The sequence below is a fragment of the Lipophrys pholis genome (assembly GCF_963383615.2).
Source record: "Lipophrys pholis genome assembly, chromosome: 9".
Taxonomy (NCBI): domain Eukaryota; kingdom Metazoa; phylum Chordata; class Actinopteri; order Blenniiformes; family Blenniidae; genus Lipophrys; species Lipophrys pholis.
Genome location: NC_137639.1, coordinates 25,078,454 through 25,321,330, shown reverse-complemented (window position 1 = coordinate 25,321,330; position 242,877 = coordinate 25,078,454). Strand labels below are relative to the sequence as shown.

Sequence of the window (242,877 nt, the reverse complement as noted above, 5' to 3'; positions counted from 1 at the left end):
AACGCAAAAACAAACAAACCAAAAATAAAATATAGAAAGCAGGCCCTCGAAGCAATAAAGAAGAAGAGGGGGGGTTTTGTGGTGTTTAGTCATGATGCTCTAGCAGATGTTAGTCTTACCTCAGTGTTTGTTCCTCCAGCAGGTGCACATGGCTGCAGCACCGTCCAGCCTCCACCAAACAACTGCTTCTCCTCCAAGTTCCCACTTCGTTGCGAAATCCAGTGTCGAAAACACTACATAAGTACTGTTTATGAGTATATTTAAAAGCGGACATTTATAGAAAAAACATTAAAAAAAAGAACTGACCTGTTTTTGCGGCTCCAGTCTAGTCTGGGAGGAAGTTGGTAGTTGACAGTGTTTGCAGGTTCTCCAAGGCGCACAAAGTGGATATTTGCATGAGTCCGACCCTCCCCTCGCCTTTCAGAGCTGCCATTGTTTGTCTCGGTCGGAGCTCAGATTCAGTCCTGAGTCCTTCTTCTAAATCCCCGACGGACCGAGCAGGCAGCGCAACTTTCCCTGAGCCGACAATTAACTGGCGCCACAAAGAAACTATTATACCAACTTTTTTTTTTTTTACACACATATGCTTTTGCAAGTGCATTTTTATTTTTTATTTTTAAGTCTTACTATTGAAATGACAGGTTTAGTTGTTTACTTACATCACGATGAAGAGGAGTGACAGACACAATGACCTCCTTCTAGTGATTGACATGCCTGAAATAGCTGCATATGGGAGACGGGAAGTTTCACGTTTACCCCCACAATGACGTCATGGATGTGACAATTACAACGAAGTTATGCTTAACTACATTTTCTTCCTGCTTTTTCGAAATGAAATCGAGTCAATGGTTTGTTGATGATTGAGTGGAGAGTGGGAATGGTCCTATTTCCCATTTAAATGTGAATAACATTTATTTATTTATTTATTTATTTATTTATTTATTTATTTGCTCTCGTTTCCTATTGAAATGAGGGATGCACAAACAATGGATACATGGAAAATAGATAAATGATTTATTGATGGAATGAGTTATTAATGGAAGGTTAAAAACCCACGGGCAGTCCATTATACTGCTGTAGATTTCATAAAGGCTGATTGTAGCTACTACATGACAATGACATGTGTTTTGTATCCAAAATGGGAAATTCCCACAGGGAAAGTTGGACAGCTCCAAGAAGATGAGGTGACATTTACTGCATTTGTGCTTCAACATGAGGATTTCATGATCTTTTCAGTGCCCAGCCCTGGTGTAGTGGTTTGCGCTAGAATCTCACTGACAGAAGGCCCCTGGTTTGATATCGGGTTGATTTGCAGGGGGCTTTTCTACATTCTATTTGTATGATTTCTCTTTCCGTCAATCTGGTTTTCCTCCTCAAAAACATGCATTCACTGCGAATTGGTGACTCAGATGTTGTGAGGGCTTGTCAGTCTTTCTGCTGTTTGTTTCCTGACGTCTGGAAGTACTGTCTGCAAATAATATTGACTTTATGAGCATTATCTCATCCTTGTGTTGGATGATGTTGCATGTCATTCATTTAAAGATACTGATGGTCCAACTTATTTTCATTCGTGTGGATATTCTCACCTGGACAAGATGAGAAACTGTCATGGTGTCTCTTGTCTTATGAAAATGAGACTGATTCAATTCAGTGTAGAATTTACATGTTCTTCCTGTTTCCAGTTTGAAGTGGCTCCCAGCTTCCTGTAATTTAGATAAACTTGAAATATAAGAGAAATGGGTGTATATAGTTTACTCATCATCAACATTCTGGTTTCTGGAGTTTTTGCGTTTGTCTTCCACCAGCTGGGAAGGATGATCTGTTATACTCAGATGTTTCAAACTGTTGAAATTATTTGTGCATCAAAATCCAGTCAGTTCTTTTAATGTGGAAAATATTTCCCCTGTGACACCAAAGTGACAGAAAAAAAATCTGTTTTCATGCAACTCTACTGTATAGTTGATTCTCTTTTACACAGCCTGAGTTGGGTCACGCCATCGCCAAGAGCTTTGTATGTGATTACTTATTGCCACCTAGTGGCCATACAGGAAGTCCGCTGCAGTGTCAAAGTCTCTAACATTTATATAAAGTTTCAAGTGTATTATTATTCAGTTTACATCAAACTTAACGTCAATTAATCAGCTAAACTCAATTTTGTACAAATCTTGTAATTCCACCTGCAATCTCTACGTGCTAGCTGAATAAAGAATGAAGCACCTAAAATATCCTTATTTAGCTGCTTGACTGGAGCATACAAATATAGCTTTTGATTGATTTTTCATTTATTTCAAATAAAATAAAAATTATTACATAGTAATGTGAAGCAATAGCACATCCCCCCACTTCTATCATTCACATCTATTAAGCCAATACTTATTGCTTTTCTTCTGGGAAGTCTGTGATTCACTTTCTAACCACACGGAGGCAGCAGACATGCATTTATCAATAGTGTTGCAAAGACAATAAAAAACGATCCCTGCAATCACATAAATGATCTATATAACGTTTATTAAAATATATAAAAGACAAAATACATATATGCATAATATTATCCATGATGAAATATGCATATAGAGTATATTAATTATACAGTAAAATGTGTTTACATATATAGATTTTTGTTTTATACATATAGCAAGATATTTTTGCATTAAAACTGGCAGTGGTGATTTCATAACCCTCTCGTAAAAAAAAAAAACAAAAAACGGAGACCCCCTCAGTCCACAGCAGGCCTCTGTGAAAAGTTTGAGAGCAGCAGCACCTTTACACCTGAGATCCATGTTTTGGAAATGTCTCACATAGAACAACACAACTATTCTGGCATGTAGCTTCCAGGGGATTTAATCAACCGCTTCCAAAGGGAAAGTGTGTGATATAAAGAGTCATCAGATCCTCCTTTTCTATCGGAACCCTTAATGAATGCAAGTAAGGAGTGCAGCCATTCTAGCAGAAACATCTATGATAAAACACTAAAGCTGTGCCACTGGTCTCCTCCTCTTAAACAACAACATCGTTCTGGTCCAGTATCGTTTGCCGTCATACTACACGTTTCTTCAGTACATGTAATCTCAGGATATATTTGTATAGCTTGTAGGTTGGAGGATAAGAAGATCCTGGACGGAGCGTGAAACGCCGCCGCGGGATGACGTCGGGTCTTTGAGACTGGTGTGGTTGGTCCTGTACAGTTACAGTCACTGCACTGTGAGCGCGGTCATGTCTGGTGGTAATGGTGGTAGTGGTGGTGGTGGTGGTGTTCGTGGTGATGGTGGTGCTCGTGGCGCTGGACCAGAGGAACCACAAACCCCGGGCTGCCAGGGGGGCCAGACGCCTGCTCTCTCTCCAGATTGGGCAGTACGGAGGGCACGGGCGGTTGCTGCTGGGGGTGTGGCTGAGGGACTTTGGAGGGCGACATGGCCTCCCGGGCTTTGGCCCTCAAGCGTTTACTGTGACTATATTGCAGTGGATGCTGATGGTGGCTGGACGGCTGGGCTTGGTGGGGCAAGTGGGGCAAGTGGTACACATCCTGACCGCCGTGGCCTGCGGTGGTGCCACTGTGCAGCATTGTTTGCGGGGGAGCGTGGTGGCCGTGACATTTGCTGGATTTTCCACCGCCGCCGCTGTTACCGCCACTCCCCCTGTAGTTTCCTTTCGGGGATTTCACAAACTGTGCGCCCCTGCTTCGGGACTCTGTAGGGTTGTAGCTATCACCGATAACCTGCGAGCGGCGCTGGTGAACGACTGGGGCGTCTGGCTCCTGCGAGCGTGAGCGGCTCTGGCTTTGAGAGCTGCGACACTGAGGCTCTTCAGGGGGGCTGACGGGGGTGGTTCCTGAGGGACAGGAGAGAACATTAAAGGCTGTAAAGTTTGTGTTGATTCAACTCTGTATCAGTCACCTTGGTATTGTCATATATTAAGAATACTGTAGCACTCAATCGGCAAGCTGTGAAAGAGAATAAAAGAAACCTACCATCAAATCTAGAGGTGTAGTTTTCTATACCAGCCAGGTCCAGGTAGTGATTCCTTCTCTCTGTGTTCTCATCCACACAGTAATGTTGACTTTCTGTTGCTGGGGGATCATTGTTTTGCCCTTTACTGCAAGAAATAAGACAAATATGAACCATTGAGGTGGGATTAGACCGTCATGAGACAGATTAGTTTTACCCTACTGATGATGTGTTGTTGCAAGAGTAATTTGTTTACATCTTGACTCCATTATCATAATGACTATTCCTGGGATTCTGCACCATTAAAGCACTTTTTTTCCTACAACACACTATGATGGGTTGTGAAGCTCTAACAGACTTTTGTTGTATTTATGACAATGACAATAAAGTGCTTGACTCTTGAATTGTTTGGATCTCATTGAGGAAATTCTTGCATGTTTTTCTGCAGATGTTATTTAAGTCAAAGCGTCCTTATAGGCACTGACCTGACGTAGGAGGACAGCCGCTTGTCGGCTGATCGGCCTTCTTCCTGGTGGCCGCGCTCTGGAGAATGAAAGAGAAAGAACCTTTTTTTTTCAGCAACTTTTATGCATAGGTGACTGTTATACAACCTCCACCATATCTGTGTGGTACATCTGAAACTGTTAGAAAGCTAAAACCATGGCTAATGTTGTGTTATAGTGTCTGCAGCAAACATGTATAAGTGATGCTGCTGATGCTGTTTTTCTGCTCCTCTCACCTGCCCCTGTTTCTCTTCTGTGGCACCGCAGCTCTGGAGTGACAGTCAGTTTGACGCGCAGAGTCTTGCTCTTGTTGTGGCAGGACTGATTCACAGAGGCATCCACCACATCGTAGATGGTGTGCATCAAACTTGACATGTCCTATGGTGACACATAAAATACAACCATCAGTAAAGCTTATAGTTTTACCTTTGAAATGAAAAACAAAAGGGCTGTCAATACATTTGTGGGCACAGACAGTGTTGCACAACAATGAGGAGCGGAGCATGACGCACAAACCTCTTTAGTGACTTTCCCACTGTTGTCAAAGTCGTAAAGAGTGAAGATCCACTCCTGACGGTTGTCATCCTCCACAGAAACGTCACACTCCAGATCCTGAGAATACAAATATGCTTCTTCGTCAATACACATCAACGACTGCTTAGTTTCAAATCTGTATGTCGTTTTCTTACATGACCCCAGAGTACTACAGGAACTAATACACGTTATTGACCAAAAGAGCATTAATGACAGCAGGGGGCAGCAAAGGACAAGAGTTAATTATTAGTTATCCTACTCTGTGATTGATTGAAGTTTTTGCAAAGATGTATGTTGATTTGCATTCATCATGTGAGTTAACTTTACATGATTACCATCTGACAGTATAATAAAGACTGTCACTCTGACCAAATAAGTGTAGGAAACTTAATACTTCCTGAGAGCAGAGAAAAAATTAAATCCTGTTTTTAAACTGTAAATCAACCCCTTCTGACAATCTAAAAACAAAGAAGAAAAATTCAGTGTGGTGAGCAAATCCAATACGACCTTGTTTTTCACCTTCTTCTCGGAAATGTGAGACTAACCGCTATTCTCAGTTACAACATTTTGGCGAGAACTCTCGACTCTGATCTATCTGCTAACATGGCCATAATTGGAAAAATAAACATCTGGAATATGGACCCGGCTGCAAGGCACTGGGGAGAGCCGACCCTGCATGAATGAGAGTGTGCATTTACAAGAGAGGAGACCCCGGGGAGAGACGGAGGCCTTTACTCACATAACCAGCAGCCATCAGCAAAGGGCAACGGCGAAGCCATTCTTTAAAACGTGTGAGTCAAAACATTACAATCTATTTATTCTATTTATTGGTCCCTGAATTCAATCAGGATATGGTCTGGAGCGGAGTCAACATACAGGAGAGTACAGACAGATGTTCGGCGTGCGGGGTGAAGGCTTGCCGCGGGAGCTTTGATAGAGGTTACCCACCAACCGTCCGACTTTCATAACCTATGTTTAAATAACATTCACTCACTGAAACACAGAACAGTTTCAACACTCTCGGCTCACGGCTCACGGCTTAGAGGAGACCTCTTTCTGACCTCAAAGAAAACGTGTTTGCATGAATCAGAATGAGCTGTTGTTTAATGCATGAATTCCTCTTACATCCAGATGTAAGAGAACTTTATGCACTGGAGGGAGATACAGCAAAAACACTTGAACTCTGCCGCTCCCACTTCAGCACACAGCTCAAGTATCAAGATTTGCAATGTGATTGTAAACCAAATCACACTAAACTGCTGAAATGTTGCCAACGTACATTTAGACTGATGCGCTTCTTCCCCAGAGCTTTGTTGGTGTCGCGAAGTGTCACCCTCTCCCCATCCTGCAGGTATTGCAGGTAGCTTTCACAGCCCTCAGCTTTCTCCGGAGGCAGAACCACTGTGAAGAAAAGAGGACAACTGTTTGGTTGTGCACAGAAACAGTGACTGATCCAAGCAACAATCCCATGATCGGAAACATCACTTCAACAAAAGATGGCATCCAATGATTGGGTCTACAAAAGACTGCGTAGGAAATGTAAATATCCGCTTTATGTGTTCATCTCAACAACACATTAGTACAATATTGTCATTATGATGAAATTGCAGGCTTTGTAGATTAAAAGGAGATTTTTATGGTGACCCTGTATGAGTAGAGTATTGCTCTTGATAGTTTTACAGCAGGTTATTTTATCACAAGTTATCTCTTGTCTATTAATCAACTGCATCTTAAAGATTTGTTCCCAATCAAAAGGTTAATTTGACCCATAAATTATTTAAAACCACAATATATTTTCAGAAATGTAAATAATAAACTAGAACATATCAAATATTTTTTAATTCTTTATCATACAAGCTTAAAACATTCCAAAATAAACCAGATTCCATCATTTTTCCAATAGAATTGTCTAGAAATGCTTGAAATTGGTTTACATATCATGAATATAGAATAAATAGGAACCGACTTTGCAACTATAACTTTGAGGCGCATTAGTAAATTCATGTAAAAGAATTTGTGTCCTCATAGGCGTTGCAGCAAAGTATAAAACATAAAGAATGCACATACATACGTACATACATACATGGTATACTATATTTAAAAAGCCCAAGAAGGAGGGATGGCAGCCTCTTGGACATTGCATAACAGCTATTTAAAAAGTCCAAATAAACAACATGACTGATGAATTAATTGGGGACCAATTAAAATTTTCTCCTGCTCGTCCTTCAGAAATCTGACCCCCCCCCCCCCCCCCCCCCCCCCCACACACACACACAAATTGCATAAAGTGACGAAGAACTATTTGTAACAATATTGACTGAGAAGACATCCTTCTTCACCTACCCTCTAGGGGACAGTGTTGATTTGGGAATTGTCCCTCCTTCAGCTCACCATTTGGAAACTCCTGGGACAAGGAAAGACATGAAGAGAGAGAGACACAGAGAGAGAGAGAGAGAGAGAGAGAGAGAGTGAGAGAGAGAGAGAGAGAGAGAGAGAGAGAGAGAGAGAGAGAGAGAGGGGGTCAGAGATGTAAGTAGATCTACAGTTCAGACCACAGACACAGAGAAAACAAACAGTTCCAGCTGAAGCATTTCCTACTAAGATGAGCAGGAGGAGGCTGGAGGCTCCAGCGCGGCCGAAACACTTTGAACATCTGCACGCTTATTGTGTTTCACTGTCTGGGACACAGCGAGCGCCGCCACAGCCAAGCTTTCAAGATTCCTCCAAGCCCTTCAAACGGATCCTTCACATCCATCAAAAAAAGAAAAAAAAGATGCACTTCATCATCTGAGCTCTCTCACAGCCAACCTGTTTATTCTCATCCTGCCTGACACGAGCGTCGCCGAGGAGCGTTTGATGGAGGCCCAGAGTTTAGGAAAAAAGTTTTGTTGTATTTCTCAGTTACGACTCGCCTCGGAGAAGTTTGGTTTATGTAAAACAAACCTTGTAACGAGGCCCCTGCAACATTTATTTTGAATAGAGAATAATTGCCAGATGGAAATTTCCATGCAGATAGGATGGGACTGATTAAACCATTCCAAACAGTCATAAAAACAAAAGTGGGACAAAAGGGGGTGGAAAGGTTCTGCTGTCATATGTGAATAATCTATATTCTGCATGAAACAGAACCACAACGTATCCATAAACCATCCCACATGTGTTAATGCTGAGGCTACACACACACACACACACACACACACACACACACACACACACACACACACACACACACACACACACACACACACACACACACTTTAATGACAACTGGATTGTGGAAACAATGAAAATTAAGTGCAGCACAGGCCCTAAAACCAAAAGTATTTAAACAACAAATGATTCATTTATTTACGTCATCCTTTGTCCTCTAAGGTGCAGCGCACACTTTGAAATAAAATCCCACCAGATTGAATCAAGGAGGCCCACTGAAACGAGACAAATAAAAACCAGATAGATGCTAGAAAACAAAAGAACTCCATGTTCCTTCAACAGAGCCGAAGCTCAAGCGAGAGTCTGAACATCTGCATGCGTTTAGGTGAACAAGCCCCCCCCCCCATCCCTCTTCCCCTCTCTTTCTCAGAGTAATCACAGCGCCAGGGCCTGTGGTTCTATTTAACAATCTCAAAGCCCATGATTATTCCTCACTTCAGAGGATGATACCTCCAGCCTGTAATCTGGTCCTGACCTTCATTGGTGAAAAGGGGGGAAGGCCGGCTGAGAGTCAGGGTCAAGGCTTGGGCGCCCATCGCAAATTTTCCACTGGAGACATTGAGGGAAAACAGTACAAGAATGGGTGAAGAGGAGGAGGGGGAAGACAGGAGGCAAGAAGAGAGAAAGAAAGCAGCAGATAGGTGGGATGAAAGAGCAGAGGAGGGACGGGGAGATGAGAGAAGCAAAGATGGGAGAAGAAGAGGAGCAGATAAGAGCAGAGGGAGAGGAGGATGCACTTTCTGAGATAGGCACTATCTGTTGCTTACTCAAGTCTTTGGCAGCACAGTGGGAGAGATGAAGGTGGGGTTTTTTAGAGGCTCTGGAAGGCTTCTGGGAGAGGTGGAGACAACTGGTACTGCTCCCTGGGCCCCAAACAAGAAGCAGTCTTTAATCATCACACACAGACACACACACTACAGTGTATGAGCACCATACACACAAAATATGCAACATTTCCATCTTTTGTGGTTTCTTCAGCCAAGTTGTTGTTTCCCTTCCGCACTGGAGGCTTTTATCTCCCCGTCTTTGTACTGCAGTCGCCTAATGAAGGGCAGTATGTAGGGAAGAGGGAGTTCACACAGACACACTGTGCCGCAGTTCGGAGAAACATCAAAGACAACCATCGATTCCTCTCATCATTGTTCCCATGAGGGAGCAGACCAAGGTATAAGCACCTCTAAATGAAAGACAAGATTCAGCGTTAAATATAATGAAACAAATCAATCAGCCAACTGCCAAAAGTGAGTCTCGTCTCTTAATTAAAATTCTGATATCAGGAGACGTCTTGCTGAGTGCTCGCTGAGGGGGACCAGCGGGTTTGTGTTGAACACATGGTCCCACCCCCCCTACCCCACAACCCAGAACCACCACGCTCATTACATCCATTGGGAAAGCTAATGAGAGAGCAGGCTGGGTCCGACCGCAGTCTGCAGTTTAACGTCTAAACACATGGCATCTCCATACACATCGCCCACAGTGTTGGGCTCAAATCTGCCGACCACATGTGTAATTAACTCCTTTCAGGCATTTAGCAGCTCTCATTCTTTCACTATCAGATCACAAACTGCTCTGTAGGCAATGGAAATCTGTTAGCGTTTTGGAGTAAAGTGTTTCTTTTAAAAGTCTTGACATAGACATGTATGGAGTGCAGAGTGTAACAAGTCTGGGAAAGCTGCATGTGTGGGACGTGCACTTGATAAGTTATTAAATCTTCACTGTCTTTAAAAAAAAAATAAAAAATGCGCTGGAAATATGCGCTGACACTGTTCCATGTAAACAGGTTCTGTCTGCCAGACGCCTTGACATAAAGACAGAAAGAAAGGTGTGTGATGTTTGTTCCTGTTTAATACAGCAGTTCTGCCAAGCTTCCCTAAAGCCTCAGCCTACTGCCAGACTTTTATGTGGGATAGGGTAACCAGGGGAAGCTTTCATAGCTCCCCACCAGGTGACATCAGACATCCCCCAGCAGTCTCTCCCTCTCTCTCTCTCTCTCTCTCTGCCTACCACCCATCCTCCCACTGGAAAACACTGCACATCTTTGTTCTCACATCGCCCCTTTTTCCTAGCTCACCCCTAAACATAACTGCACGCATTTCTTTTAGTTTCATTCTTCAAACTGTTCGATGTGCAACTGATTTTTGAAAAAAACAACAACAACAAAAAAGTGCATCTTCAAAAAAAACAAGAAAGGACCAACATGGAAAATTGTTTACACAGTTCCCCTGGCCTCGGGGCATGAATGATGGCAACGTGATCAGATCTCTAGATGTGTATCCAAGTACAAACATAAACTGAAAAAAATAAATAAATTGTATATATATATATATATATATATATATATATATATATATATATATATATATATATACGAAACAGGATACTGCTTCCTTGTGTAGTTATGAAGCGGGTTTTTTTGTTTTGTTTTTGTTCCTGCATACTGAATAACTGACTTGGCTTGGCCGCCATTGAATGATTATACGCCTTTGTATTGTTTTGTGCCGTTCCTTATTCAAACCAGGCCAACCATCTCAGACATTTCCTTAATGTGATACCGTGAGTGCCCCGGGGAGACAAATGCCGAGCAGCCAACACGGACAGTTCCTCAGGATGTACACAGTTTCAAGAAACACAGTCACCTGGAACTGACACTTAGGAGGGCGCCACAGGAAGGCCTCGGCCAGCACCAGCCCACCGCTCGGACTCCCACCGAACAATAACTGGAGATGATTGCAGGCCCCCCCCACAAAAAAATGAAATAAAATTAGACAAATGAGCGGCTGAGCAGTATCAATGCATGGAAAGGCACACCGCTTCGTAAACAAACTGCGTACTTTTATATATACTGAAGAACGAAACTGGAGAGGGAGCGGGGCCATTGAGAAATAAAAGCCCTCCATTCCAGAAGAAGCCAACCTGGCCCGGACTCAAAACCAGATGTGAGCAGTTATACTGGAGGGAGGCAGAGTGGAAGAAGAGAGAGAGACGAGGGGTGGTGAGGGGGAAGGGGCTGCATCGAAAATGTGGGGAGCTAAAGAGAGAAAGTCCGTTGCACAACTTTGTGTCTTCTCCTGTTGTGCTCATGATGGCTGAGCTGAAACACTCTGGTGACGATACTATAAGAGTCAACCGGTTTACAGTAGAAATAGTAAAAGAGGGGACTGGCTGCAGATCAGAGGTCTACATCTCAATTGTTATAGTTTTTGCTCATGCAAAGGAGCTTGTTTCTGCTTGTGTTGGTGTTTATAATTGGACTACACATTAAATGTACAGGAATTTTTGATACTTATAACTAAAAATGGCTCAACAACCACACCTGATGTCATTAAGCCTGCCAGCTTTTGTGGCTCTATGTAGGTATAAACCTTGATATGGTTGTTTAAGCCTTTATAGCACTCTCCAAAATACTGCCGTTTTTGAGGGGTATTTGAAAGATTCTTTTAAAGTCACACAAAGAAAGAGAATCTCAACATTATTGCCATATATCTATTATTATGTGTAAAACTGACAAACAAAACCACAGCTGTTTCACTAATTACATCAGTCTAAATGGGAAATATTTCTCACTGGATATCTATAACAGGTTATAAACCGTTACTGACAGAACTCATACAACTGAATGTTTTATCTGCAACATAGATCACTAAACATATCCTAAATATGTCTATATTCACTTGTCTTTTGGGCACTGTGGTTAAAAGTGGAAGGAGCCTGGAAGAAATGAGAAAGATACCAAATATGGGCACTATCTTTATAAAGGGTTAAACGATCTATGATATGTGCATAATCCTTCATATTTTGTCTTGTAATATAGTAGCAGTGGTGACATGAATAATAAAATATGTGATGTATTTGGCATTCATATTATCATTATTCCACAAAAAACTGTGTTGGATTGCTAATTATATAACTACATTCTATTACTTTAAAAAGGTCTTTATTGGGACCCTGAAGAGAAGCACTTTTCAGTTGTCTTGCCCTGTAATTAGAGCATTTTATCTATGTATCAATGTGTCCCGATATGTCTTCCTATGAATGGAAATGGGATCAGAGCAGAATGCCACCCTGTCATCTGGTCAGGCCCCATGTGGCTGAGATGGCCCAGATACGGCCTTTTACAGGGTAGCGGGACTCTTTCGCTGAGGTCAAACAGGAGGCAAAAACCTCTCCCTTGGCAGGACATGAATCACTGGGGTGAAGCCTCTTCGGCCCTAGTATAACAACAGCTGTGGTGAGGGATGAGCATGCTTGCCGGTCTATGTCAGAGCAGCATGTAAACTACTGAAAGTCACCCGCTCCCCTTCAATCATGAGATCTCCAACACTTTGCACGCCTTCTCACCCCAACACTGATCTCTCCCTCACTTTGATTGTGACCCGCTGGACTTCATAAACAAAGATTAGCACCAGTGGCCGGCCGCCCCGCATCTGTCACCAGTGCCGTGATCAGCTTGGCTTCGTCGACGGTGGCTTTGATATGAGTTTGATGTCGTGGAGTGCCCTCCGCTCAGCTGTCACACTGGCCGCCGCTGCATGTGCTTCATGCCAATGACCAAATTGAACTTCAAAATCTGGGCTAGGCAAATGTATTGAATCATATACATAGTAGATCCTAACACCATTCATGTGTTTGATCAATTACTGACAAGAGAGAAAACATAAAATGGGTGTCATGGTTCACCATTTCCAAAACAATAATAAGAAAACTCTGAAGAATGTAATAAAATCCAATGCCGCACACATTACAACTGCACAAGAGACAACATGTTGCTTTAATTCATTGGTACCACTGCTTTACTATTGCATTACATGAATATTGCATGGTTGTGTAATATAATCGTCTGTGGCGAGACTTTTATATGACCAACGCCATGCGTTATATGCAATCAAACATTTAATGATGTTCTCTAACAAAAGTTTGATTACAAAAAAAAAGAGTTCCTTTAACTCTCAAATGAGATGCCATCTCTTCAATTTATTTTCTCTTGGTGGTTTAAAAAGTTAAGATTTGAACGTTTGGGTTCAGCTCAAGTTAGTGATTAAAACCATGCCCAAAGTCGGAGCTGGAAAAGGATCATTCTTCCAAAATGGAAAGAACAAATGCCAGCTTTTTTCCCCCAGAGATTCATGGTTCCACCGATAAATAAACTTGCTTCTTATTAAGGTTTCTCGAAAACTAAAAATGAAGTTGTGAAACATAGTGATACAACTACAATGAGCCCACCAAATACCACAGCGTCATTCTGTTCTTGTGGGGAGATCCATTTCTCAACCAAAGGAGTCTAAAAACTATGACTGTCTGCTTTGCTTGGCAATAGTTCGCTCCTTGACAAATGCTGTTAATAAAAAACATTGAGAAACACAAAAAAGCTGACTCTAAAAGAATTGAGCTTATTTTTAAATTGCGTATCTTCTTTTCTTTACTTTCTTTTTGGCCTTTAAGGTTTAGATTTACCACACAGGAATAACCAATATTCATCTTCTTGTCCTACAAAGGGTCACAGGGGGCTGGGAGATGAGGCCAAATGACTATTTGCAAATTCAGGGTAAACTTTAGACACATATACATGCCAACAGCCAACTACAACACCATCTGATCAGTCTATTAGGAGATATAGTAGATATATAGATATAGTATGTTGAATAAATTCAACATAACAAGCATGGAGCTTGTTAAGTAAACTATTATCTAGGCCTGTTTGTCCCATTTTCGCAAACTTCTTATCTATTTGCCTCATCCTCAAATCTTCTAATCCCAATTATAAAGACAAACTAATGAAATAACTGATCCATTTTCTGAGCTGTAAAATGAGTTTGTTCTTACTGCAGCACGAGACGTCTTGCAAAAAAATTTAAAATAAAAAACTTAGACAGAAGACACACAGTAAAACATACTTTCAGCAAACACACGCCCTGAAAATCAAGATAGAGGCGAGTGCGCAAGGCGACGGCATATCAAAGCCAGTGAGGGACTCAAACAGGATGTTCCTCTGTTTCTGGTCTCCATGTGAAATTCTGTAAGCTCCCGCGCAGGCCCCTGGCTCTTAAGCCCGGCCAATGGGGAGCGCGTCCAGGCCGATAAAGCTGAGGGGATTTGTTCCACATTCCACAGGCCCTTTAAACAACACAGAGGAGCTTCGGGATGCCAGGTTGTGGGTGAGGCGGCCGGGGCGTCAGCCCCGTCATGCTTCAAAAGGTAGTATTCTCTGCAAGTGTCCAGCTGAGAAATATGTAAAGCTGGTTAGCTGCAATGACCTCATGAAGCCAGCGGTTTGGTGTATGTCAACTCTTCACACCGGTTGTCCGTCACTTCCAGTCGACAAAAGGTGCCTCTCTGCTTCCACACAATCACTCTCACCTGTAATGGCGCTTCTTGTGTACTGTAGTCAGTGTCAAGTTTCCAGCTGTCTATCTGCCATTGACATGTCAGTTGTAATTGCTCTCACCTGGGAGATAACCACCAACACCACTGTTTTCACTGCTCGTTTTGTTAAGCTGCGAGAGATTTGAGTCACCGCTTTGAAAAGCGGGGCCGGCAGTTCATAGGGGCGAGGCTCTGCGGTTGGAGGCTGGTGGATCTACAGGCGTTGCAGTGCTCCTGCGGGTGACTGAGAAATGTAAACAAACCATGTTGGGGAAGGACAGCTGCACTGCAGTGTGCACGACTCCCAAACTGTTTTTGCCTGACGTCGTCCCTCAACCCTGTCAGACGAGCTCAAGAGCTCTTCATCTCAGCTTGTCACACTCCAAATAGGTTTTTCTTTTATGAATGGGTTATAAACGGGTGGCTAGTATCTCATATGACTGAATGTCAAGTGCATGGTCAAGTTTGCTTCTTTGTTGGCAGCGATAGAGTTTTGACATTTTTGGATTGTTTATTTAATGTTTCAATGTCAAATCAGACAATCATCATTTTGTATAAATACATTTTCTTACATCTACACTTGCGAGCTGGTGCCAGTGTCTGCTGGATCCCTGAACAAGCTTCCAGCCGGATAAGAACAAGTTCAGGGTCACAACCGCAGCTCTGCAGTCCACCAGTTACTACTCCCTCCGGGAAACTTACGCAGAGATGTGCAGATGCACATGAGTAACCACAAAAAGAGGAGGTCGTGGAGCCGTGACCAATCAGACAGAAATGTAGCATGAACTCTCAACACATTTATCTGGGAGGCTTTTTGGGGCAAAACAGAGATGGACGGCTGTTGTATGGTTCTACCACTGAACTGAACCCTGGAGAGGATTCAAGATCGCCGCTCAAAGAAACTAGAGTTCAGTGTGGCAGGATGCAACACATGAAGCAGGCAGACGGAGCCTCTAATAACTCAACTGCTATAGCCTAACTCTGCTCAGTGACACTTGCCAAACCTCAGGTCCCAAAAGACACCACTTGTTTGCATAATTGGTGCCGTTCCTCCTCACTGTGTAATATTTACAGCTCAAAGCCGTCCTGGCCTGCAGAAAGATGCCCGGGCTTGGCAGACTGTGGTGCAGATTTTGACACTAAATATCTTAAAATATGAGATATCAAAAAAAAAAAAAAAAAAAAGTGGCTGCACTGGTTTTTCGGCATCTTCTCTCTGTGCTGTTGTGTAACTGCGCCTGACCGTCCGGTACGACTGTCTCCTCCAGCCGGCAGGGAAGACCACAAGAATTCTTGACACTGCAAGAAGAGGCTTAATTCCAAGCTGTGAAGTTCCTCACCGAGTTGGAACTGGACAGGGGGTCATACCAGGGTCAACACCAAGTGTTTTCCTGAGGATTCCTAAAAATACCCTCCTGCTGGGCTCAGGAAGCAGAGGAGACTCCGTGATCTTCAGACGATGTGAAGGAAGCCTGGATATGTAAAATGGACCATTGCCAGCAGGCCAATGGCTGTAACGCTTTGGCATATGAGACGCAGCCTCCCATGAAAAGAGGGACAAAGTTGAAAGCTGAAGAGAAACAGATGAAATGTGGGAGAAAAAAAAAAGGAAAGAAAGAAAGTAGTACATGGGCCAATTACTGATGCACTAAAATCATGCAAAGCTCATTCACATTTCTGTTGAATTATTCTCAAAGAAAATTACTGGTCAAAAAAAAAAAGGGTGTGCGTGTCGGCATATTATGAAGTACTTTAGAGATCATAGCTACAAGATGAGCATTTCTCAAGTTTATGGCACAAACCATGAATTATAATTTTAATTGTGACACATCAGGTAAATATTTCAAACATTGATTTTTGAGGCGAAGGTCAGAGAGACTGTAACATCTGTGCTTCTTCCTTTTGGACTGAGGCTGCCATGTGTGCACTTTAGTGACCCGACAGACTTGCTGTGTGTCTGAAACACTGTTCCCCAGTGTGAAATTCTGAAACGTAATTCATCCATGGCACAAGCAGAGATCAAAAGGCTACGGTGCAGAGGGCAGCTCAGCTCCACCTTCAGCTCAGCTTTAGCAGCAGAGCACACAGAGCGCCGCTGCTTTCATAGCCAAAATTACAGAAACCGGGTCTTTGGGGCCATGAAAGAGTCTGCACTTTCCACATGGGCTGTATTATAGCTTAAGTCTCTGGTTCCTTGCAGAATCCTTATCTTATCTCCAGCTCCAGGCCTGATGGAGTCCCACACAGCACGTTTTGGAGGCAGTCTACTTGAAGCACAAAGTGTGACACTTAATGTTTGATAACAGTTCTTGAAAGTGGGGTTATGCTTCAAAAGGTGTAGGATGCTGATGTGCAATAACACTCTAAATGCTCTGAGATAATCAGGCGCTCCCAGGATAAGGCTGAACATGTGACAGCGGGGGTAAAAGTTCAGATGTTCTGATGGTATTTTTTAAGAGGTAGGATCAGCTATAAGGAAAACTCCTGGTGAGTAACGTCATGTCACAATTTCATTGAGAAAACCTTTAACTTATTAAAGCTTCTTACTTTGTGACACATTTTGGTGCAGTAAACATCTCTGTGAGGCACAAAAAGCCACGATATGATGAAATAACCTAAAGATTTGGAAAGAGCGTGTGTTTTCTTTGTGTTGTGAGCAGATGGTGTCTCTGAAAGGCTCTCAGTGAGAAGGGCAGGCATCTCAAGGAGAACTGCTGTTTATTTGAAACGAGCCTTTAGGTAAACATGTTACATGGCACACAGGGCCAGGTCAGCGTTTGAAGTGGACGGGCTCAGGAAAGAAATGGGTGGGGGAAGAAAAGAAGGCTGCCTTCAGAGGAAATGAGAACAGAGGCCTCTTTCAGCAACGTTTCATCCCCTCCCTCCCTTTCTGTCACATATAGAAAGAGCACAAAAGGTGTTTGGGTACAGAACCAACACAGATTGTGAGAAGCGCTCCGTTCTTTGTTTCTTCTGAAGACATAGGTACAATCATTCTTCTGCCCCCCCCCCCCCTCCACCCCCAATTAAACCGACCAGAGAAATTACAGCTCATGACAAAAATAACCACTTCCTTTAAAATGAAGACCCATTGATGGTTGTAATGACAGGAACTGGTGTCTGTAACAAAAGCAAGTTTGCAGCCACTCTCCATTGAAGAGGAATGCATCTTGGAGAGGGACGGCCGGGCCTGCGCTGTCTGTCCAGCCCGGATCCAAGCTTTGAAGCTGCTGGTGTGCTTCAACAACTAACCACTTTCAGATGGGGCTGTGGCGTTTTATGAGCTGAGTAATAGCGATACCTACATATGTGCAGGCTTGGGGTCCCGAAGAGGGGACTTCTCTGCTAAAACCACACAGGTCTGGCTGAGGCTGCGTTTGAAACATCTCAAACTGTGGCATGATATAAATGTTGTCATAATAGTAAAAACAGATATTGTGAGAAACTAGCTGATGAGTGAGTTCTGTTCTGGTATGAATTCCATGTTTTTTAAGAGTAACCAAATCATCAACATCCACAACAATGGTGGAAAACATAGATTTTATAAATCAGAAGATAAATCATGATGGCTAAGGCTTCATATATGTGAGAAGCAGTGAGATATGCTTCACATAACATCACAACAATAGCAGCAGCTCCGGCTGCCTTACATAGGGCTTTTTTCTTTTTTTTTCTTAGCATACAGGAAGTCAGGGTGTATGTGGCATTTCACTCAACAACCCCAAATGTAGCAGGGCGTTAGGCTCACAAATGTGAAGCCAGGATGAAGTTTCAGATGTGGCCCTGAAGGAAGAACCCAGGACTTGACGGTTGCAAGAGTTGAAAACAGAGAAATGTTGCATAACGACATGGAAACTGCTGCGGGGGAAACGAAATGCAGAGTCCAACAATATGTGCAGTGCCTAGTAATGATTATTTTTTGGTCACTTTTGTTGTTTAATCAACATTATGGGGCAGGTCTGCATTTGACATAAGTGGGGAGAACCTCAAGTTTCCACTGGTTAAATTCACAAAAGAGGAATCCCTCATATTCTTTACAAAAACACCCTAGATTTAGTAATTTCTTCCATATTCATGACAAGATATTGAACTGAAACATCTAGACTGTGTCTACTGAATATGGCTAAATTGGAATGTAAAGCCCCCTGTGTCTTACCAGTGCCTTTAACATTTGCTTTGCAGACGGAACACATAATTAACACTGTGTAATCAATTAAAAATAGCTATACCAACAGTATATAATAACACCACAAGCAACCATAACTGAAAAAATATAATATTCCCCTGGCTGCTCTAAGGTTTGCGAAATGAAGTCCACTTGGAAAAGAACAGGGGTTTATGTGGAAACATACCTTACACACTAAAATGTAATAACCTTTGAGTCTCCCGGTGTTTTACTTGGCTGCGAGAGCATTAGATCAAACACAGACTCGGATCCAGCAGCCTTTGCCAAAAATGTCAGCGCTAAGCACTGGACTCTAGCTTCAGGTATTTTCTTTCCCCTGGCAGAGAGCGAGAACCGAGACACAGACCAGCGTTAACCGTGGACGGGGGCTGCCCCGTCACGAACCATGCAGGGGAAGTGAGGTCTCCCCGCTGTCATCAGTGACCATGCACATCCAGGTCACGCCGTGTCACGGCACGACTCGGGATGGGCTCCGCTCTCGCAGCCGAGTTCACATCTGATCGCCTGTTTTATGGTTTGATGCAATCCATTCCCGTGGAAGCTGCGCAGCTCCCCTCTGAAGTACGCGAGGGGATATCTCATAAATATCATGAAAAGCAATGACAAGAAGTATGCGACTTCAAAGTGGTGATGATAAGGATGAGATTTTTCCACATGCAACAGAGCTTCATTCCACACGTCTGCAGATAAATGTTAAAACAACGCGGGGAAGCGCAGGGAGTGGCTGTCACGTCTGACGTCTAAATATATCTTATTCTCCTTTAAGCTTTGTGAGGACATTACATTACCTGTTCACTCATGGCTTCAAATATACCTCAGCGGGACGCTTGTGTGTGGGTGAAAAAAGCTCCGGGATATGACAACAGTTGTCAGAGTGTCATCAAGCCAAACAAACCTGTCAACACGTCGTTTGTATTTTCTGTATCAAGGCTGCTGGAGCTATTTTTAATATACAGTTATGAAGGCATACAGTAGGCATCTGGTATGCTACTTACATACTCAACTTACTACAGTGTAACCCACTCTCCATGAAGAGTGAGCTCAGTGCAACGACTGCAAACTGTAGTGGGTGATTTAAAGCATCATATCTCATTTGTGCAGCACTGTGGCTTTCCAATTAGATCAGATTATTATACTAATTATTTAGTTAAAGTATGGCAACTGCACCAAAGACATGAGCTGCTACGGGAAAAAAAATATTTCAGTCAGTAATTGGCCAGATTTAACTTTTTTATTATTCCTTGAACTGTGCATGTAGTTTCAGAATTAACTGTAACAACACAAAAAGGTGATCTGCCTCGTGTGAGAGCCTTCCTGTCTCTCTCTGTTTGTCCAGTTCTGACCTATTGAGGGTTTACGCTGCCTTGGTCTGGAGTCCAGCACCCTGAGCAGTTGGATAAAGCAATATGAAAGACGGCTTGACACTAGTCAGTGCAGGTGATCATTTAAATCATCAGGTAAGATTATTTTTCTTGTAATTGAAGATGCCAATCACATTTGACAACTGCTTTAGCATCTTAAAATCAACTGGCTAGATGAGCAATAGGTACCCAGAGATCATTTATTCCCTTACTATACATCCCAAGTAAATCAATGCAGACCTGGTTGTGCTGAAAGCTTAAGCACCGGTGTATGTTGGCTCTTTAATTCCTTCTGATGGTCATCAAAGTTTTTTTTGTTTTTTTTCCCTGAGCACTGGTCACGAGGGAATGAGGGTAAAAGAGAGCAAACTGACAGTATAAATATCCTCAGAAAAATAAACATTTAATCTGCTCACAGTGTTCAGATGTCTCTCTCCATCAGGCGCTGGCCTCACAAACCACTCGGAGCCTCTCACTCACTCAGTCGCTCACAAATATACAGAGAGAGGGAGCGAGGCAGCGAGGGAGCGAGGCAGCGAGGGAGCGAGGCAGCGAGGGAGCGAGGGACTCGCCTGCGACTCAGAGGTGAAGTCTTGTGGCGATACACACTCAAGACATTCGAACATGAAAGAACAAGCATCCAGTGCCGGTGACAAATGTCGAGGCCAACCAGGTGATGATGTTGACACTGACACCGAAGTGAATGTTTGTCTTCAAGCAAATGGCAAACAGAGAAAAGTTTCCCACCAGGGCAGCTTGATTTACATGTTTCTCAGCTGTTGCAGGTTAATGAAGACGGTAAGGTGAGATGCCATTAAGTGGTCATCCTCTGTCTACCAGAACAAGGCAGATCATTACTCCCCTTCCCCCTCTACCTTTAAAAAAACCCGTCAAATATCTCCCTTAAGAAGAAAAAAAAAAAAAACACACCCATAACCTCTATTCCTCCTCCTCCTCTTTTCCTTTTCCCTGCCACCCCCTTCCCACCACAGCCCCTCTCCCTGCTCCAGGATTTTTGCTGTACAAACCAGGAACAGATGTCTGCCGGGGCCGTGCTGAAAGACCCCGCTGTTCTGGATGCCAGCCACATGCTTTTCATTCAGAGATGAAGGCTCACAGCTCTCCTTCTTGTGAAGCCAATTTAGAAAAAAAAAAAAAAAAAAAAAAAAAAAAAGTCGGGTGGAAAAAAACAAACTCTCCAAATGCCTTCAAGTTTCTTCAAAAGCAGTACATATACGAACACACCTTTCTGTCTCTCCTCCACTCTGTATTGTTCCCCGGTACTGCCTACATCCAGGATGTTATCTTTTTTTTTTTTATTATTTGCGGTCCGAGCAATCACAAGATGCTGCAGACAAAAATATTTCTTGAAAGCAGTTTTTTTGAAGTACTTGGAGTACTTCGGAAACAGCACAGTTGTATCCCCAGCAGAAACTACAACAAAGTGACCTCAGTTTTAAACATGCAAGCAGTGTTCTGAAAAATAAAATGTAATTTTACTGCCACGGTGTTTGGGATTACACAGATATCCCAGCCTCCGGTCCAAATCAAATACGGGCTAACTCAAAATTAACATGGCGACGAGAAGATATACACTCAGATGCCCGGCGGCGAGGCTCTCCAAACAAAACATCCATTTTAAGCAGAATCACCAAATGAGGATTTTTATATAAGGGGAAAGTCTTATTCACAGATTCCAAATGAACGCTTAAAAAAAAACATTAGCTTACAATTAGTTTAGTGAGCTGCTTGGGAACTATGCTCTTAAACCTAATTTATTATTGAAGGCCAACTTCTCAGTAACTCACTGCAAAGTCAAAATAAATTTGTGTCTTGGAGATTTTGGCACATGATTACATCTTGCTAAAACCCCTAACCAAGCCCTCTTGTTCTTTTTTTTTGGTTTTGTTTTTTTTTTTAACTCCAAGTGTGATATTATTAACCTTTCAAAGTGGAATAATGCGGCCCTTTGTTGTGGAGTTTAAAATGTTGACACACTCCGTCTTCACAGACCTGGTCTGTGGGAAGTGTCGAGACAAAAGATGGTGCTGAAAGGGCGAATTAGCCTGTCAATATTTGAGCATTCGGGCTCGTCTGGTTGAAGCTCCAAGATGAAGCAGTGTGTGTGTGTGTGTGTGCGAGAGTGTGTGTGTGTTTACACAGGTAAGAACACTGTGATCCTTGACAAAGCTCTTCCATAAACAACTACAGTGCTCCCTCAGTTATTTCACATATTCAGTAACTACAGACTAACTACAGACTGAGGTCATTTGGCAGCAGGATGGCGGGTGACTTTACCCCCCTGTCGCCCCTTTGATCTCCCCTGTGAAGTTTCCACTTTACACCTGGTGCCCGAACAGGTAAAACTCGTCTCAAAACACCTGCAAAGGTTTTTGTCAAAATCTCTATGGGTGCGAGTCCGGATGAGCCAAGTTATCCTGCTGAATCGTGCTGCCAAGTTTTTAAGAAGACATGGATGAAGGCAAGTGTACGGCTGCAATCTTGAATCACGACTTGCAGAAGTATCAATAACTTTATAAAAAAAAAAAAAAAAAAAAAAAATTTTTAAATCCTTTGATCCTTGCTTATATCTTGCTAATGCACAGGGAAAGCATTCACAACCCTTTGAATAAAAATGGCTCCTTGTATTGAAGAGGCTGATGTTTTCTCCAGTAGCACCCTACACCTCGGCCCATCCCCCGGCGCAGGACAGGGGGGTGGAGGAGGGAGGGCTCTGAGCCTCCACTGATATCAGAGCCCTTTTATAACTCCCAGTTCTGCGCTTTGAAGTCGCAGCCAGACAACTCAGGAATCCTACGCCTCCATTTGACAATGAGGACGGATGGACTGCATTTGACCAATCTTCTTCAACGTGAAATTAGAAGTTGTTTTGAATGTCTCTGGAGAGCACGTCAACCACCACTTAAGTGTTGAAACTGCTGGTGAGCACTGCACGTTCAGACAACCAGGAGGAGGCGACGCCGCTGAAATCAATGTGAAAAACTGCAGATCTCCTCAACACATGAAGTCATTACGGCGACGTTATATTTGACTGGGAACTGTTTAATCGTGGCTGCAGACACCCTTCATCTAAATTTTCATCTGGGAATATGACAAAGTAATCCAGTCCCACCTAAGACTTAATTAACTGAACATGAGATCAAACATGGAAACTGAGCAGGAATGAATGTGTTGAGTTTATCATGTAGATGAGAAACTATATGACATGAAGAAGATCCTCAGGGACGTGATCTATCTCTACATTATTTTATGTTATTCTCTCATTTTAAGCTGCTTGAATGCCGTTGTCATGGCTGCATTATATAAATGCGCAGGTATTGCAATATTGTTTAAGAATTCTGCATTATGTGTAAAATCATGAAATATTTTTTTATTGTTGATTAGCTTCATTGATAATAACTTTTCATAAGCAATACCTTTGTGGTTTAATTGTATGTGTATATCAATAATCTCTGATCTCTGACATTTGGTAGCTCTGCAGCCCTCACTCACAACTTGCACTGACATTGTGCCTATTTATCTGTTTACTATTGTAAACATTGTACATTTTGTTTTATTGTGCCTGTCCCAAATGTACATTACTTTCTATTATATATTTTACTGCATTCTTTACTTATTTACGTTTTGACATCAACCGGGCCTCCAGGGTAGAATTTTGCACCATGTCATGTAACAGTGTACTGGTATGACAATAAGGAATTCGTTGTAGAATTACCCCAAAACGATTCCGTAGAATCGGAGCTGGCATGTTACGCAAAGTGAAACATTTCGTGTGACTTTCTGTCAGGGAACATCACAAAAGTCCAATTTAAACTACAGTAGGAACTTGTTCTGTCCACTTTTAGTTTCAAAGAGAACATGAGGAGCAAAGAGACGTCTGGTGAAATGATGACAGGAATCCAGCCTTGGTGTGTGAACGAGCCTCTAATGTAACCAACTAATGACGTGACATAAATCAGGGGCATGACGAGGGTGGAACTCACTGAGGCACTCCTCTGAGGCAGAGTGAAATCCTTTTTTTAATTTGCCATAAGTGGGCAGTATATAGCCCTGATATAATCCATGACATCTCCTCAATTAGACCCACCCACCTCACAGACTGCCAGTACCTCTGTGTGAACTTTCCTGCAGTTTCTGTCTGAGAGACGTGAGACACGAGTCGCCCCCAAAATGACACGCCAATCGAAGTGATGTAATGTTGTGCCAGAGGGGAGAAAGGGAGGCATTGAGGGAAAAGACACAGCCTTGAGTCATGATGCCAGCAGCCACACGAGCAAAACTTCTATCCTCAAGTCTGAGAAACGACTACCTTTTCCATCCATTTTGTCTTTCTCAGTGTGTGTGTGTGTGTGTGTGTGTGTGTGTGTATACACTGCTTTGCCAAGCCGCTTCACACACAAGGCTCATGGCTGTCATAACCCATCCAACGACGCTGGCAGGGGAATAACCGCTGCAGTGTTGTGCCGGAGCCAGGCGTGACAGAAAGAACAACAACCTACAACTCTGCAAAGACATCAGCATGTCTTCACAACACGCCTGTGAATACAGTTTGCTTCCACTCAAGTGGAGGAGTTCTCAGATCAGCCTTCAAGAGACGGGAGGGGGATGTAAAATCTCCATCCACACAACTTTGAAGTGCTTCACAGGCTCATCCCGTTTGCAAATGCAGAGACGCAATCAGACAGACTTTTAACACACATGTTCCTTCTCCAGTGAGGGACTTATTTAATGCAGAGCAGTTTAATAAAAGGGGATGGAGTCATAGTAATCATTTCAACAAGATACAACTCCTAATGCCAGGATGAGTCAAAAAAGCTGATTGATTTCTATTTATTCCCCCCAAAAAATAGATAAAGGAAAAGCATTAAGAAAAAAAAAAAAAAAATGTTTCACACTCTTTCCTCTGTCCTCTTTCTACTTTAGGTGATTTAAAGTTTCTAGTAGACTTCTTTTCACTTAACGATTTAATAATCATGCAGTTTCCAGACACATTACCTTTTAAAAAAAAAAAACCAGAAGTAACTGTGATTACTGCACACACACGAAAGGAACTTGTCAGGAAAGGTGTAAAATACCTGCATGTTCTTCAGCTTGTGCTCCGCCGCGCTGTAGCGCTCACATTCCTCCATCCCTCTCCGGAGGAAGGCGTTCACCACAAAACTGTCTCCTGAGACACGGACAATGCACCGATCAGCACCCATTTACCTCCAGCCTCATTCATAAACCTTCCTCATGCAGAAAGCCTGCTCATCCTCACCTTCTGGGTTTTCCCTGCGTTTGCACGCTTCTCGGAGTTCATGTGATGGGACGCAGGGATGGGAAACACACAGTCAGTTGTGGTGTCATCATAGTCATTTTGTTAATTATTCATTGATTTTAACATTGCTTACCATGTTTTGACTGAAGTTTCCCCATTCTGTCCCTTTTCTCTCTCTCTCTCTGGCTCAATATTCCAAAATCCCGACAGCAATCAAGCAGCCCCTCACTTCACATCCTCACATTGTGTTTGTTTGGGAAGAAAGAAAGTCCGACTTCATCCAAAGGCCGGTGGATGAACCGCGCGTTCATTGAAATATTAAATGTCAGTGGGATGACACGGGAGAAACGTGGAAGAAGAGTCTTGATGGAGGAAACTCGCTGTCGGTCCGCCTTCACGGTTTACTTCAGTTCAAGTGATGTGCGATGCGCCTGAACGCAGCACGGAGCGCAAAGGCGCGTCAAGGCGCAGTAAACAGGCGCAACGCATCCGGTTGGTGGATCCGACAAAATAAAAGCACGCGACAGCTCAGAGTGGAAGCTCAACACGATCATACATCTTCTGTACTGCTATTTTCTTTCCCTTTTTTAATTCTGTATTTTATTAGATTTTTTAAAAGTTTCCAAACTTCTGAATGAAAGGGAGCAGAAAGAAGAATGAAGTTTGGTAATTCGCCCCTTTATATAAAATTATTACTTTACAATGATCCTTAAAAACACCAAACGGACGTACTGGGTTTTCTCTCATGACAACACTACAATTTTCTTCACTTGTCTGTATTTGAATAGAATGCTGGTTTTCTTACACTTTAAAATGTTGCGTGTGATTTAGATTATTTTGATTCCTCAACTAGATTATTGCATAACTTCACCGCTTTTACAGAAATGCACCGCTCCCTTAATTTGGTCTTAAATCTTGGCTTTATGAAGAGCTCTGGTCATTTTAACTTGTACTTACTTTCTCGTTTTGCAAATATCTTCTGGAGATTGACGGGTAAAGTTTCTTTATGAGCTTTATATATAATTTGCTGAAATTTCAACAATGTCATGGAATGAATAATGGGTTTGTTGATCTGTTTGATCTCAATAGGACTTCCTGGAACACTGATGCAGGTGTGGAAGAAACGAATTCCCAATAGTCATATAACTGTAATTATGTATTATAATTATTGGGTTTGCGTTATTCTGAGTGTTTCTTCAGGTATGTAGTTTTTCCTGATACTTGAGTACAATTTAGAACCTATAATTATAAACGTAATTTGAATTTCCCAAAATCACATCAAGTTAAATCTGAGATAAAGTGAATAAACTGCCGACTATCAACACTGGAGTGAAAAAAGTAATCAATAATAATATTCTTTGAATTGAGTATTTTTTTTTTTACAGTAGTACATTTTGTAACAGATTACAAGTCAACCAGTTTCGCAATAGTTAGATTTTAGTAGAATTACATCTTAATAATGATACAGAAATAACACTTACATGTTCTTTCACAATAACCACACTGATTATCAGTTTTCACACATCATCAACCTTGCACTCAGAAATCAACTGAAACATTAAAAACGGAATTATTTTTTTAATCAGTATCCAAGATTTGTAGCAACCACAAAATGCTAAATGATTCCTAATCACAGTAACACAATCGTTAGAAGGTTGTTTGGGGTGATACATGAAACATTACCTCTAAACCTCTGGTGTTAAAGCGCTTGCTTGTAAAAGTTCTATTATTTTGAAAAGTCCATTGGTCGGTTTCCTTGTTGCAGATTATTCCACTTGACACATGATCTGTTCGGTCTGGCAGCTGGGTTGATGGTGAAAGTAAAACCACGTCCTCGGATGGTCCAATTTTCATCGCCTTCAGCTTCATTCCTGCTTTTTAAAGTTGATTGATAATGTTATTCACTTTTGCTTTCTCTACTTTGCTTCATCAGTTTATCCGTCTGAATCCCAAAATCCCACAGACCTCCAAACAAGCGTCCAACGACATGAAAATACAACAAATGGATTTTTCTGATGTGCAGATATCATCACAGAAGCCTGATTCAGGGAGAGCATCACTATAAAGGAACTGGTGTTGATGGTTCCCTTTATCATGTGGAGCATTACTTTATCAGATGTCTGAGATAAACTTTGCTTTATCGAAAAGAAACAGGAAAAACATGTTGCACATGAGGACATAAGACGCTCCTGAGCCGGTTCATTGTTGGTTTCTTATGGCAGGGTGGTAAAACCAACAAACAAACAAAACAAGCCCCGTCTCGGGATACATGCCAAGAGTTACGAACAGTCAATTCCACAGATAACTTTTAAATCACGTTAGTGTTTAGTAAATTAATAATCCACAAAATACTGAGACACAGTCAATATAATATTACAGCATCAGCTTTTATCACCTTTGAAACATCTTATTCTTGTGCGTCATATGAAAGTGTCCCAGTTTCACCACCGTACCTTGATGCGTGTGGGGTACAGCTGTAGAGCTGCTCCTGTCACTTTGCCCCCCCCCCATCCAACACACACACACACACACACACACACACACACACACACACACACACACACACACACACACACACACACACACACACACACACACACACACACACACACACACACACACACACACACACACACAGTCTCAGATCACTGTCTGTGGATGACAGGAGGAGCAGACATTTGCATGGCTCATTGATGGCAGCTCCCTTTGATCCTACTTGCCGTGCCTAATTATCACCATTTCTTTATGCAGCCGGGCTCCCAGGATTCTGCCTCTTTACGAGGTATCTTTTTTTTTCCCCGCCTCATCCTTTCTCCTACGCCTTTTAACATCCCGCTTAAACGGATGACAAGCACTTGGGACACAGAAATCTGTTAGTACTTTCTGACAGGACAGTTTTAAGTGAAGGGGAGAGAGAGAGAGAGAGAGAGAGAGAGAGAGAGAGAGAGAGAGAGATGCGATCGTCCTTTACAAGAAATGTTCATCTTGATAAAAGAACTGGTTTATGATGAAAGGCTGTCATGTTGATGGACTGAAGAGGATGTGGATCGTTAAACGTGCAGATTTCTTTTACTTCAGCGTTGCGCTTTTGAATCAGCGATGGAAAGTGCAACCTTGCAAGAACTCAAAATGTTTGTGTGTCGCTTCAAACATCTGTTGAAATTAATCTCGTCTCCACCGCTGGCATATAGGGAGATATTCCAACGCCTCCAGCAATTTACATGAACGGCAGTTGAGAAGTTAAACACCAAGCTGTTTGTTTGGGTTTTTTTTTTAAACACCTTAAAGCTGCTTGAAACTGTGATAAAAATCCAGTAACAATAAGGCTTTTGACTTTTCTTCCTTCTCCGACTTGATTGCCTTTTAACAGCTGCCTGGTTTTGGACCGACTACAGTCAAAGAGAAAGAAAAAGAAAAAGAAAAAAGGCCTCCAGACAAAGCAATTATGGTTTTATTTACCATTCTGGTTCTTACGGCTCTCCTTTTCTCTGCACTTTATGATCATTGATCAGATTAGAGAATCGCTGAGCTCCCTGATGTGATTCATCTCCCATAAAAACGTCATTGAAATTGATAACTATTAGGAGTGCGTGATAACATGCAGCCAAAGAGAACAGCGACGTGTCCCAAGTTTAATGTGCTCTTTCTGCGCGAGGGGGAAATCCACCCCGGGTGGGTCCTGATTAGAGTATAAATATTTCACTTGATCTTAACGAGAGACTTCTGACAGACAAATCAAATCCACCAATAAATCTCCTAATAAGCTTAATGACACAGAGCAGGGGGGTCATTGGGTAACAGCCATATGATTGAGGTCTGAAGCGTGTCAATGGAGATGAATTCACTGTTTGCTTTGCTTTTACATTCAGGAACAGCCTAAAGGATTCACCTTTGAAGTGGAATGAAAAAAAAAAAGGCTGTTGCCAACAACAAACAAAGGGCACATTGTGTGTGAACCCGGCAGCTGACGTGCAAAGCAGCCGAGCATTCACAGAATGCAAAACATGTTCATGCGAACAATGAAGTCCCTGATCGGTCCATGTAAACTGTGCACGGGCACCGATACATTTCAAAATGCTATCGTCTTTCAAGTCTTTTGTGTTTGGGTCAAATCGGCGGGCCAGCACTCGTAAACACGGCGTGTGTAGGTTTTAATGGAGCCGGATTACTGTGGTGGGGTTTGTTTTTTTAAACTACATTCAAAGTTAAACTTGGAAGTGCATTCTGCTCTCAGCAACAGTTAATACTTCAGATGTTTCTTGGAGAAGTGATTATAAATAATCAAGACAATATTAACAGGAAATAGCCTTTATTTCTTTTATAACTATTGCTCTTATTGTGACTATATTATAACTCGGACAGGAACTGTAGGAAACAGACTTCCATCCCCATACGAGCCTATGAGATAAGTTCTAAAAACTAATGAGTGAATGCTTGGTTTGACAGCCAATCGTAGGATGACGGTTATTTAAATTGCTAAACGTATTACAATGGAAAACCAAACACATGCATGTAGATTAAAATGAAAGATATACAATTAAATATGGTATATATGTGGCAGTTGCGAGGATGACGTTTGTCGGCGCCCACAGAATGAAACGTGACCATCCCTGACGTCACTTATCCACTATGACAAAAAGCATGTGTGGAACTATAACAGCCTTTGCATGCCACCATGTGGCGGCCATTGAGCGTGTCCAAAAATCATTTCCTTCCAACAAGAAACATTACAAATAATATTTATTGCAAAGTTATAAACAAAGATGTGCTGAACATGTTATTCCAGGGAGTTAATAGAAACATTAAAATTAATGTGAAAATGAGGACAGAAACAGAACATCCCTTTTTAAAAAAAAAACAAAACAAAAACCAAATGAACAATGTCCATCCAAAACGCACGTTAAGGATAAAGTGTGTGTTTTAACATAAAAACATGTTTAAATATAAGCACAGCTTGCAGCCAACAAGAACACTTAAAACTGACAGCAATCAAAACATGTTGATACAGCCGATTCTGCTCGGTAAACCACCAACTGAAGCGCCCCGACTGACTTCATGTCTATGGAAAGATGCCACTACTACAACGTAAGTGAGGACTCCGTTTACGCCAAAAACAACAAACGACTTCCGTGAAAGAAAACCGGTTGGCAGTGTTAAAGTTAAAGCTGCACGTTATATAAAAATATCAAACACTTTGGAAATGAGAATGAAGTAAACAGTGAATACAACATCGAACATTCAAGCACTGGGTTCGTCTGGGTCTTTTTAGGCCGCGGCACCAACAGAAAATCACCTGAATCAAGAGTTGCGTGTTACAGGAAGTATTGGTTAAAACAATCTTTGTATCTATGAAGTTCAACGCGGCGGGATAAAAAGCCGTGAGGCGCTGGATTAGCAGCTTACAAACAACCGTGTGTCAGCCTTTGAGCCCTAATCCGTTCAGACACTGTTGACCAGGTTACCTTTCTCCTCCTTCTGTTTGTCCACCGCCAGGCTCATGGCCTCCAGAAACCTCTCCAGAGATGCTGTCGGAGTCTGCAGGCAAACAAAGCAATATTTTAATACACGAAGACTCAAGCTTTAAATTTCTTCGCGGAACAAAAACAAGCGCTTGCCTTCACAAAGAGTGCATGGGCGAGGAATGGCAGTTTCCTGAGTGCTCTCCCACTCAGACCTTTGCTTTTTCTGGAAATGGAAAACATAAACAAAACATTAGTCTCTTGTTGTTGCAGCTCCCGCCGACACCCGAGTGCCATGACCCGAGTGCGATTTGTGGCGTTTGTACTCACAGGGCGACGTCCCTCAGCTTCAGACTGTGTTTGGACATCTCGCTCTCCGCAAAGTCGAAGGTCTCCAGCTCATTTATGGTGAACAGCTGCTGGCGAGGGACGATGATCTGACACTGTGGATGGATTCACACCAAGTATAGGTGTGAGAGAAATTCACCGGTATAAGGCCGAAGCAGCCAGACTGAAGCTGTGGCGGAGGTCACCTCCAGTCCACGCCGTGCTAACTTAGACAGAAAAGATCGGCGGGGGGATTCAGGTCCCGTTAACACCACAAGGTTTCAAGTGAAAACGCATGCTTTTAGCGTTTTCGTCGAAGAAATGTTTGGCGTTTACACGGCAACGTTGTGAAAACCATTGAATCACACACACATGCAGGGCAGAGAACAATACGCTATAAACATGAACAATGGCGACTCTGGCGAGCACACGGACATTCGTATGGACAGATGACAAAGTCAGATTTGCTTTAAAACAATAAAACTACCAAGAACACGGAGAACACGGAGAACATGGAGTGGGAGTCATGACTCTCTCGAGGCAAACATTGTCGTTATTGTCCATCTACACGCGTTTGTGCCGCAGAACTATTTACAATGGCCGTGGTGTGTATGCACAGTAGCAGCGCCACAGGACCACAAAATTCTCAAAAAGTTCCACCATTTTTTATTATTATTTTTTTTTTTAAAGTTGCTTTTTCAGTGGCTCCGAGCACTGTTGTCTTGAAAACGAAAAATCAAAATGCAACAAAGGCTTCGCGTTTTCACTAAAAAACGTTAGGCCTCAGAAGTAGGAAAGGTCCAACTTCCCAGAGGGAAAACCGCAGCTGAAGCTTCCTCTGGGAAAGTGGGAAACTGTTGAATGAGCTTCTAAAAACATGTCGTTCAATATGGTGTCGTTTGGATGAAAGTCAAGAAATCGACTCGCTCTGTGCACAAACAAGGTTTTAAAATGTTTGTTCTCTTTCACCACATCAGTGAAACCGACTTGCCAAAAGCTCCAGAGCAAATGTGCTTGTCGTTGATATCACAAACTGGGAAATTGGCCCTTCCCAACTGGTAACTCAATTTTGAATATAGTAGATTTGTCTAGATTCTAGTTTTCCATGTAAACTTGATTTTTGGAAATAATTTTTGTGATCTTCAAATGTTGCTTTTCATTCATCCCCAGAACACAATCACCACACACTGCAGAGCGACGATGAACAGCACCAGACAAATACAATTAACTCATTTAACAGTGACTGAGCAGTGCGACCGAGTCATTTTGTGAGTCAGGATACAGACCTTCATCTCCCAATGTTGATGCTTTTGTTTCGATTGAAAAATTAACAAATCTCCAAAATTTAGTCGGGCATCTCCGACTGTTTGAAATTGAGAAACTAAAATAAATGTACAGCGTTTTGTGTGTATATTCACCTTCATCAGCTCCTCCAGGGAGGAGAGGTAGATGTTATAGATGCCTTTCTCAGACGGCGGTCCGATGTACTGCTTGATATCCGCTCGGTCCACAAACGCCAGGTCGATCTTCTCCGTCACGTTGGACGTCGTCAGGATCACCACGTTGGAATGTCTGAGAAATACGACAATGGAAGACAATGGGAGACAATGGAGTGTTGAGTGAAGCCGAATGTTTTTTTTTACAAGAATACAGGTTTGATCATCAAACCGTTTGATCTGGTCCAGCTGAGTGAGGACGGCGTTGACCACTCGGATGGCGTCGGACGGCTCCGTTCCAGCCTGGCAGGCATTTCTCGCTGCTGTCAGACTCTCCACCTATTCATTAAAAAAAAAAATTCAATAATAAAATGCGGATTCACAACAGACGCTTCTATCGCACAAGTTATTAGACTGAGTAGGAGAAGAAAAGAAATTGATTTGTGAAATCTCTTCACGAGAGGGCCGGAGGTTACCTCGTCGATCAGCACAAACACCAGACCGTCTTTGTCGTCGATGAATTGTTGGATCTTTTGAAACATCCTGGTGACCAGCTTCCCGCTCTGTAATCAAGAAGTGTGATTAGCTGGAACGACGACATCAGTTCAGTGTGGAACAAAAAAAAGAGGGTTTTTATTTACCTCGGAGAACCACTTTGAGAACAAACTGTGGCTGTTGATCTCCACAAACTGTCCGTAAGAATACCTGCGGGCAGAGGAAGGGGGGGGGGGGGCTTTTGAAATGAGGAGAGCAGGTGTGGGGACAGCTGAAGCGCTCTGAATGAGGCTTGTCTTACCGGTTCGACATTCTGATTGACAGTTTCTGGGCTAAAGCTTTGCACAGCGAGGTTTTCCCGGTGCCCGGGGGTCCTGAAAGGGAGCCCGTCCAAAGAGGTAGAAATCAGTTACTGCACAGCCGTCATCACACACCACATGATCTCAAGTCAGAGGATTTCTACCGTGAAGCAGCACAACGCGGTTCCAAGAGACCAGGTTACTGTCGACGTTTTTGTCTGAGAAGTAAATCGTTGTTGTGACGTAATCCAGCAGCTGCAGGAAAATCCACACGCCGGAAGGTCAAGTTCAACAGTCAAGAAATCGACAATCCTCAGCTGTTTATTATTTTACCTGTGTTTTAACTCCGGTATCGTACACCAGGCTCTCCCAAATCCCATCAAATTCAGCTGTGAACAAAAGAACCCATTTAAAGGCAAATACAGATAAATAATCTCAAAACACTTCACACTGTCCCATTCACCGATTCATTCGCACACAGTGTTGTGATGCCAGGTGCTTGACCTCCAATGAGAGCGTTTTGACGTCCAGCCTCTTTCCTGAGGACACTACAGCCCATTTTGAGCCGGACCGAGGCCAGGGCTGAAAACTTGCAAAACGTTTTCTCTTTGATTTAGAGCAAAACGTCCACATTTCCTCGGTTCTGCAACAGGATGAATTTTCTTTTTCTAAATGGTGCTTTCTGGGAAAGATACAGCAAAGGGTCCAATAAGCAGATCCTCCACCTGTGACTCAAATTTTAACCTGAAATTTTGAGAATCTGCTGAAAGATCTGAACTCTTGTCGTCCACATGATTCCTGCAGCCTTCAGGTTTTTCACAAATTCACCCTCATGTTTCAGTTTGATGCTCAAGCTAGTTGAAGGTTGCCAATTTTCACTCTCTCTGGTATTGGTCTTGAGTTACGTCCACTTAAAAATACTGAAAGAATGAATGAAAAACAAGATATCTTCCATCATTTCTATGTAAACTATTAGCTTACAGTGCTTGAACTTTGCCTATCCTGATTTAGAGTGGAAGCACACAAATACTGGAAATGTTACGGTTAACGTGCGATCCTGCACAGCTCCACCATCACCTGCCGGGAGCAGCCAGTGATTGGCTGCTGAAAGCTCCTCATCCTCCTCCAACGTGAGCGTGCTGGGTCCGTCCTCATTCAGAGTGTAGATGTAAACAGAGACCGAGCAGTTCTTTAAATCGAGGGGCTGAGTGGAGAAAAGAATCGGAATCCGTCTTTCACGTCACTATCAAAACGCATAGAGATTCAAGGCGAGTAGGAACATTACGGACCGGTGCATTTATTTCTTCAAGATCAACCAGAGCGATGAACTGAACATGTTTCTGAAGGAACTCATCATCAAACTCCGTCCATCTGTAGTTTCCAAAGACCATGCTGTGGCGATTCAGCAGAGCCTGAACATGCCCCTTCAGATCGGACAGTTTGGCTGTGCTGAAATGGAAATACAGAGAGAATTAAAAGTTAGACAAAAACAGGGAGACACACACAGATTGATGTGGACGGATTAGGACAGAAATCATTTAATCCTTCATGAGAAAGTGCTTCTAACAGCTGCATCGTATGCATGAATGGTGGTATATGAATAAAAAAATGTAATTATGTTTCAACAACAGTTGTTTGTTTTTGTCATTTTAACTTGCTTAAGGGTCTTCCTAAAAAGTTGCTTTTCCATTCTTGTTCTGTCTTATCGTTGTACAAATATCCCTGTGAAGCCCTTTGAATCGTTCCAGTCTGCATGATGAAGCGCTATGAAAATAACCTGAGATTGCCTGACAAAATTAATGGCTTCCATTCATTTTTATAACTTGAAAAAACAATGTCAGTAAAAGGGAAAGTTGTCTCTGAACCCTCGTACCAAATGATCTGATAAATCCAAGAACCACAAATGACAAGCAAATTGTTGAACCTGTGTTACAAAAATCTGGCTTTATGTTGCCACTAAATTGACTGATATCATTCTAACAACAAGCAATCACAAAATTCAACGTCTGTCCATTTGAACAGAAACCTTTAGGCAAAAATAAATCCCAGAGAACCACCAAGAAGCAGAATCTGCAACTACATTACATTGTGCAATCAAAATGAGATTGTGCCAGATTGTGTGGCAGATGAAAGCATTTTCTGTTTGAAATGAACAAAAGAGTAAAACTAGGTTGCCAGTAGATGCAAAGGGAAAGCCCTGTAGTCATTCATAACAACAGACACGTTACTAAGCAACACGGCAGGACTCAGATTGGCCCGACTACAACCAGGAGAGACAAAACACTGCTCCGAATGCAAGGGAGGGCAAACCATCTTCTTCAGGGGGGGCAGAAGTATTACTAGTGGAGAGCGCTGGAATACTTACACTGGAAGTGCTCACGTTTAAAATAAAAGCCGGGCAGTTGTATTGCATACATGTACACTCCTTTTTATTCAATTTACAATGTCTTAATGACCCCTCGTGGACCCGTCAGAGACAGGAAAAGTTTCACAGGCCTCAGCGTGCCACACTCACTGACACCTTAGTGATGTGGTGTGTCTACCGCCCCCTGATGGCGACTACAGTTCCATTATGACATGCTCCTCTTCAACGGGCTCCCAGGGTGTGCATTTAATATTTAAATATTTGTCACAAGTCAGTTTGAGTGTCAGCTGTCATTCCAGAGCAAATGTTTAAAAAATAATGATAAAAAAATTAGAACACAAACAAGCAATGACTAAATACATAGAAACAAAAAGGGAGGAAAGCCACATAAAGACGTTTTTTAATTTACAAAGTTGCCTAAATGTAGTTACAATTTTTGTATGCTCAATTATGTCTATTAATTCCAAAATGATGTACTGATATTTCAAAGCTCACTAAAATATCACGGCCATCTAAACTTTGCTTGTTCTCAACACTTTATTTAATAACTGCGGGAGAACATTGCGTTTGGTTTCTTTGAACAACCACAAACAAATGGACATTTTGTGAGATAAACTTATAAAACCTGTAGACGTTCCTCTTCCAAGAGGTTCCATTTGCAAATATTTTTTTCCACTCATTCCCTTTTCTTTGAACTCATGAGCTTTTTGTTTTGAATTTTGGGCATTTTGATGTTACATGCATTTCTGTCACCCTGCTCTATTGTTCTTTATGTGTATTATCCTTCAATCATAGTGATTCGTCCCCACAAATTGCCGCTGACAAGGCGTTACGGTGTGGAAGGAGTCAAAAGCTCATGGTGAAAGTAGAGTTATTGACAACCATCAGTGCCCCGATTCGGGGGCCAAAGCCGCAAGTCAAGTCAAACCACAGTCAATGTGGGAAGTGCCAAGAACCAGAAGTGTCTCTCCAACCACCCCTGTACTCTGACCAGCCATCTAAAAACATTTTAAAAAGTGTGACTTGAATTACATTGACATGTTGAGGAATGAATTAAACCAGACAGCATATGCAAAACCTTTTGAAATTCTAAAGTGAGAGTAATATAACACAAGTGGTGATTACAAGTTGATTTAAGAAGCCAACACAATCTGGCTGTATATTAAGTAAAGACTAATACAAATGTCTGTCTTCTTAAACTGCTTTTTAACTCACAAGAAAATCTAATTTATTGCTCATACCGGTAAATAAAGTATATGAAGGCTCTGTATTGAAATACATCACATGTATGATATTGTTAAAACTAAGAGAGCTATTTTACTTGACAGTAACAGTGGCACAGCTTCACCTTTATAAACACTCACCTGTGGGATTTAACGAGGACCTCCACATTGATAATCTGTTTGTAGTTTACTTCTTCTGTCTCGTCACCCTCCATGATTGGAAAACTGTGGACACCAGAGCAACATTTAGCAGCTTTTAACAGCCTTCCTCTTGAAAGCATGTCACACGTTTTAATCTGCACCAAAAACTATCAGTCGTCCGGTGTAACGGATTAACTGGTTTCCCTTTCAACTGATGACCGACTTCCTTTAGCATCCCTCTTGTCGTTGCGAGTAACAGCAGATTTCAAAAACACGGCAGAAATCCACAGCCGTCCCAGTGAACGCCATTTAGCCATATTCACAATGAATGTTCCTATTTCAACATCTGACGTGATTAGCAGCAATGACAGACGCTACAGGACGTGGGTCACCAGTTAACAGGGAAGCCAGTTAACCTGAAACACTAGCTAGCTCTCTAGCTTACATAGCTACGTAAGCAATGTTGTAGCTGGCTAACACGGCCGGGTACTATTAACAACACAACAACAAACTGGAATCGCACCTTAAAACGTCAACGCCGCCAAGTTTGAGTGAAATATCTGGCCGTCAGTGACTTTCTGAGGTCTGTTGAGTTGACGGAAAAGACGACGGCTCAGTCAAATCCAGCGCGCTGATTTCTTACACCGGAAGTACTATCGGTTCGAGATTGTACTTCCGCTCACCTCCATCGTTTTCGCTGTTAGATCTGTTTTTACTACGAGGATAACGACGCGGCTACTGCCAACATACTCGGAATAAGCCCAAGAAAAGTTCATACTATCTCGGAGGCATGGGGAAAAAACACAAGAAGCACAAACCGGAGTGGAGAACAGTTGATGGTAGCTGAGTGATCCGTTAAACCTTTTGTGTAGCGAGCTTCATATTAGCTTAGCATTGCAGCACAGGTAGAAGAAACTGCAGAGCTGTAGTGTTTGTAAAAGAGAACAATGCATGCAAATGTTTAGACTTAGCTGTCAACTGCTTTGATATTATCCCCACTATAATACAAATTTGTAACAGTATAATATATCACCCTGAACCTGGCGGAGTTTTAGCGGTGTTAGCATGTTAGGAGTGCATTTTTCTGAGTTCCTATTATTTGTCAATTTCTAACTTTAGTTTGCGATCAACAAAAACAACTCTGTTATCTTACAATTTAATGTAAATGTTTAGTAAAGTACACAAGAACTATTTAATCTATGGTGCCTTTATAAACAGCTCACAATGCTTTAAAAAATAAAAGCATCAACAATAATAAAACTCAACTTGATATCCTTTTATAAGGAGTCCGAATATTTAAAGAAAGTAGTGTATTTGTGAGGCTTGTTTCTTCTGTATGGTTGTTACCAAGCAAGCAATCCAAATGACAAGCTTCGGAATTTATATTATCACTGATTATTTTATCAATTGTCTGCATGTTCAATTGCTTACCCGTTTACACATTATATTTAGATCATGTTACGTTTATTCAATTCAACTTTATTTATGTAGCACCATATACAACACAGGCATTTCTAGGCGTTTTTTTTAATTTGATGCACAAAGGAAGCATCACCTGTAAGCTCATGTTATGACACATGTAATGAATACCAAAGTGCAGTACAGAGTGGTACAAGAGATCCTTCATTCCTCAGGCAATAAGACTCTGTAATTAATCCTTGTAGATAGTGTCTGTTGTGTTTTTCTGATTATTTCATCCTTCGAGCCTCAAAGCCAGCTTGACAGCAGGGTGAGATTGTAAAATGCATAATGCAACAGCTATAGGAGAAGTTTTCTTGACATTCCACTGTATTTTACAAGAGAAGTTTCAATAAATTAGGTTTAAGAAAAAAGAAAAAATTCTAATTTACAGCTTGTTATGACACAATCGGTCCACTCAAGGTGAAATTAGGCCATATTTGGCCGCTGAACTAAAATGTTTTTGACACCCCTGCTCTAAATCATACAGTTTACATCCAATCTAATTGTTGCTGTGCTTTCTGTTTTGGCGCCAGCCTCCCTCTCTCATGCTTCACCTCATTTGTTTTGTTTGTAGACTATGAGGACAAAGCTCTGGAGAAGCCGTTGAAGCTCGTGCTCAAAGTGGGAGGGAGCGAGGTGACGGAGCTCTCCGGTTCGGGTCACGACTCCAGCTACTACGATGACAGATCGGACCACGAGCGCGAACGGCACAAGGAGAAGAAGAAGAAGAAGAAGAAAAAGTCTGAGAAGGATAAAGACAAATATGTAGACGATGAGGAGAGAAGGCGGAGGAAGGTTAGCAAACGGGATGATGCTTTATGTGATTAACGCACTGTTCTGAAGTTAAAACTCAAGCTTTTTTTATTTTAAAGGAGGAAAAACGGAAGAAGAGGGAGCGGGAGCAGAATGAATCAGAGGCGGCGGCTGTGGCTGCATCTGGTAGCGGGGTGCCTGTTGAACCTTTCACACTACCCAAAACCATCACTATTGCATTAGAGGTGGGAAAAGGTCTTAAGATTGAAGATACTTCATTTATATTCCTGTTTACATTTAACCAGTCAACCTGTCAGCAATTCAAGCTCATATTCTCTTTTCACGTGATCAGCCAGAGGAGAAGAAAAAGAAGAAGGAAAGGTTCGAGATCGAGCCCGAACTGGAGGATTTTCACCCAAGTGTCAAGATGGACTTGGATCCGCAAGGAGACCGTCCAGTCAGAGCGTGCAGGACACAGCAAGGTAAAACCGCCTCGATTCACACAGGATACAAAAAGATCAATTTGCAAGTTGATGTTTTTTTGTTGTTGTTTTTGTAAGTGCATATGAATCCCTCATGTATGAACATAAAGTTTCTTGATGTTTGCACAATGCAGATAATGAGTCCACTCCTCGCCAACAACTACTGGAGCACTTTTTGAGGCAGCTGCAGAGGTGAGCAACACGTATTGACAATAAGTACATCCACCTCGAATGTTGTTCTACTGCTTTTTAAACATTATATTCCTGCTTGAAGTTGTTTTTTTTTTCCAGCATGTAGTTTAATTCAGTTTACAGCTGAAGTGAAGGTGTAAGAAATGAACATACAGACTGAGAGGGTTACAGCTCCAGTTCATGTGCTGAGTAACACTGAGCACCACATATCTTTCCAGGAAAGATCCCCATGGATTTTTCTCACTTCCAGTGACTGACGCCATCGCTCCTGGTTACTCCGTGATCATCAAACATCCCATGGACTTCAGTACCATGAAGGACAAGATCAGAAACAACGACTACAACACAGTAACAGAGTTCAAGGTGAGATTTCCTTGAACAACATGAATTAATGAAAACGTTAATATTTCGTTCCCAAATTGGTTTGAAAACTCAATTCTTTCTTCCTCCTGAAATGCCCTGGCCTTCAGGGGGACTTCAAACTGATGTGTGACAACGCGATGGTGTACAACCGGCCGGAGACCGTCTACTACAAGGCTGCCAAGAAACTGCTTCACACAGGATTCAAGATGATGAGCAAGGTGATGAGGACATAGGGAAAAAATATCTGTTGATATTGTAGTGCATAAAATTACACATCAAACTACAGTTTTGTAGTTTTTGTAATTCATTTAAAAAGGAAATCACAAACATTTCTCTTATGTCTTAACATTACCTTTTTTTGCACTGGTTACATTTTTAGATTTAAAACAAGCAAAGACTTGAATTAGCTCACATTTCTTTTAAAATATTTTAACAATTCCGTCATTGTTTTTGAAGAATATTTGTTTGAACTCGAAGCTATAAAGAAATCAGGAATGAACAAAGCTTTCTGAATCATAATATCTACTTTCACTTTCATTTTAAACGTCTTTTACATCGTCAAACATCACTGCCGCTTGTGTTTCTCTACATTTCATCAACATACTTTGCCAATTCGGGCCATGAAGTTAAATGTGTTTGTCCTCCTGTGTGTCCAGGAGCGGCTCCTGGCTCTGAAGCGCAGCATGTCTTTCATGCAGGACATGGATTTCACTCAGCAGGCTGCTATTTTAGGAGACGAGGACCTGGCGGCTGACCTGCCTCCTCCAGAGACCATCGTCATGCCGGTGGAATCGGCCAAGAAGTCCAGGAAACAACCAACCAAAGACATGAAGGAAGTCATCAGGTAGCCTTCATTTTGTCCAACTTTTTTTTTTTTTTTTTTAATTCATGTTTAAGAAGCGGCAGGTTGTCCGCAGCACACACCAGAAGCAGGAGTTGATGTTTTGGGGATTTTTTTGTTGTTGTCACAAAACAGTTGGTCTCTATCGTCTAAAGGTGCCCAAACTGGCTCAGCACGTTTTGATAATAATAACATGGAATATGTCCCACATGCAAAACTTACATTTGACTATATTGAGTTGTAAATTCCGACACTAGGCAGAACCTCAATACGATAGGTCAGGGGTCATCAACCTTTTTCAAACAAGAAATAGATATGAGGCTTCTGAGAAACGTGAACAGCTAATTGACTTTTCCGATGACCGAACTTCCTGAATAATTAGTTTTCAATTATGTGTTTCATACTGATCTGTGTTATTCGAACACGCTCTGATGGCTGGAGTCCGGTTCTCACTAAAACAAGGCAATTCAAAGAATCTAAACTGAACTAAAGAAATGCAGGGTCACAAGTGAGCGCAGAATAATTTCAAAGATATATCTCCAGTGAGTGATCCTGCTGTTGGTGCAGTTTTTTGTTTGGATTCCTCTGGCGTAGTCAGTGCGCTGTTTCTAAGTTCATGATGATGTGGAAGCTGAAGTTCATAACAATATTTATTATTTTACGTTTGATTAGTTTGAATTTAATTTGTATTTTTTCCCACTGCTTTCAGGACAGGCAAATGATACATTCTGAATCATATTTGTCTTATTGTTTGAGGTTTTTTTGGTTTGTTTGTGGACTAATTGACTAATGTTTTGTTTTGTTTTACATGTTCCACATGTAAAAAAAAAATAGATTTACTAATACTGTAACATTGTCGTTGGTGGTAGTTACCTGTATGAGCCAGAGGGGAACGCTTGCAGCCTGACGGACAGCACGGCGGAGGAACACGTGCTGGCTCTGGTTGAACACTCAGCGGATGAAGCTCGAGACCGCATCAGCAGATACATGCCCAACTCAAAGGTTCCCACGTTTCTCACCATTTATAAGCCCCAATTCGTGTGTGTATCAGATCCATTTCGACCTTTTTGACAGACGTTCACAGTCTGATATGACAAGAGGGAACTTCTCCATTCGCGATTAGAGTCAGGTTGGACTACACTGACTTCCTGTTGTCACGTCTGTGTGTGTTTTTAGATGGGCTACTTGTGTAAGGAGTCCGACAGTTCTCTTCTATATACTGTCGTCAATCAACTAGATCCAGAAGTGGAAGGTTTGTTACTATTGTAAAACCTCTTACACAACATTTACCACAGTTTGTACGTGCATGTATTATCCGCACGTCTTTAAATAATTGTTTTTTGGGGTTTTTCCACAGAGGAGGAGACTCATAAAGTAGACTTGAGTTCTCTGTCGAATAAGCTTCTTCCTGGATTAACAACGTTAGGCTTTAAAGATGACAGGAGACATAAAGGTATGCTAGAATAGTAATTTCACATCAGTCATTTTCAATATCAATGACTGATAAATTTGCAGACTTTGATATTTATTCTTGCTCTACGCAGTGACTTTTCTAAGCAGTGCCTACAACGTTCAGAGTCTTCAGAAGAACACAATCTTTCCAGACCTGCTCTCGGATGAGATGGACAGCCTCTATTCAGCCTATGGAGACGACACAGGGGTACAGTGTGCTCTGAGGTAGGGTGGCCTTTCTTTCCTGGCATGCTAAAAAAGATTGATAAAACAAAAAAGAAACCATTACCAATCAATTTTTTACACTTAAAGCATCCAGGAGTTTGTGAAGGGCTGTGGAAGTGTCACCAAACATTGGGTCGATGGGTTCCTGGACAAGATGACAGGCAACGATCACTCTAAAGCCGTCAATCAGATACGACAGGTACTGCATCGGGCAACAGTCAGATGGCTTCCGTTGTTTCTCTCCACCACTCAAGCGTCACAGCTTCTCACAGCTGACGGCGTTACGTGTGCTTGATCTTACATTCCAGAAAAGAAACGTGATGCTGAAACCTGACGAGAGCAAATCCAACATCTGTGACATGCAGGTACGCTGTGGTGATCCATGAAAAGAGGCGCAGGTTGAAACGCCCTCAAACTAGATGGATTTGTTTGCTTGATGTTGTGTGTTTTTTGTTCAGATCGCAGATGGTGCCGGTCTGGGAGAGAGCAGCTCCGTGTTGGACTTCATGTCAATGAAGAGCTATCCGGATATGTCGCTGGATATTTCTATGCTTAATTCATTAGGTGATTATTGTCTGTAAAATGAAGTAAAAATATCTTAACATAGTAAGCGGTAAATTGGAGCATGTTTAAGCTCACACTTGATGGTGTTGATGCCAACAACATCTGAGCTTTTACCTCCCAATACTCACACTACAGACACAATAATGAGAAATGCAACTTGTAAGTATTTTAGTGACTCTTTCCAGTCCATTCCAACCCAACTTTATTTGTATTGCACTTTTAAAACAACAACCAAGTTTGACCAAAGTGCTTCACAGTTAGAAATAATAATAATGTCAAAACAGTGCCACAATATTGACAGTGCCAATGCTTAATTCGTGTTAAAAGCCAACGATACCTAAAAGAAAGAAAATATTTACTGGCTATTTCACATAAAAGTAACTGCTGTTCTATATTTGTTCACTGTTTACTGCATAGTTTTCATACGATCATCACATGCAACACAACACAGACCCACAAATGAACACACAAAGCAAAACGCAGCAGTGACAGTGAGCAACTTCTTTTTTTTTTAATGATGCAGCATCAGATTTAAAACCATTCTTCGTGAAAACATGCTGAAGCCTGCTGAAATGATGTGGCCTTGAATTGTACCTTTTTGTTTACGTCGCTTTTCTTTTGTGTTTTGTCCATTAGGTAAACCCGTGAAAAAGGAGCCAGTAAACGAGGACGGACAGCAGCAGTTCGATGACGCCGACAAACTCTTGCAGGAGTTCCAGGAGACTCAGGTGGACAGAGTCGGCTCCAGACCCTCGTCCAACCTGTCGTCTCTTTCCAACGCCTCGGAGAGGGACCAGCACCACTTAGGTATCTTCCTCTATTGTTTCTCCCTTTAACGGCACAACAGCTTGCAGTTTAAATGATATGTTTTCCCTCATCCACAGGGAGCCCGTCACACCTTGGTGTTGGCGACCAGTCCGATATGGTTCACGACCCCTATGAGTTCCTGCAGTCTCCGGAGGCAGAGGGCTCATCAAACAGCTGACCACACACACTGTCGTTTTGTTACCCTGGTGTCGACAGCACCGACTCTCCAGCGTTGGACTGCTCAAACACTGTGGAGAGACAACAGGAGCCTCAGTCTGCCTTCAAAGACTGAATAGAAGTGTACATACTAGTGTAATCTGGTGATTTTGTACGAAGAAACGCTCAAATAAATCCTCGTACCTCTGTTTTTTTAATCGTCTGTGGTTCATTGTGAAGCGGGTATTTAAACTAGCCATCAGCAATGTCCCTGCTATGGCAGCACGGGTCAATACAGGAACCAATAGTAGTACTAATCTGAATGTGGCTCAGCTCCAGCTCAAAGATCCTGTAAGAATGTCCCGCTGCAGAGAAACATGACGTCTGAGAAGGAGTAAACTTTCACCCACAGGCTTTAACAAAGAGCTTTATTGTAAGAACAGCAAAAAATCTGAATGAACTGGCTAACCTTGAGATAGCACTTTTGGGTTTTTTTTCAAAAAGAGTTGTAATAAAAGAAAAAAATCGAGAAGCTGTTATTAAAATAGATCTTGTGCTGTAACTGCAAAATCAAGGTCATATTTATGTCACGAAGTCTGCAGAGCGCATTGAGTGATCATGACTTTCAATATAAACACAATGTTGTCTCCACAACTGATGTCCCATCACCAAATAGAACAAGTGTGTATGTGCTTACTTTGGACTCTGTATTTGGAGCTATTCTGTGTTGGTTAAACCAGTCAAGGGGATGGATGATTGATAGATGCGCACAGAAAGATTCCAGTTAAATCTCATTATAGGCCGTCTCTCTGTGAGGGAAGTGAAACAAAGCGGTATACATTTCTATTCAGCACGGAGAAAATTGGGAGTGAAAGTTAACAGTGAAAGACAGGCTGTATTTAGGAAAGCAGAAGTATCATGTGTGCGTCTGTGTCTGCAGTTCACTTCTGGCTTTTTTTGCGGGAACAAGAGCTTCAACTGTGACCGAGGGGATCGTTTCCAACACCGCCTGAAAACGTGGATGCATTATATCGTGGTTCTTTATTGAGCGAGTGCAGCGCTACACACACACACACACACACACACACACACACACACACACACACACACACACACACACACACACACACACACACACACACACACACACACACACACACACACACACACACACACACACTGAAGGAAAGAGGTGGGAAGAGCCTTGAGGAGCGCGCACTGCGCACGCGCAGTGGAGCAGTTTCCATAGCGCTGCTCTGACCTGCTGAGTTGATTCTTCAACTTCTGACTCACGTCCTCTGGCGACACAATCCCGAGCTCACCGGAGCGTTTCGTTCACGACTGCGGCTTATTTTCTGTTATGTTGTTTCCTGCTAATGTTTAATTATTTATTTTCTACTTTTTAATCCACGCAAACGCGCGCGAGGCTGGTAAAAACCCACCATGGGACTTTGAATATGCGTTTCAACGGGAGCTTATTGTTTTTATGTTTATGATACCAGTTTCACACCAGAAAAGTAAGTACATCTTAATGTTTTCCAACAATACAAGTTAACAGTTTAATTCTTAATTTTGGTGCGTAAAATGATCCATATTTGGATAAGTTTGTTTGAATTCCAGTTTCAGATTAGCCTCAGGTGTTTATCATCTTCACTTAACAATATTACTTTTCTATGGTTAATTTAGAAAAAAAACCTCCAGATTGTTTTGTTTTTGTGTATGATTTATAAGTCATACAGGGAGACACTGTTGAAGTTGTATGGCCATAAGCAAAACATGTGATCTCCAGCCCCGTGTCAAATAAAGGGATGTTGCTGTTTTACTGTCTCTTTCACTGTGGGTCAGCTGTTTTGTGTTGTGACAGTATCCTACTTGTTGTGTTTAGTTTGGTATATAATCAATGAGAAGTCCCCTCCCCCTTCCTAAACATTAAGCAAACTCTTCTACTATTTTACTAAACGGATTTAATGCATTGTAATAGTCCCGAAATAGTATTTAATCCAGTGTAAGTTTGAGATCATATCTTCTCAGAAGTATGGGAAGATAAATCACATTAATCCTTCACATGTGTCTCACACCAAATGGTAATGTCAAACTAATATATACTATTAAAATATTCTTCCACATAATCAGACAGTATTTCTAATGGCTGCGCAGGCATCAGGCAAAATTGAAAGGTCATTGCAACTGGCGTCACTAACACTTAAAATGAATTCAATTCTAAATATGTGTGTTTTAATAACATCATTAGTTTAACTCTTCACTTCTTATTTTTTTTATTATGATTGCTTCTCAAAACCTAAAAGGAACAATGAATGCTATGAAAATCCCCAATTTCTCTTAACTACAGTTTTAAAGATATGTGGATTCAAATTTATTGTAGTCGTATGTTGTTAAATTTTGTACTAATGTTCCTTCATAACTTGCCCTCTCTGTTTGATATATTCATGACATTAAACTTTCAACTATTGACCAGACTTTTGTCCCAGTTTTTATTTAGTTTTTATGCTTTTACTTTCCAGGTCCCTGAGTGTGTGATCATGACGCTCAACTCATTTTCCTAACTCATTTCCCCAGCAAATGTGACCACACTGTACTGGAGCCCGACAGGTGTGTACCGCAGCCTTTGTTTCACCCCGCGGCTGAGATGAACTGCTTCAGCCAGAGGTTCAGACGCACGGCGCCCATGCGGGGCGGCAGCAGGAACGACCTCGTCCCCTCCAATCCTCCGAGGATGAACGGATGGTCGTGGCCCCCTCAGGCTTTCCAACTGGTCGGGTGGCTAGTGTACAGCTACCTCGCCATCGTGAGCTTCGGTATCTATGTGCCTCTCCTGCCCCAGCCGTGGAACCATGTGGCCTACGCTGTATCCTTAACCCTCCCTGAACCCTCTCTGTCACTGGAGCCGACTATCATGTATGTCCAGCGGCGGGTCTTCAGCATTTGAATATGGAGCCTCTGCAAAGGTTTTGTTTAGCCTCCTGCAGAAGACAAGGATCTAGCTGTACGTCCTGTATGTATGAGCTCTTAGTGACACCCGACAAGACTGTCTCCTTGTAGACACGTACAGTGGCCTTTTTGTTTCTTGGTCAATGCAACATGATGTCAGCACAGTAGTTAACTTTACCGAAGCTTTACTCAGAAGGACAGTTGATGTTTTCAGGCCTTACTTTCTCTCACAGAAGACTCTCTTGTGTTTGCAGATTTTTGTCTTTGTGCCTCTTGATTATTTAAAAGAAAACTCTCTCTATATGAATATGTAGAACAAACTGAGCATGATCTAATACAATATAGAGTATGGAGGCTCAGACATATTCGGCTTGATGACATCATCCTCTAGAGTGTCTTACTTATCATGCAACATTTTCCTTGACTCTTGCTGTGTCTAGCTCATGGGCATTGCCTTCCTTGTTCACTTTCTCACGCACATTGCCGCTGTGACTGTAGATCCAGCGGACGCCAGCGTGAGGGCCAAGCAGAACTATTCCAGTCCCATGCCTCTTTTTGACCGGACGAAGCAGCCGCATGTTATCCACAATCTTCACTGTTACCTGTGCGATGTCCGAGTGTATGTAACCCAAAGTGGGAGCTTCTGAAGGGACTACGTTTTTTTCCCTTTTGCACATGTTTAAAAGTGTCTCCTTGTTCACGTAGCGGCCCCAAAGTCAAACACTGTGCAGTCTGCAACAAGTGTGTGGAAGATTTCGATCACCACTGCAAATGGCTGAACAACTGCGTGGGAGGGAGAAACTATTGGTGAGATGAAGCGACGAACAAACAAAGTGCACTTTCTGTATCGGCTGCATAAACTGACATACGTTTTGACTTCCAGGTTCTTCTTTTTGGCACTGACCTCCGCTGCAGTGGGCGTCGTTCTGCTCGTTGTTGTCGTCTTGTTTATATTTATTCAGCATTACTTAAATCCACACAGCCTGCGGACAGCGCCGCAGTTTGACGGTGCGTTGATCTTTAACTCATGGAAGGCTACCTCTGATTATAAATTCCGCAATATTGTCATAAGGTTTTTCTTGTGTTTGTTTGTTTGTTTTTTTTCTTGGTTTTACAGGCGGTGTGCTCGGAAACACAACCTGGCTGTTTTTTTTACCATTAGCGCCCATAAAGACGAACTCGACTGGTCTGCTCACATTAGCCTTCATCACAGTCGTGCTGAGCATCACCTGCCTGGTGCTGCTCGTTCATCTGCTGGGCTTTCACCTTTACCTCTGTGAGTGACAATCCATCCGACGCATGTTGTGTTTACTTGCCGTCATTGATCGCAACTCCTCCTGTGTTTTCCCTCCATCTTGATATAGTTTATAAAGGCATAAGCACATACGATTACGTGAAAATTCAGCGTCAAAAAGAAGCGAGAAGTCGAGATATCAAAGCAGAGAATCCTCCTGATTCAAAAGCTCATAAAAAGACTCCGGAGGTGAGCTCGGACTTTTACATCTAATTGTCCTTCATCTTTTGTTTATTTATAAATGTGATTTTTTTTTTTCTTTTAAAGGGTGAACATGGCTCAGTTGACTGTGAACAAAGTTCAAGGTGAAAATGAATATTTCCAGTTTACATTGTACCCTAAAAATGATTCTTGTACAGAAGAATAATTACTACCACTATGGCTTTCCTGCAGCTCCTGCAAATTAGATGGTAAAGGCCCATTCACCAGCAGACTTCCTGAATCCCTGTGCTCAGAGGTAACTGTTGTCAACATGCAGGTGCCTCTCAGGAAGTGAGAATAAAATGGGAAAGGAATTTTTTTTTCGATTTGATTTAATAGTGGAACAGTTTAAAATTCCAAAAGTGTAAGTTTGCTTATTTTTTAAGATGTAAACTAAAATATTTTTCTACTTTTTCTTCATTCTTTACTCTTTTTTAACTTCTGTGTCATGTTTTTTTTGTTGTTGCATCATGGTGGATTAGTTTGCTTGAGCCTCTTGCAAGCCGAGGTTTTATACAAGCTGGATGTTTTGACAGCAGTAATAACTGACAAAACAGTTCTTGGGGATTTCTTGGCAATAAAACCTGTCTGTATTACAGATGGAAACTTTTCACAAAGCATCTGAAAAGGAAAATAGCTTTCATTACGGCACAGAAAACCCCACACGTAGTCGAGAAAGTAAGTATTTGATTAATTACTTTTGATCTTCCTTTGCTATTAAACAGGAAACAAAATAGAAATGCAAAGAAATACAGCTCCTGACTGACAGCATTAATGGGCCGCTAAATGTATGTTGTATTATTTTAACAGCAATGTAGACCTGCGCGACAATGTATAATTGTCAATGTATAATTTCTTTTGCCTTTTGCTCAGCATAATTGAACTGTAAATAATATACGTGTTCTTCTAAGCAGACAATAGAGCAGCGATGAGAGGCATGTATTAGCATAGTATTTAGTCTGAAACTTCCCAGTTGTGGGATTAACAAAACAATATCTAATCTAATTGATAGGTTGATGTATAGATGTACACACTGACGTTCACCAATCCTTAACTCTGTTTTTCTCGTGTGTGGAAGGGGACGTTTCAATGATGGACATCAAAAGCTGGAAGCCAGGCGATAATGAAGAAGCTCAGAGCGCCAGAGTGAAAAGCGTTGTCGACGTTCCCGGAGTGCAGGATCCACTCGGCAGCTCAGTCATGACTCCGGATGATGTTTAGGCATTGTGCTGCACTCAGGAACCTTCTTTTTGTTTATATATATAATGACAACATGTTTCATAAAGTGGAGCCATCAATTGTTTATAAAGACAGAGGACATCTTGGACTGGACATCTTGGTTTCATACACATCACGACGCTGTATTTTGTTCCAGGGGACGTTTTGTATGTATCCTGAATAACAGTGGTCCTGTCTGGGTTTTGTTCCCTTTTATTTGCACTATGTGCTTTTATGACAGTGGTTGAATTATTTAAAGCGTCTTTATCTTGGTGTGGAGAGCCAAAGTCCAGCTGCACTGATAAATTAACCTTTTTTTTGTTTGTTTTTTCACACTGTGGTCAAATTGGACAGATATTTTTTTATTTTTTTTGCACTGTTCCAACGTATGAATGTCATTATGCAGTTTACTCTTTATTCCAGTTCTGCACTGACTATTAACATATGACCATCTCATTTTATCTGATCACCAAAGACAGAACCATACATGGGAAAACGTAAAAGCAGTGGAGCTGATGCAAGCTTCAAATGTCCTCTGCTGCTGTTATTAAAGACTGGCTTGTTGGTGATCTTCAATAAATGTATTCAAGAATAATCCCAAGAATAGCAAATTGTCTGCAGGTTACCAAACCCATACAATGCTGGCAAGTCTGAGAGTTATACACGGGATATGACCTATCGTTAAAAGAAAATGTTAAAATATCGAATATAAAGAAATATGTTACAAAAATGTCGAGAGTGAGTGGAAAACAAGAAGGTATCGTTCAGTACTAATGTAGTCATTTTCACTACGGCCACAGTAAATTAAGTAATTCTCCAGACGCATTACAAAACTGTTTTTGGTTAAGGGCCTTGCTCAACCGTCAGCAGTGAGTCATTGACAGCCCCTTGTTAAAAGCTTGCTTCCTCATCCTACCGGCCTTCGCTACCCATCGTCACATTTTTATTTTAATGTCATCAAGAAGCTATCTAAAAACAAAAACCTCTGAGACAATTGCTGCTTATCTAGCTTATAAGAAACGTCTCAATGAGAGAAATCGTTGAATGCTTTGGTTGATTGTGTAAAAACAAAAGAAAAGGAAAAACAGGATGAGACTTCTAGAGAGCTTCAGGTCGAGCTGGAACAATCTGAAGTGGTGCTTTCAGTCTAGAACATACGTCGCACTTTAAACCAAGTAGAGCCCCATGAACTAAGAGCAAAGGGGACACCACTGAAAAGGAAATCAAGGTGGAGTATTTTTCTGAAAGCACATATAAAAGCTACAACCCAACTGCTGATAAACATGACGCAGGTCTAAATATCAAGTGCTCCGTTGCCTTTAATAAAGGAGGCACTATGTATAAGATATCTGCCAACGACACCGAATGAAGGTAAATTGATTTGGTCATATTTCTCGAAATATGTTTAGCCCCTGATCTTGATTAGCTTCGATGCATTCACTTTGAAATGCCTCCTACCAGGACAAATATGCATGGACAAAAATGGATCGGAATAATCATGAAATGTATCCATCCAACTTACAGCAGTGGGCCTCTGGAGCCAATTCTAACAGATTATGAACATAAGGAGGGGTACACGCAAATTTGAAACAGCCTGCATGCACAGGGAGAACATGCAAACGCCAAATATAAACGCCCCCATGTCTCAACTTGAACAGGGGACATTTTCACTGTGAGGCAAGGCTGCTAAACCACTGCACCACCCTGGTAACCAAATCATTTTATAGAGGAATCTGCTGTTCTGCTTCAGAAAACAACATTTGAGTTGAGAGTATTTGGTGTCGGAGATCCAGAAGCAGAAAGGACTGATGGACAAGACAAAGAAAGACTGTTGTAAATGTAGGGTAATGTTAGGGTTTGGAGCAGGGTTCAAGATTCTAGAAGGATACAGGTGACGTTCAGAGGTTGTTACTGCTGCTGAGGGACTCTACTAACAATATTTGTTTACTGATTTGCTTTCATTCGTAAAGATATACTGGAATATGTACTTAACGATTATGGGTGAGACATGTCCAGGTTGAATCCTGCCTTCACCCATAGTCTTCTGCAATTGACTCCAGCATCGTCGATGCTGAGTTGGATAAAGTCATATAGAAAATCAAGACAAGAAAAATTAAGGGTTACAGTAATGTTGGTCAGTATTGTACACAGGATTGCAAATCACGTATTCCAATGACAGCTGCAACAAATCCCCACACAAGATAATCACTACCAACAATGTCCTTAATAATATATGTTTCCAACGTATTCAGTCCTGAAGGAATAAAAAACACTTGAGAACAAGTATCTTGTCTCTAAGGTCCCGTTTACACGACAATGAATACGAGTGTATCTGAATAACTTTCTTCACTTGTGGGGGGTTTGTTTACACGGCACCAGTATGCAGATGCACTGTATCCGCAAACTTCTTAATCCGGATCCCAAGGTGAATAGATTCTCTCAAAGCAGTTATTCCCTCCTGCAGAGTCTGCCGGGGGCGACTGAGTCTGTTACTGCGCATGCGCATGTCTCCCCCTCCCTCCTGTTCATCCAGTTGTAAACAAACATGGCGGCCTCGTGGTGGTCTGAATCACGGTCCGTATTCTAGTTTTATCGTCCATATCAGTAGTTTAATAGTTGAGACTCACACCTGATGGCATCCGATGCGTCATCAGTCCGTGCGGATGTCGGGTGCTCTCTATTTTCTTCACGTTTATAGTGCATTGTTCTGTGTAGTTTCATTACAAAATCAAGCAACAGCGCCCTCCTGTGGCCAGCTTACTAACTACATCGTTGTCTGTGTGTCCGCTTCAGGCTATTCTTGTCCTTCACAGACAACCCATTAGACCAATAAACACACAGGAATAGCAATAACATGTTGATATTAAGATATATATATATATATGGAGAGAGAGAGTGAGAGAGAGAGAGAGAGAGAGAGAGAGAGAGAGAGAGAGAGAGTGAGAGAGAGAGAGAGAGAGACAGAGAGACTTGTACCACAGGCTTCTACATTTAGAGAATTTGTTGTGTTTGCCCAACCACCATCTCTGTTTACATAATTTTAAGAGTTGAACATTTTGCCTTGAAACTATATTTGATGCCTCCAAGGACCTGGTGTCCACACATGTGGACATAATTTTGATTTGTCTAGAGCTGGGTTTAACAAGGTTATTTTACTTTTTCACTAGGCAGAGAGTCAACCAGTTTATAGCACGTACACCCACATCAGATTAAACATGGTTGAAACTGAGAGCTACTTTAAGATTACTAAGTAATCTGAAGGGTCACTTCTTACAAACCACAAATTAATAAAAGTGACAGTGTGCACACTCACAGTCCACACCTTCAACTTCAAGACACAGATTACATTTCATTACATTTTTGTAGTGTCTGCGGAAATCAGAGTGGAAAACTCAAGCATGCACAGGGAAAACATGAAAACATACAGAGTGCCAACCAGTTCACCAATATGCGGCCTGTCAGTCAGCGTCTACCAGTTTATTTTGATCACTCGTAGCTATTTATGTTCCACAAAGGAGGTGATTATTGGACAGATTTCTGTGAATTGTTTGTATATTTTCTTAAACAGCTGGCAGAACTAAAGGGTGTTTTCGTTGTTGTACATACATTTTGCCACTAGAGGGCTGTCTTTCTAAATTGATAGATGACTTACGTTGTAGGTCTTTAAAGTCACACTGGATTCATTGGAGCCATTTTTTCCTCTTTTGTATTGATTGTTTTCAAGACATGATTTAAATACTGCGCAGGTAAAGCTTTCAACACAATTTCAGTATACAAAGCTCATGCAATACAGCAAAGAAATGTTCAAAAGGATGCAAGCCCAACCAAAATATCTCCACACTTTTGCAGTGGAAACTAAACATGAAATTAAGTTACATCATTTATTGCATTACCTAATGAAAGACCATATAAAACAATTTACAAATGTGTGATTAAGCGTTATGTGAAAAGTGTAGTGGGTTTTTCAAACTTTACAAAAGTCCGAAACTAATAAATACTTTCCGACAGACATTTTTAATGGGTTCAGTTCTTGGCTTTATTGTTATGTGTCTGCGGGAATAAATAACTCAATTATGATCTCATGGGAATCCAGGAACTGAGTCAAAATGAGCAAGTAAACTAAATGCTAGTAGGCTGCATTTTTCCAAGCATTGTCCTCAGTGGGGGCACATTCTCAGACTATAAAAAAACAACCAAAAAACCAAAACCTTGTTGTGAAGGACATGAGGGGCTATTAAGGTTTTGTTTACCCAAAACATTTTGACTCATTGTGGAAAAGTGCAGGTGTTACTAATAACATGAACAATGGCTTTGTTCCCTTAAAATGTACCAGTAAGTCCAGAAACTGGGCTGACATGAGGAGCAACACCAGGACCCTGAAACTGGAACACCGGGGCAGCTGTTTTATCTCAGTTTCATCGTAAATGATTAATTGCACAACTAGTTTCCGCGTGTGTGTGCATGTGAGACCTTAACTTGATTGCACTGTATTCCACAGGGCCTCATGTTACTGAGGGGACACAAATGGAGATCCCCATGAGAGAAATTATTCAATGTTTAAAGACTGGTTTTCTGGATTGGGCTGTAATACGGTTGATATAAGGAGTAGGAGTTACTGCTGGGTTGAGAGGAATTCTAAAGGATTAATGTAAACTAATGCAATCTTCGAATGTGTGTGAGTATGTACTTGGCCTTGTTGCGGGGACCCAAATCTGTTGATGCACTCACTCATGCTATGGAAAGATTTCTTCCTCTTGGGGATATGACAGTCGCCTTAGAAATGATCGTTCCATTTTTAGGTGAAGAGATCATTTAAGGCCAGGCTAATGTCACGGGTTATTTAGGGTGAGGGTTAATATAGGGCAGTTGTTCATGAGAGTAGGAGATGGCATTTCTGAGGAGTTATCTTGACAAAAAGGAATAATTTGAGCGTAAATCCTTTTATCACAAAACATTTTAAATAACATATAATAACACAATACAGCTATATAAAGACTAATTAGATATTTAATTTTAAATGCTTCTTGGTAGAATTTATAGAAATGTGGTTTTTTAATCCCTATGGATCCTGGTAGTGTTAATATGGATACTGTGTGTCTGTGTGTTTATTTATCACTGTTTTAAGAATCTCAGTCTGTTTACACAGTGTAATGATGGAGACTACCCCACTTCCGGGGACAAAAAGCAAATCAGCATGAGGAAAATAAATACATAGATAATGAACAGCTCTGAAGCTTTTACTTATGAAATCAGTGTAAGTCAATGCTAAGCCCCTGGAAGATGTTGAATACACAGTGAATAGTTTGTGTGAATGTGTGTGGTGACTACAGCCCAACAGGAACCACACAGTGGCGCAAGTGAAGCAGCATGAGTAAGACAATTATGTCATCCTGTGATTACACCCTGTTCAGTCTGTTTTCATCATGATCAGCTAGATTACTATTCTGAGTCCTTGCCTTTGCTCACAGGCATGCATGTTTTCACCGCTGGCCCCAGTCTTTGAGATGTTCATCTCAGAGCCGGGTGCTATATTATATCAGCTGCACCATCAGAGACAAGAGGTTACATAATGTGCATCCAGCGTCCAGCCATCAGGGTACTACGAGTTGTGTAACACATTAGTGCACAGAGGACAACCGCTTATATTTCTTTGTTTTATTTTTTTCTCTAGCAAATGTGTTCTCTAAATACATAAAGGGTAGCCACTGGAGACGAGTTCCTCTGGTTACCCACAGTCCACAACATCCTGTGGTTTGAATTTCGTTTTAAAATATTCCATTTTATTGCCCCTGTGTGTGACCACTGGCCTCTCACATGCATCCACCTTCTCTGATTGTAAACACACTGTGTGTTAATGAAGCTGGATTGATCGTCCAAATAAAGGCATACGCTCGTGTTGTCACAATCTCCGCCTCTCAAAGCGCACAAAGACGCTCCTTGCGCGCAAAAGACGCTCCCTTGCGCACTCCGCTTGTTTACGAGCTGCCTGCCGCGGCACCATCAGCGGTCACACAACAAGCCAGAAGAAAACAGCTCCTCTTTCAGCCAATCAGCTCTCTGGTTTCTCTTCAGCATCTCGGAGGGACTCAGCCATCGGCAGACCTGAGCGCAGCAGCGCGGAGGAAACACACTTCAACGCTCCTCGACGCGCAATTATGGTTTTGTGATTTTTTTTTTTTTTTTTCGGGTGATTTTGGAGGATTGTGTCAGCAGGTGATTAAAACGGTTTCATATCCCACTGCAGCGGTGCTTCATCAGCAGTAAGCAAAAAGAAAAAGAAAAAGAAAAAGAAATACTGATTGTTTTGGGCTTCCATTTGACCTGCATGCTTTATGCCAGCCTGCACAGCTGATTCTCGAAGGTTCAATATTCATGTTTGTGCATGTCTCCTTTTATTATGTATTTTTCCAAATATTAAATGTCCTTTTGTACTGCAAATGCATGTGGCTGCATGATTTTCCCAACCCTGTTTTTTTTTTTTCTTCTTCTTCTTCTTCTTCTTCTTCTTCTTCTTCTTCTTCTTCTTCTTCTTCTTCTTCTTCTTCTTCTTCTTCTTCTTCTTCTTCTTCTTCTTTCCTTTCCAGTATGTGATGTTATGCATTGGCAGACTTTGCATTGAGGGCTGACAATAACAAACACATCACGTGGACTCGGTGCGAATCTGGCGTTTGCAAGTTTATGTAACCGACTTCGCTCCCCCCCCCAAAAAAAACGCGCTGAGACAGCTCGGTGAAACCAGCAGCTGCAGACATGTCCAGTAACATAAACAGGAGCACTTTACTCATGTGCTCATTATGTGAAGGCGGCCTCAGTGAGCCACAGCGAAGGGGCAGTGATGGCTAGGAAGAATGGGCGAAATCACATTTGGCCTTTGGCTGCAACCTTCACGCCAAGCTGCTGGGTTTTATGAAGGTAATTACATAATAACTGGTGGGGGAAAAGATTTATTCACCAATTTATTCCTGGTGCTCAGTGGAAGTGGGAAGCTTGAAGCAGTGGGGAGTACAGGGTGTTCTGCTTAAATTTAAATGAATATAATGATGATATTGACTCCTTTATGGCAAATTGACCATCATAAAAACAGAAGATTATTTTATTTACTGGTGCTTTCCTCTCACTGAATGGAGCATCAACCATGTTTCGCCTCCAATAGGTTAAATTAGGTATGCCTGAGCAGAAGACACAGTCACTGAGTTTGCCCCAGATTTTCACTATTGTAGGTTTCATAGCACACTGGTCCAAGAGCCTTTGGGTCCTGTCACTAACAGTTAACCTCCGAGTGTAAATTATCCTATTTTGTTCGCCATGACTCAAAATTCAGGTCACTTTTACAAACCAAAGAAAATGCTTTTGGGGAAGAATCTGGATTCTAAACCCTATGTTATTGTTGAATATACTGTACATCGCTCAGAGGGAAATAGTGGCCATTGCATATCATTTTTTATTCGCTGGCATTTCCATGACATCGCAAAGAGTTTTAAATTAGTTATCTTAGTTAATTCAACATTACAGCGCACCTAAAATTCATAAACTGCTCTATGTCGAGCTAATTTGCTGCTGGCACACAAGGCTTCCTCCATCTGAGCCATGTCAGGGACACTTCTGCCGTCTCTGGCATCACGTATTACCTCTCATACGTGGGGTTACATAAGGATCCCCTGACTGTCTTTTATCTCTATTTGGCTTGCCACTACCGCCAACAATAACCACTGTAGCTTGTTTAAAACTTCTTATTTTTCAGCCGCACAATGCTTGCCAAGATCTTTGACTCACAGAGCCGTTAGAAGTGTTTAGGAAGGCGAGGCCTGACAAAGGAGGCATGGTGGTGACCTCAGACCCGAGCTGGAGCATAATGATATCATGGCCTCACTGTCTGTGTGGAGAGTCAAGAGTTGGGGGGGGGGGGGGCTGTGACCAAACAGGGAAATGGTTAAGAGGGTTATCCTTAACTTGTCACAAGCATGATATTTCTTGAATTAAACAGGGAACATTGAACTTACCTATGAAGGGTACACGATTACATAAAAGTTTTGCCTCATCCTCCAGGAATTGTGCTATTTTGGTTGTTGGACTGTACGACGAGCCTTGACTAGAACGTGTGAGCTGGTATACACATCTATAGATGTGACGTACTGTAATAGAAATACATGAGTCTTGTGCAGAATGGCGAGGTTTCACTGTTGTGGTGATGATCTCTGTTTCACATGTATGATTGACTGACAGTCACATTCCAGAGCAGCTGCCTGGAAAGGATGCTGATCTGGATAGAAAGCAGATGGGATCTCTGCATGCCCACTGACTGTGAAGCTCTCTCTCTCTCTCTCTCTCTCTCTCTCTCTCTCTCTCTCTCTCTCTCTCTCTCTCTCTCTCTCTCTCTCTCTCTCTCTCTCTCTCTCTCTCTCTCTCTCTCACACACTCTCTCTCCCTCTCCCACACACACTGGTCTGATGTCAGTGGTGGTATTTAGTGAGTTAAACGCCATCTGCCAAAGCAACAGCTAAACACCAAATTCATTCTATTTAGTTTGCTTGTTTCAGCCTGCATGTTGTCTGGCCGACGATCTTCCCTCTCGAGAATTAATAGAACGTTCCAGTCATGGCAGTGCATTGTTGCTATGAATAGATATTCAGTTCAAAATGGGTCAATTTATAGTTAAAGCACTCATCTGTGCAGTGTATTGCCAGAAGGCAAGTGTATGTAAGCATGCTGTCATCCAGTCGCAGATTTGTCTCTGGAGATCTGCCCTTAACCAAATGGCTTCTCATTTGTATGTGGAAAAATGGGGCAGAAATAAAAACAGCGAGGAACAACACGGCCATGAAGTCGTTGTTGCGTTTGCATGCTTTTTGGCAAAATACAATAATCAAAAATAGCAGTGCCCATACTTCCTCTCATTTAGGTCTGTCTGTGTTGTAAATAATTCTACTGTTCTCTGTTGAGTCTCGATGTGGCTCCTATATATGTCGCAAATGATGGAGGCTGAGAAGCTTTGTTGTACTAAGGACTTAAGCACTTGAATCTACTACCAATAAATTGGAGGAGGAAGAAAAAGGTTCCTTTGTGCCTCTCAGATTTTGCTGCTGCAGTTGAGGCACAAAGACAAACACAGAGTGAGTCTATTGAAAGGATGTGGATCCCCACTGAAAGTAAAGTCAATAATGGTTCAACCTCAGTGCGGGCCTTTACAGGAAGTCACGGTACCAAACTGAGCCAAGCAACATCAAGATGAAGACCTAGTTCCCATGAACACAGAAGTACTGAGTCCGCCTCTTGTTTGTAGTGTTTGCTGATTATTCATTGTTAAAAAGTAAAACATATAAATGAACCACCTTTCCTCGAAATTGTCACTTGCTATGGTTATTAAAAAAGACAATTCCCAACCTTCTAATATAATAATAGCAGAGTTACTCTTTTAAAAAACATTCACAAATAAACTGCAGTCTAGTCGATCAAGTGGAAATGGGAACTGGTTCCATTTTACTCTGCACTGCTTCCTTTTGTAGGCAATGTGTTGGAGTTAGCTCTCTGGCCTCACGACTCGTTCAAATCTTGTGGACTTGTGGCAAGATTGCATGTGCGTGAGTTGTTTTATCCATGGTACTTTGATTTCCTCTCCGTGTCCAATAATCACGGCTAATTAGACTAATCTAAATCTAAATTGATCGCAGGTTTGCCCCGTGACAGACTGGTCCAGAGAATAGCTACTTTGCCTTTGGCCATTTGTCAGGCCGGATCGGCTCCAGCATTTCAAGTGAACAAATCTGTATAAAACACAGTTTTCAAAAGTACCGACACTTTGATACAAACCCTGTTTAACAATGTCAAACCATTCAGTTGTTTCACAATAACCAAATCAGTTAAAACAATACTGTCAGTTCTCTCTCCACAAACTGAACAACAGGGAAGGAAATTGATTGTGATTGCCCAAACAGTTTTCAGCTTGGGGATCATTTTGGCCTGCTGTGACGAATCGAATATACAAACAGCAGGATGGATTGATAACATAGTGTGAGCAACATGTTTAGTGGAGCTGAGCTGCAGCTGTGAGCTTCTCACCTGTTTATCTAGACAGAAACCGTTCAGGTACTAGAACATATGTAGATCACAACTGAAGCCCAGAGAGGTGTGTGTACATTTTGTCAACACACCTCAGCACCAGCGTCTTAAAGCCTATAATATCTTGAGTATTATAAGTACAGATTGTAGATATAAATGACACTACTTGTATTATATCAAAGTTCAAAGCGTTAGCATTGTGAGAGCTCCGGGTTTTTGTTTGTATTGAACTCAAACATCAATCATCCATATCAATATGACCATCAGTTTAACATTGAGGCATGCACTCCTCTACTTTTCTATTACACACACATATTACCTCCTGCATCAATTTGACCTAGAGAAGCTCATCAGTTGGAGCTGATCATACAGATCAACCTGTACTTTCAACAAATATTTAAGACAATGTTGATGGTTAACTGCTTTTTCTTCTTTGGATCACTTTTTACAGTATCTGTACTATACTTCTAAGAGCTGCAGTTTTGGAGATGCTCTCACCCAGTTGTCTATCCGTCACGATCTGCCACCTGTGGTTGCCATTTTTCCTGCTTCTAAATTTTCAACTTAAAGAACAAGAGTACTTGCTTCGCAACATATCTTTGTGTATGTTAGTCACTAGCAGGTGTCACAATAAGGAGATAATGATGAGAATTCTTTATTTGCATGGTCATAATATTATGGCTAATCACTGCAGATTAAACATGTACTGGAGGTTTATGTCTGGGAAGCAGGGACAGGTTCTTAACTCAGTAAAAGATTAATGATTGAATAGTAATTAGTTCCAATACAAGATGGGCTTGACACATTTATGTGATTAAAAAACAAACATTAGTTTACTTGAACGACACATTTGTAGGATAAATTGTTCACGTCAGAGGTTTAGAATGGCCAATACCTCTTTATATTTAGAACAGATGTACACTGAAAAGAGCAACAGACATCCAGAATAATTTTAGTTTTAAGTGGTTATTAGATAACAGAGTATGGCCTTGTTGCATTGTACTTTACTTTATTGGCCCTGGGAAGCTACTGTCTTCCATGATGGAGCTGTATCTGTGATCCAGAACATCTGATTCAAGTAAAACAGTATTTATCAAACATCTTTGTCAAGATCATCATCTATCAAGTTTGATGTGTATTTTGGCAGTGGTATATTTGTTACAGGGGTGGAGTATTACATGCAACACAAAATGCTAAGACATAAAATGTATATTTATGTGATATCCCTGTAACCTGAAAATGGATAAAGGAGTTTAGAAGATATGCATCTTAAAAAATCTTAATTAAGTTGCTCTACGTCCTTTTGATGTATTTATATAGCATGTGACTTTTTTTTCCCAGTGCAAATGTTTTACAATGATAGTAATTATAGTTTTTGTTGCATTTTATTAGTGACACAGTGAAGCTTCAGCGACCTCAGTCACTCCATCTCAATAGTGTTGGCTTGAGTGCTCGATGACATATGACTATAGAAACTCCTGCCATCAATAGTGGTACTCTGCGATGTCACCATGTCTGTATTTGTGAAAAAAATGGGAATGGGTCAGACAGAGAAGCCACTTGCCTTGGACAATGGGTTCCCAGTGTCTATAGCCCTGAATGCCATTATTCATACACATTCATAATCTCTTCTTTTAGGCCCCCAAAGAATCTGCATCCTGATTATAATGGCTTCATACATTGTCAATCATTTGTACGAGAAAAACTTTTGTACAATTTGAAGTGTCTACTGTGCTTAGAGGGGTCACACTTGTGATTGTTGGCCCCAGAGTTGAGGAAACAAAACCCTTCGCTATTCCTGCTGCCACTGGGGGTGAGTGAAATCACTTTATTGGAGACTTACAGGAGGCGCTGAAAGTCCGTCAGCGAGACGGGACGAGTCGTTTCACAGGACACGGCAGCTCTCTCTGGCCTGCGTCTTGTCTGCATACTGCTGGGAAATTGTTTTATAGACATTGTTGGGCTGTGTTTTACTACGGCAGCACACTTTCTTTAAGGATGCTGAGCTGATTATGGGAACAGCTGAAAGGTGAGGGGAGACGTTTCGCCTGTGCTAAAAATAGCGCAGGACTGCCTTATCTCTATAGAAACAGAAGATTTTATTTTACATTTTCTTTCTGACTTTGTATTGAAGTGCGATGCAAATCTGAGACTGAGAAATGTTACTGATGAGTAAATTTAACTGATAACTAATTCAGATTGAATGAAGTCATGCAAAACAAAAGAGAGGGGAAGTTTGAAAAAAACAAAAAACGCCTGTCTCGACCAGTAACACCTAATACAAAGTTATTTGGCGATTGGGAGGAGATCTCTTTCTTTTTGACCTGCAGGTATTGCTCGCTCCATTGCAAGTGTTTTAACTGAATGCACGCATGCTGGTGTGTGTGTTTGTGTGTGTTTGTGTGTGTAAGACTGTATCAGAATGAACTGTCTTCAGTGAAATATTGTACCCATGTCGTGAAGTTTTATTTATTGCTTTAGTTTGATGTTTTTCTCCTCAGCACTCAGATCTGTGAACAGTGTATTCTACACCTTGATAACATCCACCTCTGTTCTCTTTTCTACAGCACAAAAAGAAAACACAAGTCAGCAAATTCAAGCACTGCACAGAGGGAACCAAATTCCTGCAAAACCATGGCAGACCAGAAGTAAGTCTGAAAAGTCATCCTCCAGTTCATATGTTACATTGGTGTTAATTTATATACCCGCCTTCTGGCTTGTTCCGTGATTTGTGTGCCTTTGAATTCCACAGAGATCTATTTATAACTTTAACTTTTGTGCCAGAACACATAAGACATCTGCCCATTCACAGGCAGCGTGAGCACAGAAACACATCCCCAGTCCCTCTTGCAGTCTTCAAAATAGAAGCACCATCCAATAGGAGACAGCCTGAAACTGTAATGTCACCCTGAGACATGATGCTTTATTTAATTTCAGCTGTACTTTTCCATTAATGACCTCCCATAACTGTGACATTACTGCTGAGTGACCTATTTAATGTTGTGTGCTGTTGTCTTCTATTGTGACCTGATCTGTTCCTAAAGAGAAGTGTTAGTGTTTTTTTGTTTTTATTATTATATTCTTCCACATTTACATGACGTAGATCACCGGGTAAAGGACTTTAATTTACATTTTTTTCAGAGACAACATAGAAGACTTTAAAGTCCAGACAGCCAAGCATCCCAACATGAGCTCAGCTCCTCTACGACCACACAGTGAACAGTCTAGAGACCGGGCGTCCAAAAGGCTTTCGACTGAGTCCAATGGGACCAGCGATGGAGGCATGGGCTCGTCCACACCAGTGGAGGTTACGGCTTTGGAGGAGTCGTTTAGACGCTTCGCCATCCATGGTGACACACGTGCTACGGGCAAGGAGATGCACGGCAAGAACTGGTCCAAACTCTGCAAGGACTGCAACGTGATTGACGGCAAGAACATCACCCTCACTGACGTGGACATCGTCTTCAGCAAAGTCAAGTAAGAAAGGATTTGAAAACAAAATATTACATGAAAGGATTAATTTTTATTTTGAGCCCCCCCCAAAAAAGGTCTGAAAGTTGTATTGCAGGAAGTGTGTAGGCAGTTTTTCTTTTGTCAGTATAGTGATGGTAAGCAATATTGCAACAGTATATCTTGTGCCTTTAGATTATTATTGCAGTATAGCAGTAATTGTAACACACTATTCTCCTTCATATTAAGGTGAGTTGGAGGTAAGAGTATGAGAAGCAGCAGCCAGAGCAAACAGTGGAGGTGACTCATTCTGCGTCTCCTCAGGCTGGACTGATTCATCCATTACGACTCTATCCAGCAATCAGCTGCAACGCCAATACTATTTGGCCACTGGAGAAAATTTTTTTTTTTTCCAGTGTGCAGCTGTGCATGTTTTTTCAAGTGCATTATGTGCAGTAAGGGGCTGGTAACACTTTGAATGAGTGCCTGTAACCCCCACAACTCATTAGTAGTTTTTATTGTCGGAATATTTCTCATACATAGTGAACTATTATTTATAACAGTGATATGTAGTGGCACATGATAAAATTTATGTCAATGTGCAAATTTCATTCTTGTACAGAGCAGCATTGTTTTTGTTTCTCCTCTTGAATGAAATGAATGAAGATTATTCCACTCGACAGCACCAGGATTGTGAAGTATGGCTGGAAGCCATTTTTCTCATCTTGCAGGAGTGGAGACACCATGTAAAAGGTCTATTTGTGAATTTCACATTGATATTGTGGATTTTCCACCTCCTTCTGGCTCATAACTGCAGTTCATTCTCAGTCTTTTTTTTTTGTTAGACACAGTGGATTATATAATGGCACTTGAAAATATTTTCTTCTGTTTAAAACTGTCTATTCTGCCTTTATTACAGCAGGGATCAGTGTTCTACTATTACCAACATAAAGTACAGTAAAATCTAAGGTATGTGAAAGAAAGTGCACTGTAACGGACTCGATAAAGTACACTTCATTTCACATATTGCACTTTGAGCATCACGTTGTAGAATATACAAACATGTGGCAAAGCTGTAGCCTGTTAAAGTTCACTGAAGTGATTTTAGATGCTCGACATCTAAACTGACTTATGTATATTTTACCAGGTTTATTTTTGCATGCTTAAAATTCCATGACATTGCAAATGAGATCCCTCACGTGTATAAATCCCCCAAAATACAGAAACACATGGCGGTGAGCCATAAAAAACTATCCCTACACTACCACCGCATAGTCACTACCCTGTAGTTACTGAATACAAGTCAATCGCATGAGATAAAGGCGGCACAGTGGTGCAGCTGTCAGCACTGTTGTCTCATAGCAAGATCATTCCTTGTGTGAATGTGTCTGCTGTGAGTTTGCATGTTCTCCCTTGTTGACAAGCTTGTTTGGTTAATTGGCGACTCTAAATTGGCTGTAAGGATGAATGTACTGTCAGTACTTGATGGACTGGGTACTGGTGTCCAAATGTTGGACATTCGGCACTGAGACATAATGAAACACTTCGATCTAATTCATTCATTTCATTCAGTCATTCTCTTTTTCCACTTTTTTGATGTTAACAGTTTGATTTCTGGGTCTACATGTTGTGTACAAAACTAACATATTAATTCAGGATGGTTCAGTGATGGATTGAATGAGACAAATATTAAAAAGCATATCATCAATGGTCCCATGAGAGGTTAAAAGGAGAGATTGAAAGTCTGCAGACAGTATCTTATAGTGATTTAGGGTTAATGCATGCAGTTGTGGGCAAAGATTTATAAACACCCTGCAGTATTTCTGCCATCAGTTTTTCTAGTTGAATTGACTAAGCTTCTTATATTTGTGAAACCAAAGGAGTCTCCATGGGTTTGTTGTTGTTTTTTTTGGTGGAACCTTCACTCTCCCACATCAACACCTTCACAGTTGGCATGGCAATTGGTGTTTATGTTTGCAAGCATTTCTTCCTGCCAAGACCAGAGAGAGAGGGAGGGAGGGAGCTGACTGTGGCACTGAGGCTTGTTTACGTCCCTCCATTCTGAAGGGCTAAGTCATCACCACTGTAGAGGTTTCGGGGAAAGTTGTTGTTTTTTTGCATTCATGCTTTTATTGGTGCATCTCTGCGGTGTGTACGGTAGGTCGTTGGATATCCGATGTGCAGATGATCCAGCAGCCAGACAGAGGAGCGTGTGTTTGACGATGGCATTACAGTAAGAATATGAAGTGAAGAAAACATGTGCTGTGTGTGTAACCCCACAAAGCCTCCCACAGGACACTTTTACAGTGACAGTCTTGGGGGAGGGGCTGGATTTCATAGTAGTGTCTGTCTCCAGGCATGACTGAGCAGGGCAGTGCTGTCATACCACTTTCCTTTTAATCACTGTCAAAAGCTCTTCTCTTGCACATGAAAAATGAAACATCCATAATGAGCACTGGCTAATCACGATATGGCTGAATGAATCATTATTTGTTCTGGGTATGGAGGTCTGCTGCGCCACATGGATTCTGCTCGGAGCCAGAAAACCACAGCACGAACTATAGATGAGGTAGAAATCTGGCATGGATTAATTAATTAGTGGCAACGTCTTATGGTGGCTTTGGTTGCATTTCCTCATCAGTGAACGTAATCATAGGCAGTTGTGGAGCATGACTCCGTGAAGCAGACTGCATCAGATCCGTTATGGATTGTGTTGTGCAGATGGTTGAACTATGTAAACAGACAGCAGGTCAGATCCAGCAATATCCCAGACAAAAATAAGTTGTTCTTGCCCCCTAACCTTTTTTTCCTTTTTATCCTCATCCCGATCTCCTCAGATTCTTGTTTGCAGTTTATTTACACTACTTAACCTTTTGGATACTTTAGAGACTTGAAGAGGTCAGGAAACAAGAGATTTGCAGAGGAGACTTATCAACCTCGGACAGAAACACCAGCTGAAAGTGCAGCTTCCCCCTCCTGACATTAGACAGCATGAAGGAAGACCGGAGCTCTCACATGTGCAACTGTGATGGATTTGTCAAACAAACCCGGTCACAGAATGAATCACATTAATACCAAACCAAAACATGTCTGTTTACAGTAGCTTGTTTCCATGGCAGCGGGTTGCCAAAGGAAGACTGTGGGCCTGTTGTTTGAGGTGATTTATCACCATGGAAATGACTGTTTGTGTTTGTGTTACTATGCACTTTTAACGTGGAAGTGCTCGCAGATGGAGAATGATTGATGGTGATGATCCGTCACGTGGCGCTTTATGCGCTTGCGGCGGTTCGATCTGATAAACGAGAATATAACGAGTCAAACGCCGTTTCCAAATACTTTGAATTTAGCGGGTCTGCAGCTCAGCGTCCCCGTTGTGCCGCTCGGTCCGAGCACTTGAAGTGAACTGCATAGCTGAACACAATGTGATGGACGATACGAGGAGACAGTCACAAATACAGCCCACAGCTGCGTCTGTGTGTGGAGTTGCTCAGACAACAGTGGAGTACTGAAACACCCCAGGAGACGTGATACAAACACTGCAATTTTTTTCTCACTGTTTATCTGAGTAGGATACCATCTCCATGCTCCAAAGGATCACACATGGCTTTGTGAAAACTGCTGGCGATTCTCGTTTTAGCCTTGAAATCTGAACTAAAAGAAACAAAATGAGGAAGTAAACTCTGATGCTGTGGTTTTGTTATTTAAATTTTTTTAGTTCTTAGATGATATCAAAGCATATTTTTCACACATTACTGTCTTACTCAGTTCTAACTCTCTCTCAGCAATTTCTCCACATTTTGTCTCTACTTTTTTCAGTTTACAGACATTAGAACATAGAGAGCTGATAGTAAGACAGACGACAGCTGCACACTGGAGGTCATCCTTCATCTCCAGTTTGAACTCGGCTTCTGGCCTTTTCTGTGTGAAGTTTGCTTGTTCTGCCTGTCTATTACTGACACATTAGTGTTTTTCCAACAATCCAAAGACAAGACTGTGAATCGGTTTTCTTGGTTTGCGTTTGCACCCTGATAGACTGGTGAACTAGCCAGCGTGTTTCCTGCAGGCCTCCAGCGTCCCTCAACCCTCAATTGAATAAAGTTGTATAAAACATGAATGGAAGAGGAGATAATTAATTGAATTCCACAAAAGCAACCGGGCAAAAAAACAATAAAATAATCCTACCTCGGTAAATGGAAAAACACAAATCAACAGAAGTTTGACTTTTATACAAATATACAATAAGAGTTTATAATAACAGTTTTTACTTTAAGAAAACCAAATATTACATCCACTTACAGTACATACACATGGAGACACAACATCACCCACACTCACATTTGCACCAACTGGCAGTTTAACGTCACCAATTAGCCTTAAAATGTATTTGGATAGGGGTGGGAAACTGATTACTCAGAGAAAACCCATTCACACCGAGGGCAAATATGCAAACTCCACACAGAAAGCCCACCCAGTCCAACCCAGATTCTAACAACCTTCCTGCTATGAGGCAAGAGTGTTATTAGTCACCATGAGGCCGTCAATTTCCTCTCCAATCAAATGGGTCACTTTTTCTATCATATACACCCGTTTGCCATAAAATTAGGAAGTAAATAACACTCTTTATCTTGGCACCTGTTAGTTGGGGTGATTTATGAGGCAGCAAGTGAACATTTTCTCCTAAGAAACATGTGAACGTATAGGGATGGGTGAGTTTGACCATACTGTGGTGGCAAGACAACTGGGTGTACTTGTTTTGCAGCTCGAACTGCAGCAGGCGATTAGTTTGGTTGTGATAGAAATCTGCTGGAAACAGAGTGCGTCTTGCTTCCCAACTTGTTATGTCGGTTTCTCGGCACAGCAGACAAACCAGGGTGCCCGTATTGATCATTGTGCAATCTGCCATGACCATGTGCACCCTTTCATTGAAAGGGTTCAAGGATGGTTTGAGGAACACGATAACCTTCTCAGTCCAAATCAAACATACGTGGGATGTGTTGGACAAACTAATCCTTTTCATGGAGGCCTCACCTCGCAAGTCAAATGACCTCAAGGACCTTCTGCTGATATCTTGGTCACAGAAACGACAGCACACCTTTACAGGTTGAGTGGATTCTTTAATGAGTCAGATCTGTTATGTCAACAAAAGAGGAGTCGACATGATGTGGTCACAATGTTGTGGCTGATCGTGTTCTGTATTATTTCAATCTGTGGTTCCTTTGACGTTTTCTGATCATTACTTCCACTTAGAGATTAGCGTCTCTCTCTCAGTAGGTATTGGTCACAGTGGCAGGTTCAACGTCATATTCAGACTGTGTTCCTCCTACATTTCAGGAAGAAAAGCAGTCGCACCATCACATACGATGAGTTCAAGACTGCACTCGGAGAGCTGGCCAGGAAGAAATATAAAGAAAAGAGTGGCGAGGAGGCCGAGGCTGAGGTCTTTAAGCTGATTGAAGGGAAGGGTCCCATCATTGCAGGAGTCACGGTAAGATTTGGGATTAATGCCATGTGTCTTTTAACACCGGTTCCAGGTCAAAACTCAAATGTTTTCCCACAACAGAGAGCCGTGGCCTCCCCGACAGTGAGCCGTCTTACGGACCCCACCAAGTTTACAGGGTCGCACAAGGAGCGTTTCGACGGCACCGGACGTGGTAAGGGTAAGGCGGGACGGGTGGACGTAGTTGACACGTCTGGATACGTTTCGGGATACAAACATCAAGGGTCATATGAGAAGAAAGTGAATAAACCCACTGCGGGCAGACCCATGTGAGGGCGAAGATGAGGAAATAAACATTTGATCAACTACTAGGATGATTTTCTATTAAAAGGGTACTCATAGAAAGCACAAAAGAATAGGATTTCGCATATTTTCCCTTCCATCTATCTTATATGTGTGTGTCTGTGTGTGTGAGAGAGATTTTTGAGTTCCTCTAATTGTGAAGTGTGAGAACTGGAAAACTGTTTACATCTATTTTTACAAAAGTCATCACCAGCTGGTACATTCCTGTCTGATAGCGAGTTACTGCCAAACACTGAAGAGAACAAATGAGAGAAACTGCTTTACAATGGCTGCCGAAGCCTTGTTGTCATGATAGGGCCTTATGATATTTATTGAGCACAATGAACAACATGCCAAGAAAAACTGAAGCGGGACAAAAAGTTAAACGAGTTAACAACATTGCACTTTTTTTTAACGGAGACGTTTCTCTTTCCATATTTGGCTGAAGAGGAAATGCATTTTTAATTCGTTTTGCAGTTTTCAAAGATAATTGTCACATCTTTTTGACAAAGAAAGCATCGGTGTTTCTTTCTTTTTAAAATGAAAAAAAAGTGTTTTCATTGTTAACCGTCGTCTGCCATCTGCACTTGTCAACTGCTGTTAATCTACTGTTTGTATTGTTAAATTATTCTATAAGCGCAGTTATTTCAATTATTTGCATTCAGCTCCGTGAACATACATCGAAAGTCTCGTCAGATCTCTTGAAAAATCCCCCAAAAATGCAGGTTTTGTCACTTTTCTCACTTCTGCCATCTTATTACTTTTTGTTTTTTAATTTCCATAAAGAATCATAACAAAAGCCCTCCGGTGTTGGTGTTAATGCACCGCATTATAACTCAGAACTTACTGTTCCCTTTTCTCATCGTTCAGACTTTGTGTTTAATTACAAACATTTCATGAATTGGGGAATTCAGCTAAAAGAAATAAACAAAGCTGTAACCACAGTAGATGAGCTCAGTTGTACAAGATTGTATTTCTAACGTTTTACTTCCAAGTATTTCCTCATCAGATTTATATACAGTAGTTCTAATATATTTGTGGTAAGATTGTGTATATTCTTAAACCTTTTCAGCCACATGGCTTAATTTATGACACTGGCTCCATGTTTTATTTCCTGTGTTGCTGTACTTTGTGCATGTTCTGTATATTACATTTGATTCAGAAGCATATAGTCGACAGTAGGAGTTTGTCGTATTGGAGCTGCTGCGAGGAGTGGACAGACTTAAATATTTTCTTGCTAAAAAAAATTAAATACATAAATATTGAGTCATGAGATTGTTGGATCATGACAAAATCTTGTATTGCTTGAAATCAATGTGTATCAACGTGTACGTGTACAAAGTCAGCTATCCTCTGATGCTATTGTATTTGTTGACTAAAAAAACATTTAAAGTACCTTTCACATGTGGTACCAGCATCCAAGGCACAAATTCAACTTTCAGCAGGGTTTTACAGTTCGCTTACACACTGTATCAGATAAAGGGAAAATTACAAACGAGTTATATACTTTTGTAGAATATTTTTCCAAAGTAACGTGTCATACACTACCTGTAGCCTCGGCCGATGAAGAATCATGCATCAAGTGCATAACTAGCAGCTATCTGTGTGTTACTTTTCGTCTGCTGCAGTAGCTCGAGTATGATCCGTTTTCTGTGCTTAATGCCAAATACCGTGCACCTTTAATATGGACAACGATATCGTCTTTTTTCAAATAACTTTTTACTGTACTATTGTGCCCTACTGCATGCAGTGTGTTCCTTTTTTTGGGGGGTTCTTTGTTCTCTTAAGTGTGTCCATGATTTGTAGTGCATTATTGAAAATAAAAAAAAAAGAGTAAAAACATATTATACTCATCTGATTATTTCTTTTTTTTTTTCTTTCCAAGGAGCAATCAACCAAAAGCTGCACTGAGTATTGCATCCAGTTGGTAACCTGGCTCGTCAGGTCTTGTGCTTGTGTTTGTGAGAGGAAAGTGCGTGTGCGAGCGGCTCTCCAGCCCGAAGGCAGAGGTATAAATAAAGTCACAGTGCAGCTGGAATCGAGATGCATTCATTCCACTGCAGCGTACAAAGCAGATGGAGACGCAACTGACCTAAAAAAAAAAAAAAAAAAAAACAGGCAAGAGAGCGACAGCCTTGCTTCAGATCCAGGAAACACATTATGACCTTCTCACAAACATTTTTCCCGTAAAAATCATTTGTTCACAGAACAGTCCTGTCACACTCGTATACACAAGGTTTCATGAATAAATTGCTTCTCTTCTCACAGTTTACATCAAGTCAAGGCAGCCTATACATTTTCCACCCCCCCAAATACTAAACACCTACTTCATCAAAAGCACTGAAAACTCAATATGCATGAAATGTCTATGTACACTGCAGTAGAATAAATTAAACTTAAAAAAAAATGAATATTAAAAAAAGTCTTTAGCTGCTCTGCCTCAAGCGAATGCAAAACTTGGCTTTCACTTGCTTTGAAATTTCTATCCTACGGTGCATCTTCAGTTTTCCACGTTTTCCTTCAGCTCGGTGAGCAAACGCTCGCTGGTCGCCACCAGAGACCTGCAGCACACACACACACACACACACACACACACACACACACACACACACACACACACACACACACACACACACACACACACACACACACACACACACACACACACACACACACACACACACACACACACACACACACACACACACACACACACACACACACACACACACACACACACACACACAGTATAACAACAACAACAACAACAACGTCATCGTATAAACAGAACAAACAAAAGAAGGTTGTTGTTTTTTCCCCACCTGTGGCTTTCTTGCAGGATATTTGACAGCTCTTTGTGTTTTTCAGACTCTTGAACTTTCTTCCTCAGCCCCTCGATCTCCTTCTTCAGCTCATCCACTTCCATCTGTGCCTCTGAGGAGAATCAGAGCAACACATGGCTTATTTACTGTTTTTTTTTTGTTTTTTTAAATACAATGAAAAAGTGACCTTTTTTTTCTAGAACTGAGCAGATATAGATGGATATATTTTCTACTGCTCACCCTGCAGACATACATCGGTAGAAGGGGTGGCAATGGCTACATATAGAAGTGATAGATCTAGATTTGTGTAGAGAATCTACCTTGTTCTGATTGTCCCACCATCTTGCTCATGCTATCTCCCCTGCCTTGATCATTACATGTAAACTGAAATATATGAAGACTTTTTTTGTTTGATTCTTCATTATTTTAACTAGAATAATATGAAAATGCAATAAAACTTAATAGAATTTTACATAGAATCATTTTTTTTTAACTTTTCTTTTTTACCAGTGGCCATAATTACTGGTATGTAATGAGTTTTTTATGTCATGAAAGTACAAATAAACTGCTCAATTGCGTTCCAGTTTCGAGCTGTGCCTGTTCATGCATCTCTCGCTGTATTTTGCACCGACCTCTGATCTGAGTAATCGGCGAGCTTCTCATCATAGACTTGAGGTACTGCCGCTCTAACTTGATGAGCTGCTTCTGCAGAGCGACGTTCTCCTCCAAGACGATCCTCAGCTGCTCGTTCAGTTTGCTCTTCATTTAAAGTGAAAACAATAAACGAAATGTCAACGCTCCCATTGTCTCCTGGAGTCGTTCTCCTCCACAGTCGAATGCACTCACCACCGCTGAGCGAGCGTCCTCCAGCTGAGCGGAGAGGTTACTCATTTCGGTTTTGTGCTTTTCCTCTCCTGCCGCCGCTTGGAATCTCAAACCGTCGGCTTCCCGTCTTAAGGTCCTGACCTCCGCCTCCCGGCTGGAAATATCGCTCTCCATCATGGAGAGTATCTGGACTGCTTGAGCTGGATCCAAAAATAGAAAAAGATGAGAGGATGTTTATTATGTCAGGCTGCTGTAATAAGATACGACATTCCTCAAAGCAAACTTGAACTCACACAGGAAGTTGTTGTTGTGATGCAGAGATCTCTCTCCCTTCCAGTGTTTGTCCACCAGGTTGAGCAGCATCTCCAGAGGTTTTCTATAGCTCCCCTGGAAGGTGAATTTACAGAAACAAAGCCTTAATAAGAGAATGAAAGAGACGTGATTCAGTGTATAAGAAGATGTAAGAGGACTGAATTGGATCTCAACCCTTTTTTTCTTTTCGGCTTGCTGCGGCAGACTGGAGCCCCCTTCTGGCTTGTTGGAGTACGTCAGCCTCGGAGGGTGTAAGACGGGATTGGAGGGGTCAGACAGATTCAAACCAGGACGCCTTGGACTGGGAGGTCGAATATTAATCAATGAAGAACTGTGAGCGCATGTTTGGTCTGAAAAGATATTGTGAATACTCGTTTAGTGACAGGATATGAGGTTAAATCTCAAATCTTGTGGCGCCAAATCTCAATTTTAACACTATAATTGAAATGTTGTTTCAAGTCAAATTTCACAAAATCTAAGGGTCAATCTGAAATCCAAATAGACTTGCAGTACATATGGAGTTCTATGGCACAATTCCACCTGCTTTCAAAGTGCAGTAATATATTCATAAACTTATTTTTACTTTAAAATGTTAAGTTCAATGAAAATCTGAAGAAAAACAAAGTTGCTGTGCACTCGTCTGCTCTTCCTGCGTTCCCCAGACACCAGGAGCAATTTTCCTTCCTTTGAGGATTAAGTGCAGTTTTCAAGATTATTATTTGATTTCAGAGGAACTAGTTTCATTTTCATGTCGTTCATTTTCAACGTTCTACTGCAACAAATCCAATTTCAAATTTAACTGCTGAAATTCAGCTTCAACTGACAGATAATAATCTGGCACTTGTGATGAATAAATGTTTTCATTAGCTCCGGACTTACCAGGGTTTGGGGTGAAATGTCCCCTGGCTGCACGTCTGCTGTGTTTGGGAGAATCTTTCTGGCTTCGGTCTGCAGGCACAGGGCTGTGTCTGTCTACGTACGGGCCGAAGGACACTTTGGGTTTTTCAGCCACTTTTAATGAGGTAGAGCTTTTCTTATTCGCTGTTTTTTTCACGTGAGGATCTTTGGCAATATCTGACAAATGAGACAAAATTACAAAAGAGACAGACGGATAAACACACTGCATGACTTGCCCGTGGACAAAGGTGTTGTTACAAAGAGAAAGAAAAATTTGCTTCTGTCTCCACCTGGTGGTGATTGTACTTATTCTAGTTTTCAAACAAGCTGAACTTACCATTTTTAGTGGATGGATACCTGAGGATGGATTTTGCAGATTCCTTAAAAAGAAATTGAAGAATATTTCTATTTCAGAGTGTGAATGTCTGACGGGTCAAACTGTTTTAACTGCAGGGAAACAAAAGTCACCTTTTTAGGGGTCGAACTTCTTTGTTCTGTAAAATCTTCAGAGTTTACTTCTTGGGATTCTGAAATTAATCATCATTTGGAAACATTAAATCTTTTATACAAGTGACTTTTCCTCAGGCTTTGACTGCAGTTTTGACATCTTACCCTCTGCTTCTTCATGAAGTGAGTCAGAGGCGATTCCCCGTTGGCCACCACTGTTTGTCTCAACAAAATTCAACACGATATCGTGACTGTCAGTCTGGGGAAAAAGCCTCTTGGTTGTGCGGTCGACTAAAGCGAGTCTCTGATTACTGCTTCTGGAAAACCAATAAAAAAAATTTAAAAAAATTAAATAAAAATAAACAGCAAAAACATGACGCAAGAAGACAGCAGCGAAGAACTGAATAGACAAACTTTATGAAATCTAAAAGCTTTAGAGTCTCTTTTTTTCGTGCTGGTTTGGTAAACAATCTGTGTTGCTGCCTTGAAATCCAGTGTTGAGGAGCTTAAAATGTGATGAAATACAAATTAAATACATCAAATAAACAAGCACTCGTTGATTTTGCGAGATAAAAGCTGCAAACATTGACACATGGTCTCTTTTTCCACATTTTGATCACCGTCACAGTTCAGAAACATCCAAATCAATAATCTAGAGATCAATACTTCTGTTCTTAGACTGGTGAGTGAGTTATATATTTATCTACAATTACAGCTTTTCACGGAGCCTTTAACTACTGATTCATCATGGAAAACCATCACAGTGAAAAATCAAAGTGATCACAATTCAGAGTGGATTTCAACATGAAACTGTGAGCCACAAGTAAAATGTCAAAATAGATGCATTCATCCATTCACAACAGGTTTATAGATGCTCCTTTCAATCAAAACTATGAAAACTGCAAAAGGAAAGACAGAATCACTGACATCTCCAGAAGAAAAATTATCTAATATGTTTTCCTTCTCATCTCTCCTGTGAGCACGTCGCTGCAGAAACTGTGAGGAAACGTAAACCGAACGAGCCGAGTTAAGTAATTCATGTGCTGCGTACCTTTGATCTTCAATGGGATTCAGAGAGGCGCTCTGCTGCTTCTTCTTCTTCTTCTTCCGCTCAAGAAGAAGGTCAGAGGGAAACTGCAATATTGCAGCTTTACGCTCCGTGTCTCTGACTGAACAGCCATCTGGAAGGCAAAGACGCGGCAGACTATGAAGACTTGATCCCGACGTGAAATCGCCACATTTTGGACGCGTGTTACGTTACCGAGCTTGCGCAGGTTGGGCATGGCGTGCACCAGGTGAGGGCGGTAGTGCGGGCCACTTTTGGTGAGAGGGTTGAGACGCAGGTCCAACTCTTTCAATGAAGGCAGCTCGAAAAGCACTTCTACCTCTTCAAGGGAAGGAATGCAGTTATTGTAGAGTATCAGCCTTTCCAGCGATTTTAAATGTTGGACACCCTAAGAAGGAATAAACAAGGTTAATAGTCATTATCATGCAATTTATTTGAGCCAATGTCAATGATGGATTTCCACAAAAGCACTCTGGTGTCAAGAATTGCAGCGATTGTTGTCACATATTCAGAAATAAAGAAAGAAAATGCTTTAGGCATAACGATTCTTATAAATGTAGAGCGATGCTCTGTGTTAATAATATCTGTCCTGTAATAGTGACACAGAAAAAAAGTACAACATTTAAATTTTATGAATTTATACTACATCTGTGTCTTTTCTCCTATAACTCCAGTTTCTTGGTAACATCCAACCCATCTTCATCAGGTTAATCTGCGCCTCTAAAGTGTGTGTCATGAGAGATGATAATCCCTGCACGTTTTCAATGTATAACTGCTCTGATACCTGAATGTAATGGATGTGCCATCAATGAGTGCTGCAGAAAGCATGATCAGGTGTGTTGATGACTGCTCGCTCAACAGAGCGGTTGATTTCTTTCAGTGTTGGCGTTGTAATGAAACAGTCTTTGTAAAAAGCTGGAATGAGTAATCAAGTAGGTATACAACATCCACATGGAGGTGAACCAGCCCTTGCACTGAGACACCACTGTCCCGGCTACTTTTTTAAGAGTTTGCGGCTTCCAATGCTGGTGTCAATAGTATGTAAACAATGTGTTATTCAACATTGTGGCACACACCTCATTGTGGGAAGTGACTCATTGTTTGGTATTATTAGAGCTTCAGGGCGACATATAAGAACTCCAGGTGTCTGGGAGCCAGGTGAAGCTTAACTCATGGCCTTCGGGGTTGAATAAGACTTAAATACAACGGCATTCATTGTATTCCCAAAACACTTGCAAACTGAAGGAAATCAGTGAAACTAATTGTGACATAAAACGTAAACAACCTCGACAGAGACGAGAGCATTGCAGGACAGATCCAGAGACTTCAGGCGGACAAAGTTATTCAGAGCATGTCCCAGGTCTATAATCTTCTCCTCATATGTCCCCGGGAGGCTCAGTGTCCGGACATCACCTGTTTATAAAAGACAAAATGTGTAATTTAGATTGTATTACGGTTTTGTGGCGCCGCGGGCTGTTAATGCTGCATCATTAGCTCATTAACTGAAGCTCAGGCCCGAGACGGTGCGGAGCCGCGACCGCTCTCCACAACAGAGGTTAAATGTCGCAGTTTAACCAGTTAAATCACCCGATTTAACCAGCTGCTATCGGGGAGTTGATGTCAGCCGAAGAAACGTTACCGAGCCACGGATGTTTGAGCTGTAATCTGTCGCGGATCCATCGCTCCGTCAGTGTTGTCAAACACTCCGCCGCCATGCTGTTCGAATTTATGATGCCTTCACGTGCTGTCGGGGAAAAAAAACTACGGCCCTTCTACTCTGTCGATTCAAAGATCATAAAGTTTAAAGTTTGAATGAAATTACGTGTTTGTGGAGCTATTTTTACCTTCGCCAACAAAATTTGGGCGAGAAGGGTATGTGTTCTGGATATTTTGAAGGAGAGAGAGAGAAAGAGAGAGAGAGAGAGAGAGAGAGAGAGAGAGAGAGAGAGAGAGAGAGAGAGAAAGATGGATGGATGGATGACAGATAGATAGATAGATAGATAGATGTAAAAATCCCCCAAATGTTATATACACACATATACAAACAAAGTGTGGTCCCCCTGCATTCCACAATAAATTGTGTTAAAAGTAATTATTATCCTTCTTTTTTTACATATTTGTTTATGTTGTTCTGGGGTTGTGGTTTTTTCGTGTCGTTTGTTTTTACATGATCGAAATACAAAATCCATTCATTCATTCATTATAGTTTAGCAACCATGGTTTCCAAATTTGGGATTGTTCTTGAACGCATCGTTTGACGCATGCGCACTATCTGCTACAGAAAGTCATGTGTCCAAACAAATACGCTGTTGTTCCTGCATAAATTTGAGCCTCTGTATTTATTAAAGAAAACACACTTTCAGATGCGTTATCAGTTCAATAACCACCGACAAACATATAAGTCGGAGACTGATGATCATTTCCTGTTGCCGCCAGTAACGGAGGAGTCGGTAGGCTGGTCTGCGCGTGTTTTCAGGATCAATGGCGTCCGGTGAATCAGAGTGGCTCACATCATGTTGTAACATCTTTCTGTGTGCCACAGCACTGCACTGCTCCTATAAACTCTTCAAGGTGGGTGTCGACAGTCAGACTATCTTTAGTTTGAGTGTGTTTTAATAATGTTAAAACTTGACTTTTTAGGTGGACTCTCCATTATTTGGTTTCAATGAAGAGTAGTAGACCAACAACAATATGCCAACAGAAACAACACATCATCTTTTGTTAATCAGAATTACTGCAACAGGCCACACTATCTAAAATAATAATACTTTTTGAAAAGATTATCAACTATTGAAGCCACTTTATCTTAGCTGCCTTTATTTCTTATTTATGTGGATATTTCCCACCAGTTGCTGTGGCTGGTATATTTAACTTTACACTTAACTGAAGTAAAGTTTCTCCTGTTGCAGAAACAACGGGTTGATATATTTTTAGCCCACTGACAGGCAGCACACATCTTAACTAATTCTCTACACATCATGAAATCAACAAGTTTTAATCAGTGATTGCAGCCAGTGTTAACCTTCATTCATATATCAGCTTGTTTTTGCATCACTATTCACCTCTCTCTCTCTTTCTGCAGAACCACAGAGCTCCTTCAGTCGGCCTCTTCACGCTCGGAGTCGCTGCAGTATTTTGCACCTTTCGTCCTCGCAGCTCATACCTCGCCGCCCTCCAGAGAGAAGCGGAGTGGGCTGCAAAGGTGCTGGCCCCAGCTCTGGTGTCCTTCGACTACCTCTGGCTCAGTGAGGACCGCAACACGGCCTACCTCCTGCTGTGTGGCTCCTGCCTGCTGCTGGGACTGGCAGGCTGGCTGTCTGCAGAGTCCCTGACCGTCATGATCCACTGCCTGGGCCTGTCGTCTCTGTCCTGCTGCCTGACCGTGTGCCTGTTTGCTGGGAATGCTTTAGGGGCCCTCGGGGGCGTAGCCCTCAACCTCCCGTTACTGATGACTGTGAATGTTGGAACGGACACTGTGGCGTCGCTCATTTCTCCTGCTGCCTCAGCGGGGTTACTGAACTGGCTCATGACGGGGTCGTTGTCGATCGGCTGTTGGACTTCTAGGCTGGCTCTCGAAAAGTTCCGGTTGGATTTGAGTGATCGATACCAAATAAGCTTTTGATTGTGTGGAGTGGATGAGCCCTGGATGATGAAATCTGTCTATTAATGAATGTGTGAAAAAGGGAGGATGTGCATAGCTAACAATGGCAACACCTCAGCTCTGCGATCGAACCTGCAAACTTCTCAGATGTCACATTTATGTATATTTTCTGTTTGAATGTGAAATATTTTTGACTGCACTTGTGTGTTACTTATTTTGACTCACTGAGAAATTCAACTAATGTCACATTTCTGATCTATTGAAAATTAAAACTTTGCGATGACAACCATTAGTTCAAATCAGTTTCCATCACTAACTACATTTTTCATTGGCAAAATACAAACGTTCAATCAGACTTCGTGTAGCATTTTTCATAAACTCAGAATGCAACACAGAGTGCTTTACACAATAAACACACGCATTTCAACACATTTCATTCAATCAGTAAAAAAGTGAATATAAATGGTTCTAACATTATAAACAATTGATAATAGTTTAAATAAGCAAAAGTTATCTGTGCAGGAAATTCCCAAAAATATCATAATCTGATTATATTTTTCAGGTATTGCTGAATTCCTAGAATGAAAGTTATAATAAATTGCTCAAAAAAAACCTTTACATCAGTCCCTGATTTATACTCACACCTTTTTCCAAAATATTTTTTTTTCTTAAATACACAAAATAGACAGTGTAGAGCAGCTCTCTACATAATATGAAGAAATGCACATATGGACAGAAACACCAATAGCCTGACAGTAGAAAAGGAGACTGATGTGAGAGTTTAAAAGAACGTGGGTGAACTTTAAAGATATTGAAGCTGACTAGTAGTTTTTTGAACTTTCACTGAGTGTTTCACTGGATATCTTTCTGATTGTATTCATCACTCCTCCAGTTATGCAACACATTTAAATCTCGAAGAATAACAGCAACTTTGGGATCAAAGCCTGATTTGTTCTGCAGCCTCAGCAATACTTCTGCTAAATCCCAGCATCTGCAGTGGCCAGAGCCTTTGGCCTGGTTCTTACCTCACCATGACTATGTAAAACTTACCATTGCACTCTTTTTCTTTTTTCTTTCCTTTTTTATTTGTTGCAGCTGTGATGGTACCTGAAATGACCCCTTCTGTTCATCTCGCTGCCAAATAAATGACTTATCTCCCTATTTTCTGCACCCAGTATTGCCCGAGCCAGATATCAATATTATTCACACGGATTTGGAGCGGACGCTGCAGATGCTCTCTCGGGATTTCAGGGGTGTGAGCAGCTGCCTCAGCCCCTTCACTGCAGTATATATATCTGCCAGGAAGTATGGCTCTGCGCCTCTGTCGAGACTTAAAGGTGGTGGAAGACGTTGATGTTCGAAATTAAACTGCTAATTTTAATCTGCATTTGTGACTTTTGAGGAGGCAGATATATTTGTGATTGTTCTTGGGAATTTTTACAATATTTCATGCATTTTGTCACATTAGTTGTTTGTTTTTTTTGCATTTCGAACGCTCTCCTCTCTCACAACTTTTGTGTCACATACAAACTCTTATTCCATTTTCTAAAATTGCAGTATTTTTTTGTGTTTCTTTTTTTGATTTCTAATTTTTCATTTGCTGGTATCAGCATCACCAGCTGCAATCGGTCTGCATACGTGCCTCTGCCACTTCCATACTGCAGCGGGTCAGGAAAACCTCAGTGAGCATGCTCGCTGCAGATGCAGCCTGTAGATGGAGTGAAGTGGAAAGGAGGAGAAAGGGGAGGAGAGAGAGAGAGAGCAGGAGTCACACAGAAGCAGCTCGCTGTGCTGAGATGCTGTTGCAGCTCTGAGAAGAGGGACTGCACGGCTGGAGTTGACATTGGCGGCACAGATGGAGCGTGACAGTGGAATACAAATGACTCGGTTGTTGGATTGTCATCACCAAAAAGGTGGATACATCCGATAAGGTAAAGAAAATCAAGCTTTTCTACACAAAGGAATGGAGTGAGTAGGAAAAAAAAGGAAAACATATTTAACCTCTGGATGAAATCCTGATGTTGCCAGACCATTGTCATCTGTTTCTCCTGATTTTTCCATTATTCATCATTGTATGTTTTTGTGATATAAAGGCAGTGGAACTGATTTATTTTAGCCAGCACTAAAATATAAAAGGTTTGTGTAATTAGTTCATTTGTCATTTCCAGGGCCTCTTGGACGAGTGGAGATGTATGCCTTCTACTCTCTGTTAGTCTACATCTTCTACACTGTCTTTAAAAAGGAGGAGGAGGGGGAGGAAGGCTTGGAGGGGGCATGCGGAGCTTCCTCAGACGTATGTCTAGCCACCTCATGTCCAGCTTTGTTATTGTGTCCGCTGTCTGAAAAACACAATATGGGAAACATACATGTATTGAGCCACATGCTTATTTATAAAGGATATAAGGGTTGATGTTTCATTGCATGTATGTGTGTGCATGCAATGTGTAAATATTTTGCATGTGTTTTACTGTCAGACTCTCATATATGATGCTGTGCTTAGGCCCAGGAGCCCGGCCATGTTTCCATGGGAACAAGGAGCAGGAGGAGAGATGGCCACACCCCCAAAATGGGAAGGAAAGCTTGTGCTCGCCTTAGTGACTCAAGTGAGACTGCCAACAGCTTCTCAAAGCGTTTTACCACAAAATCAATGCGTAGACAAAAGGTGTTTCATTTAACACCGAAACACTGATGATTGATTGATCTATTGTACACACGCATGTGACTTGATTCTGTGTTTTCTGTGATGTCATGTCATGCAGGCAGCAGCAGTGAAAGTGATGAAGTGAGTGAAAATGACGAGGAAGAACCACCTGACATCCCAGCATGCACTCCTCTGGCGGCCTTCCTGTCCTTCAAGCAGGAGGCTGAGAAGAGGAGAGCCTCCCAAGTCCAGCTGGAAACAACGGCAAAGGTACAACAGAACTGTTATCTCCTTGACCGAACAGGCCACCTGATGCACCATCATATCAGAAGAGTTATATCTGCAGTGTGAGTGAACGGTCTGTGTTTTTATTTCTCTTCTGCACAGTTGGCAGAGTCTCCCCTGGTGGCAGTGATGTCCCACTTGCTGAGTTTTTTGGAGCAGTACTCCCACTTCCAGCAGCTCCAGCAGCAGGCCGACCAGTACCGTGTCCAGCTGAAGAGGCACCGTGTCCAGCACCGCCGCCAGATGAAGGCCCTGCGCGCCTCCTACCGCCAGCGCCTGCGGGACAAGAATAGCATCATCAGCAGCCTAGAGGAGGCCATCAGTCAGCAGCAGACCCCCAGCCCCCTGAGCGAAGGTGAGCAGAAGGAAGGAAGGATGGGGGAGGGGAGAGGAGATTGGAAAAGACATTTCCCATGAGGGCATGTGAGACTGATGAAAAAACTGATAGAGAGGTCAGGGGGCTGTTTGAATAACAACGCACGGGAGAGGAAAGAAGAGAATTGGTAAATTTATGATTTGAGACGACAAAGCGACCAGAATAATCTGATGGATGAAGGCAGGAACGAATAAATAAAGCCACCCTCACATGTTTGTTAAACTAGAACTTAGCAGACGTTAATGCAGTGGTTCTTAAAGTGTTACTGTGTTTTTTGTGGGTATAATGAAGATTAATTAAAATCATAACATATGGTTCACAAGCAGACTATATCATGACGTAACCGATATTTAAAGTGACAAGCCTCCAATTAGGCTTTCATTATCTGTCAATCTAACAATTCCAGTATATGTTAGAATCTGAAAAAATAATCAGAAATCTGGCATTAAACTACCTAAATCTCACTTGGTGTCAGAGCTGCAATGTGGCTGAAGCTCTGCGAGGAGGCATCAGCCTCCCACACTTTGAGAACCTTCAGCCGTATGTACAGGGAATGTTTCAGTTACATTATCCTCTAAAAGTATTCACTTAGCTTTGACAAATTTCCCCAGACCACTGGCTACTCATGTTTCCTCTCAGTTCTCAAACGTGCATTTAATTGGTGGCTCTGAATTTGCCATTGGTGTTAGTGCCTGTCTTCATGTCTTCTAGTACCTGTGATGGACTGCACAGTGTGTACTCGGCTAGAAGATGGATTCATGGAAAAATGGATTATGAGATGATTATTAAAGAAAAAAGAAAGGGTTTTGTTTTGTTTTTGAGGATATCAAGTAATTCAACTTAAAAAAGCTTTTTTTTTTTTTTAATGATCCATTTTTTTCGATAATCTTTTCCAGCTACACTGCTCTTCATTAGAGAATCCGGTCATCGTCAGAAGAACACAATCATTAAACTAAACAGGTCATTTTACACGAGTGACATCACAGAGGCCAGACAAACTGTGCCTGGCTGCGGCTGACCTCACGGCCTCAGATGTTTGTATCTGCTCTGTTTCACATTCAGCCAGATGGTTGTTTTGACCTCAGTGCAGAAGGCCAGACATACCGCTTTCACTTATCTATCTTTGCTCTGCATATGTTATGCTTGTTAACAAGCGCAGGAGGCTGAGATACTGTAGGCAGATTGCTGACCTGAGGCTGACCGATACAGCCTCGGAGAGACGTGTCCATGTGTGTGATAAGATGTGCGATAACCCAAACTAGGTTACGTGCAACCCCATAACAGGCGTGTTAAAGCGAAAGGATGTAATGTGCACTTATCATTTCGTTTCTGTCCAAAAAAAGGCCTGACTGTGTGGTGACAGTATACTTTGGTACATGGATGGTGATTCTGTGACTCTGTGTCATGAATAAAACAGACCTGCGAGTACTGTTTTATTCTCTGCAAATGCACTTACAAGGTCTGGCACATGTTAGGTGGCACGTGTAAACGTGTCGAGCTAAAAATAGCCAAAGGTTCACGTCCCGGCTCTACAGGGCAGTTTGATTTGTTTGTTTGGTGTAACATGCAACAATGTGCAGGTATAAGTGCAGCGTGTCAACCTCTTAGCATGTTGGGCCAAGGTGTGATCTCTCATGCAGTGTTTTTTTTTCTTTTTTCTAAATGAATAGTTTGTGCTCCATTCAGTCGGAATATCCCAAGAATTACACAAAAACAAACATTTTGTTTTCTTAGTTTTCTCAGTTTAGGGAAATGTATTTCTCTGCACCACATGAAGCTGCTGTTTTAAAATGTCCAATGCTTTTTCAGTACCTCTGCAGATGGCAATGACGCGTTTCTCACAATTAGAGTTATGTTAGTGCCACTGATGCACAGCTGTAGCCTCTTTTCTCTCTGTCTCTCTCTCCATTTATATTTTCTATTTTTTTGACACCACTACCTCCCGCCACACTGTTGTGACGCAGCAGACTTGACATTGCACGTTAATTACACTCAGCAAAGCGGCCTGCATTGAAAATCAGATGTGACAGAGCTCAATATATTATTCAGGGGGTGTGAAGTGAATAAAACTTCCTGCGTAGCAATGGAAGATTTTCTTGCATGTTGTAAATCTCGATTCAGACTGCACGTGGGAAGTTGCAGGAACCACACTGAGGTCTTTAAAGTCACCCCTGGGAAGTGAGAGTAAAGATGCATCCATGATCATGTAGAATTTACCAGGAGTACACGGAGGCTGTGGTGTATGCAAGAGCTCTTGAGTGCATATTTAATGTTTATTAATATTAAACTGCAGGCTTTCAGCCACTGCTTAAGAAAACGGTCTTAAATGAAAAGGCCTCATTGAAGAAACAGGCCATTTTAAAGTCAAGGGATATTGGCTGGAGCTATTTCTGGAAGGCTGAGGGTGAATGTGGTCTCATGAACTGAATGTGATTCTAATCAGCATGCTGATGATGACGGTTTTTATTTATGTCCCACAGGTGAGTATAGCAGTGATGCAGAGACCCACGCTGGAGTTCACAGGCTGGTGGAGTCTTTGTATGGCCTGCAGGGCGAGAGGAGTAAACTGAGAGGAGAACTCCGTCTGCTGCACTCACAGCTGGAGCAGAAAGAAAAAGACAGACACTCACGTATTGAAGCCTTCCAGCAGCAGGTAAACTGAAGCAGTGAGTTTATCCAAGCTGTGCCTACTGCAGAGGTCTCACAGCCAACAGGAATCCACCAACAATCAATACTACAACACCTTTGACAGTATCTTGCATCATTACACATTATAAATTAGAATGATATGAAGGATACAGCATCCATATTGCAAACTTTAATCCATTTGACCATAGTACAGCTATAGTTTAAGCTCAAAGACGTGGACAGCAGGTTTAAATTGTGCACAAATTCTTTGGATACTGTAGATCTGATAACTACAAATTGAACATTTTTAATTATTTCACCTTTGTGAATTGAGGGTTTGTACATAAATGGAACATTTTAACCAGCTCATATTAAAACCATCAGAGTTTACATCTGCAATAGTTTTAGAGAAACAGTATAATTTGATAGTGTCATAATTATAACTAATAGAATGAAACGGGTGTTATAAATGTCTGTATGCTATCAAAAAACTTCACCAACAATTGTAACTGTTCCATTGTTACAGATTGATGAACTAAAGAGCTGCATCGAGGAGCGTGAGGAGGAGCTGTCCAGGCTGAGAACAGCCACTGTGAGTCCTGCTAATTATTGATCTGATCATTCATCAAGTCTCTGACAGTTTGTACACCATCAGCAAAGCTGCCACACCTACATCACAAATAGTGCTGTTAAATGCCAAACAGCACTTGGATTATTACCTTAATTATAAGAAACAGTCACTGACAGCTGTGAACGCACGAGGAATCAGAATGGAAAGCTGTTTCTTCTTTTATTCATCTCTCATCGTCATGCTGGAACTCGGCTGTATGTTTGCTTTCCTCAGGGGGCCACAGACTCGGAGAAGCGTGTGCTGTGTCTGTCAGCAGAGAACGAGACTCTGAAACAGAGTCTGAGCATGACGCAAGGCCTCCTGCAGCAGCTCTCAACCATTCCCTCACAGTCCAGCACCATGCTCATCAAGGTGAGAAACACCAGCACAGCTCTCAAAGGGCTTTAGTGAGGGGGGGGGGAGCATTTATAGATGCAGACTTACTAATCTCTGTCATTAATTTGTTTTGTACGCCAGGAAAACGAGAACCTCCGCAGCAGAGTGCAGCAGCTGGAGATGTCTCTGCAGCAGCGCGGTGAGCAGCTGTCACACCTGGAGAGACAGAGTGAGCACAGCGAGTGGAGGCGAGGAGAGGAGCTGAGGAAACGAGAGGACAGAGTGAGAGAGCTGCAGCTGGAGCTGGACAAAGAGAGAGCAAAGGAACCAGAGGTTAAGGTGAATCTCATCTGAACATTCTCCGGACATCGATTTGAACAATGGAGAGGAGCCCATAGTGGGCAATTCCTGAGTAAGATCTTTGGAAACTGAAAAAAAAAAAAAAAAAACCACACACTTCAGTCAGGTAGTTATGTGACGCCCATATGGCTACTTATATCTGATAAAACTATTTCAGACCTCAATGAGATTATCAGAATCTAATCATGCTGTATGTGCGTTACACATTCCTGTCAGTTATCTGAAGCTGGTGCTGTAGTTGGCGGATGAGACACGGATGAGTCAAGGATATTCGTGGCTGTTTTACTGGAAACTGAGGAAATTTGATGTGGAAGAAAATTAATAAATAATGTTTTATTGTCAAATATGTGACATAGATAAATAAATAACTGAGCAACAAGCCCGTAGACCCAAGATTTAAAAATAAATAAATAAATAACTGTGACAATGTGCTGTTTTTTCCATTTCATAGAGGTTTAAACGAAGGAATAATGTGGAATTTGGCTCAGGATACACTTACCGTAACGTTTTGAGTGATTCTAACGTGCTGTACCGTCTCTTCCAGTATGTCACCCAGACTGTGGAGGTGGAATCACCATTGACACTAAAGCAGCTGAGTAAAGCCAAACAGAGAAACGAGCTGTTGTCCCAGAAGCTGTCTGGCCAGAACGAGCGGTGCAAACAGCTGGAGGAACACATCAGAAAGTCCGACGAATACAGCTGTAATCTGCAACACAAGGTGATCAACAGAGCCATTTCAAACATGTCTTTAAATGTACCTATAATTACACAGAGAAACACATTTTTTTACCCCGGCATGAATTCAATTATTTAAATACTTTTTTATGAGAGATGATGTTTGAGTCTGAAAATTAAGTTATAATATTACCTTTTATAGGCTTTGACAATAACACTCCACATTAATCGTGAATTTCCATCATGATGCGAATCATGACTGCTGTCTGCCTGCGAGTGAGAATATAAAAATCTGGCAACAAGCGGTATATGTTTTCCTTCCGCTGAAGGATAAATGGGCCACAGCATGTCTGGAGAACACATGATCAAAAGGGATAAAATGAAAGACGGAACTTCCCCTTTGCTTCTGCAAATTCACAGACCAGCTTCTCTGACAGATGAACTAATTACAGAGCTGAGCCTTCACAGATTGAAACAGTCGGGCTGACACACTGACAAATTGCTGCGCTGAACCTTTTATAGATCGCAGCGTATGAGCGAGAGATCAGCAAGCTGAGAGAAGAGCTGTTGAAGGAGATCGGCCACTTGGAGGAGAGGAAGGAAGAGGCTGTGAAGGCGGCTGCCAACTGTTCTGCAGAACACTTCCAGAACCTGCAGGAACAGTTCCTCGGTGAGTGACACTGGCTCAACCAACCTGAAAAGTTCATAAATTACAGTAAATGGTAACTTAAGTGGGGGGGTGGATGATTTTTTCTTTTCATCAGGCCTGCAAAAACGCCTCACTGCACTGCCTCCGACTTTACGCTGCATGAAGACAGACTACGCCAGTCTCAGGAGCCAGGTTCGAAACTTCTCCGATTTCTATGGAGCGGCAATCAGCGAGGCCAAAAAGCAGGTATGCATGGTGACGTCGCAGCAGGTCATGAATTTTGTGATAGAGGAAAGAGAAATAGATGAAAGAACCTTCTTTCGTCATCTTTTGTTTTGCAGGTTTCAGCGGCGATTAGTGAGATGTCTGAGGCCAACAAAGACCTTCTGGAGAAGTACAGGAAAGAGGTCGCACTGCGCAGGAAGTACCACGAGCAGCTGGTGGAGCTTAAAGGTATCAGAAAGAATATAAAAGAAACAAAAATGCCTTTGAACTGGCCACTGACTGAGTGAGTCCCCCTGTGTGTTTTCAGGCAACATCCGTGTGCTGTGTCGCGTGAAGCCCGTGCTGAAGGAAGACCAGCATGAGGAGGGACAGTCCGTGGTGGTGACCACAGACCCCCACAACGAGTCCTCCCTCTCCGTGCTGAGCAAAGGGAAAGGTCGCATCTTCGAGATGGACAAAGTGTTCCAGCCTCAGGCCACACAGGAGGAGGTAGTGAAGAGGAAGCCGAGTCCCCAGAGGACATAATGCTGTAACGGGACTGTGACGTGACGAACCCTTCGTTTGCTTTCATCAGGTCTTTCAGGAGATCGAACCTCTTGTCACGTCCTGCATCGACGGCTACCACGTCTGCATATTTGCTTATGGACAGACGGGCTCCGGAAAAACGTACACCATGGAGGTACACACACGAGTATTTTACTGAACCAAAAGTGAAGTGATATGAGATGCAAACATTATTACTTTTATTACTATTATTATTACTATTATTATTATTTGATGTGCAGGGAAGTCTGGAAAACCCCGGAATCAACAAGCGAGCCCTGAAATATCTCTTTGGGGAGATCGAGGAGAGAAAAGACATGTGGTCTTATGCCGTCACGGTCAGCTCTGTGGAGATCTACAATGAGGTGCTAAGGTACAGCGTTCTCCCTTTAGTTAATCTTTTATCAATTATGGCGCCTTATTTACATGTTCTGAGTGGAATAGAAGTCAGATGTCCTTTGCCACTATACTTAAGTTGACACAGTATTACTTTTGCTTTAACGTCACAACGCAGTCAAGGGCAGACTATAAACTAAATGTCATGTCTGTGACACAGTGACGACATGACTAGAGGAAACATTCACAACAGAGCAAACTGGAGCATCAAGACTATCTCCTTCCAATTTTAGAAAAATGTTGGAAGTTCTAGCCTCAAAAAATGTTTTTCAAAGGAATCTTTTCCCTTTCACTTCATTCGCTGCATTTCTGGTAATTTACTTGTTAAAATTTGTCTTTAATGACAACGTCTTTATATTTCAGTTAACGTGAGTAACGTGTGTACCTGGTTTTCAGAGACCTGCTGAGTAAAGACGGAGAGAAACTGGACATAAAGATCAATCCAGACGGGACGGGGCAGCTGCATGTGCCAGGGCTCAGGGTCATCGAGGTCAAGAGCTTTCAGCACATGAAGAAGGTAATAGCCTTATTTAAACATGGTATTTAAGGAATTTCAACTTGGAAAAAACTCCTATAATAATAATAATCTTCACCGTCTTGCTGTTAATTCAGATTTTAGCCACAGCTCGAAGGAACAGGATCACTTTCGGCACACAGATGAACCAGCACAGCTCTCGCTCCCACGCTCTACTGTGTGTCACCGTTCAGGGCACCGACCTCGCCACAGGCTCAAAAACCACCGGTCAGTTGCTCATTCTTTTTTCTTTCTTTCAGGAGGAACTGTGTCTTAAGGGCTTGTATGAAATACCTCATGTAAACTAAAATAGCTACAAGCAATTTAAAATAAATTTCCACCTGAGGACAGTGTGAGCAAAGGTTATGAGAGAGAGAGCGACATGTCAGAGCGACATCTATCTCCGGTGCTGAGTTCAGTCGTATCCCCTCAGGCAAGTTGAACCTGGTGGACCTGGCCGGCTCAGAGAGGGTGTGGAAGTCTGGCGCTGAGGGAGAGAGGCTTAAAGAGGCCCAGAATATAAACCGCTCCTTGCTGGCACTCGGAGACGTGATTCAGGGGCTTCGGGTTCGACAGACTCACATCCCCTTCAGGAACTCCCGCCTTACGTACTTACTGCAAGACTCCCTGGGAAAAGGCAGCAAGACTGTCATGGTGGTGCAGGTGAGATCACTGCTTTTAACTTTTAACTCCCAGGAGATGGAGATGTCGGTCTGTATTCTCACCCACGTCACTGAAATTGCTCTGTTACAGATCTCTGCTCTGGAGAGTAATGTGGGAGAGACGCTGTGCTCTCTGAAGTTCGCTCAGAGGGTATGCAAAGTGGAGCTGGGTCCTGCAGCCAGGAAGATTGAATCCGGAGGACAGTGTGATTGAATCAGATTATCGCTTTTGCGACAGCGCCAAAAAAATCAGCAGCAATTCAGCTCAAGGGCTAAATCTTTGGAGGCCTGTGCAGCACCTAAATGCAAAAGTACAGAGGGTGATGGCCTCCTATTTGCCATTTCCCACTTCTATTAAGTGGCAACCCTTTATTATTAAGATGATTTGCATGAACAACTATTTACTCTTCCAATCCGAGTGCCAAGACACCCTTTGGTCCAAGATTTGATGCTTCCTTGAACCGCAGCAGCCATTTTATTTTTGGTTTAACACAAAAATCCAGGATATATCACATCCTCAGTGATCATCACAAGTCCAGCGCACTTTCAGTGCTGCAACATCAACTCTTCACTTCATGCAGTATTTATCATCCTGCTATTAACGTCTGTAGTTTGTGAGCTTCATCGCCAACGTGGTATATTTTCAAAGGTTTGTAGTGTGTAGAAGAATAAGCTCTTGTATCAGAAGTATGAGGTATTTATCATATCATTGACACTTGTGTCACATATTTGTGTAGTTCTGGATTTCAGAAGAGGAGTGACGAAATCCCCCATTAGAGCCTTGATGATTTGCCTTTAGAGAAAAGAAAAAAAAAAAGGAAAGCTGATGGGAGTCTGCAGGTGGCCTTGAGTGTGAGGAACTGTGCAATATCCTCTGGGGGAGAAGAGTATTGGGCCTGTTTGGAGAGAAGATGCACTTTATTGAGAAAGAAAAGGAGCGTTTCAGTTTCAGGTGCTTGCGATAGTTATCACTTGTGAATGTCAAACCAAATGCAGCTTATCGTCCATATTTTCATGTTCCTACATCCATCACCAACTGAATCAATATTAACCTTGGGTTCATATGTAGCATAACATTATAGCCGTAATAACTTACATACGTGCATAGGGGTCACTTATTGATAGTCAATTTTCTGAATAAATATACATTTTAAAAAGTTTTGTCTCACTGGTTACTCTGTTATCCCTTTGAATTGACATGGATGACATCACATATGAAATGTTGATACACATTGTTGAGAGATGAGTACTTTAGAGATGTTTTCCCTTTTTCCTTCCTACTTTTAGCAGATCTGCAACAAGTTAATGTAAACTTCCCTCAAGAGATTTGGGTTTACATTCATGCGATAGCATCACACCTGAGGGGTTGGACATGGGCAGCTGCTTGCTTAATTCAGTGTTTTTGATCATTTCAACTTATTTGCTACCATGTGATTGGTTGGTTTGATATTTGTCAATGATTAGTTGATCTGGTGTATCTAATGTTGTGGCAAGTGAATGTGCACCAGTAATAATGTGAACGTGCATACTAGTAATAACATGTAATCACAGGTAAACAAGGCTTTTCCAAAAATTTTTTTTTTTTACTTATTATATAGAAAATACAAAAAAATACCACTGATACATTAACAATGCATCTTGATAAGCCACATATACAGAATGTACCATTACGAACTCACATGTAATAATACAACGACTCAAATGGCGGGCCGACAGGAAACATGACTTCACTCCTTGTACAATGAAAGTTGCCTCCTCGGTATTCACAACACAGACGTGTCCCAGCGAACCGAGTCGATCCCAGTTTAGTTTCCTTTTTGTCACAGTCAGTCTGAGTCGTCCTCCTCGGCTCCTACCGTTGCCACCGCTCCCGCCAACTCCTCCTCTCTGCCTCGCAGACGATCGCCTGTTCCGACACAAAGACAATCACAGTCAACCTGATCCTCTTGTCACTGCTGCCTTCATCCACGAGCTCCAGTGGCCAACAAAGGAAGCTCACTCTCAGGTTAATTGGAATTTTAAAAAAAAGAAAGAAGTAGCTATAATGCTTTCTGAATGTGCACATTCTAAAATCAAACTGAAGAATATTGCTGCTACTCTTGTTTACATGGAAACTATTGTGTGTGATATAACAACTAAATCGTCCTCACTCGTCACTTCTTAGTACACAGGTCAATGAGGTGAAAGGTTGAAAAGTGGAAACAATTAATTATTGTAATAAAAAATTTTTTTAGGACTGACTTTTATTGTAATGGAGACAAATTAAAAATGTGAAATAAAATTTACCCCAAAAAAAAATCAAAGGTATATATGACAGTCATAGACTATATAGGATCAGATATTTCAAATTAAAAGCAGTTAAGTTTTAGTTTAGTTCAGGTTAAAGTTAAGCTCTTTATTGCCCATGAATTACAGCTATTACTGAAAATATCTCAACAACATTACTGGTGAGACTTTCTCTGTAAGTAGCTCATTGTCCAAGACTGAAAATCTGTGGTCAAAAACATTTTGAAAGATTGCTTATCGCTTAAAAAAAAAAGAAAAACAGTAGGAAACACCTCTAATGGTGCAACCTGTTTTGTGCTCAGCAGAAACTTCGTGCCTATTTTTAGAATGTGGATCAAATACAAGTGGAGGAATCACTGATGTTATCAGACGGCTTCGAGCCTCCACTGAGTCTGGAAGTCACAAAGCAATTAGCCCAGTAATTCGTGACAGGCTGAGGCACAGTTATCTGTGTGGCATCATAAAAACTGACAGAAAAGACGAAAAAAGGAGGGGAAATACTGACGAATGAGCTCAGCGATGGCTCTCTGTGTTCTCCTCTCCAACTTCTCCAGCTTCTTTGCCACATCACGCTTCAAATCCCTAAAATACAAAAAACGACCACACAGTCAGACACTAAACGGCTGAATGTTTTGTGTGTTATTGTGCCAATATCCTTACCAGTCTGGTTTTCTCGGGGCAAGGTTAGCCAAATCCTGCAGGAGAAGAGAGCTTATGAATGAAGCAACAAAAGACGGTTGAATACGAGACATTTTGTTGAGATGAAGAGGATTCCTCACCACTTCTTCAATGATGGGCTCTGGATTGGCTGCCTCTAACTGGTCCTTTACTTTATCTTCCACTGCAGATAACATTATGCAAAAGTTATATGATAACAGGAGTGTGTGGTGACATCTCAGGGCAGGCTACCCAACAATAAACTTCTGAGATCAATGTAATTATAGCATTAGAACTCAAATGGTCAGCGTTAATGATTTCCTGAAGCGGGTTTATAATGAGGAGTTCTTACCTGATGCAGGTTTGGCTTTGGGCACCTGTCTCTCCTTCAGCTCTTCATCCTCTGGAGTGTAATTCCTCAGTTTTAGCTCTCTGGGAAATGGAGATCAAAGGTAACCCAAGTTCACTTTCGGTCAAGTGAAAAAGAAATGCTTCAGTCATGCCACAACGCTCCTCGTTTCTGTGTCCACCACTCTCACAGTCCAGGAGGTGGCACTGTAAGCGAACACATCCCACTGGAATTTTTGTCGCTCATAAAAGACCATCTGCAATCCCAACACAGCTGCACGTCTAATGTGTAAAGGAGGTCGGGTATAATGTCCCCCTTGATTCCCACGAACACGTCTGATTAACATGTTCCACCTGCTCCTGGACACAGACTTAAGGGGCGCAGCAAACAGCCCGGGAATGCTTCCCTTGATGCTGAATTACAAAGTCTTTCACCACATCTCCACACAGAGGAATTCCAGGCGAGCTTAGCCGACGTCTCTGTAGATTAAACAGACGAGTCCACAGTCCGAGGTGAACTATTGTCAGTGCGGGCACAGACTGAGACGGTTATCGGCTGTCCTGAGCTTTACACGGATTTGTGATGAACCTCGAGAGGGTACACTCTGATACATTCATCACACCGCTGCTGCCAACAGACAGACCACTGCCTTGTATGGGTGCGGGCAGGAATGCTGGTCATGTTCTGCAGTTGGCTTCTGCAGTCTAGTTCACACATCTCTCTTTTCTCCTGCCCTCAGATCAGATCTCGAAGAGTCTGTTTCAGACAGTCAACTGCAATGTTTTCTCTATCTCATTATTATAGCTTACAGAAAAAAACCTGCCCACCTGATTCCAAAAGGATCTGATGGATGTGTGAAATGTAAATAAGCCTGAATAAAATGATTTGCAATTCTTATGAGCCAAAATTTTACTTGCATGATGACAAAGACAGAATATCAGAACATTTAGGAAAAATCTGATTGAAACAAATGAGCTTATCTGGAAGGAAATATAATTTATTGAGCACCTATTAGAACACTGACACAGCGATAAAAGTAATATTGAATGTTTTCATAAATAAAAGAAGCCTTCTCGTATAAATGTTGAGTAACCAGAAGGCCTTAACTACAGACAAGAAGGACAGCATCAATTGTAATGAAATCTAATTGAATGCAATCATGTCTGAGGTTTCCTGGGGGTTTTATGGGGCTCGCCACATGAGGGCAACAGCCCCAGTTTGAGTTCAACCAAAGATGGTAATTGTCTGTAATTTCTTCAGTCTCCCACTTTATTTTCCGACAGCTCTCTGCAAATCTGTAAGAAGCAAAACTAAACGTAAAACTGCAGTCTGGATTACAATGTTTGGACATTTTGGTTGATGTATAATACTGAAGGGAACGTTGGAGAGCATCCAACCTGTGCCAGCGTCATCTATTCAGTGTCTAAAATCAATTTCATTCTAACCTCCGGTCTAATGAAGGTGGCAGGGGAAAATACAGATAAGAAAAGCCTCAGAGAAATGGGACAAGGAGCTATTTTGAGCCTTCACATTCAATAAGGTTTGGAATACAGGAAAAGTTGAGGTAACCATACAAATTGAGACGAGTAATATGAATAAATACTGTAGCTTCCAGCTTGAAAGATTGCGAATGAAGTAGTGATAGCAGGAACAATAAATTATCTTATTGAAAAATATATAGAAGTCTCCTGGGTACATTAAAATCAAACTTAAGTCTGAAAATGTTCAAATTTAAACATAATCCAGACGGACACAGAAATGAAGTCTAAAGTGGGAGAACAAAACGGGCTCTGTGTGAAGCTCTTGTTCCTTCTGTCTCTGAGTTTTATGCTCCCAAACCGTCGGAGCATGTTTACACATTTCCACTTCAAGCACAACGTGGCATCAAAGGGAGCTTGTGATAAATCCAGAGCGCCGACACAAGTGGCCGATTCAAAATGTTTACAGGGAACTGTGTGAGAAGGAACTGCACAGGGCTTAAATGTTTATACAGATGGAGCTAAATGTCAGACGCACCGCTGTAAAACTAACCCTCAGTTCAAACTACCGTCTGTGCTTCTTACAAAAACATGCTACCAACCCGACTCACCAACATAAAACTATGATACCATGAACGTGTTGTAAGAAATCAGAATTTGCATCCTTATCTGTTCATCTTAAAAATATAACAAGAGCTCAAGAACAGCTTCAAAGTACAAGCGACTGAGTAGTTGACGGGGTGTTGATTTTGTCACGATATCAGGTGACACAGTAAGTACAGCGAAAATCAACAGGAAAAAAAAATAAAAAATACAAGCACTGAAGTAGAATATGTTAATGTCTTTGTGCTCTTTCTCTTGCTCAAACTTTACACCAGCTTCACTTCGCCAAATTTGTAGACAAGCAGAATTTATCCCAGTAGTCAGTATTTTGTGATATGCACATGCTGATTAACTCAAGATATACTGTGCAGCCCGAGTTTTAAACAGGAAAAAGAAAGCCCGGCGTAAATATTTAAGTGGATTTGTTCTTCAATGCCTTTGTTTGGCAATATGATCTCTGAAACTTTGAAACCAAACACAAGATACATTAAACACTGACATACTGCTACACACAGGTGTTATGACTTGACAAAGTACATTAAAATAAGACCACTATCCTCCATTACAGAGAATTTTCTAATTATTCCTCCAACCCGGCCTGCAACTCTTCCTATTCTCATGGAAGAGATCAGTCCTGTTGGACTGGAGGAAATACATGGACACTCCCTTGGTGCCGTCACTGCAGTCATTAAATATAAACAATGGAAAAAAGATGCAGTAGGACAGGAAAGATGGCTGCTCCTTTCTAGCAGCTAACACAAAGTTGAGTACACTACAGGATATTTGAGCAGCTAATAGCATGGAGCTGTGATCCGGCCCAGTGTCAACACTGCGTCTCACAACCTGGACCGAGAGGAGCAGCGGTGTTTACATGAAGGGCAGCTAAAGGCTCAGATGATGCACTGTGGCCTCGGGTCCGTTTGTGGGGTGTTAAGAGCCTCAGCTGAGACGCTGAGCAATAAGTGAGGAAATCATGTGAACATTTTCTTCTTTTTTAAAAAAGGACTGAACCAACCTGTGCTTCTCTTCAGGCGGCTCTTCCACTGTGGCTCTTTTGTTTTCTGGCTCTCCGTCACTCTGTTCTCGCCCCTGTAAAATATCCTCAGTTTACAAAAAGAAAGCCGTACAAAGTATTCTGCCATTAAAAATCTCATAAAATCAAATTAAAATAGAAAAAGCTTTTATCCTTTTTCTACTCGCTCAAATAAAGCCTGACAAAGGAGGGGTATACCAGGCTCATATTTGCACAGAAAATAAAAAATATTGGTCTATTGTCTCCTATAATCATATTTCTGATTCATTTACTCATTCCCACATTCTCATGTAAGATGGGCCTGATAAATTAAGAAAATATTAAGCATAGTTTTTATCTGTCGCTAGAAACATCAGTAATAATCAAAGAACTAAATGACACTGCAATCAGACTGTGATTTGCACGAACACTGCAGGAAACTACAGAGGAAAAATAGACTCAAGTAGAATTGCAGAAATCCACCCACAAAAAAAAACCCAAAAACAAAACAAAACATTATTGAACCCAAGTGAGGAGCCGTAACAAAGAAAATCAAACCACTCCCAACGAGCACTTTCCTGAAGAGGCTTCCTGTCTACCTGCTAGAACAATTCAGGGTATTGACTCATTCCTGAAGTGCAGCACAATAGGAAAACAGCTGCAGACCTCAACAATGTCAACAACCGTTTATCAAAAACTGCTCACAAAGTTAGTGTGCCTCCGTTGGACAGTGTCTCGGTGAAACACGTTCTGATCTCACGACCAAAACAGTGGCTCGCTCATTGAAATGGTTTTCCTGTGGTCAGAGGGCTTTAGATCAAGAATTGAAAGGCCGTCACAATGAGGCAGAATGCTGTGATGTTTCAGGGAACAGTCCTACTGTGCTGAAAGTGTAATGAAAAGGCCAGATGAAGTGTTCAAACAGTTGTGCTGTCATTACAAGTGAGTGCCAGATTAATTCTGATGATAAATTATACAGTCTGTAGGACCGCTCCCTTCTTTTACAGAGGTCACAACAGGGAGTCAACGTAACATGCACCAAACACTTAATTAGACTCCCTTCCTACAGAAAACACTTTACTGAAGGCGCTGCCAAATATTACAGTTCTCAGTTGTACATTAGTTTGTATATTTGGTTTTTGTTTGTTTAAACAGACTAAAATGGTTTTTGTGTGCATGTTTATTACATTTAAGGTGATTTAATGCATGATCACTATCCTTGTTTAGAGAAAGTGCCATTCAAACTGTGCTTTTTACTTGTTGCAGAGCAAAAACGCTACACTTTATGTTTAAAAAAACAGCTTTTATCATTTGGAAACCAATTGATAAATCTATACATTCATAAAATCCATAGAATCTAAATGTGCTTCATATATCCATCTTTCAAGGATTTCAACACAAACTGGTAAAAACAAGCCTGAGTGAGAGTGACTGACTGTAACCCGCTTTGCTGTTTAAAACTGCATTACTTCATTGACATTGACGCTTACTTTTTCAGTCGTGGCCTAGACCTCATTGAAGCAACCTTGTAACTAGAAGGTTACTGATTCAGATCTCTATTCAGTGAGGAAAGTGCTTGTCCCCTAATCGCTGTCAGCCCCTTGAGCGAGGCTCCTTAACTCCAGTATGCCAGCAGCTCTTTTGGGATGGTTTGAATGCAAAGGACAAAAATACTACTGTGCCCATTTGGTAAAGGAATTTTATTTCCCATCATTTCTTGTAGAATCCTAAAAGACAAGAATAATTGAAAATCCAGCTACTTTGGAACATTTGAACTTGTTTTTTTTGGTCAATGATAAATTCTCATATACAGGTACACTCATTTCAGAAAGTCAAACCCATATATGATATAGGCTCATGACAGAGTGAAATATTTCAAGCATTCTTGAAATGTTGATGATTATGGCTTACAGATAGTGAAAATCCAAAATTCAGTGTCTCAGAAAATTACATAAGATCAGGAAGAAGAAAAAAAGGATATTTTAAACAAAAATACTTGGTTGGGCACACAACAAGTTGTATTGGTTGATTGCTGTCACAATGCTTTAGGTGTGTGTGTGTGTGTGTGTGTGTGTGTATTATTTAGAAAAGTGTAGGGCAGTAACTTGGTACATGTAACTTGGGAGTCATCAATGATGAGTTGTGTAGACCAGCATAGTCACAATGAATGAAATATAGTTTAGAAACACAGTGGCACACACACAAACAATATAAACACACCGAAAACAACCAGCAAACCCAAAAGTTGAAGTTAAAATGTTAGATGTGCTAAAATGTGGGGAGCCATGCTCACGCTAGCTCCAAGCTAAAGGCGGCTAACGCTGTCTTACTCGCGCAAAGGACGCGTTTAATATAGGTTGAGTTAAATTAATCACAAACTAAGACATTTTAGAGAAGATACTTACATGTAGCTGTTTCTCTCGTAAGGCTTTGAGCCTCTCTTTCCTTTTCAGGGCCTGCTCTTGGAGGGAAACGACACTTTTCTCCATGTTTACCATCACTCGATTCTCTCTGACATCCTTTAACCAGCCTCAGGACGTGAACTCGTCCACCGAGCACATCGATCGGCCTGTTGCTTTACTACGTGACTTTAGTTTATGCTTTCTTCACATATTTAGACGGAAATGACCTTAACAAGATATTAATTTGAAATATATTTATTTATAATTTATCAAAATCATAACAGTTCCCCTAAAATAATTCAAACACACAAAAAAAGTTCGATGTCTGTGCTGATTGGGATGTGTGAGCTAAATCATTGAGTTGGTTTAACTTTCAATGACCTATAAACTATTTCTGGAAAGTATTTTTGTTTCAAACCTACATGCTGATTATGAAAAAGCCTATGCATTAATGTAAATGCAGATCACACTGACTGATGTCCCCCCTGTTGATGGTCACAGTGCCTGGAGTCCTGGTGAGGAATGTAGGCCATTGCCATGGAAATACAGCCTCACTATGTCCACCCTACTAATGATCAGTGTGTGTGACTGACAACCTTGTCATGTTAAGAATGACACCAAGATGATGATCGTAAAACTAGAAGGATAACACCTACTAATCAACAGCGTAATCAAATGATAAAGCACTTTTTTAATGTTTCTTATTTTCCAGGTTGATTGCACTTAATATCTCCTATAACAGCATTTGAAAGCATTGTAAACATGGAGACCTGTATAATGTGGTGCATTAGTATGAAGGGAATCATTACAAGTAACAGAGCTACACCCATATTTTTCCTTTAAAATACATTTAATTAAGGATAATACAACTCACATAACTTGTTATTCAAGATAACAAAATCTTTCTGATAAAACTGGGTTATTTATTATGTGTGGTGTTTTGTAATAAAAAAAAAACTGCTGTACAGCCAATTATTTGTACCCTGATGCTTGCTATAAAGTTGTACATTTCCCCCAAAACATTTCTTATGAAAAAGATAAGTTGATGTCTTTGACTTTAAAAAATATATGTGCATTTTAGATCAGTGACTTTTCGCCTTGGAGTATTCTAAATGCAAGAATCCTTTTAAATAATCATAAGCTCTTTCATTTCTTACACCCTTATGCGCATGGCTGCTTCTATCTGAGAACGTCATAAAGTTTTGACTTGGATCATGTTTAGATATCTTACACAGAGCTGGAATGAGTACTCAACTTGTATGTAACAACTACCACATTGCTTAGATTCTCTATTACACTTTTAATTCAATTTACCTGGAGAAAAGTGTAATTCAAAGCTGATTTCTAAGACAATAAAAAAGCATGTTATTACACTGCAGTATTATTTTTTTTAAATAAACATATATTGATATAAGCATGCTTTTCATCAGTTTAAAGAATAAAGTTATCTGCTACAAAAGTGCAAACCACAGTGTTTGAATACTGATTATGACATCATACAGAGAGTGATTACATGGTCGATATTGTGCTCAAGTATCCTAAGAAGAAATGGCCATAAATGTACAAGAACACAAAATTAATACTTAATTACAGTGATGTAAATATTTGTATTTTGTTACTAGGACTCCTAACAAACAGGGGAGGGAAATATTGCAAATACTTGTAATTTTTTCAACAACAATTTCTTTGGGTTATTTAATTTACAAGACAAGGCTTCACATAGGAATGATAGATGCATGACAATCACTTAAAGTGTGCACTGACACATTTAGTACAGTCTCTGGATACATTTAAACACACGTTTTACAAACTTATTTGATGCACATGTAATGGAGTGTACCAAACCATCAATGCTTCAGATTGGATTGTATGTCTGTCTCGACAATATTGACATTAATTATTTTTATATAAGCATGTGCACTTCATCAGTTAAAGAGTAATGTGTTTTTTGTGCCATATTTTTGTTGGCATTTGGCAGAACAGAACGTCTTCTCCCTCCGTGGCTGTAGAGGTGCCCCGCACTTTCACAAGCTCCAGATTGTTTATGTTCAGATGTTGACTGATGAAGAAATATAAAGAAAACTGTTTGCCTTGGTGTATTTAAACAGCTAAAATGTATATTTATTAGAAAATACCTCTAACTACTTAATCTTAACACATAAGCATAAGGTTACCCTCACACATTAAGCTCTAAATTCAGTATTCTATTGGTGTTCTATCAGTATTGCATCTGTTACACTTGCCTGCAGAATAGAGGTCATTGATATAGCACATCACTACCACTTGGCAAGAGAAAAAGCACGAGATGTGACGTGTGTGTGTCTGTGCGTGTGCGTGTGTGTGCGTGTGTGCATGTGTGTGTGTGTGTGTGTGTGTGTGTGTGTGTGTGTGTGTGTGTGTGTGTGTGTGTGTGTGTGTGTGAGAGAGAGAGAGAGAGAGAGAGAGAGAGAGAGAGAGAGAGAGAGAGAGAGAGAGAGAGAGAGAGAGAAAGAGAGAGAGAAGTTATTGCTGCTTGTTGTGCAAAACAAAGAAATTCATGCAGAAAGTTTTCAAGAATACATCTTAGACTTTATTTCTCATTAAAAAAAAAAAATACACACAGTTTTTATTTATTTGTTACAAATGCTTTCTGACATGTTAGTTACTCCTGCTCGGCCCCGCTGTGTTTATGTGCGTGTGTCTTTAAGAATACCAGCCTACCTGTGAGCGTGAGCTACTGTCAACTCTTCCCTGCATGTTTTGCCTGGTTAATAGAGTCACACAGCAGTTCGGGGATAATTCGCGCACCATGCAGAGAGCCATGCACCTCCTCTGTGATGTGGATCGCGTCAGTGGCTTCCGTGGGAACTCTGTCTCTCCGACCGGAGTCACACGGAGGACCAGCTCGCTCTGAACGCGGACATGGGTGTTTCTCCTCCAGACGTTGCATTTCCACGCATTTTTTTTTATTTTTTTGTGTGTGTGTGTGTGTGTTCCTGGTTGTTGCAGTGTGATCGCACCCTGGCCGTCATGTTTTTCTTTTCCGTGTCACTCTGATAACTTTGCGCGTTCAGACTGAAAGCACTTTTTTATGACTATTATTTCTAGGTAAAAGCTGCGCCTGGATTTTTTTTTTTTCTTCCAATAATTCTTTTTTTGCAGGAATGCTTCACAGGAGCGCGTCGCGTCTCATTCCCTTCAGGGAACAACTTCCAACACTTTCATGAGCATGCTCGCCGGTTGCATGCTTGTGGTAAATACGTAAAGGACATAAAGAGAGAAGGGGAGAGATTATGAGCAACGGCGGAATGGCATCGAAAGAGAGGCTGTACGAGCTGTGGATGTTATACTACACAAAGGTGAGTGCAAAGTGCGGAAGAAGAAGAAGCGCCGGTGGAGACACCTGTTGTCGCCTCTGGCTCAACTTCACAACAACATCAATACATGCTCAGTGCTTTGGTCTTAAAGTCGTGGTTTATTGGGGAGTCGATTAGTTGCTGCCTGCTCGCACAGTGACGTTTTATTTACCCAGAGGCCGAAGCTCCCCTGTGCACACTGACAAATAGATCAGACAGTCTGGTCTGGGTTTAGAAATGAGTGCAAGCAGGTGAACTTTCATGTGTGTTTGACTCTGTACCTGCTACTTCCTGTTCCTGTCCATGCCATAAACGTAACTGAAATATCTCAGCTGAGCATCAGCTGAGTGATGGAAAGCTGCCTGCAGCACAATATTTGCTACTTTGTGACTCAAATGATAAAAAAAATATAAGGGGAGTGGAGTGGTAAGCTGTTCGTGCCTCATAGTGATCCCTGGATTGAGTCTTGGTCTTGGAGTTTGCATGTTCTTCAGGTGGAAAACCTGCATTTCATAGCGAATATATTGTGGGTTCGAGTCCGGGTCGGGCCTTTCTATGTGGATGTTGCAGGTTTTCCACTATACTTACAGAGTTATTAACACAGTCCAAACACATGCATTTGAGAGTAATTGGTGACCCTATGTTGTGTGTTCATTCATAGTCAGCTATGACAATGAATGATCCTTAGATATCGCATGAGAAGAATCATTATCAAATCCTTTTGTGTTCTAACCTAATTTGGCCATGCTGTAAACTCCCTGCTAAATTGTTTTGCGTTGTGGTTTAGTCCTAAATGTTGCTCCCTGGGGGTCCTACCACATCTCTTTAAGTTGTCAAACACACAGTCAGATAGAAGCACACATGCTTTCGCATCTTGTCTCTTTTTGAAGGAGAGAGAGACTCGTTGGCTGTGAATAAATTATGATTATTATTTAATGTGTGCAAGTCTGCTTCCCTGCCTGAGGACAGGAAAAAAGAAAAAAAAAAAGAAAAAGAGCCCTTTCCAAGTTTGCATGCACTCCATGCTCTCTGCTGCCGTACAGGATCCTCTTTTATCATCACAGCAGATCTGAAGGGCTGCTCTCTTGACAATAATGTCTACTCAAGTGCCTGCAAAGTTTTCAGTATGTATTTTGCTGAATGTTGTTTTTAAGTCAGTTCTATTAGGATTTTGTGGATTGCAATAATGAAAAACAAAACAAAAAAATGCCATGCAAAACACCGTATATGCTAACTAGACAAACGATAGATGTGTTTTCCTCCTACGCACTATTAGACTAGACATTGTGGTCATTCTGAGCAGGTCCCAGAGGAAGTGTGTTCGTAATTCAGCCTGTTGATTCACCAGGCTGCTGCTGCGAGAACTATTTTAGACTAACTGAAGGTTACTGGTTATACAACAAACACAACAAGTTGTATTGGTTGCTTGCTGTCACAATGCTTTAGGGTGTGTGTGAGTGTGTTATGTTGGAGAAAGAGATGACCATGAGTCTGACTGTGACAACCATCAAGCAGTTCCTTGTAGGAGGCTACTTCCTTATAGATCTGCCTCTTGGCTTTTTGTCCCATTGCCTTTCCCTCAAGGCTAAAAGTTCCAAGTTTATAATAGTCCCTCTTTGTGAAAGACCCATACATTGCAGAATATTACTGGAAGCAGAGTTTGCATGTGTGCAAATGACATGCCCCTCTACCACGGCGGAGAAGAGCAGGAAAAAAGGGATTTGACCGAGCCCAAATGTCATCACCTTATGTGACTCAGAAGAATACACCCGACTGTTGCGAGGTTGCAGAACCACTTCAGAAGACAAATGGCTGCCTCTCCTACAAACGCCACCAAGTCATTGTATTTTTACAGCTTTTGTGATCTGCCTGTTTGTCAAGTTGGCACACAAAGTCACCTCTTTACATGGGCACATCCCTGACTCACAAACTTCTGCGTTGTCAGACACACAACGGAAAGTTTTGATCACAATCAGGACAACTGAACAAGAAGTGTAAGGTCTTTATTAATAGGCTTTTATTAAAGCTGCAAATAAGCCCTCAGCTGATGTGCACCCTGTAGCCAGGCTCACTTAAGTCTGAAAGAAATGAAGCCCATTGTTTCAGACTTTGTTCTCTTTGAGAATTTGTGTTTCAGCAGCCAGTTTCTGCAATCTGACAGCATCAGCATCTGTTGAGTCAGAATTCAGTGAAACCATAATGCACTACTTGATTGTAAAGTATGTAATCAAGCTGTTACGTGTCCCAACAATTGATTCCAGCATGTGAAAATACAAGCAGTATATCAGCCATCGTTGAAATCGTATCAAAGCAAAACTTGTTCAGGCTTGTCAATGATAAAGGAGGTCTGTTTCCTCCGATTGTGCAAGAAATTGCACACCCCTTGCAAGAGTTTTTGTATAAGGGACTTATTATGCTTAAAGCTGTTGTAATCTGTAATTATTTTGTTTTAGAGCTGCCACATAATGAGTCATTTTGTCTGTCGGTGACCAAACATATTGGCAGAATGAGGAAGATTGATTCATGTCTTTCATCCCATGCGACCAAAGGCTTAAACGAAAATTCCCCTCTGTGGATGTACATGTCTTTATTATAAATGTTAATGTACTCCCTCACCTACATTGTAGACAAAGAAGTCTTCTGCTAATCTAAACATTTAACATTTACTCACTAAATGTTATTGATTTTCTGGAATTTGCAGGTGTAAATATGACAGTTGAGTTCTAAACAAACGTCTCTCAGAGTCAATCCAAACTCCTCTTCAGGGGAAAAAACAGAACATGTCCATGTCTGCCGATGTTCTGTGTTTAAACCAACTGTAATAGAACCATTTCTGTCTGCCCTATCTCACATCTGCAAATGTCTTTCCGGCCATCATGCCAGACAGGTATAGACATACTCGGAAAACTCTGATCTAATCACTTGGTAGCATGACTTGTCGGGTCGTGTCTGAAGATGTTTCTGGTTTGAGCATCTTTTTACAGCTTTATACAGCTCTTACAATGGCTACGACCAGTGGTTATTTTCAGTACTTTTAATTTAGACTTCAAAAGGCCATATTATACAGCTTTTAACACTTTCACATGGTCTCATTGGTTCAAAAATGTTGTATTCAAAGTTTATTGACCCAAATCCAACTTTTCCTTGGTTTTCAGCAATTAGAACATTGGATAATTTGAGCTGCATTTAGAATCTGCTGTGTCTGTGTGAGCTTGACTGGCTCCGCCCACACATGCCCATTTTGGGAAGAGGAGGAAGTACTTCCTCTCATGGTGCCATGTGCCAGAGCAGAGCTGCCTAATTGTGGGAGGGTCAAAGAGAGGGCCTTCCTTTACTGGGATTGGCTAAACCCCCGATGACACTATATAGTGTTTGATTACTGATTCACTCGTTTTTTTTAAAAAAAATGGGAGCCAGGGAGAGAGATGACAGATTTTTTTTCACTTCTGGGGCATCATTTTCAGGTATGGGGATGCAAATAATGGTTGGAAAACCATTAGAAAGGGGTTAGGGTTGCATAATATGACTCTTTGTTTATGTGGAAAGACTCATTTAAAGATGGTGGTAGTCAGTCCAAAGTTTAGTTTGCCATGCCTTTAGTCCTGATTTGGAAATAAAAGAGAAGCATTGATATTCAGTGAGTAAAAACAAGCAGATATTTAGAAATTTTCAATTACCAACACTTATAGGAGTCTCCACAGGCTTAACTACTTTTGTGTTGATTATCTTGGAAATGAATAAGTTAAGTCACCACTCTGCAGAAATATAAGCCTGACTTCTTCTTCTTCTTCTTCTTTGTTCTGTGATGATTAAAAATACATCACCGCTTTTGGGAGTGTTGATTTTTGGATTCTCAACGAACAAGTTGATCGAGGTCGGCAACTTCTGTTGTTTTCGATGTCCAACTTGTTTCCAGCAAACACTTAATCAGTTATCCTTAAAACATTTGAAAGTAAATTGTGCGTTCAGGTAGTGATGTCAGTGACAACACAAAGAAGGAGAAAAGCCTTTGTTTACATTGATCTCGTGGAGCCAACACAGTGCATGAGATACGTGACTCATATCACACACGTAAACCAAATCGTCCAGATCATGAACAGATTCTTGGAACAAAGTAGATTTACATTGCAGCATTTGTAATCAACATAAAATGTGGCCACAGTGAACAAGATATCAGTGTGCCAGAGTATTAGTGTGTTATTATCCTGTGATTCTCAGCTCGAGGGACTAATTAAAGCCTTCAGAGGTGGAGCTAGACCATGGTGACAACCCGACTGCCGCAGCTGTGAAAACCACCTCCTCAAACTGCTCTGAAGAGAGAATAGGTCTCATTTCCTCGCTTTTGTCACTACGCCACCAGTCGCCTTATTATGCATTTGTCTGAGTTACTCATGCTTTGACGCTCGTCAATATACTGTACTCATAGATACAAGAACATCGGCCCCCGCAGCTCACTAATGGCGCTGCGGGTCCTGCGACTGAATCCCCTCGTGTGCCTCGGTCTCCCCTGTTTACCAACACAACAGCCAACCAGGATAATCAAAGTGCTCTTTGCTTTCACTTGTGCAGGAAGCCAAAGCGAAGCAGAATGCCAAGCAGCGAAGAGCTGCACAGCTGCTCGGCCATGTGCACAGAAAAACCGAGATAAACCGTTTACAGGGGCTTCAACCTCATGGTTGGTTTGTGGCATCTGTGTTGATAGTACTTTGATTAGTCTTGTTTTTTTTTTTCTTCAGCCAGTGAACAAAATTGAACACATAGATGCTGGGGACAATGTTGGAAGGAACAAGCTGCTACATCAACAAGCAAAAGGCACAGTAAATGTTTCCTGAAACCCTTGTAAGTTGCAAGGTGATTGCTAGCAACTTGCGAGGGATTATTTGCAGGATTTTATCAAGATTAGAGACAATAAGCATTTGTCTAAACTAGATTTGCAACTGCTTCTACTACTTATTCACTACTAATAACAGCATAATGTGTCTCTGTGTTGTTTAAGCACCTCATAAATAAAGATGGATTACATAGGATGTCTTCATCATACAGTAGAATGCATTTAATGCTCTTTTAAGCTAGAATATATGCCCCTGCCCCCCGCCACAAAAACGTCTCACAAAAAAATAGAAAGTAGAAAGTTGTTTCATATTAAGGTTTCATAGTCCACAGTAGAGGTTTTGATAGTGTGTGAGAACAACATCACGAGTAGCAATTTTGGGCTCAATGCATTTACATTTACATTGTAAAATATTGTTATCCCCTTTGGAAGCCTGCTATGAAAACCAGTGAGCTGCAAAAGTTCCCACTCACTAAAACGTACCACTGTGAGTCTGCGTGTTGTCGTACATTGTGTAATCCAGTCAGGCAGCGGATTATTAAATGACATCTTGTACTACGATTCTATTGTTAATGTCAGGAAACATTGTTCAGTGATGCAACCTCTGCGTGATTCACCAGAGAGGTAAACGAAGCTTAATATAATGTTGCAAGTAATTCTGCGTGTCCTCGCCTGCAGTTTCAAATGCCTGATTATACAGATGTTGGAGCCACAAAACAATAACTTGCAATTTCCTGTTTTCAACAAGACACCAACAAGAGACTTCTTCACATCCAGTCTGTGTTTGATTACTGTCACTTCACTCGTCAGTGTCTTTCTAATCTGATTTTATTTTACAGTAAAAGCCCTTCAACTAAGATTTCCTCAGTTAGAAAATACAGTGTGTTGTTGCATCAAGCGCAAAGCGATCACATTCTTGTCTGTTTTTACTCAACACATTCAGTCAAATTATTTTTTACAAAGATGCAACTTCAATTATTAGCGTTTTCTCCTGGGGCATCACTTTTCTGTTTTGAATTTATAAACGCCCTAAGCATGCGCCTGGTATTTTATTGTTGCAGTGAAGTTTTTATAGATCTCTTCCTCATATCTGCTCTCAACGAGTAGCACAACCAAAAGAGGAAGGGGTTTGACGAGTGTGAAGGAAATAAGCTTCAGTTAAAGTGACATGTAATTTCCTGGTTGTTGAGACCAGAAAAAAGTGAGCCAGTCAGTCGCTGGCGCTGGCGAGGAGTGATTGTGCAGCTTCTGAGCTGCCGACGGCACACGACACTGACGGCTCGTCTGAGACTGGGTTCTGCAGAACCCGGCAACCTGCTCAGCCACATACAATGAGAGATGGACTGGCTCGGGAGTCAATGCCAGTTGGTAATGTACACTCAACCTTCATGCAACGTTGAAATGGACTTTGTTACACAAATATTTTTGAGAAGTGAAAGAATTCTGACCATAAGCTGCTCTTTAATCACACATTATGGCCTTCAATAGAACTATCATCAGCATGTTTTTTTGCAGCGTTGTCACGTTTCAGTGATCATTAGTAATGTGTCGGTCATAAGCTGCAGTAAACATTTATTCCTTTGCTGCTTACTTTCCTGGGGGTTTAGGGGAAGTACCTGATGAATTCGTACACCATGTGCAGTTTGCTGTGCGTTATTTGTATACAGTGAGTCAGTCATTCCGAAATAACTCTTTGTTCTTATGGCCCAAGTGAAGCTCATTTCTTCTGCATGCTCAAATAATCAAAATGTTTAGGTTGCACTATCACTGAGTGCATCAGGAAACACATTTCTACATTCTGTATTATTCTTTTTTGTTGTTGCTATTCTATTTATCCGAATCATCCATTCTGAAACATCATCATGCTGCGTCATACCAAACTAAATGCATATAAAGAATTTAAGTGGCTCAGAATCTCCCGGGTTTCATTTGTGTTGTTTAGTCTGATGTGAGATCAAGAGAGTGACGTTTGGAAGGAAGAGTGGCAGGATATGTAGGACTGCAAAAACTGACTGACGCTGCGATACAAATCATTGTATATAAACATGCTCACGCAAGTGAAACTATCTCCCGTGACTTCATACCATTGAAGCACTAATGAAGGAATGCCACGTGCACAATTATAGTGACATAAAATCATTGGAAGGATATTTTTGTGTCCTGAGTTTGCCATACGTGATGAATGATTGAAATAAACAATGATTTTTTTTTTTTTTTTAAACCTCCCATTATGAAAAAGGAAAGAATTGGCTCATGTTTTCCTCTGTAAGCTGCTTCACTTTGCAACATCCTGTTACAGAAACAGGCCATAACCTGTTGACAGCATAATATTTTTAGCATATATAACGCACTTAACTTTATAAATGGACACATGGGAGTTTTTTTAAATGCATGATTTTCACTCACTGTATTGTTTACTAACACTGCAGATGAGCTTGAAGTTGCGGGGACTTTCTTTCATTGCCTCACGTGCTTATTCTTCCCTCTTGCAGAAGGATGCAGGCTACCTGCAACAGTGGCTGGAAGCATTCGTGGAGTCCTTTGAAAGGCTCATTGATGTGCAGTCACTGGAGCCTCGGAGGTGACTACTTACATTTTCTTTTTTTAACTGCACAGCCATAAACTCCCTCTGGTTTGTATAGCAAAAGGCAGATGACCTCTGACCTTCTGCAGAGATACTGTTTCAGCATGTTTATGCTACCAAGTTCTTATAACAATGCCCTTTGCCATTTCGCCCTTTTTTCTTCGTGTGTGTCTCCGTGTCCTCCTCCACACTCCTTCCTCCAGGCCGGATGAATGCAGCTCGGAGGTGCCGTTACTTCCCAGGGAGGTCCTGGTATTCCTCAGCACTCAGTTATGCCACAGTGCGCAGCATCTCTCCAATCCCCCCGAGCAAAACAGCACCGCCCCTCACCCGTTGCTCCTCATCAAGTTCTTCATCATCGTCTGCAGGTGAGGCCATTACCTGTTGTGTATGTTTACTATAAATAAAATGTTGTATTGTTATTTTATCGAAATATTCTGGCAAACCAGTTGTAGATGTTCTTTAGCATAATAAGAAACATCATTCAGCAAAAGAGGCTTCAGATACATTACTGCGCAAATGTTTTTGGTAGAACTGACAATATAATTATTTTTTTTCAATACAATGCAAAGTAAATGAACAGAAGACGTATAGTATTAAGCGTGACTGCCTTTTGTACCAAACACAACAACATTTTTTCTCTGCACATATTGTATAGACTCTCAGTCATCCAGGTCGTGGTATTCCTGTTTCTTGTCGTAAGATTTTGAAGCCATTTCGCATCTCATCTGAGAGGCGTCGTCAGTTCTCACTGAATAGTTGGGAGGGAAATATTTATTCTGTAGATTCGTTAATGTGCACAAAAGAACCAGGTTTCAGCCACTCCTCTGTGAACCAGCTATTCCACAGCATAAATATTAGCCTCCCGGAATGATCAGTCAGAACTGAAGAAAGTTACACTCTTATCTCGTAAGATAGTTTTCCATGACATTGTTGTATGAGGGAGATTATTGCACTCTGCTGCAGAATGAATGTGGAGCCAATCAGATGATTTCTTGATGAATAGTAGCATTAATTCACATATGCCCTGTATGTCTCCTTTAATCATTCTAGGTTTAGAATGACACTGATGCATTTACCAGAGACTCAATATTACTACTTGAGTCATTGTCTTGAAAAATTTGATCTAATACCAAATTATTTTTTTTCCACTGTTTGAACTTTTCAGCATCAGTTCTTCTTTCTCAATATTAAGCTGCTTGAATGTCTGTTCTCTTGTAGGAATCTGGAGAACATTGACCCGGAGAAGACCCCTAGTTTCGTTTTGGAAACTGTCAAGCTTTTGAGATTCTGTTTGGACCAGGTAAAGACGTTTTCTAAGCAGGATGCAGATTAAAATGATTTATGATGAGCCTCCGCGATTCAGTAAATCCTCCTGAAAAGATTGTTTTTGTGCCATCTCACTAAACTATGCAGAGATACTTTATACAAGTACAGAGACTATGAGCCCACACAGACCTGATCTTATTTATAGTAATTGACATCCTCACCTTGAAGTAACAAAACTAGTTCACTTTGGAGAAAAAAGTGGGTGTGTAGCTGCATTTGTTACCTGCTTTGAACGATGCTAAAAACAATGAATATTTACTGCAGGCGAGTTTGAAATGAGTGTGATCCAAACTTTTATTTGTACAGTTGAAGAAGCGTGAGGATGAGACGCTATCTCTGCAGTCGGTTGTGCAGTATGGCCTCGTACTGTGTGAGAGCCTGTTCGACCCTTATCAGACGTGGAGGAGACGCCTGGCAGGGTGAGTGTGTTGCTTCACCCTACGTGAATGTGTGGGAGGTGGAATTCAGCCACACAAAGACGAGGAAAACTATTATACGCATTGGCTGTCTTGCCCAACCTTTTGTGATGTGTAATACCTGGTCCTGTTGTCTCTAAGCCTTAAAGTCGAGCAGCAGTCTTAGCGGCTGTCGCACACTGGCTCGGTGTGATGTGTGTCGGAGGGTGGCGACTTTAAAGCTTTTGTGTGTTGCAGGGAGGAGGTGAGTTTGCTGGAGAGGAACAAGTATAAGTTCTCCCCACTGGTCATGCCAGAGGAGCTGCCAGCTCTCTTCCATGGTGAGAAACTCCCTTTCAGCTGAACTCTGTCAGGCCACACGTGGTGGACAGAATTCCTGCATTTCCTTTTCTTCTTATAAAAACAAGTAAATGTCCAGTCCTGTTGGCTGATAGGTTCATGTTTGGTACAATACTCCCATCTAATTCAGGTCACAGTCACTAGCCCAAGCCTGTGTAATTATAGCATCCTCTTTGATCAGTGTTTGCTAATCTGTGAGCCATGAGGGAAATAACAGCCGGGGCAAGTTTCAATATGTCCAAATTTTGAGAGGATTATTGCCTGATGCCAAGTTTTAATTGGAAACGTTAAGAGCTAATTGTGTAAGGCCTTTCTAAGCTTAAGCTTTTCTTTTTGACGTAAGTGAATGATTGCAATGGTATTGCAAAGGAAATTCACAGTAGCATTACAGAATGCGCAAATACATTAAATGTTTTGGTCATTTAGCTGCATACCGCAATGCTTTCCTAACTTGGACAAATGCCTTGATGTGAACTGTTACTCAATTCATTACAGAAGGTCCCAACTTGTTTTCAAAGCTGCGAATTTGTTTAAATTGCGTATTAACAGCAATGTTTCCGTTGTAATGTGGTTTAAATGGCGGCACGTGTTACATATTACTTTCTCGCTTTGATTGTCTTGACACAGAAAGCCTACAAGAAAGTGAGAAGATCCCCGAGTTGCTCACTCTCAGACTGGTTCATCTCCTCGGTGCTGTCATCAGTGGAGGAAAGGTCTGTCTCATCAGTGATCATTTCACAGTCTGCAAACAATCCTACCTCCAAGTACAAATGCAAACAGATAACTCAGAGTCATTGTAAGCCTGTTTATGTGTATGTGTTTTAGAAAAATGGCCTTCTGTCCATCAGCACGGACTCTGTTGAGGACCTCTTCTCTGTCCTGCGAGTGTGGTGCTGCCAGACCTCACCGAAACCCAAAGACACCAAACTCCCGCGGCTCACTTTGCAGTGCCTGACAGCGACGATCCATCTCCTGCACACCAGCAGCCCCGTGGAGAGGCAGGTGGAGATCAGGACGATACTGGAGAGCTACTTCCAGCTCCTCAACTGGAACCGTCCTCTCGTCGAGCAGGAGGACAGGCAGAGCTGGGAGGACAGCCTGATCTCGCTCCAAAGTCAAATGCTCAGTAGGTCTCACACAGCTCAGCTGCATTGTAAGATATTAATTGTTTCAGATGTATGATGATGAAGACAATTGTCAATTTTAGCTGCTGTTCCTGAGATCCTGCAGTGTCCTGACAGGCCAGTCCTACAGGCCATCTTCCTCAACAACAACTGCTTTGAACACATCATCAGGCTCATACAGAACAGCAAGGTCAGCCCAAAGAAATGTGCCTCTGTGCTCTGTTGGCTGTTAAATTGAACCGTTCTGATAATAAGCCCTCCTGTCAATCTGTCTGTCACCTTTTTTTTTTTGGTCTATTTTTTTGTCATGTCTATTTCCTATGACATTTGCGGAAATGTCACATGTGCTGCCTAACCTCCTTCTGTCAGTCAGTGTAAAATGTCACAAAAAATGTTTTCGCTCCCCGACACTGCCTTAATATACATGTCGCCCTGCTGCTGTGCAGATATCAGGATCAAAGCCATCGTTGCTACTCGTTTTATATGACTTTTTTTTTTTTCTTCTAATTGTCTTTTGTGTTGCTGTGTGTGCTTGCCTGTGTTTGTATATCCTGTAGCTCTTTCAGAGCAACAGGCGCAGGCCAGAGAGTGAATGTGACCTCACTACACGTTTACTCACAGAGGTCGAAGTGGATCAGGTATTTTCCCTCCAAACTCAGTGTTGCTGTTGGTCTGTCAGCAGGAAACTCAGCCCTCCAGGCATCTGGGTAGCTACACTGAACTATTTTCAACAGGAAGCTTTAAATCAGGAAGTCTCCCTGTCAGTCATTTGTAAATAAAGCAGTTAGCATACCTATACAAGATCATTTCTATAGTTGTGTGTCTGTTATTTGAAATTTCGACTCTTAGTTATTGATATTTTGGGGAATGACTGGCTCATATTATGTGGGTTGATTTACATCAGATCCATCATTGTAAGCTGATTTCCCTGCTGACAACACTGGGCAAGGGGAACATGACGTGTTTTTCATTGTGCATGAAATGTCTGTTTTCTATGCATGTCTATTCTTTTCCTCATATTTTGGCTGCTCTCTTGTGTGACTGGTGGTGCTTGTGTAAAACCATCCTTGCTCATGTCCTGGAGTTTGATGTTGCTTAATTTACAGCCGCGGTTGCGTTCTGCTTCAGTTCTTATTATAGTGGTTGGCTTCAGTTTTTGCATGTTGGGACCCATTGGTAATTAACGAAGAAGTGCTTGTGTGGTGATTGGTACAGCGGCGTACTGACTTTGACCAAGGCTGTGCCAGTCTTTGCAGAGTGGAAATGTTAACAGGCTGTTTTTCATTTTTTTTCCCATGCTCTTTCATTTGGTGTGGGATCTGTGTACTCTGATCATCTGCATTTGAAATTATGCAGTGCACTCATTTGGGGTTCTGATGCCAACTCAAGATGATGTCTATTTTTTAATGATGACAGTAAACTGTACCTCCTTGTTTTGATTTAGGTTTGGGACAAAGAATCGGACAGTATTACAGTTCACGCCCTGGGAGTCCTCACAGCTATAATGAGTAGCTCACCTTCGGCTAAGGTATGCTCAAGATACATATTCTTCCGGTTTTCTTCCAATGTATGGAAGTGTGCCAGCTAGTTATCCCCAACGGAGCAGCTTTCTTCAGCCTATTTCTGTCTGCTCCCCCCCTCAGGAGGTTTTCAAGGAGAGGATCGGCTACTCCCAGCTGTTTGATGTGTTGAAAAGTCAAGGTCAACCCACCAAAAGACTTCTGCAGGAGCTGATGAACATGGTGAAATATACAGTTCGTCATTGTCCCCACTGATCACAGAAAGTCAAGCGCTGCTCCCATTGACGACCTTGGGCCAATTTAAATCTTGTTCATTAATTAACCTAAAAAAGATTCTTATTTGACCCCGTCCACATATCTTCTCTTCATTCTCTGTCTTCTCTCTAGGCTGTGGAGGGCGAACACGCCCATGCTCATCATCTTGGCATTAGCAATGATCAGCCGTTGTTGCTGCTTCTGCAGTGGCTCCCTGACCTGTCGGGTCAGCGGGACCTTCAGCTGCTGGTTGCCCAGTGGCTGGCTACCGTGTGCGGCGGCTCCTTGTCCTGTCGTACCGTCTCTGTGGAAGCAGGCATGGTGGGGGCTTTGCTGCAGGTGCTCTCTCAGCCCCAAAACCTGGACAGGCAGTGCGCTGACGCCCTGCTGGGCCTCCTTCAGGACTTAGGCTCCCTGTGCCTGAGACCCACCGAGCTGAAGAGCCTCTTACTAATCCTCAGGATGGATCAGGACAGCGGTGCGGGGGTCGGCAGGGTCCACCCCTACTGCACTCGCATCATCCGCATGTTGTCGGCCATGGCGGCCAGAGAAGGCCAAGAATGTGCCTTGCAATATTTTGACCTCACGCACCCCATGGCAGGTATTATGGTTCCCACAATCCAGCGCTGGCCAGGCAACGCGTTTGCTTTTCATGCCTGGCTCTGTCTCAACATGGAGTTCCCCAACCATCGCAAACCGTCCATCAGCTCAGTCACAGGAACGCATGACTTCGGCAAAGGACCACGCAGGAAACAGCTCTACAGGTATACGGACGTATATTTATCAGCTAATTTCAGAATTTATATTGACGGCAGCGTATTAAATACTCAACCGAATGCTCTCTTTTTCTTTTGGATAAGTTTCTTCACGGCAAATGGAACTGGGCTCGAGGCTTTCTTCACCATGGATGGTGTGCTGGTAGTGGCTGTTTGCACTAAGAAGGATTACATGGCCGTGGCGCTACCAGAACACCCACTAACCGACTCGGGCTGGGTGAGTGTAGGCAAAGCTATCACCATAAACATCTGCGTCAGTCGTTTTCCAATTTAATATGTTGTAGATCAGAGGTCTGCAACCAGCTGTTGTGGACCTGCATATGGCTCTTTAGCCCCTCTAAAGTGTAGAAAGACTCATGAGTTTCAACTGGCAACAATGGACGTTTACGTGTATGTTGGATAATTGGCGAGAAACTGACAGTAAAAACTGAAATAAAATGTCAACACCTTTAAATATTATGACTGATGATTAAAAAATCCCTCTAAAAAGCTCGACAGAATAATATATTTGGCCTACAGACAATTTTTTCAATTATGTACAAAGCAGGAACAAACATCTGATTTAGTCATTAAAGGTTGCAGACCCCTGGTCTATATTATCACAAAAAATTCAAAATTTTGTAAGTGTTGTTGAATGTGTATATCTGATGCTTACAAAAACAAAGAATCCTGAAGAGATTAATAGGTATAAAGTTTTAGATAATAATAATAATATATAAGTCGGTATTTAAAATGCTACTTTTGGGTGATTAGATACTGAAAAATGTCCAACAATCAAAAACATTTATGTTCTCTCTTATCATTCTGATCCAAGCATTCAGTCGCCATAGTCCACGTACCAGGCCGTCATCTTTTTGGTCAAAACGTTGTCAACATCTACATTGACGGAGAGCAGCGTAAGACTGCTCAGCTTCGCTTTCCCTCTTTCAGTGAGGTAAATCAAACCACAATCTGATTTATTCTGAACAGTTTATATTCTCTCATCGCCAAAAAGTTAGTCCAACATTCTTTGTTTGTTCCCCCTACCCCTCACCGGAATCTGATCCTGCAGCCTTTTACCTCCTGCTGCATCGGCTCAGCAGGCCACCGGACCACTACCACCACCACCTCCCCCAACTTGAACACGTCTGTCTCCCTCAATCCGGCACCGGAGTTTTCCTTCCCTTCGCACGCGCCCACACTCATCCGCTCACAGTCGTTTCCAGCCTCCTTCCAGGGGGGCCGTTGGGGGGGTTTGCCAGACTCGGCGGTGCACACCATCTCCGCAGGGCTGCAGGACACGGAGTGGGGAACACCCACATCCCTGGATGGCCTTCTGGGTACCGCCTTCATCTGCCATGAGGCCCTGCAGCCCGCCCATGCAAAAGCTCTACATGCAGCCGGTAAGGCTCGCTCAGATTTTCATCCACGTCTCACACATTCACTTCAGAGAGTTAGACATAATTCACCAATACATTTTCAATAGAGCCACAAACATTAAAAAAAAAAAAAAAAAAACTCAGTTAAAAGAGAAGCTCATGAAGGCTATTTGTAGACTCAGTAATGTTTGCATATTTCATGACCTATTGGCTTTCTTCTCTTCCTTGCAGGCCCAAACCACGTGCCCCTATTCAAAGCAGACGGAGAGATATCTGATCTCAGCAGCAAGCTGCTACTCTATTACACTCCGCAGGTGACCCCTCTAAAACTCAGGGAAACTTTCATACTGAAAGACATACCAAACAATAGGAACGCAATCTGTTGTAATTAATGTGTGTATGTTTATTTCAGGCATTTAAGATTCAGATTTGTCTGGATCTGGCTCCTAATCACCTGTATGATGGCAGGCTTACAGGACACAGGGTTGTGAACTGGGACATTAAGGTTAGATGGGAGAAATGCTTTTGGCCGGACTTTTATTGTTCATGTCACACCCATCACGTCACATCTTGTAAATGTACCAAAAACACTTCTTTTTTAAAAAATATTCTTCTGCCTTTTCAATGCAGGAGGTTGTGAACGTGGTCGGGGGTATTGGTGTTTTGCTGCCCCTGCTTGAGCAGGTGTGTGAGGCAGAACAAGTCTACAATGGCAGCCAGGAGACCTCAGACTTGCTGGGACCGGAGCTCACCTCCCCCAGAGGCCCTGCTGCCATGCTGCTCCCACTGAACAAATCTGCAGGTCAGCTCCACCATGCCTCCCTTGTACTCTTTCATTGCCACTATTTGCTATAAGAAAACTTGTTCGTAGCTGAGTTGTTGACTTCTGGAAAGGGTGTTTTGAACCCAGAGTAAGCAAAGTGAGTCATCCATTAATCACAAGGGTCATAAATATAGCTAATATAGTATTGTTCAAAAGATCCATGGATGTCTTGCGTACAGTAACTCGGAAGAGATGAAAACAGACACATTCGATATTGTCAGAAGCGAGAGGCAGTAGGCTTGGTTGGAAAGGGGATTATTAACTTTAATTAAAAGTACAGCATCATCACATGTCTGGGAAAGTATTCTAAAAATGTCATCTTTATCTACAAGACCAGATTTTTGTCGTCGTGAAGGCTGCAGAAAGGTGATTTTCACCGCCAGGAGACCAAATTGTGACCAATTTGATAAAAAGTATTAATTATATCCCTCTAAATTTAATGAATATCATGTGTGCTTTTGACCATTTTGATCTTTAAAAAAAAGTCAGTAATGCATTATATTCAGGTCATTTCAACTGGTTCCTGGGGCGCAAAGTAAGGCAATGTGGGCCTTTTTTTGTATTAATGATTGTATTGTTTTGTGGCTCACGTTAGTAAATACAGGTACGCACACAAAAGGAGAACATACAAACTTCACAGTGCATAAACCCAGAATCAAACCAGGAGCTTCTCACTTTGTGGGGGAAATGCTGCTCACTACACTCAGTAGTTCTGCAAAATGATTGAGATGTCATTTGTTGGTAGTGTGAACATAATATACCACTCGTTGAGTTGAGGCAGTGATCTCAAAGGTTGCTTATCTGAAAGCGTGAGTCAACGAAACAAAACTATCTGCATGCGTGTTCGTCAGAAATGTTTAATCATGGCGTTTATACATGCAGGCATTGTGATGTGAATGTACGTTCTGTTTGAGTGTATTATTAACCATGACCTTCAAAGTGATTTCACGTTCTTATTAGTACAAAATGAAAGTCCACACACAGGAAGTGCTAGATAAGCTTAGTAAAGACTGTGAAATCAATGCTAATTGGTCAAATGTTTGAAACTAGGTTCACGACAGTGAAACAAGTAATGAGTTATGACTCATTCTGAGAGATGATAGCATAGTGCTTTGTAATGCACAAACATGACTTTGGGTAGTACAGGATGTCTCAAAAGTTGTCTTGCTCTATTTTTCTTTTTCGCTTAGAGGGCAGACTGGAGAGAAACAGTATCGCTGCCTTCCTGCTGATGGTGAAAAACCTGATTCGTCATCACTCTGTCAATCAGGAGAGCCTGCTGCAATGCCACGGGCCCAGCATCATCGGAGCCATGCTCAGCAAAGTAAGTGGCTCCACTCGTCAGCCCGTTGCAACAAGTGGTGACTAACCGCAAGAATAAGGAGGGCTGATTAGCATCGGAGAGTGAATATCTGACCTTTTTCCATTGTATTGCTGCGGTATAATTGCTGTGTAATGAATGGGTCTGGTGTTGTTGAAACAGCAGTGGCTCTTTCAGAATGACAGTATCAAATGCGTCTGTGGGGGGAAATTATGCGGTTCGTCCGATTGTGTGATATCTTTCTCTCCGAATGACGAACGAGGCAGTCTGCTTCAAAACAGACTAATTGTGCACAACACATTTTGTAACAAACCATCTTAGTCCTGCAAAATATCTTATTTTTCATAAACCGAATTTAATATCTATGATATTTACTGGATTTTAAGCAGATGCAAGTAGTAATTTATATGGTAATCACATATTTCTACCGACATGACTGTTTCTAATAAGTAGTCTTGCCAACTTCTTCTTTGTTGGGAATAAACTACACATTTTCCTTTACTGTAGAAGCATAGCGCTGTATTTGATGCTGAGCCATGTCAAATAAAAACAGCTGCTGTAGTTGTTACTCATTCAGGTACCTTGTGTCGTAAAGGCTCCTCCAGATTCGTGGGAACATAGATCATGTTGTTCTCAGCATATTGCCAGAGATGTGAATCATCAGTGGTTGCAGCCACTGCCACACTGCACTGTTGCAGCTCCGACATGCTGCCAGGATATGTTGCAATGCATGTTCTTAAGGTGGAGCATCCTGTAAGGACACAATGTCCTACCAACCAGAAAAGGTTTCCCATTTGTGACATGGTAAAGATAGAAACGTGTTTGCAGTGAAAGATGATATTTCTTTCACACAGATACATAAACAATTAAAGACGTACTGTGCCGCTGACCCGCCGTGTCCACCTTGTGTTTACTGCAGGTTCCCGGCAGCATGATGGACATGAATGTTTTGATGGCCTGTCAGCTGCTACTGGAGCAGGTTTTCAATGAGGGCAACAGCCCACTTCAACAGCAACTCTACCAGCACCTGCTCTTTAATTTCCGCATTTGGACCAAAAGCCATTTTGCCGTTTGTCTGGGTAAGGCACAAGTACCCCTTCTGTTTCTGAGTAATGCACCTGTGAACCTTTAGATGTCTGCCCAAGCTGTTTGTGGCTCTTTTATGTATGCACACACAAGGCCGCAAAAAAAAAAAAGAATAAAAGCAGGGTCGAACACAATAGAGGGGGTGATAGAGTACATTAATGATTCAGGTTCAGGCTGCGGAAAAGGATTAAAAAGCAAATCTGCGCCCGAAGCGGCTCTTCTGTGCCCTGTTTTGTAAATTACAGCAATTTTTCACCACAACCTCGCATATTGGTTTGGCATTTTTAAATGTCAGCCTGAGGGGAGTTGACCAAAGTACTTTTTTTTCTTCTTCTTCTCCTTCTTCCAAAGCACATGTGCAATACCTGATGTCTGTGATAAACAAAAACAAGCAGCGGCTGAAGAGGAGGTACGGCGTCCAGTACATTTTGGATACCATTCGGACGTACTACAGGTAAAACCAGTATGAAATGAGGACACCGAAGAGTGAATTCAGACGTGATTATAATAACTCAACTGCAGTTTTAAACACTCGTGCCTTGCTCCCATTTGTTTGATGTCCTTCTCTTTTGTTTATGTCGGTTGTCTCAGTGCGGAGAAAGATGGCAGCTCTCTGTCTGACGAGAAGCAGACGATTCAGACGTCTCTGTTCACGTTGCTGAAAGATTTCCTCAAATCTCCAGCAACAGAGGAGCTTCACAGCCTCCTGGGTTACATTGTGACTGTAAGAGAGGAGCAGCAGGTAATACTAATGTGTTTTATGGCTGTATCTCCTTTACCATTCACACTTTCTTTTTAATTTATTCTCATTGTTGGCAAGTCTAAGCCTTCAAACTTGTCCCAATTTAACTTTTTCATATTTCCTGTGTTCACACTCAGGTGGTGAGCGCCCTGGACGTGCTCTACGAGCTCCTGAGGAGCAGCCCTCCTCGTGAGCAGGTGCAGGTCGTTCTGCTGGACTGGGGCGTGGAGCAGCTCTACAGTCTGCTGCTCACTTCAAGCTTTGGGGATGAGGCCAGAGAGAGAGTCTTCAGGGTGAGAACTCCCTCAACCTCCCTCCTTATTTGCCTTTTTTTTAAATGTAAATTAGAAACAAACTCACAAACTTCCGCTGTCATCTTGCAGGTTTTGTACAAAATCCTCAAGAGCGAGCGAGTGTCTGAACGCAACAAGCAGCGCATCAAATTGAAGGATTTTGGTTATCTTGGCCTTGTTTGTTTTCTCGAAGACATTCCTGTAACCATGACAACTGTTCGCTGTCTGTATGAGCAGGTCCTCGCTACAGGTAATAACACAAGGACCATTCATCCATCTTCTATACTTCCTATCCCAGCTTTCAGTGACGTTACGCAAGAGGCAGGGTAGATCCAGGACACGTTTCCAGTCCGTTACAGAGTACACACACACAGAGAGATAGTCACGCACATTTGTCGATAGTCACGCATGATTTTTTGAACTGTGGGAGAAAACCGCCACCGGGAAAGGCCCCTAAGCCACAAATCAAAGTGGGAATATTGTCACTAAGTGGCCACCACATCACCACGCAGCCCAACATAAAAACAGGCTTTTATAATTAAAAAGAAAATGATTTAACACTGTTTTTACAAGCTTTTGACAACCGTGCATTGCTGCTGCCTTCCAGATGCGAGTCCTAATTTCCGAGACCTCCTGGCTGTGGTTTGCCTGTCCCATCGCGCTGACCTCTCTGTCCGATTGGACGTCTGCCGCAAGGTCAGTGTCCTTACAAAATGAATCCACTGACATACTGATGAAAATCAGTCAACACAGTCTCTCACTTTCCGCTCTATAAAAAAAAAATCATTCCAGCTTTTCCATCTGATCCACTCCAACGAGGACTGCGTCAAGCAGCTTGCGAAGCAGCCCGGCTGGCAGGACGTTCTCACCAAACTCTATGTGAAAGAGTCCTACGCCGCCAGCATCGCCGACTCCGGCACCCACAGCTCCCCCGACCCGGGCTACCGGCCTCCGCTGCGTCGAGACAAGGCCCTGGTCATAGACGACGCACACACGGACATCTTCCTCAGTTACCGCAACTCGCAGGACATCGAGGACGAGGATGAGGAGGACGACGGTGGCCAGCGGGACGTCTCTGAGGGATTCTCTGACTTGTCTCAGTCGCCTTCCAGTGGAGGTGGAGCAACGCTAAAAAACTTTACCGGCTCCATTCATTTTAAGTCGTTTGACTCGGCGGATCAGGAGAGCCGCTCGTCCACCATCTCCAATGTGGTTGATGTCGCTATGTCCGACCCCGACGAGGATGGCAGAGACTACCAGCCGCTGTCTCCGTTCGGTACATCACCCTTTGAGTTGGACTTGGGTAGCATGGGAGAGACGGGCTGTCACACTCCTGCAGGAAGTCTGACAAACACACCGTCTCCTTTAGAGCAAGGCAAACCATTCCCGCCACTCAGACCCAGAAAGAGCTCCAGTTTGTCGAACGTGCTGGATGGCATCAGCTTCGGGACAGACCCTCCGACTGGAGACACGATCTCCAATACGTCCAACCCACAGGTTTGGCTGCTATTTCCAGTCTGATCACACTTGACATCACAAGCTCAGTCGAGACTTTAAAATGAATGAACGATACCTTCTGATAAGACATTTTGAAGTGCTCTTTTTCCACCACATGCTCTTTGCATTACAGCAGACCCCCGAGGAGGAGTTGTGCAACCTGCTAACCAACATCGTCTTCTCGGTGTTGTGGAGCGGCAGCGGGGCGGAGGGAGCAGAGGATGTGGTTTGGAGAGAAAGAGGACAAGTGTTTTCTGTTCTCACCAAACTGGGCTCCTCCTGCCAGCTGGTCCGGCCTCCTGACGACATCAAACGCAGGTCAGTTACATTGATTTCAACATTTACTTCCCTTCAGAGAACAAACGCTTTGATTCAGCAAATGAAGTAACATGAACCACACCTTCATCCGTTTTTCGCCCTTTGTTTAAAGTATCCATAAATATATCAGTGACGTGGCCATCGTTTCTTTTCTTTGTTTTCTGTGACAGTCTTTTGGAGATGATGCTGGAGTCGTCTCTGTCAGATCTGAGAGATGCCCAGGGGGTATCTCTGCCTTTTTGCCCCAGTCTGGTTCGACTCCTCAGGCTGCTGCAGGACTTTCTCTTTGCTGAGGGTACAGACAACCAAACACTGTGGAGTGAAAAGGTACATCGCCTGATTTCCATGCACTGCTGTCACTTTTTATGTGGCCTTATATTGATCCCATCATTGAAAAGAGGAGGGATCCTTCTCAATAAAGTTTGGTTGTGAAAATACCAGAGAAGATGTAAGGTTTTAAGTCCAGAAATCTGTTGAACATAAAAAAATCTGAAGGGACCAAACTGAACAAAAAGCAAATACAATGGCATGACTGCAGTAAAACTTAATCACACACACCAAGTGGAAGCCCCAAAATGTCAACTTAATAGATTTAATTTCCTCTTCCTCTATTTGAATGTTTTCAGTAAACTTGATCTTGTGTGTGCAGCAACAGTCCGATCAAAAATACTGTGTTGAAGTACTTTATGGGCCAATCGGTTAGTACCATCAGATAGCTCATGTCTAAAGTACAAGATATACACCTGATATATGAAATTTACTTATGAAAATCAAATTACTTCATTTCGTAATGGTCATATTTAAGAATTCTTGGTACAATGCGGGCCAGGCAGTAATTGGTGTCTGCAAACACTTTTCTCGGTTTAAATAATTGATGAATTACTAAAGCTCAGATCTCAGTACAGCTTTTCGTTCCCCTCATAAGCTGCTTTTGCTGAAAAGCATTGAATTAGCTTTCTACTGTTGACTGAGCTGCTGACCACAGAAATTCATTTGGCTGTGAAGTCCCTGTCGGGTATTATTTAAAAACCTATCGGAAAACTTCATGTTGAAGATTAATTTAAAAGTATCCATTATAAATTAGAGGTTAGTGTTTTCTATCTATTACTTCTTCATTTCAGCACACAAGTAAAGGAAATATTGAAGCCAATATCGGAGCCGTGACTTTCTGAAATGCTAAATACAAAGCGGAGGAATTTGGGTGTGTCTGTCAAATGTTGTCAGTTACTTCCTCAAACATCAGGATAAATATTTCTTGTTTGTGTTTTCCCGGAAGGTTTGGAGTCACGGCTGGGTGTAGGTAGCAACTGAATAACTTTTTAAATGCAGGCTTGGTTGCATTTAATGTACTGAATGGCTTCATGCTCAACTTGAGAGGCCAAGGTGTGGAAACAGGTCGGGCCTTTTTGCACGAGTCCCTTTGTTGACTGCTTGTTGTTGCATTGCAGATTTTCGAAGGGGTGGTGAACCTGCTGGACAGGTTGCAGGCCTGGCATAGCACCCCTGGCAGCCCAGGAAACACCGAGCTCAAAGAAATGGCTCAGATTGGCCTTCGCATCATCACGGGATATATCCAGCAGCAGCACTCGCAGGTCGGCAGAACCCACAACTCCAGCTGTCGAGTATCTCAACAAGTCAACTTTTCCTCAGATTTCACATCCTCGGCCGTCATCAAGATTGAAAGCAGCATCAAATAATTTAAAAGCGATACACAGTATTTATTTAGCTTGATAAGTGCACCTCAGATAAAGTCAGTTTTGAAATACCAGGCCTTCTATGGGTTTCTTTTCAAAGACATTGCAGTCATTCCTCGTAGGGAGTGTTTCTGTATGAAAGGGCAGCTCGTCTCTGAGTTATGGCTGCCGCCACTGCTCTTGATGTCGAATTGTGGGATCCAATGAGCAACCACAAGTGAACTGGAGGGTTTTCGACACATGCTGTAGAATCTGTTCATCTCCCCCCTAAAGACATTTGTTTCAGTGATGAATGAACCTAATTGCACACTGCACACACCCTGATCACTACTGTCGGAAGAAAAAACTGCCTGAGGCGGCTGTTGCTGAGTCAATTCAACAAATAAACCAAAATGGGACAAAGCTTTAAGTTTAGGGTTGATGTTTCATCTTCCTATTATATAATTAAGACTTTATTGAATATTATACACTTTTATACATTTGTAGTGAGTGTGTGTGTTGCTTTGTAGTTTTTCAAACTTGAATGGATTATTCTAGGACACTAGGTTTTAAAGTGTCAAATGTTTTTTCTCAGTTGAATGCTGAACTTCCCAATGTTTTTCATATAATACATATAGTTAACAGTTGTGTACAGCCATAACAAAACACAAGTACTCTGGTTTTATTTAATGCTGTCAATTGGAAATGTTTTTATACTGTGACAGTCACACTTAAGGTTTCCACACTAAAACTTGTTGTATAATTTTGATTCATGTCTTTTCTGCCTTTGCATTCAGTTTTACGACTGTCTGCCAGTAGAATAATCAATAGTTTTATAAAGTCGTCGTCCTCAGACACCCTGATTTCTTCCTGCTTCCTCCACGCTGTGAAAGCCACTGTTCTAGAAAGATCATTGTACTGAAAAGGCCAGTGTTTCACCCCTGATGAGCCCTGAAAGAACATTTATTATTTAGGTTATTTACTTTCAGTCTTGTGTCAGTTGTAAGTTAATCCCACCTGAGCAAAATATTGAACCGACATCATAAAATACTTTTACCAGAATGACGATGTTCTCATGGTAATTTCCATTAATTCATAATTTTTGCAGATTTTCTTGTTATATGAGCTATTCCTTGTGATAGTAAGAAGCAAACACTGAACCAATAGATGAATGAAAGTTAATTGTTGCCTCCTTGCAGGTGTGTGTGATGGCCTACGTGAAGCTGCACAGCCTCCTGCAGACTGTGCTCTGCCTGAGCTGGGAGGAGGTCTGCTTCCTCCTTGGTCGTCTGGGTGCCCCCTTGTGTTCAGAAGGCGTAATGGACGAGAAAAACTGCAGGCAGTCAGAGACCTTCTCCCAGTTGGTGCCCATTGTGCGCACGCTACTGGACCAGCACGCCGACCCCGTCACCCTCCAGAACCTCCTGCCCAACCTGCCCGTCACCAACGGCAGCACCACCTTCGCCCAGGACCTGAAGGCATTCTCCGACACTGTGGAGTGGAAGGAGTTTTACCAGCAGGAGGTCAGTGTCTCGCCAGACATTACTCATCTAAATAGATGTAAATCATCTTTTGTTTAGCAGTGAAATGAGCCTTTTCCTCTGTCTTCAGTTTGTGTAAGCAGATATCGTCTGCCATCCGCTCTGTTCTGGCTCAAATTGGGTAGAGTTTTTTTTTAAGTTTCTGACCTCCCTGTGAGAAGTTTAGAAATCTAATGCAAACTTTCTTGAAAATAACTAAATGTATGTCATGAAAAGAGAAAGGCATTCATATATTCTGCCGAGAAGGGTTTTCTGGCTGACGTCCTGCTGTATTTAAAGCAGAGTTAAGTTTCTACTTGAACTTGTAGTTGAGTTATTTTATGAACAGATGCCAAACAGATGCACTGTTCTCCAGCCGAGTAGATTTATCACTGCTCTATGTGACGGTTCGTGTTCATAAATCTGCTTTGTTTAGGTTACTTATGTATACAGATCCCACTATACATTAACCGGTATGGAATAACTTCATTATGCCTGGAGACAGTTTTGAAACTTAGCCATACAAGTCTTCTCATTCCCTTCAGTGGACACGTCCTGTCGTCTGTTTCATTATAAATGTATGGAAGCCTGTGCATTCCTATTCATGTTTTCACGAGAAACAGAAAGATCTCCTGATGATTTGAGAGGGTCACGAATAAATGCTTTTGGAAACCAAGTTTCTGAAAGAAGAAAAAAAAACATGGAGGAACCAGTCTAGTAAGGACTCAGAAGGGCCCCCACTGGACTCAAACCAGGGATTTTGTCATAGTGCTAACCACTTATCCACTGTCTTTTCATTTTGATTAAGAAATGCTTTGTGTGTGTAACTCACCAACACTCCTGGATATTTGCATGAGGAATATGTGATTTCTTTCTTCTTTTTTTTCATGTGTCTTAAATCTTCCTTCATGTGTTTAAAATCTGCGTCTAGGTTCAGTCCACCATGGAGCAGTATGAGCTGGACACATTCGGGAGGAGCCATGATATCATGTCCAATTTCTGGAACTCGTGCTTCGATGACCTGATGAGCACGGCCTACAAACGCGACAAAGATAGATCGGACAGCAAGTCTAAGTTTCAGGTCGTGAGACGAGCGTCCCGTCTTCAGTGTGTGTTACAGGTGACTCTGCTAAAGTTTCAGTTTTGACTTAAACCTGCCTGCTGTTTATTTCTGGCTGTGAAAACAGGAAGTGATAGTGAATCCCTACATGAAGCGAGTCAGGAGTGAGAACAGCCGGTACCTGAGCTGGCAGAAGCTGAACTCTGCCCAGCAGGGGGTGATGTTGCAGCATTGGAAAGCTTTTCGCAGGCTTTTGACCAGTGAGAGAGGCGTGTGGGCCAACAGGTAGGACAAGCTCTCATTCATCCAAACTCTTTGAAAAATTTGTTTTTTCAAAGTACAATTATCTCTTTGCATTTTTTCTTTGTTTTTTTAAATATATATATTAGGGTTCAACCGGAGGTGAAATGGAAATTATCCAATGCAGAGACCTATTCAAGGATGCGCCTCAAACTTGTGCCCAACTATAACTACGATCCACACAGTGATGCCAGCGCCCAGAGAGACAATATGGGTATGTCTCACATTGTGGAAAAAAATGCTTCTTTTTTTTTTCTTTCCTTTTTTTCTGCACAAAGCAAAAGGATGCAGAGATAATGTTTGTTCATGACCATCAGGAGCGGACAGTCCTCGTAACACTGAGCAGATCCCACTGGCTGTTGCCAAGGAGGCAAAAGTGAGCGACATGGAGGACGATCAGTTAGGAGAGGAGGACCTCGTCCATGCAGATAACACGTGAGTCTCAGATTTCTACGTTGACTACGTTGCTCACCTTTTGTGTCTTGGTTACTTCAGTTCTCTTCTGTGAGTTAATCATGAAAAAGAACATTTCCTGAAGCACATTTCATTTTCTCCCTTTTTAATATTTAACTTTCTTTACAGTAGCGTCACATGTTTTTCGACTCATCCTGCTCTTAATGTTGTTCAATAAGACCTTTTGTCTCTGCCGCGAGCAGAAATGCATAATTATATGGATTTCACTGTACTAAAATTGTAAAGAATGAAATGAGAAAGGCTTGAAATATATAAAATATTACCTATTAGTTTATGGGAAAATTTACCTTTTCTGTATGCTGTATTTGTTTCACGGAACAGGACTTTAAACGATACAAAAAGATTTTGAATGTCTTGTTTTTATGCCACGCAACAGATTTAGATTAGACTTGTCCCATTTTCTTCCAGGGGGGAAGGAGAAGATGAGAGCCAGAATGAAAAGTTGGTTTTGTCTGAAGACTGTGAGCTCATCACCATCGTGGCGGTTGTTCCTGGTCGTCTGGAGGTCACCACACATCACCTGTACTTCTATGACGGCAGCAGTGACAAAGAGGAAACGGAGGACGGTAGGAAATAGGCGCCACAGAATCTTACGGCGTTTCAAAGGGTTTATGTCTGACGTGACTCGTGAATTCGTCTCCAGGAATCGGGTTTGATTTTAAGAGGCCTCTGTCTCAGCTTCGAGAGGTTCATCTGAGGCGCTACAACCTGCGACGGTCTGCACTGGAGCTTTTCTTCATTGACCAGTCGCACTACTTCATCAACTTCAAAAAGAAGGTGACAGTCTTTTCAAATCACTCTGTGCTTTTTCAAGTATACTGAAAGAGAAGCTTTTGAAATGACGTGCAGGAGTCATTTAAAGAACTGAATCGTTCTCACTTCAGGTGCGAAACAAAGTGTACTCGAGGATTCTGGGACTGCGGCTTCCGAACCTGTTCTACTTTGGCTCCCGCTCACCCCAAGAGCTGCTGAAGGCCTCCGGACTCACACAGGTGCTCATTCACTTTATGTGAAGCAGAGATTTGGTGCAATGCATAGAAATCTACACGACAATCACTGTCCACACTGCAAAAAAGGGCCATAAGGATCTTACACAACACCAGTTATGGAGATCGCATTAATCTATTATTCTTACTGTCAAAAACATAAAACAGCAAACAGCACAAGCTATGTACAAGCATCAAATGGCTCACTACCAGGGAACACCCAGAAACTGGTTTGGTAAAAGATAGAGGGGGTATAAATTAAGAAGGGAACTACATTTTAAAACATTTATATGCACGCACAACCCTGAAAGCTTTTAGTATTTCAGTGTGTGGACTGAGACTGTGGAACAGACTGTCGGGGAGCTCAAGCAATGTCCAACCACGACGCAGTTCAAACAGCGTTACAAAGAAGTGGTGTTCACATGGTGTGGGGAAGAAGAAGAACTGAATGTGCACTCAGTGTTTTCACTGTTACGACATGTGTACTTATCTGTGACTTACTCACTTGCTTTCTTTGCTCTATTTTGCATTGGTTTGGGAATATGTAATTGGTTAAAAGAAAATATTAAATACATACATACATTAAAAAACTCCAGTGCAAATAGATTGGAGAGGGGATAGGATTTAATAAGCATTTGCTTCCTCCTAATTCTTTTCGGACACATTTTCATCTAGTTTTTCACCTTCAATGCATTTTGATTTGAATGAAAGCTGCGCTGTTCTGAACTGAATGACGTTCAGCTTCGTCACCAGTCTGCTGTTGTTGACAGAAATGGGTCTGCAGAGAAATCTCCAATTTCGAGTATCTGATGCAGCTGAATACGATCGCTGGACGCACCTACAACGATCTGTCGCAGTACCCTGTGGTTAGTGTTTATCTTGACTGGCCCTTTTATTACCAAAGATGGTGCACAGGGACAGGAAGTCATGTAATGGACTTGTTTTTTTTGTTTTTTTTGTTTGTTCTTCAGTTCCCCTGGATTTTGTGTGATTACACGTCTCCTATTCTGGATCTGGATGACCCGTCTGTCTTCAGAGACTTGTCGAAGCCCATCGGTGTGGTCAACTCGCGGCATGCGCAGAACGTCAGAGAGAAGTACGTGGTTACGTTGCAAGTTTTAATTTGAAGTGTTGAGCAGCCAGCTCTCGATGTGTTAAGCAGATTACAGTTTACAGGTTTTTATGTTTAATTTTTTATTTTTTTCAACTGTTGCATTCTGACATTGTTTACAATGTTTGAAATGATTTTTAAATGAATCAAATTTTTTTTCCTCTCTCTAGGTATGAGAGCTTTGAAGACCCGTCGGGCACCATCGACAAATTCCACTATGGCACACACTACTCTAACGCTGCGGGAGTCATGCACTACATGATCCGCACGGAGCCGTTCACCACGCTGCACATCCAGCTGCAGAGCGGCAGGTGGGAGCTAATTCCTGGTTTTGCACAGGTGATCTCTGTATTCTCTGATCTCACGCTGTTGCCGCTGTGCAGGTTCGACTGTGCAGACAGACAGTTCCACTCGGTGGCAGCGGCCTGGCAGGCCCGCATGGAGAGTCCGGCTGACGTCAAGGAGCTCATCCCCGAGTTCTTCTACTTCCCAGAATTCCTCCAGAACATGAACGGTGACGAGATGTTTTCTGTTTGAAAGCTAATCATTTTCATGCATTGCGCGTGGGTGTGGTTGAAATGTGAATATCGGTTTACTGAACACACGGCTGTCGCAGGCTTCGACCTGGGCCAGTTACAGATATCTCAGGAGCCGGTGACGGATGTTGTGCTGCCTCGCTGGGCGACATCATGGGAAGACTTTATCAGGAAACACAGGAAAGCCCTGGTGAGTCTGCACAGACACCCAAAGCCTTAAAACCGAGTCATGTTATGTTATATTCCTCTACTGCTACAGTAAATAGACAGCAATGAGAGATAAAGACGGTTTCCTGCACTCTAGGAATCTGAGCACGTCTCCAGTCACCTTCACGAGTGGATTGATCTGATCTTTGGTTACAAGCAGAGAGGCGAAGAGGCAGTGAACGCTCTCAACGTCTTCTACTATTGCACGTATGAGGGTAAGACTGTAATGACTGACTGCAAACAATTCTGCCTAATCTTCTCGTGTGCTGTATTTTCCAAACCAGCGTCCAGTCCCAAGGCATGAATTGTTATTCTTTCCTAATGAATGACAGACAGTCTTCTGGCCTCTGTGCAGGTGCTGTGGATCTCGATGCGATTGCCAATGAGAATGAGCGCAAAGCCTTGGAAGGCATCATCAGCAACTTTGGACAGACGCCCTGTCAGCTCCTCAAGGTGCACTCGAACGCTAAAACACAGCTGCTTCTTCAGGAGGCGATGTTCTGTGAGTTTTGGTTTTAAAAGCGGAACTTCTGTGACACGTTTCGTTTTGCGAACAGGAGCCTCATCCTCCCCGTATGTCAGCAGAGAACGCGGCCAGACGGCAGGCCCGTCTGGACACTCTGCCCCCGAGCATCTTCAAACAGCTCGGAAAACTTCGACCGTTTGTGGAGGTGGGTCCCGAAAAAAGCTTTACAATCTGTCCTTTCGCTGATAAATATTATACATGTAAGTATATATTTGCATGTGTGCTTCAGGTGGTCAGTGATGGACATCCTCTGGTCCAGGCTTTGGTACCAAAGAGCCAGAATCGACCCTTCATCATCCAGCACACTGATACACTGGTAAGAGTGACTTCAAGTTACTTGAATGTCACAGGAATGTAAAATATATAATATATTATTACAGAGAGCCGACATACAGACTGCAGAGCATTAAAGGCAATCCTGAAAATATTCATACTGAAGTTACAAGGAATAAAGGCCTTCCCGTTTCCCTAAACCTCTGCAAAATTGGTTAATTCCTGTTTACCTGAACTGCTGAAAGAGCAGAAACTATTTCTGCATCTACATTTCGGGACTGAGGATAAACTCGCTGATCCTCCTGAGCTGCTGGAAAGAAATTATAAGTTAAAGCTTGATTCGCCAAACAGTTTTTCTGAACATTCGGTTACTTTCTCTCACTAATAAAAAGAAACTTATCAGTGCACAAAGGAAAACGATAAAACTGACTCAATGAAAATCAATAAAACAATGTCATGTTTTTTCAGTGTTAGAGGACGACAACATCCCCTTGTTATATGTGGCTTTACAGTATACATTATAGATTAATTTTGAATCTGTAATAGTCGAAAGATACTTAAATGACAGCGCTAAGCTTTCTGCCTGGCCCTTGATGTTTTTCTAAAATCTTGCTTTTAGTTTTTTAAGGTCTTTAGTTGAAGCGCTCACTTCAAAAGTTCATTGTTTTTATGTGACGGTAATTTTTCTCAACAGGTGACCGTCAGTTCCAACGGTTTAATAGGAACACACAGCTGGCTGCCATACGACAAGCAAATTGCCAACTACTTCACTTTCACTAAAGACCCCACCATGACTAACCCCAAGTGAGTGACATCTCAAATATTACACTCATCTCTGGTATATTCATGGATCATGACTGTTTTTTTTTTTTTATAGATCACAGTTTAACCTGACAATTCAGCATGCTGTTCTGAGATTTAGGAAATGTTGCAAAGGAAGAACGCTCTCGTAAATATAGGTGTAATAAACTGATTCTATCACTTAACATGAAGCAAAGTGAATAAACAGACGTGACATCAGGAGTCATTGTGGGCCGTACCATTATTTCCAGGACTCCTAATTCATATGCATTCTGTCTTCTAGTATGTGTGTGTATAGTATTATAGCACAGTCTTATCTTAATGAAATTGGCTGTGCGACTGGAGTTATTGTCTTCACAGAGAATCGGGTGCAGATCAGATGTTTTCTTGATGATATTGCATGTTGAAAAAACAGCTTCTTTGGTACTTTTTGCGTTTTATTGATGAATGGTAATTTTCTTTCTAGATTATCACAAACCATAGAGCACAAGCCACTTACAGCTATCATAGCTTCACGGTGGGAAAAAAAAAAAAACTGCTAACAGATGAAAACGAAACATCTGTCTCTCCGTCCTCGTAGCTTCAAAGCCTGTTTAATTATCTGAGAGTCGGTTTAATGGAGGATATTTTTAACTGATCTTGAATGTGGATATTCTAACAGAGAGTAAATCATGATAAGAGAAGCATTTGAAGCGTGGTTTTCACACAGGGTGTAATTTGCAGATGTCATGACAGTTTAATTGCTGATTATAAATCTCATCTTCTTTTAAGCTCCAGCTCCTTCCCCTCACGTTTTACATTTTTGTTTTATTATTGTTTTTTTTTAACTGATTGATCTCTTCCTGCTCTGCTTCGTGTGTCGCAGGACGCAGCGTTTCCTGAGCGGACCTTTCTCTCCTGGGGTGGACATCAGCGCTCAGGTGCTGGTGGTCTCCAACGACGGGCGTCTGCTGTTCAGTGGGGGTCACTGGGACTGCAGCCTCCGCGTCACACAGCTGGGGAAAGGCAAGCTGGTGGGCAGGATCTGCCGGCACATCGGTGAGCTCTCACTGTCACACCTTCAATATGGTGTCCTTTTTCTTTGTTTAGTTTTTTTTTTTTACTAATTGATTTCTCGTGTGCTTTGCGAAGACGTTGTTACCTGCTTGGCTCTGGATCTTTGTGGCATCTACCTCATCTCTGGCTCAAGGGACACTTCCTGTATAGTGTGGCAGGTTCTGCAGCAGGTGAACGTCTCAACGTTTTCACACACGCTTACATGATTTTGCACAACACAAGTACCAAACTGTGTTTTCTTCTCTCCTTCAGGGTGGCTTCTCCAGCAGCCTGTCTCCTCGACCCGTGCAAATCCTCTGCGGACACGACCAGGAGGTGACCTGTGTGGCCATCAGCACTGAACTGGACATGGCCATCTCGGGGTCAAAGGTCGGTGCTTATGAGCTGTTTTGCTGTGCGTCAGTTATGTGGTTTTGTCCACGTGTAAATGTTTGCACTCAACTTCAATAGCAACGATATGCATGAGAACACCACTTGGAGGTTCTCCAAGTAAACTGTGATGTTGTTCATTAGACATGAGAGTGTAATGCGTGCCAGCTACAGGAAGTAGGTTTAATAGCTCGAAGGAGACAGATGTTGCTATCCTGTAGCCAGTCTTTGTTGGTCCTCATAACACAACCAGGGTGAACGACACTTTCACAAGTCTGTGTTTTCTCCATTATGCCTCGTCCCAGGCAAGAACCCTTTTAGTCTAAATCAGTTAAGTTAATTTAAACCTACTGCATTTTCGGTTTTTATCTGGTTATTGAGACTAATGCTAATTTCATTTGTCACTTATGCTGTGGAGATTTAGATTAGTTTTGTGTCTAGACAAGGTGGTTATAGGTCAAGATTAGGGAGCCTTCAGGTTTACAGTCCTTTGGAAAAAGAGTAGTCATACAACAATGTAACTGAGTCACTTCACTGCTGCATCAACTGAATAGAGCACAAAGGATAACAGTGGCATACCTGAACAACCAATCTGACAGATGACCTTCTCCCTTCTTTTGCCAACCCTAAATAATATAGGCCAATGCCGTTGGGTAATATAATTATTGAAAACACCAAGATTGGTTTAAAAATATGAACTGACCTACATTTTGCCCCTTAATAGTACCTCATGCCCTCATACATTAACATATTTTTCTCCCTCACTTCACTTCCAAAGCGTAAACATGCAGAGTCCCGGTATGTGGCTGGAAAAAAAAAGACGTCAGTGAAAGAATTATGAAAAACATATTCCCAGGGGAAATACAGGAGACTAAATTTAACTGAAACTCTTCTGTGTGATGCCTGGTTCACTGCGCAGTATTTTGATAGGTATCAGAGTGGGAGTTGTTTTTCTTTTTAACCCTGTGCTGATCGTCATGTCAGGACGGGACTGTGATCGTGCACACGGTGCGGCGAGGCCAGTTCCTGCGAACACTGCGACCTCCTGTTGACAGCTACATACCTGCGCAGATCTCCGGGCTGCAGGTTGGCATGGAGGGTCACATCGTCGTACAGACGTCTCTGGAGGAGAGCTCCCACAGGAAGGTACTTGGATATGCACCGTGCATTATACAACACATACAGTACATGCAGTTTCTCATCTGTGTCCTGTTGATTTCCTGCAGGGGAAGTACTCCCTACATGTCTACACAATAAATGGATGCCTGCTGTCCTCCTTCAACATGGAGGAGCAGGTGACTGCACTCCACCTGGTGTCTGAATACGTCATCCTGGGAACCATGCAGGGCAGCCTCCATATACGAGATTTATGCAGGTAAAACAAACTGAGATTATCATTTGAAGTTGATTTTTAGCAACACTTTTGTTTTTCAATTCTGTGCTCCCATTTCACAGCCTGGATGCTTTGATAACCCCGCTGGCCTTGAGGGTCCCTGTGAGGAGTGTGTCCGTCACCAAAGAGTCCAGCCACATCCTGGTGGGACTGGAGGATGGGAAGTTGATTGTGGTGGGGGCAGGGAAGCCAGAGGAGGTGAGACCCTGACTGTGAGATGAAGGAGTTTAAATCTCCTGCTTAAGCTTCATCACGAAAATCAATATTCTACATGTTTATTCCCCCTCCGCAGGTTCGCTCAGGACATTTCCCAAATCGCTTGTGGGGCACGCGCCGCATTTCTCAGGTGTCGGCAGGTGAAACTGAGTACTTACCTGGTGACAGCGCCGGCAAGTGACGGGGACAGCGGCGGAGGAACTCTGTCATAGGCAGATACGTCCACCGAAAGACTCAACAAGGCCTCCTGTCCTTTACAAGCTGGGAAATGACACTCCTCAGCCACTGATCTCTCTGAGAGAGTAACTATACACTGAGCACTTTGTTTATTCTTAAATGATTTTATGTTGTTTTTTTGTGTGTGTGTATTTCATTTAGAGTTGTACTGTTTTAAATCAGCATCATTCCAAAGAGTGGCCTTTTTTTGTTTGTATTGAGAAGAACTAGATGTTTGAGGTAGTGAAGTGCAGTTGGACTGTATTCACTCTGAGTCATTTCAGGGGAATGACTCACCCTGATGCACATCTAGCCTCAGAAATGAAGACGAGTAATGCTGTGAATTCCCCGGGCTCCATGTTTTTACTCTCTTTTTATGGTCAGAGGCACAGCTGGGATCCCTGGACTGTTGAATGTCCCGAATGCTGTTCTTTGGCAATAGCATCTTCTTAATACTCCTGGAAACTTGAAAAAAAAATAAAAATACCACAGAAGACATTGCTCGAGATTTCCATGTTGCAATACTTTCAAATACCACAAGAGGGTTGGCGTTGTAAAGAAAAACAAGGTGTAATGGACACCAGTTGAACTTGTGCTGCGTTATGATTTTGAGTTGGTCGACAGATGCTTATCCTCGCACCAGAAATGCACCGTGATACCACCATTTTGCAGTTCTGCATACCTTCAGGCTCTTCAGTGTCGCAAAACTGTTACAATTAAAGCAAACAACTGCTTTAATGATCGAGTATGTGAAATATATTCACTTTTTTTAATCGTTACCAGAGCCTAAATGCAATGAACTATAAAACAAGAGCCATCTGTTGCCTTACACACAATAAAGTAAAGGTGTTTATAAATTCCTACTCTGTGTACCACATGTTTATATCCTTTTACATGGCCTGAAAAGCGCCTTTTTAATCTTTTCTGTAAACACTGAATCATTAATCACATTATAGATCACTATGTGTCGGATTTCTGTCCCCCGCCCGCCTGATATGAGTTCCTCTGCTCCCTCTGTGACTCAGATGTGAGCAAGATGTTAATGGACCCTGTGAACTGTTGGCTGGATGAACACACTTGCCTGTACTAGTGCCACAGTGTTTATGGAGCATTGAGAACATCTGAAGACACGATGACTCTGGAACACGTGGGCAGAAAGTCTGTGAGGGAGCTTTAAAGGAATCCACTTCCTGCCAGCATTTTTTTTTCTTTTTTCCTCCGTTTGAACAAAGTGGTTGTTATGCCGTGTCATGGTGGGAGAAAGACAAAAGGGAAGTATATGGGTGAAGACAATACCCATAGCTTGTTGCACACATACAAAATTACCTTGTCTTTGTCAGTGATGCTCTGAATAATTGTAAATGAATTCAAAGGAAACTATATTTAAAACGCGGTTTATTTTCTGTGTCTGCTTTCCACACTGGAAACACATTACTACAATGTATTCAGACTGTCTGAAATTGCAATTCATACAACTGTGAGATAAGAATGTAATAAAAAGAAAAAAAGGAATGTGTGCAGCTGATGCTGTCCATGTCTAATATGCTTTTCTGAATACTCCCGTCTTCTGCCAAAATCACGTTATGTAACACTGTTGCTTTTGGAACGTTTCACTTCACTCTGCAGAAATTCTCATAGCATATGATTTGATTTATTTGTGTCAGAACTATGTCTTTACAATCATTACTGTGTGAATGAGACACAGACCTCTGACTTGGGTCCTCTGGAGTGGACATGTTGCCCACAGACATCTCTTCTTATGCCTTTAAACTGCACTGTATATTCTTCATGCATTCCTTTTCTGTCTTAAAGAGCCTCTCTGGATTTATGCCACTGGAAAATAATAATAAAATTACAAATAACACTTTTTACTCTCAAGTTCCTGGAGGTTAAATAAACCCTGTACCTACAGGCGCATCTCAATAAAGGGAGAATTTCACTAAAATGTCAATCACTTTGTCATTCACGTCAGCATTTATAACTTGTTTTAATTGTCATAATTATAAAAATATATTTTTCAAATATTCCAAGGCTTTAGGATATTGTATTTTTTGTTTTCATGACTTACTTTCTAAAAAGCATAACATAAAGTTAAAGCTGCAAGCAGCGTTGAACGGGTCCTCAACAAACAACAAACAAACGTTGCGTGGTCACGGCCACGCCCTAAAACTTTTAAGAGAGATTTTAATAACTTTTGCTCTTTAACCCCTTTTCTACCAAAAGACCCCAAGATCAAGTGGATTGGAGTTTCCCCCCGGGACGAGCGCTGGAAAATTTGTACATTTAAGAAAATAATTCAACAAAATCCGCCATTTTCATCCAACTATCCGACTTCCTGTTGAGTTTTTGGTATGGTCGCAAGAGTGGGGTTTTTTTCCGTCTTGGCCTGTTACATATGTGTGCCGATTTTCGTAACTCTCTGTGAAATGAGATTCTGAGGCTACCTTTCTCCAATTTTGCAGGTGTCGCTGTTGAGCAATTTCACAAGTCACATGTGTAACTCCGCCAAATTATCAAAATGTTCGCCGGACGTGGGAATATTTCAGTCCATCTGCAGCAAATATAAACTATATTTTAGAGTTTCAATGTTTGAATGAATTAGGTCATGGAAAAAATGAAAGCTTCAGTTTTATTATATTGATTTTAGGTGTTTGTATTTAGGCCAGTTTTCCGTTGTAAATAAAAGAAAAAAGAAAAAAAGATGTTCCAAATAAATTATCTGGTAAAAAAAAAGAAAAAAAAGCATTTAAATGAAAAAATACATTTACCAGTTGCATTGGGGATGTCTTTGCAAGTGGACTTCATATTTCCCCGATGTGTTTACTGTATGTTCAATCTATGCATTTAATTTTCAGTGGCATTTCCAAGTAAAGTGCATCAATTGGGTGCAGGCAGGAAAAGCTGTTTAGCCACAACAATAACTGATAATTGAGCGAAACGAGCAAAACATCAAGTATATAACATTATCTGTGATGGTATCAATTTTCCCTCAGTTCAGAAGACTCAGGAAGTTACCAGAGTTCGTCACTTTCCTCAGAATAGCTGTTGAGGTTGGTAGAAGTTCTCAGTTTCATTTATTAAAATGCAGCCAGTGTTTTTGAACGCTAACACTAACACTAACACTAACACTAACACTAACACTAACTCCAACTCTTTGTGTCTAAAGATCCTCCTCTGTCTCCAGATTGCCCTAATATGGCCTGTATTGTAAATGCAGACTTACTTTCAGGAATCCTCGTTTCAGCGGTCCATCTCCCGGGCACGGATCACCCATTACTGAAAAATGAGCTGTGATTTTGATGTTTTTGTGCGTGTGTGTGGGTGTGTGAACCACAGCGGGAAGGAAACTGATCTGCTGCCACTAAAGTAGATCATCCAGCTCCTTTACTGTAATCCCAGCCTTGCATGCGTCTGTGATGTTAACCCCAGTGGAGTTGAAAAGGTCACGGTGAGCAATGGCACGTTGACTTGAAGAGGGGGCTTTGATCTCCCGGTGGGCTGAACATCCTGTCGGCCCCCCCATAAACACCTCAGTGGGGTACAATTCAGCGGGGTGGTGATGGGGTGAGGCGGGTGGTAAAACCGACCTGCGGACATTCAATGGAAAGCACAGAAGAGTGAATGAGGGAAGTGGAGAGGGGAGGGTAAGGAGGGGATGTATGCACTGTGATGTGGTGGCACAGACAATGGAGGGAGGGATTAACACCTTGTTCACAGTTATTGGCAGTATCTCTCTCTTTCTTGTGACCTCTGCAGACCCGGGGGCAGGCCGAGGGGATGGGTGTCGTGAAACGCTGCAATTTCAATGTTGTTCAACCTATTCCTGCCAAGAAGTACAAAAACCTTCAAACAGGCGCCTGTCAAATAATCCTCCCCCCCCCCCCCCCCCCCCCCCCCCCCCCCCCCCCATCTGGTCCATTTCTTCTTGGCCTGTGTTTCTTCAGTTTTATACCTGCCTTATCATTCCCACTCATGTATGACCACAGAGGAACTCACCCCTGATAAAGAGTCTGAAGCCCGACGGCTGGATCATTTAGACGAGTAAGAAATAACAATGTGATAAGAACAGTTTATTTGTTTGATTTCAAATGTACTTTGATCATTTATTGGCTGTTTGTTGCTTCAATGCACTGAGAAAACCTAACTTACAAACTAGTTTTTGAACAATTACTACCAATATAGTGCAACAAGTTTTTGATGACAAGCATTTTAAACAATATAATAATGTTACTTGGTTTTGTTTTGTTTTTTTATGTGTTTGACATTAAATCTTTATTTTTGTTTGTTCAAATAAGATGTTTTCAGACCTCAAAAGACACAAAAAGTATGTGACACGCTCATGAAACAATGTTTGTCATTTAAATGGAAAAAAATCCCCAAAAAACCGCACTTAAAACGCACTTTATTGAAGGAAAGTTTTTGTAAATGCCCTGATGCTTATTTAGTCAAGCAGCACAGGTTTTTGCAATCGAAATGTGTTTTCTATGTTGTATTTCTTGAGGTTTTATCAGGGGGAGAGAGAGAGAGAGAGAGAGAGAGAGAGAGAGAGAGAGAGAGAGAGAGAGAGTGAGTGAGAGAGAGGGATCCTCTTTGTCCTCTTATCGCTGCTTTGAAGTGCGAGTAGCTCTGCGTCTCTCCATTTGTTTTCCTCTGAAGTCTTCAGGACTCCACTGTGAGGAGCTCACTCAAATTTACAGGCTGAGTAATTTACGCTGTGTTGGTTTTCTAATCTTTTGAATTGCTCAGATCAAACATGTGCTCTTGTCTTCGGTGCATCTTGTTTGATTCTCATGCTCTTTTTGTTGTTGTTGTTGTTGTTGTTGTTGTTGTGTCTGATAAGGGCCTAACACAGCTCTGTGTCAGTGGCCCTGCTGGGCTGTAAACTAAAGCAGGAAAATGTAAGAAACTCACTTTAAACTTAAATGAAGCTGCGAGAGCAAAATGCAGACGTTAAAAGCATTTTGTAAGTTTGGTCATTTCTCCTTGTTCATATAAATATTCTGTCATTTGGAATATAAATTAAAATAAAATGTATAATGCTTCACACTGTGGAATATCGAGTAACAAGACTCTATCACACATCAGCTGTTCATCAATTTTCAATAGGGTTTAAAGTATTATGTTGTGAAATAAATGGAAAATCACAAGATTGAATGAAGTTATAAAAAGAAAATCCAGTAATGAAATTACTGATACTTTTAAAATCCAACGTGCTCCAGAGCGAACACACAGCTTGAATCAAGATTCAAACCATTTAATCTGCATTTTTGCTGTTTTTTTCTCTCTCTAATATAGAGAATTCCGACTTTATGAAAGAGATTACTGTGCTGTGTATTTTACACGATGTCTGGCAAATGGGCTTTAAACATTGATATTGTAAATAGGTCAATAAAATGGCATGACTGACAATGCAACAAACATCCAATGGGTAAAAAAAATAACTAACATAGTGAGCAGATTGAAATCACAATAATAATAATAATAATGAAATCAGTAGTAGATACTTATGAAGTATAAACCTCTTAACTGTGTCCTCAAGCCAAATGACCATATTTGGTAACTTCCACATGCATTTCCAAACTAACAGAGATGAGTTAATGACAATCACAGAAAACGTTGTGCAACACATTGACAATGTGGTGCTTGAGTATCAGTCTGAATAATTACTAAGTATGTCAGTTTAAGGTTTCATATAATTACATAAACACTACCTGGTAGTACACAGAGTTGCCTTATTAATGCTTAATACCCCCAAAAAACAAAAGATATTAGACACATTAGGGTGTTTTATTTGAGCAGTAACACTGAATAGTGAATACAAGATTTTCTCACCTCCAACAGAAATCCATAGAGAAGTATATTCTAATAAAACACACGTTTAAGCTCAGAATGTGCGATTTGGGTCAGTTTGACACTTGTTGGGATGCCACATGATGGTGGGGATTGTTTACTTTTCCGTCTTTTAAAAAGTCTTGAATGAAGCCTGTCAGTTGTTTCCTGCAGTCTGTTTAATTTTTGTCAGTGTGTCTATGTGTCCTTATGCAAAGTACTGTTTTTTTTTTTTTTTTTTTTTTTCCACGTTTAAAAGTGGCGCAGCATTCTCAGCTCCAAAATAAAATGACTGCATTTAATTATTGTTTTGGAAAATGTCTGTTTATGAATGAAAACTTTAATGATATAATTCGGCAGGAATGAAAGATTTTGGGGTGTGTACTCCAGTCCCCGGCCCTCCACGGTGCAAGGATGCAGCCAATCAGGAAGCCTGGTTGAAAGTCGAGTCGATGGGAGGAGGAAACCGAAGGAGAGGCGAACAGAGAAACTGCAGGAACTTTTCCTGACTCATCTGTTGCAAAGCTGCAGGAGAGGCTGCGGCCAGCCAGCCAGCCCGTGTGCATCCCGGGGAGCCCAGACAGAAGAAACTTTGTTTCATCTCTCACAGTTTCACTGAGGAATGCATTGAAAGGAGCAAATGCGTCTGCTGCGCGTTTACCGGGAGAAACCGACGGTTTGCGTAAAGACGCACCAGATTCCTGGACTATGACCGCGCTCTCCTGACTGAAGAACCACAACGTTTATGTGTTTTGATTAAGATTAAGTGTCATTTCAAAGGCAGCGGGCTGCATTAATAATAATAATTATAAATAATAATAATAACAAAAAGAAAGATCTTGGAGACATGAGGAACCTGGAGGCTGGAGACATGAAACTAATTGTCATATGCGCGCTTCTGCTGTTAAAAGTAAGGAACATTTTTTTACTGTTTTACTGGCACATGCGTCATACTATGACTTCTTTCTTTCTTTCTTTCTTTCTTTCTTTCTTTCTTTCTTTCTTTCTTTCTTTCTTTCTTTCTATCTATCTATCTTTCTTTCTTTCGCAGTCCTTTTCATCTAAACTTTCATTCGCCCACTTGGTGTTTTGAGACCATTGTTCCCAGAGGAAATCTGTTTACACCGCACAGCTACACTTGATTAAGGTTTGTGTTTCCATCCTCTTGCTTGGCGAATGGCAGTGGAAAGAGTGAGAGACTGGACATTTGATTAAATCTCATCCGGTTTCTGTTTTCAAGTCTCTCAGAGTGAAATAAAAGCACTTCTCAGTTTGCCGTAGGTGGTGCTTGATTCCCTGAAGCACACCCGAGACAATGGCCAGTCTAAACAGCCTGTTTAAGACTCTGCTTGGTCACAGTTTGCCCTGGGTCTTGTGTGGAGAGTCTGTGTTTTCAACTTACTGTTCATCACCTCTCATTGTTCCACTTACTTGACACACATCCATACTTGTCAGCTTCATACAATGAGCCTCCAACATCAGACAGGAGAAAAACACAATTTAACAAGATAATGCACCCACGCTGTATTAAATGATGTATTTTATGGACTGATTAGAGGCTTTGTGGTGTTTGATAGCATGTTATTAAGCTGGAATCGAGGTGAATAGAAAGCCCCAGGCTCCATAGTTGCAGACAATAATATGACACTCATTCATTTCAAAAAGCCCATGGGGCTTGTAGTCCTGTCTGGACCTGCTCCTCAGACTCTAAGCACTTTTGTTACATCTAAGTACTTACATAACAGTTCAACTCCCAAGAAGATGTGTATCCCCTTTAAAAATGCATGTCGAGAACATCGACAGGTTTTCCTTTTGGAATAAAGAGGCTGTTCTGGATCTTTTGTCAAGAGTGTCTCTGGATGACTTCTCGCACATCTTCATTGCATTAAAGCTCACTTCTCCTGATTGTCTCCTGTTAACTTGGTCTCTGGGGCTCATTTTGACTGCAGTTTACTGTACTTGTCGCCACATTTGTTGCTTGCGGCAGTTCCTGGTGAAAATGTGGCGTGGCTGCTGGGGTCTGGATATCCGGAGCAAAGCAATTATCATCATTTTCTCCCTGTTTGTGGTGTTTCTTTGTGTGCTTGCTGGGGGGGAGTCATTTAGTTTGTTACCGCATTCATTTGACTTTCCATGGAGCGGACAGACTTCAGGATCATTTTGAGTGTTTCAACACCAAAATCCTCTATGATGGGAATCAGCAGATGAATAGATCGTGTGATGCCTTGTTTGGTTTAGGGTCTCAGGTTACTTCTTTCAAAATGTCCCTTAAGCTGTGACAGTAATCACTGCAGATGGGACGAGCGGCTTAGTTTTTCTCAAGCCGGCTCTGCTTGAAAAAAGGCCTCTGTGGTGTTGGCTCATGGGTCAGCGTTTTCACAGGGGGAGAGCATCCTTTTGTGTGTTTATTTTCACGCAGATTAGATTAACTGTGGAAACTCCAGCCTGGACACTTCAAAAAGTTTCCCCCCCACTTCAGAAGGGCCGCGAAAATGCTTCAGTCACTGAGATGGCTGAGAGGAAGTGTGTGTGTGTGTGTGTGTGTGTGTGTGTGTGTGTGTGTGTGTGTGTGTGTGTGTGTGTGTGTGTGTGTGTGTGTGTGTGTGTGTGTGTGTGTCTGTGTGATCCACGATGACTGAGTGACTCCGGCAGCCGTGGAGTTGAGAGCCCCATTGAAAGCGCAGCTCCTCGGTGGTCCGTCTGTTCTCACTGGGGAATCCCTTCACATTGCAGCTTCTTACCTTAATGGAAAAAGCAACTGCAGCTCACTTCCCTTCAGACTTTACGCCTCGAGGAGAACAGATAAGACCAAAATACTCTGAGGGGTCATGGCCGGAAAATGAAACCTGGCTAGAAAATTGAATATAATGAGAAACCTCAGCAAATAATCTTCAATAATCTGTAACTACAATAGTTCTGCCTGCTGTTTTGAAGAGTGTTAAATGTTTAGGCAAATGCAACATGTACTGATATATTAGTCTTCTGTCGCCCATTATAAAACGCAGAATTAATGAAGCACTGGAAATGTACACTGTTCCGCTCCTACATTGCTTAAAATGCACTGAATTACAAGTAAAGATACCACAAAATTAAAAATACAAAGAGTTATTCTCGAATATACTCAGTGTAAGTTACGTTTTAACTGTTGACTGTACATTATGTTTTTTACCTGTAGAAAATTTTTACATTCAAAGCACGGAAGTCTATAAAAGTTGCACTTTTAAAAAGAAATGTAGATTTTTAAGGAGGAACTTATTGGCTATAAAGATGCAGATCAATGGATCCAGTACATCCAGTTATGGACATTTAAAGGAGTGACTTCGAAGTAGTAAAATAGATTACATTATCTAACTTTATAGTCTGAGTAAAAAAACAACAACATACACCTAGAAGTACAAGTGCCCCAAAATAATACTTAATAACAGTAATATGAGTTTTTATTTTATAATTTTAACTTCCACCCCTGGCAATGCAATTCATATTCTGTGTAATAAACCATGTTTATTTACGTAAATGTCTAACAGTACAGACCAACCTCAATATCTATTATTTTCTATTACACCAATAAAAACCCAATAGTGTCCTTATATAGTCATAATGTATACATGCAGTTGAAATGACTTTGTCATTCCTATAGTGAGTACATCACTATTCCCATCATCTCCAGCAGGGCATGGACTCAATCTTTCATTGTGTGCTGCAGTCCAGTGAGTGAAGTGCCAAGCTTTTGGCAGCAGCTTGTCTCAGTGGACTCGTCCCTCCAGCCAAGCCTGCAGAGGGCCGCGGCGGCCCGCACTCACACCAGGCTCTGCGAAATGACAGAAACCCAAGCTGGACGTAAAAATAAACCAGAGCTGCTTGTCGACAAATATTTACAAAAGTGTAGATTAAGAACCAAAAGGTTTATCAAGTGTTAGGAGAAGAGCCTCATCTGTCACACGGGGAGGCCCAACTGGAGTTACCAGAGGATGCCTCTGGTCACAGTCTGCCAACTGTAAATATTCAGCCGGATCCTACCACCCCGGTGCCGTAATACCTCTGATCCCAGTTGTGTGGCTGTTCAGATATCATCAGGCTCTTGTGCACAGGCGCAGGCAAACTGGATGCTTTTTTTGGAGACAGGCGAGCCCCATTTCAAAGCTCCTGTAGCATGAGCGTGGAACATTTTAGTCTTTTGCGACTGTAGGCATGGCGCCCTGTGTGTGTGTGTGCGTGTGTGTGTGTGTGTGCGTGTGTTTTTCTGGTGGGCTTTTGTCAGGGGCCCTACAGGTTCCCACACGCTCTCATGTGTTTCTTGGCAGACTTCAGAGACTCTAAAAAAGAGACATCACCGAGCTGTTTAGCTATTACTTTTCCCCCTTCGCAGGAGGTTAGTTGTTAGACATCTGTTCGCTCTTGTCTGCCCCCGGGCGAAGCGGGCCAATCTCCCTTATATGCGTGGATGTTTAAGATGCCGTCACGCAGGCCCTGGAGAAAAGGGTGTCAGTGAAATACTGACCTTCGTAGACACACCTGCAGGGCTGAGTGACTTCAAAGACACCCCCCTTACCCAAATGGACACTCTCATGCTGTGCAGCCTTGGTTAGCTGACACCCTCGCCTGGGGCCACAACCATCTTCTTTATATATTTTATACTGCAACAGACAGTTACACATTGTCATTCACACTCATTTTGGAGTGAGTGGAAAAGAAAACTTGGAAACTTTTTTTTTTTCCCCTTTCCTTCCTTCTTTTCTGATTGTTTTCCTTTTCTCCCTCCCCTTATGTTTTATTCTTTCCATAGATCTAAAGCCATCTGATTAAAGCCAGCCACTCATGTCAGGCACTAACCCTGCTGCTCAAGCTGCGAGGAATGTCTGATCTATTCCTCATGTCATAATTCAAGCCGGGCTCTCCATTACCCACTTGCAGATAAGGACTCAGTGCACTTAAAGGGTGAAAACTGAGGCAGATAGAAAGATTAAAAAAAAAAAAAAAAAAGAAAAGTTCTCCACTCCCTTTTTTTTTTTTTGCTTTTTGGTAACTCCTGCAGTCAAATTTAAACATCAGGCATCTGTGGTATCAAAATACATAAGGGCTGATCCAAAAAAGACACTTTCTGTTTGTTTTCTTTCCTAAAAATGCACAATGGTGGTATTTTTCCTAACTCTGTCATCTGTTTACTGTAGGTTTCTCTTGGAAATGCCTGTGCCAGCGGCCGGTTTACTGAATCAGGGCAGTGTTGCAGTCTGTGTCCTGCTGGCTTCGGTGTGGAGGTAGACTGTGGGAAAGAGAATACCAAATGTGAGCCGTGCCCACAGGGTAAGCACTTATAATCTAATGTTTCTCATCCGTTTGTACCCGTTGAAGTCTTTGGATCTGTGATTTACATGAATGCCTCTGTTCAAAAGTCTTAACTCGCTGGACAGTGTGTATGACGTGGAGTTTAGATTCAAAACAAATGGAGGTTCTTTAACTCCTCGCTGTGTACTACATTTATAGCTGAATTGATCCTCTTTAACTGTTCCATCTGAGTCATTGGTGCATGTTTTGAGCCTAACTCCTTTCTTTTGGACTGACACATTGCTCGTCAAACAGTTTCCAGTTAGTTGTTACCGATATAGTATGGTTTCAAGTTTGCACCAAGTTCATGTAGTAATTTCCAGATGTATGATCTTCAGTGAAGCAATCTAATGTCTTCAGAAAAAAAAAATACTTGAAAACAATCTTTGGTGTCCTTATTTCACATGATTATGTTTAATGTTGCCCCAGTAGAAGTAATTGAGTTTTGGTGATTAAATCTCTCGTTTGTTTTTTATTCAGTTTGGGTTCATTACATTTATGATCATTGCCCTGTGATGTTGCTTCATCTGATTACATAAAGGCTTCATACAAAATAATACAGTGCGTAATATGTTTCATCTCCATCATATGTCTCATGACATTGGAGTTGCTTCATGACATCTCATAATTCTCCATATTTTTGAGACGAGTTTATATATAAATATGTTGATGCTGACCTCTATGATCTTTCCTAGGAACGTTTTCTTCGTCCGAAGATCTCAGTCCCTGCCGTCCATGTGCCAAGTGCCCGCGTAGCGTCCCCACCGCGGCCTCGTGCTCGGCCAGCCGAGACACGCAGTGCGAATGTGACAACGGCTTCTTCTTCCTGAGCGTCCACAGCTTGTGTGCACCTTGTTCCAAATGCAGCCGTGGTCAGGGGGCCACCCAGGAATGTGGCCTTTTGGGGGATACAAATTGCCAGGTCTGTGCCCCGGGTACATTCTCCGAGGAGCTGATCAGCACCAAACCCTGCCAGGCCTGCACGCGGTGCTCCGAAAGCGAAGTGGAGATCCGTTCCTGTATGCCCAACTCTGACACGCTCTGCATGGGTGAGTTTTAGCACAGAATCAGATGCAGTAAGTCGATGCTTTATTGACATTTTGTGCTTTTATCTCAACAGAATATAAGACTAAGGTATTCTCTTTTGTAGAAATGATTGTTATAGTGCACTTTTGGTATGTAAGAAGACAATATTAGTCAAAGAAAAGATGAAAGACTTGAGTTCCCGGAAAAGAGGAAGGAGGGGTGAGAGGGTCTGAGGATGCACGGACATGTGGTCAACACCTGCGTTCACACCTCACCTCCGAAACACTCTGAAGCGAGGAAACACAAAAAAAAGCCCATTTAGAGGTGCTGCACTAAGACTGATGTCAGCTTGACAGGCCACCAGTTTAACTATCCCCAGGAACCTGAAGGCCAAGGGAGGCCGCTGACCCTGACAACTAGACGTCCTGCTCCTAAATGGCTACACTCGCTCTCCAGGAGCGAGGTCACCAGTGTGCGCTGCGGGTCCCTGGGGTCACAACCCTCTGACCCCGCGCAGGTCAGCACAGTACCTTGTAGCCTTTGATCCCAAAATAGGCCGACAGCGGGAGGGAGAAGGAGGCTGGAAACGGGGGCACTGAGAGGTTTTAAAACCCCGGGGGACAGGGACGACTGCAGCTATCATTACATCTGGCTCTAATTTATGGAGTACAAATGTGTTCTGATGTGCATATGTGCTTTTGCAATTACTCTTTTTTTCCCGCCCTTTCGTTTTTCATAGATAAGAAGCTGGACATACTCTCTCGCCCGGACGAAACCGGCGAGGAAGAGGCGGTCACCCCTTCGACTGGAACGCCCAAGTTTACCCCGCAGGACGAGGGTGGCATCAACAACACTCTTGTCTACGTGTCTGTTCTGGCCGCTCTGGTGCTGGGCCTGCTTGTTTATGTGGCTTATAAATGGTGAGTTCTCACTGTGGACCGGCGCTGGTGTGTAACAGCGGCTTTATAATTGCCTCTGGGATGAAAAACAGTCCGCTATGGGTTAGCTGAAGTAACATTGTTTTCCCCTCTTGCTGTTCTTAGCTGGAGATCATGCAAACAGAAGAAAGCTCTCTCTAAGGCCCGGGCAGCCGAGTTGGGAACATCTCCAGAAGGTGAAAAGCTACAAAGTGACAGCGGTGTGTTTCTGGATTCTTACAGCGTTCAGGACAACCAGCCGAGCAAAGGTGTGGTAGACACAGGCTCTCTGAATCTAGAAAGTAAAGTGGCTTTAGGAGACAAAAAAAACAACTTGTTGACTTTTACCTTAATATGTTTTTTTTCTCAGGCAAGTAATTTTAATATTGTGGTTGTAGAATTGTTTAAAAAAAAAAACAACAACAACATGTGAAATGAATGAGTGCTCCTGTCACTTTATCCAAGATAACCTCGAATTTCAATACCTAGTAGTTATACAATGTCATTGTTTATTCCTGACGGTACTGAGGAGCTCACATTACAAATGAGAGACACCTGGACGGCCGTACTGTGGAAGTCAAGGGGCCTCTGTAATCATGCAAAGCTGCACATCTCTGCTTTTCTGGTAGTTTTGAAATATCTTAGATAACAGTGACAGCAACACGATAGGAATATATGTGTTAATGTACTGAAAGTTGCTTGCTTGCTTCCATTATGAGTTCAAAAGTATGAACTCATGTCCTACCAGAAACTTGGCTCACCAATCTTCAAATTGTTTTTATTTGACTGCAGCTGAACAGATAAACTACAGTTGTTGCGATGGTTTTGACTTCCACTGAAACAGACTATGTGAGCTCTACATGACCTCAGCAGAGAAACATCCATTACAGGGTGCTTTTTGGAGAAACGTCAGCACTTGCTTCCAGTTTGTTCAGTGTGCAAAACTGTACAAACTTTGCGTAAAACAAAGCAAGCTTGGTCTGTGATATATTATGACTGTACATCACACTGTGTGTAAATATTATTTCTTTAGTTAGTAAGACTGCTTTTGTGCCACTGCCATGTTTCCTTTTCACAACAGAGGAAGAACTAATATCTCATCCGCAGCTGAAGTAAACTGTGTGAAAATCACAAGACTCAGTAGAATGTTAAAGAGATAAATAGTGATATTAGGTCAGAGTTGAATTACTGTAAAATGCTGATATTACTAAAAAGGTCAATGTAGACCATCTTTTGGACTGCAGGAGGAAACCGGAGTACAAAAAACATGCAGGCTCAAGGAGTATGGAAATTCCACATAGTATCCTCCCACAGCTAATTCATGGATAGTCAACCGGGATCAGTTCCTTGAACTTCTGTTACACAGAAATGTAGAAGGTGGAAGGAGGGAAATCCTAAAATATTGTATTGTTGTCTTTCACATGAAACCATCTGTTGAGCTTTTTGATTGCGTTTTCGCAGGGACCAAGAGAGACAGCAAACAAGACAATCGCCTGTACATCAACCTCCCCCCACACAGAAAGGAGGAGGTGGAGCGTCTCCTGCAGGAGGGAAGCGGCCGGGGGTGGAGCCACCTGGGAACGGCGCTGGGCTACGAGCCGGAACAGCTGGACCTGTTTGGGCACGGCGAGGCCCCCGCTCACACGCTCCTGTCTAACTGGGCCCAGAAAGAAAGCTCCACTCTGGGACTGCTGTGCTCCGCGCTGGCCCGCATCGAGCGGCCTGACGTGGTGACGGCTCTGAACTGCCCCACGCAGGGCGTTTCGGTGGTCTGAGAGGCTCTCGGATTCTCACACAGACTACGAGGGGGAAAAACTTTGACTTGACACGAGAGGCACTCTCATATCAGAACCTCTCTCACAGACGGAAGCCGCCACTGGTGTTGCCTTATGGCTTTGTTGACTCCTAATTCAGTTTTGTTTTTTTTAACGAAGACAACAACGGTGTTCTCTGGTTTTTGCCGTGGATCAAACAGCATGAAGTGTTTTGTCACAGCATCGCTCGCCACAGGAAATCAACGCCACCGCTGAAGGAACGACTCATCTGGATTAACAGCGAGCGGCCTCCACATGGAAGCACATTCAAAGTGTTGTTTACACACACAAACACACAAACACACACACACACACACACACACACACACACACACACACACACACACACACACACACACACACACACACACACACACACACACACACACACACACAGAAGTTGTGGCATTAGGCAATATACCATGTTACACAAGTGTTATTATTCAAAAATAACTGTTTACGTATCATCTGGACAAAATTTACAATCTCTTTTCTGCCCTATCGAAAACAATATTCTTTTTAGTGTGATGCTGTAAACAAATATGGACGTCTTAGCTCACCCGTGTTTCGAGGTTGGCCGGCCTCGTTGCGATTCACAACTAAAGAAAACCACTTTGGGTATTGCAGTGGATTTTATTTTATTTTATTGCCAAAAGAGCATGTTTTGTTTTCTCGCAGCGCTGTTGTCCAACACGATGTGACTCTCATTGGTTTGGGACCATTTCTGTGCACATGTGGACAATTTAGAAAGAAAACTTCAATAAACCACATAGAAGGGTTACATGCCATCTAATCAGATTTGCTCCAAAAAGAAACTGTGGTTTGAAATCTTTTTACTGCTTGTTTGGTTTTGTATATTTTTCAATAAGAATACTTTATCTAATGTGTAGATTTAAACTGTTCACTAGACTGATTTTTTTTTTATCCAATATTGCCTTGTTCTGTTGTTTTTTTCCTTTTTTTGTTCTGCTGGAGCTACTAAGTAGCTGTAGTATTTAAACACACCGAGGACTTGTTATGCCCAAAAGAAGCATTCTGTGAAACATGGAACCCCCCCCTATCAGCTCCTTCCAATAATCCTCACATCATGTAAATATCTTAACTGTTGATATAGTTTGTTGTTTAGAAGTTCTGAATCATGAAGATGAAAAAGTTGGAATATTCATAACGCACAGCCCCATTTTTTTAACCTTAAATTTGCCCTTATTAGAAAGAAATGATAAATTCAAACACGCTTTCAACAAAATTGCTTGTGATCAACTTGCTTTTGTATTTATTTAACCCATTTTTTATTCTAAATGTAAATAAAATCTGTGAGAACCACGGACATTTGTGATGTGCTTCGGTTTTGAATTATTAGATATTTCTTTTCACTTCATTCGATACAGATTTTTATTGTTCATTTTTCCTCAAAATTGATTAATAATGCAACAAAATCGACATATAGTTGATGACACCTCACTTAAACCATGGACACTTAAAACATGTAGTTTATTCGAGGATGTGACGTCAGCGTTTCCCTTGATCAAAGACGGTGATAACAACCAAAAGTTGAATTTCAAGGGTGTTATTGTCAGTTACCGATTTAAGTGATGATACATCCATACCCTCTCAACAGTTCTCCCTTGTTTAAATGATAGTTTATATGTTCATCATGCACCAAAACCTTCCTTTTTCAGCCAGCCTCTGACAAGAACAGTTGCCCTTTCACAGAAAGTTTGTCACATATTAAAACTGCCTTCATTGTCTCCAGCAGTGAGTTACAGAGCGGAGGATGAGTTCCCCTCACAGAACTAGAACCACATTAAGGCCCTCGACTCTCACGCTGCACATGCTTTGTCCCACGCCAAGCAGCCATTTTTGGTTTAATTCTGGACCTCCTGATGTTTTCCACATTATTAGATATTGTTAACGGCTGTCAGGAGCCACAGGCCATCACAAGCATAACTCTTCCTCTAGTTGGACGCATTTGATTGGAAATGTTCGTCAATTCCTAATAATTACAACTCTTGTAGGACTTGCATTTATGCTTTTGCATTGTTTGGGTTTATACTTAATTGAATTTTTTAAAAAAACCTTCTTAAAGGCCAAATATGCTTTGCTGGGTTTCATAAATCAGTTTTTTTTAGAGACTGTGTTTAATATGTTTTAACAGTAAGACCTAAGCAGTCCTTTTTTTTAACCAGGTGGCGAGAAATATATAGCTTAAAACGGACAGTTTTCTAGACCTGTGTCTGTCACTTGAACAACAAAACCCACTTCGTGGATTAGGGTAAGGACAGACTTGGAACATACCACCTCTTATCAAGAGATTTAGCCTAAGAACATTTCCTGTCCATACCCCGAGGGAAATCATTTAAGAGGTATTTAATAATTTGAGGGTGAAATGAAAATAATAGTTTGATCCCAAATCTTTGAGAGGAAGGTTTCCTCTTTCTCACCGAGGCTCAATCTGATTCCTGCTTCCCCCACTTGTGCTCTGCTTGGAGCCTCAGATCTGTTAATGATCTCTTTGCCTTCAGTTCTAAGTGGGAGCAGGCATCTTGCATGGCCCAGGGCTGCGTTACATGCCGTCACACACTCCAGAAGGGACTGCTTAACTGCGGTCTGGAGCACACAGGCATGGGGCTGCGGAATGTGCACACACTGGAAAGGGGGTTGGGACCGAGGAGAGAGAGAGAGAGAGAGAGAGAGAGAGGAAACCGAGGAGCGCCTCTTTCTGTGCTCGTCACAGCTCTCCATATTTAGAGCACACACACACTGAGCAAATGTCTCTAATGAAGGCAGTCCATCACTTTGCTTCTCTTTACTGGGGTCGAACATCTGGATCAAAACTGTGCAAATGTGCCACACTGGGACTCAGGCAATGTGCATCTCTTATTAGAGGGAGGGAGTTCAACTAGGACAAGATTGGCTGGGCCCTATGTTGATTATGAAGTAGCAACAATTTTAAACTTAATGGTGCTCAGTGGACAATTTATCTTGTTTTGAGATTCCATATGTAAAGCTTAAAACTTGACACTAAACATAATTTGAAATACTAACCGGCTGAATTTTTGAGTTTTCTTAGCCATGTGCTTCCATCTTCTTGACTTCTTTATCCAACTTAGGGTCTCTTAAATGTCCCATATTGTGTAACTTTTACTGTTTTGTTTTTTTTCTTTATTTGGAACCACTTAACAAAGAAGGAACTTTCATCTTAAAATACAGACATTAGAAGTGACCCTTCTTTTTTTCTTAAGCAAAATAAAATAAAATGAATAAAACAAATGGAGAACATGAAGTACAGAGCACGGGGTGCTTTACACTACATGAAAAAGAGAAAATGAGCATGGGTGCTCATTTGAGCATGCCCTCACTTGCTTGCTAAGCTTTTTAGTAAACGTGTGCTCACTGATACAGGCAATTTCAAGATTTTCCCTTTATGACATCATGCGGGGAAATAACCACTCCCTCCGGTAGTGGAAACTCACTTTGACCCTCTCACAGGTAGATAAAAACTTACAAAGATTGCTGACATACTGAATAAATTCAGTATAATAATAATTACCATAGTTAATCTGTTAGCAGGAGCTAGTGTTAGCGGTAGTAACTAACAAAATATGCCATTAAACTTAGTAACATTTTCAACTAAACATTGTGAAACGTCCTGCTGCAGCCACAGAGCCTGGGCTGGGTTTGGGGAAATGCACTCACGCCGTTGGACCTCTGACACCTTCGTGGAATTGTTGAAAAACTGTATAAAATGGGACTTTTAATTCAAGCCGCCAGCCCACCACAGATCGAACACTCACATTCACACTTAGGGGGAATTTTAGACTCAACAATTAATCTTTAAAGAAATCGGAATACCTGGACCCACAAACACATGGAGAACATGCAAATGCCATACGAAAGAACCGGACTGGAACCAGGGATAGTTTTCTTGTTAAAGCGACGCCACAGCATGTTTCAACACTAGAACAGAACTGGTGGATTGTAGGTGGAGGAGAAAATCAGTAATAATCGGCAGATTTAAAATCTGTTCGGTTTATCCAATGAAACACAAACGAATAAGGGGTGTATGTTTACAAAAAAGTTTATTTCCTTTTAAAATGTTTTTACACTCGGTATGACAATGTGCTTACACAATACTTACAGTAGAGTAGGGTGAGACTTAGTTTGTACATAGAAAAATTATAACAAAAAAAAGAGAGAGATAGAGAGAGAGAGAGATCGACATCACCAACATTAACAACAGCAGAAATAAAAAGAAAAAAAAACCCTGGCCACTGAAGTAAAATAAGAAGGCTGCGAGTCAGTGGAGTCCTAACTTTTGACGTGGGGAAAACTGCATCAGGAGAACTGAGCTGGTGAGGAAAGGTGGGCTCACTGTGCTCCATGACCCTACTCTCCTGCGTACAGCTTTGGTAATTTTACACACTATTTACAGAGTTGGATCACGAAATGATAGTCCTTTTACAAAGTGTCTGCTTATTTAAACATTCCCAAAACTATTATCTCATATATATTCATATATAAATCAATATACATATGCTGAAACTGTGTTTAATGCAATTATTGGGCTGTGAAAAGTTGATGACCAGATGCTTAAGAAACATTGCCTGCAAACAGTGAAAAACCTCAGAAATTAGGTGGAGCGAGGCCAACTTCTAACTAGGACAAACTGTGGTAAAAAAGAGCCAGAACACACACATACACACACACACACGCACACACACACACACAATGTTTAGTTTAAAACTGCAATGCTACAACCTTCATTTTTAGCGTCATTCGTGTTGATGGCAGAACGAGCTTGGGAGACGACAAATGGAGAAAATGGGACACACATTGAAACGGCACATCAAACATGGCATTCAAACCCTGCTCCCGTTATTATACATGTTAAAAGACCGGAAAAAAAAAATATATATATACTGATCTCTGACACCTTTTACCAACCTGCCTGTCATCGGTTGAACCCCCAGAGTAAAAAAAAAAAAAACGCTCATCCCAGTGAGGCCACATTACTGGAAGCAGGACACTCAAGAGGGGGACAAAAAAAGGAGGAATTTCCAGAAGGATACCACTCTGACCTCAGCCTGCATCATGCATTCATAAAACAACAGAGGCTCCAGAGTCTTGTGGTTAAGAAAGGCAGGGTTTGAGGAGTGGAAGCTTGGACCTCCACAGCCCAGTTAAAAGCAGCACCAGATAAGAGTCTGTGGCAGCGGGGGTTGGGGCGTGCACGAGGAGAAGGTGAGCGGAGGAGCAGGAGGAGGAGGGCTGGACTGTCTATGATCCGAGTTTTAACAGTGGAAAGTTCAACACCAGAACTGATTCCTTTATCTCTTCCTCATTTGGGGGCATAAAAAATTTTAAAACTGGAAATTGAGGTGATCATCTGAGGAACATATAAGAGCCACAAAATGAAAACTAAAACCTGGAGGAAAAGAAAAAAAAAAAAAAAAAACAAAGTCAGTGAAAACATGAAGTCTCTGTAGCACCCCTCAGTGTCATCCAACGAGAGCTCGGCACCCAGAATGCACCACTGGAGCCTCGGACAGTCTTTAGAAACGGAGTTCCCGTGTGATCCACTGGAATTGGAGAGCTTCTCGGGCAGCAGTGCAATTCTTTGACATAAATACAGATAAGAAACTACTTCACTATTCAAGCTGGCCAGTTTACACGGAGTGAGTGGAAAGGCAAATCTGTGCTTCTCCTATGTTCACGCGGAGCAAATGCAGCTCGCCTCAGTACATTTCCGTGTCCTCCTTGGGCCTGTACACGGAGCCAAACCTCTGCATGTACTTTTTGATGTACTCCTTGGTCTTGTGCTTCACATTCTCATTGCACTCCAGGTCCTCGGGGTTCTTGCAAGCTTTCAGCTCCTTATTCATGACTCCATGAGTGAGCTAGGAGACAGAACAGAGATGTAGAAAGAGTTAAACACCTTCATTCTCACCAGGCCACAGCAAATGATGCAACTCCCATCTATATCAAAGTTGTTGCGGAGTAACCGGATACTTAATCTCTCTTGATGGCATTGCCCTTTATAATTTCAGACAGTAAAACTACATCTTGAGTCTGGAACAACAGCCTTTCTATGAGTCTTCAAAGTCCACAGGCCCACCGGGAACCACGAGATAAACAAAGCTGCCCTTTGAAGAAACGCTGGGCTGAAAAAGAGCTCTTCTTAAAAAGGACCGAGTTAAACAAAAGACAGGCAGATAATAGTTTACATGTACAATGTGTTTTTCGTCTCCCTCCAGAAGGGACGAATACAAAAACGTTTGGCTGCTTGACGCAGAAGTCGTGGGAGCTAAACTATTTAGTTCTGGTTTGAGGGAAGCTTTGAAAACCTTCCTTTTAAGTTGACCAATAAGTTCATTGTGCTCCGGCCACGGAGAGGCCAGGGCGCAGCTGTGAGCGTCTCGGGGATTCGTGGAAAAATAATAACTCCGGCTATGAACGCACGTATTGTTCAACCTTACCTTTCGAGCCAGGTGTTTGAAATCTTCCGTGTTGCTTATGCGCCCTGATTTGCAGTCCGGCTTCCGGTAAGGATTGAGACACGTCACGATGAACTGGGACATCTGATCAACACGAACACAAAGTCACATTCAGAAGAGCAAGTGGAGCAGTTATTCAGCATTGTTGTTAATTAATCTGATTAGATAGTTGAAATAGATGAAACATGTCCAGTGAGATCTTGTATAAATAATCTCTTAACCTTTCATCATGTAACATTTCTCCATGTTTAAATCTGTACAGACAGTCCTAAATTCAAGAATAACAAAAATTAAAAAATAAACATGGGGCCTACTTCTTCAAATAAAAACCCAGATGTGAACATTGTTTGCACTCACCTCTTTGCGAAATGTCTCTTTACTTTTTTTAGCCAGTTCACTGGAAGTGTCTGCTTCAGCCGTCTTGGTGGAGAACTGCAACGACATCAGAGAGATAAATAATAACTCACACCCCCATCTTCATGACTTCATTGTATTTGGGGCAAAATGGACAAAATTACAATGATGCTATGGAGGTTGGTTTTTTTTTAGGTTTTTTTAATTTTTATTTCACAATGTGGCTTTAATCCTGCACCAGCCCAATCGAGCATGGCAACATGCAGCTGAGCTGTAGCCATCACGGTCAGTGGGCCATCAAACAGCACCTGCTCGCCAGCTTCTTGACACAAAGCGGGGATATCCTGCCAGGATGCGGCCTCGCCGGCTCCTTCTTTCAACAACAAAGGCCAGCGAGCGACAGCTGACTTCATAGACTCACAACAGAGCGCCGAGCATCGAAAACCAGCAGAATCGATGCATCGAGACGCGGCGACACTGAATGCCCTGGAAGCATGAAGCGATGAGTCATAGTGCCGACTGCCTGGTGCGGACACGACCACTGTATATAAACTCGTACTGGGAAATGGTCCATGACCGTGAAGCTGTTCTTGGCAGGAAGCGTTTCATGAAAAACACAAATCTGTGTTCTCATTTTTTTTCTCCCCTTCATACTTTAAAAAAAAAGAAGAAAAAAAAAAAAAAGACCTCAGCTACATCTTTCTAACAGAGACAAAAGGCCACTTGCGAAGTGAAGCTATAAAACTAGAAACCGCAAATAAATGAATGCTAGATCTCCCAGATGGTTTTTATTATCCTCAAAGTGGGAATAAAAAATGAAGGGAGAAAACAACGAGGCAGAGGAAGAGGAGATGAGCTGAGCCCCCCCTCCCCCCCTCTCCTTCGTGGCCTTGAGGCTCAGGGACAGACAGCTGAACGGAGGGCGGGGTGAGTGGGCACACGCTTCAAATTTCTGTCTCTGCTTGATTCTGATGAAACCATTTGTGAGGAGCAGTCGTCGGCACTTTTATGGGACTCGATTGAGTATTGTGCCGTGCGGAGTGGAGCCCCTCCCGCCCCTCCCCCACTGGACACAGCTGAAAATAATCACGAGAGCAGCATCTTCAATTAGTTCCAAGGAACGAACATGATAATCATGTGTTGCATTTAAGCACAAGTATTTTGGGAAACAAAATAACCAAGTGAAGTGGATTCTTACTCACTGACAAAAAAAGATGAACTTAGATTTTAGGGTGTTTGATCACAAAGATTTGCTTCTGCTTAAAAGTTTCGCTTCTTTATCGATTCTCATTTGGAAATGAAACCTGCAGTATTAAAAGCAGAGGATGTGGTCACGCTGCCGCTCCTGCTGGGTGGATATTCGATCTGGAGCGGATTGGAAATGCAATGCTACTCCCATTAAATCTCCCACCGCCGTTTGACGAGGTGCCTGTGTGTTGTGAAATCGTGTTGTGAATGTTGAGCAGAGAAAAGCTCACCTTGGAAGGATTCTCATCGTAGGTGGGTGTTCCCAGATCCATCTCTGACTCATGGTCCACACTTGTGTTGTCACTGCTTCCTTCCCACGTGGGTGGGTCCCACTGTGTTTGCCTAAAGGGAAACAAAGTTGGAATCATATTGTGGACATGTGCCTTCCAGAGGCACATACACTCAAAATACATACCTCGTGGCAATGTGGTAGTAGTAGATCTTCCCTTCTGGGTCCCGGGCCACTTTCCAGTTGGGAGGTAGGACGATGGTTTTGGGTTTAGGGGGGGAGGGAGGAGGAAGGTCGATCACATTGTTGGGTACAATCATTTCCTGGAGAGTGAAAGAATATATGAAATAACCATGAACACATTTGTAGCTTCAAATGGAAATACGTACAGATGTGGCCCAAAACGATCGGCAACATTACACTTCAATAGAAAGTAATAGAATTATCTTAAATTAGTTGAAGCTGACTGAAGTCACAGACTGACACTTGTAAAACAGACATGCTACTATTGATTTTCTATTCAATTTATTATTCCAAAATAATAGACACAGAATAAAAAGTGCTTAAGGAAAGGCATTTGGGTTTCTGAGCGCAAAGTATTCTGCAAACCGCTTTTCAACAGCATCAAACTCCTGTACAACAATTTTTGTTGGCATTTCTGGATCCACCCATAAAGAACATCACTGACATTCAGAAAGGTTACAAGGCGGAGTATTAGTTCACCTTTTGTCTTGCTTATCTTTCAATCATTCATATAATCTGTTGCCAATTTCCACATCAACGGAGGTCAGCTCTCCTCACATGGACATTAAACCCAAAATTAGCAGGAGCAGTAACCTGCCTGGGGAAAAACATCTTCAAGCTTAGATAATGCTGACTGATTTGTGTTTCCTTCAATTCGTTATGTGGAGGATAAAAAGACGGCAAAAACGCACACTACTTTTCATGTGCACCATCAATCTCTATTTTAATGTCCTGCAAACAGCAGCATTATTATGTGTACATCTCCCCCTTGTGGCCAAAGATAGACCTACAGTTAACTTCTAAATAGAAATAATTACAAGAATTCAACTCTGCTAAATAAACACATCAAGGATCTTTCTGACCCATTTGTTGCTTAAGGATGTGAAAACATACAAAAAAAAACAAATACAACAACTTTTTGAACTTTGTTTCAAGTTAAACCACCTCAATTTATATGATTACCGTATTTTCACGACTATAAGGCGCACATAAAAGTCTTAGATTTTCTTCAAAATGTGCGGCGCGCCCTATGGTGCAGTGCGCCCCGTGTGTGTTGTTGTTGTAAAGCGGACGTAGTAGTGAACACCATGAGAACGTTAAAGGGGGAAGTGTGGGCGTGGATTGTATATAAATGAACGGGTATGTGCGTTATGCAGAACATCGTTGTTTTAACAACCCTGAAAATGGCGAAGAGACATGCTTATGAAGCACAGTTTAAACTGAAGGCCATCAGCTACGCGGAGGAACATGGAAATCGAGCAGCCGCGAGAGAATTTAAGATTAATGAATCGATGGTTCGCAAGTGGAGGAAGCTGGAAAACGAGCTCCGACAGGTGAAGAAGACGCAGCTGAGTTTCCGCGGACATAAGGCGAGGTGGCCCGAGTTGGAGGAAAGACTCGAGCAGTGGATCATCGCACAAAGAACGAGTGGGAGAAGCGTTTCGACGGTCACCATTCGACTAAAAGCAGTAACGCTAGCTGAAGAAATGAAAATTGAACATTTCCAAGGAGGTCCGTCTTGGTGCTTTCGTTTCATGAAACGGTGCCATTTTTCCATCCGGGCCAGAACTACGGTAGCGCAGCAACTTCCAGCGTATTATAATGAAAAGCTGGCCATCTTCCGCTCCTACTGCAGCAAACACATCGCCGACAAACACATCCAGCCCAGCCACATCACGAACATGGACGAGGTGCCGCTAACTTTCGACATCCCGGTGAGTCACACTGTGGAGAAGAAGGGGACCAGCACGGTAGCGATACGCACAACGGGGTACGAAAAGTCTTCTTTTACTGTTGTGCTTGGCTGCCATGCTAATGGACAGAAACTGCCGCCTATGGTGATTTTTAAGAGAAAGACTTTGCCTAAAGAGAAGTTTCCATCAGGAGTCATCATTAAGGCAAATCAAAAGGGCTGGATGGATGAGGAAATGATGAAAGAGTGGCTGAGGGAGGTGTATGTAAGGAGAACAGGTGGTTCTCGGCAGCGCCGGGCGAGTTACGCCACAATTTGCAAATGGATTGTAGATGCTTGGGCTAGTGTGTCTGCTGGCACTGTTGTTCGAGCTTTCGCAAAAGCCGGCATCATTTTTAAGGAGCCGCACGGCACGGAAAGTGACTCTGACAGTGAAGAACAGGAACCTGGTATGTTTGATGGAGATTTAGCGCAGCTGTTCAATTCAGAAACAGAGGATGAGGAGTTCGATGGGTTTGATTGATGACGATTACAGGTAAAAAAAATGTTAGTACTTTGTAATCAATACTTAAATAAAGCACAACCAAACTCAGTTTTGCTCCCGCTCTATTTTTAAATACGCACACTTGTATGCTTGTGTGTGTGTGTGTGTTGTTGTAATGCGGATACCATGAGAACGTTAAAGGGGGAAGTGTGGGCATGGAACCCACGCCCTATGAGCAGGTGCGCCTTATGTGTGTGTTAAATGCAGTAATGGCACACATAACTGAGACTGCGCCTTTTAGTACGGTGCGCCTTTTGGTCGTGAAAATACGGTACTTGTTTTATGGGCAGTTTCCCCATTAGGGGTTGCCACAGAGGATCCGATGTCATCTTCCATCTTGTACACCCACCCTACTCACACCAATTGCCTGCATGTCCTCATCCTCTGCATCAGACTTACTCTTCTTCTGCTTTGCAGCTCCATCATCTCACGTCGCTCACTTTCCCAATTAAGTATCCAACATGAGCTTTTCTTCCAATGTACTCATTTGATTCCTGCCTTGCTACTTCTGATATGGTTAAGAGACTTAACTTAGTGTTTCTCTTACCTGCTGGACAGTTTGCGATGTGACGATGGTGGTGACTGTGCCTCCCTGCTGCACCACCACTCCCTGCTGATGACCAGGATACACCGGCTGACCGTGCAAGTAGCTCGCTGTGGGCTCACTGTACGCCTGAAGAGACACAGCACAATAGCTCACAATAAAACAAATAACACAGACATTCAGAACTCCATTTTAAGCAGCCCAGTAGCAGCTGAAATCAGACCTGAATGACTGGAGTATTGGCCTGAGGGTACGCTGCGGGGATGCTGTAGATGGTTTGGCATGGCTGTCCCTGGTAGTAGATGGCGGTCTGTGCCTGAGCCTGCCCCGGGGCGGTGGCGTACTGCTGTGCGGGCTGAGTCTGCACAGTCACAGTCTGCTGAGTGGTTGGGTCCCAAAGAGTGGTGTAGCTCTGCTGGCCCTGTACCTGAGTGGCTGACTGGGCAGGCACAGAGAGGACAGCTACACCTGCGTCTTGGGTTGCTACAGCTGCCTGGGCGTACTGCTGAGGGTCAGCGGTGGTGAGGTTGGTGGTGGTGATGTGCTGAGAGAGGCTGGAGACCGGCGTGGTCTGAGAGGTGGACGACGGTGAAGGGATTCCCATCTCGGAGATGAGACCTTGTTGAGGAGTCTGTTCATAACCAACGGCCCCCGGATCGACCTCAGGAGTAGGGAGAAGAACTTTGCCTGCGTTTGGGTTGGTGGGATCGACAAACGTTTGGATGGGATATCCTGGAGGGTATGTGATAAAACCTGGGCTAGAACCGTAAACCAGAGTAGGGTCGTAGGCCATAGTTTGAAGCTGTTGCTGCTGCTGTTGCTGCTGCTGTTGCTGCTGCTGTTGCTGCTGCTGCTGCTGCTGAAGCTGAAGCTGTTGTTGCTTCTGTGCTTCCCGCTGAGCAACTTCCTGTTCAAATAACTTTCTCCGCTCCTCTGTAGACAGCTTGTTGCGCTCCTTGCCGACTCCTCTTGGTGTCTTGCTATTAGACGAGTCGAATCTGAAAAATCAGGACCACAGTTGATTTTCAAAGGTTTGCAATGATAAAGACTTCTCCTTAAACAAAGTAATTAAACAAACAAAATGCTTGGAATACACTTCTCACTGGATAATATCAAGAATCACAAACATTCTTACCGTTCCTCAGTGCGTCGGCTGCTCCTCTCATAGGATGAGGACGGAGGAGATGGGGAACGTCTTCTCCTCCGCTCAGAGCTGCGTGGAGTTTTGTCAGAACCTCGATCCCGGTCCCGATCTCTTTCCCGATCACGATCCCGATCCCGATCCCGATCCCGATCCCGGTCCCGGTCCCTGTCCCTGTCGCGATCTCTCTCCCTGTCGCGATCTCTCTCCCTGTCCCTGTCTCTCTCCCGGTCCCGGTCCCAGTCACGATCCCTTTCTCGTTCATATTCTCGGTCTCTGTCTCGGTCTCTGTCCCTTTCCTTCTCACGGTCTCGTTCTCGGCTGCCAGATGTGGTGCGTGGTGTCAAAGATGCATCTCGATCCCGGCTGCGATCTGTCAGAAGAGACAGTTTTGTCATAATCGTAAGAGTAAGAAAGAGCCAAAGGTAAGCTTTAAAATAATCTTACCAGTTGCTTCCTTCTCCACCTGACTCTTCTTTGGTATCCTGTACACCTCCTGGAATTACAAACAAAATTGTAATTTAAATAATAGATAAACGGGAGGCAAAAACATTTTTAAAAATGCATTTTAAGTTGACTATCTGAACCAACCTTCAGATCTTTCCAACAGTCCAGAAGCCGGGCAGCCATGCCACTAATGTCTAAAACATTGAGTTGGGGCTCCTGACTCCGCTCACTCTCCACATCAGAGACGCCTTCCTCTTCGTCCTGAGAGGGAGTCCCTATTATCGATGGATCCACGGGGGCTGCTGTGACCTCAGGAGGCAAACTGGCCTCTGGAGTTTCATTTACTGGGGGGGCCTCAGTGCTCGATTCACCAGACTGCGGCTCACTGCTAGGAGGAGGCTTATCGGCCTCTTTTGCGTCGGCCGCTGCTTCTGTATCGTCCGTAGGTTGTTCAGATGGAAGCTCAGCATCGTCTGCTTGGTTAGGCTGACTCTCTGGCTCATCCACAGAAACAACAGGCTGCTCTTCCCCAGTGTTTTCATTCTCTGTTGGAGTATTCACCTTTTCTGCATCTTCCTGCTCTGCAGTTGAATCTTTTGGTACCTCTTGTTCATCTGTCTGGCCCTCACTCATATCCTCCTTCATTTCTATGTCATTCTTTTCCACATCTGACTCCACCGTATCTTTCTCCTTCTCAGGCTCAGGTTGGTGCTGACTGCTGGAGGTCATTTCTACCACTTCATGTTTCTCCTCCGCGTCCTGTTTCTCCTCCGCGTCCTGTTTCTCCTCCGCGACCTGTTTCTCCTCCGCGACCTGTTTCTCCTCCGCGACCTGTTTCTCCTCCACGACCTCTTCCACGGTTCCTTTAGGCGGATCCGCAGCGTCGATTAGTGTTTCTGCCTTCGGCTGTTTTGCATCGGAAAGTTCTGCATGTGCGCTTTCATCTTCTTCCTCCTCCTCCTCTTCCTCCTCCTCTTCCTCCTTTCCGTCGGAGGCTTTGCTCGCATCAGAAAGTGCACTGTCGAGGCTGTTCTCGCTGATGATTTTAAGGCGTCTGTATACAGCTGGTTTGGAGGTGTCGCCATCCATTTCTGGTCCCAGTTTGGTTGAGGAACCATCGGGAGTATTGAGGGGGGTTTGAGCCCGAGAGGTATTTTCACTGGAATAGCCATCCATCTCTGCCGGCTGAGGGAGGATTTTTGTCTGGGACCAACGCTGAATTAAGGTCAGAACTCTGCTTTCCTCCAACATGTTTTTATTGGAGATAGGCAGCACAGCCAGAGTCTTCATGATCTAGAAGTAAAACATACGATTGGCAATCAAACAACTGTGAATAAAGGTTTTCCATGTTATTTTGCAAGCCCACCGTCATTTCTTACCTCTAATTGCAGTTTGATGTTATTGGCACTATTGCCTTTAGCTTCTGACACCTCGGCCATGAAAATCCAAAGCAAGGACAACCCATGATGGTCAAGGAACTGCTTCAAGCAGGAGGAATTCTGTGTATCCTGTGTCACACAATCACATTACATGCAAAACATTTAAATAGCGAGTAGCTATACCATTTCGTAAATATCAAGAGCTGAGGTCGTACTTGTATGAGTTTGAGGCAGGTGAGTTTCTGCTCCGTGGTTTCCACGCGGACCATTAATCTACATAGAGACACCACTTGTTTCTCATCATACAGGCCTTCTCCATTCTCCAGTAAAGCCTCCAGCTCCTCATCGACCTGAGAAAAAAACAAACATTGTCACGTTTGATTTAATAGAAAGCACATTTCAGCACATCATTAATACTATAATTTTGGGGGCTTTGCTCAGTTTTCACCAGAGAAAATTAATCTGAGTCTTACATCTATAGTTCACACTTTAGAGATTCACTTATACAAGTCTATATGAATTATACACTGTATAAAATTGTCCTTTACAACTGAATTTGCACACTTTCTCATTATTTGATGCTAAATGGAGGAAGAGTCAGATATCACTGAGGGGACTGACCGTGGTGAGAGCACTCTTCCGACTGCGGTCTTTTTTCATCTTTCCTCCAGCTGCTCGAACACTGACTCTGTTCTCCCCACCCAGGAAGCCTCTGCAGCTGGGCGCACCACAGAAGCATTTCTGTGCTTCTTTCCTTTAGGGTGAAATAAAAAAAAATAAAAAAAACAGGAAATTTGCACATGGACGAAGCCTTTGATAATTATACAACCTGAACTCCTCTTTATGAAAATATTCCTAATATGTAAAACGTCTGCACGCATGCTTCAGAAAGCATAAATAACACAAAGTAACTGCTGAGAAACACTACCCGTATCTCTGAAACTGGTAGTCAAATGTCAGTTCGGTTCCTGCAGTGACGGCCTTGGTGGTGAAAAACCCAACACGAAGCTGGCCATTGACTGTCCACTGCAGCCGGAGGAAAAAAAGAGAGACAAAACAGCTGAATCAGGTTTCGGTAAAATAAACTGAAAGACGACAGAGTCTATTTACTTTGCTACTTTACCTTCTGAGTCTCACAGTTGGGCTCACAGCTGTGATTCATAAACCGGGAGCAGTTTCCCTTCAGTGTGGCATCAATGATCTGAACAGACGAAATGCAAGGTCACGTATTTCTAGCAGTCATCATCAAATTACATTTTTAGGGTTGCAAGTCATTTTTTACCTCATTGTTCTTCAGTGACATAAAGTAGTAGTGGATGTTCTTATTGCGAGCATACTCCTTCACCCTTGTCTTGAATTCTTTGTGATCCAACACTTCACCACAGTATTCCAGTACAAATGTATTTCTAAGAAAGAAAGAAAAAAAACAAAAACGAAAGTTTTACAATTCTTGCTTTAAATGCTATCTGCAAGAAAAAAAACTTAATTTTTATATTGAATGTTTTTAAAAGGCTTACGAAGCTAAGTCTCTAGCTGCCCGTAGTCCCCATCCTTTATCTTCTGTGAGGATAACCTCAAAATCTGCATGTTGCTTCATCTGAAAGCGACGATTAGAGCAGTACACTCCATTCAGGCACCGCGAAGAGCTAGAAAACAAAACAAGTTGATGTTACTTCAAGTAAAGAACAGAGTTATAATATGATAATGTGCAAAAAAAATTATATGAAAGTGCATGTAAGAAGATTTGGTGATACATTTGGAGTCTTTTCAACATTGTGGATATGGACATTTTTATGCTGTACCCTGCTAACCTACACACCCGTTAGATTGTTAAACAGCACCAATGTTTTTTTTGTTGTTTGTTCTTTTAATGAGCAATGAACTCACCACTCAATCATCAGCAGTCTGTTCAAACAGTCCTCCCCACATGCCAGTACTCCTCTTGAACGCTCCTCTCTGGGGAGCACTGGACATTCACACTGCATCCTCTTGATATCTCTGTGAGATTTGCTCTTCTTCCTGCAAACAACAATCAAAAACCCAAACACTTAACCTTTCAAGTACCTAAAAGTGTTTGTAAACTCGAACTTATGCGAGTGTTTTGTAAACCAGACTCGAAACCAGCTTACCGTTCAGTCAGGTACAGGTTTTCCTCGATCAGGTCAAAGTAAGGGGGCATCTTTTTGGACTTGGAAAACTCTCTCCATTTACTAGAATCTTGAAAGTCACGCAGCATGAGCAATGGGCGTTGCGGATCAGCTTTGACAGCAGTTTCTTTAGAGCCGTCGGTGTCTCCGTGACGTTCTTTCTTGAGTGCAGGCTCGGCCTCGGCCTCGTTGTCAGAATCTGACTCGATCTCTGGTCTCCGTTTCTTGGGAGGGCCCCTGCCTCTGTGCGGCCGGAAGTTGTCATCTCTCGGCGGATCAGGAACAGTGGAGCCCCTGCTGTTGCTGCTTATTTCATAACCTTGTACAAAGCCTGATGACCCTGGAGTGTTGGCTCCACTGCAGTCCATGGGTGTTTTACACAGACTTGATAGTTTATCCACACTGTAATCGTCATGAGTCAGAGAGTCGGGGTGGATTTCTCCCAAATGATCCTGATAATGTTCTTGCGCATGGAGGTAGGGCTTCATGTTTGTTTGCATGTGTAGGGACTGTTGTGTGCACAATGCACTCCTCTGTTGGTGCTCTTGCTCTTTGGAGAAAATGCCAATCGGTTGAGTGTTTGCTAGCTGTGGTCCGTGGCTGCTATCAGGCTGCTGGTACGTACTACTTGGCTGTTCTGGTTGTGAAAACTCCCAACCCATGTTGAATCCTTTCTTGTCGTTGACGATGCCAGCACTGGGGAGCTCACCATGATGGTAATGCCTGTATAATTGATCACCTCGGCTACCAACCCCATGTTGGGGGTGCACTTGTGTGGGTCTTTCAGATGCTTGGGTAGATTCTGTGGCATTAGCATGGGCAGTTATGTAAGGCAGGGCAATGATCGAGCCGGAGCCCTCTGAGTGACTGGTACTGTCAATCATGTTACTCTGGGATTGACACAACACACGGCTATTGGATGAATCACTCAAACCAGTGTTTCCGATGTTGCCGACAATCCCGTCAACCACTCTATGAGAGCTGTGCAGTTCTGAAGCAGCTGCATGATTGTACGGGGAGGCACCCTTGCTTTCTGCATCCATCATTATGGAGGATTTTTTTGGCACCACAACTACAGAGTGCAACTGTTTGATAGCCTCGCCACAATCAGAATCATACTCAGAGTTGTCACTATCATTGGCATCACTCTGCACTCCCGATGCATCCTGTGTAAGTAACGCCTTCTTACCGAGTCTGTTCTTGTGAGTTATTTCCTTGGATTTGTTTTCATATTTATCACCATTCCAGCTCTGTGGAGCAGCATGTCTTTCTGGAGAATCATCCGTGGTCTGCTCTTGAGGAGAAGTCCGTTTTAGGTCACAGTGGTCGTTGCTGGTGTTTGCTTGTGAAGGCTCACTTTGGTCTTTGCATTTAGATGCCATGGATAGGGCGTCTGAGCCAAAGCCCTCGTTAGAGCGCTCGGTGTGCTCTACCAGTGTGGAATGTGTTATAGCGTCCTGCTGTATGCCTTCATTAAAATCAGTGTCCGGTTGGCCGTCCTTCGCAAACTCGATCTTTTTGACAGAAATTACTTTTCTAACCATAGGTTTGCTATCTGCACAAAAAAACTTCTGAAAATTATCAGTTTCCAAAGTATCCTGCCCCACAATATCCCATCGAGACTTTCTGGTAGCGCAGACACCCTTTTTCATGGGATCCATAATTTGATGTACTTGTGACGCCTGATTCTCAGCATCAGGATACAAGGGATCCGATTTGAGGGAAATAGTTGCATCGGACTCGACTGGCAAAATATCATTCAGCCCAACAAACTCCGGTTCAGTGGTTTGCTGGACATCTTGTAAATCTGATATATCAAGTGATGAGTTTGGCCCAGGCAAACATTCTAAAACGTTCACGTCTTTATTGCACATTATATTATCATTACTACTGCAAGAATTGACAACAGCTGTGTCTAAGTTCACATGTGGTGGAGGCTCAGAGGAAAGGCTATCCTTCGATTCAGACAAGCTTTCGCCGGCAACATTTGCATGCTTTAAGCTTTCACTTGAGGTCACAGCAGAGGCGTTCGTCTTCTCAATTTCAATTTCAAGATCTGATTTTGATTCTTTCTCTAACTTAAATGACGACTCCTGGGAACCTTCATTTGAGCATGAGGACATCTCTTTAGGATCCTGATCTCTGTGTTCTTTGCTGTCTGCAACAGGAGTCGATTTTTCTTTTTCAATCTGAGAATACATCTCGGTCATAGCTGCAGATGAAGGTGCTTTTCCAGGGCTGTAAAATACCTCATTTGATTGTCTATCATGTCCAGCGTCCTTCTCAGACGGTTTTAAAGGGGTTGGCGGTTTTGAGTCAGGCCTGCTGGTTTTGTTTTGGGAGTTTTTACAGTTTTCCACCGAGCTGGAGCTTTTGTCAGCGGGCAGGGACTTTCCTTTATGGTCTGCATCAGAGTCACTGGAGGTGCTTTTTTGGCGTTTTTCAAATGCTTGTGAGTGGGTATGGAGACTGGAAGAAGAGGACCTGGTGTTGGTCTCTGACTTGCAATGGCTGCTAGATTTACGGTAACTGGAGTCCAAATCTGGGGAGCACTTGCGCTGGGAGTCAGAATCTAATCGCTTTGATGTCCTGTCAGACTTTGACGACTGCGTTCTCTTATCCAGCTCACTTGAATAAGAAGACTCTAACGATTTAGAGGCTTTCTCAGATTTTGAGTAGGATGACGATTTAGAGTCTTTATGTGAGCTTGAGTAGTTGTATGACCTGCTGGAGTCATTTGTCCTCGTCCTTGTTTTCCTATGGTCATCTTCAGAGTCAGAACTGTCCCGAGTCCTATCGGTACGAGAACGTGAACGCCTTCTTTCTCTGCGTGGAGAACTCCTGTGTGATCGCCGATCGGAATCGTGGTAGTACGACCTTCTGTCACCTCTGGATCTCTCTGATCTAGAGTGAGATGAACTTGTTCGTGATCCTCGCGATCTAGACCGTGATCTTGACCTTGATCTTCTGCGATCCTTGTCCGATCGAGATGAGCGTGAAGATATGTATCGAGAATCTCGGTCTGATTTGGAGTAACTAGAAGACCTTTCATGATTCTCCGATCGCTTAGAGTAACTTTTTTCCCTTTCCTCCAAGTGGGAGCCAGAGGAAGACTTTTTGACGTCTTTGCTTCTGCTGTCAGAGTTTGTTTTACTTTTGGAATCAATCGATTTGCGGCTGGAAGACGTCTGGGCTGAATCTCCTTCAGATTCTGAGCCTGGGGGAGCACTATCTGATTGTGACCTGGTTTTCCTTTTGGAGTCCTTGTTTTCCTGCTCAGAACTGCTGGGACTCTCTCCAGCTTTACCTGAGGAAGCAGCTGGCTTCTTGAGGCAAGGGGTTACTTTTGTCTCTGGGGCTTCAGTGAGAGCATTTTCAGAGGGGGCGTTTAGAGGCTGGGGTGCAGGGAACTCTGCTTCACTTTTGCTTGTTGGCATCTGTGATTCAGTGGCATTCTGCTCTTCAGGTGTAACAGATGCTTGCTCTTCAGTCACAGAAACACTAAGGATTTGCTTCTTAAAATGCATTTTTGTTAAGTCCGTTTTCAGTTTGGTTGCTGGGGACACTGGTATTTGAGAGGGTGTCTCCGCTATCGATGTTGGCACCGGAGGTGTCGGCTTCTGCTCGCTAATGCCGTCGGTGCTCTTCCCTGCATTTTCTGAGGCTGACTGTGACAAGGCAGCTTGAGGTTCAGTCACAGATTTCTCAGGACTGGCAGGGATGAAGAACGGGCTTTGAAGTGGCTTCTTTGTCTGTGAGAAGCTGAAGGACACTTTCTGACGACCCTGATCTTCTAGATTGACCTTCATCTTTGTCCCTTTAGGCAAAAGATGGTTGGACAGCATGACTCTGGGAGACAGGCTTTTGATAAGAGCTGCCTTGGACAGACCCTCCACCTTTACCTACAATAAAAGAAAAATGGTTCCAATCAGTATTTATATCTATCATCCTTAAAGGCTACCGATGTGATCAAAAGAGAAGAGATGTCTTGCATTCACTCATTTTTTTTCAAGATAACTTACCGATGCACCACTCCCTTCCTCTCTGATTATGTAAGAGCGTCATGGGAACAAGGAAAAGAGAAAAGGCAGAAATTAATTTGCATAGGTTACTGGGCAACATTAAAAGAAAAAAAAAAAAAGCATTAAGGTAGCCAGGAGAAATGAAAGCCAGTGACCTTTCAAGGATGTCAACATGTAAGAAACATGTAAGAACAATATGTTTCTCATTAAAAAGAATATATTGTTTATATGCCCTGCTGCAGTGCAATTAGAAGTCATATCAATAAAAGGCACAGTTGTGATTTATCTCAGGAAGAAAAATGCACTAAAATAGATTGCACAATAAATTCTCAGTCCAACTATATTTGCAGCGTGTAAAAAAAAAAAGAGTGTATATTGACAGGGAAGGATTGATATGCAACAAACTTCTTAGGATAGATTCCAAGCGCTACATGCTCAGCATGGTGCAGTGAGAGATAGCGACAGGAAGTAATCAATCTGAATAGCGGATAAATCACAGGAAGCACCCATGAGGCTGTCAGGTTCACTGACCTATAGATGCCACATATATTGGATTTCCTCAACTCTTCCACTTAGAATCGGCCATTAGGCAACCTGAAAGAATGGGGTATGTGGTCATAGTAAGTCGAAAAGACATTAGTTTCAATTAGAATAAAGAAATATGACTTTTTTCTTTTCAAATGCTTGTATCGATAATGAAACCCATCTAATATAACCCCTCTGTGCTGCACAACCGAAGCAAAAAAAACTGAAGTTGAAATTACAAACTTATAAATTGTCTGTAAAATGATTCACTCAAATAAATACACTTAAATGACTTCTTAGAGCATCGTGGACAGAGTTTTATCCCTACTTAATATACAGGACTTTGATGTGGAAGAAATGTGACCAGTGCAAATATGGAAAAGCAGGAAAACTAGCAACAGGACGACAGACAGGACAAATATGACAAGCACAAGTTATTCTACGGTTATTTTTTCCCTGCACGGCTTCTTGTTGTTTGGCACATTGACTGCTGACATTTTTGTGTGTTGAATGACATCACGCTCAGTATGATAGTCCACTTTAGTGCAAATACAAACACCCAAGATATGAACTTTTCATCTCTAGAGACAGAAATCCAAATCAGAATTGGGAAATCAGCCCTGCAATATCCACATAAACATAAACTCCCCAATACAAACAAACTACATGTGTAACACCACATTGTGATTCAAACTGCTGAGATGCCTGAAAAGAGAATGAGTGGATTGTGGGTAAAGACTATGTGAAGTGAGCTGTACGACTCTAATCTTTTGGTTGTGTACAAGAGTGGTTTCACAGTTTATTGCTCTTCTCGCCTGAGCTTCGGCCACTTCAGTCTACAGTGGCAACGAAGGCCAGCTTTGAGCACATTTCACTTCCCAGGCCTTTCACTGTACCTTCACCATCTCTCGCTCCATATTTCTGTAGTTTAGTCTTCTACAAATGAAATACCTGCTCACTCAGACAGAGATCAGGTGCCTGACTGTCTACAGCATTCACCTCTTTCTCATTAAATCTCACAATAAATTCAAAATACGCAATCTCATTTTAGTATTGAACATTGAAATATGAGAAAGCTCCTACCACAGAATCAGTGCTTAGCCAGAGTACCTACTATTGAAGTACGGTTGCAATAAATCACAAACAACATAATATACATATATTGAAAAAGACATGATCTGTGATAATGTTCCCACATACTGGATTCCTACACTCCAAACTCAAAGTGACACAATTTTGAACATGACGGAAACATCTGATTGATTCACAAAACTATTGTTTCACATCTTGTGTCCACAGAGTAGAAGTCACAAGTGCAAAAAAAAATTAATAAAAAAGAGCAGAAATGAGCAAAACCTAAAACTAAATATTTTTCTTCTGAAATGCACACGTATGGCCGGCTGGTGTGAAGGAACGAGAGAATAGCACTGTTATCTGTTGAATAAATTATGACAGCTCAATAGACATTACCATCAACTATTTATTTGTAGTTATCCGGAATCCTGTCTTAATTGTGATAATCGACAACATTTTCACAAATTTATTGAATGTCATACAGCTCTATTTTGAACTGTTGTTGAATAACAATATAGGTTTCCTTTGGTTATTTCTTAAAGGTACCATATTTTACAGTTTTATGTAGGTCTCAGAGGTTGAACAACATTGTATTCCGAGTGTATTTCCCCAAATCCAGTCTTGGTCCTGAATTTCAGCCAGTCTAAAAATCACTCTAGAGAGCTCTACTGAGAACAGGCAGTTTCTGTGTCTGTACCTTTAAAGGCTAATGGCATGTGTCTGTCCACACCTGCTCCTAGTGTGTTTTCCTGTCGAATTTGCAAGAAGAAAAAATGGCGTCTGCAGGTAATATTGGACAGAGCGGCAGAGCTGATCTACCTGTGGGAGGGTCAAAGTAGGTATCCGCTACCAGAGGGAGTGGTTATTACCCAGCATGAGGTCATGAAGGGAAAATCTCTGATTCAAACGTTTGAGCGCACATTGGCTAACAAGGTGGAGAAAGAAAGTGGGGGAAATGACACTCTTCACTTCTGGGGCCTCTTACACAGCCTATGAGGGCACATATTACAGTTAAAAAAAACAAAAACAATAGGAAGTCAATTTTGCAGGATCTGGAACCTTTAACGTCAGCTAATGCACAAATCTTTATGCCTCCACTTCCTCTGACCGAGTGTGCGATTCTTATTCCTGATCATTAATCTTATCAGACAAAACAACAGATTATAATATGTAGCCTGACACTAACAACAAGGGTCCCCAAACAGCACACACGACAAACACCAACAAATAAATGGGCACAGGGGTGTGTATGTATCACATCCAGCACTCGTTTCTACTCTATTAAAATGTGTGTGTGTGTGTTTCTTTGAACAGGCTTCAGTAACAACTGGGTCATTAAACCCATCAGGATTCCTTTTCTCTCTGTGACCTTCAGACTGAGACGTTTCTGTCGGAACATTCACCTATATAGAGAGAGCTATAGAATCGGCAGCTTTCAATCAAACTGTGTCTCAACTATTACGCACAAACTTCAATCTTTTAGTACATCACTTGCAATCCACAACAAATACAATAGGCAAGCAAACAGATAATGCAATGACCCATACAAAATGCTGATCCATGACTGGTGCAAAGTCACATGGAGTCAATTGTTTCTCTTGTCAGTCGCTGTATTTTTATATTTTTAATCAGGAGAGTCATTTAGGTTGAATTCAAACATTTGCTTGGCAATCAATTTTTGAAAGAAATTGCAATCTAATATGCTAATAATGTAATTTTTTGGCCTAAAATTGCAGGAATCGTAACAAACACCAATCAGATGAAAATGAAAGAATTTAACATTCTTCTCCATGCATGTTATGCAACAACTGTGATATAAGTTTACAGCATATTACAAAAATAGCTGCCAATGTCTCAGATCCCTTCTTTGTAATCAGCTTCAAAAAAGTGACGACACATTTATTACATAGTGTCTTACAATATAGCACACTCACACATATCCTTCTCTCTTTCTTTTTAACAAACTCTTTCATGACAAAGAGATTTCTAAATCCTAATCAGCTTATTTCTTTTGGTGCTTGATGCTCTTTTGTCGACGACAACGCTTCAAAATGTGGGCATTTGTTGCTGCCTGAGCTTAAGAAACTTGGAAAAGTGGCAGTCCAAAGACTTCATCAACACGGTGAAATGTAGTGAGTGCCGAACACGTCTTTTACAAAACACAACAATTTGTGCTTTCTAATACCTGATCTCGGACTTGAGCAGAGCGTCCATTGAGAAACTCGTCTAGGATTAGTAGCCCTGAAGAGGCCGCTGGCCAAGAATAATCCAAATCAGAGAAAAGAGCCGTCCAAAGTGACGCCACACCTGACAAAAAAAAGATAGGGTTTCAATTAAGGTTTTTCTGAAGACCCAAACCTGTTTCAAGCTACTCTGACAGAAACCTACATTAGGGGTTTACAAATGAAAAGAGTAACGGCTTCTGCATGTCCCTTCCTGTGACTCCTGTTATCTGCCTCTGCAATGTGGAACTGTCTTCTCATGTTTATCTGCTATTAAACAAAATGTCCCTCCTTTTTTTTTTTTTTTTTTTTAATTCCCCTTTGTTTTTTCCTTCCCCACTCCAGTGGCTCCTATTGGACAACAAAGCCATGAAAGATTGATATACAAATAGTATCTTGTTGTTATTGCAGGAATATACACAGATGGGTGCAGGGTGAAGAGAAAGCATGCTTCCTGCAGGACAAAAGGTTGTTTGTAGGGAGAATGACGAACATCGACACAAAAGTCAAATAAAAATAATGCAAACACGATGATTGCTAAAATGCAAGTCGGAGAAAGTAAAGTAGGTAAGACATGGCCTGTGAGTGAAAAGTGGATAGATCCTGGTTAGAAACATGGCCTTTTAAACGGATGAAACTCCCCTCTGGGGAAAAGAGCAGAGGGTGTGTGGCAAACACGGAAGATATTTGAATAGATCTATTTTTTATTTTTTTATTTTTTATTTTTTTAAACCAGGCGATCGCGTTTCCAAGAGGCGTGGAAAGACACACTAACTGCACTACACGATTGTGGAACTAGTTTAATAAAAAAATATGAGAAGAGGCTAGGCTAATTTGTGCAGGCTAGCAGAAAGAGCTTTTCAGTGGGCCATCTTTAAAGACAGCGTAAGCTCGTGCCGGCTTCATTTAGACAACAATTAGGTGTTTATATGTGGGTTACAATCAGTTCATATTAATTAACTTCAAAACCAGAGTCCCTTTCGGCTGCACGATGAATGTAAACGATCGAGATTCATCAGTTTAAGCGGCTGGTCGATGAACTGTGCTAGCGGCTAGCATTAGCGCAGTCCGCGGCTAACAGGCTAACGCGGCTAATGTAAACTTCTTTCAGTTTGACGCTCTTTTTGCTTATTTTGATCGCATTTGAGCGACGCAACTCGATGGATCGCTTCTCGGCTTAATGCACGTGTCCATTATCCGTACACAAGCGGTGGGACCTCTGCTGCCGGCTTCACGAGCATGCTAGCCCATGATGTTTTGTTTTGTAGCGAGATTGGCTTCGCCGGAACCTCACGAGCAGTTTAAACACCTCGAGACAAGACACAGACTCACTTCACGAAGTGTTTCAGGTCACACGGTTCCCCCATCCTCGATATCACCGCGGATCGGCCCTCTGTGAACCATCAAGCAGCGGTTTACACGCCGACGTGGAATTCATGCGGAGCCGTCGGAGGCGACGGTGGGCTGAGCTGCTGAGCTGCTCCCCGGTGCTGCCGCTGCCGCTGAGCCCAGCCTCAGCATGAGTAGCCAGGAGCTAACAGGCGAGCTAGCCGCGGCTAGTTCCCAAAACACACATCATCGTCACCACGGAGACGTTGGCGGTGGCGTGACTTCAACCGAGTGTTATCGCCACCGGGGATGACGGTCTGATCCCAGAGGACTGGGGACGGGGTTTCAACATGTGTTTATGGTAGTTTTCAGAGCCACTGAAAGTGATCCTCACAACAAGAGTCTCTCCCCGAGCTGCCTGCCGCCGAGTTGGACGTCACATGACGAGGGGGAGGGTGGGTGGGGGTGGGGGGGGGGGGGGGGGGGGGGCACAGCTGGCGCGAACGCCGGAGCGCACTGCGGGACCAGAACATCCAGGGAAGAGTCTCTTCTTCTTCATCTTCATAATCAAAACTCAACGAGACGCACCAAACCACTTATATACAGGCGGATGAATGAAGGCATCCCTAAGGGACTGATCTATTGACTCGAAAGAGTCAACATTCGAATGACAAAAACATTGTGTCGCACTGCACTGTATTAAAGACACAATAAATAAAGTTTTAATTTTGCTTTAAGGTCAGAAAATGCATGAAAAAGTCCTTTAATATCATTTCAGATATCTCAAATTTTCCTTTGGATTATTAAAGTATCTATCTATCTATCTATCTATCTATCTATCTATCTATCTATCTATCTATCTATCTATCTATCTATCTATCTATCTATCTATCTATCTATTTCCCTTGGATAAATAAAGTATTTTCTATTCTATTCTATTCAATAGTACAGTACAAAATTCATCTTCTTCTCCTCTTCTCCTCATCTCAAACATACATCCTTAGGGCCAAAAACAAGCCCACCAGAAGGTCCAGCACAGTCTGCTGGTGATTTTTCATCCATCCATCATAATTTATGTAACTGAGATTTTGGTGTTGGTCATAGCATGACACTGGGACTGGAGATGAGAGAATTTGCCTGATGAATGTAATTTGGCTTATAATTGCCTGCAATTCTAGCTTCAGTAAGAGCAGAGCTATTGAAGCCATATAAGCTGGAAGGTGACACTAAATATCAGCAAGTGACACAAATCAAACACAAAACAAAAGATTATCTCACAAAGAGGTCAATGAAGTCTCTCTAAGAGGCACGCAACTATTTAAAAGAGACAAAACATTTATGTATTCTGCTCCCTCTGCCTGAAACACTCAAAAGTCAGTAAAATTACTAGACGTTATCACCATTAACGATTGTAATACTGGTGCTACAGACTTTTCAATTGACAATTGTAGAAGTTGTATGAGATTTATTGAATATTGCCGTCACTGTGTTTGGTTTAGTGATCTTTTTGTGTGTTTTGCGGTCTTTCTTTCCCTCCTCATGATCCCTTATTACCTCCTTCTCTGCTCCATGCAACCCTTACTTCAACTCCCCCATCCTTCCACAGGACTAGGACTTTCTCTTTTTTGTTTATCTATTTGTCTATTCATCTTTCAATTGACATGTGAAACTACCCAAATGAAACCATCACAAAACAGAATGAGCAAAAAGATCCAATATTGACCGAAAAAAATCATGATAAATCACTGAAACGCCATTTAATCAGTATTTGCTTCCCTGATGTTTCCCCCATAAGCTTTACATGGAAATATACATCATAAATCTAATAAACGTGTACATTTATATTCTAATCAAGTGTTGGTCTGTTAATGTGGTATTACACATATTAGTACAGTAGGGGGCAGGAGAGAGCTTTCACCTTCCTTCAAGGGACCGTCCATGACCCCCAAGAAAGGAGACGAAGAAGAAGGAGAGCCGCTCCGATCGTGCAAGACGAGTCACGACGCCACTATTTTGCCCCCTGCCTTCATTTTGTCTACATTCATTCAAGAGTCTGTGTTTGACATCTGTGTAAGTTTTATGGGCGGCGAGGCAGCTGCTTTGCGGAAGCGTTGGTGGAGAATATGTAGTGGTGGCCGGTGATGAGCTAACGCTAAAGCTACAGGCCTTTCTTGTAGCAAAGCTAACGTTAGCTTAGCTTCACATAATGGCGTTTCTGAGTTGGACGGCAGCGGCGTTCACATTGCAAACTATTCACCAATTTATCAGTATCGTTCAGCTGCGTTTGTATCATGCTCGTTATGGCCTGTTCAGATTGTGTACCTTCAATCGGCGGTTAAAAGCAAGCAGACAACGGTGCTATGGGTTAGCTTAACTTTGGTGGCGCAGGTGGCAAATCATTCCGCCTTGTGCGCGTGAACTCGGAGTGATCAGTCATCATGGGACGCTTCTTCTAACGCGTATCGGTGGCTTGATTGTCAATATTGTTTGCAACTGGGACTTTTGTTTTTCTCCAGTGGTTTTATTCTGCCGTTCTAGTTTGGTCATAGCTGGTTCAAATCTATTTCTGTGGTGACAAGTCCACATTGGGAACTAACTCCAGCCCTTCTTTGCGCAATTCAAATCCTGTTTGAAGTTATTGTTTACAATACGCTGCCATTCTGTTGTGTGGCCCTGAACTATCATTTTTTGCTGGGAGTTGTTCATTGGTTAGATTTGAAAATAAGAATGTCAACGCATCTCTGATTTCAAAATGTGCTTACTTGTTATGGATCACTGAAAAACCTTATCTGGGTCTTTTTTTTTTTCTTTTTTCTTGTTATTTGGGTGCTTTGGAGTCTAATCTGGAAGGAGGCGGAAAAATAACTTCTGGAAAAGGGGACTCAAAGGGGATTAACATGAGGCCCATCTCTGGAGAGAACAAACTGCACCTGGGATGTAGACCGTTCAACCTGCAAGTGTTATTGGTGTCATGACTGAAATACCTTGAAGCTGTTGTTAGAGAATGTACATTGTTGTGGCAGAGAATCATCCTGACGTGGGTTTTCTTTCTCCCCATATCACGAGACAATGTGTCATGACAGATGCACATGTACATGTGGAATGTGTCGGATCCTGCTGTGCCAGAGTCCATGTCTTGGATGTTTGTGCTCTGGCCCACCGATAGAACGCTATGCAGGCTGTGTGCTGCTTCAAGTTGTAACAGGAGGAGCAAACAGGTTTTTTTCCCTTCTAAACACACCCTCCCTTATGACCACTAAAGGCTGTTCTTTAACTTCCAAGGGATATTAAAACGCTGTGGTTAACAGCAACTCTGCGGGGTTTTGATTGTCTTGGTATTCAGTGAGAAACTATTTTGTGACAAGTTTCACAAATGTACAGATTTGTGCTTTTCAGCTGGTGGTTTCTGGCTGACAATTCTGCTTCAGTTGACTTGCTGATTTTTGTGGTATGATATTGCCACTGCTTGACAACTTCTGCTGTCATAATGGCTCAATTCCATGCACTTCAAGTTGACCAACTCGTCTGACCAAAAGACCGTGGTCATAAACCTCAAAGAAGAGGTTTTGTTTGGTGCCTCAGTGATGGATGTGCTGTCACGACTTCTTTTTTATTACACTGTAATGGATGTTTATTTTATTTCAATCCGTGTGGTTTAGCAGCCATGTATTATTTCCCTACAACATAGTTTTTATTAGCAAATTAACGTCTTTGGGTTGTGTTTAGAGTAATTTAGGATTTTAAAAGTGACTGATTTGACCTGTTGTGGCAGATACTGAGTGTTGTTGTGAAGACGCTTTCACTTCTAGAATGCGATGCAAGATCTTTGAGAAATCGCTTTTGCGGTGAATGTTATGGACCAAAGCTGCAATGGTGTCCGTGCTACTTAGGTCAGATGGTGCTGCTTTGAAATGTTGCGGAAACTGACGCAAAGCTGGAGAGGCCTTGTTGGCAATAACATCATTTTATACCCTTCTGTCTACAGGTGCTGTTGTTTGTGCTTCAGCATGGCCGTCGTCATCCGTTTACAGGGGCTGAGAATCACTGCGGGTTCTGAGGATATCCGCAAGTTCTTCACAGGCCTCAAAATTCCGGATGGAGGGGTGCATATAATTGGTGGGGAGCGAGAGGAAGCTTTCATTATCTTTGCTTCGGACGAGGATGCGAGACGAGCCATGACCCGGTCAGGGGGTCTCATCAGGGGTTCACCTGTTTTACTGCTACTCAGTAGTAAATCAGAGATGCAGAATGTGCTGGAACGAAGTGCAACAATGTTGGAGACGGATCATCAGCGAGAACACGACAACAATGACAGACATGTCGAAAGATCTGCGAATCCGGAGATGGGCAGGAGGCCAAGCAGCAATTTGGCTTATTCCCCATCTCCCCAAAACCACATGGCTCCCATCAATGACGATTGTTTGTGTTTGTTTCTCAAAGGGCTGCCGTTCACAGTGACTGAGAACGAAGTCTGGGACTTTTTCAGCGGTTTAAATGTTGAGGATATAGTCTTGTTAAAACATCGAAATGGCGCAAACAATGGGAAAGGTCTTGTTAAGTTTGTAACAAGAGAGGATGCACTGGAAGGTTTAAAGAGGGATAGGGAGTACATCGGGTCCAGGTATATTGAGATTAGTTCGACCACCATGGACGACTGGTTTCGCTCTACTGGTAGACCACTGTCGATGCATGACATGAGTCAAGAGTTTGAACGGGGGAGATCGCCTGTTTTCAATTGGAGAACCTCACAAGAGCGGGTCAGATCTCGATCACCTGTTGGCCAGAGGCATCCTGCTCCTTCTGATGATGAGTATTGTGTTCAGGTGGACAATTTGTCTTTCGTGGCAGAAAAAGAACACATAAAACAGCTTTTTCATAAAGCAAACCTTGAAGATGACCAGATCCTGCAACTAAACGACAATGTCGGGAGAAGAACTAGAGGTGCATTTGTGCTGTTCAAGAATCGGCGTGACTTTTGTGATGCTTTAGCCTTGGAAAACACACAGTTCTTCAATCGATTGCTTTCTGTTCGTCCAATCTCAAGGGAGAACATGATCTCCCTCCTGGAAAGTCAGTGCATGACTGTCCGACCTACTGGAAACTATGAGGGGATTCAGGAGAGGGCTCCATCTCATTCGGGTGAATCCTATGACTCTGAGAACATCTGTGTCTTCGTGCGAAATCTGCCGTTTGACGTGCGAAAAGTGGAAATCATGGACTTCTTTCATGGGTATAACATCACAGAAGACAAGGTGTGTGTGTTGCATGACCATACCGGTGCAGGGGTTGGAAAGGCACTGGTTCTGTTTGGGTCTGAGGCCGAGGCGATGAGGGCACTCTCTCTGAACGGACAACGATTTCTGGGATCGGAAGTGATACTGAAGGGCATCTCGCGTTCGCAGATGCAGCAGCTGCTCGCTGAGCCGCCGGCAGTGCCAGACTTGCCGACACAAGACGATCAGTTTTTCGGCCGAAGCAGTGAGGCGTTTTTTCATCGCGGGGACTCGGGGTATTCGGATGAAAGAATTCCTCCTGATGACAACATGCCCATGGGGAACGTGCAGGGTCACGGAGGCTTTGATTTTGAACCTTGCGCGGTACGCTCCGGTTCGCCAAACAATGGCGGCGGCAATAGATTTCGCCACGGCTTTGACTCCCCAGTGCGAAATGTTGACGTGCCCACCTGTGTTCAGTTACTTAACTTGCCGTTCCAAATCAAAACCCATGAAATCTATGATTTTTGCTACGGATATAGCATCGTACCCGGTTCTGTGTCATTGCAGTATGAACCCTCGGGGAGACCAGCCGGTTGTGCCACTTTGTTATTTCAGTCTCTGCAGGAGGCCTTGACAGCCATCAAGGAACTCAGCGGAAGACCAATCGGTCCAAGAAAAATACAACTAATGCTTGCGTGAAAATGACATCACTACTTACCAGGAGCTAATATGCCGCTGCAGTATATTTCAGACGTAAACCCGATATTAAGTTAAACACAGTGATTCAAGATAATCAACCTGCTTTTGTGTAGAATAGATTTGCTTTCTGATTTTTATGACTGAGGTTTCTTCACTTTCAGTTTTTGCTGTGGTTAGCCAATGATTTAATTTGAGAAAGAAATGTGATCTTTTTATTTCCGTCTTTTTTGCTAAGCTCATGTAACACAGTTGATAAAGACATCTGTAACTTTACATGCTGTTCTATAAATATAATTGTCTATTTGTTTAATAAAATTTTCAGAAGTCTTTTTAATTATGGTTTGTCTGAACTTGTTCATGTGAAAAGAAAAGCGATGTCTATCAAGGTAGTTTGAATGATGTGATTTAGATGGTCACAAATTTTATTTTTTTCACAAATGTGTCGGTAAATCTGAAAATAGATTCTTAAGCAGCCCGTTTTTCATAACATTCCTTGCAGAGCAACAATGATAAGTTAATTTCAACAGCTGACAGATCAAAATAACTTTTTTCATGTTTTGGCAAAGCAGCTCATTCACCCATTGAGAGCAGCAGTTGACCTGATTGATGTATTTAATATGCAAAAATGGTTTAAGTAACATCTGAAACATGTAACCCATCCAGTAAGTTGAATTTTGGCTCCTTTTTCTGCAATTGGCAAATTACTGAACTGTATCCCATTCAGTGGAAATTGAAATTGGCTACAGCTTAATTTACTATTGTGTATATATAATTCCATTTTATTTGTATAGCGCAAAATGCGACAGTTATCTCAAGACATTTAAAAAGAAAAACCCTATCATGGGGCAAGCATAAGCAACAGTGGAAAGGAAAGTAGTCCCTTTAAACAGGAAGAAACCTGCAGAACCAGGCAAAGAGGTGGAGACTTTGTGCCGTTCCAGTTGGTGTGAGGGCGTAGAAAAAACGATATGACTGAGACATTGTGGGGTAAAAATATTTCATGACTTTTTAGAGATAGGAAGTCAAATTTAACAATAAAATGCTTTCAAATAGGAATCAAGGATTTTTTATTGTAATCTATGTGTTGGATGCCCCAAATGTAGTGAACTAGAAGTAAAATACAGTAGAAAAGTAATATAAAACAGGCACAATGTATACAGTGTTTACATAGTAAACATGCCAGATAAATTACACTCTGATATGGATTATTTTTTCTTATTTTCCGATTATTTTATTGAATTTTTCACAAAGGGAAGACGGCTTTTCAAAAGACTTATCATTTGACTGAATTAAATGTGTAGTATTAGTCATGATGGGTAACCCTATAGCATTATGTATAGTTCTTTTGTTGAGTTATTACTAGTTTTAAGTGACGCACAAAGTAAATGTCTCGCCTCTAGTTATACAAATGTGGTGAAGGAATTTTTTCTGTATGTGGTTCATTTCAGCTCCAACCGATCAGGACACTGAACTGGATAAACCAGAACACAAGATGGACTGATGGAATAATAACGTCCAGAGTGGAAGTAACTTACGAAACAAATCTCACATCACTGTTTTTAAGGAGAGTATTTGAGTACTGTTTTAAGTGCATGCATACCTCTCTAAATATTGGTTGATCAATACATTTCTGAATTAGAAGAAATGTGCTCAAGTAAATATTTACACAATTTTATCATTTTTTCCAATCAACAGTCTTTCAGTGTAAATGTAGTTGTACTTGAGTATAATTTCCTTCTTTGGATTTGTACATTAAGAATTAGACATTTTCTAAAGCTGTAAAAACTGGATAAAATATTGAACAATTCTCCATGATCTCCTTGTGAAAAACTCCAAAAAACGGATCCAAGCAATTTCTTATGTTTCCTGTGCACTGAAACATCCATCCATCCACCCATCTTCTGTACCGCATAATCCTGTTCAGGGTCATCAATTAACCTCGCATGCATGGTTTTGTGCTGTGGGAAGAAAACTGGGTCCCCAGAGTAAACACACGCACACACAGGAAGATCATTCAAACTCCACACAGGAAGGATGGGCCTGCATTTGATCCTTCTCGCTGTGAACCAGAGTGCTGACCACTGAACCGCCGTGTGCGGCCTCCACTGACTCTGAAGTTTCAGCCACTGGACAAAGGTATTCTTCTTAAATACTCTCCTATGTAATATACTGTACTATATTATCTTGTTGGTATATTTTATATTACATTTCAATCATGTTAGATTTCGAATCCCACAGGTCACCAGTGTGGCCCTCTGACCCCAACAGCTCCTCGTAGCGCCATAATGGTAGAAGTATGATTGTAGAAATATGATGGGTAATATAGAAAAAGGAAATTTCCCAAGGGGATTAATAAAATGTTTACTTTATTAGTTTCAACCATAAAAACTATATGGATCAAATCTTCAACAGATGATAATCTCTTGTCGAACCATGCCACAACTGATCCAAGCATATATTTGTTTTTTTCTTTCCTGTCCAATCCAGCAATAACATTTAATTTCAGCCACTGGATGAAGGTATGATGCATATTTACAAATTCTCGAACTAATGGCCATATTCATTTAAGTGACCACAAATCTTTTGTGACCGGCTCTTCTTCAAGTTTAGTGGAGTGAAACAGTTAATATTGTCAATAACCCACAACTGGACCCAATCTTGATTACAGTTATTCCTGAAATATTAAATTAAATGCATTTCCAAGTAGAAAACATAAAAAAAAAAAACAACAACAACAACTTACATTTCATATAAAGCCATTCATTCATTCATGTTTCTGCTCCAGCTTTTAGACGTTACAAATAACATAAGACAGGATGAGGATATGATATTGCAAATCAGACACGACTGAAAACAACTTTGAGGAACTTTTATCAAAGTTGTGTGTGTTTGATGCTGGAAGTCAGGGTTTGTTCTTTACTTTGACAGTCAGTTAGGGGGAAGTTGGGGGATTCATTCTGCCCGAGGAGAGAGGAGGCAGAAAGCCACGCTGAGAGAGCCGACCGCACGGAGAGGTGACAATCAATACATGATAACTCTCATTTTTTACTGTAATCCATTTCAGTTATCAGCTATTTGCTCGTGTTGGCGCATCATTGTAGCTGCTAGCCAACATCGTTCACACCGACTTCAAACTTTATATATTTTTATTTTTTTTCCATCAACTCCCGTCAATTCATTCTCTCTGTAACCTGCCGGATTCGTGTTACGAGGACAACGTGTGTATTTTTTGCGGTAGAAACACGACAAACGTGTCAGTAACTGACCGATAAAAGTTAATATAAACTGCTAACTAGCCACGCATCTGCTATCAAACGCTTCAGGCTGGTCAAAAAAACCCAACAAAAAACAAAACACTCTTCCCTATTAAAGTCTCTCTTTCCGCTTTAGGATGACTAACAAATCACATTTATCTTCATTAAAGTCTGTTTTCTCGCTGTTTGGTCGAAGTAGAGAAAGTTTTTGGATGTAGAAAAAGTACAGTTAGCTTACAGTCTGTCCTCATCGATTCCCCAAAACGTGGAAAATAATTTAAAAGTTTATTATTTCTACACTGTTGACATGCAGACTAACACGTTTCAAACTTATCAGTGTGATAAATGAGGATACTGTAAATAGAAGGTTCTGCGATCTTGATTTTTGTGTTGTTGTATTTTGGTCAAGCTAAAATAATGTAGTATAAATAGTGTCTATATGTTTCATGTAGTGTTTAATCAATTTCTAATTTGGTACCTAAAAGTTTAACTGAAGTAATATGAGAGGACTCAATAAATGTGCTTATCTGATTTGTCTGGTTGCATGTTTGTCAAGAGTTGTGACAGATCAACTAAAGCCTGAGCTTTAAATTGTAATCAATTTTTCTGTTTTCACTTATTGTGATTAGATTATTTAATTTTATCCCACTACAAAACCCAAATAAACACAAGTGTCACACAGAGGAGTCCTAAAATCCAAATGTGTACCGATAACTGATTATCTCTAGATCTTTTCATAGTTTTTGTTGTGATTATACCAGCGACGTTTGAACTTTAGTGACGCTAGAATATGGAGGTATCGAGGAAAAGAACTTTCCTGAAGCACCTGGAGCCTGCGCGGCCTCTTCGTCGCTCCATCCCCCTTGAAACCGGTGAGTAGCTCACCTCCACGTTCAGGTGTGTGCCTGTTTGAAATCTGCTGCTCTCAGAAGACAATTGTGTCGTTTGACTCAGCGCCCCTGCTGGATGCAGCTGCGAGCACACAGGAAGGGTTGGCTCGAGAGGTAAGAGACCCCAAAGAAGACCGTAGGTCTGCCATTAACAGACTGCCACTATCCAGTAATAAATAAAAGATTTTTGACCTGTTGAAAGTCGAATTAAATGTTCAGAGTGGAGCGTTTTGGTTACAGTTGGTTCTATTTAGTCAGCTTATTTTAAAAGTACAACCTTTTCTAACTTTTATAAATTTTTTGGGCTCTCAACAGACTACTGTTGGTATAGAACAGTTATGTAACATCTTCAACCTGGACCAACAGAAAAAAGGTAAGATTCAAGTGTTTAAATGATGTGAAACAGCGATTATAGTGGAGACGATTTTAGTGACGCTTATGTATTGCACTTGATTGTTTTCACTAGATTTGAATTTGTAGTTTAAACTGCTCTGACTGTGCTTGTTTATTTTATATTTACTCAACATCATAAGCTAATCATATACTTTATTATTACTTAACCTATTTATAAATAGATTTAGTTTGTCTATGAAATCTTCAGAAGATTGTGAGTGAGGTCTTCTGTCCTTTGTTTCCATGAGAACTTCTAACTTCAGTTTAGAAGCTCATGTTACAAACCTGTGCCAGGCTGATGAATTTGCATGTGATTTGATGGTTGTACTGCAGTAATCCTGGGAGCGACCATATTGTTTAGTATTCAACAATCATTGGAAACTTTTCAGTACGCACTATTTAAAACAACAAACCTCTCATTTAAGTCTTTTTTTTTTTTTTTTTTTTTTTTTTGTAGGTAAAATTTGTTACTCAAGGGAGTTTTTAATCAGCCTAGCAGGTTGTCCACAGGCCCAGACGAAGCCGGACTTCTTGGCGGAGGACTCTTTGCTGTCATCCATTATAGTGAGTTTTGTCTTTAAATTCACGCTTCCTGCTGTGTATTCGTTAATTATTTGGACAGAATATTAACAACTGTAGCGTTTGGATGACATTTTGTTTTTTGTGCCGTCTTCACAGAGAGATGCAGGAGAGCTTGGCCTTCATGAGGTGATAATAGAGAACGGTGGAGAAGAAGTAATGTGAGTTTAAACTCACAACTGACAGATTTTTGAGGAAAATGGCAGCCTTTTTGGTCTTATTTTGCATTATTGAACACTCCCCTGACTAATCCCTCCCTCTCTTCTCCTGTGTATTCATTCATTTCTATATTATTTTTAATAATTGTATTATTCTATTATTTATATATTTATGTATTTATTATGATCTCTATTCTATTCTGATTTGATTGATTGATCGATTGCCTTCAGTTTTGTTTTAAGTGGGTGGTTCACTTGCTTCCCATAAGGTGCAAGTGGAATTTTGGGATTGAAAGGGAGGACGAAAAAAAAAGTAGTTTCTCGGGCCACGTTTACACGTACATGGGTATTTGAAAAAACTGTGATATTTCTTTGCATTTGGGCCTCACATTTACACATAAACGCAGCTACAACTCACCAAAAATGATGATTCCTCAAATCTCCGGCCACACTGGAGATCTGGTTAAAATTGGTGTCCCCAATTGATGAAGTGATGTTTTTTACCCTAATTCTGAATGGCTATCATGGCTTCATGCTTCTTGCTACACTGCCCCCTACAGGTTTGGCATGCTCATAACAACCCTGAATAAGGTTTATATACTGGTCTGTGTAAAATTAGGATTTTTTTTTTTAAAGGTAGAGGGGAAAATGTCTGTTTTTGTAAAAACCCAGGTACGTGTAAACGTGGCTTCAAGTTCCAGCAATATGCATTATGCTTAATGACCTCTGTATGTATAAGTCGTGTTTAAATCTGTTACCTTTCATTTGCTATAAAATAAACCAACAACACGACAATGACAACTTCATTCCAATCACAGTTACTGGTTGAAAGCTTATTAGGTTTTTGCATTACATAGATCAACTCCCGTGATGGACTGGCGACCTGTCCATAGATCAACTCCCGTAATGGACTGGCGACCTGTCCATAGATCAACTCCCGAGATGGACTGGCGACCTGTCCATAGATCAACTCCCGTGATGGACTGGCGACCTGTCCAGCGTGTTTCCTGCCCTCATCCATAGTTACCTGGGATTGTTACTCCCTGCACAGGATCAGCGGTATAGAAGATGGATGAATAGATAGATCAAGTCAATTAAACTTAACAGTATTAACATATTCTTTCTTCTATTCTTTTTCTCAAGGTGGCGGAATGAAGCTTGAAATCATTGTACAGGTCTTAACTGTCCTACTCAAAGACTGTTTTTCTTTGGTTGCCTTTTTTCTAAAAATGTATTTAATTTTATTTGTGCTGTTGGTTTTTGCACGTCACTTTGAGAGACAGTGAAAGCCTTTTGATTTTTCTTGCTTCCCCATAACCATTTGAAGTGACTAAGCTTGATTTAATTTTTCTTGATATCTGAGCATTGCATGTTTGCTTTCAGTTTCTGCTGTGCAATAATTTCCCTTAAGTTATTACAATGTTCAAAATATAGTTTTATTGCATTTAGTTCAGCGCCTCGCTATTTCTTCACTTTAACAAGCACAAGAGGACAGTCAAACTTCATTGTAAACTGTCAACTATTGCAATAAAACTTTTGTGTCTGATCTGTACTCTCATTACAAAAGTACAAATGTAGTTTTAAAAGTAGAGGTATTTATTGGAAATCGTAATAATCGCATGTTAAATTCTGTCCAAGCATTGTTTATGTAAGTTATTTTTTCAATGTTGGACAACCTGTACAAGACGAGATTATTCAGTCAAGCTGAAGAGACGTGATGGAAACACACAATACTAATTGTATGGTACCACAACTGAGGCATTCTGGATTCAAAGAGCTCAGTCGAAATGTACTTCAAATATAAGCTTAGCAGTATTGGGTATTTAGCCTTGAGAGCAGGCCAAGCTGGATTCAAGCTTGTCTTTTTGAGGATCTTACCAGACATACAGTATGTATATCCAGAATATGGAAAAGCCGCTTGAGGTGAGTGAAAGAATATTCTGTGGCATCAGGTAAGTCAGTCGATTGACTTTCTTTGAGGATGTGTCACTTTATACAATGGTAAAGGTGAACCTACGCAGCACCAAAGTAGTGAAAATGTAATTTTATTAATATTTGGACATGTGGATGGATGATAAAGAGTTATTAACTCCCCTTGTGGAACGTTGCTTGGCTTTTCATTAAAACAAACCTGAATTAACGACTGATGTGAGGGAAAAACTCAGTTTCCTCAGCTTTTCAGGCTTCCACAGTGTTAAACGTCACAGCCTAACTTTTCTTCTTGTTCTTGTGGGTTCTTATGGGAGTATGCAGGCCACTTCACAGCAAGAAACTTTTGTGTGTTCAATTGCTACCTTGGTCTTTTGGTGTGGAGTTTGCATGTTCCTCCCAAGGGTCCCTAAATTGCTGAAAGTGAGGGTGTGTGGTTGTCTGACTTTGTGGTGACCAATCCAAGTTGCCTTTGCCCATAGTTACATGGGATCAGCCCCCACAACCCTGCCCAGGATAAAACGATATCGAAGACGTATGGTGAGTTAATGGTTCTATGATGGTCTGTTTCAGCACATGTGAATCCAATGTCATTTGAAATTACTCAAATATCAGCATTACTGGGTTTAGTTCAATATAATAACAAAAAGTAGTGTATGCTTGTTTAAAATTAAAGATACATAGTTAAGCTTTTTCTCATAAAATTAGTTTCCATAATTCTCATAAATGCTTGTGTTATGAGATTTTAGTGATCAAAGTGGAGCCGATTAACATCCGCATATAGTGAGCATGCCATTGTCTATATTTGACCCGTTCATTTTGCATAGAAAAGGCTTAAATTACAGATATCTGTGATACATTAAATGTTGAAAGCTCCTGCCTACGTGAGCCAAGCAGACCAGCTCAGGACGCCCTGTGACGTCGCTGACGTCACAGCATCGTGGGCCGGCTCCACGTTACGGTGGCGACGTCACATGTGAAGTCAGATGAGTCGGTGAGAAGAGAAGAACCGGAGGCGCACCGGCCGGTGATCACAAACCTCTCATCAAAACATCTCGACCAGGTTGTCGGCTCCCCCTCGCCCCCCCGGCTCTTGGCTCTTTATTGGAGGTAAAGATGAAGCTCGCTTCCGTGTCCCCTCCGCGCAAGATGAATGCTGCGCGTGCCGCCGTGAGATTACATATCAATACCGTTTGTTTTCAGTTTGATAGAATAAGTCCTTGATTCTGCCTCTCGAGGCATTTGTGTTTGATACTTTCGGGATTCTCACAAACCTGTAAATACACGCATACCGCTATAATGCATGTGCTATAAGAGGTCTTTTTTTCTTCTTCTTGTTATTAATAAATAGTTTCCGCTCGGATTCGGCTGTCACTGGTCAGGAAGATGGATCCAAACGACACCAAGCCGAGTGCGCCGTGCAGGTGAGGTAACCCTAAGTTACAGTGTGGGTTCAGAAAAGTACAGTGCAGTCAAATGAGGAAACTACTGGGTGTGACAGGATATTCAGGACATTGACCTTTCTTTCCTGAGAGAAAGGACAAACATGTCCCCCCACCCCCACACCAGCATCAACCTTCTCAGCAGAGGAGCAGCACATTTAGGCCATTAGTATCTAAAGAGCTGCCAGGCTGGGGCCTGTTGGTTTATAAATTACTAACAATAACCTCAGCATCAATAGGATTTACTTCCTTCTGCACCAGATGTAAGTAAGTACACATTAGCCACAGTAATAACTCTTTTGAGGGGAAACTTCCATGAATCTACTTTCAACTACTTGACTGTAAACACTTTATAATCTACTTGTTACAGCAAGTACACGCAGGTATGCATTTTGTCAATTACACTTCAGCTCTGCAGCATTTATGATCGAAATGTTGCACAATTTTATATCCGACCACACCTATTTCACAACTTCCTTATTGACAGAGAATGAAGGGATTATAGTTCACACAACGAGCTTTGAAAGTGTGATATTTCACCAGTGGTTTCAGCGTCCTTTTTGTTTTTTGTTTTTAAAAAGAGTGGGGAATCATGTTTCAGGTGTTTTCAGGAGTTCTTACCTCCACCCAATAATGACTGTTTACCCTTAATTTTCTCGCTTAGATTTAAGGGGCTCAGTGTCTCGCTCAAGGACACTTCAGCATTTGAACAGATAGGAAATTGAACCATTTTCTGATGGCCAAATAACCAAGTTTTAATTTTATAAAGTGTCAGATTAGTTTTTTCTGTTTATTATCTCTGATGATATGATAAATGAAGTCAAAACAGTTTCCACCTGCAACAGATAAAACAGTAACACACTGTTTCACACTGATATCACACACTTTTGTTAAGTGTTAATCTTATCACGTCAAACTAATTTATATTTTACATAGATGAACCACAGCTTTTCTTTTCCCACATAAACCCGTTTCTTATGCAGTTTTATTAAACGTTAATTGTCAGCAAAACATTTTTTTTTTTTTTAAAATATTCTTTCTTCCCTGTTTTTGTCTTATTCAAATAAAAGATCTGAATGATTGATTCACCTCCGGATTTACCCAATAAACATCAGTTTTTACGCGATTCGAAAGATAAAAAACTAATAAGAAATGTGTTTTTCAGCTATCAATATATTGATCTCTTTGTTATTATTATTGCATTTTTGTTTTGGAAAGTTTGAATCAAGCGAGTCTGATTATCAGTTTGAAACCGACTCGTCACCGACTGCTCTTTCCGTCTCTTTTAGCCGAGTTGACGTACACAACCCACACCTGGACACACTGAAGGACGACATACTTTACCACTTCAGTCTGGGAACGAAAACTCACGACCTCCCCGCCATGTTCGGCGATGTCAAAGTAAATCTTTTTTATTATTCTTGAAACATAATCCTCTTATTTATATCCCCTCGGCAAACATTTGTCTTTATGTCTTTGTTTATAGTTTGTCTGTGTCGGGGGCAGCCCGTGGAGAATGAAAGCTTTCACTGAGTACATCGCTGCCGAGCTCGTCATGGAAGACCCCAAATCAGAGTATCCAAACATCTGCGCCGGGACAGACCGTTACGCCATGTACAAAGTTGGCCCTGTGCTCTCTGTCAGCGTACGTGCCGACACACACTGCTCAGGACCGGTTTATTTGGTCATAAGATCGATTGAGAAACTTGTTTGTGTCGTGTGTGTTTCTGGTTTTGCAGCACGGAATGGGAATCCCGTCTATTGCCATAATGCTGCATGAGCTAATAAAGCTCTTGCATCACGCAGGTTGCACGGATGTTACGATCATACGCATTGGGACATCAGGGGGGATTGGTAAGGTCATTTGGTTACAAATCTAGGATGGTTTTATTTGGACTAAAACTCCTTTTTTTTTTAATAACAGCATCTCACGTGCTGTATTTGCTGTGCAGGACTTGAGCCTGGCTCTGTTGTCGTTACAAAGCAGTCAGTGGACGCCACCTTCGTGGCCAAGTTCGAACAGGTGATCCTGGGCAAGACCGTCGTGCGCAACACTGATCTGGATGAAGGCCTGGCGGAGGAGTTGTTGCAATGCAGCAATGAGCTCAACCAGTTTCAGACAGTGGTTGGCAACACCATGTGTACCCTGGATTTCTATGAAGGTATATATACTTATATATGTATATCATTTGTTCACGATCTTGGTTTTTCACTGCTTTTTCTGATGTGACCCTCAGGGCAAGCCCGCTTGGATGGTGCTTTCTGCTCCTACACCGAGAAAGATAAGCAGGACTACCTCAATAAAGCCCGGGAATCCGGAGTCCACAATATCGAAATGGAATCATCAGCCTTCGCTGCCATGTGCAAGCTCAGCGGTCTGCGAGGTGAGAAATCACAAATATTATACCTGACAAATCGTGCGTAAACACACTAAGTCGCTGCCGAGTTTCTAACAATCCTCCCTTGCTTTGTGTAGCTGCTGTCGTTTGTGTGACGTTATTGGATCGCCTGAAGGGGGATCAGCTGAGCAGCTCTCATGAAGTTCTCCACAATTACCAGCAGCGGCCTCAGATACTGGTCGGCTACTACATCAAAAAGCGTCTGAACCCCAAAGCAAAATGTTGTTGATTGTACGAGTCGTCACGTGTGTATCAAAATATACTCTGGCCATTTTCTGTTGAAAATTATGAAATAGGAAATATATGATGCACTGCTATATTCCATGTTATTCTTCTGCAGCCATACATTTAGATTTTTCTACAGCAGTTGATAACTTTTTACAACTATACCATGACTTTATGCTCTTTTAGTTGATTAGCTTTCATAGGTAGGATAAATGAGCACAGACATTTGCATTTTTTTTCTTGTGTATTTATCCATTTAAGTAAGTATTAAATGTGATGTAGCAGCCCATCAAATCATATTTAAGGTGGTCTTTGTTTTGTACGACACATGAGATTTCTTGAGTCTGAGCATTTACATTTGTGCCGTGACGAAGTTCACTGAAATGGTGCTTGTTTCTTTAATGACAACAAATGGCTAGTTATTGATCAGATTGTATTTTGTTGGTATAGTTTGTTGTAGTTATTTTCAATTAAACTGGATTTTGTCTTCCAGCTTTTTATTTCGACACTAAAGCTGTAACCTGTTGAAACAGATTAGGATAGGATTTCACTACTTGTGAAATAAAGATAATATATTACTTTGCGTGGGCTGTGATGTATCACATTCAGACTCAACAAAGCATTTTAGAATACTTTGTGTGTGATCAGGTTTTACCCAAGGAGAACTGTAATATACATTTGGCTTGTTGTATTGAGGAATTGGTTCTTTCAGCTCTCTTGTCTGTGTTTAAGAGATGAACGTCGTCCTGAAGCAGAGTGTGACCAGGCTGGTGACCAACGTGAGGAAAAGATGCCACATGCCAATCAGGCTGGTTTACAATTAGTACCTCAATTTGCCAGAGCCATCATCAGCCATTAGGATAATTTACTGAGCTCCGTATCTGTCTTACTGTATGGTCAACCTTTTCCTGACTCATGTCAAAAATCTGCTGACCTAAGAGCAGCTCCCGCAGCCTTCCTCCCACCATCACTTGGGGCCGCTAAACGCCTTACATCAGCGGATCATCACATGCCTTGAAGCACTGTGCCAAAGAATTATTCGATTTTGAGTGGCAAATGAGATTTGAGAAGGCGATGGAGAAGCGTTGGCTTTCTAAGATTCTCTCACGATCACCTATTGGATGGTTTGACAACTATCCAAGGAAATCTGCCTGCAGCTCAACTGTTGTTCTGGGAAATAAAATCAATAGTTTGGACTCTTTTAGTCATTGTGGTTCAAAGCGGCATGGTGATGCATGCAAATGATAAGACAGAACAGTGTGAGTCATTCCTAATATAGCTAACATTGTTAGCTCATCTCCCAGATGGTAAAGTGTATTCACGTTTTGTTTTATAATATCAGTGGTATTTTGGGCCGATTTAACCTTTTTATGGTCAATCTGGATATAATCACCCAACTAAACTGATGGTAAAAGTCAACTTTTCCAGTTTTTCAAAAAACAGAAATTGGATTTAGGCTTATTAAATCCCCCCCCCCCACCCCCCCCCACCCCCCCCCCCCCACCCCCCCCCCCCCCCCAGTCAAATTATTGACATACTCTGGTTCAGACCTTTGGCATTGTAAGGCCTGGCGGCCATTTGTGGCCCATTCGCTCTGCTTGACCGTTCCGTGGGGTGTCACAGGGTAATTCCTAATCAAATGAAAATCACTGTTATTATTGCCTTTATTACTTTATCTTGTCACAAATTTTTCACGTTATTGACCATCGTTACATTATTAGTTTGGTGTAGCGTAGCCGAGCTAGCCATTGTTACTTCACAAAATTCTTGTTTCAAAAAAGACGATAAATTAAAAATATGTATAGTTTTTAATTTACTTACTGAGCTTGACATTTTGAAAAAATTTAGGTATGATGTCAAAACACAGACTGGAAAAGATTCAGAAAAACAGAAACTAACAATAATTCATAAAACGCATGCCAAAAACTAAACAAAAGAAAACTGCTTTTTATCAAGAGATGAATGTTATTTAGCAAAATTCAAATCAACTTATGTCTTCAATAGTAGCGCTAATTTTTCATGTGGTTTTGGGAAAATGTACTGTACTGTACTGTACTGTACTGTACTATACTATACTATACCACCAAACTCTTAAACTCTGTATGTGGATTGTTTTAGAGGTGGATTGAATTATCAAGAATGCAGACTAAAAGCAAAACAAAACATTTTAGTCAAAAATGCCTCTGGCCATTAGTTTATTATGGTGACGAATGTAGATATACATCATGCATTGACGCTTGTGAACTTTGCTGTGCTCGTGGATTCGAACCTGCGAGCAGACCAGGCCACAGCCCTCGGTGACGCGCGTCACAGCACGGGGGAGGGTCTGCCTGCGCGCTCCCGTGCGTGCCCACCTCCTCCTGTCTCCTCTGCGCTCCTGCCCCGGTCTGTTCTGTTCGCTGACTCAGTGCCTTAAGCAGCATCACCGTCCACCAGGAGAGAGCTCCAGCATCATCTGCGTAGAAGACAAAGATAAAGAAGACATCAGCCATGGCCAAGACAGCAAGCGGTAAGCACGTTCACACGGAGGGATGGATGGATGGATGGCGGATGGATGAATGGATGAATGTACTTGAGACAGGTGCGTCCTCTCTGTATTGACTCTATGCCGGCCCTGTAGCCACGAGCTTTCCGACTGGCGGCCACACATTTGTCGGATTTCCGCCGAAAATGTTGGGATGATGATCACTGAAATAAATGAAATCGTTGATTTTTGAGAGATTTTTCCCGGGGATTTTTGGGCGCATTGTCTCAACCCTGGATTCATGATCACCGCATAGAGCATCATCTCCTTTATTATCATCGTCATCTAACTTATCTTATTAATCCAAATATATTGTTTTCTCTCGTTGTGTAAGATTAGACGATGTGTTAATACGGAGCGGCCCTATAAATAGATTTATTTCCCACGCTGCACCTGCGGTTCATGCTACAGCGGCCCCAGCATGCAGCATAATGCAGACGGACCCCACCCAAGATGCTGAGCTGACGACCATGTAGCCCACAGCAAAGCTGCGAGGGCTTCATCTCTCTTGCTTTCACCCCACTTTGCTTCAAATAAACCTGCTCCATTATCTATTCCTATTGCGTTTTTTTTTTTTTTTAATATCGTGATTAGGATGCTTTGATTGGATCAGACACAAAGTTGCTCCCTTTATTCTTTCCTTTAGCTTCCTTCATTTCTTCCTTGCCAAGGATGCACCACTGTAGTCTATTTAGAACAATGTTGAATTAAAAAAAACAACACCCACTGCTGTTTGAAAGCATGAGTCTGCACAAATATCCTTGCACTCGTGATTAACTTGAAAAGAAATGCATTGCCCCCTGCATTAGTCATCCTTTTTAATGGACATTTATTGTTGTAGGCCAGACATTCGGCAGATTTGTTTTCATGGGCTTGTATGCACATATATATCTGAAGCACTTGCACCTTCCTGAATAAAAGCGGCCCATCTGATCATTCGATGTAGGTTCTGGTGATGTTTGTGTTAATTATATTGTGTATCACAGAGTAGTGCAATAGGCAGGTGTATAGCGGGATGGGAGGCAGGCCAGCCCTGCAGCAAGGGGCTGCTTCACACACACTGGCCTTTGCAGCAGAGGGCTTAACAACACCAACAATCTGTAAGTCCTCTCCCAAGAGCCAGGTGGGCACTTTGTCAAATCCAGGATAAGCATTAATAAAGTGACCGAGTTTTTACAGCAGGTCCTGAGTATTTTGTAAGAAAAAACAAAACAAACAACAAGCCCTGAATGCAATTAAAATAAGTTAAGATCATTGGACAGCTGTGACAACTCAATTACTTCCACAGATCTCACTCATCTAATGCAGATAGGACGAGGATATTGCATAATAGTGCTTTATTTTTTTTTTATAGATATGTCTTATTTTAATAACTGAAATGTTTTTGCCCCGACAGAAAGAGACTCATGATTTCATCACACACCCAGAATACATTCCTTTAATGAATTATTAAGCATCACAGCACTCACATACACTTTCAACAAATCATTAGTGCAATGTTAATCTTATCTGATTGTTCTATCTGGCAATTTCGCTCTTCTTAAAATGCAATTCTTTAAGTTAAAAGCTTCACTGGTATCCATGATAATATGTTTTTTTTTGTTGTTGTAATAGTTTGCTACTTTTGTAATTTTCTCACGTCTGCTGAGAAAAACCGTCAGTAAGTGGTGCGATGTGTTTATGTTCCCACAGCTTACAAAGAGAAGATGAAGGAGCTGTCTGTACTATCCCTCATCTGCTCCTGCTTCTATCCAGAGACACGCAAGAATCTTGTCTCTGACTTTGAAGGTAACATTTTCACAAGATTCCCCCGTTCGTGCGCGATTGGAGACATGGACGATCATGATTACTTATAGTACTGATATATTATTGAACAGCGATTTTACTGGCTTCATCCTTCTAACTGGTTGACTTGCAGACATAGAGGTGAAACCTATAAACAAGCGAGCCTCGGGACAGGCCTTTGAGGTGATTCTCAAGCCGCAGTCTCCGGTGTCAGACGCCGCTCACAACCTTCCCTCACCTCCGAAGAGGGACGTCTCCTTGGAAGACATTGAGAAAAAACTGGAAGCCGCTGAAGAGCGGAGGAAGGTGAGTATTTTACCTGCGTGTAACGGATTTGAGTGTTGATAATACAGATGCCTTTATTTTTGGAGATGTTAAACCACTTACATTTGCATAAACAGTACCAGGAGGCCCAGGTGTTGAGGGCTTTGGCAGAGAAGCGCGAGCATGAGAGGGATGTGTTGCTAAAGGCCATGGAGGAGAACAGCAACTTCAGCAAGATGGCCGAGGAGAAGCTCCTGATGAAGATGGAGCAGATCAAGGAGAACCGTGACGCCCATCTGGCGGCCATGATTGAACGTCTACAGGAGAAGGTGAAAGCTTTATGGACCTGCGTGCAAGGCAAATCATGGCCTGCTTGGACACATAACTCACGCTCACTCTTGTTTTCAGGAGAAACACGCAGCCGTGGTACGCAGGAACAAAGAGCTGAGGGAAGAGGTGACAGCATGAGCCTCGCAGGAAGTCCCGGTTTCCGTGGTACATTTGGTTCCTTCCATCCAGCCCCGTCCTCTTCTCTCCCCTGCCCTCACCATCTTTCTGTAAACAGACACTCAACCCTGGAGGCCGAGAGGTCCACAGACCTCGCCATCACACCACGACACGCCCTGCCACCAGTACTCACTATTACCAGTATTATCAGTGGATACAAACATCAATAACACCACACACCTGAAGAAATGAATGGATTTGTTGATTTAGGAGACAATATGACATTTGTTTTGTAAATATAATTTCTGTTTATCTATCTAGCCATCTATCTATCCATCTATCTCTCTCTCTCTCTCTCTCGCTCTCTCTCTCTCTCTATCTATCTATCTATCTATCTATCTATCTATCTATCTATCTATCTATCTATCTATCTATCTATCTATCTATCTATCTATCTATGATGGAAGGTGAAGAACATACAAATCTTGTGCTGTACTTCACTGTATAATTTGAAATATTTTGTTTGTCACTGATTAATGTTTCAGTTATTGAAATTTGACTCTACAACCATTTTCTTGTGAAAGCCCTCCTTGTGTTGTGAGTTGACAGACATTTGTTTCCTGATGATGATGATGATGATGATGATGTCACGATTGATGATGTTTCTGTGTCCTTTGTGCGACGAACGGCGGTTGGTGTACTCAAACTACAGAGATCTCAAGATATCAGCGTATCTCCCACATTCGCACCTACTCTCTTCTCCACACGCACGCTTGAAATCCTAATGATATGCCAAAACCCATAGACTCCTAAATTGTCCACCTCCTCGGAAATGAGCTTGATAATGAACTTAACAGGTGCTTTGTAATTATTATTATTAAGAATGTCTTTGCCCAGTGGGATCAGCTGTTTCTACACTTGCAGATTCCCGCTCACCCTGACAATTTCCATCCCATCTTTATCCAAAATCAATCGCTCTGTTAAGAACACAGTATTCGGGGATGAATCCTACAACTTGTTGAATGTTACGACCCCATACTGGTATCATGTATAGTGTCTTGGACAGTGGAATGTGCTGTTGCTCCCATCTTGATAGTGATAGTGTGAACATAATGTATGTCTGTGTGGGTGTGTGTGAATGCAGATTTACCTTGAGGCATCATTAGCGTCTTCTCTCTAGGGGATTAGATAGAGAATGGATGTGGGATGATTTACATTCAGCACACTGAACTAGTTCTCTTTTTAATATACAGTACCACTGATATCTGCCTGCATCCTCTGCTGCTTGTGTTTCTCCCTTCATATATTTCTCTGTGAAAGCTTTGCTGAATAAAGGTTTGGGGATCTGTCAACATGGCATGCACCATCTAATACTTGGGGAAGGGAAAATGTAAACTGCCAAATAAAAGAACCAGTTATCTACACCTCCTGATGCTCACAGTCTCCACCCAGATTCTTTTTTTTATTAAGGTGTCAGTCTAATGTGAATGCTTTTTTTAATTATAGATACGTATTGATGAACACATTTGAACGGTTTCCTGAACGATAAGATCAGATACGATATGATAATCCGCCACCAGGGGGCAGTGTCTTATTTATTTTGGACAAGAGAAGATCTTATTGGACCCACTGCACTCAAATTTATAAGATAATAATTTAAATTGCCAAAATAAATTCACTGAGACACATCATTGGAATTTAATTTCTTACTTTTTTTTTTTTTTTTAGAAGAGAATCTTTAAAAGAAATCAGAAAACAAGATAATAAACTTGATTTGTGAGGCTTTATTGGGGGAACAAATCAACAGACAGCAGCTGCCCCACCTGTAGGTGTTCCATAGAAACATCCTAGAAAACTGTGAACCCCTATAAACCTGCACCTGAACCAGATTGAACCACACGTCTGTGCTAATCGATGATTTAAAGGCCCATCTGTCTCTGTGTTGTTGTTACTTTTTAACCGCTTTCCTCCAAAGCCCTCATCCTGTTCACACTATTGTCTCCGTTTCAGACCAACCCAAGCTGGTGAGGTCAGGGCAACATTGTAAAGGATTTCCTCTGGCTCTTAATGATTTCCTGGGTATTCATAAGGGCAACAATGCTCTGGGATTTGGTTACTTACCTGGCACGCAGTGAAGGAATTGCCTTTCAGTCAATAGGCCCTTATTAGCTGACGATTAACCCCCAAGGGATTGGCGAAACAAATACACCTGAAGACTATGTGTCATATGCGGTATTTATTAATTTGAAGAAAGATCAACTTCTAATATAAAAAGTTTCTTTATTTAAAAAAAAAAAAATCATACAAAGCTGTGAGCAATTGAGGGAAAAATATCACAGAAGAACACATAGCTTATGTTTCATACATTTAGACTCAATTTATTGGTACAAAAATATTACAAATAGAGACAAAAATGCAAGTTTCCAATTCTCAAGTAGTTAGTTTTCCAACAAGGGTGCAATGATGTGCATATTCTCATCCACATAGTTTGGATATCACTATAAAGCAAACCAATTTATATAAAAGTAAATCATGTTAAATGCAGACATCTTTGCTCAACAAATGCATAGATTTCAGTAAAGGGTCTATGAGAGCTGACCTCTAAATTTGTGCTTGCAGTAAATCTATTCATGGCTCACTCATCATTTCATTAAATCCATCCTCAACCTGGAGGAAGTGCAGACTAACTAAATTAATTTCTAGTTTTTATTTTAGGAATAACATCACAAAACTCAATTAGAATTCTTTTTTTAGTTGAAAATAAAGGACAAATGAACTTAAAATGACATCTTCCAATCTCTCCTCCAGCTTAATCCTTACTTTAAAAAGAAAACGTTTGCCTTGTTCCCCTTTATTTTGTAGCTTAAAATCATTCAGAGCAGGTTTCCTGTTGAGCCTGTCCGTGGTGGCGGGCACAGCTCAGCTGTTGCCTTCAGTCCAGTGGTTAGCTTCAAAAAGCCCCGATCTCCATGCCCCAGGGCCTGTAAGGCTTCGACAGGGTGGAGGAGGGACTCATTGTGCTGACAGCCGTTGGAGAGACAAGAGGGAAGGCACCAAAGGAGAGCGGGAAGGCGGAAAGCGAGGAGAGAGTCGAGACGAGCGGCGGCGAAAGCTTGGATGTTGGCACAGACAGACTGAGAGGCAGGGAGCCATTGGGGGGCACCCTGAGGGACTCTGTGGGGGGCATGACACCAAGTCTGGATGTCCTAGATGCCTCAGTGGAGGAGGGGGTGGAGGAGGAGGATGTTGAGGAAGATGAGGAGGAGGGTGGGCTGCTATTGTTTCTGGAAGCAGGTGTCCTGCCCTGTGGGTGCTGTAGCAGCAGGGGATGGGGGAGATGGGCAGGGGCTGTCCCGTAGGCAGAGCCCCAGGCCAAGTGTTCCAGTCCAGCGTGCACCTCCCTCTGAGAGGCGTAGTTGCTGAGGTGAGACACCAAGCGTACACGGAGGGAGTCTGTACTGTCCCGGCCCTCTATGATGCTCAGATAGCGAGCCGTCTCTGACAGACACTCCCTGAAGCCCAGGCTGCGGTAATCCTTAGCAAGAGCATGAGCCTCAAAGAAACCTGTTGGCAAAAAAAAAAAAAAAAGAAAAAGAAAGTTTGACAAACAAATCCTCATGCCTCCTGGAGTTCAAGCATGAATTTATTCATACATCATCCAAAAGTAAAACCAAACGTTTGTCACCTTTTCCACCAGATGCATGGAGCATCTTTAAATGGTCCACTGTCATTTGTAAAATTTCCGCCTTTTCCAATTTTGCAGATCCCTGTAAAATCAAATTGTCAGTTAATATTTCATCATTCCCTCACACATCTAAGAAGAAAGACTAAACTGATCAGTTATTTACCTGTTTCTCAAAAGCACTTGGCACCAGTCTTCTCAGTTCTGAGAGACTGTTATTGATCCGGTCACGTCTGCGTTTCTCAATAATCTGTTATGAATAAATGACATTTTTTTATTTTTTTAAAGACACAGTGGTGAAAAATGTTTTAGCGTTAATGTAGCAGTGTGCAACTTGGCAGCAGAGATTCTACAACGTCTACATACCCCCCTGCGTCTTTTTCTGGCTTGAACTTGTGTGGATGTGGAGGGTGACATCGATCCGTGAGAGTCAAGTTGACTAAAAGAGACAAATTAAACATTTTAATTGACAATGACACTGGATTTGTGGATTTAAAAAAAATTTTTTTTTTAAATCCGTAAATAATAATCCGTCTTTGCAGATCAAATCACTCAAAAAGATATTAAATGCTACTAAAATGCTTAAATGTTAAAACTTCTCTCAAAACACACAAGTGTTTTGTTTTTTTAAGGGAAAAATAAATAAAATCAACAAACCCATTTTCGTCGCCACTGTCCTTCTCCACCTCAATATTGTCGTCCAGGTCGCTGTCCGATGAGCTGTAGTTGTTGCTCCTCTTCATCGTGCTCGCGGTGTGGATGAGTGTTTCCTCTCAGGGCTCCGGTGGCGCACTGACAGCTCCAGGTCCGACGCACAGTTCAAAAGACCTGCGGCTGGCTCTGAAGGGGGCGGGGCGCAGTGTGAAGGGGGGGCGGGGCTATCAGTGTCATATGGGCGGGACTTGAAAAGCCGTGGCCAGTTAAAAGTCGAGATGACATTTAAGCGACACTGGGCTGTAAAAACATCAATGGACGAGCCAAAGGCGTCAATGAAGGGAAGAAGAATGAAGGGAGCCTGTTGGACATCATTAGAATTGTTGATGTGTGAGGCGTTAATTCAACGTCGGCTATTTAAAAGTTGGCGTCCAGTCTGGAGCGCTGAGGTTGTTCCCTTTTTCTGAGCTTGCCAAACTCAGGCTGACCGGTAGACTCCTGTCTACAGGTCCCCCAGTTCCCCTGCTGAGACGCCCAAGTCCATGAACAACAGGCCCCCCATTGTAGCAGCAGCCCTCTTCTCATTTGGTGTTGTGGAGGACGCATGGTCTATTAGCAGAGTGTGTTGTTCATTGTCCGCTGTCAGCTGTGTGGTTCCACGGCGGCATTGATCAGCCGAGAGGCTCCACAGTCACTCAGCGTTGCCATGCACTCCTAGGAAACTGCCTCCCCTCCTCCTCCTCTTCCTCCTCCTCCTCCTCCTCCACCGTCACTGCAAACAGGTCAACTGACTGGCGCAGGCCGACCTTCCCAGGGAATCATTCATCTGCTGTGGGTGAAAATAGTCCCCTGTGAAATTGGAAGGAGAAAGAGAAATGTTTTTAGACGCGCCAGCTATGTACAGCTATGGAAACTAAACATAGAGGCGTAAGAGCTGAAACCTGAAGGAGAGCTGGGGTGGTCTGCAGGAAGGTGTGAAGACTGCGACCTCACTAACACACGGGGGTCAAAGAGCAAAGTCTTCGAGACACAAGGGATTTCAGTGCTTATGCTTAACTGTGTGTGTATTGTTCAATCATTCACATTTCCATTTCACAATTGAAATGTCCTTTTTTTTCTTTTATTTCATGGAGAGACAAAATTCCTTCATCACAGGAAAACTGATGCACTTAAGTGTGAAACAATCAAAATGTTTCTATTATATATGTTTTATAGTGTTGAACACCTCAGATGAAAGAGTTTTATTAATGTATTAGCAGAATAAGGTTTTACACATGATTATGATCGTATTAAAGAACCAACCATATGGCACATCATTTTTCATAGAGGCTAATTATGACTTTAAACTAAAATATGCAGGGATATTTTTCTCTTTTGTTTTTTTCCTCGTGGGTTTTTAGTTATTTTCTATTTTTGCTCAAATACACAGATTTCCTTCCCACTATTACCACTCAAACAATAAATACACAATAAACTACAAAGAAAGTCAAATGTCAGGTTTTCTTTTTCTTGTCTCTGATGAAAGGTCTGGGAAATGGCTTGAGTGTGGTACACGGTTCCCCCTCTGCCTCTGACATGTCTGTTAAGGCCATCAGTGCCCCCCCCCGCCCACCAGTACCTTCTAGAGGAGCAGCTGTTTCTCCGCTCTGTCTATCATGTCAGTTGTTAACTTGGTGCACTCGGAGTGAGACAAGTGCGGATGAGAGTTTGATGCCAGGGAGCAACTGCAGGCCAACACACTGTTCCCAGAATGTCAGAAGGATTTCAGTGGTGACAGATACAATGTGCAAGCTCCAAGCTTTCCCTCGATGCAGAGAGTGTGGATGACCCTTTGGGCTACCCCTGACCCATGCACACATGTAGACCCCCACCCCCTCTACTCCTCTTGTCAGCACAGACTTTCACTAAAAATCAAGTCTGCACCTTGAACCATTTCATGCTTTTTCCACATTCCCATACTCCCACCTAGACGATTTATAGACCATAACATGTACATAATCCGCTGCTGAAAAACACCCAAAGCCTGCATGCTCCCCATTCGGACACTATTTCACTTGTAAAACTTTATATACTTCATAATTCATAATTTTTCACCCCAGTGAGTCTCCATTCAGATAAAGACAGTTATACTCTGAAACCCATACAAGGTCATTTGTTGATTCTCTGATGGGGACACATTTCAGGTTTATGCAGATTCCATTATGTAGACACGGAGGAATCACGTCTTCACATCAGTGCTGACATTACTGTGTCTCTATAAATATAGTTATGACATATAACTTATATAAAGCTTGACTTTTCACCTGTGTAGTGGAGTCACAAAGTGGTTCTGGACTCTGTATGTTTGCTCTTAGTTTATCTGTATTTGACTGCGACATTCCTCTATACTATTCATATGTTCAATAACACCAGAAGTTTGCCAGTCTGCCCTTTTTTTTACCAGGGGCATATCTACTCCCCTCCCACCAATGACCAGGAAGCTAAAAGGTATAAGCAAGCATTTGTTTGAAACTGGCGTGTGCCCAGCTGCCTTCCTCAATCTTCCCTCAGGTTTCCCTTGGTGACTCTTTGTGTGCGAGAGTGCGGCCTGAGTGTGTGCTGGTGGGTTTGCATGTGTTTATGTGTGTGCCACTGAGAGTGTGCGAGTGTGTTTAGGAGGTGCTGTTTCCCACAACCCTGATCTAATTCCGTGGTAACTCAATCTCCGTGTGAGCGCTTCCCGGCGAGTGTTCTCCCGCCCGTCCACAGTCCCACCGGCTGAGTGGCTGAGTGTGTCTGACGGAGGCCGGCTCAGTCCCACTGGACACCCACCCTCCCACACCGTCGCCACCCCCGCCGGCCCCGGCCCCGGCCTCCGTCCTACCCACCCTCCCATCAGGATTGATTTACTATGTCAACGGTCGGGGCTGTCGGCGGCAGCGACGCTCACAGCCGCGCCTGCATCCTGTGTGCACACCATTCTGACATCTTATACCTGTCATTCAGCAACTGCTGCAGCCTGTGCGTGTGTGTGCGTGTGTGTGTGTGTGTGTGTGTGTGTGTGTGTGTGTGTGTGTGTGTGTGTGTTTACACACCTTATGGGGACTTATTTTACTTGTGTGACTAAAAGTCAAGGCCCCATCAGAAAAAAATCTAAATTTTTAGGTGAATGCATGTTGTAAGGTTCTACTAAGTTCAATTTAAGGGAAGGTAATATGCTAAAGTTTGAGCCTGTGGTAGATTTAAGTGAGTTTAGACTAAATCTACCGGAAATTAATGTAAGGTAAGTTGTGACAACAGCTCATAGCTCATAATGGTATGTTGTTTTTTTCTCTAAAACTAGTTCATTACATTTCTGAGGCACAAGCTATTTTAACAAATGCTGCTTCTCACAACATTTTAAATGTTTTAAAAGTTAGGTTACAGTTTCAAGAATCAACCTATTCAAAGTTAACCCTTTAGGTACTCATTATAATACTTGGGAACATGAACATTTAATCTTATTTATGTGATAAACTTCAGGATTGTCTTTTTCACTTTTTAAAGTTAAAAAAAACCCCATTATATACCATTCAGATTTGAAAGATTGTTGATAATATAATGACACATATTTCATGTCTTCTGTCTTGAAATTACCCTAATGGGAAAAAGCTCTCCCTGACTGCGGGTGTCCTACAATACGTAGTATGCAATTTGCCAGAAATTAGCCTACAGATTATTTTTGGATATATTATTATTGTATAGATATAAAGATATAGCTCTCTTTATTAGTTGTTGTTTTTTTTTAAAGCATTTAACTGCATCCTCCGTTGAAGCATTCAATTAAATTTATCTATAAACAATATTCAAAGCGCATTTCTCAGACAAAAATGAATGGATAAAAATGACAATATGGGAATTTGTTTCGTAAAGTGTTGCAGATATCATGGTGGAATTTTGTCTGTTGTGAGAGTAAATGTATTGGCTGCAAATATGTAGATCAAAAAGTTTGAGTATTTCAGATTGTGGCAGTACTTTGTCATGTCTTATGTAGTGAAGTAGATCACATGGTGTTAAAATGTACTTAATTATAAGTAGAAATCAATACATATTCCTAAAAGAACATGCTGCTTCCCAAAAATATTAACGATTCACTGCAATGTGAGGATTTCTCATATGTTCCTGCCACCTCTGCAGGAACACATTAATTGTTGTAAAAGTGAATGTGTCGAGAGAAAGAAAGAAAGAGAAAGAGGGGCGCAGTCGAGAGACATTTGTGGAAGTGAGATCATTTTCTTGTTCATGTTTTATTCAAATATGAGGAGGTTATAAGGGATTTATGAACCTTGCTGCATATATACATGAGGTGCGACATATTATGTAAGGCAGTAAAAATGCCACCCATGCCGGGCCTAAAGAGGTTGTCAGACCGAGGGAAACGTCTCCCAGACAGCTTCCATGCAACAATGTTATCCTATGGGCCACAGCTTCCTGTCTGTCCCCTCTCATTCCAGTCAGCACCCAGGCGCTATATTGGGCAGGGACCAGACCAAGCCTGAGACTCGTTCCCACTGTTTGACCATAATACATTCGCCTTCTCATTCTTTACTTTCCTGCCTTTGTTGGCATCCATTCTCTGTGTGCTTTTTGGATAGGTAAAACCAGGGAGGATATGTTCACTTCCTTGTTTCTTTGTTTAGCAGTTTTTTTTATTTTTTATTTTATTTTTTTTCTGAGGATATCACCTCGGGTCATAACATTGACACCAGGATCTCAGTCCTAGCTGCCAATTACAGGGCTTGGAGTCAATTACAGGACATGAACTGAATTCAGGAAAGATTTAAACGACGCCTTGATGTCGATGTGGAGAGGTTCATGTGCTGGTTTAAAAAAAAACCAACTCACACACATTCACATAGATGACTTAAGTCACTGCTGAGTGAAGCAAATCTATTTCATCCTATTTGCAACAATGGTGCACACTCCGACACAAAGGCCCCACACACAATCGTATTGTTCATACGGTTTACCACTATGCTGCCCATTACCAGTTAACTTATGCAAGTTCACAATGGAGGGAAGGCAGATCACAGGACCAGTTCCCAAATAAGCGCAACAGGAGACAGCACGTGATGTCCTCACAGAGAAAGCCGGACCGTGGAGCGAGCTACTTTTAAGGCCACACATTGTGTTGCCACAGGAAAAACATTGTTTGCATATCAATGGAGTGTGTGCATCCGTGTATATGTGTGTTTGAGTGTGCGTTAAGGTGAAAGGGGATTTGGGTTTCTAATTGAAATGTATCTCTTGGTTGACATCACATGGAGCAGTCTGCACAGCCGCTATGAATTATTGGTCTAGTTAAGCTGTGGAGCGTCACAATGACTTCTTTCTGTGTGTGTGCGCGTGCGTGATTGGTCACTATGGAAATAAAATCTATGTATCAGAGCAGTTCTGTTGTGAATGTCAGTTACGATGCTTACTTAGAGCTGACTTAAAATACTTAGTTTTCAAACCTCTGACGAGGAAACTGAAGTATTTTGGTGGCTTTTGTGTGTTATTTTCCAAAATCAAAATGAAACAAAATCTGATTAGTCAAATCTGATCTTAGAGTAGCTGGTTGTATTTAAAAAAAAAGTTCATAGAAAAGCAGAAAAGAGCCCATTTGTAGCATATCACAAGTTTATTAAAAAAAAAAAAAAAAAGGAAAAAGAAAAAAAGAAAAGTCTTTTTTTTGAGAGCCGGCTCCTTTCCCAGTGGATGCTCTGTGCCAGCTGTCTGCTCTGCAGTAAAGTACTGCTTTCCCAAGCTCTGACCTGTGGGAAAATCTGTTGTGGCCAGTAATTGATTCCGCCCTGCCAGCCCCATTACTCTCCACTGCAGTCAAACTGCCAGTGATCTGCAGAAAGCCTGTTAGCACAACCCATTTACTCTTTCATTCTGCCCCCACTCTCACAAACATGCATCAGAATCCCAGCAAGTCCTGATTCAATCATTTCTGGGGACATTTTTTCACTCTATAAAGAACATATTTGCTGCTTTTATTGTGTTTTCTCTATATTATTTCCCATGTTGCTGCAATATCCTAGGATTTATATTTCATGTGCAACATGCATGCATGCAAAAAACATTTTCTGGATTTTTTTTTTCCTTATGTTATAGCAGAATTATTAAAAACTGGCAGATTACACTTGCTACATGTATCCTCACCGCTCTCCTGTCAACACGTTTCTATTGGAAATAGAGATTTTTGGGGGGGGGACTGACACAAAATGTTTACAATAAAAATGTCAAACACACTGATAATCTCCATCACTGTCTTGAAAGGAACGCTTGTATGAGAGCTGCACCGCACAGCTCCCAGAATCACCCCCTCCCCGCCCTGAAGGTTTGTCATGAAATATTAAGTGCAGTCATCTGTTGAGATGGTTGAGTTGCTTATCCCTGCCTAACACTTACCACATGTCTAAATAAAGGTAAGTGCTCCCCCTTCCAATTAATCTTCTATTATGGGTTGCGCTCTCTGCCTTTGCATCTGTGTTTCCCAGTCTGGCACCAGCAGGTGGGGTACAGTCGGGGTTGGGGAGAGACAGTGTGTATGTGCGAGGGGTTATATGAGGATTAGCAGGCTCTCAAATGGTGACACGGGGGACCAATAAAAGCATAGTTTTTGACAAATATTCACATGATCATCTTGCTGCTGTTGTAAATGTCTGAACTTCTTGTCACACAGATTACGTGATGACACTTTGAACACTGCCTATTTAGAACACTTAACAGAAGAAACACATTATACTGACTCATAGAAAATAATAGCTGCATGTGAGATGCAGAAAGACACGAGTGGCCTCAAGCCGGGTGATTTATCGGGGATTCTCATGACTCTGGCAGTCTTTATATAACTACCAGCTGAGGGGTGCACTTTCCCATGTTGTAAGGGGTCAGGAGGCCACCCTCCGAGCACTGCTGCAGTTGTTTTTCACACAAGAATCCCATCCCACTACTGGGTGATCTAAAGGAGCATAAAAGAGGAGCAGAGAACTGTACAGTATGCATCACTTTAGCTCCTGGTGAACCCTCCACCCACCGCACTCTGCACCCGGTGGCTGTGCCCCATGGGCAGCTCTCCCTGTATTGACAGAACAAGCAAAGCCTCTGTAAGAGGCAGCCCCCCCCCCCCGCACACACACACACACACTCACCCCTCTCAAGCCCCACTGTCGGTGTGCTGCACACCAGAAGCCTGAGGCGCAGGGAGCGTGTGGGATGAGGGGATGAGAGAGAAGATCAAAGCAGGAAGCATGAAAAAGCTCAAAGCACACTGGCAAGAGGCACCACCCTGACCTTACACACACACACACACACACACACACACACACACACACACACACACACACACACACACACACACACACACACACACACACACACACACACACACACACACACACACACTGGCTGAGCAGGACGGCTGGCGCCCACCCTCCTGTTCCTCCAGCAGCCATGTAAGAAGGCGAAGTAGAGAGGGCACATCACTCAGGTCGTGTGAGCCATTCAGCTAAAAAATTTGGACCTGCTGGGAACCTGACCTGAAGTGATGCCCCCTGTTGGTGTCACAGTTGTGGCACACGATCTGTCATTTTAAAAAAACCAACAAAAAACTAATGATCGGAGTCTTCTTTCTCTTATTTTACATGTGAGACCACATGTTCTGGTTGCAATTCAGTATGGGGACTAATTCAACTGCGCATGTGCATTTTTAATATGATATAGGGATAATGAGAGAGATTTTGGTTAAAGACGAATGCTTCTAAAGGAAATCATGACTCGTTTGTAGAAGATTCTAGATGCATTGACAACTCAGCAGGAAGTTTCATATAAATGATGAGTTGTTGCCTTTGGGGTTTTGGTTTAAGAGGCAGATATTAGGGTCAAATCTAAACTGCTGTACTTGAAAAGGACTGCAGAAAGGCTTTCTTGACTTCTACATAGGGGTAATGTATCCCCTGCCTCGGGGAACGGCTTACTGAGAGTTAAAGCTTAGAAGTGGGAATACAATAAAAAAAATAAAAAAAAACTTCAAAGAAGATAGACGCGTTTCACAATCTGAATGTGAATTACAGATTGTTAAATGAATCACACAGTGAATTGCAACTACTCTGCTAGGTCCTAGCATTCCCATCATGAACTTGATCAGCTGTGACCATCGTTTTTACCTGATGGCATGTTAAGTTGTAGGTTGTTTTTTTTTTTTTTTTACCAGACTTGCAAACTCTTCTTTGGCCCTGAGGATCCTCTCTCCATTATTCATGAGTCCTCAGGTTGGACCCTGGGAACAAGCTGAACGAGGCCCTGTGTCAATACGAAACACTGGCCGCCACAATGGGCTCTGCCTCCAACTACACTGTTGACAGACACCAACACAAAGGAGCTGAAAGGGGTCCCCCTCCGTTCTCACACACACTGAAGAATGAGTCAGTGTGCTGCCGCTCAGAGCTGTGTTTGTACAGTATATACAGCTTTTGTTCATGGCCACTGTTCTCCCATCAATGGGGGCTGAAGTGTTGATGAAAACCAGAAGGAAAGGACTTCTCTGCAGATGCCAGCAAGAGTTCATGTTCATTAGATGGGCTCTGCGCCTGCTGGATGGCACCTGTGTGCAGGCAGAGAACCCCCCGGGTGACAGGACAACGAGTAATCGGCTTATCTGATTGGTAAACAACATTCCACAATATATATCACTGCCCCGCCTCTGTGACTATCGCGTCATTACTGGCCGTCACTGAAGTGAGTGAACAATAATGGTATGTGGACCATGAAATCAAACTTTGCAGCCATGTGACAGCCTCGCGACATCTTTGTATTTGGCAATAGATGAATTCAAGTGTCACCGGTTACCTGCTGATGGAGATTGTTCCCTAGTGCATCAACCACAACATCCACAGGGATAAAGGTTGGCACAACACTGAGAGGAAGATTAATGTAAATAAAAATGAACGTCTCAAAAATGTAAAACACTGAATTATGAAGGCATCCAGGCGTGCTGTCATAGTGACTCATAAATCAAATGCTCCCTTCGATGAAAGCATTGGGAGAACAGGATGAAAATGGGGTCTTCTGGGACAGTTTGTTACTCCCAAATTCACTGTCAGCAGCTTCATCACTGTTTTCGTATTATGTAACTGGCAGAGATGAGAATTAAAAAAAAAAAAATGCAGTATGGACTATTTTCAGCTTATGATTTTGTAAAATTGTTGTTAGAAAACTGCAAACATGTCATTCTGGTAGTTAATATCACAACACTGGATGCTTATACGTGTATATAAATCTCTATAACTCACTACTTACTTTTATACGTCGCCAACTGTTTCATAACTTGCAGATTTGCACATATGATTTATAAGAAGCACCACATTACTCAAAAACAAAGGGTTAAAAGACTTTTTACACTACATAGTGAAGCTCCTCAATTGTTGTGGGGAGGTGAGACGTAGTGGCTCAATCCACAGATGAATCATATCACAGGCCCCTCATCTGATCTGGATTTGATTTGCTCTGAGCATTGTTAATCATGCCTGTCTTCCTATTTTTCACTGTTGGCATTATCATTCAAAGTACAAACAAGTTGTTATATATGTCCAAAAGCTCGCAACTAAAATGATCAGGGGAACAACCCCCTTCATTTTATTGTTCAATAAAATACATAAAAGTATAATGTCTTTATCTGCATTTTGGAATGATCTCAAAACAGATAAAGCCAACCTTAAATTAGGAAAAGACTAATCACCAAATAGAAAGAGACACTCAGTTCCAAAACCGAGATGTAGAGAGAACCCAGTTTTGTTCTCTCTCTCTCTCTCTCTCTCTCTCTCTCTCTCTCTCTCTCTGTTTTTAGTTTTGTTTGAAATACAAACCATTATAGCGAATAGGCCATTCTGTTTTTTTTTTGTTTTTTTTTTTGGTACTGCAGTATCTTATTGAAGCCACTGGAAGGCAGTGCACAACAGTCCAGCATTTCTACCCAAATATTAAAACTGTGCAGAAAAATATTAGTTAAAAAACATCTGATGACTACTATAAAAGATAAAAAAAAAAATAGAAATCGAGAATCCTGGTGTTGCAAGAAAAAGTTCAACCACTTGGGATTCTCTATATGGAGTCAGGCGAGATTATGGATATTAGACAACACAAGAGCAAAGTGAACTGCTTTTCACATGGCGCCACCTAGTGGTGAGAGCCATCATCAAAACTCTCCACCAACTGGACAGTATACTACATCTGTAGAAATCTACTTTACAAATTACATAGTAATTCAACTAAAAAGGTGTGGGAGAGGAGAGGGTTGTATTTGATTGAAATACATTATTTTTAATAGAAGTACGCTTTCAATTCTGGCTGCTCTTCTGTTTATTTACAAATTGAAATCCTGTCTTTCATTGTTTTGAGGATGATTATGTCAAAGTTGATCTCATGGGGACAGACGAAACAGGTGATTTTCATTTGAATATATCTTTTCCCATCCTATTAAGTAAATCACAAATGGTCAACTTAAAATAATATATATAGTTAATTGAACTCCTGAGGAGGTCTGAGGAATGTTCTAAATGTGACTTTGCTCTGCATCTTTTCCTCCACTGGAGCAACATGCAGCCCGGCACACACCGACTCAGCTGACATTAATCTCACATCATGACTGTGATCAGCGCTCGAGCACGCCCATCACACATGTCATTAAATCAGATTTATAGCCACGCCCACTAATCCTCTCGTTTCCACGGCAACGCTCCGACTGCACCTGCTCCCGATTGGTGGTCCAGACCCCAAACACGTGCTCCTCTGGGCTTCAAATAGACGCCTCCTTTCCTCCCTCGCGCCTTTCCATCCCAAACCGAACCTTCCCGGGAGTCGTTTCGCCTGCGCCGCAGTCTCTCCTTCACCTCCATCATGGCCGAGCAGTTTGTTGGCAACTGGACCCTGATTTCCAGCGACGACTTCGACGAGTACATGAAGGCAATCGGTAATGTGGCTCTTGATTTCATTGCACGGTGTTTGATGTCGGTGCACTCCTGCTGCAGCAGCAGCGTGCAGCTTCACACTCGGGCCTCCATGTGTTGCAGGTGTGGGCTTCGCCACAAGGCAAATGGGCAACATGGCAAAACCCAACCTGGTGTTCAGCGTGGGCGACGATGGGCTCATTTCCATGAAGGCCGAGAGCACGTTCAAGACCACAGAGATCAAGTTCAAGCTGGACGAGGAGTTCGAGGAGTCCACCGCAGACGGTCGAATCACAAAGGTGGGTTCCTCTTCTCCCCGTGCAGAATTCAGGGCTGGAGTTTGTTGCATCTCTCGACTGACCCACGTGCCTTGCAGACCACCATAACTGTTGACGGTGGCAAACTGGTGCAGAAACAGACATGGGATGGGAAAACGACCACACTGGAACGAGAGATTCAAGATGGAAAACTCATAGCAGTGAGTAACCGAAGTTTAGTCTTGGAATTTTACCTTTCGGTTTCTGAAACTAAATGAACTGTCTTCAACAGAAATGTTACATGGGTGACGTTGTTGCCGTGAGGACCTACGAGAAGGCTGCATAATACTGAGTCTTCGTGCCTTGACTTCCTGTCCAAGAAACCAAAGTTGTGGCCAAACCTGCAAATAAATTCTGAACTGTAAAACCTGAGTGATTATTCAATGTCAATTATTGGGGCGTTACTTTCATGTTTTGTTTTTAATGGGATTAAAACTTGTTTCAAAATATTTATTAAGCTTAAGTGTCAATGGCTGACATATAGAACATTGACTCATTTTTATAGGAGCATGAGGTGAACTTTAACTCCAATGTTTATGTAATATGGCAAGTTGTCTATTCTACCAATGTGTAAAATGTAGAACTTGCAAGGGGGTGGTGTAACAAAAGCCTTTTGTTTAAGTTAAGAAGCAGCATGTCCAAATATCGGAGCAGGCCTATTAAGCACGGATGTGGGAGGTGAATGGGCTAAATCCCTCCTTGGGGGTCGGGAGCAGTGACCTCTGTATGAGGCCTCTTGTCTTGGATGCACAGACATGGAGTTCAAGCAAGCACACATAATTTGTTTTAATTAGGCTTCTTTGGAGCAGTAGGCTGAGGCATAAATCCTCCAGATTTCCAGGCTGTGGTGAATGACTGACCCCAGGAGGTGGTCAAGCAACAATGACTGCAGACTAATGGCAATCCGATTCATTGTCTGGCGAGCTGCATGCACACATGCCTTTCTAGGAATATGTGCACGTTTGGAGTGTATGGTGAAATAACTTGGTCTTCATCAGCATTCAGCACTGTAGTTAAATACTGATGGGAGTTTTGTACACTTCAAAAACTTTTTGAATACGCCATTGTTGAGGATTAGGCTTACTTTGGGTAGTGTGTGTGTGGGTGCAGACTCATTGAAATGGTTTTACCCCTTTAAACACAATCGGCTGAAATTCTTGTATGGACTTATCCACTCTGGCTAATCTTGAATGGACTCAGCAAATTCATCTGTGTTCTATTCTATACACATCACTGCATTAACTTATTTGAAGTTTCTAGCAGCAACTTTTGTGTCACAAATGGGTTTGAATAAAGCAACTTAAAAAAAATTTTATATTGCCTTGGCACAAATGATTGCATACTAAAACAGATTTTTAAAACATTTCATAAGTTGATGCTGTATGAATGGAAAAACTGCCCATTACAATTATATTTACTTTACAGAAACATGCTTGACCTTTATGGTCTGGTTTTAGTCATTAACTCCTCAGTTACTGGGTTACCCATCATTTGTGAAGCACTGATGTGCTTTTAAAGATCTGTCTACTATATTGCTTTATACTGGAGCAGATGTCAGCTATGGGTGAAAGCAGGGCACTGTGGACAGGTTGCCAGTCCATCAGAGGGCAAGCATAGACAACCACACACATTCACAACTTGGGGCAAATTAAGGTCTTAAAAAATTAACTACACATGCATGTTTGAAACAGGCAAATGTGCAAACTCCACACAAAGTGCAGGTATTTCAACCAAGACCACCTCACTATGAGGCGAGCATTAACATCTGTATCACCTGCTATTTATTTTATCAATACTTATAGTAGTACGTATCGTACACTACTATGCGTTGTAGATAGAGCACTCATCCAATCATTCCACTTGGTTTTGCTCCATTAGTTGCTCATTTGAATGATTACATAATTTGAAGTCGAAGACCTCACTGCAGCCTGAGTCTTGCTGCTCTTGCAGAAATGCAGCTCCCCCCTGTGGCTAGTTTTGGTAAAGGAAGGACGCGATTAGACGATACCACTGTTCTGTGATAGAGGGGGGTGATAGCAAATTTATTTGAATTTATAGGTTTAGTCATGAATGTGTTTTAAATACACAATTAAAATATTAACATAATGAATCAATATTAGGTTCAAATGATCCCCTCCCCCCCTCATTACTGAAACATACACCACCGTTATCTCGTTAATGTTTTATCCCAAGAGTGACGTCGCACGTCACGCAACGCAGTCAAACATGGCTGACAAAGAAAACACAACTATGGAAGTCGATAAAGGAAGAAATAAATCTCCAGCTAACCAAGAGAAGCCACTCGTTGACGAGCTCGCCCAAAGGATTGGCGACCAGGACGATGCGAGAGGCAAGGAGGACGCGGCAGAGGGCCGTGTCACGGCGGAGTACTGCGAGAAGCTGCAGGCATGGATGTGGCAGTATTACAGTGGATATGTCAACTGGCAGAGCTGGCTGGCAGCGTCAGCCATGAGCTGTCCGTATTACCTACAGCCGCCGAGCGGGACGTCGACAGCCGCTGACCTCCAGTCCCAGAGCTGGTTTAACGGGCCGTTCAGTCTCACCTTGTCGCCTTATCCACCTGCGGCCGCCAGCTCGCCGGGCAGCCGTGCGGGTGAAGCCGCCGGCGGGGTGGCTGTGGCCGCTCAGCCGCAGCAGCAGCAGCAGCCGCAGGAGAATGGAAACGCTCCGCGACCAGGTGAGTCGAGGATAATGAAACAAAAAACCCTGGTGAGCTTTAAAGAAAGATGATACGACTATAAAATGCAGTGTAGAACACACCCTGACAGAGACAGGAGTTTCCTTTCTGTAACTGTAGTTCAAAAACAAATGATTCAAAAACATCACCAGAAAAGATTTCCAGACTCTTCTAGACTACATTTACAAATGCACCATTTGCGTGTATTATTAACAACAAAATCCTTGTTTATCTTTCAGTATTATTAGTATATATGGAAAAACCTGCCTGTGATCCAGACCTTGTGTTTGTGGCCTTGTGCTTTCTGCCTATGACCCTGCAAATATACTTTTATTCAACAATTCTGCCAGACTGAGTTACACTTGAAAAATATCCACAGGCTCGTCTGCTTCTAGGTGTGGCTGACTGTAAAGTCTGAAAAATAGATTTGCCCTTTTATATGACTTTTTGATCATTTTGTCTGCTTTTATGTCTTTATATTGTGTTTAAACTTGTAGTTTAACTGTCAGATATACCCAACCTCTTACCACTGGGAAATATTACAGGAAGGCCACATATTTGGCAGGCACACTCACATTTATACAAGCCTTCCCCCTTCGATCTGTGAATATAATGAATCTGCTACTTATGAATACGAGAGACTGTCACTATTTTTATTGTTCAGTTAAACTTACAATCCAGGCTTCGTCACATGATATCGACATACCTTCTCATTTCTGTTTTGAGATCGAAGTGAAAAAAAAACTTGCTGTTCAAGATTGACCTCCCTCTGGAATTCTTTAAACATTTACAATATTGAATTGCTTATTTTGTTTGTCATTTTCTCTCACCAGGTCGGGAGTATAGTATTCCTTCACCTCTCCAAAGACTAATGGCTGAGATGGTGGATTTCTTCATATTGTTTTTCATCAAAGCAACCATAATTATCAGTATTATGCACCTCAGTGGAATCAAGTGAGTTCATTTTACTTGCGTAAGGTGACAGTCGGCTTTCTGTCTTAACTGTTTAAGCTCATTGTTTAGGTCATGGACTGATTGTCTTTGAATTGCCAGAAGGTGGCGTGAAATTCCAAACACCCTCCTTCTGCCAGTTCATACACTGTGGACACATCACAGTTCACCTGCACGTGCCCATGTGGAACCCTACCAATAATTGAATGTTGGTGTCCAGTGCATCCAGCATGAATATATGTTCATAAATCATATAACATAAATGTGAGGCGCTGAGCAGGAAAAGTCTAAAATGAGTTTATTTTAAGCTTTGAGCTGACAAATTCTGAGAAATCCTGTTTTAGATATCAATGAACTACCATGTTTACCTTTAATTTTCAGAGATGTTTCCAAGTTCGCCATGCATTTTATAGTGGAGGAGATAGACGAGGACACGTCTATGGAGGAGCTGCAGAAAATGATGCTCGTTGCCCTCGTGTATCGGATATTGGTGTGTTTCTATGAGGTCAGTACACAGAAAAACTTGTGTATCCTCTCATGGTCAGGAGATAATTATGTGAGATTAAAAAGTCTTAAATAAGAAGGCGTTTCAATCTGTGGCAAAGACATCAGCCATTGAGGCTTCTACACTTTTCTCCCTGTAGATTGTGTGTATTTGGGGAGCCGGAGGAGCCACTCCAGGGAAGTTTCTCATCGGACTCAGAGTCGTTACTTGTGACTCGTCCGTTTTGGTTCAGCCAAACAGGGTTCTGGTCGTGCCAGCAACTAATGTTTCTCTCTCTGCGTAAGTAGTTGATCTACAAGCTTATATTGGAAGTTATATGGTAGCACGCGTAACAACCTCTGTTCCCGTCTCCCTCTGCAGATCAACCGTCCGAGCCTTGAACAAGAACTTTTCTATTGCCTTCTTCTTCCCAGCTTTCATCACACTCCTGTTTTTCCAGCACAATCGGACTGTCTATGATATGGTAGCAGGCACCATTGTTGTCAAGCGCACCAGGGCCAGATGATGCCAAAGTGCACAGACGAGAGGCCGACAATAACTTGGAACAAGGCACAGAGTTAAGAGTTTTAAATAAAAGAAAACCATACCTGCAGAACTTGAACGTCGCCTTCTTCAAGGTCTCGTCAAAACACAGGAGAAATGACATCAGTATGAGCTATTTCAGTTCCCTTCAAGTCGGGATTGGTTCTTGACACACACTGTATTTCTGCATGTGAATCTACATGCTGCACTCGGAAACCGCTCCTGAACCAATGTCTGTACTGAACACGGGGAAAACAATGATGGGAGACGCAACATAAAACATTGCCTGGTTTTTAAATCTCGCGCAGGTTTAAGGTAAATGTCCCACATCAGTTAGTATTTCCACCGTTAACCATTCATTTATGAGATTATACCTTCAGTATGTTCTTGTATTAAATCTTTTTATGGTCAGATTTTATTGTTGATTAATCTTTGTGACTGTTTGGGCGACACGTGTCGCTCGGCTTACTCCCCTGAAATCCCCGGATTTAAAGGAACATTCAGATCTCCTGAAGGAGAAGATGATGTGTCAGTTTTGCTACAACTTGCTCCTCCTCTACATAGCCAGCATGTGTGTGATTGAAGGGTTGATGTATTTACACACTTTATGTGATTGTTTTTTGCATTTGCAAGATTAAATGAAATCACCACTAATTCATAGCAACCGTCTTACCTATTCCTTACTTGTCTGCCATCTGGTGTATTGGAGTATGCTATATTGACATTGTGTTGTGTACCTATCCCATACAAACAACAACTTTCCTTAGTTTAGTATCCACCTACAATCCAAAGGCATGAGAGTCAGGATATATGAATTGGTGACCCTGAAATGCACATGGGTGTGTTTGTGTGTCGGGGATTGTGCTCCTTGTTGTCTTAACCCCTTCACGTCTTCAGGGAGTATCCTGCCTTAGCTTGGTTTTGTTAGGCAGATTGTTAGACGTAGAAAAAAAAGAGACTGGGCAGAAGGACAGAAATATCACCAAGGACGTCCATGAATGAGTAAACAAGCAGTGAAAGGAGGCGCTGCCACACTCTGCATGAGTGAACACTGAATAGCTGGGTGAGTAAAGAATTACAACTTGTGAACTTTGTCGCTGACGAACACATTCAAAGTCCTGCAGGAAATTCCAGACTGATTGTTGTGATTATATACTCTTCTAGAATTGTCAGAACCCTAAATTCTACATACTTAAAGGTTAATGTTCCCCAAGAAGTTTTCACTTGCACAAACCCTTGAGATTTGGTCCAAATTGCTTTACAAATCTGCTTTATTTCATCCAACAGAATGCACTTAAATATGACAAACATTAATTTCCGGTGTCAGAATTCTCCCCTTTGGCATGTGATGCTGTACATTGATGTTACAGATTGTTACAGTAATGTTGGTGTTCTGTTGACAATTGCACTAATGTGAAAACCTACATTATTGAATCTAATTTAGAACAATGGGAATAGATTTGGTATCTTGCTTCATTTAAACATATGACCAAAATGACAATCAAACCCTACTATGATAAGTTTAGTTGGTGATCAAATCAAGAAATGGATTTTTCCAGTTGTATAAAAAATGAAACACTGAACCCAGTGCCAGAGGAAAATTATGTTTTTGAGTTTTGCGCCACCTAGTGTCTATTTTTGGGTCATGCAGCTATTACTTCAGTTCAGGTTGGCTGATGCATCATGAAGAATGGGCTCACTGCACTGTGATGAACGCAGTGTTTCATACAAAATTATGTTATTTTTGGGTTGTCCGCTTGTCGTCACGAAAAAAAAAAAAAACCTCCCTGTTTGCCCGTGACATGATTCAGTCTTTACTAAATCTTCAAAAAAAACCACCCCAAACTCCAGTGATTCTGAGACATTTGTCTGGTGCTTAAAATGAGTTCTCTGGCATGTCACTAATACTTGGGAGTGGGACTGCGGAAGCTCCAATTGTTGGCAAGTGTTGACATGGTGATTGTGTTAGGCTCACTAAGTGGCAGCTTCAGCTGACAGCCACAGATGGTACTCCCAGATTACAGAGTGACCCCCCCCCCCCCCCCCCCCCCCAAACTCCACCCAAGGCTGCCATGCACGATGCCATAGGCAATGGGATAATATAACTCGTAGTCGGAGCTTCACAGAGGTCTCGGAAGTGTGGGCAGACACTACCCACCACCAATACTGCGCTGGATACTGAAGAGTGTGCGTCGCTCAATTTGGAGGTGGAGGCATGTTTGTAATCTATTTTTACATTGACATGCTCTGGCTCGTATCCAATGGAGAATATGCGGGAGAGAGACTTATTATTCACAATAATTTGAGTCAAACTTTTGTGTGAAACTATTTGGCATTGCAATAAGTCTCTCAGCCATGGCAGGGAATGAAAAAATAGCAATCCTGTTTTTCTCCCCCCCCTAAAATATATATATACATATATATAATAATGAAAAATTGTGACATTAGTATGTAAATCGCATCAAGCATCATCTCTATTTATAGAAATAGTAAGGTGGGTGGAAGTAATAATGGCAGTGCTGAAAGTGATTGCTGCTATTAAGAGATGATAGAATTAGATGAAAATATTCCACCTTTCTTTTTGAGAAACAATCTGTCAGATGAGATTGGGGAAGTTTAATGTCCTCTGTCTAATAAATATCACAGCAGGTTAACTGAGAAAGTGAACATAATAAAAAGAACACAAGAAGAGTATGATAACTTCACCTGTGTACGGGTGGATCATGCCTGCATAATGTTTTCCTCTTTTTATCACATGATGTGTTATATCATGCGTGACAAACGGAGCTCCTTGTTGCCACATGGCATGCCATACGGTATTGAGTTTATGCAGTGCCCAGGCTGACTTCTCCCCACCTTTTCTGGATCTTTTAAAAAGGCTCACATGCTTATGTGTCTGTATCTGCACAGAGCCACGTACAGGCCAGAGGGAGAAGGGAAACAGTCTGGACTGAAGATCGAAATATTCCCTGTTAGTGATCAAGTTCCTGGCCTTAAAATTCATTCATTCACTCACCAAATCCTCCTGTATGGCAGGTGGCTGCTGCTCATCACACACACACACACACACACACACACACACACACACACACACACACACACACACACACACACACACACACACACACACACACACACACACACACACACACACACACACACACACAGCGGCAGGCTCCAGGTGTTGGGCTGAAATGCTGCACGCTGTTGTTGTTGCCGCTCCTCCCAGTGTGTTTGTGCATGCTGGTATTCCTCTCAAGTGGAGTCAGTAATTACAGGCTGGCTGGGTTCTGCCTGAGTGGAAGGGGCTGTTGATGAAGAGGAGACCTGTTGACTGGGGCGGGAGATGAACGTCTGCTAGAACGCAAGAGGTGTCGCCGGCTAACAGACGCACGCAGACGTGGCATGAATATGCACACACTGCTCGCGTTAAATTAGTGTTGTTCACTGATAATTTCATTACATCGTCCATTGATTGAAGTTCGCCGGGTTGGTTTGGCTTGCAGTGACTTAAAAAGAAAATCTGTCAGATATTGTCAAAATGTATGGATATTTTAAATTTGTATGAATAAAATATGTTTAACTATACCACTGATTATACAATATACTATAAGAACAGGTTAACTGGTCATGGATCTGCTCATTTTTTTTCATGATTGAAGTAAAACTGAAACCTGATTGTTGTTTTGTGGAAGAAGATTTAATACGTCTATGATTTCACTTTACTTTGAAGATATTTCTGTATGTTTTTTCCACCTTAAAGAAAATCAAATGTATGTTCCATTTCGTGATAACTGATGGTGGTGGTGGTCTCGTTTCTTTCAGCACTGAAGCTGCTTTAGATTCTGATGAACGGTTTGCAAACTTCCACTGAGGAAGCAGATGTTGAGAAAAACTATGTAACCAAGGAGACATGACCAACATATTATTAATGTCGACAGTGGAGAAAGAGGAAGTCGAAGAGAGAGAATGAACTTAGCAAACACCAACTGAACAATTAAAAAAACATATTTCATTCTGGTAGTCCAAACACTGAAGAGATGTTAGTGGTCGCCTTCAGTTTCACCACTTTAGTCTGTAGTATCTCTTTTCTACAGTCTGGGATTTATTACAATTTGCGATTACAGTATAATTTATTCCTAATTTAAATGTGATTGTTTTTTTTAGGAAGCTTAAATAGTTTAGTCCATGCTGAAGCTTATTTCCTTGTTTTTTTTTTTGTTTTTTTTTTTAGGAGAGAATTGAGATGAACTGAAGATGATCTAAAAGCACTACCGTGTGTGTGTGTGTGTGTGTGTGTGTGTGTGTGTGTGTGTGTGTGTGTGTGTGTGTGTGTCGGAAAGGCACAGCATTCATACCATTTTTCTATGACATAACAGCCAGTTTCTGGGTGTTTGTGCTTTCGAATACTGGAGAAATCTGCTTAAGGCAGCAAGTAGCTTGAGTTGTCAAGACAACCATGGATGCTGCGTTAGTGACTGCAGAGAAATTCAGCCTCCTCTCGCTTTGTGAGATTGTGTTGATTTTTGGGGAGCATGAGCTCAGTTATGAAAATGCTGCACGTCTGATGAGAAAACGAAGGGTGAGAAAAACAACAACCCCCAAACACATCTTGCCCCTTCTGTGGTTATGAAATCTTCGTCTTGGCTTGTGACATATTTTGTGTCTTCATCACTGCTCTCTCCCCTGTGTCGAGAGAGAATCTGTGCCTCAGATTCGTCTTCACCGGGCTGAGGGGGTGATGAATATTTTTGCCTAACAACAGCTGCATTATGCAAAACAATCTAAAACTGCAAAACAAACTGAAACCTAAACATCAAAGCAATTTAGTCTGTTATAGCACATAAATAAAACAGCGGTTAAATATGATCATAATGGGAGAAAACAGCAGCTCGTCCTTTTGAAAGATAATTAGACCAGCAGAACAGAGGAAACGGTCTGTAGCATTTTGACACAGACTTTCACACTCATCCATCCATCTTCTGCAGAGTAAGGTTACAGGCTGCAGGAGGCCCTGCAGCCCATTCCAGTTTATATTGTGTGACAGGGTACAAGGGGAGACCCTGGACTGGTAACCGTTCAGTTACACATTCTGCATGTGGTTGGAAGTGGAAGAACTCCTGCACCCACCGGGGAGAAACATGCAAATGCAAGCAATCAGGGATATCTGTGCCACTTTGCAGCAGATTAGAGCATATTTTGTACAATTCTTATCACAATAATAAACAATCATGTGCTGAAATGGACTGTAGACAGAATAGAACGAGGACAGATGGATGGAAGAAAACAGTTAACGCTATGTGGGTCCTTTTTCTTCAGTTTACCTCAGTAAATCAGTAAATCCACTGATGAGCATCTCTACAACTGATTCCAGTGTGGGACCATCTGTGTGGAGTTGGCATATTAGGTCATTTTGAATTCCTAAATTGTTTGTAGATGTGAATGTGGTGTCGTGTTAGCTCTGTTACAGCTCTACATATCTGTATCATCACTGCTCTCATTTATTAGTTTTTGATATATTTTGGAACATAAGAGAATGGATATTTAGTATTACTACTGCCCGCCTACATGCCGAAGTGTCCTTGGGCAAGACACTGAACCCCAAACTGCCCCCATTGGAGTGACAGTGCCTTGCATGGCTGCAGCCTCCAATGGTGTGTGAATGTGTGTGTGAATGGGTGAATGTGATGAGCTATGTAAAGCGCTTTGGGGCTGTTGTCAGCTAAAAGGCGCTATATAAGTTAGTCCATTTACCAATTACCATTATTAAAGATTAAATAATAGTCTCTCTGTAACCCTGGATTGCAACCTGCTCTGTAAAAAAAAAAAGAAAAGAAAAGAAAAGAATAAACTGCCCCCTGTTGTGTGAACTGGGTATTGAACTCTTGGCGGGCTGAGTCTCACTGAGGTCACTGAGGTCATTTCAGGGAAGGTCGAGCTCCCTGCTTGAATATATAAAGGTAGGAAGAAAACAGCAGGTCTCAGTCCCATTATTAGGCTATACGTGTCAGAGAAGTTGTTTCAACTTTCCCGTCTCAACAAAATTGTTATTAGCATGTTTGGAAAATGTGATTTGAAGCCAGAAGAAACTTTGCTTTCTGGCTCCATATTATACTATTTTTTTTCCCTTTTTTTTTTTTTTTTTTTTGTCTTACTGATTCATTTGGCTCGTGCGTTTCAACAAACCCCATCAAGTCCCTTCAGTGGCTGTATTTCCTCCTCCACAAATCACTCCCACCCAATCCTTTAGTTGCCTAAACTATGTTCTGGAGATGTGCGTAAGCAGTGGCTTGCTATTTTCAGCTGAATGAAAAGAGTCTTGGCACTTGGACTCGGGATGAAATCTGTTTTGTTCTGCTGAATTTGGCATTCACCACATGCACAGTATCTACATGAAACAGAGTTAAAGAATTCAGTCTAATGAGATCCTGCAGCAAGACCACAACTATTAGACCCAGAAGCATGAGGCTTGATCATTTCTTTTCTTTTCGACCGGAGGAATTACATATATAGAAAGATTTTGTTTAGGATTTCAATTTTTTTTTGGTAAACAGAGTCATTTTTTTCTTTTGTCAGATGTCGGCTGAAAATAATAGTAATTATTCTGATGTAACAGGTTGATTAAATGGTTGTTGATCTCCTCCTCCACATCAACGTCCACTGCCTCAACTATGAATCATACTGCTCTCGTAAAATGTTTTGTATGGGAGGCATGAAGACAAACAGAATAAAACCTCTCCTGACTAGGTTAGTTGAGGTAAAAAAAACAACAACAAAAATTATACTGAGAAGGAAAAAAAACAATATATATGTATATATACTTAACCATTTCCTGAAATTTAGGATGGATGTTTTTGCCATTTTATAATAAATGAGAACTATTTAGATGAACTATTAATAGAGTCGTTTCAGAGCTGCAGCCTCCTGATAATTCATCTTTTAATCATCCAAAGACTGTTCAAGGTCACGTTGAACTCTTGACATTACTCAACAATTAGCCCTTTGTATTCAAACTTTGAATTCACAAACATTCTCTCCCGGAAGCCCAAAATGAGTACTAATTAAAGTAGAATATAACTGAAGAGATGTAATATTCACACTCCTCTTATGGAGCAAACACCCAAAAAAGCGAGGTGAGGTCAGTATCACCTGCCCGGTGGATTCGCTGTCCCTTTGCTCTTTTCATTAACTGCTGAATTCACTGCCTTTCAATAGGCTCTTTCAGCGTGTCATGCTACTCCACCATTGAGCTACAGCCACGTTACCACCCATCTTTCTTAATGGGGACTGGAGACCGTGGAGCTGCCCTGTTGCCATGGCAGCAAGCGCTTTCACATTCTCCCCACATCGCGTGGAGTATGCATGTTGTTTCTTCCAAAACCGGAGCGCGCCACAGCCAGAGACGGGTCTGCTCTCAGACAGAACCCGAGTCGAGGTTATTTACCTCCCGCTCTGATACCAAATGCCCTCGTAATCCCAGCACCCACACTTCACTTTCCATCTTCTGTATTACTAATGCATGGCACGTCACTGTGGCTGCTCTCAATCTCTCACACACTGAACTTTACTCAAGTACTTTAACAAAACAACTAAATATATATGCTTTTCATTATTATCAATATCAATATCATTATTATTATTATTATTATTATTATTATTATTATTATGCAGCTTCTACTTCAAGGTGAATGTGGTTGAATCAGAATCAGGCAAACACAGCTAATCTTCAAGTAATTTTGTTGATGCAGTAGATAATACCATTTGAGAAGCTGGAACCCAAAGAATTGGACTCCGTTCGCTTGAAAAATGATCAAAATGATTAATCAGTTATAAACATAGTTGCCAATTATTTTCTGTCAATTGACACAAGGATTAAACAAAGACTTATCTCATCTCTACAATGCAGTAATCCTTTCATGTTGTGAGAAGCAGAGTAAGAAGTGTTTTTTTCTTTTTCTTTCTGCTTTGTTCCCATCTGAAACCAAACTTTGCAGGGCTTCATCTACTAATTACAGTATGCAAAGATGAAAAATGTGCTGATGTTTCACTTTGTGCCGACTTTTCCTTGATGTGCCGAGATACACTCAGACTGATTCAGTTATTTGTGCAATCTTGACAATCATTGTTTTGTAGTCCAGGGGTTAAGGTTTTGTCACAGTGCCATATTTACTAAAGAACTGTGCCAACAATAAATTGTTCTAAAATCAATTTTAATGTAATTGTTTCCATCAATTTAATCATATTTTATAGAGAAATGTGGTACTTTCTGACCTGTACTCTTATTCAACAGCTACATGATAGATAGCAGATGTTCCCAGGAAATGCTAAGAAACACCAAGAATGAGGCAATTACATCAGAAGAAACGGCGCCATGGGAACCATCTTCCTATGTCCTATATGTGACTATTTACAACATACAGGCTTACATGCAAGCTCTGTTTACCGTGTAGGACTGAAATCAGTGATACATGTCTGGACTTGTCCTCTGTATTAAAGGACACTCACTTGGCCACATTTGCTGTAACTTGCATGGACGTTGTACAGGAAACAGGAGATGATGCTTGGATAATTGTTTGCGCCAGTTTCAAGGTAAAATGATGCATCTCTTCAGATTTGTGTGCGCCTGTGGACAAAAACAGGAACTTGTGTTTAGTTGTGCAGTTAAGGTTGTACAGTGTGATAACCTGCAGCAACTGGAGCCCACTTGGATTTTCATGGTGCTTTTCCACCGAGACATAATGGAGGAGAATGTGAGGAAGAGAGACATCTGTGTGTTTAAAAATGGAGGAATGCAAGTACAATGCAATGGTAATTTGCTGAGATAGTGGTGTGCAGCTGCTGCTTCTTCTAGATCTGTTACAACTACTGGTTTAACATTACACCTACTATCAACTGTAATAGTACTACTGTTGCTGCACTTCAGTTACTTAATAGTTTAGGGGTTTTCTGTGGCGAATGTTTGTACTATGACAGATTTAGGTATGGTTTGACATTCTCCCTCTTATTAATTGTGCACCACACTGAGGAATGTGACACCTGTAGCTCCCACAGTGGAGAGCGAGTGTGATCACAGAGCACATGCAACACTGGCAGCAAAACTCCTCTGTCAGGTTGGACTACAATCATAAGCATGCAAGAGCATTCAGTAGCATCAGTAAACATGTCAACAAAGGCTCGGTATTCCTGATCTGTGTCGAGGAGTTTGCAGGGGAGAAGCCTTTGATCGGGCTACAAAGAGCGAGGCAGATTTGACAGCTCTGTCTTCGTGCACTCTCACTCTTGATCTCCCGCCTGCAACTGTGAATGTCTCACTTCTGTACAACTCAAACTGGATTTGTGAATTCTCTGAGGAAAGCTTGTTTCAGCTCACTTGGCCGACAATAATTCTGACCTTCAATTTACAGTGAGCCACCCGGAGGAAACGAAAACTACAATGTCTCGTAGATGCCCTTGTGTTTCTCAGTGGGATCACGCCGCGTATCACACTGCCTCTGTGGGGGGAAAGTGTAGTTCCTGAGTTTTACGTTGGCTTGGCAGCTAGTTTGCAGATATATGAGTCACAGTGGGAATATGAGGCTGCAGCCTCTTGGCAAAGAATACACACAGATTCAACAGCTGGGGAAACACAGTTTCAATATGTGGGTTCAATGTGTGTGTTTCCCAGCTATCTGCAGCTTTTGGAAAACAGTGGTTGCATATAAAAATCTGATTTTAAATACCTAACATGCATGCACATAGTGGAGAAACAGTAGGCACTCTCACCTCACCAGAAGAAAACCTTGACTTCGGGTCGAAGCATGTTCTCCAACGAGTGCATGGGTTTTCTCTGGGTACTCTTGTTTCCTGCCACAGTCCAAAAACATTCGACTGAGCTTGGATTTAAAATCACAGTATATGTGATATAGACAGCGAGGGTCGGCTGCAGCTGCAAGCTGAAGGGATGAACAGGTGAACATGAATGGTGTATATAACAAATGTAGCATCTGAGTAAGGAAAGTGTGCATTATCAATACAGGAGCAGGTAGACTGATTAACAAATGAAATAAAATAAAAAGTTTTCTCTCCATGATTTAAAAATAAATAAATACAGAACTTCTCTGGATATTTTTGCCATTCATGCATGCATTAATAAGGAAGTTATACTTTCTCTGGAGCCTTTATGAGTTCATCCTGCAAGATTGTGATGGCAGCAGTGTTTTGTTGTTGTCTTTGTTTTTCCCCAGTCCGCAGTCAAAGAGAGGAGGATGAAGGGACGCCTTGCTTGTCTCACCTGCAGCAGAGCAGAAAGCCGGCTGGCCCGGTGCTGAGCTGCCTGTCTACTACATAACTCTTTCTACCTTCAGCTGCACAGGATAAGGAGGAGGCCTTTGGGTGAGGAGGGCCCCAGTGCCAAGTGTCTGAGTGGGTGGGTGGGTAGTTGGGGGGGTTATCAGCACTGCCTGCCTGCACTGAGGGGAACATCTCTGGGGAAGAGATTGGGGAGGCCTGGGGAGTCCTGATGGGTTACTCTGCTGCTGAATAGAGGCTGAGAATGTAATTGTAGGGCAGCTCACAGGGCAGATTAGGGGGAGATTTGTCACTACGGGGAAACTGCATATGAAATTGTACGAGAAGGGAGCAGTGCATTAATGTGGCTTCGCCGTGCTAACACACAAAGCAATTTAATCCTCTGTGGTTTTCTCCTGCCCGCTCGTCTCAGTGTTTCTGCATGTTGTATATGCCCATGTAAATATATCCCACAGTTGTTCACATTCATGTAGTACGTCTGTCTGAGCAAAACCCTTTCTGAATCTCTTCTCGCTCTCCCTCCCTTGCCCTCCGTCTGTTGCTTCCTCCCTCCCTCCCTCCCTCTCTCTCTCCCCCCCTCCTTCTCTCCCTCTCTGTGTGTGTGAGCGTAGTCTGGGCGCGGAGCCAAGTAGAGTGTGTTTTTTTGAATGAATACCTGATGCGGCTGATGAGGCTGGCTGGGGGAGGAGCTGTGTCAGTGGAGTACTGAGAGAGAAAGGAAGGGGAGGGAGGGAGGCAGAGAGGGAAAAGGGAGAGAGGCAGAAACACACTGAGCAAGAGAGAGAGAGAGAGAGAGAGAGAGAGAGAGAAGCAACCAGGCAGAGAGGGAGCTGGCGGTCTGGTGGCCTTGCATAACACACGTTGAAGCAGCCTTGCACGCAGGTCTTGGTGTGAGCTTCAGCAGTGGGGAACTTCCTTCACCGTCAGCCCATTGCAGGGGCAACTGGATCCTCCAGACCGGAATCCAGAGAGAGGAAGGCAGAGCTGGAGCAGCCACAGCTCAGGCTCCAGGAGAGAGAGCGGCACAAAGGAGAGACTCAGGAAGAGGAGTCCTAGGAAACACGTCTCCAACACACAGACAGACAGACACACACACACACACACACTCACACAAATACGCACACACACAGTGACAGGCAGCAAGAATCCTTGGACATGCTCTGCAAACAGTGGCTGTGGAGAGACTGGTGAGCTATTCTTGGTACTTTAACTAGGGGAGGGGAGGGGGGAGGGGGGGTCTTTTCTTCTTGATTTGTGGCATAGTAGTATTTTCTGCCCTGCTACTACACTCATGCGCGCGCACTGTCATCCTAAAGCCCTCAGAGGCTACAGTCACATCATCGGTCCCCTGATCTGACCACGGTCACCACTGTGGGATGGAGCAGTGTTGACCCTGTGCATCAGTAATGCTGCTGGCTGACAGGCATGCCCGTGTGCACGCCTGTGCACGTAGATGGTGCGATCAGTGCGTTTGTGCGTGTGTGTCAAGCAGTGATGCAGAACTCTGGAGTCATTGTAAAGACAAACAGCCTGAACCTCACTGCCTGTTCTTACTGTCTGCTTTAGTCTGCCACACGGTCGGTCCGCCTCTTAAAGGTGCAGGCACCACAGTTGTAGAGAGAAGGGGCCGTAAAATGGCTCTTTTCAATATAAGAAAAAGCAGTGCACTGTATTGAGCTGCCCTGTGGTTAAAGCAGCTCCCCTTGGAAGGGGGGATTGATGTGAGGTCCTTCTTATCTGCAGCGATTCGCACGTAAACGCATGTACATATTGTCTTCCATAGTACCTCCCCCTCTCTTTCATGCCACAGCTCAGATTGATAATGATGTTTTTGTTTTCTATATATAGCCATTTGCAGTAGAGGGTATTCACCGAGTATTTATAATTGGTCTTGCAGGTGAACCATGATGCACAGCTGTCCTGACAGCAAGTTTGTCACCACTATGTCCTTGCATTAGCTTTTTATTTTTTTCTTAAATCATTTGCATAAAGGTACATTTGAGGACACTGCTGCTAAAAAATAAATAAAAAAATTGGGTTGTCTTCATGTTGCATCTCTGCAAAATCCCCCGCAGAGAATTGTTACTGCTACGGAGCCATGGATTAATGCAAGGAGTAAACACAGCGGGTCTGTGAGCATGTGAGAAGACTGGGGGCTCTGGTGGAGGACATATAGAAAGGTGGGGGGACTGGAGAGGCTGCTGCATGAGAGAGAAGATGTAACTCTGCCATGGGCTTCTCACCTGGAGACAGCAGTGAGGGGACGCTGAATGAACTCATCTCTACCACGCAGTGACGGCGGGCACACACCGCTGCACAAACCTATTTCTGTGGTTTGTGTAGCTTTTTGTGTGGGAGTATTGAGAGAAGATCACACGTAGGGGCTCGCTCCATCACTCTGTCTGAGCTGAACGGCAGCAGCGTGAAGAAACAGATACCCCCCCCACCCCTCACCCCCCACCCACCCACTCGCCCTCAATGTTGTCATTCTTGCATATATGTCTAAAAGGTGTCAGTTGTAGGTCTGGGGACTGACTCAGGGCTCCCATGCTGTGTGGTTCACAGTGACAATCATGTCTTGAAAGCTTTGTTCTTCATAGTATCACATAAGCCTTATGTTTGTTGGTGTCACTGTTCTAATAATAGGCTGACGCTGGAATATCTAGAGAGGCTTTTGGCTGCTGAGCTGTGTGTGACTGTGTGCAGAGTGTAGAAGGAAAGGGAGAGACACCTTCCTGTTTTACGTCTCGTCTGCTGACACTAGTGATGTTTCTGGCGGTATTTGAAAATCAGAGCATGCTGTCTTTGTCTTCCAGCAGTGCTATAAAGATAGGAGGTCCTTGTTCTTTAGATGTGATGTCATTACAGTGTTGACACAGTGTTGTTAAGGTGGGGTTGTTGCCACTGAGCGATGCTGCACAGCGTAGTTCAGACTGTAGCGGCGGCTGTGTTGCTGATCAGGGATCTCTCAGCTAGGTGGGGGCAATGGCGCTCTGATGCTGCAGGCGCTACTCAATGTGGGTCAGGAGAAGCAGCACTCTGTCTTCTTCCCATTCCCCCATCTTTTCTCCCTTTTCCCCTCACTCCTAATCTTCTTTCGGCTCTCACTCTTCTCTATATATCTCTCTCTCATTCCTTGCTCTCTCTCCTCTAACACAGTACTGTCTGTCATCTTGCATTGCCTTTTTCCCTGTCCTCCCCCTCACTCTCCTCCTTCTGCTTCTGTTTCCCTCTGTCTCTGCTGCTTTCCTCCTTTGTTACATCTGGTGGACCTTCCAGGCTAAATGGTTAGATATATTTCACAGTGGTTGTCGCTGCTTTTGGATGCAATGACCTTGTCATAGCCAGTGTAAGAAGTAGATGTGTCTAAATAGAAAATGAGCAAGGTCGCCTTCATTTTTTTTTTTCTTTTTTTTTTTTTTCCCACTCTGTGTATTTACGTAACACGTCTGTGGTTGCCTGCTGTAGTGAACCTCTGCTGTAATATGAAAGCATACTTTGGTATTGTCATGTAGAGTGGAACACACGGTGGGCTAGGGTGGATGTAGGTCCACACATGTGTCATATAGTCCATTTTGGTGCTGCCTTTGGCTAATGAACAACTTGGAGCAGTGTGCATTGACCCGCAGATAAGCTTGCAGGAAAGAATAACCACTCCAAAAGAGAAACTGTGGGAAAAAGGGCTCGCGCAAAGCAAAACGTTGAAAGTTGGTGCTATGTCAGTCTAAAATATACACGCCTTAAAAGTTCAAACAGACAGCATATAGAAGTTCAAGTTCCAGTGGCCCTGCTGACAAAAAAAAGTTCAAAATACGAGTGGCTACTTAAACTGCTTTCTGGGTTTGTTTTCGTAGTATGTTCTATAAATCACTTTGTTTCAAATAAAGAACTTGTTTCTCACGATAAACTTAACCCAGCCTTCAATTTGTCACGTGCTAAACCACGAGAAGTTTGACTGTTGTCCATCAGGTATCCCCTTAAACTTTAAAAAAAAAACTTAGGTAGTTAACTGGCATTGTTCAATTGTTTGGAAAAGGCCCAAGTTGTAGTCCTTCCATGTGTTCTGTGATCAGGTTAAAAGTATTGTGGTTTCATTTAATTTTTCTGATCCTTCCTTAGTGAGGGTGTTATATTGACAGCAGCCACACTAACTCAATACACTGTCTGGGATTGTTAAGACAAGAACCAAAACACAAACTCCTCTGAGGTCATTTCTTATCCTTTCTCTCTGTTCAGCTTTTGTACATCAGACCACAAAGCAAGATAACAGCCAATGGCAATACACATACTAGCTCAGAAAACTCCTGACCAGTGTTAAAATGTGAAAAAAGCCTTCTTCCTGTTGCACAACATATTTTTTTTTGTCTAGTATCTCAATAACTAATACTCATGAGCATGCTTGACAGTTAACATTTAGGTCCTTTGAAGAAGGATCTGTAAACATGTCTGTTGGAAGAGTGTACACAGAATCGACATGTTGGGTTGAAGTGCATCAGACTCCAATCAGATGCAATACCATCTAGTGGCAAAACAAAAGCACAACATCTTCACAAACATAAAAGCAGAGTGAAGTATTTTGGTGGTTGCTCTGTTGCATTTACAGCCCTGCTGGAACATTTTTGGAATATGGCTCGTAAACACACGGCTCTGCTCACTGAGGTGCTTCTGCAGTGCAATTAGATTAATGAGACTGAATTGATATTAAGTTACGTCAAGTAAAGTCAAGTTTATTTATATAGCTCAACGGCAGAAGAGGGCTTTCAAATCTTTCCAGCATATGATTAGAGATTTCTAATTTGTCTTCACATTACCTGAGGGCCTAATTTTTTTCTTTCTCTCTGCCCTCAGATTTCTGTCAACAGCGTGGAAGACGTGGAGCAATCAGAGATGATTCCTCATGAAGTCAGTGCAGCTCATTTTCTGAGCTGGAGTGACTCTGTCTTCTCTGGTGTGAGCACTGGACCTCTCCACCAGTAAAACACAAAGACAGCCAGAGCCACCCAGCATACAGAGAGGTGGGCCTCGTAACCACTGAGTGCTGGTGAGAAAGCAAGAAAATAGCCCTGGAAGAAACAACAAGTTATACCAAGGTATATTATAACCATACGTGGCACTATGAAAGCCAACCAAGAGCGGAGTAATGGATGCCTGCCGCCTAAGAAGCGTGAGATCTTGGCTTTGGAGCAGAGGCCGGTGGTAGTAGCCACAGCGACACCTCCTGCTGTGGTGGCTGCTGAGAATCCCCACACAGAAAACCTGGCATGGCTGGCCAGTGTGGCCAGTGAACGCTGCAAGTTCAGGGAGGCAGAAAGTCCGAAGTGTCCTGTTGTGCCCTCTTCCTCCTGCTCTCCTTCCACCTCTCTCCCATCTCCAGTGACCCCTCTTTCTGCAGTGCCCTTGGCTTCTCTGCCTGCAGTTTATCCCACAGCCCTACCTCAGCAAGCCGGGACCATCCAGTTTGCTCAGCTGGGACCCAACGTTCAGTTCATCAGCTCTGGACCCTATGCTGGCTATATCTCCTCTCACATCATCTCTACCAATGCGAATTCTGCACCCAACAGCTCGGGCTTTGTAGGACACCGTCCTCAGCTTGATGGTTACACCACTGCCCTCATTTCACCTAACACCAAAGGGGAGCAACAGTTTCAAATTGGCCTCTCCCCCACAGAACTGACTCCTGTTTCGCTACCAAGCTCCCCTCAAGTTACCAGCCAGTACATCCACCTGGACAGCAGAACGCCTCTGACTGTGAGTGGGAACACTGTAACCTCACCAACAACCCACCACCTTCAGCTTCACCCTCACGCAGCTGTCCTCCCCCAGACTCTTACCCTCACCCCCTCACAGCTGGTGGTTCAATATGCAGATGGTTCGGCTGGAAAGAAACCAGAGGGGCATGCCAAAGGTGTGCTCAACGGGGAGTTGGAGGTGGTGAAACAAGCGAAGGCCTCCGGCCAGACAGTGAACCATCAGCCAGTTCAGAGCTATGAGGCCAGGCACATCCTGCTCCCTGCAGACTATGGCCAGAATCCCGCAGGACTCCAGACCTCACTGGTGCTTGTAGCTCAGCCGAACCATGGAGCCGAACATGAGCCCGGCTCAAATAAAATCTCCATAGTTCAGACCGAGAAAGGAGGCATTTGTTTAGGGAAACCGGTGTCCAGATCATCATCGTTCACCTCCCTCTCCTCGGAGATGGTGAAGTCTGTAGGTCCTCACACAGTCATCCAGACAACAATATCCCCCGAGGAGCTGCCAGCCAGCCTTTACTCCTCCACACAGCCGCCCATTATCGGCTACATCACCAGTGCAAACCAGCATGCTGTCAGCTACCACGCCGCACTGCCACAGCACCTTGTTATTCCCAGTGGTCAGTCGCTCCTCATCCCAGTTAGTAGTGCCAATAGTGGCACAGAAATGGAGGTCAGTCGCACTGTCAGTGCCCTGACTGCTACTACGACACCGCAGATATCCACTGCCATGCCACATGCCTATCTGGCTACCGCCCTATCCAAGTGTGAGGCACTCGGGCCAGATGGACATCAACCACCCCCTGCTATGGCCCAGGCTCCAGCTTTGCCAGTGCTGCCCCCAAACCCAGTTCCTCCAGTGGTGACACCTCCCTCCCCGATTCCCACTCCTGCTCCCACTCCTGCTCCCGCTTCCATCCAAGCTTCTCCATCCATCTCCTCTTCCTCTTCCCCGGTGGCGCTTCCTCCGTTCTTCATGCGAGGCTCCATTATCCAGCTAGCCGACGGGGAGCTAAAGCGCGTGGAGGACCTCAAAACCGAAGACTTCATTCAGAGTGCGGAAATTAGCAGTGAGCTCAAGATCGACTCGAGCACTGTGGAGCGTATTGACAGTGGTCAAAGTCCGAATGCTGTGGTCATACAGTTTTCTGTGGGAGAGCTTAAAGCTCAGGTAAGTCGCTCATGACTTGTGTAAGATTCTTTTCAAGTTTCTTAGTTAGTATGTGTAGAATTTGGAATCTGAAGTTATTGGTACACATTGCTAATATATAAAAAAAAACAGCACTGATGCCTAAAAACAAAAAAAATAAATTAGTAATAGAGACTAGTAATTTCTACTGATATTTTTATGAAAGCGATAACAACTTTTCTTGAACAATCCAGTGAGCTTTCTTACTTCATATGAGCTTTTTTCATGCATGCTCGTTTTCATGGACCACATATCAGAATCAGATATGTTTAACATATCAGGGATTTGACTTCGGTAAGAAGAAACTGTGCACTCTCAGTACAAGTGTATACATTTAATAATAACAATAAACAAAAAATATAAACAGTAATTAGAGCCTAATATGTACAGGAGCTAAATAAGATAGTGGATAACAGGGCAGTACTGACACAAAATCGGCCATTGAGAGACTTAGAACCACTACTTTTACAGATGGATACATCACGACGTGTTACGTTTATATTTTTAAAGGATATCAGACGAGAGGCAGACATTTATCAAGGCTCACTTCTATTCAAGTGCCACAGTAAGTGGCGACAGGCGGCAGTGAGCCAGTAACCCTAAAGCTAAAAATCCATAAAATTTGATTATCTATACCGGTGCATTCTCTGTTTGAGGAAACACAGTAATTACACATGTAATTGTCTTCCCTTTCATCAATACAATAAAATTATGGTTCTGTTGAAATCCTACACATGATGCTTTGGAATGTTTGAGCTTATTGTAAAAATCATCAATTCTTATTCCACGTTGAGCAGAACGCTAACTGTGTGTGTTCTGAATGTGTTTCCCTGCAGGTGTGTGTGGAAGTGCTGGTGGAGTACCCTTTTTTTGTATTTGGCCAGGGCTGGTCGTCATGCTGTCCGGACCGGACCACAGAGCTGTTCGAGCTGTCCTGCGCTAAGCTGTGTGTGGGTGACGTGTGTGTATCGCTGACCCTCCGTGGATTGAGGAATGGATCCGTCACAGACAGCCAGGCTTTGGGAGCCAAGCTGAAAACTGGTTTCCTGTCTGAGTCCTGTCACAGCATGGATCCCAGTGTCAGGAACAGTATGAGTCCTCACGCTGCAGGCGGTAACAGTGGCCTCCTCATGAAGGCGTCCGGTACGGACCGGCTCGAGAGGCAGCAGGTCACTGGACAAGGACCTGGAGTAGAGGTACCAGCAGGACTGGGGGTAGTTCCAGGACAAGAAGAAGGGATCTACAGAGCTGGACCAATGGCGGCGGTCTCTGGGACTCAAGAAGTACGACAGGAATCTGTGAAAACTGACATGTCTAAACGACAATGTGGCGATCCAGAGAGACCTACGGTCCGTAAGAGACGGTGGTCAGCGCCAGAGCGGGACCAAACTGAGAGACCTGAGGAGGAGCCTCCCGTGACTCTCCCCAAACCCTCCTTCATCCCTCAGGAGGTCAAAATTAGCATAGAGGGCCACTCCAGTACTGGGAGTGAAAGATGTTTCGGCAAACGAGTGGACTGCTGAGGGAACATTTGAAATCCCTGTGGTTTACTTTGTTTCCCGTTTGTCTTTTCTCTTTATCCAGACTACTGTGTGATATAGACTTGAGTTTACGCAGTATTTACACATTTCCTGTCTTATCTTTTACTCCACACAAGTCTGATATCTACATTTGAAGTCCAGAAGATCATCTTCATAAGTGGTATCACACACAAGATCAGTGCAATCAATGCTGGGTGAAGAGTGAATGTTGGGCATGAATGGCCGCCACGCGTTTGAGAGACTGGCGTGTTACATATCGAGAGCTGGATCTCCTTTGTCACGGAGCTTTCACCTGTTAGATGCAGAGCGCTTTGCCATTTGTTTTTTTCTTCTTACGTGAACAAGCACAGACCCCGATGTCAGTGTGTGGAAAGTGGTTTGATATAATTTGAATAGTTTTGTGTGTGTGTGTGTGTGTGTGTGTGTGTGTGTGTGTGTGTGTGTGTGTGTGTGTGTGTGTGTGTGTGTCCGATAGTACAGAGTTTGAGTCCGAGAGAGTTGGTGTTTTAATGACAATGCTGAATCATCTTGGCTGTTATTTCTGCTGTCTTATACACATAATGAGGTTTTTGGCTTTATACTCGAAGGGTTTTTCTTTTTTTTTTTCATTTTTCAGATGTCTACAACTACAAGCACTGCTGCCGGTGGCCTTGTCTCTCTGTGTCGTTGTGTTTGTGCCTGTGTGTTGGTTCGTGTGTGTTTTCTTCTGTGCAACTTTCAAACAGAGCACAGGATTGAGCTGTGTGTGTGTGTGTGTGTGCGTGCGTGCGTGCGTGCGTGCGTGCGTGTGTGACGCTAGTTGCTGTGAGCTCAGTTATCAACCTGCAAATCAAGACTGAAAAGGCCTGAATGTAAACCACTCAGCTTGTCCTCAATACTGAATCACGATTCACGCATGTGCTGCTTGACATCCCACTGATATCCTGAGAATTCCACACCGGTGATTTCTTTTGCTCTTCATGTCGTGAGAACTTGACATTAAGCTTTTATCTCATACGTACTTTCAACGTCAGCAAGTTTAGCAAATTGAAACCCAATAAAAGCTGTGGTAGCCATACGCGTGAATGTCAAGCCTCTATATATAGAGTAAAAACAATTATTTCTACCCCCACCACCACATGACATTTTAACCAATACGTGTATGAGTTCACCGCACAATGAAACCTAACTTACAAATATATTTTTGACAACTTGTGGGCAACGTAACGACCTCCAAGTGTAACGACGGATGATGGCAGCTCCATGAAAAATACAGAAAAGCGACAGAATATAAGAAACAGCTGCCAATATGATGCAGTCCAGGTCAACACCACTGCAAACTTCAACCTCAACAATGAACATGGTGTTGGGAAAAAAGAAAAAAGAAAAAAAGGAAACTCTCTAACAATCTCAAGCCAAATCGTAACATCATTACCTCTGTAAAGGCAGAATTCATGGTGGAGCTGTTTCACAGGATCACTAATAATAATAGTAATATTAATTAAAAAAAAAAAGGCCAACGAGTGGAATCGCTCGTGCTAAGTTCTGCATCACGTTCACCAACTCTTTACCAACTTGCCTGTTGTGCTGTTTGGTGCTGGGCAAGTAGTTTATAGTCGGTTTATCAGAGCTTTTCACAAAAAAAACAACAAACAAACAAAAAAGGCAACGACATCTGCCTGCTGGGTCTAAAATAAACCCAGATGAGAGTGTTGCAGGCTGTAAAACTGCAATTTTAAAATGAAGGATGTTGAAAAGCTCTGATGAAGTGGGAGGAAATGCATGCAATCAGCTTGGGATTCCTTGTGTTTTACTTACTAAGATGAGCGATCATGTTCATTGCTTTCTTTACAGAAACTATGGCCTTAGATATACAATATGTACCTAGTTCACAGCAGCACAGGATTTTGTAGGGTTTTACCATTAAAACCTCAGTGACGGTATGCTTTCCTGAAGTCCATACCTGTTATATCAGTGACAACAAACTCCTTCTTATTGTCAGTAGACCAGTGTTCATGTCACTTTCTTTCTTTGAGTAGAGGAATAACCTATAGTTCGTACTCAGGAACAGCGGTAACTGTTTGTGTGTGTAAATAGACAACGTGTGTGTGAGCGTGCGCGCGTGTAAACAGCAGTATGTACTATGTATGTCCATTTTTCACACGTATGCTTTCTGAACAGCAGCACTTTGATAAAGCACCCGACTGGAGTGCGGCGGAGGCGTCTCTTTTCCTCGGCTGGTAGGAAACAACAGACTGTTTTTTTCTCATGGCGTCACACATCCCACAAGTTCATCACTGAGAGAAAACATTATATAGCTGGGCAGGGAATGTACTTTAGGCAAGCTATCTCAACTTTATTTTTTTGATGATTTATAGAGCTACTATTCAGAGAGAGAGAGAGAGAGAGAGAGAGAGAGAGAGAGAGAGAGATATGCAGCGATAACAAGCCAGCGAGTGTCGATCATGTACAGAAAAGTGTATCCTAGAAAATGTAGTGTGTATTCTAACCCTTATGTAGCCGATGTACTGTATGTGCCACAGGGCCTCCTTCTTCAGTCATTCCATTAACGCACCGAGTGGTCCTGCTATGGTTTTCGTCAGTTCTGCTCTTGAGCAAATGTTCATGAATGTGCTACAGCTCTTTGGGATCATCTGCACACTTTGCCCCTCATATTTACTTTGACTTGCACACTGTAACATACAGAATGTGTGAATATGGACTGCAATTTATCGTAATAGCCATTAAACTCCTGATAGGTGTTTTATCGGAAACCAAGTAATCAGACTGTTCTGTTTGTGTTTGACTGCTCAGGCTAAACACTGCCCAGTGACTGTTCTCCTGCAAAATGTATGTAGTCTTATATCTTTCATTGTTACAAAGTGGAGCTACTGTTTGATCAATTTGTCTTTGTCGCCATTTTCACTCTCTTGACCTGTGTTTGTACTTTCCTAAAAACAAAATTGCTTTTCAGCTGCAGACCTGAAAGAGGCTTCATCTTTTTCTTACTGTTTACAAATCCCTTCCAAGCACTGCTTCTGACACTCAGCCTGGCCTCTTTCATTTGCACTGATTACAAATATTTCCAAACAAAAGAAACACAAATGTGCAATAGTGGAAAAAAAAAAAAGCCAGTAAACTTCACACATTTCGAAACTGAGGTTTTTTCGTGCTTCCGTGAAACGGAACGTCTTAAAAACATGCACGGATAAGGTGTAGCACATTCACATATGTTTAAATCTACAGTACAACAGGGTGCGACTCAGTAATAAGAGAAAAAAAAAAGTAATGATGGTGTGGGATTTGTTAACAGTAAGTGAAATATATTACCAACCTTTTCCTTTGAAGTCCTGCAGACACACACTGTTAATGTTTCTAGTTAGACCTGTGCTCAGCACGCCCTGCTGTGCATTAAATTGGTGACTCCATGCACTAATAAGAATGATAAAAGTGAACATTATCTTACCCTAACAGGTGCAGAATCACTGCATGCCTTCAAAGTCCTGAGAAAGAGATCAAATTTGAAAAAAAGCGACATGCAATCTTCTGTAATAGTGGAGCCGATGTTGCTGCAGGTTCGCTGGGGCTTTTAAGGTTGATTCGGAAGGTATAATATTAATAATTTACCCCCGTGTTCACAAATTCGCGTAAGCAAAGACCCATAAAATATGTAATTTTCAACAGCCTTTCTGTGCAATCTTGAATATGGCATAGAAGTGCCACTCTGTGGTGAGATATGGAATTGCACTTTCAATTGTGGGTGAAGGGGGGGGGGGGGGGGGGGGATACGGTGTGTGTGTGTGTGTGTGTGTGTGTGTGTGTGTGTGTGTGTGTGTGTGTGTGTGTGTGTGTGTGTGTGCGTGTGTGTCACGAATGCACAAAAGAAATGTACAGCATGTCTGAGAGGAATTGTACGATACCTGTACAACATCTCAGCGATTTGTAAATAGCCAAAGTCTTCCATTATGATGTTGGTATGACCTTGTTGCAAATGGAGAGAGAGTAAACACTGATCCCCATGTACAGACTTTTGAAGTGATTACTTTAAAAAACAACTCATCATATATTTGACAGAAACACAAGATATTGCTTCACCTAAGATGTTTTTTTTTTTTGTTTTTCTTTTGCACCAGCTCAAACACCCATGCAGGAAACTATGGGAGTAAAAGACTTAAAACATATTTTGTAATTTGGGTCCTCTTTGGTCAAATCTCAGCTAAGATACAGGTATGTCTTATGCGTACAGTATGTAGTAAGTATCAATAATGTTCCTTTATTTTAATGGTGTTGAGATTTGCTAGTCAGAAACTGTAAAATCTTTACTCCAAATGTTTTATTTGACATTTGATCAAATATATTCAAAGAAATAAAGAGTCTGAAAAACAGCTTGTGTGCATGATTTACTGTTGCCCATGTCTCAATTCCGTTAAGTCGGGCTTGTATTTTTCAATTTCATGGTGACAGTTATAAATCTGTATATAGACAGTGGGAGAGTTGTTGTGCCGTGACAGTATTTTATATGAGCATATATACGATTTGCCATCTGGGTGGGTGTGATAAATGTTTCCCCTTGAGATATGCTGGATAAAATCTTCACCTCTGCTCCCCTGCTTTGATATTTCAGACAACAAACTTTCATCTTCTGAGGACGGGTCAGGGCTGACAGCGTGGAGTGAAATGATTGATGCTGTTTAGTTTTTTTTAGGTAATTTTCATTATGAAAGTATCCAATACATAGGCTCCTGGTTACAAGTTATTTTCATATTATCAACAAGACCAAGTTAAAAGACTGCACTGCACATTTACAGTAATTTCTGAGTTAGTAACCGACAAATGGTGTGCAGATTTACACAATATAATTTCATATCAATCAGGTCTACAGGTGCAGTCTTTTTTGAAATAGATTAAAGCTCAATTTAAAGTCATCAATTAATCTCACATGCGTGTTTTTGGACTGTGGGAGGAAATCAGTACAAGGAATGAAATCCATACACTCATGGTGAGAACATGCAAACTCCACACAGAAGGACCCAGCCAGTGTTTGAACCCATGAGATCCTTTCTGTGAGGCAAGAGTGCTAACCACTGCACCACTGGTATCCCAGAACTGATATCAACACTTAAAATGTATTTTTTCTGTTCGATGTCACTTCTGTTGAATCGGTCAGAACAGTGTGTGTAAACATCTTGATTTAATTTTGATGTGGTGTGAACAGCAAGAAACAGATGAATGACAATATCTTTGTTTACTCTAAGTAACATTCCCTCTTTATAGAGAACTTTCCATACTTGATATATTTCTCACTTGATTTATGTATAAGATTGACTACATGCAACTGATTACCCCCATGTTACTTTAGAATGTATTATAAAAAACTGCCTTATATAACTTATTAAAAGAGTCAGGTGTATGTTATGT

General features: G+C 42.1%; 20 protein-coding genes across 32 annotated transcripts; 14 read left to right on the top strand and 6 right to left on the bottom strand.

Moving 5' to 3' along the window:
* Positions 1-2,490: 2,490 nt before the first annotated feature.
* On the bottom strand, positions 2,491-25,793 carry nkd2b (NKD inhibitor of WNT signaling pathway 2b). Its single transcript, XM_080472078.1, has 10 exons — positions 25,510-25,793; positions 25,377-25,403; positions 25,195-25,286; positions 7,325-7,385; positions 6,261-6,382; positions 4,964-5,059; positions 4,684-4,825; positions 4,430-4,487; positions 3,968-4,092; positions 2,491-3,828 (listed from the first exon to the last, which is right to left on the bottom strand). The coding sequence occupies exons 1-10, from the start codon at positions 25,532-25,534 to the stop codon at positions 3,212-3,214; spliced, it is 1,365 nt and encodes a 454-aa protein (XP_080328204.1). The 5' UTR covers positions 25,535-25,793; the 3' UTR covers positions 2,491-3,211.
* Positions 25,794-29,671: 3,878 nt separating this feature from the next.
* On the bottom strand, positions 29,672-37,776 carry trip13 (thyroid hormone receptor interactor 13). The gene is made up of 14 exons (XM_080471273.1): positions 37,645-37,776; positions 37,122-37,205; positions 34,682-34,841; positions 34,470-34,596; positions 33,726-33,781; positions 33,557-33,647; positions 33,395-33,467; positions 33,240-33,303; positions 33,075-33,161; positions 32,831-32,937; positions 32,581-32,734; positions 31,166-31,278; positions 30,992-31,061; positions 29,672-30,911 (listed from the first exon to the last, which is right to left on the bottom strand). Exons 2-14 carry the CDS (start codon positions 37,193-37,195, stop codon positions 30,816-30,818), a joined length of 1,272 nt encoding a protein of 423 aa, XP_080327399.1. The 5' UTR covers positions 37,196-37,205; positions 37,645-37,776; the 3' UTR covers positions 29,672-30,815.
* brd9 (bromodomain containing 9) lies at positions 37,774-44,633 on the top strand. The gene is made up of 17 exons (XM_080471272.1): positions 37,774-37,960; positions 39,157-39,377; positions 39,455-39,580; positions 39,688-39,817; positions 39,952-40,009; positions 40,228-40,372; positions 40,480-40,590; positions 41,029-41,216; positions 42,083-42,215; positions 42,390-42,465; positions 42,571-42,666; positions 42,758-42,890; positions 42,978-43,089; positions 43,199-43,255; positions 43,349-43,454; positions 44,091-44,261; positions 44,339-44,633. Exons 1-17 carry the CDS (start codon positions 37,912-37,914, stop codon positions 44,437-44,439), a joined length of 2,013 nt encoding a protein of 670 aa, XP_080327398.1. The 5' UTR covers positions 37,774-37,911; the 3' UTR covers positions 44,440-44,633.
* A 1,037-nt stretch (positions 44,634-45,670) lies between these two features.
* On the top strand, positions 45,671-50,678 carry zdhhc11 (zDHHC palmitoyltransferase 11). 3 transcript variants are annotated; one of them, XM_080471588.1, is made up of 11 exons: positions 45,671-45,934; positions 46,995-47,283; positions 47,807-47,985; positions 48,072-48,173; positions 48,250-48,374; positions 48,484-48,642; positions 48,731-48,849; positions 48,928-48,965; positions 49,054-49,117; positions 49,461-49,539; positions 49,940-50,678. In XM_080471588.1, the coding sequence occupies exons 2-11, from the start codon at positions 47,065-47,067 to the stop codon at positions 50,080-50,082; spliced, it is 1,227 nt and encodes a 408-aa protein (XP_080327714.1). In that variant the 5' UTR covers positions 45,671-45,934; positions 46,995-47,064; the 3' UTR covers positions 50,083-50,678. The 3 variants fall into 3 exon arrangements, with proteins under 3 accessions (XP_080327714.1, XP_080327715.1, XP_080327716.1); XM_080471589.1 differs by having other exon boundaries at positions 45,692-45,934; positions 46,940-47,283; XM_080471590.1 differs by having other exon boundaries at positions 45,721-45,934; positions 46,995-47,233; positions 47,865-47,985.
* Positions 50,679-56,041: 5,363 nt separating this feature from the next.
* tppp (tubulin polymerization promoting protein) lies at positions 56,042-71,180 on the top strand. Of its 3 annotated transcripts, none has more exons than XM_080471944.1 (5): positions 56,042-56,292; positions 62,703-62,783; positions 63,277-63,612; positions 68,917-69,070; positions 69,146-71,180. In XM_080471944.1, the coding sequence occupies exons 2-5, from the start codon at positions 62,770-62,772 to the stop codon at positions 69,353-69,355; spliced, it is 714 nt and encodes a 237-aa protein (XP_080328070.1). In that variant the 5' UTR covers positions 56,042-56,292; positions 62,703-62,769; the 3' UTR covers positions 69,356-71,180. The 3 variants fall into 3 exon arrangements, with proteins under 3 accessions (XP_080328070.1, XP_080328069.1, XP_080328068.1); XM_080471943.1 differs by having other exon boundaries at positions 56,050-56,339; XM_080471942.1 differs by lacking the exon at positions 56,042-56,292 and adding an exon at positions 61,986-62,164.
* A 64-nt stretch (positions 71,181-71,244) lies between these two features.
* On the bottom strand, positions 71,245-77,451 carry cep72 (centrosomal protein 72). Its single transcript, XM_080471941.1, has 14 exons — positions 77,373-77,451; positions 77,019-77,146; positions 75,929-76,121; positions 75,719-75,848; positions 74,833-74,984; positions 74,689-74,747; positions 74,558-74,600; positions 74,203-74,397; positions 73,498-73,673; positions 73,305-73,398; positions 73,033-73,211; positions 72,819-72,945; positions 72,187-72,298; positions 71,245-71,925 (listed from the first exon to the last, which is right to left on the bottom strand). Exons 1-14 carry the CDS (start codon positions 77,446-77,448, stop codon positions 71,865-71,867), a joined length of 1,725 nt encoding a protein of 574 aa, XP_080328067.1. The 5' UTR covers positions 77,449-77,451; the 3' UTR covers positions 71,245-71,864.
* Positions 77,452-78,007: 556 nt separating this feature from the next.
* LOC308115077 (transmembrane protein 276-like) lies at positions 78,008-79,938 on the top strand. Its single transcript, XM_080472427.1, has 2 exons — positions 78,008-78,304; positions 78,816-79,938. Exons 1-2 carry the CDS (start codon positions 78,215-78,217, stop codon positions 79,353-79,355), a joined length of 630 nt encoding a protein of 209 aa, XP_080328553.1. The 5' UTR covers positions 78,008-78,214; the 3' UTR covers positions 79,356-79,938.
* Positions 79,939-81,099: 1,161 nt separating this feature from the next.
* LOC308114843 (kinesin-like protein KIFC3) lies at positions 81,100-91,386 on the top strand. The gene is made up of 20 exons (XM_080472058.1): positions 81,100-81,265; positions 81,503-81,627; positions 81,835-81,937; positions 82,094-82,245; positions 82,363-82,615; positions 85,117-85,289; positions 85,791-85,856; positions 86,109-86,246; positions 86,352-86,549; positions 87,115-87,288; positions 87,768-87,915; positions 88,010-88,140; positions 88,236-88,347; positions 88,427-88,608; positions 88,694-88,798; positions 88,905-89,035; positions 89,455-89,575; positions 89,671-89,800; positions 90,006-90,235; positions 90,326-91,386. Exons 2-20 carry the CDS (start codon positions 81,523-81,525, stop codon positions 90,446-90,448), a joined length of 2,775 nt encoding a protein of 924 aa, XP_080328184.1. The 5' UTR covers positions 81,100-81,265; positions 81,503-81,522; the 3' UTR covers positions 90,449-91,386.
* ccdc12 (coiled-coil domain containing 12) lies at positions 90,649-99,169 on the bottom strand. 2 transcript variants are annotated; one of them, XR_013935645.1, is made up of 8 exons: positions 99,025-99,133; positions 96,623-96,696; positions 93,530-93,609; positions 93,300-93,361; positions 93,181-93,215; positions 93,026-93,102; positions 91,914-92,140; positions 90,649-91,130 (listed from the first exon to the last, which is right to left on the bottom strand). XR_013935645.1 is itself a non-coding variant. In XM_080472059.1 (7 exons), exons 1-7 carry the CDS (start codon positions 99,115-99,117, stop codon positions 92,061-92,063), a joined length of 501 nt encoding a protein of 166 aa, XP_080328185.1. In that variant the 5' UTR covers positions 99,118-99,169; the 3' UTR covers positions 90,693-92,060. The 2 variants fall into 2 exon arrangements, 1 of the variants encoding a protein (XP_080328185.1); XM_080472059.1 differs by having other exon boundaries at positions 90,693-92,140; positions 99,025-99,169.
* A 2,806-nt stretch (positions 99,170-101,975) lies between these two features.
* Positions 101,976-137,634, top strand: nbeal2 (neurobeachin-like 2). Of its 5 annotated transcripts, none has more exons than XM_080471615.1 (55): positions 101,976-102,359; positions 109,680-109,768; positions 109,975-110,139; positions 110,993-111,074; positions 111,407-111,519; positions 111,754-111,836; positions 112,483-112,568; positions 112,681-112,981; positions 113,063-113,169; positions 113,537-113,617; positions 114,424-114,507; positions 114,623-114,721; positions 114,887-115,518; positions 115,615-115,747; positions 116,345-116,464; positions 116,582-116,912; positions 117,120-117,202; positions 117,301-117,393; positions 117,519-117,690; positions 118,902-119,035; positions 119,952-120,111; positions 120,470-120,572; positions 120,710-120,860; positions 120,998-121,153; positions 121,244-121,403; positions 121,761-121,849; positions 121,946-122,650; positions 122,787-122,968; positions 123,139-123,295; positions 124,417-124,560; positions 125,841-126,164; positions 127,093-127,242; positions 127,349-127,506; positions 127,611-127,735; positions 127,839-127,956; positions 128,404-128,561; positions 128,639-128,772; positions 128,880-128,987; positions 129,752-129,847; positions 129,953-130,077; positions 130,263-130,403; positions 130,476-130,606; positions 130,709-130,818; positions 130,933-131,050; positions 131,191-131,288; positions 131,393-131,506; positions 131,591-131,677; positions 132,329-132,438; positions 133,301-133,473; positions 133,567-133,661; positions 133,744-133,860; positions 134,845-135,006; positions 135,087-135,235; positions 135,316-135,451; positions 135,546-137,634. In XM_080471615.1, the coding sequence occupies exons 1-55, from the start codon at positions 102,294-102,296 to the stop codon at positions 135,648-135,650; spliced, it is 8,403 nt and encodes a 2,800-aa protein (XP_080327741.1). In that variant the 5' UTR covers positions 101,976-102,293; the 3' UTR covers positions 135,651-137,634. The 5 variants fall into 5 exon arrangements, with proteins under 5 accessions (XP_080327741.1, XP_080327740.1, XP_080327744.1 ...); XM_080471614.1 differs by having other exon boundaries at positions 122,784-122,968; XM_080471616.1 differs by lacking the exon at positions 101,976-102,359 and adding an exon at positions 108,482-108,555 and having other exon boundaries at positions 122,784-122,968.
* Positions 137,635-142,222: 4,588 nt separating this feature from the next.
* On the top strand, positions 142,223-151,922 carry nradd (neurotrophin receptor associated death domain). Of its 3 annotated transcripts, none has more exons than XM_080471666.1 (6): positions 142,223-142,424; positions 146,683-146,815; positions 147,532-147,885; positions 148,602-148,782; positions 148,906-148,976; positions 150,241-151,922. In XM_080471666.1, exons 1-6 carry the CDS (start codon positions 142,362-142,364, stop codon positions 150,552-150,554), a joined length of 1,116 nt encoding a protein of 371 aa, XP_080327792.1. In that variant the 5' UTR covers positions 142,223-142,361; the 3' UTR covers positions 150,555-151,922. The 3 variants fall into 3 exon arrangements, with proteins under 3 accessions (XP_080327792.1, XP_080327791.1, XP_080327790.1); XM_080471665.1 differs by having other exon boundaries at positions 148,906-149,000; XM_080471664.1 differs by having other exon boundaries at positions 148,906-149,048.
* A 2,733-nt stretch (positions 151,923-154,655) lies between these two features.
* setd2 (SET domain containing 2, histone lysine methyltransferase) lies at positions 154,656-176,663 on the bottom strand. Its single transcript, XM_080471446.1, has 21 exons — positions 176,232-176,663; positions 171,079-171,100; positions 167,039-170,958; positions 166,797-166,928; positions 166,427-166,555; positions 166,192-166,315; positions 166,033-166,110; positions 165,838-165,935; positions 165,531-165,663; positions 165,125-165,259; positions 164,910-165,038; positions 163,675-164,823; positions 163,531-163,579; positions 163,078-163,456; positions 162,166-162,940; positions 161,946-162,071; positions 159,105-159,241; positions 158,920-159,031; positions 157,445-157,519; positions 157,070-157,171; positions 154,656-156,490 (listed from the first exon to the last, which is right to left on the bottom strand). The coding sequence occupies exons 1-21, from the start codon at positions 176,264-176,266 to the stop codon at positions 156,329-156,331; spliced, it is 8,001 nt and encodes a 2,666-aa protein (XP_080327572.1). The 5' UTR covers positions 176,267-176,663; the 3' UTR covers positions 154,656-156,328.
* Positions 176,664-178,181: 1,518 nt separating this feature from the next.
* rbm12bb (RNA binding motif protein 12Bb) lies at positions 178,182-182,475 on the top strand. Its single transcript, XM_080472339.1, has 2 exons — positions 178,182-178,298; positions 180,214-182,475. Exon 2 carries the CDS (start codon positions 180,236-180,238, stop codon positions 182,141-182,143), a length of 1,908 nt encoding a protein of 635 aa, XP_080328465.1. The 5' UTR covers positions 178,182-178,298; positions 180,214-180,235; the 3' UTR covers positions 182,144-182,475.
* Positions 182,476-185,071: 2,596 nt separating this feature from the next.
* gra (granulito) lies at positions 185,072-188,962 on the top strand. 2 transcript variants are annotated; one of them, XM_080472341.1, is made up of 8 exons: positions 185,072-185,157; positions 186,176-186,269; positions 186,352-186,401; positions 186,603-186,660; positions 187,138-187,244; positions 187,359-187,420; positions 188,311-188,476; positions 188,561-188,962. In XM_080472341.1, exons 2-7 carry the CDS (start codon positions 186,188-186,190, stop codon positions 188,438-188,440), a joined length of 489 nt encoding a protein of 162 aa, XP_080328467.1. In that variant the 5' UTR covers positions 185,072-185,157; positions 186,176-186,187; the 3' UTR covers positions 188,441-188,476; positions 188,561-188,962. The 2 variants fall into 2 exon arrangements, with proteins under 2 accessions (XP_080328467.1, XP_080328466.1); XM_080472340.1 differs by having other exon boundaries at positions 185,098-185,157; positions 186,159-186,269.
* Positions 188,963-190,299: 1,337 nt separating this feature from the next.
* On the top strand, positions 190,300-194,607 carry upp1 (uridine phosphorylase 1). Its single transcript, XM_080470655.1, has 8 exons — positions 190,300-190,456; positions 190,698-190,770; positions 192,078-192,189; positions 192,275-192,433; positions 192,528-192,642; positions 192,741-192,950; positions 193,026-193,172; positions 193,265-194,607. The coding sequence occupies exons 2-8, from the start codon at positions 190,733-190,735 to the stop codon at positions 193,414-193,416; spliced, it is 933 nt and encodes a 310-aa protein (XP_080326781.1). The 5' UTR covers positions 190,300-190,456; positions 190,698-190,732; the 3' UTR covers positions 193,417-194,607.
* Positions 194,608-195,721: 1,114 nt separating this feature from the next.
* Positions 195,722-199,867, top strand: stmn2a (stathmin 2a). The gene is made up of 5 exons (XM_080472517.1): positions 195,722-195,921; positions 197,629-197,724; positions 197,855-198,027; positions 198,123-198,314; positions 198,394-199,867. Exons 1-5 carry the CDS (start codon positions 195,903-195,905, stop codon positions 198,451-198,453), a joined length of 540 nt encoding a protein of 179 aa, XP_080328643.1. The 5' UTR covers positions 195,722-195,902; the 3' UTR covers positions 198,454-199,867.
* Positions 199,868-200,792: 925 nt separating this feature from the next.
* On the bottom strand, positions 200,793-202,923 carry LOC308114212 (hairy/enhancer-of-split related with YRPW motif protein 1-like). Its single transcript, XM_080470911.1, has 5 exons — positions 202,772-202,923; positions 202,481-202,553; positions 202,281-202,364; positions 202,118-202,199; positions 200,793-201,996 (listed from the first exon to the last, which is right to left on the bottom strand). Exons 1-5 carry the CDS (start codon positions 202,855-202,857, stop codon positions 201,383-201,385), a joined length of 939 nt encoding a protein of 312 aa, XP_080327037.1. The 5' UTR covers positions 202,858-202,923; the 3' UTR covers positions 200,793-201,382.
* A 10,681-nt stretch (positions 202,924-213,604) lies between these two features.
* On the top strand, positions 213,605-215,339 carry fabp4b (fatty acid binding protein 4b). Its single transcript, XM_080472227.1, has 4 exons — positions 213,605-213,743; positions 213,844-214,019; positions 214,097-214,198; positions 214,270-215,339. Exons 1-4 carry the CDS (start codon positions 213,671-213,673, stop codon positions 214,321-214,323), a joined length of 405 nt encoding a protein of 134 aa, XP_080328353.1. The 5' UTR covers positions 213,605-213,670; the 3' UTR covers positions 214,324-215,339.
* An 889-nt stretch (positions 215,340-216,228) lies between these two features.
* On the top strand, positions 216,229-219,382 carry LOC308114799 (protein FAM8A1-like). Its single transcript, XM_080471981.1, has 5 exons — positions 216,229-216,735; positions 217,569-217,689; positions 218,068-218,191; positions 218,331-218,470; positions 218,552-219,382. Exons 1-5 carry the CDS (start codon positions 216,264-216,266, stop codon positions 218,694-218,696), a joined length of 1,002 nt encoding a protein of 333 aa, XP_080328107.1. The 5' UTR covers positions 216,229-216,263; the 3' UTR covers positions 218,697-219,382.
* Positions 219,383-229,801: 10,419 nt separating this feature from the next.
* On the top strand, positions 229,802-238,830 carry LOC308114394 (ataxin-1-like). The gene is made up of 3 exons (XM_080471250.1): positions 229,802-230,187; positions 233,849-235,921; positions 236,776-238,830. The coding sequence occupies exons 2-3, from the start codon at positions 234,116-234,118 to the stop codon at positions 237,460-237,462; spliced, it is 2,493 nt and encodes an 830-aa protein (XP_080327376.1). The 5' UTR covers positions 229,802-230,187; positions 233,849-234,115; the 3' UTR covers positions 237,463-238,830.
* The last annotated feature ends 4,047 nt before the right edge of the window (positions 238,831-242,877 follow it).

Excerpts from the sequence above, each read along its gene's own strand:
- nkd2b (XM_080472078.1), bottom strand. The coding sequence starts at position 25,534 with ATGGGGAAACTTCAGTCAAAACATG. Across the intron at positions 25,404-25,509 it reads GAAACTTCAGTCAAAACATG|CGTGCAAACGCAGGGAAAAC; the intron begins GTAAGCAATGTT and ends AACTCCGAGAAG. Across the intron at positions 5,060-6,260 it reads AGAAGCGCATCAGTCTAAAT|GATCTGGAGTGTGACGTTTC; the intron begins GTACGTTGGCAA and ends TTGTATTCTCAG.
- trip13 (XM_080471273.1), bottom strand. The coding sequence starts at position 37,195 with ATGGAGGGTGACGAGACAGAAGAAGTAAACTACAAACAGATTATCAAT. Across the intron at positions 33,648-33,725 it reads ATACCGGAGTTAAAACACAG|CTGCTGGATTACGTCACAAC; the intron begins GTAAAATAATAA and ends ATTTTCCTGCAG. Across the intron at positions 33,468-33,556 it reads CCGCGTTGTGCTGCTTCACG|GACCCCCGGGCACCGGGAAA; the intron begins GTAGAAATCCTC and ends GCTCCCTTTCAG.
- brd9 (XM_080471272.1), top strand. The coding sequence starts at position 37,912 with ATGGGGAAAAAACACAAGAAGCACAAACCGGAGTGGAGAACAGTTGAT. Across the intron at positions 40,591-41,028 it reads GATTCAAGATGATGAGCAAG|GAGCGGCTCCTGGCTCTGAA; the intron begins GTGATGAGGACA and ends CTGTGTGTCCAG. Across the intron at positions 42,466-42,570 it reads ACTAGATCCAGAAGTGGAAG|AGGAGGAGACTCATAAAGTA; the intron begins GTTTGTTACTAT and ends GTTTTTCCACAG.
- zdhhc11 (XM_080471588.1), top strand. The coding sequence starts at position 47,065 with ATGAACTGCTTCAGCCAGAGGTTCAGACGCACGGCGCCCATGCGGGGC. Across the intron at positions 48,850-48,927 it reads CTCATAAAAAGACTCCGGAG|GGTGAACATGGCTCAGTTGA; the intron begins GTGAGCTCGGAC and ends TTTCTTTTAAAG. Across the intron at positions 48,966-49,053 it reads GACTGTGAACAAAGTTCAAG|CTCCTGCAAATTAGATGGTA; the intron begins GTGAAAATGAAT and ends GCTTTCCTGCAG.
- tppp (XM_080471942.1), top strand. Across the intron at positions 63,613-68,916 it reads ATCGTCTTCAGCAAAGTCAA|GAAGAAAAGCAGTCGCACCA; the intron begins GTAAGAAAGGAT and ends CCTACATTTCAG. Across the intron at positions 69,071-69,145 it reads CCATCATTGCAGGAGTCACG|AGAGCCGTGGCCTCCCCGAC; the intron begins GTAAGATTTGGG and ends TTCCCACAACAG.
- cep72 (XM_080471941.1), bottom strand. The coding sequence starts at position 77,448 with ATGGCGGCGGAGTGTTTGACAACACTGACGGAGCGATGGATCCGCGAC. Across the intron at positions 74,985-75,718 it reads AATCCCATTGAAGATCAAAG|AAGCAGTAATCAGAGACTCG; the intron begins GTACGCAGCACA and ends TTGGTTTTCCAG. Across the intron at positions 74,398-74,557 it reads GTATCCATCCACTAAAAATG|ATATTGCCAAAGATCCTCAC; the intron begins GTAAGTTCAGCT and ends CTCATTTGTCAG.
- LOC308115077 (XM_080472427.1), top strand. The coding sequence starts at position 78,215 with ATGGCGTCCGGTGAATCAGAGTGGCTCACATCATGTTGTAACATCTTT. Across the intron at positions 78,305-78,815 it reads GCTCCTATAAACTCTTCAAG|AACCACAGAGCTCCTTCAGT; the intron begins GTGGGTGTCGAC and ends CTCTTTCTGCAG.
- LOC308114843 (XM_080472058.1), top strand. The coding sequence starts at position 81,523 with ATGTATGCCTTCTACTCTCTGTTAGTCTACATCTTCTACACTGTCTTT. Across the intron at positions 81,628-81,834 it reads CATGCGGAGCTTCCTCAGAC|GCCCAGGAGCCCGGCCATGT; the intron begins GTATGTCTAGCC and ends TGCTGTGCTTAG. Across the intron at positions 87,289-87,767 it reads GCTGTAATCTGCAACACAAG|ATCGCAGCGTATGAGCGAGA; the intron begins GTGATCAACAGA and ends AACCTTTTATAG.
- ccdc12 (XM_080472059.1), bottom strand. The coding sequence starts at position 99,117 with ATGGTAAACATGGAGAAAAGTGTCGTTTCCCTCCAAGAGCAGGCCCTG. Across the intron at positions 96,697-99,024 it reads TACGAGAGAAACAGCTACAT|GGGCGAGAACAGAGTGACGG; the intron begins GTAAGTATCTTC and ends GATATTTTACAG. Across the intron at positions 93,610-96,622 it reads CCGCCTGAAGAGAAGCACAG|AGAGCTAAAACTGAGGAATT; the intron begins GTTGGTTCAGTC and ends TCCATTTCCCAG.
- nbeal2 (XM_080471614.1), top strand. The coding sequence starts at position 102,294 with ATGAGCAACGGCGGAATGGCATCGAAAGAGAGGCTGTACGAGCTGTGG. Across the intron at positions 122,651-122,783 it reads CCAATACGTCCAACCCACAG|CAGACCCCCGAGGAGGAGTT; the intron begins GTTTGGCTGCTA and ends TTTGCATTACAG. Across the intron at positions 135,007-135,086 it reads AGGAGAGCTCCCACAGGAAG|GGGAAGTACTCCCTACATGT; the intron begins GTACTTGGATAT and ends GATTTCCTGCAG.
- nradd (XM_080471664.1), top strand. The coding sequence starts at position 142,362 with ATGAGGAACCTGGAGGCTGGAGACATGAAACTAATTGTCATATGCGCG. Across the intron at positions 147,886-148,601 it reads CTCTGACACGCTCTGCATGG|ATAAGAAGCTGGACATACTC; the intron begins GTGAGTTTTAGC and ends CGTTTTTCATAG. Across the intron at positions 149,049-150,240 it reads GGACAACCAGCCGAGCAAAG|GGACCAAGAGAGACAGCAAA; the intron begins GTGTGGTAGACA and ends GCGTTTTCGCAG.
- setd2 (XM_080471446.1), bottom strand. The coding sequence starts at position 176,266 with ATGGGGGAACCGTGTGACCTGAAACACTTCGTGAA. Across the intron at positions 164,824-164,909 it reads ACATCAAACTGCAATTAGAG|ATCATGAAGACTCTGGCTGT; the intron begins GTAAGAAATGAC and ends TTTTACTTCTAG. Across the intron at positions 163,457-163,530 it reads GGTGGAGAAGGAAGCAACTG|ATCGCAGCCGGGATCGAGAT; the intron begins GTAAGATTATTT and ends CTCTTCTGACAG.
- rbm12bb (XM_080472339.1), top strand. The coding sequence starts at position 180,236 with ATGGCCGTCGTCATCCGTTTACAGGGGCTGAGAATCACTGCGGGTTCT.
- gra (XM_080472341.1), top strand. The coding sequence starts at position 186,188 with ATGGAGGTATCGAGGAAAAGAACTTTCCTGAAGCACCTGGAGCCTGCG. Across the intron at positions 186,402-186,602 it reads AGGAAGGGTTGGCTCGAGAG|ACTACTGTTGGTATAGAACA; the intron begins GTAAGAGACCCC and ends GGCTCTCAACAG. Across the intron at positions 186,661-187,137 it reads CCTGGACCAACAGAAAAAAG|GTAAAATTTGTTACTCAAGG; the intron begins GTAAGATTCAAG and ends TTTTTTTTGTAG.
- upp1 (XM_080470655.1), top strand. The coding sequence starts at position 190,733 with ATGGATCCAAACGACACCAAGCCGAGTGCGCCGTGCAG. Across the intron at positions 190,771-192,077 it reads AAGCCGAGTGCGCCGTGCAG|CCGAGTTGACGTACACAACC; the intron begins GTGAGGTAACCC and ends CGTCTCTTTTAG. Across the intron at positions 192,643-192,740 it reads TGGGACATCAGGGGGGATTG|GACTTGAGCCTGGCTCTGTT; the intron begins GTAAGGTCATTT and ends TTTGCTGTGCAG.
- stmn2a (XM_080472517.1), top strand. Across the intron at positions 198,028-198,122 it reads CCGCTGAAGAGCGGAGGAAG|TACCAGGAGGCCCAGGTGTT; the intron begins GTGAGTATTTTA and ends TTGCATAAACAG. Across the intron at positions 198,315-198,393 it reads TTGAACGTCTACAGGAGAAG|GAGAAACACGCAGCCGTGGT; the intron begins GTGAAAGCTTTA and ends TCTTGTTTTCAG.
- LOC308114212 (XM_080470911.1), bottom strand. The coding sequence starts at position 202,857 with ATGAAGAGGAGCAACAACTACAGCTCATCGGACAGCGACCTGGACGAC. Across the intron at positions 202,554-202,771 it reads GACAGTGGCGACGAAAATGG|TCAACTTGACTCTCACGGAT; the intron begins GTTTGTTGATTT and ends TGTCTCTTTTAG. Across the intron at positions 201,997-202,117 it reads CCATGCATCTGGTGGAAAAG|GTTTCTTTGAGGCTCATGCT; the intron begins GTGACAAACGTT and ends TTTTGCCAACAG.
- fabp4b (XM_080472227.1), top strand. The coding sequence starts at position 213,671 with ATGGCCGAGCAGTTTGTTGGCAACTGGACCCTGATTTCCAGCGACGAC. Across the intron at positions 213,744-213,843 it reads CGAGTACATGAAGGCAATCG|GTGTGGGCTTCGCCACAAGG; the intron begins GTAATGTGGCTC and ends CATGTGTTGCAG. Across the intron at positions 214,020-214,096 it reads CAGACGGTCGAATCACAAAG|ACCACCATAACTGTTGACGG; the intron begins GTGGGTTCCTCT and ends CGTGCCTTGCAG.
- LOC308114799 (XM_080471981.1), top strand. The coding sequence starts at position 216,264 with ATGGCTGACAAAGAAAACACAACTATGGAAGTCGATAAAGGAAGAAAT. Across the intron at positions 218,192-218,330 it reads TATTGGTGTGTTTCTATGAG|ATTGTGTGTATTTGGGGAGC; the intron begins GTCAGTACACAG and ends TTCTCCCTGTAG. Across the intron at positions 218,471-218,551 it reads ACTAATGTTTCTCTCTCTGC|ATCAACCGTCCGAGCCTTGA; the intron begins GTAAGTAGTTGA and ends CTCCCTCTGCAG.
- LOC308114394 (XM_080471250.1), top strand. The coding sequence starts at position 234,116 with ATGAAAGCCAACCAAGAGCGGAGTAATGGATGCCTGCCGCCTAAGAAG. Across the intron at positions 235,922-236,775 it reads TGGGAGAGCTTAAAGCTCAG|GTGTGTGTGGAAGTGCTGGT; the intron begins GTAAGTCGCTCA and ends GTTTCCCTGCAG.